The following is a 261,299-nucleotide window of genomic DNA, read 5'->3' as shown; positions in this document are numbered from 1 at the left end:
ATTCCAATTTCAAGGCAAAATGTAACAGGAGGGGAAAGGCCACAAATCAAAACAAAAAATCAAGAAGTCACAAAGCCTGTAAGTAGTTCTGGTATTCCCACAGGAAAATGAAACTTTAGTGGTAGTTTTGCAAAACCAGGTGCTGAATGATTCATGGAGCTTTCCTGCTCTGTGCAAATCCAGACTGCTCAGGAGTTACCTGGGAAGCAAGATGCCCCTAGGAGCCAGGTCTGAGAAAAAAGAACCATTTAAAAAACATACAAGCTACTTATATACATTTCTACAAGATTTCTGGGAACTTCAGAGCAAGCTACAAAACATACAGAGGGGAGATAAAAGAAGAAAACAACTGAGGGAAGAAAACAACTGAGTGAGTCCAGTCTATCCCTCCAATGGCCATCATTTTAAATGGAATGCCAAACAAGTGGCACGAAAATGAAAACACTGTCAGCACAATTTCCCCATAGCAGGCAGCAAGGAAAAATATTTACTGCATCCAGTAACAAAAATAAAATCCCAAACCCAAGCTGAGCACACATGGCCCTGCAAGTTAATTCACACTTTGGAAAGGAGCTCTGCCAGCCTGGACAGTTAGAACACAGAAAACTTAGGGGCAAAAAAAGAACTTTCTCATCAGAGTCAAGCAAAACTCCACCCAGGTTCTGCACTCTACAGAAAACACTTTTCCCAGTTAAAACATTTCTTGTTTTCTACTCTGTCCAAAACATGAAGCGCCTGGAAAGTTTCAGAGAAATGTGAAGGTGTGCCCTTTTTCCCTGCTTAATATCCCTATTTATAGCTCCCAAACGGTAACAAGTGGGAATCAAATCTCTCCACAGCTGCAGGATCCCTTTAAACTGCACTTTTCAATGCAGCACAAATGACAGAGCTGCACTCTCTGTGCGTCAGAGCGAAACTTGACAAGCCTGACAGACTCCACTGGTGTTTCTTTTTTTCCTCTCCCTGTATCGTATCACTGTTGTTACCTTTTATCCTAAGCCCAGAACTGTAGACAGTTATCCTAAGCCCAGAAGTGTGCCCAGTTCTGGGCTCCTGAGGACAAGAAAGTCCAGGAGCCACTGGAGAGGGTCCAGCAGAGGCCACAGAGGTCATTTTGGGACTGGAGCATCTCTGAGATGAGGAGAGACTGCGGGAGCTGGGCCTGCTCAGGCCGGACAAGGGAAGGCTGAGAGGGGACCCCATCAACCCGTGCCAAGCTCCCCCAGGGCTGCCAGAGCCAGGACAAGGAGCACTGGCCAGGAACCGAACCACAGCAAGTTCCACCCACCCGGCCCGGCCCCCTCGGGCCCGCCGCGCTCCCGCATCGCCCGCCGGTGCCGCCCGGCGCGGCCAGGCCTGCGGCCGGCTACCGCGGCCACACGGAGCCGACCCGCGGCCCATCCCGGCGCGAACGCGGAGCCGAGCGCGGAGCGCGGACACAGACCTGCCATGGCGGGGGGAGCCGCGGGAGCGGGGCCGGGAGCGGGGCCGGGAGCGGGACGGAGCCGCCCGGAGCCGCGGGAGGGTTCGCGGTTTCAAAATGGCGCCCATTGCCGGGCGGCCCGGCCGTGACGTCACCGCCGGCTCCCCTCAGGGAGGGCGGGCCGGGCAGCGAGCGGGGCGGTGATCCCGATACCGGCACCGGCACCGGCACCGGCACCGCACGCGGGGCGACCAGGGCGGCGGGAGCGGGTGGATGAGCATGAGCATGAGGAAGAAGTGGTGGTAGTGGTGCTGTGGAGGCGCTCCCCAGGCGGCAGCGGGGGCTCCACGAGCGCCGCTCCAAACGCGGCTTTACGTGAAGGGACGGGGCGGGGAGATAACGCCGTGCCTCCCGATTTACTTCTGCTCGGTCTCTGAAGAGTTACTTGTGATGAGGGAAAAAACCCAAAAAACTAAAGCAACAAAAAGCCCAAACGTGCCTCTGACTCGTTTCCGCCTTCAGCGAGTGCCAGAGCCGGGCTGAGGGGAGGGAGGGAAGCGGGGGCTCGGGGTCAGCGCTGCTCTGGGACAGGTTTATCACAGAATCCCAGAGTCACTGGGGCTGGAAAAGCCCTCCGGGACCACGAGTCCCAGCTGTGCCCGGTGCCCACCTTGTCCCCAGCCCAGAGCTCTGAGTGCCACCTCCAGCGATTCCCGGGACACCTCCAGGGATGGGCACTCCAGCCCTCCCTGGGCAGCGCCTGCTAAGGCCCCACCGCCCTCCCAGTGACAGCATTTCCTAAGCCAGGCTCAGCCCTGGTGTACTCAGCTCGGTGTCTCAGTGACACCATTCCCTAGGCCCGGCTCAGCTCGGTGTCTCAGTGGCAGCATTCCCTAAGCTCAGCTCGGTGTCTCAGTGACACAATTCCCTAAGCCGAGCTCGGTGTCTCAGCGGCAGCATTCCCTAGGCCCGGCTCCGCTCGGTGTCTCAGTGACGCCATTCCCTAGGCCCGGCTCCGCTCGGTGTCTCAGTGACGCCATTCCCTAGGCCCGGCTCCGCTCGGTGTCTCAGTGACGCCATTCCCTAGGCCCGGCTCCGCTCGGTGTCTCAGTGACGCCATTCCCTAGGCCCGGCTCCGCTCGGTGTCTCAGTGACGCCATTCCCTAGGCCCGGCTCCGCTCGGTGTCTCAGTGACGCCATTCCCTAGGCCCGGCTCCGCTCGGTGTCTCAGTGACGCCATTCCCTAGGCCCGGCTCCGCTCGGTGTCTCAGTGACGCCATTCCCTAGGCCCGGCTCCGCTCGGTGTCTCAGTGACGCCATTCCCTAGGCCCGGCTCCGCTCGGTGTCTCAGTGACGCCATTCCCTAGGCCCGGCTCCGCTCGGTGTCTCAGTGACGCCATTCCCTAGGCCCGGCTCCGCTCGGTGTCTCAGTGACGCCATTCCCTAGGCCCGGCTCCGCTCGGTGTCTCAGTGACGCCATTCCCTAGGCCCGGCTCCGCTCGGTGTCTCAGTGACGCCATTCCCTAGGCCCGGCTCCGCTCGGTGTCTCAGTGACGCCATTCCCTAGGCCCGGCTCCGCTCGGTGTCTCAGTGACGCCATTCCCTAGGCCCGGCTCCGCTCGGTGTCTCAGTGACGCCATTCCCTAGGCCCGGCTCCGCTCGGTGTCTCAGTGACGCCATTCCCTAGGCCCGGCTCCGCTCGGTGTCTCAGTGACGCCATTCCCTAGGCCCGGCTCCGCTCGGTGTCTCAGTGACGCCATTCCCTAGGCCCGGCTCCGCTCGGTGTCTCAGTGACGCCATTCCCTAGGCCCGGCTCCGCTCGGTGTCTCAGTGACGCCATTCCCTAGGCCCGGCTCCGCTCGGTGTCTCAGTGACACCATTCCCTAAGCCCTAAGCTCAGCTCGGTGTCCCACCCCAGGCCGTTCCCTGGCCGCGGGCAGGGCAGAGGCCCGGCCTGGCCTGGGAGCTGCGGCGGGCGGATCCAGGATCCAGGCTGAGCCGGGCCCTGGGGCTGTGTCTGGCCGGGTTTGGGGCCCGGGGCAGGGCTGGGCGCAGGGAACGCGGCCGGGGATCCCTCAGGAGCTGCTCTGGAGCCCCGGCTGCGGGGCTGCCTCTTCCCGGCTTTCCTGCCTCACAAACTGAGTATTCCCGGTGCCCCGTTGAGTTCGGGCCTCTCACACTGACTGCTTCTTTTCCAAGCACGGATTCTGGGAGTTGTGAAGATGCAATTTCTGCTCCTAAGTCCGAGAGAGCAGAAAGAAATGAAAATGAATTCTGCATTTGCTCCCAAACCTCTCTGTTCATGTATTCCTGGTCTCTAAGTCCCTTGGAAAGTGGTACAACTTAAGAACTTTAAAGCCCAGCTGCTTCTAGGGAAGGGCTAAGTGCTTGGAAGGAAAGGTGACAGGTCTGCACTGTTGTGTCTCAGTCTGAAGTGGTTTCCTAAATCCTGTTGGTTGTAGGAAACTCAAGGAAAGTGGTTGATGAACAGACATGGTTAATTGTGATCTTGAACCCAGATGAGTGAAGAACATCCTCTTACAGAGGAAGAGTCTTGTTAGGGACAAGTAAATCTCTCTGCTGGGAGTCTTTATCTTCCTAAATGGAATTTTACCTGGAAGTTCTTTGGGATTTTCCTGTGGAAGGACTAAAGTCTAGCACTTGCCTGAGTTCAGGATGATTCCTCTCAGAGACATTTCTGCTATGGGCTTGCAGCCTGATCTTGGTAATGTAGATACAGAAATGTGTTTGACTCGAGTTTTCCATATTTAATTTCTTGCTGTGACATCTGTACCCATTTATAAATTCATTACTTGATTTGTGTTTATTCCTTATGCAGTGTGTTGTGTATCAAGTGTTTAAATAAAATAATTTTTTACTTAGTCTCTTGGCTGTCTCCTCTGTAGCTGTAGGAAAGTCATCCTGAAGGGCAAAGAATGCCTTTAAACGCTGCCCTTTGGCAGTGGGAAGTCCTTCCCCCGTGCCCTGGCACTCCAGGCCCTTCTCAATCATCTCCTGCCAGTCTCTTGTTGGCTCCTTCAGGCGCTGTGAGGCCACTCTGGGGTCACCCCAACCTTCTCCTCTGCAGGTGAGCCCCCCCAGCTCTCCCAGCAGAGCTGCTCCATCCTCTGATCATTTGGTGCCTCCTGTGCCTGGCTCCAGCAGCTCCAGGTCCCTCCTGTGCTGGGCTCTGCAGGTGGGGCTCACCTGGGCACGGGGCAGAGGGGCAGAATCCCCCCTTTCCTGCTGCCCACGTGGGGGACAGGGGTGGTTCTGGGGTGGGAGTGCTGGGACAGCTTTCCCTGCTCAGCTCAGCTGAGCTCGGGGTGTGTGTGAGACCTGGGCAGAGGAGTTGCACAAGCTGGGGACAGGGCTGGGTCTGGTGCCTTTGCAGAATTCCCAGAACTAAGGCACAGGGTGTCAGCAGCGGCTGTTCCCAGTCACTGGGTCACTGCTGTGTACTCAGGGCTTGCACTCGCAAGAAGGTGACGTTCTGCCCTGGCCACTCGGAGCAAGAAAAGCTCCTGAGAGCAAAGTTTCCAAATGTGCTCTGGAAATAGATCCTGCGGGGCCAGCTGCTCCGTGCCCCCCATGTGTGCTGTGGGAGGTGCTGCCAGCGCTGCAGCCCTGTCCCTCAGCCCGTTTGCCATCCTCTGGGTAGGACTAACAGAGCCCTGAGCTCTGCCAGGGAGCTCTCACTGCTGCTGCTCTGAAAACAGAGGCTGCTGGAAGGGTAATTCCAAAAACACGGGGCAAGCCATGGAAAGAGTGTTTATCCTAAAGGGAAGTACGGCTGGTGAGCACACAGAGTCAGATTTCATTAACAGATAGAAACCACACGCATATCACGTGCTAATTGACAGCAAAACACCTGATTATTCTTAGGTGAGAAGCGCAAGAGATTTTTTTTCCCATGGAATTTTTGTCAGTGTTCCAAACTTTGGAGCAAACCTGTGGTTTGGCAGCTGGTGGTTTGCCTTATGAGCCCCGTGTTTAGTAATTTTACCTGTGTCTTTTTTACACTGTATTTGCCCCTGTGGTATATGAAGACACCCTGGACTTCAGTCCTTGTTACCCTCTGGTGGCTGCTGCCCAGGTCCCTGCTCCCAGAGCTGAGCACAGACCCCACTGTCCCTGAGATACTGGCGTTGTGTGGGGTGTGCAGGGCATTCAGACTCTGTCTGCTCCAAAGAAAGATAGCAGATAGGTCTGTGCATCCCCTCAGGACAGTCCCTTTGCCACATCCAGGCAAATGTCCTAAACCTCGTGGTTCAGCTTTTCCCTCCCTGCTCTCCCAGGCGCCAGCGCTCTGGCAGTGCCATCGCCTTCCTCGCTGTCACCAGCCTGCCCCGTGCAGAGCTCCTGTGGCCGCAGTGTCCCTCTGCCCTGGCACCAGCTGAGCCCTGCAGAGGGGAGCTCTTCCAGGAAGGAGCAGCACAGCGTTTTCCTGGCGCTGTGTGTGTGTCCTGGCTGCCTCGGGTGAGGGGATGGAAGGGACAAGGCCGTGTGCTGTGCTCTCTATTTCTGGCTGCCCTGTGAGTCACTGTTTGTGTCCTGCTCACCCTCAGGTAGCGTTTCCAGGTGTTCCACGGGGCTGTCAGAGAGGTTGGAGTGTGAGGAGAAGGGAGGGATCACAGAGCCCTTCTCAGCTGCTGACAGCCCTGAAGAGCCCTGGCAACGTCAGCTTTAGACATCTGAAAGCAGTGATGGGTTTTTTCCCCCAAAATAGAAACAAAAGAATCTCTTTGATAGCTGAATCACCTCCTGACTGAAGAAAGTGCTGTTCTATTGTGTTCTTTGTGCTGTGATCCAGTAATTGCTCTCTGGCTTTATAAGGAAAGATCTAGAGCTAACCCAACGCTTCAGGCAGCTTCTCCGCACTCTGGGAGCTCTTCTGCAGGAATCACTTTTGGAGTCGTGTCAGAAGTGTTGCTGCCTGAAGAGGATCTTGGGAATGGGTGCTCCGTGCCCTGGGCTGAGGAGCCACAGTGGCTGTGGTGTGAATTTGGAAAAGGCTTTCCCTGTTGCTGGGGCCCAAGCCAGGGATCACATCTCATTGGTGCCTGACTCCTGTTCCGTAGAGCAGGAGCTGGGAGCAGCTGAGGGTGACTTTGGGAATCACCTCCTGGTTATTCACCTGAGAGCTGGGAATTCCATCCTGTTTCCAGTCAGATTTATGGCAGCCAGCCTTTCAGGTTATCACTGCCTTTGACACAAGTGGTTGGCTGCTCTGCCCAGTCCCTGCCAGTGTGCTTCAGGGCTGGGTCACGGCGTTGCAGAGGTCCTGGGCACTGCTGGAAGCAACCAGGTGTGCCACTGTGTAGTCTTTCAGGTTAAATTGGGAGCCAAATGTTTGCCACCTTGTTACTCTAATGAAAACCAAATAAATCTCTGCCTTGCCACGTGCTGCACTGTCTGATGTTGGTCTCTCCCGATGTCTCCCAGCTTCCCCCACCACAGAGTGTCCCTTCCCTAGGCAGGCTTTGCTCTGGGGACATTGGTGTTTCTTCTCTGTGCCGTGCTGTCCATCCGGAGAGGGCTCTGTGCTGCTTTCACACCTTGGCAGCAACGAACTGTGAACGTCCTCCCAAAATCTTCATTTCCAAGTTACCTTTGAAGGGAGCTTGTATTATAAATAAATGGAATTGCTCATCCCTCTGCTTCTCTCAGATTAAAGTGAAATTATCTTCATCTCAGGAGTCAGAGAAGGTACCTGTCAGGCACAGCAGTGGGTGAGTCATATCTGTGACAGCAAGATTTCTCTCAGTGACACTTCCTTAAATGTCAAAATCTCATTCCTATTCCGCTGGAGCCGCTCCGCTCTCCAACTTCAATTAAAACTTCGGAATAATTCCAAACATTTATGGGTTTGTCCAGCCTCGCCCAGATTTTAATTGCTACCTGCGCGTTTTCCTCGGAGAAGTTACGAACGTGTCCCAGCGGAGCTGTGCGTCACTGCCTGGCAAGGTGTGGCTGCAGGTCCTGTGCTCCTGGGCTCTCAGTCCTTCCCCACGGGGGAACTGCCAGCATGGACAGGACACTGCCAGCACTCATTCCTCAGGCGTTTCTTCCTGCATGAAACTAGTGTGGATGCTCAAGGCAGGGTGAAAAGAAAAACGCTTCCCTTTGAAAAGAAAATGTTTGAATTCCACTGAGTGAGCACTCCTGTTGGGGAAACACCCATTTATTTCATAGAATCAGGGAATATCTTGAGCTGGAAGGGACCCAAAGATCATCGAGTCCAGCCCCTGTCCCTGCCCAGACCCCCAACATCCCCACCCTGGCATCCCTGGCAGCGCTGGCCAAAGGCTCTTGGAGCTCTGGCAGCCTCGGGGTCGTGCCCATTCCCTGGGCAGCCTGGGCAGTGCCAGCAGCCTCTGGGGATGAGCCTGAGCCCAGCTCCAGCCGTTCCCTGGGTCCTGTCCCTGTCCCAGGGAGCAAAGATTGGAGCTGCCCCTCGGGAGGAGCTGCAGACCCCAGTGAGTGTCCCCTCACTTTGGGTCGGCTGCAAGGAGAAGCCCCCAAATCACTTATGTGGGATGACATACATGTAGGAAATGGCATTTTTCCTTGATGCAGCTTCTCTAGTGTGAGATACTGAGGGCTTGGATGAAGACTCCTTTTCCCCTCCTACCTTGCTGATGGCAGGCTGTGATTTCAAGAGGGTCAAAGCATGAAAGGGCCATATGGGCCAAACTCGGGAGTTGAAAATGAACAGGATTAGCAAGCCCTTCTACGTTCCTTGTTGGCTGCTGCAGGAAATGCACATCCCAGCAGCAGTGCCTTAGAAAACCCTTGGGGTGCTCTGCTTGCCAGGCTTTGGCATGGGAAAATGCTCAGCAAAACTCTTTAAAAATGAGGGGGCTTTTAAGGGAGGTGGGACTGAACAGGTGCTCCCTACACTCTGCCCAACAGGGTGATGGTAAGTTTGGTTGGCTTCCAGACCCATTATCCTCTTAAACTGCTGGGTTTTTTTCAGTTGTTCAGTTATTTCCTTTATTCATTTTATTCAGAATAACAGAGGAGTAGCTTAGCTGTAGTGAAATACTGGAGAAAATTCAATGCTGAAGCAAGTAGCACTGACATATGGTGGAGCTAAATTGGGTTGGAAGTCTCAGGAAGAATCCTTGAGGAGTTGGTGGATGTTGGTAACAGAATATGTTACTATGGGCTCCATGGAGTGAAATTGTTCAAACTCCTCTGTCTCCAGCCTGTGTGCCCTGTGCACCTCGTAGTGGCAATGGTGTGTGAAGGGGAGGGAGTTCCAAACCAGGGACAGCGGGTTTGGGTACTTTTATTGCCCCAGCAGAGTTGTGGAGACAGGGCCCTTCTCTCTGTGACTCCCAGAGCTGTGGCACTGAAGGTGCTTTGTGCTCCAGCCCTGCGGACAGAGGGACAGCCCCGTGTCCCCAGGGAGCTGCTGTTCCCTGAGTGCCAGCTGTGCCCCTCAGGCTGAGGCCGTGGGGGCTCCCCCGATGCCAGGGCACGGCTGTGCACGCTCCCACAGCCCCCACCAGCCCTCTTATCCCAAATACTGACAGTGCCAGTCAGGCTGCAGTGTGCTAAGAGCACCACCCACGTGCTGCAGGTCTTCCAGAATGTGAGACATGGTTCTATAAAAAAGAGAACAGGAATGGTGTTGCTTAGGATAGTGACAGCTGGAGCTGTAAAACATGGGAGCAAATAGACTCAGGAGCCTTTAGCTGTCCAGGCCTCTGGGTGCTCTGCTCCCGGGGTGCTGTGGCTCCCCAGTGTCCCTGGGGTGTGGAGGTGTGGTGTTGTGCTCAGGGACACACACAGGGATGGGGGCAGGAGCAGTGGTTACAGCCCGGGACGCCACAGCCCGTCACACTCCTGAGCTGCACAGAGGAGCCCCAAAACATTCCTGTGCCAGAACGTGCAGTGCCACAGACACTCAGCAGAGCTGGAGCGTGTCCCTGTGGTGCTGTCCTGCCCCTGGTCAGCTGAGGAAGCGTCCCTTGGCCCCTGTCCTGGAGCTGTGTGCTCGGGGAACGGCACGAGCTGTGAAACACAGGCTGGCACCGGGCCCGGGGCAGGGCAAACAGCACAGCACAGCACAGCTCAGCTGCTGCCAGCTGCTGCTCTCAGTGATTTGAGCTGCCCTGTTTGCTCACCACAGCCTTAGGAAGTGTTTGCAGCCACTTGGGAAGAGAATATCCTACTCATAAAGAATGCAAATATTATTAGCAGTGCGGCTTGTCTCAACTGTTGAACTCTTTAAAGGCATAACTCTGAAGTGAAGCCTTTTCCATTGATTCATTTCCATCTCAATGTCATGGAAGTTACCGACCAGGCCACACCTATAAAAACACCCATGAGGCTGGTTGTTGAGTTGTATTACAAGCCCTGGCTGGTTACCTGGGCAGGTACTGCCAGGGAGCTTGGCTGTGGCTGGGTCTCTGGGCTCCAGTTCCTCTCTCTTTGCTGCTTTGCTTTGCTGTCACCCAGTTACACTCCAGATGGGGGTACAATTTAACTGTGCCTTCAACTCATTCCAGTGTTGTAGCACACATCATTTTGAGCTTTCCTGATTTTTCTCCAGTGTTTCCAAGGTCGAACCTTTCCTCTTTATCCTCACACTGATATTTTTGTCAGCATTCTCTCGTGTCTGTCCTATTGGGGCTTCCCCTTGGTGGTGAGCAGGGCAAGAAAACACCCCAGGTTCAGGTTCTGAGGGGGATGTGGGGCTGGTTTGGTGTTGTGACACCATCAGTGTGAGGGGATGAGCTGTGCCCATGTCAAAGCCCCTGTCCTGCTGCTGGCTGTGGCTCAGGTGAGCTCCCTGACAAAGGTGTGCAGGTGCCTGCACAGGCTCCCTGCACTCAGCACACCAAAAGCAGGCACTGCACTACTCATTTTACAGATTTCTGTGTTCAAACCTTTTGTCTGAGGCATGTTATACATACAACTTCTTGAATCATCCCAGGCAAACCCCAAATCCCTCTGGAGGGCTCCAGTGCAGCCACAGGGAGCTCTGGGTTCCCCAGATGTGAGTGATGAACAGGCAAATCTTGTCAGGCAGAAGGTCCTAGAAGGAGAACACCTTCCCCTGGAGAGCTGGAAGCCCTGCCCTGCGCCGTGCTGCTGAGTGCTGTCTGCCAGCCAGCTTATTTGGAGCTGTTCTCTGCTTTCACTCCATTCTGCACAAACCTCTCCATTACTTGCATGCACAAGTACCCCGTCCCCATCCCAAATTCAGTGCTGGGTTTCAGGCACTCTGATATAAACTGAAAGAGAAGATGTTTTCCCCTCTAATCAAAGCAAAGCTGTTCTCTCCAGGGATCCCAAAGACGTGGGAAGCAGTGCGGGAGAGTTGAGCTTACTAATGAGCCCTACACCAAAGGCTCTTTTATGGCAGAAGGTTTTTAAATAGGAAGTTGAGCTGCTTAAAGTCAAAGAAAGGAAACTTCTTTTGAAGAAGGAAGCATTTCAGACTAGGTGCTGATCTGGGGAAGAAGGTGTGCACACCTTGCAGAAGCAGCTGCACCAGTGAGAGGGTTTTCTCCAGAAACTCAGAAGTGCCCTTCTGCCTGTGAAATCAGAGGGGAATTACAGTTTCTGCTGAGAGGAGAGCTGCTGGAAAAGCTGCTGTCTCCCACCCTGGCTGCTGAGAGCTCCTCGTGTCTGAGGAACTGGGTGAGTTTGATGTCTCTGTGCAGCCTCCTCCTGCTGGCACTGCCTGAGCAGCTCCATGGAGGGGGTGCTGCTCCCGCCCGAGCTCCTCCCTGAGGGCCAGCACAAGTGAGCTGGGATCTGGAGATGTGGAGCTGGGGAACAGAGTATCTGCCAGTCCTTCAGCAGGGCAAGAGTCCTGGGTAAAGCAGTGGGTGAGCCAGGGAGCAGTGCCAGGTACTGCAGGGTGGCCAGGACTGGAATGGCACCTGGGATGGTGGGGTGAGCTCTGAGAGGGCTGGGATGTGCTGCTGTGAGACCCCCAGATGTGCTGCTGCTGGGGGTCTGGGGTGTCTGCAGCTGCTGCTCAGCAGGCTGACCTTGTCCCTGCGCCTGTCCCACCCTGCTGCTGGCTCCCCCGGCTCTCGGGTTCTGCTCATGGAGATAGTAATGCTTGTCCTTGCCTGGAGACTTTGGTGGTGAGACTCAAACTGCTGTGTAAACTGCCAGGAACACGGGTGGGTGCTGCATCCCGACGCTCCTGTGCAGTCAGACAGAAAATGAAGCTGGGAAAGAGGCTGTGACCCACCAGATCCCTCCTCGTCTGGGCCCTTGTTTGGGCACTTTTTATTCTCAGGTGTTACCTCCCACTGCACAGGGGCAGGAGCCTTGGCAGTGGCAATGATGTGTCACACGGGTGGCTGCACGGGCAGAGGCCAGCGGTGAGGCTCAGCAAGGCCGAGTGCCAGGTCCTGCCCGTGGTGACACCCTGAACACCCCGGGCCGGGGCAGAGGGGCTGGGCAGCTGGGAAGGGCCCTGGGGCTGGACACCGGCCCAGGTGCCCAGGGGACAAGTGATCAATGGGCCCTGGGCTGTGCCAGCCCCAGTGTGGGCACAGCCCAGGGCAGGGACTGTCCCCCAGGGCAGGGACTGTCCCCCAGGGCAGGGACTGACAAGTGAGCAATGGGCCCTGGGCTGTGCCAGCTGCACTGTGGGCACAGCCCAGGGCAGGGACTGTCCCCCAGGGCAGGGATTGTCCCCTAGGGAAAGGATTGTCACCCAGGGCAGGGACTGTCCCCCAGGGCAGGGACTGTCCCCCAAGGCAGGGATTGTCCCCTAGGGAAGGGATTGTCACCCAGGGCAGGGATTGTCCCCTAGGGAAAGGATTGTCACCCAGGGCAGGGACTGTCCCCCAGGGCAGGGTTTGTCCCCCCACAACAGGGATTGTCACCCAGGGCAGGGATTGTCACCTATGCTGGCCCTTCTGAAGGATCTCCTGAGATCCTGGGGCAGCTCTGGAGAGCTCTGGAGGGGCTGGGGCAGGGAAGGGAACGGAGCTGGGAAGGGGCTGGAGCCCCAGGAGAGGCTGAGGGAGCTGGGAGGCTGGGAATGGTTGGGCTCCATGGGCTGAGAGGGGTTTTCCAGCCTGAACAAATCTGTGATTTTATGGCTCTCAGGTTCAATGTTTGCATGGATAAGGAGATCTGGCTGCTCCTGGGTTTGGGAAGCTGGCACGAGGTGTTGTCTTCAGCTGTGACCAGGGAGTTTTCAGTACTGATGGAAGTTGTGAGGATTGGATTTTGATTTCTTTTGAGCTGGTTAGCACTCTGCAGTTAGAGACTTACAGAAATGTTCTGTTACCCATACAACAAACTTAACACTAGTACTTTAAAAACTTTTGGCATTTTTAATTTCCCTTTTCTGCTGTATTTTAATTTACAAGTTGCAGACTGTGCCCATTTGGCTGGGGTCTCTCAGGTTCCCTTAGCACTGCTGGACATTTGTTACAGCAAAGCCTCCTGCACCCAAGCTGCTCCCCATCTTCAGAACTAAACATTACAACAATTCCAAACACCAAACCTATTGCTGCTTTTCTTGACTTTCCGTCCCAACGAGGAGCCACAGAAATGGCGATTTTTTCCATTTCAACGCGTCCCCACTTGGTGGCACCATTGGTCCTTATTACACCGCACTTGCAACTGCAGTTTTACAAAAAACCACCCAAACTTTCGGGGTCTTTCTGACACAGCTTCTACACGTGAATGAAAAGAGAGACAAGTAGGATTTTTTTTGTTTAATGACTACAAAATTATGGAGATTTATCTTAATGGATTGGTTTCTCTGGGTCGTGGTTTTTCATCTTTCTTTAAAGTGAAAAATGTGTAAAACACAAGGAAATGGTTCTGAACCCATTTCCAACATTCACGCACTCTGAGTCTGTGGGTAGAATACTGATAAAGGAGGAGTGTTTTGTATGGAAATGCTCTGTCACAAGGTAAAATTTGAGGATTCATGTTTATACCCTGTAAGAGTGAATGCATAATTGCCATCTGCTAATTCAGAAAGTCCAGGGATGGATTAATAACCACAGGAGCAGAGGGCACGGCAGAGAAGATGGGCAGCAGGGTTGGTTTAGAACAGGAATTCCCTGGGATAGCTTCCATTCATGTTCTGTTTGTCCTTCCTGACACTTCCCTGTGCTCTTGTTCCCTGTGGCTGGGCAAGGGCTGCTCCCCAGGGCTGAGGGCACAGAGCAGCTCCAGCTGCAGCTCCAGGCACCAGCTCCAGGCTGGAGGAGCCTGCACATCCCCAAATTCCTGCACATTCTTTTAGTGCTCAACTATTGCCTACTTCACTTTTTTCTTTTTTTGTTTTTGGTAAGAGCTGGAGGTAATTTCTCCTGTTTGCTGCCTTGCTAACCCCTGTCTGTCTGGAAATCCTGGGAATGTTTTCCATGGGCAGCAGTGCTCCCTGCTGTCCTGGGCTCTGCTGCAGCAGGGACATCCCTCAGCTGAGCCTCCCTCTGCTCCTGCCTTCAGCCCCAGGGCTTTTGGGTTCTCTGCTGAGCTCTCCTCCCAGCTGCTGCTCGTGGTTACACAATTCCAGACCGGATTGGGCTGGAAGGGACCTCAAAGCCACCCAGTGCCACCCCTGCCATGGCAGGGACACCTTCCCCTGTCCCAGGTGCTCCAGCCCCAGTGTCCAGCCTGGCCTTGGGCACTGCCAGGGATCCAGGGGCAGCCACAGCTTCTCAGCGTGTGGAAAAAAGAAAACGTTCAGAATGAAAAAGATTTTTCCCACAGCTTTTGATTTTTTTTCCGATTTTTTCAACCCTATGGTGCTTAAAAATGTAAATAACAGACGTGGAAGCCCTGGATCTGAGGGCATGGCAGTGTGATGGCCTTCACTGAAGTGGCTATTGCTGCTTTTCTGCCCCAGCTCCTGCCCAGCCCCAGCTCTCACTGCAGGCTCTGTCTGAGCTCTGGTTTGAGCTCAGCATTGAGAGCTGGGAAGGCATTTTCTCTCCAGGAGGTGTTAAAGTGAAGGTGCAGCACAGTGCACTGGAGCAGCTTCCTGAGGAGCTGCAGGTCACAGCACAGGAATTAAAGCAATAACAAAAGTGCTGAGAGTTGTGACATTGGGGACGTTTTCTCTCTCTGACATCTCTGTCTCAAATCCTCTTGGGCTTTATCTCATGGCTCAGAACATGGGAAAAAACACTTCTGGCTGATGCTGCAGAGGAGAGCCAAGTCCCAGCCCAGGTCCAGCAGGGACCTGGCATCAGGTTGCTCTGACCCCTCGTCCCAGACTGGCTTGGGTGGGAAGGGAGCCCAAAGCCCACCTTGTGCCAGGGCCTGCCCACCCTCCCAGGTAACTTATTTTAAAATTATATCCTTCTGTTTTATTGTCGAGATAAAACCCCCAAACCAACCCACCCCCAGCCCTCAAATGTTGTCTCTGGGAAGTATCAGAAGATCCTCAACCCAGCAGTGATATTGCTTGTTTTTAAATGAGACAAGGGTTTTTTATTGCACAGGCAATTGTAAAATAATGTCGGTGGAAGAATTGCAGGGGAATGTTGAGGAATATTTTAGGTTGTGAGGGGACTAAGACCTCAAAGCTTATTTTATGGCACAGTGGAGGGGTCTACCTTTGCCTAGACAGCAGCTGATAATATTGCTGTGAGGAATATTTGGAGCACATGGGAGGTTTCCTGGCGTGGCATGGTCCCCACCCCTTCCCTGGAGCTGGCTGCAGGCTGAGGCACACAGAGCAATCCTGCAAATGTGCCATAAATACAATTCTTGATAACCTCCTGCTTTTCCATAAATACAATTCTTGATATCCTCCTGCTTTTCCATAAATACAATTCTTGATAACCTCCTGCTTCCCCTTCGCACCTTCTAACTGAACTCTGATCAATGCTGCCTGAGCCCCGGGCTGGAGATTGATATCCTCCTGCTTTTCCATAAATACAATTCTTGATAACCTCCTGCTTCCCCTTCACACCTTCTAACTGAACTCTGTGATTAATGCTGCCTGAGCCCCGGGCTGGAGGAACACACAGGGGCTTCACGTGGGCTGGTTTGCTTCACCTGGGGACATCTGCTGCCCCTGGGGACATCTGCTTCACCTGGGGACATTCACATCACCTGGGGACATTGGCTTCACCTGGGGACATTCACATCACCTGGGGACATTGGCTTCACCTGGGGACATTCACTTCACCTGGGGACATTGGCTTCACCTGGGAACATCTGCTTCACCTGGGGACATTCACATCACCTGGGGACATTCACTTCACCTGGGGACATTCACTTCCCCTGGGGACATTGGCTTCCCCTGGGGACATCGGCTGCCCTTGGCTGGCCCTCGTGGGGCTGAGCAGAGGCAGCTCTGGGGCTGCCATTGAGGCCAGCACCATTTCTTTCCCTGCTCAAGCAGCTGGGTGTGAGCTTGTGGCTCTGCAGGGCAGGCACTGGCAGAGCTCTGTGCTTCAGCGTTTCACCTGTGATGGGTTGGGAGCTCTCACTGGGGGTGGGCAGCCCTGGCACAGGGTGCCCAGAGCAGCTGGGGCTGCCCCTGGATCCCTGGCAGTGCCCAAGGCCAGGCTGGACACTGGGGCTGGAGCAGCTGGGACAGGGGAAGGTGTCCCTGCCATGGCAGGGGGGGAATGGGGGGGATTTGGGGTCCCTCTCAACCCAAACCATTCCACGATTCTTTCCCACTCCCCATTCCTGCTGGGGGGCTGAGTTGGGGTGCACAGCCCCAGAAGGGCAGTGGAGGATCTTTGGGGGGTTAGGATCAGCAGCAGAGGGGAATCACTGATTCCTTCTCTTGGAACCTGTTCCTGGGGAACAGCTTCCTGCCGTGATCCCGAGCAGGTGGCTGCACGTGCCCGTGTTAATTGTGCTTAAACTGCATCAGGTTAACATTTTCCTTCTGGGCTGGCCGGAGTAAATTGGGCACTCACTCCCCTAATTAACTATTGAATGGGAAGAGTCTGATCTGCAGAGATACAGAGCACTTGTTGCTCCTGCCGAGCTGAGTGATGAGTTCAGCACTGGGTGATTCCTGCCAGAGACAGCCCAGGAGCTGCCCATGCACAGGACACGGCCACACGGATCAGTGACTGGGAATGCCTCATCCCAGTGACTGGGAATGCTCCATTTCAGAGCCTGGGAATGCCCCATCCCAGTGCATCTGTCTCTCCAGCTCCAGGTGTCCTGGAGCTCCCTGGCTTACCTGGGAGAGCTGTTCTGGGAGAATCCACAGGTGAACAAATGATGGATCTGGCTGCAGAGAGATCTGGAAGCAGCTCTGTGCTCCCATCTGGGACAGGGAGCAGCTGGGAGCTCCCAGGTGTGCTTTACTTCAGGAGAGTTCTGCAAGGAGAGGGGACTTGGGCTCCATGAGTCCTGGGGGTTCATTCCTAACACAGCTCCGGCGTGGGGAAACGTGGAAGTCATGGAAACGCAGCTGAGAGTGTGCAGGGCAAAAGCGGCGAATGAATCCAGGGAAGGGATTTCCTTGGGGCACTCGATGGTGCCGGCTCCGGGCGGTGCCAGCGCCGCGGGCAACAGAGGGCAGTGCTCCCGCAGCGACGGAGCGTGCATCCCGCATCCCGGATCCGCTTCCAGATCCCGCATCCCGGATCCGCTTCCAGATACCGCATCCCGGATCCGCTTCCAGATACCGCATCCCGCATCCCGCATCCCGGATCCGCTTCCAGATCCCGCATCCCGGATCCCCATCCCGCATCCTGCATCCCAGATCCGGCATCCCGCATCCCGGATCCCCCTTCCAGGGCATCCCAGATCCCGCATCCCGGATCCAGTATCCCACACCCGGTATCCCACATCCCATATCCCACATCCTGCACCCGGTATCCCACATCCCATATCCTGCATCTCGCAGCCGGTATCCCCCATCCAGGATCCCCCATCCAGGATCCCCGATCCCCCATCCAGGATCCCCCATCCAGGATCCCCCATCCAGGATCCCCCATCCAGGATCCCCCATCCCCCACCCAGGATCCCCCATCCAGGATCCCCATCCCGGACCCCCCTCCCCGTGTCCCGCCGGCCCCGCTGTCACGCCGGAGCTTGCCGGGGTTTAGCAAAGGCACACAGACTGTGTTCTGTTAACTGCTCCATGCTCGGGCCACGAGAAATGCTCAGCTCTGGGCCGAGCATTTCTGGGATGGGTTTAATGTTTGCTCCTCACGCTGCAAAAAGCAATCACAGGGAGAAGCCAATCGAGGAAAAAACATTTCCTTAAATTAATTTTTTTAATTAGTACCTTACCAAAAAATGCATATTAGAAAGTAAGAATTTACAACTGCACAAATGGGTTTTAGCTGCTTAGAATGAAACGACTGAGGAGTGACGAGTCTCTCCCAGGCAGCTGTGATGAAATATTAATTGGATAAAAGCTTTAATATAGATTTTTAAAGCAGCTTTTTTCCTTTCGATGTAACATATTATAGCTGGAAACTGCTCTCATTGCTGCTGTAAGAGCAGATGAGAACCTGACTCTCTGCCACTGTGGACATTTCCTACTGGTTCCTCTGTCATTTTTTTATAGGAGGAATTAAGAAAGAATTAGGAGTGGAACAGGAGAGGAAATACAAAAGACAGATTGGAGGAGAGAGATCAAACAGTGAGAGGTTGGGTGTGACAGAGGTGTCAGCCAAGGCAATGAACTGGGGAGGATTTTGTCCCCTCTGTTCTAGACAGAAGAATGCATCAATTCACTCCTGAGTTTTTCAGCACAGAAACACACTCTGGCCTCTGGCTCTGCTGGATCCCTGCTCAGAGAGCCCTGTCTTTCCACGTGGGCTCTGCTGGATCCCTGCTGGATCCCTGCTGGATCCCTGCTCAGACAGCCCTGGCTTTGCACGTGGGCCCTGCTGGATCCCTGCTCAGGTAGCCCTGGCTTTCCACATGGGCTCTGCTGGATCCCCGCTGGATCCCTGCTCAGGGAGCCCTGGCTTTCCACATCGGCTCTGCTGGATCCCCGCTGGATCCCTGCTCAGGGAGCCCTGGCTTTCCACATCGGCTCTGCTGGATCCCCGCTGGATCCCTGCTCAGGGAGCCCTGGCTTTCCACATCGGCTCTGCTGGATCCCCGCTGGATCCCTGCTCAGGGAGCCCTGGCTTTCCACATCGGCTCTGCTGGATCCCCGCTGGATCCCTGCTCAGGGAGCCCTGGCTTTCCACATCGGCTCTGCTGGATCCCCGCTGGATCCCTGCTCAGGGAGCCCTGGCTTTCCACATCGGCTCTGCTGGATCCCCGCTGGATCCCTGCTCAGGGAGCCCTGGCTTTCCACATCGGCTCTGCTGGATCCCCGCTGGATCCCTGCTCAGGGAGCCCTGGCTTTCCACATCGGCTCTGCTGGATCCCCGCTGGATCCCTGCTCAGGGAGCCCTGGCTTTCCACATCGGCTCTGCTGGATCCCCGCTGGATCCCTGCTCAGGGAGCCCTGGCTTTCCACATCGGCTCTGCTGGATCCCCGCTGGATCCCTGCTCAGGGAGCCCTGGCTTTCCACATCGGCTCTGCTGGATCCCCGCTGGATCCCTGCTCAGGGAGCCCTGGCTTTCCACATCGGCTCTGCTGGATCCCCGCTGGATCCCTGCTCAGGGAGCCCTGGCTTTCCACATCGGCTCTGCTGGATCCCCGCTGGATCCCTGCTCAGGGAGCCCTGGCTTTCCACATCGGCTCTGCTGGATCCCCGCTGGATCCCTGCTCAGGGAGCCCTGGCTTTCCACATCGGCTCTGCTGGATCCCCGCTGGATCCCTGCTCAGGGAGCCCTGGCTTTCCACATGGACTCTGCTGGATCCCTGCCGGATCCCTGCTCAGAGTCCTGGCTTTCCACATGGATCCCTGCTGGATCCCTGCTGGCTCCCTGCTCAGAGAGCCCTGGCTTTCCACATGGACTCTGCTGGATCCCTGCTGGATCCCTGCTGGATCCCTGCTCAGAGCCCTGGCTTTCCACATGGACTCTGCTGGATCCCTGCTGGATCCCTGCTCAGGGAGCCTTGGCTTTCCACTGGGCTGGCCCAGAGCTGGGTCACACAATCATCCCAGCCTGGTTTGCCTTGGAAGTGACCTTAAGCCCAGCCAGTGCCACCCCTGCCATGGCAGGGACACCTTCCCCTGTCCCAGGTGCTCCCAGCCCTGTCCAGCCTGGCCTCAGTTGATTTTGTGCTCAATTCCCCACGGCAGCTGCTCTGACTGTGCTTTTTCTGTGGCTGCTGGGGGCAGAGGTCTGGGTGGCCTCAGTGGGGGCTGTTCCCTGCTGCTGGCATTGCAGTGGCAGGGAACCCACGAGCTGGGGACTGCTCCTCATCCTTGATCCCTGCCTGTTTCACTGCCCTCTCATTTCCAGTCTGGGGGTATTTTCCACACACAGCTCAAAGCATATGAGCAATCAAGATGTAGCAAAACATGAAACCCAATATTTTACTGCAACTCCAATTTATAACTTTTCATCTTCCAACTCTGCAACACTGTCAGAGAGTCAATCAAGTTTCCCTAGAAAGATTTCTCCTTCAGAAATTGGTGTTTATTGCATGCCAAGGCACTGCTTGATTGATTTGAGAGATTAGTGGTTTTTCTCCTCTCAGAGTTGTCTCCACACGGAGCATCCCCTGCTGAAATCAACATTTGAGCGTGCTGCCCACAGGGCTGGTGCTGGAAGAGCTGCTCCGGGGGAATTTAAGCAGAGCTGTGGAAAAATCCTTGAGAAAAGAAACTGTTGGCTTATTAGAACAATCTTTTGCTCTGTGGCAGTTTCATGAGTGAGAGGAGAGGCTTTGGACATAACCTGAGTTTTTTTGGGGAGGGGAGAGCTTGTGCATAGCTGGGACAAGCACAGACTGCTGCTGTGGGTTCAGCTCCTGAGAGTGTAAGAGGTGGTGATTTCCTTCTTGTATTTGTCCCTAATGAAGCTGTTCCAAGGTGGCCTCGGTATTTCTGGTAATCATCTCTTGAAACCTGCACTGCCCTTTGGCCAGGTCGGGAATATCAGTTCTGGTCTGTGCAGGGCAGGGGAGAGCCCAGGTGAGGAATCCCCTGGAGCCTCCCAGGTGATGCCAGCTGGGCTTTCCCAGGGAGCCCGGGGGCAGGTGCCCTGGGCAGTGCTGTTCACACAGACGTGTCCCTGGCGTGTCCCTGGCGTGTCCCTGGCGTGTGCAGCCTGTGCCCTGCACAGCAGCCCCTGGCCCACCCTCCCAAGCTGCCTTTCCCTGCTGGCCAGCAGCCCATTTGGACACAGAGCGATGGAAGCTGCCACTTGTCCCCCTGGCATTTCCTTGGCACGCAGCTGGCTGCCCGGTCCTGCGCAGTTTCGCTGCATTTTGAAGCCAGTGCAAATTGCTGCTGCCTTTTCACAGCCATATGTTCTGTCCAAGGCTTCATCCTCCTCCCCCTGTTTAAATACGCTTTCCATGAGTGTTTTTTGCCTTCTGCAAAAGAACTTTAATATTTCTGTTTACTCTTTTGGAGACAAAATCAATATTTGTTAGATGCAATTATGAAGAATGATGGATGCGCTGTCAGTGGCATGAGAGTCGGAAAAATGATATTATGGCACAGCCTGTGCTTAACAGAAGCAGAGAGGAGACACAAACAGGCTGGCCTGCAAACCCCAGCCCAGAGCTGCAATAAACAGCAAGCTTGTCAAGGGCTGCTTTAAATTGGAGTTGATTGCCTGCTTTGGGCAGGGACTGAACATTTGCCTAAACAGGAATTGAGTTTGCTCGGGCTGGCTGTGCCCCTTTGGGTTTGTTGTGGTGACAATCCCGGGGATGTCACACGAGGGTGTCACACGGGGGTGTCACACATGGGTGTCACGTGTGGCTCTGCATGTCCCCACCACCTCCAGCCTGCCTGGGGAGCAGCTCCTGCTGCCAGGACAGCCAGTTCCTTCACATTCTTCCCTTTTCCTTCCGTTTTAGTCTTGGCTTAATGCCAGGTGAGGGGGGGTTATGGCACTGTCCCCCTGTGACAGGCCATGCTCCCCACGCTGCTCTTCTCCCAGGTGACAGGGACAGGACAGAGGAAATGACCTCAGGTTGGGTCAGGGGAGGTTCAGGTGGGAGTTTAGGAAAAATATCCTGATGGAAAGGACAGGCTGCCCAGGGCAGGGCCAGAGTCCCCATCCCTGGGGGGATTTCCCAGCCCTGTGCATGTGGCACTTGGGGACATGTGGCAGTGCTGGCCTGGGCAGTGCTGGGAATGTTGGACTTGAAGGGCTCCTCAAAAATTCTGTGCTTCCATGATTCACAGGTTTTTTTCACACTGATAAGGGAAATCTGGCTCAACAGAGCCAAAACCCTGGATGTCTTTAGGCTGGGAGAGCCCCTGAGCCCAGCGCATCCGACCATTCCCAGCTGTGCCAAGGCCACCACTGCCCATGTCCCCAGCTCCCTGGGCTGCCTTTGGGAGCTGTCCTGCCTCTGAGCTGCAGACAGGGCAGGGAAGGGGCCTGACCACACTGGGGAATGTCCCAGCCTCTGCTCTCTGTTGAGGCCAGCACTCCATGTGTGGAGACACGAGGCTTGACTCCATTTCTCAGAAGGCTGATTTATTACCTTATGAGATATATGATATTAAAATGCTACATTAAAACTATACTGAAAGAACAGAGAGAAAAGATTGATCAGAAGGCTACAAAGAACAGGAATAGAATAGAATAACAAAATCTTGTGACTCTCAGAGTCCGACTCAGCTGCACCTGAGATTGGGCATTAATTAGAAACAAGGAACATGCACCAGTCCCAGCTGCACCTGTTGCATTCCACAGCAGCACACAGTCATTGTTTGCATTTCTCTCCTGAGGCCCTCAGCTCCTCAGGAGGGGATAAATCCTTGCAGAGGATTTTTCATAAAATGTTATGGTGGCAGCTCTCCAGTGCAGGTTAGGAGCTGGGCCAGTGCTGCTGGCTGAGCTGAGGGGAAGGACAGGGACACAGCTCAGCCGGGGGCTGCAGCTAATCCCAGCCCAGAGATTCAGATTTATGAGCCTCCCAGCTTCACCTAATAGGTAATTTTTCTCCTCATTCCTTTCCTGCCTTGGAGATTTTCCCAAGAAGCTCAGAATGTGGTTTTCCCAAGGAGGTTCCCAGGATGGGTGAGGGGATGGGGATGCTGACCCCAGCTGTGCCTTCATGGACCCAAACCCTTCACAGAGCCAGTTTGCTTTGGGCTTGAGTTTTTTCCCTTCTCTGTGTTCAAGGTTAAACTTTCACTACAGAGAATTAGCTGGTAAGAGACAAAGAGCACTGCTCAGGAGGGGTAGGGAAGATAAATTTCACAAAAGATTTTCAGCTGCAGTACCTGAAGATAGATCAATATTTTCTATTTGCCTTAGCACTAAGCTTATTTTCCTTCATCACTGAAGAGATACTCACTTGTGCCTTCTACCAGAACATTAAACTGTTCTCTGCTGATAAATGGTTAAGAAAGACAAACAATAGCACTTTCCAGGAGCTGCTTTATCTTGCAGGACGACATCAGTCCTTTTGATAAACAGAAAACTCACACTTCTGTCTTAACTTGGAGAGGCCCTGCTGGAGCCCAGCCTGGCTGGCTCCCTGCTGGCTGGAGCCCCCCGTTGTCCCCCATTCCCTGGAGCCTGCCAGCGTGGTGGCCCTGTCCCCCCAGGACACAGAGCTGGCTCTGCCGTGGCCAGGGCGCCGTGGGGACAGAGAGCTGCAGGTGTTTGCTGTCCCTGCTGTCCCTGCTGGGCTGTGCTGAGAGCTGTGACACAGCCACCAGAGCTGGAACGAAGCCTTCTGTGTGCTGACAGCGTTGGGAGCCTGAGGCCAAGAGAGCGCGGAATTCCTGACATTATTAATGAGTAATTAGTGCAGAAACTGCCCGGGCATGGGGAGGGGGGAATGGCTTCCCCTGCCAGAGGGCAGGGATGGACGGGATGCTGGGGGAAGCTCCCAGGGAGGTGGAGCAGGGCATGGCTCCTGCTGCTCCCAGGCTGATGGAGAAGAGGGGGGGGTCACATTTTGGACCCTGAGCATCACGAAGGGAACACACCACGAAATGCTGGCTGCCAAGCTGTTCTCTGCAGGGCGGTGAAAGTTTAAGCGATAGCAGAACGGCAGTGAAGGGGCTGCCATGAGTTCTGAAGGGTACAGATGTTCTGATTTTCACTAAATGTCTGGATTCTCATAAATAAATCCATGCAAAGAGCCCCAGAGTTTAAGCCCCGTGTGCCAGCAGTGCATGGCAGAGAGGGGAATGGAGCAAACCCCAGGAAGCAGCGGGTTCAGAAGGGGCTGGAGGCACACATCCTCTTTGCTTTGTGAAGGATGTTTGTTTGCTCATTCCTGCTGCCCAGGGTGTGTTTGCTGTTAAAAGCAAAGCCCTGCCTGCTGCAGGACCTGCCGAGGGCTCGGGGCAGGCCTGGGATCCTCAGGGGCTCTCTGGAGCTGCGGTGTGGGATGGATATGGGATCACCCCTGGCCAGTTTACACAGCACCCCTGGCCAGTTTACACAGCTCCCCTTGCAGGGCTGATCAACACCGGCATTGGTGCTGTCTGATTGCTCCAGGATTGATTTGGATGTGACCGTGCTTCCAGCTCCCATACCACAAACATTGCAATTCCTCACTCACTTCTCCAGGATTGATTTGGATGTGACCGTGCTTCCAGCTCCCATACCACAAACATTGCAATTCCTCACTTGTGTGAGTGTTTCAAACCCAAATCACATTTGTGTTTTCGAGCAGCTTTACAGCCCTGGCAGATGGAGGGCTGCAGGACCATAGGTCGGGCTTTGCAAAATAAAACTGTATTTTTCCTGGAGGATGGCTCCTACCTGTCACCATGATATTTTCTGAAAAATCCTCTTTGCCCAGGATTCTTCTCCTGGGAAGATGAGAAGCCTCAGAGGAAAAGAAAAGCAAGATTATCTGATCACTTCTCCCAGCTTGATCCAGCTTCGCTGAAGGCTGCTGGCCCCAGGGCTGGTGGGGCAGGGCCCTTCCAGGCTGCTTTGGTTGGGTTTGGCTTTGTTGGGTTTGATTAGAGGAAAGCATCTCTGCTGAGCACACTCAGAGACACTGAACGCTCACCGGGTGTCTGGATGGGAGGTAAGAACAGTGTCCAGGCCCGTCTGAGCCTTGAATGTGGGATGGTTTTGTTTGTTTTTAAAAGGTGATTCCCCCTCCCGTGCCCCTCCCCATCCTGCCCCCTGCATTTATTTCTCTTTCCGAGGCAATTCCTCAAACACTCCGTGCACGGAGCCTCCGACCCTGCTTAGTGTAATCAGATAAACATTGATTGCACTTAACCTCACAGAGCTTCAGGATGGAGAGTTCAGTGGTTAATTAACAATTGTTAATGGTTTTAGCTGTGAGAGGATGCGTTGATTCCTCCCCAGCCCTTATCCTGTGCTGTGTGCCCACGGTCCCCAGCTGCCCCCCACCCTGTCCAGCCCTGCCTGGGACACTGCCTGTGATCCAAATAAAAACTCAAAAAAGAAACGTGTAAGTGCAGAGCCCGTGTCACTCCGGTGATTTGCTTCAGAGGAGGTGCTCCGCGTAGGAAAGTTATTTTTAAACACTATTAATTCCTGTTGTTGTTGCAAAGGTTCTCTTGTACATCCAATTAAAAACCATGCTTGGTGTAATTTGTAACTTGAGGACGATCGATTCCAGCGACAAGCCTTTCGGGTTCAGTGTTTTGGCATCAGGTGTGTGGCTCTGAAAGGGAGCACCAGATAAGGCAGAAAATCAGGCAGCTCGAGGGGGGATGGACAGACAGCCACCCAGAGGGACGGACAGACACCCAGAGGGAGGGACAGACAGCCACCCAGAGGGACGGACAGACACCCAGAGGGAGGGACAGACACCCCTGCAGAAGGACGGACAGACAGCCACCCAGAGGGACGGACAGACACCCACCCAGAGGGATGGACAGACACCCAGAGGGACGGACAGCCAGCCCTGCAGGACAGGCTCCTGTCCAGCCCGCGGAGCCCCGGGAAGGAAGGAGGATGTGCTGCAGCAGTGCTCAGCTGTAACCTTCCCACATTTCACCCTTCCCAGAGCTCTGGACCTGCTCCCACCCAGGGCCTGCTTCCCACCATCCCCCTTCAACGTCACACAAATATTTTTGTCACCTCTTCCATCAACTTAACAAAAAAAAAAACCACCGCAAGGCTCTTGGTTTATCCCTCCTTGCCCGATCCCTTCTGCAGGCTGAGCAAAGCCGAGTCTCCTGTGCAGGCCGGGCTGTTCTTCACGCTGTCCCCGTGCAGAGCCTCTCCTGCAGTGGCACGTCCATCCTTCTCCTTCCTGCCCCTCTCTGCCGAGGATGCAGGGGCTCCGTGGCAGTGGGGAGAAGGCAAGGAGGTGATTGTGAGAGGAGCACGGCAGATTTTTCTCCCCGGTGTGAGCACTCGCTCTTGTTCCCCTGCTATTTGTATAAATTACCCATCCCTGCCCATCCACTTTGCACCTCCAGTGTTGCCTTTGCATCCTGAGGATAAAAATAGCTGAGCAACGCTGGTGGATAAAAGATCTGAAAAAGGAATGTCAGTGGGAGTGTGGCTGCCCTATTTTTTGGGTTAATTAAAGTGAGGATGTTTCCTCCATCTCGAGCCCTCGGTGGTTTTGTTTCTTCTCTCGCAGAACACTGAACTTGTGGTTCAACTCATGAGTTTGTCCTGGAATGGGACCCTGAGCCAGGAAAACCTCAGCACCCCCTCTTCCAGAGCCCTGGCAGCTGGGGCTGGCCGAGCTGGGGTCCCTGACCCACCGGGGTCACCCCAGGACCTGCCCAGGCTCTGGAGCCCCCTGGCCTGCCCCAGTGCCAGCCCTGCTCCAGCAGCCAGCAGCCAGCTCCCAGCAGGGCTTTGGGAGCAGCCAGAGCTCCCCGTGCGGGGTGCAGGATTCCCTGTAGGGTGCAGGATTCCCTGTTTGGGGTGCAGGATTCCCTCTGTGGGGTGCAGGATTCCCTCTGTGGGGCGCAGGATTCCCTCTGTGGGGTGCAGGATTCCCTCTGTGGGGCGCAGGATTCCCTCTGTGGGGTGCAGGATTCCCTCTGTGGGGCGCAGGATTCCCTCTGTGGGGTGCAGGATTCCCTCTGTGGGGCGCAGGATTCCCTCTGTGGGGTGCAGGATTCCCTCTGTGGGGCGCAGGATTCCCTCTGTGGGGTGCAGGATTCCCTCTGTGGGGCGCAGGATTCCCTCTGTGGGGTGCAGGATTCCCTCTGTGGGGCGCAGGATTCCCTCTGTGGGGTGCAGGATTCCCTCTGTGGGGCGCAGGATTCCCTCTGTGGGGTGCAGGATTCCCTCTGTGGGGCGCAGGATTCCCTCTGTGGGGTGCAGGATTCCCTCTGTGGGGCGCAGGATTCCCTCTGTGGGGTGCAGGATTCCCTCTGTGGGGCGCAGGATTCCCTCTGTGGGGTGCAGGATTCCCTCTGTGGGGCGCAGGATTCCCTCTGTGGGGTGCAGGATTCCCTCTGTGGGGCGCAGGATTCCCTCTGTGGGGTGCAGGATTCCCTCTGTGGGGCGCAGGATTCCCTCTGTGGGGTGCAGGATTCCCTCTGTGGGGCGCAGGATTCCCTCTGTGGGGTGCAGGATTCCCTCTGTGGGGCGCAGGATTCCCTCTGTGGGGTGCAGGATTCCCTCTGTGGGGCGCAGGATTCCCTCTGTGGGGTGCAGGATTCCCTCTGTGGGGCGCAGGATTCCCTCTGTGGGGTGCAGGATTCCCTCTGTGGGGCGCAGGATTCCCTCTGTGGGGTGCAGGATTCCCTCTGTGGGGCGCAGGATTCCCTCTGTGGGGTGCAGGATTCCCTCTGTGGGGCGCAGGATTCCCTCTGTGGGGTGCAGGATTCCCTCTGTGGGGCGCAGGATTCCCTCTGTGGGGTGCAGGATTCCCTCTGTGGGGCGCAGGATTCCCTCTGTGGGGTGCAGGATTCCCTCTGTGGGGCGCAGGATTCCCTCTGTGGGGTGCAGGATTCCCTCTGTGGGGCGCAGGATTCCCTCTGTGGGGTGCAGGATTCCCTCTGTGGGGCGCAGGATTCCCTCTGTGGGGTGCAGGATTCCCTCTGTGGGGCGCAGGATTCCCTCTGTGGGGTGCAGGATTCCCTCTGTGGGGCGCAGGATTCCCTCTGTGGGGTGCAGGATTCCCTCTGTGGGGCGCAGGATTCCCTCTGTGGGGTGCAGGATTCCCTCTGTGGGGCGCAGGATTCCCTCTGTGGGGTGCAGGATTCCCTCTGTGGGGCGCAGGATTCCCTCTGTGGGGTGCAGGATTCCCTCTGTGGGGCGCAGGATTCCCTCTGTGGGGTGCAGGATTCCCTCTGTGGGGCGCAGGATTCCCTCTGTGGGGTGCAGGATTCCCTCTGTGGGGCGCAGGATTCCCTCTGTGGGGTGCAGGATTCCCTCTGTGGGGCGCAGGATTCCCTCTGTGGGGTGCAGGATTCCCTCTGTGGGGCGCAGGATTCCCTCTGTGGGGTGCAGGATTCCCTCTGTGGGGCGCAGGATTCCCTCTGTGGGGTGCAGGATTCCCTCTGTGGGGCGCAGGATTCCCTGTAGGATGCAGGATTCCCTTTTTGGGGTTCAGGATTCCCTGTAGGGTACAGGATTCCCTGTTTGGGGTGCAGGATTCCCTCTGTGGGGTGCAGGATTCCCTGTAGGGTGCAGGATTCCCTGTTTGGGGTGCAGGATTCCCTGTAGTGTGCAGGATTCCCTGTAGGGTACAGGATTCCCTGTAGGGTACAAGATTCCCTGTTTGGGGTGCAGGATTCCCTGTAGGGTGCTGTATTCCCTCTGTGGGGTGCAGGATTCCCTGTAGTGTGCAGGATTCCCTGCAGAATTCCCCATACCCTGCAGAGCAGGGGGGCTCCCCACGCAGCCCCCTCCTGGTGTGGGGTGCAGGATGCTCTGTCCAGCCTCCAGAACTGCTCCACACACCCTGGCAATGAAACCTGGCTCTGCTCCCAGCCCGGGGCACCTGGGGACCCTCAGCCCCGGGCTCCTGAGCTGACCCAGCCCGGCGGAGCACTGGAAATCTCCCACAGATTTGTTACACATTTATTGCAGATTTATTGCAGATTTGCTGTCAGGGAGCTCACCCGAGTTTCCCTCCCGAGCAGTTGGTGCTGCAGATGGTCCTTCAGCTCTGTTTGCATCTCAGAGGGATCCCAGGAGGCTGGGAGCAGCTCCCAGCCCCTCCTGTGCCGGGGCTCTGCCCAGTGCTGGGTCACCCCGGTGGGATGGGTTTGACAGTGATGCGCACACTGCAAGGGCCTGGCAAGAAAATAAACAAACAAAAAACACAAACAAAACACAAAACAAAGAAAAAACCTCACAAACAAACTCAAAAAATAACAACAAACAAAAACAAACAAAAAAACCCCCAACCCAAAACAAAAACAACAACCAAAAAAACCCCACCCAAACAAAAAAAACCCAGAAAAACAAAGAAACAAAACCCCTAACCAACTAACCAATGAGCCAAAAAGCCCCAGTGGAGAATTCCTTTCTGTCCAGTGCCACGGGAACAGCACCAGCAGCCATGGGGGCTCAGGCACGGCCGGGTGAAGCTGAAGGGCAGCTCCAGAGGAGACCCAGCTCCGGGCTGGGGACGTTTACTTGGGGGCATTTCCTTGGGGACATTTCCTCAGGGTCATTTCCTCGGGGACATGTCCTCAGGGACATTTCCTCAGGGACATTTCCTTGGGGACATTTCTTTGTGGTCATTTCCCCAGGGACATTTCTTTGCGGACATTTCTTTGGGGGCATTTCTTTGGGGACATTTCCTCAGGGACATTTCCCTGGGGACATTTCCCCAGGGACATTTCCTCAGGGACATTTCCTCGGGGACATTTCCTCAGGGACATTTCCTCGGGGACATTTCTCCAGGGACATTTCCTCAGGGTCATTTCCCCAGGGACATTTCTCCAGGGACATTTCCTCAGGGACATTTCCCCAGGGACATTTCCCCAGGGACATTTCCTCGGGGACATTTCCTCGGGGACATTTCTTTGGGCACATTTCCTCAGGGACATTTCCTCAGGGACATTTCCCCAGGGACATTTCCCCAGGGACATTTCCTCGGGGACATTTCCTCGGGGACATTTCCTTGGGGACATTTCCTCATGGACATTTCCCCAGGGACATTTCTTTGGGGACACTCCCTCGCTCCCTCGCCTCCAGGGGCTCTGAAGTGGGTGCAGGGCTGGGAGCAGTGTGCTCCCCACGCCCTGGGCTGCAGGGCCCAGCTGCTCTGGCTCGGTGCCTCAAACCCCTCCACAGGAAAACAATGACAAATGCCAAAGTGCCTTTGGAAACTTAAAGAAAGGCTGAGTTTCAGCTGATTTTAAAAACCAGCCTTTGGAACTTTTCCTTCCTGCTCTTTGTAGGAGTGCTTTTGCCATTTTATTTAGAGAAATTCTGCTGATTAGATGTTTTACTACACAGAATAGTAATTATGCAAATAAATGCATGGCACCTGTGTTTAGCTTAATATCAAATTCTATTGCATACATTCCATTTTTCGTTTCTTATTCTCAAACGAAAAAACTACAAATACTGTAGAAGGAAGATAACACTGAGCCCCCTTCCAGCAACATGTGCTCAATCAGAATGTAAAATCTGCCTTTATTCTCCCATTTGTTAGATGGCAAAACCTCCCCTTTGCTGCTGTCCCAGGGGAGCAGGCTTTTGTTCAAGTAAGGTTTTATTCCTTGGGACTCCAGATCAATTTATTATAAGAGTTCTTAAAATAATGAGGAAAGACTCCTACATCCTCAGAAAAAGACAATATAGCAGTGAAAAAATAGCCACAGAAAATTGGTCAGAAGGGCAATTTCCAGCTAAGGGGCACATACATTAATCTCTGCTCTGAAAGTCAAGGGTTCTTGCTGCTGCTGATTGCTCAGCACTGCCTTGCTGGCAATTTATTCCCAGGCTTTTAAAAAGCCAAAGAGAAACCAAAGAGTTCATAAATGTCAGGGATTTCAGGCCACGGAGCAGCTGAGACCAGTTCCTGCTGTTCCTGGATGTCCCCACGTGCACTTGGACACCCAAGAGGACGTGGCTTTAAAAGGGACCAAAGGCATTTATGGCAGGGAAGGAAACCAAGGCCTGGGGCTGTGCAGAGGCTCTGCCTCCCCCTCCTCAGCCCTGTGGGAGCTGCTTGTGAGCAGTGTTTGTGGTTGGTACCTCGGAGCCCTCGTTCACATCTGGGGATTGTCCCCTTTGGGCAGCCCATAGGCAGGGAAGGGAAATGGTGTTTTGAGAAGAGGACTTTAAATGTTCCTGGGTTCTCTTTTGAGAGCTTGGCCGATGGAGTCCAGCCCTGGGCCAGCACAGCAGGGACCTGGAGCTGCTGGAGCCAGGCACAGGAGGCACCAAATGATCAGAGGATGGAGCAGCTCTGCTGGGAGAGCTGGGGGGGCTCACCTGCAGAGGAGAAGGTTGGGGTGACCCCAGAGTGGCCTCACAGCGCCTGAAGGGGCCACGGGAGAGCTGGAGAGGGACTGGGGACAGGGATGGAGGGACAGACACAGGGAATGGGTCCCACTGCCAGAGGGCAGGGATGGGTGGGAGATTGGGAATTGGGAATTGTTCCCTGGCAGGGTGGGCAGACCCTGGCACAGGGTGCCCAGAGCAGCTGGGGCTGCCCCTGGATCCCTGGCAGTGCCCAAGCTCCAGCTGGGAGCACCTGGGACAGGGGAAGGTGTCCCTGCCATGGCAGGGGTGGCACTGGGTGGCATTTGAGGTCCCTCCCAACCCAAACCAGTCCAGGATTCTGTGATTCCATGGTTGGATAAGGGTTGGATTTGCTCAGAGAGGTTTCCAGCAGGAAAAAAGCAGGAGCTCAACGCAGGAACAGAACTCCCCCTCATCCTTTTCCATTACTGGAATGATCTCCCACCCCCCAGTCTGTGCTGAGCCCCAGTCCCTGGGCACTCCCAGTGCACGAGGTGATCTCACTGAGCAGCACCAAGGCTGCTTATTCAGATGAAAAGCTCATTCCTCTCATAAGCAAGGAACATTTGGACAAAGCCTCATTCCTAGAAATCATTTCCTGTGGGAGAGTGCTTGGTTAAACCTGAGGACTCAGCAGCCCAGCGTGGTTATGGCTGATCTGGGCTCCTGTTGGTTTTCAAAGCTGAGAGGCATTTTGTGTCTAATCCTCGCAGTATTTACTCTGCATCTCATAAGAGCATTTACCCAGGGGAGGGCTTAACCCTGCAGGCTCTGTGGAGTGCTAGGAGAGTAATTCTCCTCTCACACTTCCTCAATAAGGCAGGCAGCCGTGCAGAAGAGCAGGATACTGCAGGCAGCCCCAGGAAAGTGCCTGCATGTGCTAATGGGGGCAAGGGAGTGCAGGGTGCCGGGGAGAGCCCCCAGGAGGGGCAGGAGAGGCTGGAATTCTCCAAAATCCACTGCCCAGGATTGGAGCTGTGAGGGGGGAAATGTTTCCTGCCAGGTGTGAGAGCACCTGCCCATTTCCTGAGCAGCTCCAGGGTGGGCACTCAGCACCTCCCCTGCAGGCCTGACCACCCTGTGGGGAGGAAACTCTCCCACCATCCCACCTGAGCCTCCTGGTGCCGCTGGGAGTGGGGAGGAAACTCTCCCACCATCCCACCTGAGCCTCCTGGTGCCGCTGGGAGCACTGAGTGTGCTTGGGGATTTCCAGTGACCTGTGAGGCAGACATCCTTACTCGGGTCAGGATTACTGAATGCTCATTCTGAGTAATACTGATTACTCAGGACAGGCTGTGAGCCACTGCCCCTGTCAGAGGAGGGAGCTGGGCAGGGCAGGTGAAGGCTCAGGGCTGCAGGGTGAGCTTCCCATCGAGCCAGGAGTGCTGACTGCTCTGCCTGTCCCTGCCCTACAGCCACACACTTGGGTTTTCCTGTTCCTGCCTCTGCAGAACAGTCCCTGCCTTGCTGTCCAGGAGGGGCTTTGTCCTCCCTGGAGGGATGGAGTGGAATGATCCAGCCTGGGCAGGGCTCATCAGTGACCAAATGCACCTGGTGGGAAGGATGAGGCTCAGCAGAGAGGGGAGCAGTGAAAAACTCCTGTGAAACCCAGCGAAGGGGAAGAACCAATGAAACCCCAGGAAAAAAGGGCTGTGGCACTGTTCTTAGCACGGTGTCCCTTCAGGTGTGATCCTTCCATGCCTTGGAAAATGAGAGCAGTAAAATAAAACCTCTGTCCCAGCTGTGGTCGGCGTGCTCACCCTCCTGGGCTCAGCTCAGTGCTTTCTCTGAGCTGCTGTTGCTCTTGGAAGTGTTCCCAGGAGGCAAATCAGGGTTTTATTCCTCCCTGGGAACAGCTGCTGCAGAGGCCAACAGCCCTTCTCCCCTTGCTCTTTGGGCTGCACATGAAAATAACAATAATTTTTTATCTCATGCATGATGAACTATTAAAAAAGTATGGAGTATAATAAAAAGCTGCAGTCACAGCTGGTCTCAGGTGGCCCCTCTGCCCACAGGTGAATTTGCAGCCTGGGCCTGAATCCTCATTCTCCTTGAGCAGCCTCGTGAGAGGCATCAGCAGGGGCTGAGAGTGCCAGGGGGATGGAAGGGCCATTTCCCACTCCTCTGCAATTATTGTACATGACAAAATGAAGCAGGGGAACCGTGCAATGGCAAATAGAGAGAGAGTCGGGTGAGTAACGAGGTGGCTGTGTCCTCTGGGTAATTACTGCTGCTTTCTGTGGAGTAAATGGTGTCACACAGGATTCCCCAGCCTCTGCTCCTCCCTCCGGGGCTGCTGCAAGGGGTTCAGCTCCCAGCCCGGGGGCTTCTTCACAGAGCAGGGAGGAAAGGAGTCAGCTGAGGAGCTGACAGGTCCTAAACCACAATTCCTTCTCTCCACACGAAGCTGCTGTGGAGTAACTGAGAGGGTTTCCCTCGTTCAAGGTGTTTGTACCTGTGGAGGGGGAGCACAGCAGCTCGCCTGCCTGCAGGGTGCCAGCTGCCATCTCTGCAGAGACCTCCAGCTCCTGGGGGCTCAGAGCATTGTGGAGGCAGGCACAGGCACGGGGCAGGTCAGAAGGCTCAGAGCCCCCCCAGCTGCTCACACGCGACGTGCTCGTTTCCCCAGCCACGGGGAAGGAGCAGGTTTTGATTCTTTCTGGACTTTATCACTGCTGGTGAGCTCATCCCTGCCTCATCCTCTGACCCTGCTGGGCTCCCACCGTGATGCCACAAGGGCCGTGGGACATCACTGTGAATTAATGGCATTTCTGTTCACCTTTTGTGGTGCTCCTGTGCCCGAGGGGGAGGCCCTGCGCAGCCCACCCAGAGGTGTTTCCCATCCCTGCCTCCTCCCCTCTCACCCCCCAGCTTCAAATCAATCCCCAAACTTCATGTATTACAAGTGAAGTTCTAGTGCTGACAGACATCAAAGCCTGTCACAACACCTCAGGATATCCAGCCTGTCTGATGGAATGATCCAGTGTTATTAAAAGACTCACTTCATTTTATTAAAAGAGGAATGAATTATATCAGATCCCTTTGTCAAAGTGGTTAGGCTGTACTGAAGTATTTGGATCTTAATTTGATATTTCATTCTCTCCTTCAGACAGGAATATTACTAGTGGGACATTTTATGAGTAAAGAGAAATTTGTAATAAACCACGGTGCCTACTTAAAACCTCATTATCCCCATGCTGTTCTTGCCCTGAAAAGCTGCACATGAGCTTTGGTGCCTGTGGGGAGAGGGGAAGGGGCTGGTCCTTCTGCTCTGACACCTTGGCATCCCAGCTGGTGCCTCTGGATGTGGGGTGAGGAAGGAGCAGTGGCAGGGGGTGCAGCCAGGTGGGGCTGGGGTCTCTGCCAGGTAACAGGGAAATAGTGACAGGACAAGAGAAACAGCCTCAAAGCGTGCCAGGGGAGGTTTAGGGGGAGCATTGGGAAAATTCCCCATGGAAAGGGCTGGGGTGCCCATCCCTGGGGGGTTTCACAGCCCTGTGGAGGTGGCACCTGGGGACAGGGGGCAGTGGTGGCTGTGGCAGGGCTGGGGTGGTTGGGCCTGATGGGCTCAGAGCCTTTTCCAGCCTGAACAGTTCTGTGAAATGCAGTTTGAAAACCACACAGGCCTGAGCAACAGAGGGGTCTGGGGCTGCCCCATGCCACAGCTGGAGAATTTGGGGTCCGAGCCCCTGGGAGGGTCAGGACTGGGTGGGATCAGAGGGGTGGGCACCCAGGGCAGGGTGTGCAGCCCAGCCTGGCTCAGCTCCATCCCTGCACAGCCTGTGGGGCCCTGGCACAGCTCACACCCCGGGCACCTTCTGTTCATTTACACTTTGCTGCTTTTTGGCCGTTTCCCCCAGATTTTAAATCAGCTTTGCCATCCCTGCTGCCAGCGCAGGGAATGATTCATGGCTGTCACGGGCACAGGCCCCTGGCACAGCCACCCCTCCACAGCCCCCTGCTCTTCCTCTCGCTCTTCCTCACACACCCCAGCACCTGCCCCTGCCCAAAGCCCCCCAGGACGTTTTGGGGCGGGCTGTGCAGCTTTAGGGCTGTCACGGGGGGATTTTGGGGCTGTCCCTCTGTCCCTCTGGCCGGGAGCTCTTTCCTGCAGCAGCTCAGCTCTTGCAGCTCCCCTGACAATCTGTGAAATGAACCCAGGCAAACAGAACAGAACTGAGCCTTGTGATGCTTCCTGGTGCTGTCACAGTGAGGAGCAGGGAACTTTCTGGCACCTTTTCCAAGCAGGCTATTCCTGAAACGTGGAACGCTCGCACAGAGGGTGAGAACAGGCAGGAAACCCGTCTGTGGCACAGAAAATATCAGCAATTCACCGCAGGGGCCAGAGGAGAGGCACCACCCTGCTGCCAGGTTCAGGTGAGGCAGTTTTCTGCCCTGGATTTAGAGAGGGTTTGCTTGGAGCCAGCAGTAATCACTGACATTCTCTCTGGATTCAGCACACTTTCCTGCACAGGGCTCTGAGCAGGTAAGGAGTTAGAAATTTCTCAGTGGTCCCTTTGCTCCTGCTGCTGTGCTGCCAATCACCGTGCCCTAATCTGGTTATTCCCCACCATGAGACCTCTTCAAGGCCTGTGCAATCCTCAGGCTAAGTGGGGCTGCAGCGGGGCTGTACCTGCAGTGCTGCTGGAGGGGTTCAGCTGCAGGGGGGTGGGCTCTGCTCAGCTCTGCCTGCAGGCTGGAAGCAGGGAGGGGTGCTGGGGCCAGGGCCGCAGCTCGGGCTGCCTGAGGGGTGGTGCACTGGGATGAGCTGCCAGGAAGCAGCTGCAGTGGGTTTGGATCAAGTCTGAGAGCTGGTGGAGCCTTTGGGAGCTCAGTGATGCTCTGGGCAAGGGAGCTGGGAGCAGCTGGGTGAGAGGGGCAGGGGTGGGCGTGTGTGGGGGTGTGTGGGGGTGGGTGGTCTGATGTGGGTGTGGTGTGGGTGTGGATGATGTGGTGTGAGGAGGGATATGGATATGGATGTGGATGTGGATGATGTGGCTGTGATGTGAGTGTAGATGTGGATATGGATGATGTGGCTGTGGATGTGGATATGGATGATGTGGCTGGGGATGTGGATATGGATGATGTGGCTGGGGATGTGGATATGGATGATGGGGCTGTGGATGTGGATGTGGATGGGGATATGGATATGGATGTGGATGATGTGGCTGTGATGTGAGTGTAGATGGGGATATGGATGATGTGGCTGGGGATGTGGATATGGATGATGGGGCTGTGGATGTGGATGTGGATGGGGATATGGATATGGATGTGGATGATGTGGCTGTGATGTGAGTGTAGATGGGGATATGGATGATGTGGCTGGGGATGTGGATATGGATGATGGGGCTGTGGATGTGGATGTGGATGGGGATATGGATATGGATGTGGATGATGTGGATATGGGTGTGGATGTGGATATGGATGCGATGTGAGTGTAGGTGTAGATGATGTGGATAAGGTGGCTGTGGGTGATATGGGTGTGGATGTGGACATGGATGATGTGGGTGTAGATGATGTGGATATGGATGTGGATATGGATGTGGATGTGGGTGATGTGGATAATGTGGATGTGGATGTGGATATGGATGTGGATATGGATATGGATGTGGATATGGATATGGATGTGGATATGGATATGGATGTGGATATGGATATGGATGTGGATATGGATGATGTGGATAATGTGGGTGTAGATGATGTGGCTGTGGTGTGGATGTGGATGATGTGGATAATGTGGATGTGGGTGATGTGGATAATGTGGGTGTAGATGATGTGGCTGTGGTGTGGATGTGGGTGATGTGGATAATGTGGACGTGGGTGACGTGGCTGTGGACACAGACACAAAGCCATGCTTTGGAGAATTCTGTGGGAGCCCTTTCCTGGGGCTGTTCCCAGAGCCTCGCTGGCTGCTGAGGCTGTTGGAGTTGGTTTTGCTCTGAGGAGCAGTCTGGGCTCCTGTTCCCCCCCGTTCCCCCTGCTCCTGACTGAGCAGTCCCAGACTGCCAGGGCCTGACATGGTGATGGATGGGGGATGTGGAAGCCTCTGCAGGGAGTGCATTTTTAACAAGGTGAACTTTGTTGCTCTAAAACTCTCTTCCCATTCCGTGTTCAGCAGCTTTCATGCGTCACAGTCACACACGAGTGTCTGAGAGCACCCCAGGGCTTTAACCCATTTAAAGAGAAGCTCTGTGGCAAGCCCAGCTCTGGGAGTGGGGGGTTTGTTCTCTGTCAGGTATAAATCTGAAAGAAGTGGGGATTGCACTTCTTTCCCAGACAAAAATGTGTTTTGAAAACTTGGCTTTTGGAGGTATAAAAATACCTTTTATACAGCCGAGTAATTTTTTTTTTTTGTAATTTCTTTGTATTTAGAACAGACTCTGTGCTTTCTGTGTAATCTTACTTTGTGCTGATTTATCTGATTTATGTTGAATCTGTATTTTGATGGAATTATTTTGTTAGGAAAAATTATACAAAATAACTGCTCTGGTGCAGAGCAGCTGCTGTGCTTCCTGCTGGGAAGGGCGAGCTCGCCCCTGCTGCCACTTGCCCACTCCTTGGCCCTGGGAGCTAATTCCCAGTTTATCCTCTCAGAGTTTGTGCTTTCCTTCCTCTTTCACAGCTTTGGTGCTGCTTCCTGTGCTGAGTTACACTCTGTGCCTCTTGTAAAATGTGCTGCAGATCTGCTGTGCCAGAATTAGACTGCTAAAATGTGGAGTTTGGGATGTCACTGAGTGTGGCAAACACTGGAGATCCCTGTATCCAGCTAAATCTCCCCCCTTTCCCTCTGTGCCCTTTGCTCCTCGTCCCATCAGTTCCTGTGAAGGTCCCTGTGATCCCCTGGAAGGTTCTGGGAGGGCTCCCCACACCTTCTCCTCTCCAGGTGAGCACCCCCAGCTCTCCCAGCCTGTTTCTTGGGGGATTTGCTCCTTTTTGCCTTCCTGGCCTGCCCTGCTGTCTCTGGGGCTGGGTGCTGTCCAGCTCTGAATCCCCCAGCTCTCTCAGAGCACTTAGGGCCAGTTTGCCCCACACAGGGACTGCAAAGCAACTTTATTTCAAGAATTAAAACCAGAACAATCCGATAAAATAGTTGGCTTTTTTTGCCTTCTGCTTAGAGACAAAACTTTTATTGCAGCAAATGGAACAAAAATCAATATACATGGAAATGACTCGCATTTGGGGACCCTGGGTATTGTTGATTTAATACTATTTATTTAACAGCTTGGCAAATGTGTGGTTTGTCTGTCTCGATAGATTTTGAAGAAAATGATAATGTTTTATAGTAAACAGTATAAAAATTCAAGCAAAGGCATCTTAATCAACTCCTATAAAAATTAAATGAGAGATTGAACATGTCACAAGCTCAAGTCTGTTTTATCATGCTGCTCATATTAATGCTGCAGCTCCTTTTGTGTTGGCCCCATTAATATTCATGAGGGCTTTAGTGCAGAAGTGTGCCTTTCTTCAGGGGTTCCCTCCTGCCTTGTCTCCAGCCAAAAGGCAAACCCTCCTCAGCCCCTTAGAAACAGCAGATTATCTTCAGAAAGCCTGTTGAACACGAGCAGAAGTGACATCTCGTGGCATCCTGAATGTCAGCGTTATCCTGGATCTCAGCACACAGCTTCAGCTGGATCAGATAACAAAAATCCTGACATTTCCTTCAGCTTGGGCAAACCGGAGAAGCAGTGCTGTAGGTAAGGGCAGGCAAGGCTGGCCCCTGCCCTGGGCTGTTTTGGGGCTGTGTTCAGTGTCAGAGGGGCTTGGCTGGAGAGGAGAGCGATGCCAGGGGTGGCTGCAGTGGCACGTCCCTCCCTGGCAGGGCAGGGCTTGGCAGGTGCCTTGGACAGGAGCAGGGAGTCAAGGGAAGGAAGGAGTCTCTGCCAGCTGCGAGCAGGGAGCCCCTGTGGTGAAGTCCCTGCGTGCTGCAAAGGGTCCTGCTGGCCTTTGCTGCTCTGAAAATCCATTTTTAAAGGGTTGCCAGGAAGGAGGGTTGAATTCCTCTTTTTGACTGAGGAGGCAGGTTGGTAGCTCGTATCATCCCATGATGGGGATGACTTCTCACTGAACATCAAACAAGCCCGAATAATATCTTCTTTGATGCATTTATTTTATAAAAGCCAAAAAGGTGTACCGGGAGATCAAGAATCTGTCTTTGGAGAAATCCCTATCAAGGAGTTTGGAGATGAAGGTCTCTCTTGCTCCATGGCAGTGGTAATGCAGTGAATGACAAATCATGAAGGAATAAATTTGCATTCATATTTATTGAAGGCAATCTTGAAATATCCCCAAGCAAGAGAGACTTGTGTTTTGAAAGAGAAATTAAGGTGACATTGGTAATCAGAACAGTGGCTGTGGGATGGGAAGTGTCACAGCTGGGGGCAAACCCAGGAACTTCAGAGCAGTTTCTGTCCAAAGCAGTGCCAGGAGTTATAGTTTTAACTGGAGGAGGGTTGATTTGGGTTGGGATTTGGGTTGGATTTTGGGAAAAAATCCATCCCTGTGAGGGTGGGCAGCCCTGGCACAGGGTGCCCAGAGCAGCTGTGGCTGCCCCTGGATCCCTGGCAGTGCCCAAGGCCAGGCTGGACACTGGGGCTGGGAGCACCTGGGACAGGGGAAGGTGTCCCTGCCATGGCAGGGGGGGAATGGGTGGGATTTGGGGTCCCCTCCAGCCCATCCCAGTCAGTGGTTCCATGAACCCAGCGAGGCTGCTGGGACAGGGACAGGGACAGGGACAGGGACAGGCTGGACACCCCCTCGGCGGGGACGGGCGTCTGACCTCGCTGCTGCCCTGTGAGGGGTGGGGGGCTTGTCTCAGCTGGGCAGACCCCTCCTCAGGGCTCAGCTGCTGGGGTACTCGTGCAGCACACTCAGAACGTTCATTCCCAGCCAGGGTGCAGCTCAGCCCAGCCTGGGAGCGTTTGTGGGAGCAGAGCCGGGCCCGGGCCGCACGGGGGGCTGAGGCAGGCCGGGCACTGCTGGGGAGCAGAGGCAGGGCCTGGGCCCCCGGCCTGCAGCTCCCCCCGTGTGCTTCTCCTTGTGGGGGGCTCAGGTGTCCACAGCCTGCCACAGGCTGCTGGAACCCTGCTCCCAGGAAAAGCTGAACTGTGTCCCCCAGCAGCCCTGGCCCGAGGGGCCTCAGGCCTGGGAGTGGGGGGAGCCCTGCCGGGCTTTTATCAGCAATTACCCTGAGCCACTCGGAGCCAGCAGTGGGCACAGGGACATCTGTCCCTTCTGTGCCCTGTCAGGACGGGCTGTGACTCTCAGCTCGGGTTCAACCTCCCCGAGCTGGCCCTGGGCTCATCTCCTGCTGCCCGTGCCCCTCTATGGCCCAGCCCCAGTTCTGCCGTGCAGGGAGGGACCGGGGCAGCAGGGATCCTGGAGGAGCCTGGAGTGAGTGGGAAGTCCTCAGGTGGTGGCAGTATAAGACATTGAATGGAACGGCTTCTCCTGCTGTGCTCCCTGCTTCTTCCCTGGCCATTCCCTGCCTCTCTCCTGGCAATTCCTTGGCCATTCCCTGGCCATTCCCTGCCCCTTCCCTGGCCATTCCCTGGCCATTCCTTGCCTCTTTCCTGGCCATTCCCTGGCCATTCCTTACCTCTTTCCTGCCCCTTCCCTGGCCCTTCCCTGGCCCTTCCCTGGCCATTCCCTGCCTCTCTCCTGGCCATTCCCTGGCAATTCCCTGGCCATTCCCTGGCCATTCCCTAGCCATTTCCTGGCCATTCCCTGGCAATTCCCTGGCCATTTTCTGGCCATTCCCTAGCCATTCCCTGCCTCTCTCCTGGCCATTCCCTGGCCCTTCCCTAGCCATTCCTTGCCTCTTTCCTGGCCATTCCCTGGCAATTCCCTGGCCATTCCCTGGCCATTCCCTAGCCATTCCCTGCCTCTTTTCTGGCCATTCCCTGGCCATTCCCTGCCTCTTCCTTGGCCCTTCCCTGGCCATTCCCGGCCTCCCCAGGCCAAGCAGGGCATTCTTGCGACTCCTCCTTCCCCAAACCTCAGCTGTGCTGTGCTGTCTCTGCCAGGTGACGTGGCTGTGACTCTGGGTTAAGCTCTTGCACTCTGGAAAACCACAACACTGAGAATTTCTGCCTCTCTGTGGCTGGCAGTGGATCAGGACCTAAGCCAGGCTCAGCTGCAGGTACCTGAGTCGCCAGGTGAGCACTTCCTGGAGTCCTCAGGTGGGATTTTCATGGCAGAGGACACAGATTTCCATCCCTCTTGCAAAGCCTGGGATCCGTGGGAGTGGGGTGAGAACAGGTGCTGAGTCCCAAGCTGTGGGCAAGGTCATTTACAGGATTTAATGTGCTTAACCTGCAGGATCGGTGCCCTCTGCTCCTGAATGCAATCAGGATCCTTGTTCCAGCTCCCTTTCTGTGCTACTTCCATCAAGCATGCTGACTTTCCTTAAGCTCCCCCTTATATTTCCATTTTTAATTTGCGAATTACGAAGCATTTTGCTCTTTGTTGTTGTCCATCAGACACAGCAACAGCTGGTTTCTTAGTGCAGCTTTCTGAATCAGCCTTAAATTCCTCATCTATATCCCACAATACACGGGAAGCCTAGTTCCTATATATTGTGCAATACATTGTATTCCCTCATCTGTACATGTTTAGCTGCTGAATTAATCCAGCATTGCAGGAGTCCAGCCTTACTGGCCTGGTACCAGCTGTACCCTGGGGACACAGACTGTTTGGAAGGAGTCATTTCCCCTGGGTCCTGTTGACCCACAATATGGATTTGGGAGTTCCAAAGGTGCTGCCTGATGGTGTTTTCCTCGTCTCTGCTCGGGGCACCTGGACCACTGAGGTTGGAAGAGACCTTTGATGGCCATGGTCAGCTGCAGCCCCATCCCCAGTGCCACCTCCATGCGTGTTGGGGCACTCCAGAGATGGGAACTGCACTGGGAGGTCAGAAACGCTTTCGGGGTGGGAAGATAACAGCCCTGCCTGTTTCCCCCAGAATTGTGGCAGCCCTTGCACGGCAGAGCAGACAGGGGAGCAGAGCAGGGCGGGTGAGGAGCCAGGTGGGCAGAGGCAGCGCCTGTGGGGGCTTGGCAGGAGCTGTGAGCTCCCCGTGCCCTTCAGGGCTCGTTCCCAGCACAGCCCCAGGGCCTGCCTGCTCCAGGAGTGCTTCTGCCTTTCACTTTGGTCTCAGCCACCCAAAGGTCAATAAACTGCTCATTTATTTGAGCGCTAACGCTTCACTGGGCCGACAAATCTCCATCTCTGCAGCAGCACAGGCGGGCTTGGAGTGTGATCCCAGGTGCTCCTGCAGCCTGGATTTGTAGCCCTGCCAGTACAACTGCTACAAGTTAATAACCTCTTAAGGGGAGTTTGACCTTTTCCCCCTTAATTTCCTCATTTTCCCAAATTGGTTTGATTCCAGCGCTCCCGTGGCTCCTGTTTCAGCCAAACTCTGCAGCCTTCAGGTGTCAGTGGAGTGGAGCCAGAGCCACTTCTTCAAAAATTCATCTTTTTTTGGTTCTGGTGGGAGCAAAACTCAGACCAGCTGCAACTCAACTGTTGTAGCTGGTCAGCCCAGCAGGACGGAGAAAACGATGGTTACTCATTTTACCAACAAATGCAGGAATCTGACTTATTTTAGAATCCTCAAGGTGATGCTCCTGGCTTTGCTTCATGTCATTAGGGATTCACTTGGGGGAAAAACCCACAAAAACACAGGTGTGGCGTGAAAACAACAGGAGAGACCCTGGAAAACCCCTGCAGCCCGAGGGTGTGGGGACGGCTCCTGAGCCCAGAGAGCATCCAGGGGCCGTGGCTTGGCTGCAGAGCCCAGGCAGGCCTGGGTTAAAGCTGAGCTTATCTCCGAGTGCCTGCGGTTGTCAGGATCCGGGCTGGCAGCACCACGCTGGCAGCTGAGGCACCCTTGGCTCTGAGCAGTTGTTGAAGCACCCGGAGCTGCTGTTTCAAAACAAGCCCCTCACACACAGATGGCCAGCGCTGCCTCATTTAAAGCACATCTCATTTTCCCACCGGCTTTTGGGAGTTTAAATGCCAGTGAACATATTGAGAATTGCAGAGGCATTAAAAATAAAAGATGTCTTTAAACTTGCAGCAAAAAATAACTCGCAGAGAAATATTACCAAAGACCGTTGGTTCATCAGAGGAGATTAGAAGGGGAATTTCAGTTTGCACAGTGAAAAACGAGAGGGAGAAGTGGCCAGGAGTGCTGTGATGGCTGTGGAGGGAGCTGTTATCTGTGCCAGGCATGGGAGATTAAATGGAGCCCAGCCTGGGATGCTCATGTGGCTTTTCAAAAATGGATTTCTGCCCAGCTGGTGCCTTGATTTGGAGGGTCATGTGGAAACCTGATGCTCCTACCTTCATGCTGGCTAACAGGATTAATTTAAGGAAAAGGGAGAATATTTAAGGTGCTTCATTTGGGGGTTAAAAGTGCCCAAACACCAAAGCACCAAGAGGTAACAGGATTGGGTTACACAAAAAATGTCTCTTTAAAGGTTTAACTTGGAACACTCTGAGCAAACTCTGAGGGATCAGAGAGTGTGTGGAAAACAAATCTAATTTGAAACAGCAAAGACAAGCCAATAAAGCTGATCCTATCAAACAGTTTCAAAAGTGGGATAAAACTCAGAGCTGCTTTTAACCAATGCAGTTCTGACAACAGGAAAAAAGCATTTTGACTCAGTGTACAACCAGCAGTGGATCAGAGGCTGAATTGGTGACATTTCAGGAGATCATTTCAGGATCTCTGAGGAATTCCAGGGATAATTTCTGAAGGGAGGGCAGAGCTCTGTGTGGAGCCCAGCCTGCCTGGCCCTGAGGAGCTGCCGTGCCCCTGGTGTGGTGCCACAGCTCCAGCCTGGCTTGGGTGGGAAAGGACCCCAAATCCCCCCCAGTGCCACCCCTGCCATGGCAGGGACACCTTCCCCTGTCCCAGGTGCTCCAGCCCCAGTGTCCAGCCTGGCCTTGGGCACTGCCAGGGATCCAGGGGCAGCCTCAGCTGCTCTGGGAATTCCATCCCAGCCCCTCCCCACCCTGCCAGGGAGCAATTCCCAATTCCCACTATCCCATCCATCTCTGCCCTTTGGCAGTTTAAAGTCTCAATTCCTCAATTCCTTCCTGGCTGTTTCTGCCCCTGGATGTTGAAATCTGCATCCTGAGACAACACCCAGCAGTGCTGTGATAGCAATTGCCCTTTTACAGTAACAGCTTGTAAAAACCCTGACTTTGTGCCTTCATGGCTGGCATTAAATTGCTGAATGGAAGGGACATTTCTGTGGTTAAAGGAAAGTGAACCATCCCTGTTTGCCTTTGCAAGGTGACACTTGCAGCCAGCACAACAATTTCCTCCCTCCGCCACGCTGCCATTTCAAAATTTGCCCTTTTCAAAAATCCATCTAAAATCTCATCTTTTCCTAGGTTTACCCAAAGTGCTAATTCTAACCTTGCTCTCTCCATTCTGTATTTGTTTGACTTGTGTGAACTACTATTTTCACAGGTTTTCTTATTGCTGTGTTGTGTGCTTTGTACCTCTGCGCAATCCAACCTTAAACATTGATAAAAGTCCTTAAAAATCCAGAAAGTCAGACCAGGGAATAAGCCATGAACCGATTAATCTGTTACACCACTTAAAAAGCACTGGAGGGGGGTGCGCAAAGCAGCACAGGGACAGTGGGATTGAGAGGCGTGTTCTTCTGAAGAAAATAATTCATTTAACAAACAGAGCTAATTTGGCAGGGCAGGACTCAGCCCCTGCAGTGGCTGGCAGATGTGGGGCAGCAGCTGAGCATGGTGCTGCAGGGTTCTGAGGCCCCAGACAGATGGCCAGGCTCAGCTGAGGGAGCTGGGGGTACCTGTGGCTCAGGGGGGGCTGCACCTGCTGCTTCTGCAGCCTCCGGGAGCGGGGTGTGTGGATGCAGGGGGACAACGGGAGGAGGGCATGGAGCTGCAGGCTGTCAGGAGCGGTGAAAAGCTGCATCACAGAGGAGAAACAAGTGGAAGGAGCAGGGCTGGGAGGAGATGGAGACACACAGGGTGGGAAGAAGGAGAAAGCAGCGCCAGTGGAGGAAATGCTGTTTGTGGATGGGGAGCAGGGCTGGAGGCTGAGCCCCGGCAGCAGCCAGGGCTACCTGGGCTCTGCTGGCCAGGGATGTTCCCTGCCTGCTTGAGGGAGATAAGTCCTTATCTGAGCCCAGGGGGAAAGAGACGGAACTGTGCGCAAAAGTTGGTAATTATATAAAGCTCAGCTCATAATAGGCCATAATAAGGAAGTCTGGCTGATAAATTGAAAGATAAGTGCTCCTGAAAATGAAGTTAAGTTCTTCTCTGAGCAACCTGGGCTAGTGGGAGGTGTCGGAGTGAGATGGGGTTTAAGGTCCCTCCCAACCAAGACCAGTCTGGGCACAGCTGCCCGGGGCAGTGGTGGAGTTCCCATCGCTGGAGGAGGTGGCACTTGGGGACACGGGCAGTGGTGGCCTGGGCAGTTCTGGGAATGTTTGGGCTCAGAGGGATTTTCCAGCCTAGAGGATTCTGTGGGGGACACGGGCAGTGGTGGCCTGGGCAGTTCTGGGAATGTTTGGGCTCAGAGGGATGGATTTTCCAGCCTAGAGGATTCTGTGAGCCCATGACACAGATTTCACATGACTGGGCAGACGATGAAGGACCAAAAAGACCCCTTCATCCCCCTGCTTCTGGCAGCTTTTCTGTCCCGTTTCTATGGTAACAGGAGGACTGGCACAGCCTTGGAGAGCCCTCAGCCCCTGCTGCTCCAGGGCTGGCTCTGGTTTGCTGCTGGAAGGACATGGGGTGGGACCTGTCCTGCCTGGGCAGAGCTCCTCAGCTCCTGTGGTGGCCAGGAGCTTTGGGGCTGAGACACCACCAGGCTCCCAAATCCTCCATGGCTTTGGTGTTGGGGAAACAGGATTAGAAAACACATTACTGGAATTCTGGAAAATTCCAAGAACTACAGAGTCCCAGAGTGGGTTGGGCTGGGAGGGATCCCAAATCCCACCCAGTGCCACCCCTGCCATGGCAGGGACACCTTCCCCTGTCCCAGGTGCTCCCAGCCCCAGTGTCCAGCCTGGCCTTGGGCACTGCCAGGGATCCAGGGGCAGCCACAGCTGCTCTGGGAATTCCATCCCAGCCTCTCCCCACCCTGCCAGGGAACAATTCCCAATTCCCAATCTCCCATCCAGCCCTGCCCTCTGGCAGTTTGAAGTCTCAATTCCCCTTTCTAAAGAAGATCTGGCCTCTTGCAGAGCTTAATTCTGCCAAAGCACTGATGGTGGTTAACCCAAAGGTTTTCTCCTCCAGCTCTCACCTGATGCTGCCTCAGCCCTGCCCCAGCCTGTGCACACAGCTGTGCTTTACCCCTAAATGAGCTCTCCTTCATGCAGATGGGAATTTAAAATACCACTTTATGCTGATACCTGGATTTTTTCAGCCATTGAGGGGTTGGATATGCAGGTGGGATGCCCACGGCCGAGGTTGCATCCAGTGTCATTTTGGTTTGGGGAGAAACTGAGTCACACCCAGAGCTGAAACAATACTTTGAGTTCTGTGAGTGTTTCCGTGGCACCTTTCTCGAAGCTGCTGTTCAAAACAAGAGAACTCACACTGGAAAGGTTTTCAGTAATATTAATTTTCCTTTTGCACACAATACAACTTCCTCTAAAACAAAGGATTTTTTTCCCAAACAGCGTACCTCATGTTTTGTTTCAAAAAACCACTTTGCGGTGTACATGATGTTTGGATTTGCTACAGAAATGAATTTCAGTAAACTTGTGTTTGAGGTATTGATTGGGAGACGGGTAACTGACAAATCCAATACAAATGTGATGTTTTAGAGCTGCAGGTGCCACCTTGAGCTGGCTGGGATGTTCTTTGTGGTGGGCACAGTGTGTGTGATGCATGATCCCCTCCTCATTCCAGGGGCCCAGCTGACCTGTGCTGCCCTTCTCCTGAGAGTGGGACAGAATTCACTCCCTTCAACAGCTTGCAAGTTCATCCCAAGTGTGTTTGGAATTCAGGTGCATGGAGGTAAGGAGGTGAAATTTAGCTGCTGGACAATCTGCTTTTGCTCATGCTTTCCCTGGTGAGAAGGTGCTGACCCAGGCTGGTGCTCTCCTGGCTGGGATGTGCTCAGACTGTCCCTTTATCCCACAGTGTGTCTGTCCTTGGTCCCGAGGCTGGGAAGGCACAGCTGGTGTCCCCAGGGTGAGCCGGGTCACAGCCCAGCCTGAGAGCCAGCAGGGCTGGGCTGGACCCAGAGCTGAGCCTGGGAGCTCAGCAGGCACGGGAGCTCATGCAGGGATCCTGCAGCACTCCTCACCTGTTCAGTGTCTGAGAGCTGCAGTGACAGAGCCCGTCTGTGCACAGAGCCATCTGTACACAGAGCCTTCTGTAAATAAACCTATCTGTAAACAGAGCCATCTGTAAATAAACCCATCTGTAAACAGAGCCAGGGCTGGACCGGGTGATCTCCAGAGGCCCCTTTCCCCTGACACTGCTGTGGCTCTGATCTGCCTCCCTGCCCCTCCTGCCCGTGTCCTGCAGGGTGACTCTGGTGTGCTTTGGGAGCCCTGGAAATCACAGAGCTGCAGAAGCACTGGGGCTGGAAAAACCCTCTGGGAACATCCAGTGCAACCATTCCCAGCCCTGCCCAGGCCACCACTGCCCACGTCCCCAGGTGCCACATCCGCAGGGCTGTGAAATCCCTCCGGAGATGGGGACTCCAGCCCTGCCCTGGGCAGCTGTGCCAGGGCTGGGCAGCCCTTTTGGACAGAAAATTTTCCCTAATATCCACCCTGAGCCTGCCCTGCCTGCCCCTGGCTGTCCCCTCCTGGCAGGAGCCGTGCAGAGCCACAAGGTCCCCCTGAGCCTCCTGTGCTCCACCTCTGTGCTGAGGCTCACGGCCCAGGACTTCAACAGCCGTAATTAAAATAAAAGGTATGGTAGCATAACCTCTCTTGTGGGTAATTAAACAGTTACAACAACCATTTTACACTTGTGTTATCACAGGAATGTTTTTAAGCCGTAAGTGCCAGGTGATCTGGAAGGCGTTCCAGTGAAGACATTCCAGTTCAGAGCTGCTTTGGTAGCAACACACAGAAATAAAAGAATAAAACCTTCTGCTTAGAATGTCTTTTTTCTTTTATTAATCTTGGATCTGTTCTTTAGGTCATTTATTATCCTTACTAGCTTTGATTACAGAGATTACTTGGAGCATTGGCTCGGTATTTGTGCTGGTGGGTGGCACTTCGAGGGGATGAATTAGACACAGGATTATTCCTTTCTCTGCTGAGTTTAGGGAGCTGTGTTGGGCTTTTTTTTTTTTTAAGTTGCGTGTTTTGTTTTTTTTGTACTGGATTCCTGTGCCTTGTTTGCTCTGTGGTGCCTGTTGCTGTAATTGCAGCCCGTGGCTGTGTCAGGGCACAGCTGCTGGGTGAAGCCTTCAAAGGGTCCCTCCCCAGCTGATCGACTGGCGAGTGCAAACATCGATTTCCATGTCAGTGCTCCCAGCCCGTGCCAGCCAGCCTCACTGCTGGGGACTGATTTAAGCTGTCATTACTCACAACAGAAGGGGTGGGACTGGGAAATGCAGATGGGTTTTGTATGCGATTTCTGGAGCCGAATTGGCAGGTGCTTTCATGAAGATACTCTCAGGAAATGACTCAAATACTAAGATAAACAGTACTTAGGGAATGCCTAATTAATAACTACAATCATAATATTTTGGTCTAAATATTAAAGGAAGCCTCATGAAAGGAATGCAGAGGCTGTTTTTAGGCTGGCTTGGCTGGGGGAAAGCTGAGTTTGTCAGGGTAAGGAGTTTCTGTGAGGGCTTTGGTTGTACTCAGGAGGTGTTTGAACACAAAGCAGTGTTTGTGTGACACAGCACTGACGGTTTTCAGCCCAAACGGGAAACCTGGGCAGTGCCAGGAGGGCAAAGGTCCTGCAGCACCTTGGGGTGCTGGGATGTGGCTTCCCACTGATTGCTGATCATGCTTTCCAAAGCCATGGCTCAGCCAGGCTTCATTTTCTTCACATTGCCTGTCCAGCTGCCACTGCCAGTGGTAAAAGTGAAGGGAGAGTGGTCCACACATCCTCTGCTGACAGTGGTGGGCCCTGGCTCTGCTGCTGCCTGACCCAGCCACTCTGGCTCTGCTGGAATTGGGGGCTGGATCTCTCCCTGCAGCTCCCATTTCCAGCTTTAATCTCCTGCTGTCAGGAAAACACTGGTTGCTGTGTGTTTGTTTGGTGCCCGGAAAACCAGGGTTCCCATCCTCACAATCATTTCCAAAATACTCCTCGTGCTTCTGTGGAACAAATGCTGTTATTGCTGCTCACAACATCCCTCCACAGGCCTGGCTGGAGACAAGAACTTCCCTCCAAGCAATAACACAGTTTGGTTTTAGCTTTCTCAGAGGCAGCATGCTCTGTGGAGTATCTGCTCCAAACAGCTGCAGGCTGAAGCAGTGCTGGCTCCCCTCTCCCAGAGCCGTGCTGGAGAGCATTTCACTCTTGATAAGGCTGGAGGAACAAGTCCTGAATGTTGAGCTGGCTTTTAAACTTACCTGGCATCGCCAAAATAATGGCTGATGCCACTTCAGGGACTCTTCCTGAGTGGGCTTTGCCCTCTGAGCATGCCAGCCCCTGAGTTCCCAAAGGGTGGGGTGGAGGGTGCCCCAGGGAGGAGACAGGAAACAGGGGGCACCCAGGGAACAGGGGGCACACAGAGCACAGGGGGCACAGAGGACACAGGGGCACCCAGGGCACAGAGGGCACACAGGGAACAGGGGCACCCAGGGCACAAGGGGCACCCAGGGCACAGGGGGCACTCAGGGCACACAGAGCACAGGGGGCACCCAGGGCACAGTGGGCACCCTGGGCAGTGTGTGAACATCAGGGATAAAAGGCTGGGTAAAGAACAGGAAAGGCAGATCTTTGTAGCCTTCTGAAATGATGTTACTCTGTATGGCTGAATGCTTGAAGCCTTCTGAAAGCGTTTGGTGACACGCTGTGTGTCGTGGCTGTCTCAGCTGTGACATGTGCTGTGACATGCCTGTGCTGCTTGGCTTGAGCCTCAGGCTGGCCTGGGCTGTGCAGGCACAGCTGGAGCCCTCGGCTCTGGGCTGGGAGGAGGCTCTGCCCCAGAGATTCAGAGACCATTTGGGTCGGGGAGAGCAGTTTATAAACCTCCCGTGGTTAAGAAATGCCCTACTTAGAACACAATTTTTAATTTGGAATGTTTATTGTTGTTTTATAAAATCCAGGAGTTCTCAGTATTTCACACAATCCTGGCATGGTTTGGGTTGGTGGGACCCCAAAGCCCACCCATTCCCCCCTGCCATGGCAGGGACACCTTCCCCTGTCCCAGCTGCTCCAGCCCCAGTGTCCAGCCTGGCCTTGGGCACTGCCAGGGATCCAGGGGCAGCCCCAGCTGCTCTGGGCACCCTGTGCCAGGCCTGCCCACCCTGCCAGGAACAATTCCCAATTCCCAAAATCCCATCCAGATCTCCCCTCCTTCAGCTCACATTTCATTTCTAGCCCCCTTTACTGGGAAATTGCAGCTGTTCATACCCAGTCCCTCCCTGCTGAAGTGTTTTCCTTCAGGACACACCTGGAAGTTCCCCCAGGCCCCCACAGCAGGAGGGATGCAGCTCAAAGGATGTATTTAATTGCAAGGTCGGTTCATTAATGGCTCAGGACCTCTCAGACCTCTGGGTAACTGGGATGCAAAACGTTTTCCAGGGACATTGTCAGAAATTGTCATGGGCTTCAGATGGAGGAGATAATTCTATTAGGATAATATATTTATTTCCTTGTTAATCACAGGCAATTTGCCATGGGTTTAATAACTATGACTTGTCATTTCAGACCCAGGGAAGTAATGTAGAGGAACAGATAAGAACTTTATCTACTAATTCAATATATCCCATGCCTATTATCTCCTTTGTGGCAAGACTTGTGTAATGTGAAGTGTTACAGTGGGAACAGAAGATTCTATGAAGCCATTAGAATTAATTTCCATAAACAGCTTTGTACTGAGCTTTTTGGAGAAAAAAATCCTGGAGGAACAGGAACAAAATATTTTCTGATCCTGATTTCAGCCAACATTTCTGAGTGGTCCCATAACAATAAATATAATAATAATAATAATAATAATAATAATAATAATAATAATAATAAATATCCTGCTTCCACTTGTGGCTTCAGTGAAGAGCTTTGTGTGCATTGACAGGGGACACACAACTGTCCCTCATGCTGCTGATGTCACAGACAATTTCACACAAACACTCAGGGAGAGACAAAGAAATAGAGAGGAGAAAGAGGAGTTATCTCAAAGCAGTAACAGTGAAGCGTGGATGCAATGAGACTTCTTCATTTAGCACCAGAGCTACCTAGAAACCTGAGCCTGGGTTTCGATGCCTTTGGTATCTCCAGCAGCTTGGAGACACCAGAAGTTCAAACATTTACAGCTTCCTGCGGATGTTATTTCCATTTTAGCAGATTCTAGGTATGCTCAATGATTTGGGGTTAATTCAGATGCTTTCTGTGTGAAGGGTGTTCTCCATCCAAGGCTACCAAGTATTTCATAAATGCTCACATGAAACTTTGACCTTTTCTGCACAAGCCCAATAGGGAAGGAATGCACAGAGCCAATTTCCAGCAGTGTTAAAACAGAAATTTCTTCCTGAGCTGTCTGCAGTGTCCATGTGGGACAGGTCTCTGCTGCCAAAAATCCTCAACGAGGAGGAGGAGGAGGAGGAGGAGGAGGAGGAGACCTTGGCCGGAGCAGGGATCCAGGGGCAGCCCCAGCTGCTCTGGGCCAGGGCTGCCCACCCTGCCAGGAACAATTCCTCATTCCCAAAATCCCATCCATCCCTGCCCCTGGCAGTGGGAGCCATTCCCTGGGTCCTGTCCCTCTGATGCCTTGAGAGGGCTGTCCCAGAGCAGAGGCAGGGCAGAGTTCCAGAATAAAGCAGGGATTGATTCCAAGGATCTCCTCCATGGATCCACCTCGGGCAGCACAAGAGCCCAGCCAGGGCTGCACCCAGGATGAACCCAAATGGTCCCAAAATGCACGAGCGCTCCCGGGGTCTCTCCCTGGGATCAGCTCTGCTCCATGTGCACATTGCAGTTCAGTGTCCAATTCCAGCTCAGCCCCTGCACTCCCATCCTGCTTGTTTTTCTCTCTGCAGCCCACGGGGTTTGTGCTCCTGGGCTGAGATTTGGATCATTTGTCCTTGGTGCCCAGCTGGAGCAGGAATTGTTTTGTCTCACCATCCCCTGGTGTGAACCCAGACCCACACACTGAAGAAGCTCAGAATCTGAAATAGAAAAGCCAAACCTGAGGCATCACCTCCATCCCTTGTCCCCAGTCACAGTGAGCTCACCCCAGACCTTTTCCTCTCCAGGTGAACAATCCCAGCTGTCCCAGCCTTTCTCCAGCACAGCTGCTCCATCCCTGCTGGTCCTGGAGCCCCCTCTGGGCTCTCTCCAGAAGGTCTCTGTGGTCCAGGATGGAGGAGGAGGAAGGGTTTGCTCCCTGTGACACCAGTGGATCAGGATCAGTCCCTTCTGCAGCAGGCACGGGTTTGGAGCTGGTGGGAAGCAATGCCTTTCAGAAATGGATTAAACATGGAAAACAAAGGGGCAAAGTTAATTGAAAAGGAATGTGACAAATGAGCTTTTTAATGAGTTCGAGAGGCTTTCTCACTTGCTATGTGAACAGAAAATAGAAGGAAAAAAGCATAATTTGCATTTTTCCAATCAGGAGTGATAAAGCAGAATGCAGCAAATACCTGAGGACAAACAGTGTCAGTTTTGGATTAGCGGGTGATGATACAATTGTTATTAAAAGTGTGCTCTGTGGGGCTGCTCAGCAGATTTTTAGCACAATATTCCTGCAGGTACTTTTATGCATATTGAACAGCAAAGAAAACACGGATTTTTTTTTTTTTGCCTTTTTTTTATCTTGTTCATAAAACCTCATTTTGCCCAGTGGTGTTCAGTGGCTGTTCCTGTGAGCAGCAAATATAATTATTTTGACTGCTATCACTGAAAAGCCACTAACAGGCTCGATTTGCATATGACACGGCACCCACTAGAAGTAATTCTGCATGTACTTATCAGACAATTAGGTGATTCCTGTGCCAAGCCGGGCCAATGTGAGGAGAATAAACTTTTAAGTAATATTAAGACTGTGAGTACCGTGCTGGTTATTCCCTCAGCGGCCTCTCAGCTCCAGTTTGTGTGCGAGTCTGAGGCTGCAATTATTCCTGAAGAATTACTTGTGTACTTTGTTCCAGTTTACAGGTTGGCTCGTTTTCCTTCCAGAACCCGCTCGGAATTTGCCCAAACGTACTTCTCAAATTAGAGCCAGGAAAATGCACGGCACGTAAACCTCGTTTGCATATTTCTGTGAATAATGCAGCCAGCCACTTGATTATGCATACATGCAGATAGCAGATCTAAATATAGCACCTGCTCTGGAGGGCTGCGTGGGGAGGTGCCGGCACCCAGCTCCTCCTCAGCTCAGGATGTGCCCTGCAAACCCTCAGATCTTCCCTTCTCCAAGCAGGCCCTTTGAAGGAACACACCTGCAATTGGGAGGTGCTTGCTCCTCCAGGTGGCAGATCACAGGGAGATCCCATTAATTCATCCCACTGATGGCACTCAATGGGATGAATTAATGGGATTGGAGGCACTGGCAATTATAAATTTTACTTGCCCTTTTTGTTGTGTGGACTCTTTGGAGTGTCTGGGCATGGGAGCAGACTGGGGGATGAGCACTTCCCTGGCACCACAGCCTTGCTCCATCCCATTACCCCATCCCATCCCATTATCCCATTATGCCATCCCATTCCCTTATCCTATCCCCTTATCCCATCCCATTATCCCATCCCCTTATCCCATCCCCTTATCCCATCCCCTTATCCCATCCCATTATCCCATCCCATTATCCCATCCCCTTATCCCAGCCCATTATCCCATCCCCTTATCCCATCCCATCCTGTTATCCTATCCCGTTATCCCATCCCCTTATCCCATCCCACCCCACCTCCCAGTCCCTGCCCAAGCCTTTTCCCTGCTCTGTGCCCAGAGGCACAGGAGGAGAAGGGACAATATTTTTTTCACTATTCCACATATCCAAGGTCTCTGTCAGTGCCTGTCCCAGACAGTTTGTCATTAATTCTGCCTTTGAAAAATTCATCAATTGGACAAGTGGAAGCCTAAACTTTGCTTAACGTTAACTGTCCTTGTGTCTCCTGTGCTTTGAAACCTTGGACCCACCCTTTTGGAATGAAAAGCAGCACTTTGACTCTCCTCAGTTTTCATTCTGTAACTTGAAGTCCCCATTCATCTCCCATTTCTGCCCTGGAATGACATGGGGGAAGCGCTGGGATGTCAAGAGTAATTGCTTTTTTGTTAATGTGTGCCTGGCCCTGTTGTTGAATAACTCAAAATTAAAATTCAGCCTTGCTTAGAGTGCCAGGCTCCCAGCTATCACAAAACCCTTCATTAAAGCTGCTCGCTGCCAACTGAACCAGGTTTTGGCAGGGAATTGGAATTCCACACAGGTTTGGCTTGGCTTTTCCCTCCCCAAGTGTTAAAATACAGATGCACTTGTACATTAGTGTGGAAGACCCATGAGAAAGATTGCTGTGAGAGGCAGGTCCTGCTGGTGATAGGGTGAGTGGGTGGCCATTAGATTAATGCAATAAAATGTTGGCCAAATGTGTAATTCAGGATGAATGACTCATTTAGGGTCCCCATCCAGAGTTAAACCTTGGGCTTGGGTTCGACTCGACCTTTCAAATCCAGTTCCAGCCCAACACACATTGTGCTCCTGGCACGGAGACGTGGCAGCAAAATACACCTTAAATATCAAGATTTCAAGTTTTCAAACATCACTGTCATGCTGCCAATTTAGAGGCAAATTGGGAGCAGTTTCTTTTGAGAACACAAACCCACGTTAGTCGTCCTGGCATCTCTGTGGGGGCGTTGCTGCTTTGCAGGCTGCTGGTGTGACTCAGCCTCTTGTTTTGGGATTCAGGCAGGTTTTGGTGACCCTGCTGCAGGCTCACAACTCTCCAGCAGGGGATGATTAGCAGCAAACAACGAACAAGCCTACCAAAATTCAGGGTTCTGAAAGATTGCCTTCCAGTAAATCTAGAAGTCTCTCAGGTAGATTTCTCCCAGTGCAGACTCTTTGCTAGGCAATATTGCTGAAATAAAGTGTCTGAGAGAGAAAACTCCGTGTTTGCTCTCTCTGGGCCACGCTTGGATGTTCTTTCTCAATTTTAATTCCATCTGCTGCGTTTTCAGACCTCTGCTCCCTGCGATCCCATCCTGAGCTGCCACAGAGCAAGACCTGATCCCTGCGATGTGCTCTGGTCAGTGCTTCCCAAAAAACCCCCAAATGTTGTTCTTCGTTTGGTCTCCTTTTAGAACAGACTCAGTGAGAAATACTACTGGCAGTAAGGGTGAGTAAAATTTATAATTCCCAGTGCCTCAGACCCTGCAGAGCCCTCCTCACTCCTGTCCATCACAGCTGGGGCTTGGCTTTGCTTTCCCCCTTCAAAGCCCACAGCTGAGCCCTCCTGCCAAGCAGCCTTGGTGGGAGCTTGGAGCCTGGAAAGTGCAAGGCCAGGCGGAGGGAATGCTGAGCCCTGCAGGGCCCGGGGGCTCCTGGACACAGGGAATGCTCTGCTGCTGTCCCTCCTTCCTTGGATCCAGCCCTGCTCCTCTCCTGGCCCTCAGGAGCAGCTCCTCAGGAATCTGAGGGAAATTGGAGAGAAGAGAGACAAACCAGTGCCTTTGCTGGCTCAGCTCCTGGCCTGGGTAAATCCGTTATTTATAATTTATCAATCTCTGCGCTGCTCTGGCCCTGCCTGGGCTGTGCCTCCTGTGTTTTACTGGTTTCCCCTTGCCCTGGTGGTGCTGGGCTCTCTCACAGGGTCAGGTGCAGATGTTCAGCCCCACAAACACCTGGAAATGCAGCCCAGCCCTCTGGAGGGCACAGAACATGTAACATTATTTATTGAGAGTAAAACATTGGTGTACTGCTTCAAACAAATCTGTTACTCTACAAATCGAGCAAAGAACCCTGAAAATTAGCTGCTTTATTATAAAATTAGGTATTTAACCATTTATTAATTACAAATAATTAAGGAAACAAATTGCTCCTTAATCAGCTCAACTGCAAATACTTTTCACAGTAATTTTTTTTGCCACCAGAGCCTGAAGCATGCACATTTTTCACTTTTTCCCTCTCCCACGCTGTGTGAGTTTTCATTTCCTGGGTGCTGCCTGGGAAGGAGTCAGGCTCTGTGAGCTCTGGGAGAGCTGCAGACAGAGCCCTCTGGGAACATCCAGTGCCACCACTGCCCATGTCCCCAAGTGCCACATCCACAGGGCTGGGAAATCCCCCCAGGGATGGGCACTCCAACCCTCCCTGGGCACCGCCAGTTCCTGATCCCCCTTTCCATGGGGAAATTCCTGCTGTGCCCACCCTGAGCTGCCCTGAGCATCCTGGGGCCGTTCCCTCTGCTCCTGACCCTGTCCCTGCTCCTGTCCCTGTCCCTGTTCCCAGCCTGAGGCCATTCCCTCTGTCCCTGTCCCTGTTCCTGTCCCTGTCCGTGTTCCCACCTGACCCCCGGCTGTCCCCTCCTGGGAGGAGCTGTGCAGAGCCCCAGGGTCCTGCCCAGGAGAAGGTTCTGGGTGTTCTCACAGGTGAGGCTGAGGTGCCCAGACCTGCAGAGCTGCCCAGGAGCTTCCATCCCAGGCTGCTCCCAGGGGCTGCTCTGTTCACCGCAGGGATGGAAGGAGCAGGGCCCAGGAGAGATCTGAGGAAGGGCTGGGGCTGGGGCAGCCTCAGCTAGAGCTGCTGGTTCTGGAATCTCCTGGAAGTGTTTGGAACCGGCTGTCCCTGCTCCTGAGCCACTCTCACCCACAGGAGAACAGAGCCAATTTCTGGGGCAGTAAAAACGGGGAGGAAAATTGGCATTTCTGGTAGGGCTGCTCTCATTTCCTCCCAGAGGAAGGATGAGGGCAGAGATGAAGGCACAGCAGAGGGTCTGGCCGTGCTGCCCAGGGGATGTGTCCTGCTGCTGCCTCACTGGAGCACGGGGCTGCAGAGCTCTCCACGAACCAGGCTCTGCTCCAGCAGCTGCAGCTGTGCAGGGCAGGCAGGGCTGGCCTGAGCTCGGGGTGCCCTGGGTAGGACAAACAACTTAATAGGGCTGCAGGAGAGCTGCAGAGGGGCTGGGACAAGGGATGCTGTGCAGCCTCAGCCAGCTCCTGCACTCCCTCCTGGCTTTGGCTTTGCCCTCTTCTTCCCTAAAACGTTTTGCCCTCGTGGTTTCCCTTCCCCCAGGGCTCCATGTTCCGAGGGGCTTTGGCACCCCAGGGATTGGGAATCTCACAGAGCATCCCCACCCTGTCTCTGTGATGGCTCAGTGTCTGCTCAAACTCTCATCAACACAAATTCTGCATGATGAGCTTGTAATAATCTGCATGCCATTAGCACATTTTAATTGTCAGGGCTTTGTGAACAAAAGGCTTCTGAGCACAGACATATTTCAGGGTTGGATTTACAGTGAACAGCCTTAAATATTGTATCTCAATTTAAAGAATATTTTAGTTTAAATGACAGATGAGCCCCTAATGATTCACCTAAACAGGAGGAGAGTGCAGGCCCCTAAGACTGTGGAATGTTAATTAAATGGATGTTTTTATACCACAACGTATTTGGTTATATAAATCAAAGATTTATTGGATGTCTATAATGGACAGAAATAAAACTTGATTTAAAATTCACAGATTTACATGTGAAAAAGATGGAGGAAGCTCATAATTGAAACTATATTTTTTTCTCTGCTGCTTTCTAGAACAGGGACAATACAAGAACTGCATTCAGCTCCCAATCCCTGAAATTGTACATTGATCTGGTACATGAAGACAGAAAAAAGTAAATGGCCAAGAGACTCAGGGTTTCTCATCTGATGGTCATTCATTCCCTTTGGGTGGGTCCTTCTGCACTCCTGGAAATGGAGATCAGCACCAGGGACCCCACAAACCCTGGGAGCATCCTGGTGGGTGCAGGAACAGCTCCCAGCCCTGCCTGAGACCAGGAGAAACTTGGATTGTTCCTGGGTCACTCTGCAAATATCAAACCAGTGAAATTAGATCATGGCTTAGGCTGGCCTGAGAGGAAATGGGCTGAGTTCTCTTGCAGAAACAAACAAATGTCGTACCTTCTTTTTTCCTCTTTTGCAGCATTTCGAGGAAAGACACAAATCAATGACAGGGAAATTCTGAGCTTAAGAACTATTAGAAAAACCCCAACAAACCCCCTGCAGCCTTCCCATGCTTATTTCTCAGTAATTCATTTCTTAATCAATTGTTGACCCTTAACCAAGATGTTTTTACAACTGGGTTTAAACATTTCCTCTGCCTGAGGTGTGTGACTGCGTTTCTACATCATCTCTCTGCATCCCCCAGCAATGGGGGGTCTGGGGGGGACTGGGGGCACTGCCACCCTCCCTGGCAGGGGCTGGGCTGGAATTCCCAGAGCCCAGCTCCTGGCTGGGTGTTCAATCCCTGTTTGGGGTGAGGATCACCCCTGGCACTGCCCCAGGGCTGTCCCCAGAGATGGTGGGCACAGGCAGGCTCAGCAAACACCAAAAGATCCACAGCAGCCCCCCGAGACCCCCGAGCCTCCCATCCCGCAGCACTGCCCTCCTGGGATTCCTCAGCCCCACAGCTCTCCTCCCTCACAAATGCTGCAATCCATGTGTTAGGGCTGTCTCGTGGGAAAAGCCCCAGAAGTTTTTATGCGGGGCTGATGTGTTTCCCCAGAGCACACCAGAGCAAGAATTCCTGGTTTTGTGCAGGGACAGTCCCTGAGCAGCCCAGCCCGGGGGCAGGAGCTGCAGGAGGGACCCTTTGGGAAGGAACTGGTGACTGGGGCCCTGCTTTCCCCAGCAATTTTCATCCTCAGCTGGTGTTTTTCCATGGGAGAAGACCTGGAGGAGCGTGGCTTTGATCCCCAGCCTCCCTGTGCCTGTTCATGGGCTGGGGGGGCTCAGGGGTCCCGGCCACGGCGGGCAGGGGAGAGAGCTCTCCCTCTGCAGGAAGGCTGGGGGGGAATGTTCTCCCCATGTTCCTCTGGAAGGACAGATGTGGAGGCACAGCAAGTTGGAGTAGAAGTTTTCCTGGCTGCAGTGAGGAACAGAAGTTCCCCAATAAAGGAAGGAAATCAGTAAGCCTGGCCATCCATGGCTGTGCTGAGCTGCCCTGGCGTGTTTTGAGGCCAGGCTGAGGTTTATACACACCAGCCTGGGGTGCTTGGGTGGGAGATGTCCCTTGGGATGAAATGATTGCCATCATTAGCAGTGCTGGCTGTGCAGGGTGTGCTGGGGTGGCAGGTGAAGCCAGCACGTTGTCACCCACAGTGCCATCCCTCCTTGGCACTCCTGGGCTGAGTTTGCTCTGGGCATGGCAAGCAGGGGAGTGTAACTGGAATTTTTAGGGTTTATCAGAGTCGAAGAAGAAGACAGTGGTTTAGGGGTGACTGGAGAGCCCTGCAGCTGAGCAGCACACTGCACCCTGCCCCTGCAATTCATGAGGGTCAGCCCAGAGGGGCACAAGCAGCTCTGCTCCAGGACTCCAGCATTTGCGGAATTCCCACACCTGGTGAGCCCGGGTGAGAAGATCCGTGAGCAAAATGCAGCAGGGATCTCCTCCATCCACCCAGGAGGCAGAAAATCTGCATTTGGAGTGTGGGCTGGAGCACGTCCAGGGAGGGGCTGAAGGAAAAATTCCTCCTTGGAAAGGACTGCCAGCCCTGGCACAGCTCCCAGGGCTGGAGTGCCCATCCCTGGGGGGATTTCACAGCCCTGGGGACAGGGGCAGGGCTGGGATGGTTGGACTGGATGCTCCCAGAGAATCAGCGTGAGAAATTTAATGTCAGTGGAAAAACTGGAGTACAGAGCACCCCAGGATACTCACTAATGAAAGTGCAGTGGTTCTGCTAGTTTCTAATGAAATTGTAGTGGTTCTGCTAATTTCTAATGAAAGTGTAGTGGTTCTGCTAATTTCTGCAGTGTGTGTTTTTAAATACCTGCTACATCTGCAATAATTGCTGGCACTTGGCTGCCTGTGAGGGAAAATATTAAAATATAAAGCTTTGACTATTCCTCAGCAGAGTGAAGGGAAATAATGAAAAATCTGTATGAACAGCTTTGCCTTTGGGTTGTAAATGAAAATGTCTTTATTGAAATACAGCAAACCTTTTGGCAGGTTAAACGAGAATATTTACGGGATGTCCATTTGCATGCACGTGGACATATAAACAACAAAGTTCATTTCTTTGATGCAATGTCCCCAATTCTGGCAGCTCAGCTGCAGGGCTGTGGCACAGGACACAGCTCCCTGTGCCTGAGCACGGGCTGGGGTCAGGAGGGCAATCAGGCCAGTCAGGAATGCCTCCTGCCCTAGGTGCCACAAACTCTGGGCACCCAGGTAGGGAAAACATCAAACAAATTAAAATTATTAATTATTATATTAAATCTCAGAATGCAACTTCACCATGGCTCTGTGTTCATGCCAAACAGCACTGAGAAACTCCTTCCTCTCACAGCTGTGCGGGGTGGAATTGGTGAGTTGGGCTTTTTGCATCCTGGAGCAGAGCTGCTGCAGAATTGTCTCTAATAACGGCTCATCCGCCCGCAGAGCTTCCTTTAGAGTTCTCTGAAGTGAAGGCAAGAAGGAAAATCTGCTCTGAGGGAAATGGAGGCTTGATGCAAATTTATTTTACATTCCAGCACCATTCCCACTAATGATTGTGACACTATTTTTCTTTCAGGGAGATAAATCCTAACTGATACATAAATATCTTCATTTTTTCAAGTCTTTTGTGGGGTAATTTTTATTCACAATCACCAGACTTGCTGTTGTTGTTATGCCACGAGCTTTACTCCTGTCACAGCTTTTTAATTCTCCTCTGGCTTTGCCAGTCACCAAATTCATTGGTGTGGGCAGGACTGAGGGTGGTGAGGAGCTAATAGAGAATGGAGGGGACAAGGGGGATGGATTCCACTGCCAGAGGCAGGGATGGATGGGATACTGGGAATTGGGAATTGTTCCCTGGCAGGGTGGGCAGCCCTGGCACAGCTGTGGCTGCCCCTGGATCCCTGGCAGTGCCCAAGGCCAGGCTGGACACTGGGGCTGGAGCACCTGGGACAGGGGAAGGTGTCCCTGCCATGGCAGGGGTGGCACTGATGGCATTTGGGATCCCTCCAGCCCAAACCATGCCGTGATTCCATAAACCCTGTGTGCCACGGGGCACAGCCAGGCTGAGTCCATGAGCAGCCCAGCTGGGGCAGTTTGTGCTCAGAACTGAAATTCCCAGTGAGGGCACTGGTTCCCCGGCAGTGAGAGCCCCAGCTGCTCTCCAGAGCTGTGCCTGATTTATCTGAGACAATGAAATGCTCTGCTGCTCCTGTCAGAACGGGAAGCAGAAGATTTTGCAGACTAAGTGAGGCAGAGTGCTGTGCTTGATCTGCTCAGGAGAGGGAAAAGCAGATTAATAGTGCAATGTTTGCTGCCTCTTTGTGCTGATGGAAAGACATGAGTGCTGTTTCAACTCCCCCGCCTTTATAAATATATATCTTGTGCTGTGGAGCTGTGAGGGCACCTGCAGCCTGGCTGGGAGGATTCCCCAGGTGGATTGTTGGTGCTGGGATGTGTGGGGGGCTCGGGGCACTGCAGGGCCTCTGAGGGGGCACAGGAGCACAAATTCTGGAGTATCTACGTGTCACCTTTGCTGCTGATCTAAGATTTGACTGAATAATTAAAGCTGAAAAGGGCTTTGGGTTCATCCAGCGCAGGGATCCCCTCAGCACCAGCACTGTCCCTGTCCCAGGGACACATCCACACCTTTCCTGAGCTGTCAGGGATGGGGACCCCACCTCACTTTGTTCTAATGCTTTACAACCCTTTCCATGACTCTCCTGACACACGGTGGGTGGAGTTTGCAGCTTTGTTGCCAGCCAGAATAAACTGAAATACCTAAAGCATTACCTCTGCCTAACAGACAAATGGCACAACTAAACCGAGGATACAGACAGATGCAAAGAGCAAAACAATTCCAACTATTTTTACTCTGGTGTTTCAACTGAGTGAAGCATTTTCAGACTAAGTGGCAGAGGTGGGGTTTGCCCCCTGGGTCCCTGCCCACCCTGGCATGGGGGTGGCTTTGGGCAGAAGTGCAGCCCTGGCCCAGCCCCTGTGTGCTGCTCCCAGAGCAGGACTGCCAGCCTGAGCAGGCACTCCAGGACACCAACAGCTCTGCTTTAATGCATTTCAACGCTGTAAAAAAGGTGCTGTGGAGATCGTGGAAGGTTTTATGGCAGGGTTTTAGTGCCTGTCATTAAGGCAATAGAAAGTTATACCCCTTCTTCCATAGGTTAGGAATATTTTGCCATTACCTACAACTGCATTTTCATTGCATTGATGGCATTTTCAACAAACGTGGCATCACAAGAGGAGTTTTGCTTCCCTGGCAAAGATGAAATGCTGCGTGTGAATATCAGTTTAAGTGCTGTCAGTGTCAGCTCGGGTTACAGAAACAGCTGAAGCAGTTGTGGAATCAGAATCCCAGAGTGGTTTGGGCTGGAGGGGACATTGGGGACTATCCCAGCCCAGCCCTGCCATGGCAGGGACAGCCCCCACTGTCCCAGGTGCTGCCAGCCCCATCAGCCTGGCCTGGGACATTCCAGGGATCCAGGGGCTGCCCCAGCTTCTGCTGAGGATTTTCAAGCCCTTCCTGCTCAGGGATGTTCCAATGCCAGTGAGGTGGAATTGGGGTGTGAAGGGAGGGTGAAATCAGCACCTCTCACTTCTGGGTGGTCCAACAGAAGCTCTTCCATCACCCCTGGGCACAGGGACCAGGGTGTGCCCCGCAGGGCCTGGGGTGCCAGGGCTGCTCTGGGGTCTGTGCCCACAGCAGGGATCCCCTGGGAAAGGCTGGGACGGGAGCTGTGCTGTCCTGCCTCCCCCCGCAGACCCCCAGGTGCAGGATCCATGGCTCCTGCCTGCCCTGAGCAGGCTGCTTCCAGGAGTGAGGGACTCAGCCAGGTGGAAATCAGGCACACACCAAGCAGGTAACGCTGCTTTTATGAGCTAGCAGGAAAATGATAGTTTAAAATGCTTGTTTATCCACGGCATAGATAGAGCTACGTGTTTTCTTCCATAAATTCAGCTTGTTCACCCTTCTTTATTCTCAGAAGGGTAAATACAAGGAAGCAGGGGAAGGTTGGGAGGGGAAAGCATTTAGGGGTGCTGCTGAGCCAGGTGTGGGAGCCCCGTGGGTGATGCAGCATCCTTTAAAGGTCCATCAGCCCCCAGGAGGCTGCCCACGTTCCCTGGGCTGGCTGGGGGTGCTGAATGAGCCTGCACCCCCAGGGCCTGCGGGGTGTCCCTGTCACACAGTGGGGTCTGGGGTGTTCCTGTCCCACACAATGGGATTTGGGGTGTCCCTGTCACACACAGTGGATCTGGGCTGTCCCTGTCACACAGTGGGATCCGGGCTGTCCCTGTCACACAGTGGGATCCGGGCTGTCCCTGTCACACAGTGGGATCCGGGCTGTCCCTGTCACACAGTGGGATCCGGGCTGTCCCTGTCACACAGTGGGATCCGGGCTGTCCCTGTCACACAGTGGGATCCGGGCTGTCCCTGTCACACAGTGGGATCCGGGCTGTCCCTGTCACATAGTGGGACCCAGGGTGTCCCTGTCAGCAGTGGGATCTGGGCTGTCCCTGTCACACAGTGGGGTCTGGGCTGTCCCTGTCACACAGTAGGATCTGGGCTGTCTCTGTCACACAGTGGGGTCTGGGCTGTCCCTGTCACACAGTAGGATCTGGGTTGTCCCTGTCACACACAGTGGGATCCGGGGTGTCCCTGTCACACAGTAGGATCTGGGCTGTCCCTGTCACACAGTAGGATCCGGGCTGTCTCTGTCACACAGTGGGGTCTGGGCTGTCCCTGTCACACAGTAGGATCTGGGTTGTCCCTGTCACACACAGTGGGATCCGGGGTGTCCCTGTCACACACAGTGGGACCCGGGCTGTCCCCACCACAGCAGCTTTGGGATAAACAATTCCCAGCACTTTGGTTTCTCTCAGAGGAGAGCCAGTAGCTGCTCAGCACAGGTGGAAATGGCATCTCCTGCCTGGCTCAGAGCCCGTGTCCTGGCGCTCTGCAGGTCTGTCCTTCTCCCTGAGCAGGAGCAGGAGCAGGAGCAGGAGCAGGAGCAGGAGCAGGAGCAGGAGCAGGGTGTGTGTTTGGTGTGGGAGCTGCCTCTTCCCAGCCCCAGCCAAGGCACTCTGCAGCACATCAGTGGCACCGGTTTGCTGCACAAATCTGCTGCCTCTCAGCCTCTGGAAGGATGGATCTTCCATTTCTTGGTGCATTGGAGGTGTGGTGAACGTTGGAAGCCCCAGACCCAGCCATGCCCCGTGGGATGGGGAGGGTCATGGGAGCAGAATGCCTGCAGCTGGGGAATGCAGCTTTGTGTCCCAGCCACAGATCCCAATGAAAAAAATTGGCCCTGAATTCCTTAAAAGCTTTTACATCTTCTCAGTTTGAGGGACTGAATAAAAATTAGCTCTCCACCAAGATTTTTCTGATTTTCAGTACAAACCCTCTTTCGCTGCTATTTAGGGGCTTAGATATGATCAAGTTATTTTCTCTCTTTGTGACTGTTGTGCTATAGATGCAAAAACTGTTGGTGGAAAAAAATTGCCTGATTGGCTGCCTAATGCTTTACCAAACAACCAAACATTGGGGCTTTTTATTTCTCACAAATTATTCTGAGGGAGAAATGCTGCTTTGCAGCCCGTGTGTGTAAAAGGGAAAAAGCCATCTGTGACCACCAAAATGAGCACAAATAAAGAGCTGGGGAGAAAGAATCCTGAGAGATCTCTGTGGGCAGAAGAGGGGGTGGGAATACAGAGAATGCCAGTGACTGACAAAGGACCCCACTTGTGAGGGAATCTGCAGCCTTTGGCTTCAGCTCTGGGTTTTGTAGAGCATTGGAAGCATAAGAAGTGTTCACAGAGCAATGGATTGTTGTGAAATACTGTCTTGATGTTTTCCCTGTGCCCTGCTCTCCCTGTGGGGACATTCCTGGTGCTGGGGAGGCTCTGCCCAGCCCCTCTGGGGCTGGAAAAGGCTGGGAAAGTTTGGGAAAGCAAACCTGCTCCGTGCACAGAACTGCTCCCAGGCAGCAGAGTGGCTTCTCCTGTCCCTGCTCCATCCCTGCTCCATCCCTGCCACCCGGAGCCTCCCAGCTGCTCCCCAGCCAGCACAGCCTGGGGGGTTCTCCTCCAGCACCTCCCTGGGATGTCCTGCCCTGCTCTGGCCCAGGCTGCCCTCTCTGCAGGACACAGGGGTGAGGGTTTTCCTCTTTTCCAGACATGGAAACGCTGCCCGTTTCCTCAGCAGAGGACACACGGGTGTTTTGTTGTTTTGTTGTTTCAGGGATATTCTGCTGCTCTGGCCAGTGGCTGTGCCTGGATTTTTTTAACCACGTGTGCAGTTGTAGTAACGTGGTGTTGTTCTTCCTAAAAGGTCAAGCAGCTTCTTGCTAAAGTAACACAGAATCAATCTTGAATTGAAACGGAGGGTTTGCTCTGGGGGGCTGGCTCCTGCTTGGGAAGCACTGTAAGGTCACCAGAAATTCCCTGCAAAAGGCTCCTGCAGGAATCACTGCTCCCCAGAGGCGAGGCTTCGTCTCAGAGAGTGCTGAAGTCAGGGGAAATAATGCAATTAATGCGTGAGTTTTGTATCAGGCTGTGTTCAGCCAGAAAAATCAACTTGTTTTCAAGATCCATAACTGTCCTGCACATCATCCATCCAGGTGAGAAGCAGAGGCACTTCTGGGCTGTCACAGGGACTTTAATGAGGAGGGGACAGGGACAGAGGGGGCTCGAACATCTGCCCAGGCCACCCCAGGTTCCACCTGGCTGTGACCAAACACTGACAGCAGCCGTGGGCACCCTTGGGAGCCCTGGGGGTGCTGCACAGCCCTGCCAGTGCTGCCTTGAGCTGCTGCCCTGGTGTTCCCCGGCTCTGCCTGCCCCGGGGTGACTCTGAGCCCCACACACAGTGCCAGCAGCTCTCCTCGCAGCTCAGCACACAGAACAATCCTTTTCCAGCCCCACAACCGAGGACACCGCTGCAGCTCCGGCCCCAAAAGTGCCACCGGCAGGGGAGGGAGGAGAGCAGCCTGGGAGGGTGGCACTGCATCACCTGGAGCTGGAATTGGCCAGGGAAGCCACCTGGAAATGGACCAAACTCATCCGAGTGGGAGAACTCCTGAGCTGGGCCCGTCTGGGGTGGAGCCACGGCCGGGCCTGCACTGCCCGAGGTGTGTCCTGTGAGGGCCTGGGATAAATCAATCCCTGCTTTGGTGTGGGACTCTGCCAGCCCTGCCCCAGGGAGCTCTCGGGCCGCAGCAGGACGAGGTGCAGCAGTGCCCTGTGGTATTCTCATTCCCTCTGAGCAGAGAAGAAGGAAAACATAATTCTTATCTCCCTTGCTGTGCTGAGGTGGAATGCAGATGGAGATTGTTTACCCAGAGTGAGGATGTTTTGTTCCCTTTGCCTACCAGGGCCAAGTGTGTGTGTGAGTCCGGACTGTCACGAGACAGCCACAAGAGAATCAGAGATGAGTGCAGCTCTGTGCAGCTGTGAGCAGGGGTGAGTGCAAGGCAGATTCACTTTATGAATTGGCAATGTATATACTATAGAATAATAAAGTGATCATTTAGCCTTCTGATGATGGATCAGATGCATCATTCTCTCCCCTTCCTCGGTGCAGTAACAGTGCCCAGCCCTGGGGTGCTCCTGTGTCTGTGTCTGCCCCAGCTCTGGGTGCTCCTGTGTCTGTGTCTGCCCAACCCGGGGTGCTCCTGTCTCTGCCCACCCCGGGGTGCTCCTGTGTCTGTGTCTGCCCACCCTGGGGTGCTCCTGTGTCTGTGTCTGCCCACCCTGGGGTGCTCCTGTGTCTGCCCACCCTGGGGTGCTCCTGTGTCTGTGTCTGCCCACCCCGGGGTGCCCACAGCTCCCTGTGAGGATGGGGGCCCACACGTGGGCAGGGACAGGGTTCCATGCTCCGCCTTTGCACCCCTCATCCCTCACAGCCGCAGAAACTTCCAGATTGCTGCTGACACCTGCTCTCCATCTGCTGTTCCCTCTGTTCCCGGGAAGGTTTGAGCGCTCGGGAGCTGAGTGTGGCAGAGTTAATTAAAGCCTCTGCTCTGACAATGCCTCTCCATCCCCCGGGTCTCAGATTGAGCAATTCTCCCCACACCCAAAGCCCTTGCACGCATTGTCTTTGTTCTCGTGTTCAGAGATGAGAGAGGCCCCACGGCCCGGCTGAGGAGGTGGAATTGTGTTTGCCTTACTCCCCTTTCCCAGCAGCGCTGCCTCGTGCTCCTGAGACTCCTGCCTGCTCTCCAGGCCTGATCCCAACCTCCCTGGGAACATCACTGCTCACAGCACAGCTGAAGGGCCTGCTGGGGTGGGATGGGAATGGGGAACAGTCACCCAGCATTCTTTTTTTTTTTTTTTTTTCCCCTGCAATTTTGCTTTTCATTTATCCTTGGATAGAATGAGATTTCCAGAACCAGGGAGCTGCAGGGCTCTGTATGGGCCTGTTGCAGTTAAATATTGCTGCTGAGGCTGGGGGGAAGAAGAAAGGGAATCCACCTCCCACCAAGTTGTGCCCCTCTCTGCTTTCCGAAGCAGTTGCTTTTCTGTCTGCCCCACTTTGGGGGCAATACAAATATTCCCATTTCCAGCCTGAGGAGGGCAGGCTCCTTTAGCAAATTGTCATGAGAAAAGTGGGGGCAACTGAACTTTTATCTTCAGTTGAGGGAATGATGCGCTGGATCCCCTCTTTAAAAATGGTGATTGAAAAGGCCTTTGCTGTGCAAGCACAAACCTTGACTGGGAGGAGTTCTGGATGTTTAGAACGCATGGAATTTACTGATTTTGAGAAGTAATTGTAGACTTGGGGCCAAAAATATCTTATTAGTGCATGGCCCAGTGTTAGTCTGAGGGGCCAAAGGCGAAAGGGAACAGGGAAGGGAAGGGAAGGGAAGGGAAGGGAAGGGAAGGGAAGGTTTCTAATCAGCCTCTGAACTAAAGCAGGGTTCACAAAGGAATGCAGCTCCCCAGACTGGTCGAGGTGCACAGAAGTTGTGCTGAGCTCAGCCCAGCAGCTCCCAGAGCTGGCACATCCCTGTCCCAGCTGAACCCCTGTGGTTTGGGATGCTCAGGGCAGTGGGGCACGGGCTGGGGGCAGCAGCAGCTCCGTGCTAGGCTGGCAACCCTCAGCTCTGCACGGGAGACGCAGAAAACAGCACCAAACAGCTCAGCCTGTGCCTCCACTGGTGCAGGGGAGCTGTGGGCAGGCACGGCTGGGAAGATGAACCTGGCTCCTGGGGCTTTAGTGCTGCACATTTGGGGCAGAAAAGGGAAAAGGGAGCTCCACAGGCTGCAGGCAGGTCCCAGCAGTGCTCCCGGGCTCAGCCTGCCTCAGAGCAGAGTATTTCATACTGCAGCCATTAAATGTGAGAGCCCTTTCACCTGTGTTTTACCTTTTGGGTCAATGGGATCGCAAAAGGAAAAATATACCCGGGCCAGAAGACAATGTGGATAGAGCCTGCTGTCTGTGATTTATTGTTTTAATTAAAAGCTTTTTAAGCTTTAATTAAAAAGGTACATCAGCACTCAGTATTCAAGAAAAATGCCTTTGTGTTTAGGTCAATTGAATAACGTAACATATAATGAGATACATATTTCTAGTCTGGAGTTTCACATGGAAAAAAGCAATATACATAATTAAAAAGTGAATTCGAACGGATAGAGGGGAGCTGTTGGCAGGTGAAATAAAAGGTTTGCTCCAGATGAACGAGGATGGGTTTGGTTTGCTCCCCGTGACACCCCTCAGAGGCCCGAGGTACAAACACAGTCGGGCTCGGGGCTCTGCATGCAGGGTGGGATCCTGACCCCCGTGGGGCTGGGAGGGACAGGCACAGAAACTGGAGCTTCCCTGCCCTGGCAGCGAGGGGGTCTGAGGTGCTGGGCACTGCAGGGCTGCCAGTGCCACCTCTGCCACCTCTGCGGGGGCACTGTGGCTGCTGTCATCCCCAGGGAGGGTATCCCTGAGATCCCAGCCCCAAAGGGAGGGTATCCCTGAGATCCCAGAGGGTTCCCTGAGATCCCAGCCCCAGGGAGGGTATCCCTGAGATCCCAGCTCCAGGAGAGGGTTCCCTGAGATCCCAGCCCCAGGGAGGGTATCCCTGAGATCCCAGCTCCAGGAGAGGGTTCCCTGAGATCCCAGCCCCAGGGAGGGTATCCCTGAGATCCCAGCCCCAGGGAGGGTATCCCTGAGATCCCCTGAGATCCCAGCCCCAGGGGATGTTTCCCTGAGATCTCCTGGGGCATCCCATCCCCACGGAGGATCTCCTCTCACTCCAAAGCCCCAGCAGGGCAATTCCAGTGCTGGGATCCACAGAATCGTCCCCAGTGTCCTTCTCCTGCCTCGGGACCCCTGTTCCCTCAGAGCCACAGGAAATTCCAGTGTCTGTGGATTTGCAGGGGAAAGCCTTTCAGTACAGGTGTAGGCACAGCAAACAGAAACCATTTCTCATCCTGAGCAAAACTTTAAAAGTTCTGTGAAGTAATTTATCAGTTTCCCAAGAACAAAATATCTTGATGCCTTTAGAAAAGTCTGAAAACATGTAGAAAAAAAGTTACATTTTCTTCCAAATGGTAAGATTTGATCTTTTTCCTTTACTTTTTGAAGTTACAAATACTGCAGGTAGAGTTTTCTGTGGTTTCCAAGGTTCCTGGGGCCACAGAGACTGAAGTTTATAGGTACAAGTCAGAAGTTGGAGAAAACGGAGGGAAAATTATTTCTAATCTATCTTCATTTGTAATTTTCTTCTATTAAAACATTTTTTCTGGAGGGCATCATTACATGTCAGCGTTGCAAACAGAAGTGCTAAATGGCATTTATGAGGATTTGTTTCAACAGATTTTGACTCCAAAATCTCATTTTGGTTTTATTGGAACCAACACTCAAATGCACCTGTATTGCAGGTAAATGGAGAGATTTCATCCCAAACCAGGCTTTCTCCAAAAACCTCCTCATGATGTAGCTATGAGATTTTATTAAAAATCCTTTTCTGGGATTTTTTCCCTCCTGAGGAGCTGGGAGCCTCAGGAAAGAAATGTAAACAATGACTGTGTGCTGCTGTGGAATGCAAGAGGTGCATCTTGCATTGCTCCATGTGGATTGTTTTCCATTGATGGCCAACCACAGCCACAGGATTTTGTTGTACATTCTGTTCTATTCTTTTCTTTGTAGCCTTCTGATCTCTCTGTTCTTTTAGTGTAGTTTTCATGTAGTATTTTAATATAATATATACCATAATAAATCAGCCTTCTGGGATGGAGTCAAGCCTCGTGTCTCCACACACCGAGTTCATCACAGCACTCATGCCAAGGTCTCTGCCAGGGGAAGGCTTTCCACCGTGCACCCTGGTGATGTTATTTAACTCTCCCTTTCCTCTTTGTGCTCCCAGGGGCACAGTCCAGGGCCAGGAGCAGCCTCATTCCCAGGTGCATGTTCAATTTAGGAGGCCGAATCCTTGGGGAGTTTTCCCTGTGCTTTTGTTCAAGGGGAAATCCAAACGGGCAGCCAAACCCTGCTGGGGAAACACCCCGGGAGTGGGGCTGGGCTGGGAGAGGCAGCTGCCCAAAATCAGAACCGAGGAGCACTGCAAGCAGGGAGGCTGAAGGAGGATTTGTGCTGAGGGGTTTTAGAGGAGGACAGGGTCCAGTGAGAGCCAGGTGCAGTAAATCAGAATTAAGGCACTACTTAAAGGTAGGAGGATGAAGGGAATGTTTTCCGTGTGGGGTTTGGCTCCTTCCCTGCTGTGCTGGGCAGGGGGGAGCCCCTGGCTGGCCCGAGGAGCAGCTCAGCATCACTCCAACAGGTACAGTTCATTAACGAGGCTGAGCATTGGAAAGAAAATTGCTGCAGGAGTGGAGAACTCCCCTCTCAAAGCGGAGTTGGTTTCTTTTTTTTTTTTTTTTTTTTTTTTTTTTTTTTTTTTTTAAAAAAGTTTGGGGTTTTTTTTTTTTTTTGGGGGTTTTTTTTTTTTTTTTTTTTTTTTTTTTTTTTTTTTTTGTTGGTGTTCTTGGTGATTTTTTTGGGTTTTTTTTCTTGGTTTTAATTTTTGGGGCTGTTTTGGGGGGTGTTTTTTGGTGATTTTTTTTTTTTGGTTGTTGTTTTGGCTTTTTTAATTTTTTAAAATCTGGTGGATTTTTTTTGTTTTGGGTTTTTTTGGTTTTTTTTTTTTTTTGTTTGTTTGTTTTTGGTTTTTTTCCCCCGTCCCAAGCCCTTGGCAATGTTTCTGGACCACCCCCGGCTCAGGTGTGTGGGGTGGATCCCCCTGTTCTCTGCGTGGCTCCGAGCTGGGGCTGTGCTTTGGGGAGCTGGGGGCCCTGTAAGGTTTGGGAGGAAGGAATGTGCTGGGGAAAACCGGGCTGGAAGAGTTAAAAAACCTCGGGGAAGCGCCAGGGCAGGGATGCTGTGTCCGGGGCAGGGTCTGTGCCCTGGCCAGGCGTGCCCTGGGGCAGGTGCCAGCCCCGGGAGCTGTGTTTATTCCCCCCTTGGGAGCTGTTTCCCCCGGGCAGTGCCCGTGCCAGCTGTGCCCGTGTGTGCCCGGGCAGTGCCAGCTGTGCCCGTGTGCCCGGGCAGTGCCCGTGCCAGCTGTGCCCGTTTCCCCGGGCAGTGCCCGTGCCAGCTGTGCCCCGGTGTGCCCGGGCAGTGCCCGTGCCAGCTGTGCCCCTGTGTGCCCGGGCAGTGCCCGTGCCAGCTGTGCCCGTGTGCCCCGGGGGTGCCCGTGCCAGCTGTGCCCCTGTGTGCCCGGGCAGTGCCCGTGCGAGCAGTGCCCCTGTGTGCCCGGGCAGTGCCCCTGTGTGCCCGGGCGGTGCCCGTGCCAGCTGTGCCCCTGTGTGCCCGGGCAGTGCCCGTGCCAGCTGTGCCCCTGTGTGCCCGGGCGGTGCCCGTGCCAGCTGTGCCCGTGTGCCCTGGCAGAGCTCACGCTGTCCCTCCTGGCCCCGCAGCCCTCTCCTCAGAGTGTGTTTGTTTTTTGTCAGGCCCCTCTTACCCCGAGGGGTTGAATTTCCTCCTGGATTGTCTGGCTAAGCTAAAACGAGCCAGCGGTTGAATTAACATCTCTTTATTTTGTTAATTGCCACTTGACCAGCTACTCCAAATTTACACTGGGAAGCGGCACAATGAAAGAATCCACGACTGAGAATGTTCTGTGGTTCTAGTTCTAATTTAAAATCAAAGCAGTTTCTGTTATTTGCATTAATGAGCTTTCAGGAGGCAGGCAGGGCTCTGGAAGGGCTGTGCTGGGGGAGGTGTTGGGGTTCCCCTTCCCCCTCCAGTTGGTTTTTATAGCTTATTTTAGCCCTAGGGTGCATTTGTCGGTCTGGGTTGCACATTCTGCCTGTGAGCGTGTTGGTATTGACTGTTCCCATCGGCAGCTCTGCCAATTTTGCTGTTTGTGGGGTGAATTCTGTGCTCTCACTCCCCCAGAGTGCTGGAGCCAGCCTGGGTGCTCCTGCTGGGTGAATTCCCCCCGTTCCTTCCCCACCTTCCCCTTCCTGCCCTTGCCACCAGCTCGCTCCCCAGGTGAGCTTTGGGCCCGAGCTCTCCTTGCTCACATTTCTGTAAATTTAAAATGACTGCCCGGGCTCAGCAATCCGTTCCTGTTCAAGGGGAAGTCAACTCAATTTTCCTCTCCTCGCAGAGTGCCTGGGTCTCCCAGGCACGCAGAAAAGCCCATGTAACAGCCTTGTAGAGATGGAGCTTGATTTTTCTGAGGTCTTATTTAGCATTGCAAAAACACTCGGTGTGCATGCTGCAGAAGGCCCCAGCAGGTGCTTCTGCTCTGCCCTGCTGTCTGTGCTGAGTTATTATTAGAAATTAACATTTGCAGGGTTTTGTTCAGATCTGTGCTGCTGAGGGTCGGGCAGCCCTGGCCAGGATCACAGTGATGCCCTCCAAGCGGGGTTTGTGCTTTTTGTTAGTGAGCTGCATCCCTGTTTCTTGTCATTCTTGGTGAGCTCAATCTGTTCCTTGTGCCTTTTTTCCCCGTGGCCTGACCAGGCTGTTTGTATTCAGCTGATCGCTGAATAACATTTGGCCAGTGCTGGAAGTGTTTCCAGTCTATCTGCTCATCAGTTCTCATCTGTGTCAGGCACAAATTGCAAGACTTCCAGAGACAGGAACCTTTTTTTTTGCTGTGGTGGAAGTAGAGAAGAAGTGGCACCTCTTTATTTTCTGCTCTCCCCCTCTGTAGCCAAGGCAAGGATGGGGTCTCTGGGTTGTGCTCCTTTGACATCCCATTTTTCTTCCAATTAATGCAACTGAAAGCACGAACTGGCAAGGATGGAGCAGCAAAGGAAAAGAAAAGGCTGGAAAGTTCCAGCCAGGTGTCATGTCCAGCACTGCCTGAGCTGTGCCCTGGTCAGGACAGGGAGAGGAGAGGAGCAAAGGAATCCCCTATGCCTTGGGGGCTCGGGCTGTGCTGCTCAGCAGCACAAAACGGGCTGAAAACTTCCCCTGAACACTCACAGAAACAAAGGCAAAATGAAAAAAGGGTTTGTGCCAGCCCTGGCTGGGGTTTGTCATTAGTGCAGAGCCAGCAGAGAGGGGAACCTGTCCCAGTGGAACAGGGAAATTTCGTGCCTGTGGCTCCTGGAGGGTGCTGGCTCTGCAGCTGGGGTGCTGCCCACAAGGAAAAGTCAGCAATCTTGATGAAAGGCCGTGATTTAACTCAGGCCTGCTCCTGAGGGAGTAAATCTATGGTTACATTAAATTGTACAGAAGGACAAGCCGGGTGCTGGCCAGGCTCTGCCTCTGCAGAGGTTCCAGGGCTGTTTTCCCTCTGCCCCCCTCAGCCCTGACAAAGCCCTGCTCCACCTGCCTCACACCGGCTGAAAATGAAATCCTGATTTAAATCCCAGCCCACGTTCTCCTCCTGGGTCTCACACCTGGCTTAGCCCCAGACAGGGCTGTGGGAAGTGTTTGAGCTGGGCTCAGCAGAGCAGGCTGTACCCAAACCCAGAGCTGAGCCAGGCTCAGCAGAGCAGGTTCTACCCAAACCCAGAGCTGAGCCACGCTCATCAGAGCAGGTTCTACCCAAACCCAGGGCTGAGCCAGGCTCAATCAAGGGCTGTTTGAGCCAGGCTCAGCAGAGCAGGCTGCACCCAAACCCAGAGCTGAGCCAGGCTCAGCAGAGCAGGCTGCACCCAAACCCAGAGCTGAGCCAGGCTCAGCAGAGCAGGTTCTACCCAAACCCAGAGCTGAGCCAGGCTCAGCAGAGCAGGCTGTACCCAAACCCAGAGCTGAGCCACGCTCAGCAGAGCAGGTTCTACCCAAACCCAGAGCTGAGCCAGGCTCAGCAGAGCAGGCTGCACCCAAACCCAGAGCTGAGCCAGGCTCAGTCCAGGGCTGTTTGAGCCACGCTCAGCAGAGCAGGGTCTACCCAAACCCAGAGCTGAGCCAGGCTCAGCAGAGCAGGTTCTACCCAAACCCAGAGCTGAGCCAGGCTCAGCAGGGCAGGCTGCACCCAAACCCAGAGCTGAGCCAGGCTCAGCAGAGCAGGTTCTACCCAAACCCAGAGCTGAGCCAGGCTCATCAGAGCAGGTTCTACCCAAACCCAGAGCTGAGCCAGGCTCAGCCCAGGACTGCAGTGTGACGTTCCTCAGGGTTTGTGTGCCTGTGTTTTGGCAGCAGAGGTGCAGGTGGCACAAAAAGCAGCAGCTAGCACTCAGGCAGCCCCAGCTGGCTCAGCAGTGGTGCTGGGTCTCTCCAGGGGAACGCTGCTCTCTGTGTCCAGGGATGTTCTCAGACCCCCGCAGGTTTTGGAGCCCAGTCCCCTGGGCTCTGCCCTGGAGGCTCTGGGGCAGACCCTGCTCTCCTGGGATGCTGTTCCCAAAGCCAAGGCTGGGGTTTCCTTGGCACTGCTGAGGCCAGCCGGGGATAAAACCTGACACAACTGAGTTGTCCCCCACTTGAGTTGTCTCTCAGACTGGCATCATTTTGGTGGCTGCTCCTGGTCTGATTTATTGTTCTTATTGCAAGCTTGGGATTTGTAAAGGCTTGGCCAGCTGTGGAGCAGGAGAGCTGGCAGAGCTTGTGTGAGCAGCCATCCCTCCCAGGCAGGACCTTCCCTCAGCCCTGGGAGCTGCTGGGCAGGGCAGGTGAGGCTCAGGTGAGTGCTGCCCACGCCCTGCTCTCACTGCAGGCAGTGCCAGTGCTGCTCCCCTCTGAGACACTGCCACACTTCTGTCCCTGTCCCATCCTGGGCCTTCAGGAAAATTCAATTCCTTGGCCAAGCACTGTTTTCCAGGGCAGGATAGCCAGGCTGCTGAAGGTGGGAGCTGTCTCTGGGGCAGAGGAGATTTTGCCCTCTCCCTGCAGCTGGATTAATTTGTATTCCAGCTTCAGAAGGCTGCAGGGTCAATGTGAGCAGATTTCAGAGCAGAATTACAAGTGGGGCTCCAGGCAGGTTGCAGAAGGTGGGATGAGGGATTTTGGCAGCCAGGACAGCTCTGGGTTTGGGTACAGAGTAGGGGCAGTGCAGCTGGAGATGTTCCTGGCCTCACTTTTCCTGCCTCTCTTTACCTCCATTCTTCCCAACAAAGTTCGTGGCCATGGGCTGAGGGATAATTTGGGACGTGCACTCCTTTGGGACGTGCAATCCTTTGGGATGTTACAAGAATGCTAACAGCAGCTGTTTGGTGTTTCAGTGGCTGTGTCTCAAATCCCTGCCCCTGCCAGTGTCACACAGCTTCCCCTTGCTCTGTTTTTATCCCATCTCTGATCCATCAGGCGTCCTGCCTCTCCCAGCTCACCCTCCCTGCCATCCCTCAGGCTGTGTGCCCTTCCTCCACCTCTCCCTGTTGTTCTCTTTGCTCTGCTGCCCTGTCTCCCACGTGCCCAGGATTCATTCCAGAGCCATCTTTGCTCACATTTCCCAGCCTGCAGAAAACCTGGCACGTTTATGGATCAGCACAAGCCAGGCTCCAGCTGCTCCTCCACAGCACATCCCCTGCCCAGGGAGCAGCTCCTCCAGCCCTGTCTGAGTGCTGGCTCTGTGCTGGGGTGTATTTCTGCAATTTATTTATTGTGAGCTTTGTGGAGGCAGGAGCCTGTTCCTGGTGCTTCCCATCCTGCACTGACATCACAGCTGCATTTTACTACAACCTGCCACCTCTTGTCTCTGCTCCTGGGCCACCAGCAGTTTGCATTATTTTTTTTAATCCTAACCCCAATGTGGATTCACTGGAAGTGCATTTTGCAGTTTGAAGGCCTAAATGCCATTGCAACCTTCCTGCTCTTCTCTGTTAATCCTTGTGTTCCCTCCACTTCTGGGTGAGCCTTCTCGGGCAAAACTTGGTTTGTTTTCTGTGTATGCCCAGGTGTCTCCAGCCCTCCTGAGGGTGTTCAGGTGGGTGCCCCAGTGAGCAGGTCCTGGGGCACAGGGAAAGGCCCCTCTTTGATGTTCCATCTCTTGGCTGTGTGCAGCACAGGATTTTCTGCCACCAAATTCTCTCCTGCTTCCCCCTGTGCTCACAGCTCCTAAACTGGCCAAACTCCTGTCTGCCCAGCTCCTGTGGGAGCTGTCTGCTCCTCTTTTACCCTTTTCTTTTACCCTGGAGCAGGTACCCACCTCTCTGTGTCCTTTCAGCCACACCCTGGAGCAGTGGGAGTTAAATCAGCTCCATCCAGCAGTTCCTGGAAAGCACTTCTGGGTTAACACCAAACCCTTACTCTTTACTGTAGGAGGGTTTAAACGTGGTTGTTTTGCAGGAACAGAATTTAGAGGAGCAGCACAGAAACTGCTCTGAGCTATGACTAAGAGCCAGTGATCACCAGGGTGATCTTCTGCTTTGCAAAATAACTGTGCTGCTGGCCAGTAAAACCATTTGCAGAGGAATCCCAGAACTCCAGCCTGGTTTGGGTTGGAAGGGACCCCAAATGCCACCCAGTGCCACTTCTGCCATGGCAGTGACACCTTCCCCTGTCCCAGGGTGTCCCAGTGTCCAGCCTGGCCTTGGGCACTGCCAGGGATCCAGGGGCAGCCCCAGCTGCTCTGGGCACCCTGTGCCAGGCCTGCCCACCCTGCCAGGGAACAATTCCTCATTGCCAAGATCCCATCCATCCCTCTGGCAGAGGGAGCCACTCCCTGTGTCCCTCCATCCCAACCCTGGAGTCACCCTGAGCCCCTGTGTTTGCTCAGGGCTGTTTCTCTGTCCCTTTCCTGGGCACGAGGAGCAGCTCCTGGCATGTGGGCTTTGCCTGCCTTGCCCAGCGAGGGGGAGGCAGCTGAGGGCTGCCAGCTGTGGGCTCAGCAAAGTGCCAGGCTCCTCTGGGAGCTCTGCTCTCACTCCTAGCCCTCTCAGGCTGCAGACACCTGGCCCTGTGAGGTTTTATTCTGGTTGCTTTTACTCTGTGAGAAGGTGGTTGCAGTGCCTGGGGATGGTGGGGCAGCTGGAGCAGTCCCAAAGGTATCACACCCATTAAAGAGTGCAGCAAACACTGCTGAATTGTGCATTTCCCTTTGCCCCCTCACTGCTCTGCTTCAGCTCTATGGTGCCTGCTCCTGGAGAGCAGCAGCTTTTCCAAAGGGAATGCCAGCTGCCATGCAGGGGTTTTATCTGCTGGTGTGTGTCTGTGTAGGTACAATACCTGTGTGTACACACACAGCTGCTGTGCCAGCTCAGCCTCACGCTCTGGGTCCACACTGGGAGCTGCCCAAACCTGCTGAGAGAGGTCCAGGGTGGCAGATCAGGGATGTTGGGATTCTTTGGGCACCCATGTGATAGTGGGGAACAAAGCAAAGGTGTGAAAGCATGTGCAAAAACCCCACCCCAAAGCAGCCAGGCAAATAAAACCTCAAAAAGCCACTTGGAAAAGAGGTTTCCAGGAAGCAGAGTGCGAGGTGGTGGGGCTTGTCCCAGCTTTGGCAGCTCCCAGGACACTGATGTGTGCGTGGGGAAAGCCCAGTGTGCTGTGCCAGCAGGGAGGTGAGGAATGAGGAGGGGAGCAGGGGCTTGCCTCGGGTTGTGCTGCAGTGCAGGAGGCAGGGAAGGGCTGTCAGAGGAGCAGGGGAACTGTGAAACTTGGCATTCTTCTGAAGGGACAGCAGGGCACTGAGGTGAGCCAAAGGGGCTTTTGGAGCACCTGCCAGGAGCCCCTCTCTGCCTTGGCCACGTTTCTCCCACTCCTCAGCCCAGTGAGTGCCTTTCTCAGAGATGTCCTGTTGTGTCTGTCCCTGCCCCAGCAGGGCTGGGCATCCTGCAGGGGCTGGGGGCTCAGAGTTTGTGTTTGTGTTCCTGCAGGGGCTGGGGGCTCAGAGCCTGTGTTTGTGTTCCTGCAGGGGCAGGGGGCTCAGAGCTTGTGTTCCTGCAAGGGCTGGGGGCTCAGAGCCTGTGTTTATGTTCCCGCAAGGGCTGGGGGCTCAGAGTTTGTGTTCCTGCAGGGGCTGGGGGCTCAGAGCCTGTGCTTGCTCTGCCCTGCTGCAGGTCTGGGGGGTCTGTGGGATGAGGGTGCTGTGCTCCCATCAGCTGGGAGTATCAGCAGGGGCTGGGGGCTCAGAGCCTGTGTTTGTGTTCCTGCAAGGGCTGGGGGCTCAGAGTTTGTGTTCCTGCAGGGGCTGGGGGCTCAGAGCCTGTGCTTGCTCTGGCCTGCTGCAGGTCTGGGGGGTCTGTGGGATGAGGGTGCTGTGCTCCCATCAGCTGGGAGTGTCCATGTGCTTGTGAGGGACAAACCCTCCCAGTTCTCCCTGCTCCTCTGCTCTGGTTGTACTTTCAGTAGAAATGTGTGGCTCCATGTTCACACAGCCTGTGGGAGAGAGTCCCCAGGGAATTGTGAGTGCTGCCAAAGCCCTGGGAGGATGGAGGTGCCTTTTCCTGGCTGGAATGGCAGCCCAGGAGGGCTCCAGTGCCAGCTGAGAGCGGTGGCACAGTGCACACTGCTGGGATGTGCAAAGCTGGGCTGGCTCCAAGTGCTCCTGGGTTTGGGGTGAGCAGCAGCACCCCGTGGGCTGGGGCAGCTCCTCTCCAGGGCTGGGCTGCCCTGCAGGGGCGTTTGGGGCCAGGCAGCCTGTGGCAGCCAGGCTGGGCTGTAGTGCACACATTTTATGTATTTATATATTTATATTCCGAAACCTCTGCCTGGAGCCAGCCCCATTAAACTGCAGAGAGGTCTCTGCTGCTTTGGCTTTCTTCTCCCAGCTCCTGAGCTGCACTTTGAGCGCTCTGACCCAGCAACGAGCCCCTTACCCACCAGGCTTGAGCATGAACTATTCTCAAAACATATTTCATCAAACCTGCGAGATGTGACCCAGAAAACATGACCCTGACAGAGGATGTGCTGCTTCTTCTCCTTCAGTTCTTTCCCTTCATTGCAAAACACTTGGGTGGCAAATTGCTGGGATGAAACGTGGAAGGGCAGGGTTTAAATCTCCTCTGCCTCAGGAGTTTCAGCTGAACACATCTCCCTCCCTTGGGGCCTGCCTGATTTTTTGGTGCTGGCCAAGGGACCCTCTCCCTAGCTGTGGGAACGCTGCCAGAGCCCCTGGGCTTAGGGGGAGCAGAGGAGAGATGTGACTGCAGTGGGGAGCAGGGGTTTGGGTCCATACAAAATACATCAGCAGTCCTGAAAGCAGGGTGCTGGCTGCTGCACTGCTTTTGGGGTGTTCACAGGTACCTCTGAACGGGTGAGAATTCCATTTCTGGCCCCTGCACACACTCGGGGCCCCAGGCGGCTCCTCTGCCCTTCCCTGGCACTCCCGGGACCCTCTGGGATGGAACCCTGGCTGTGAGGAGCCCAGGAGAGCCCCCGTTCCCTGTGGGATCCAGCACAGGGATGCTAAAGGTTCCTTTGGCTCCTCTGTGCCCCTGCCCTGAGCCCAAACCTGTCCCCAGCAGGGCAGGACACTCCTGCAGAGCTCTGGGCTGCCCTGGGGCTGCAGCTGGGCTCTCCTGGATGTTTTACTGCCCTGGGAATTCAGCCACTTCCCTGCTAAAAGACATAAAATAAGTCTTTGCTGAAGTGGAGGAAATGTTTAGCAGATTGTAGAGCCCCCCTGGGTTCAGACGTTGTGAGGCTGTTGGTAGTTTCAGGTTCATTTCTTACTGTCCTTGCACTGGAGAGCTCAGAGCCCTCTTAGTGGCTTTTAAGCATGAGCAGATGGAATAATAAGAGTGGCTATGGCAATGAAACTTCTAATTTGTGACATAAAAAGGTGGCAAATCTTATTCTGGGCATCTGATAATGATTAATTTATACTGCTTTATTTTCTGCCTCAGCCAGTGGTGAGGGTTGTGTGAGGAGCAGAACATGCTGTGAAGCACAAAATCAAGTGTCAGGGGACAAGGGAATGGAGCCTGAATTATTCTGTACAATCACCTGGTGAGGTCATGCTGTGTTAAAAAAAAATACATGTTTCATTCCCTATCAATTATTCAGGGTTTTAGTAGCCAAAGCTCACGTGTGGGTCAGTCCCAGTCCCAGAGAGCCTGAGTCCCAGGACTGCCTCGTGCTGAGCCAGTGCCAGGCTGGCTGCTGGCATTCCCTCCCTGGCATTCCCTCCCTGGCATTCCCTCCCTGGCATTCCCTCCCTGGCATTCCCTCCCTGGCATTCCCTCCCTGGCATTCCCTGGCACCCCTCTGTGTTCTCTGGGGCTGATGTGGGATTGCTGCAGGGCAAAGCCACAGATGTGCAAGTGCCAGTCTGCAGCTGCCAGGGGACAGGGACAGGAGCAGAGGGAATGGCCCCAGGATGCCCAGGGCAGCTCAGGGTGGGCACAGCAGGAATTTCCCCATGGAAAGGGGGATCAGGAACTGGCACTGCCCAGGCAGGGTTGGAGTGCCCATCCCTGCAGGTGGCACTCAGAGCTGGGGACAAGGTGGGGATGGGCACAGCTTGGGCTGGGAGGGCTTTGCCAGCCCCAGGGACTCTGGGATAACATTTCTGTGGATGATCCCACCGGGCTCAGTCCTGGGATCAGGCTGTCCACAGAGCCTGAGAGGCCCTGAAAGGAGGCAGGCTCAGGGTCACTGTGGAGCTGGGTGCCTCTGTCCCAGCCCCATTCCATAACCTGCCAGCCCTCTGAAACTCCCAGCAAGTTTTTCCCTCTGTCAGAGGCTTCCCGTGCCAGAGCAGCAGCAGCTCAGGTCCTGGCTCACACAGCTTCTCCTGCTGAGGGCAGGGAGCAGAGCAGCACTCCCAGCCCTGTCTGTTAGGCAATGCTTTTCCTGACAGATGCTTTGAGTTTTGACAAATACTGAGGGAGAAACAAGTGTGGGCTCCCTTCCCACTTCCCCCAAAGGTGTCAGGTCTGCGGGATTCCTTCTGGGACTTGGTGGCAGCAGCACCCAGCTGGGGATTGCTGTGGGGAGCCAGGCCTGCAGCAGGGAACTGGAACTTCACTTGCCAGGGAATTCCAAGGGCCACAGGAGCTCCAAAGGCATTTGCTCTCTGCTCCCCATTATTGCATTTCCAGGGGGCTCCCTGCAGGCGGGTGCTCTCTGCTCCCCATTTCTGCATTTCCAGGGGGCTCCCTGCAGGTGGGTGGTCTCTGCTCCCCATTTCTGCATTTCCAGGGGGCTCCCTGCAGGTGGGTGGTCTCTGCTCCCCATTTCTGCATTTCCAGGGAGCTCCCTGCAGGCAGGTGCTCTCTGCTCCCCATTTCTGCATTTCCAGGGAGCTCCCTGCAGACATTTGCTCTCTGCTCCCCATTTCTGCATTTCCAGGGGGCTCCCTGCAGGCAGGTGCTCTCTGCTCCCCATTTCTGCATTTCCAGGGGGCTCCCTGCAGGTGGGTGCTCTCTGCTCCCCATTCCTGCATTTCCAGGGAGCTCCCTGCAGGCAGGTGCTCTCTGCTCCCTGTTTCTTGCTGGTTTCTGAGCAGGACCCTCAGCAGAGCTGTGTTCTGGTGGAGAAGCACTGGAACACTGAGGCAGCTCAAGTGCTCTATGAATTCTGGAGAGCTCTGCTTGCTCTCAAGTGTGGGTTTGTGCTGTTGGATGGGAATGGCCCTTCCTGGCCTCTGGGGGCTGTGTTCTGGGAGTTGTTGGTGCACTTACATCCCTGGCTGCAGCAGGCACCTCTTGCCTCGCTCCCTTGGGTTCTGTGTCCTCTCCCTTGCTGGTTTTCCAGGGAGAAAATCCCCCCATCCACGGGAGGGGCTCTGTGTCGCCCCAGGGCAGGGAAATCTGTAATTGCAGGAGCCCAGAGGTGGCTCGTCCATCTTCCAGCAGAGAAAAAGCCCCTCTGAAATGCTGTTTGGGCAGGACTGTGAGGGCTGCTGGTGCCTTTAACTCTGCCCTTGGTGCAACCCCACAGAAAGATGGAGGCCATGTGGAGGTCACTGACAAATAATGCTCCTGCTGTACTGGGGAAATAGACCTTTGACTAATGTGGCATTTCTTTGTGCATTTAAGTCACAAAAAGCTGCCCTTCCTGAAAGGCTGCTCGGGAGAAGTCAAAACACTCTTCCTCTTTCCTGTAAATAAATGCTGTGGATTTGACAGCCGTCACGGGCCTGACTTTAAATTTATTCTTTGTATACATAGTTTATCAAAAGGGGTTAGAAACATCATTTTAAAACAATGCTTTGCTGCTCTCTGAAAACACAATGTGTAAATAATATTTCCTCAAGCATTTCATTTATACTTTGGCTTTTGGATGCAGCCTTTGGAAACCGATCTCTGCTGCAACACGAATTCATCTGACTGACCTAAATTACCTTGGTGTGCAGAGCCTTTCCTGGTCTGAGGGTGTGGGGGGTGCAGGAGGAGCCCTGCTGTGGGGGGAGCGTGGCTGTGCCCCCTTCTGCCAGGGCAGGGCTGGTGCCCATCCCTGGGGATCCCACAGCCCTGTGCAGGTGGCACTTGGGGACACAGGGCTGGCTGGGCCCAGTGTCTGAGAGGCTTTTCCAGGCAGCTCTGGGATCCTCCAGGGCTCTGCCCCTTGGCTTGCTCAGGTTATAATTGTTGTTGGCCGTGTGCCGGAGGTCTGTGCTCAATATTGCCCTGGCTCTTCAAACCCTGGTAGGTTCCCTGTCCTGTGTGCCACAGGACTCTGGAAAATCTCCTGAGCTGAGCACCCCCTGCACTGCTCGAGCCTCTCCCAGTGCCCTGTGTCCATCCAGCTCCCCAAGTGATGTCCCAGCCCCTGTGTGCCCCCCTGTCCCAGCAGAGCTCAGTGGGGCTCAGGTGCCCCTGTGCTGTGGCAGCAGGGCTGGGCTGGGCTGCACCTGGGGCTCCCTGAGCCCAGGACAGGGCTGGCATCAGCTCTGTGCCCTCCCTGGGCACCCTGTGGGCTGTTCTGGCACTCTGGCTGTTCTTAGGGCCAGGAGCTGTGTTTGGGGCTCCTGTGGGCTGTTCTGGCACTCCGGCAGTTCTTAGGGCCAGGAGCTGTGTTTGGGGCTCCTGTGGGCTGTTCTGGCACTCCGGCAGTTCTTAGGGCCAGGAGCTGTGTTTGGGGCTCCTGTGGGCTGTTCTGGCACTCCGGCAGTTCTTAGGGCCAGGAGCTGTGTTTGGGGCTCCTGTGGGCTGTTCTGGCACTCCGGCAGTTCTTAGGGCCAGGAGCTGTGTTTGGGGCTCCTGTGGGCTGTTCTGGCACTCCGGCAGTTCTTAGGGCCAGGAGCTGTGTTTGGGGTATCCTGTGGGCAGTTCTGGCACTCTGGCTGTTCTTAGGGCCAGGAGCTGTGTTTGGGGCTCCTGTGGGGTATTCTGGCACTCTGGCTGTTCTTAGGACCAGGAAATGTGTTTGGGGCTGGGGGCAGAGGCTGGGCAGTGCACACACCTCCTCCTGCCCTCCCACCTGGACTCAGCTGCTGTGTGACTTCAGTGTTGTTCTCCCTGACTGCAGAACAAACAGGGACTGGGGCTTCAGCTCCTTCTCAAGGCCAATTTTTCAGCCACTCAAGCTCAGCCTCCATCCCATGGAACCATGATTACTCCTGGTTTGACACACCCCATCTATTTGCTTAATGAGAAAATAATTTCATCCCATTTAAAACCACCTTCTCCTTTGCTCTCTTTCCTTTCTGAGGGGATTTAACAGGTTTCCATGTGGCCTGCAGGGTCCTTGGTGTTGTGGTGGAGTCAGAAGTGGTGTTGAAGATGATGCATTTCTTTGATAGTGAGAGATGAAAACATGTAAATTATAAGTTGATAAAAACATCAAAAGCTGGCACCACTTGGAATAAGTAAATGCTGGCAAGATGGCATTTTAAGCCCTGAAATGGGGTGATTCCCAGCAGTGGAAGTGCATTCTCTTGGTACCCCTTGGAAAAGAAACTCTGGAAGTGAGGGGGAATGTCCCAGGTGTACTGAAAGAGCCAGCATTTTTTATCAATAGTGATCTGAGTTCTGCTCTGGGTTGCTCTCCTGGGGTTGGTTTTCCTTTCTGTAAAAGCAGCAGTAGCAGCTCCAGGGGCTTTGGCTGGTGGGAATGAGTTGTCCTTGTCTGTACCCGGGCTGGTTTTATTCAAACTGCTCCCCAGGCCCTCACCCAGGTTTGGGAGCTCTCCTGGGTGTCCCTGCCCGAGTCACACTGGGTGGGGTGGCAGTTCTGTGTCACCTGGGGGTGTCCCTGCCACCCTGAGTGCACCCTTCTCTGCTCTGGCCTTGCTGCCATGGCTCTGTAATTCCCTGGTTTATGATCCAGAGTTCTGGGACCTGCTGTCTGTTGTTTGTAGCACAATGCCAAGGTTTGGAGGTCAGAAAGTGGCTGCAGTGCTGGGCCATGGATGGCCCGTGGGCTGAGAGGGCTTTTCCAGCCTGTGGGTCCCTGCTCGGTGATGCTCTCCACACAGGAGCAGCTCTTGGAGTCCTTTTGGGTCCTTTTCCCATGGACCCCGAGGTGAGGCTGCCCTGGGCAGCAGAGTGGACAGGCTGAGCCTCTCTGGGCATCCAGGACCCTCTGGAAGGAGCAGGAGCTCCAGCATCTCCCCATCCTCCCTGCTGGTCCAGCTGTGCAGTGGAGCACTGGGATGCTGTGTGACCCCAGCTGGGGTTTGGGGAGCACTCCCACCAGCAGGGCTGGGTGCTGCTCTTGGGTCTGAATTGCAAACAAGCCACTTCCCCACAGGTGCTCTTGGCTTCCTCTCCAGCACTGGCAACTCCCTGCTCACCCTTCCTCTCTGCTCTTGGTGCATTGCACAGAAATGCGGAATTGGCTCTTGGGCAGCTCCTTGAGGGAGGCAAGCCTTGAACATGTGCTACCTTGTTATCCACTTTGGGGATCATCTGAAACTCCTACGTTCCTCCTGAATCCAAAATTCTCCCAGAAATTCAGTGTAATCCCAAGTGCTGGTTATCTGAATCCTTCAGACATCCCTCAAGTCACACAACTAATCAGGATCATTGGGATGCAGCCTTTAAGCATCCTAATTTTATTCAGTCAGGGAAAATGTCACTAAAGAATAAACCCCATTGCATGGCAAATCATCTGGATCCTTTTAGCAGGGTTTAACATTCTCATTTTGCTCTTTTTTAGCATTTTCCTTTAGGATCAGTGGAAAGGATTTGACTTGAGCACTCACGGACACCTCTCTTTGGCAAGGAGTGACAAAGTCAAATCTGCTGCCTTCAAAACCCGCTCCACAATTAAATTTTCCAAAAGCCCTATTGATTCTGAGCAGGGTTTTGTTTTTCGGGAGCCGGTGGCAATGGGTATTAGCAGGCAGCCATGGCTCAAAGCTGAGCTCTGCTGACTGACAGTTCATTTCACAGTTTGCTGCAGCTCCGTGTGCATCTGCCGAGGGGCAGGGCTGCAGGGAGAGCGCCAGCTCCCCCCAGCCCCAGCATCCACAGGGACTGGCACCATCCTCGAGGGAGCTGGGAGCCCCCAGACCCCCCAGCAGGCCCCTCCTTGCCCAGGGCTGTTCCCCCTGGAAGGGACACCTGGGGCAGGTGTGCAGCCTGCTGCTGGGGGAGGAGCAGCAGGCCCGAGCTCAGCTCTCCTGTCCTGTGGATTTTGTGTTTCCCATGGGGCTGGACATCTGCTGACCTCGGTCCTTCAGGCTGGAGCCCTTCTGGAGCCAGGCTGGGACACCTGGGGGGGCTCACGTGGAGAGGAGCAGCTCCAGGGAGAGCTCAGAGCCCTGCCAGGGCCTGGAGGGGCTCCAGGAGAGCTGGAGAGGGACTGGGGACAGGGATGGAGGGACAGACACAGGGAATGGCTCCCACTGCCAGAGGGCAGGGCTGGATGGGAGATTGGCAATTGGGAATTGTTCCCTGGCAGGGTGGGCAGGCCCTGGCACAGGGTGCCCAGAGCAGCTGTGGCTGCCCCTGGATCCCTGGCAGTGCCCAAGGCCAGGCTGGACACTGGGGCTGGAGCAGCCTGGGACAGGGGAAGGGGTCCCTGCCATGGCAGGGGGGGCACTGGGGGGGATCACAGAGCCATGGAAGGGATCCTGGGGACCCCCCTGTGGCTCGGGGCTGTTTCCATCCCCCAGCCCTCCCAGCCCGTGGCTCTCTGCCTGCCAGGCCCTGTGGTGACAGAGCTCTCTATTTAACACTTTCTGCTGAAGCAATCTCAGCTCTCATTAACAAAATCTCCCTCTCCCTTCCTGCCTCACCTGTGACAGAACCGAGTGTGAGCAGCTGATTTGGACATGGCTGCAGATGTGCAGTTTGAGAGGGGTGTTACTGCCTCAGACCAAGTGAGGTGTGGACGCAGTTTTGCTTCTCTTTTGCTGTCTCCTCCTTTCCTTCCCTCCCTGGTTGTTTTTGCTGGGGGTCCCCACTGCTCTGTGGGGTTTGGGCTCACCGTGGGGCTGCTGGCAGGCTGCTCGGTGCCAGGTTCTCTCCCCTGGGCACCCGAGGCTCCGTGACTCACCTGGGCACGTGCAGCCCTCAGCTGGCAGGCTCTGCACGCCTGCACCAGCCAAGTGTTCTCTCCAGCACATTATTTAATCCAATTTCTCTTCTCTGTGCTTGAGAGGCAGTGATGGGAAGCAAAGAGCTGCAGATTGGAATAACTTAGAGGCATCAGAGTACAGGAGTGCGTGGGGAAGGGGGAGGACTCACCCAGCTGTATTTTGCTGTCGTTTCTCTAATGATAACACTTAAATGGGCCCATTATCCATTCTGAAATGCAATTGTGGCAATGTACAATTTCCTGCTCTGCACTGAGCGAGTGACTTGACCTATTTAAATCTCAGAAGGAGAGAAAGAAAATGATGGAGTGTCGTTCTCTGCACCTGGAACTTGCAGACTTGCAGAAATTGCTCCTGGCTGGGGCTGTTCCAGCCAGTCCCCAGGGCTGTCACAGGGACCTGAGCTCCCCATGTTCCTGCCATGGGCAGCTCTGGGAGCCAAACACCTTCCCAGAGTCTTTGGGTTCTGGGTTCCTCCATCTGCTGCCAGCTGGTGTGGGGGAAATCCTGGAGACTTCCAGAGCTGTGTTTGAGAGTAGATTGGAGCTGCACAGGAAAGGAGGGATGGATGGGATGTTGGCATACTGATTTAGAGTAGATTTTGGGCAGGAATTGTTCCCTGGCAGGGTGGGCAGGCCTGGCACAGGGTGCCCAGAGCAGCCCTGGCAGTGCCCCAGGCCAGGCTGGACACTGGGGCTGGAGCACCTGGGACAGGGGAAGGTGTCCCTGCCATGGCAGGGGTGGAATGGATGACCTCTAAGGTGCCTTCCACCCAACCCATTTGGGATTCTGCAGTTGTGGGACATTTACAGGAGGATGTTCAAAGCGGTGCCTCTGTCCCAGGAGGGGCAAAGCTGCTGCCCCAGCAAAGGAAGGGTCCTGCTGGGTTGAGTGGGGTGGTTTTGGAGGGACCCACTCTCCTTCTGGGAGTGCTCACAGAATCACAGCCTGGGCTGGGCTGGGAAAGCCCTTCTAGACCCAATCCCCCTTCCACAGGCAGTGACAGCCATGCCTAATCTGCATTTCCTCTTGATTTGGTAATGATTGAAACTTTATGGGAAAGAAAATGGGAGTTTGTGATGTTGTCTGGGGAAAAAAAAAAAAAAGGAGGAAAAAGTGATTATTAATGAAGATGGTATTCCATTATTAATTTTTGAGCTCCTGAGCAGAATAGTCACATATTGCATGACTCTCTTTGGCTCCAGGTGTAACAGCAGCAGGGGAAGGTGGCAAAGCTTTGATTTGTGTGTTCTGTGGCCTGCGTTCAACTTCTGCCAGTGTTCTAAGGGAAGCTCATACAGTGTCTGAGCACTCACCAGGAAACTTGTGTGGGGAGTTGGGAAGATGTAAGTGAACATTTGTGTGGTGCAGATAATCACATACGGGTGGGGACTCTGCTGCAGGATGACATGGGGGAGAATTTTGAAATCACATGTGTGTTAACAGATGGTTCAACCTGACACCAAATGTGGATTTCTTAGTGCAGAAACCAGCAAGAACAATTTATAAATAATGGCTGTGTGAAATAAAGAGGAAAACGACCCCATCCTTTAATCCTGGGTTATAAATTACCCAATTGGAAAGAACTGGCCTGTTTTGGAGTGCTGTGACCCCAGGAGCTGCACAGATGGTGTCAGGCTGGTCCCAAGGGTGTCTGTGCCACTGCTGGGCAGGACAGCAGCCAGAGGGCACCTCGGTGCCTGAAAGGGCTTTTTTGGGGCTCAGAAAGGTGCAGAGCTTTGTGAGATGCCCGAGCTGGGCTTTGCCTGGGGGGCCCTTGGAGGGGGGAGCAGACACAGCCTTATCCCTGGGCTGGGCTGGAGCACTGTCACCGCTGGCCACCGCTGCCACCAGCCAGGCTCAGCCCGGGGAGGGAAGGCTCCCCTTTGGAATCCCAGGGTGTTTGCCCTGCAAGGGACCTCAGAGGCCGTGGCAGGGACCTTCCACAGCCCAGGTCCTGCTCCTGATGCCACAGGGAGCTTCCCCCAGCCCCAGCTCCCGTCCCAGTTCAGGAGCTGGGGCTGCTGGGGACCCTCCCAGGCCGTGCTCGGGTGTCACTGTCACAGCTCTGCCGTGCCCCAGGTCCCAGGCTGGAACAGGGATCACTGCTCTGCTCTGCACCTCGGCGGCATTCCAATCCCACAACTGGAATTTTTAAGTGGTTTTTTTTCCCCTACCCTGGAAGTACAAAGATTAGTGCAGAACGTTCACGGAGCGTTGTGGCTTTGCCTGCTCTGGAAATGCAGAACAAACCTGCTTTAAACCCAGCAAACACCAGCTGAAGGCTCGCATGGCTACACAGCCTAATTATAAACATTCTGCACATTCCAAAAGCACAGCGGAGTAAATAAATGCATCACCCAGCTGAAGAATGCATCCCTCAGTGTCAGACAGCGAGCTCTTTGGAAAGTAATTAAAAGCAAAGTATCCATTGGAGTTCTGCAATTTAGCAAAAGTTTAGATTTTACTTCAGAAATTGGGATGGAGTGGAGGGGAGCCCCCCCATGCAAACAATAGCCATGAATATTCATGTCTCTGGAGCTGGAAAATGAGCTGTTTCTGTGAGAAGAGAAACAAAGTGGGGTTTTTTTTGTGGTTATCTTTGAAGGGGAAGGGCTGTGTGCACTATAGAAATAACTTGTGTTGTTCTGCTGTCGCAGTTTATTGCTGGGGCACGGGATGGGCCTGGGGCTGGGCTGCCCCTCCCTGGAGCTTGGGGAGCTCTTGGATCCATTCATTCTTTCCTGGAAGAGCAGCGTGGCAGCTCCTGCTCTGTGAGCAGCTCCCATCCCTTTTCCCTCTGAATGATCCTTGCTGCCGAAGGTATTCCTGAAATAGCCCATGGTGTCCCTGAGAGACTGATAGGAGACTATAAAATGCATTTATTTATGGTCTCTCCTGCTCTCCTGCCAGTGCAATGTGCTGCATCACCGGGGCACCCAGCCTGGCTCTGCCCGTCCCTGACTGCGGCTCTCGCTTCTGCTGCCGTGGGTTATGGAGAGCTGCTGGGCCAGGAGAGTGACATGTGGCACTCCTGCCACCCCTGAGGTGTAACTGCACGGACTGTGGTGTCTCAGGTTTAGTTTTTATGTTTTCCACATTCTGAGCTGCTTCGGTGTGTGGGTCTGGGTTCACATCAGGGGATGGTGAGCTCTGCACAGAGCAGGGAGACAAAACAATTCCTGCTCCAGCTGGGCACCAAGGACAAATGATCCAAATCTCAGCCCAGGAGCACAAACCCCGTGGGCTGCAGAGAGAAAAACAAGCAGGATGGGAGTGCAGGGGCTGAGCTGGAATTGGACACTGAACTGCAATGTGCACATGGAGCAGAGCTGATCCCAGGGAGAGACCCCGGGAGCGCTCGTGCATTTTGGGACCATTTGGGTTCATCCTGGGTGCAGCCCTGGCTGGGCTCTTGTGCTGCCCGAGGTGGATCCATGGAGGAGATCCTTGGAATCAATCCCTGCTTTATTCTGGAACTCTGCCCAGCCTCTGCTCTGGGTCAGTCTTCCCAAGGCCTCCCAGCCTGCCCTGGCTCTGCCCTGACCCGTGTGCTCTCTCTGTGTTGCTGCAGCCACAGAGAGCAGAGCAGAGCATCCCCAGCCTGGCTGTGCCACAGCTGCTCCTGGAGCCCCAGCCAGGCTGCCCGTCCCTGCTCTGCCCAGGAGAGGGTTTGGCTCTGCCAGAGAGGGTATTTGGGATGGGAATGGCTCTTACTCAGGATCCACCAGAGCCCTTTTTGGTGAAGGAATGGCAGTGGGTGATTGCTGGGTAAGACGTTGCCCGGGCTGGGTTCTGGCTCTTTGGGAAGGCTGAGGTCACTCCTGGCCATGCCCAGGTGTGGGGCTCCTCCTGGCTTTGGAGGCACCACAAACCATGGGGGACTGCTGGGGGAAACCAAAGGAGGCCAAACCTGCCCCGGCCCTTGGCCAGCTCCCCTGGACCCCCAGGATGGGATGGGATGGGGCTGAAGAGCCACGGGCTGTGTGCTCTGCTGCCCTGAGGGAATTCCATCCCAAAATGATGCCCTGGGGCAGCAGACCATGCTGATCAGTGACACGGGAGGTCAGTGCTGGCTCCCAGGTTCTCCCTGCCAGTTTTCTGTTCAGCCCTGCTTGGTGCTTCCCAGCGGCAGGGTTGGCATGGCAGCAAAACCACCCCAAATCTGCCTTAAACAGCACAGAAATACCAAATACTGCGTACAGGCATGAGCACTTAATTAAAATTACAGCCCAAAGCCACCCACCTCCAGACTCTGAGCTCTCTACATGCTTCCATTTGTACCCAACTCCAGAATGGAATGTATTATTTAGTTCAAATGAAGGCTCCTGTCAAAACAGCTCCTTACCTGCTCTGGGGGAGGCTGCACGAGTTCCTCGTCCCTGACCTCTCCTGTTTCTCTTTGTAGCTAATGTTCTTCTAACAAGTAGATTTTAATTGTTGCCGTTCAAGGTTTGGAAGACATTTGTAGAGATAAAATTTGAAGGGCTGGGAAATTAGAAGACTTCTCAGAAGAGAAGTGTCTCAAAGATGAGACACAAGCGCCAGACTGGGTTATTTATTGTCACACAGTTTTCTGCCATTGCCCAGCCCATTCCAGGTTAAGGCTTTCAGGCATGTCAAAGTGAATTGCCTTGGAATAAGTGACAGGAGCAGGGCCAGGAGCAGGCCTGGGTGGTCCTGGGGGGTCCTGCCAGCTCAGGACATGCTGTGATCCATCATGAAGTGCTTGGGAAGCAGAACCCCATGGCAGGTGCTGCTCCTGAGTGTGGCTCTTCCCATGGCACCCTTCCCATGGCACGCTCTGCTCCTGGCAGTGGGGCTGGGCTGCTCTGGGGTCTCAGCCCTGGGCTCTGCCTCGGCTGCAGGATTGTCCTGAGACCCTCCAGCCCTGAGAGCAGGACGCATTTCCCACGTTAAATGTACAAATAATGCACAGGTTCCCTGACCTGGCTGTGAAACTGTAGAAGAAATTGCAGTAATTACCTCAAAGTGCCCCCTCCAACCATGCTGTGCCATGGATTTTCTTGAAGTAAATCTGTATTTCACTTTACAAATACCTATGAATGTTTTAATTCTCCTCTCCACAAAAGAGACGTGTGGGCTGACAGAAATTATTCACCATTTGGGACTTCTGTGATCAGGCAAACTATTTAATTTTCCAAGAGTAGATTCGAGGTCTCACTTTGAGGAGCTGAAGTTTTAAATATTACATTATTTCTTTATTTTAAAAGTGCATGCAGGGACAGTACCACGCTGCTGGTGAAAGCCTTCAGGACTTTGTGTGGGGGAAGTCTGCACTTGGCTCCGGGTTATCTTGGAGAAATTAAAACTTCTGAGCTTTCTGCAAGGATCCAGATACAGAGATAATATATAAATATATGTGTAAGCATTGAAATAGAGCTGTGTCCATCTGAGCTTCCATGTCTGACTGAACCAGGGTGGGCTCTGCAGGAAAACTCTTCCCAACTGCCCTGGGTCTCCTTTCTCTGTCTTGCAATTCCATCAATCTAATGGAATATACCTGAGCCTTAATTTTTTTACGACCTTGGGTTTAAAAAACCTTTATGTGTTTTAGAAGGAATTTTTTTCCCCGTGGAAGGGTGCTTGGGCCTTGGCACTGCCCAGGGAGGGTTGGAGACATCCCTGGAGGTGTCACCTGGAGCTGGCACTCAGGGCTTGGGAAAAAGCAGGGATGGGGCACAGCTGGGACTCCATGGGCTGGGAGGGCTTTTCCAGCCTTAAAGGTTCTGGGATTCTGTGTTGTAGTTCAATTTCTTTTTTCCCCCAGCCCACGGGAATTCATAACTCTTAGACCTGCTGGCTGAATGCTGTTGAAATTATGCTTTTATTTTCGAGGAGTTTTGCATTCTGCATCTCATTTTATTGTGAGCATACATCAGCTATTACTGAGCGTGACTCCAGAACTAATTTTTCTTCTATTTTCCCAGTTTTCTCTTGCCTCCACACCGATTGTGTTTTACAGCACACCTCTCTCGCTGCCCTTTCATTATAATTTCAGGGGATTGTCACATATTTCACACTAACTTTTTTTGCAGTGTTGCTGGAGAAAGGTTAAGTAGGTTCTTGATTACTCCTGTAGTTCTGGGGTTTATGGCCCTGTTGAATTAAGTGCACATGATTTGTGGCATGGCTAGAGCACCAAATGTATACATTGAATTGTTTCTTTACATCTCATTGGAGCTGGCAATATTCTGGAGGGTAAATATATATGCAAATTGCCTATATTGAGAAAACTTCCTATATTTTCTGTTTACAGAAGATGGATTTATTCCTTTGGAAATACATCAACAAAAAGACCCAAACCTTTCTAGTTTTTAGAAACCTTTCCAGAATGCCAGGGGAGAGGGGCAACTTTACAGCCATGGCAGAAGGTGGTTTTATGTGTGGATCATTTTTTGTGTTGTCCTGAGCCCAAACACTCATGCTGTGATCCCCGTTCTCCGTTCATATATTTATATTTATTAATTATTTATGACATTCATTGTTACTGTGTGACTTTGTTCCTTTCTTGCCTAATGTGCCTCGGCATGCCAGAGCTGTATTTTTATAAAAACCCCAAAATTCTAATCAGAAGATACTTCGTGTGCTGTGAAAACTCCGTTCCCAAGACAGAGGGAGTGGGGGGATGCTTTTTCTGGGCTCACAGGAGTTACAAAGCAGACTGGGTTGGCTTCTTAAGAATGCAAATGATTGCGTGTGAGCAAGATCCGCTGGTACAAAAATAAAATATTCCACATCCTGCTTGGGAAATAATAATCCATATCCAAGCAACACGTAGTAGGTGGCTGAATAAGACCTTGGCCTCAACTTGCTGCAAAACACGAGGAGCTGTATTCGTTTGGCAGTGATTAAAAACCCAAGTGGCAGTGGCAGGCAGCAGAGTCCCTTGCTGGGGGTGGCTGTGCCCAGCCTGCTCTGGAAGCTCCAAACTCCAGGCACGTTTCCCTGAGAGGTGCCCAGAGCTGCTGTTTGAGGGGCTGAGCCTCACCTGAAGCAGTCCTTCTCTCACCTGCTCTGGGTGTATTTGATGGTGCTCAAATTCCTGATGTATAATAGGGGGGGTTTTAGTTTAAGGCAAACTTTGACGCTTCTTTAACTTTGGTAAGTGAAGGAATTGTTCCCTGGCAGGGTGGGCAGGCCTGGCACAGGGTGCCCAGAGCAGCTGGGGCTGCCCCTGGATCCCTGGCAGTGCCCAAGGCCAGGCTGGACAGGGCTGGGAGCACCTGGGACAGGGGAAGGTGTCCTTGCCATGGCAGGGGTGGCACTGGCTGGGATTTGGGGTCCCTTCCACCCAAACCAGTCTGGATTCCATAATTCTGATTCCATAATTCTGATTCCATTGCTCTGTGGTTCCATGAATCTGATCCTAAGCCAGCAGAGCCAGACTTTATTCCCATGAGGTTTGAGTCCTACAGAGCTCAATGCTAATATTTTTTACCAGCTGGAGAAAAGTGATGACAGCAGAGTTGGTGAACCCTGGCAGTCCCAGCCTGCATGCCAAGGCTCCTTGGGGTTTGTTGTTTCCATTTTATCCCGCTCAGCTCCTGTAAATCCCACGCCTCTGGGGTGGAGAGCTCTTGGGGAGCTGTCCCTCCTGTCCCTGAGCTGACCAGGGGAGCTCTGCTGAGCCAGCCTGAGCCCTGGGCTGTCCCAGGAGCTGTCCTAGGGGATGGATGGATGGATGGATGGATGGATGATGGATGGAGGTGGAACAGCTCAGGATTCCCAGCGACCTACCAGGGCTGAGGAGCCAGGGAAGGGCATTAGTCCCTGTCCAGATCAGGAAGGAAGGTGCCACTTCTGTGCACTGTTTTATAAATAAAGCCCTCACAGGAGCGCAGTGAGCCCCTCCTTGTGTGCTGTTCCTCACACATGGAGCACGGGGGGTTTATTACCATATTTTTGATGACTTGCCATTGTTCTCTGTTTACTTTTGCCCAAAAATATGTCTTTGCTCTGCTGTAGCAATTTCCAGGTTCCCTAATTTGTTTTGTTTGAAGTGTATTTCTCACAGTCACACACTCCAGCATAACTCTGGCGTGGAGCTTGTTATTTAGCAACTCATTTAAATGAAAATAGACATAATTTAAATAGACGGAAATGTCCTTTAATACTATTTTTAAAGACTAATGGAGGAGCTCTGCGGGCTGGCGCGATGCGCTCCGGAATACAAAATAAACAGAGTTGTTCAGATGCATTTAGATGATCCTTCCAGCCCTTCATGGGGTTGTTTCAACTGCACAGTGGTAAGATTTATCAAAGGGATTGGGAATCGCTTTGATACAAAAGAGATATTTATTTCTCTGCAAGCTGGCGTTTCCAGGAGGTGATGGAAGGCTTTTTCCTGTTGTTGAAATATTGCTTCAGAAAATGCCAGTGGTGAGAATCCTTTCTGTGTCTGCAGCCTCTGCTCTTTCCTGTACAGTGCCCAAACAATGATTGATTGTTTTAATTGGGGAGGTTGCTCTTTGATTGGGTTGGATTTCTCTTTGGGGTAGGTTAGAGGGTGGACACGGCCTCAAGCTGGGCCAGGAGAGGTCTGGATTGGGTATTTGGAATTATTTCTCCAGGGAAGGGCTGCCCAGCCCTGGCACAGCTGCCCAGGGCAGGGCTGGAATTCCCATTCCTGCGGGGATTTCACAGCCCTGTGGATGTGGCACCTGGGGACAGGGGCAGTGGTGGCCTTGGCCCTGCTGGGAATGGCAGGGTTTGGTGGTGTGAGAGGGCTTTTCCAGCCTCCCAATCCCCTGATTCCCAGCCAAGGCACTGCCTGTGCTGGGGGATGTTCCCCCAGGTGACAGCACCTGGCAGCACTGGGGCAGCCTTAGGCTGGGTTTAGGGGTTGGGATTAGTGTCTCCAAATGCAAACAGAGCTACTGTAACCAGGGCTTTATACATGTATTTCTATATAATTAAATATTTATATATATATATATATAATGTTATATTTATATGGATTTGTATTGCTTACTTTTTTTAATGTAAGAAGCACTTTTTTTTCTTTCTGGATTCAAAGACTCTAACACAGCAGCTGAATTTCATGAGTGAGCAGCAGAGTGCTGATGGGTGCTTTATCCTCTCTTCCCTTCCTCTTTCTGCTCTCAGGAGCAAAATGTGGTAAATTGGGGCAAGGAATAAAAAGGTTAAGCAAGGTTTGGGTAAAGTAGAAAAAAGGCCTCATGAAGTCCAAGCCTTTCATTTCCTCTTTTTTGGTGAAATCAGTGTGGCTGGGAGGGAGTTCACGACCTCTGTGCCTAAAGCGATTTTTGAAAATCATTTTTGAGCAATTTTAAGTGAACGTTGTGAATTCAAAGAGGAGGTTTCAGTGCTGTGCCACGGCAGGGACACCTCCCACTGTCCCAGGTGCTCCCAGCCCTGTCCAGCCTGGCCCTGGGCACTGCCAGGGGTGCAGGGGCAGCCACAGCTCGTGCTCACCTTTGCCTCTCCATGGGAAGGAAATCTGTCCCACTCTGCAGACATGTAGTTTTTAAACCATGGCAGCTGTATAAATTAATTTTTATGACCTGCAGTATTTAATCTTATTAAATAATGACTTTAGGAGCTTGTTCCCTGGTGTAAGAGGATTAGGCTGCTCCACACTTTGTTTGTACGGCAGCGTGGAATCAGCTTAACACAAGTTTTATTGAATTTTTTTCCAGCCTGTCTTAGGAGAAGTGGTTAAGCAGAATTCATTGCCAATTAATCTGCTGAGTTAGGGTGACACTGAGTGCTGCAGGTCTTTCTTGGTCCCCCGGGTGCTCAGGGCTCCCCTGGTCCCTGCTGTCCCCTTGTCACAGCCAGCATCTGCAGAGGGGCAGAAAGGCAAGAGAATCCCAGAAGGGTCTGGGTGGGAAGGGACCCCAAATCCCACCCATTCCCCCCCTGCCATGGCAGGGACACCTTCCCCTGTCCCAGCTGCTCCAGCCCCAGTGTCCAGCCTGGCCTTGGGCACTGCCAGGGATCCAGGGGCAGCCCCAGCTGCTCTGGGCACCCTGTGCCAGGCCTGCCCACCCTGCCAGGGAACAATTCCCAATTCCCAATCTCCCATCCAGCCCTGCCCTCTGGCACTGGGAGCCATTCCCTGTGTCCTGTCCCTCCATCCCTGTCCCCAGTCCCTCTCCAGCTCTCCTGGAGCCCCTCCAGGCCCTGGCAGGGCTCTGAGCTCTCCCTGGAGCTGCTCCTCTCCAGGTGAGCCCCCCCAGGTGTCCCAGCCTGGCTCCAGAGGGGCTCCAGCCCTGCAGGAGCTCTGGGGTTCTCTTCAGCAGATCCAGGTCCTTCTTGAGTTTGGGGATGCAGGGCTGGATGCAGAACCTGCAAAGAGATGTCCAGGTGGGCACAGCCTTGTTAAAGCCTGAGCAGGTGGGGGCCTGGATCCCCCCAGCCCAGGAGTGTCTGGAGCCCCGGATCCCCCCTGGATCACCAGATCCAGGTGTGTCTGGATTCCTGGATCCCCTCTGGATACCCCCAAGTGTTGTTGAAGCCCTGGATCCCCCAGCCCAGATATGGCTGGATTCCTGGATCCCCTCTGGATCCCTGGCTCCCAGGTATGGCTCTGAGCCCTGGATTCCACCTGGATCCCTCCAGGTGTGGTTGAAGCCCTGGATCCCCCAGCCCAGGTATGGCTGGATTCCTGGATCCCCCCTGGATCCCTGGCTCTCCAGGTGTGGCTCTGAGCCCTGGATCCCCCAGCCCAGGTGTGGCTGGATTCCTGGATCCCCCCTGGATCCCCCCAGGTGTGGTTGAAGCCCTGGATGCCCCAGCCCAGGTGTGGCTGGGAGCCCTGGATCCCCCCTGGATCCCCCGGTCCCTGGGCTCTGTCCTGGGGCTCCTTGCTGCCGCAGGAGTGGGAGCCAAGCTCCGCTCGCTCCTGGATTCCCTTCCCTCCGCTCAGCTGCTCCCCCTGTGAGCACAAGCTGCGTTAAAGAGGCGGTAGGGAAAAAAGAGGTTTCAAAAAACCCACAGGAAAATGGCATCAATTAAGAGGCATTGAGAGCTTCAATTTCTTTATGCTCGTTGTTAATGTAATTTTTTGCAATTCTTTCTGTCTAAAAAGATTGAAAATTCTACCGGGGTAGTATTGGCATAATATAATGAAATCAAACTCTTTCAACAAACTGTTGCTATAGAAAACTTGAAAGCAGGAAATTAATGTGCTTTGAAGTGTTGTAATTGTGGTTAATAGAGGGGTACGGGGAGGATTAAAAAAATATATTTTACTTACTTACTTTTTCCTCACCTGAATTCAGTTTTGAGGCTAAAAGCACAACATTTAAAATTCTCTTAATGTCTCCAAATTCAACTCCTCCTCTTTGTATTTCTGGATCACATTCAAGCTTGCTTAATTAGGAATAGAAATAGGGCTGGTAAATGGAAGAGGCAGCAGCGTGAAAAAATGAACTTTTTGCAGGTTGCAGCAGTGCTGTTTGTTCTCCCTGAAGCTCAGATTTTAGGGAGCCTGAGATATTTTAGAGGTTATTAGCATAGAGATATCTGTTCATCAAAGGTATATTTCAGTTGAATATTTAGAAATATTGGACTGTGTAAATAAATAAAAATCAAAATGAAGTTCCCTGGGTGGGACATCTCAGTTTGCCCAGGGTGTGCTCAGAGCTTGGGCTCTCCGTTGTTTATGGAGGTGAGAAAATCATGGAGCTGCCCCAGGAGAACCCAAACTGGGAGAGCCAGGCTGGGGGTGCTCACCTGGAGAGGAGCAGCTCCAGGGAGAGCTCAGAGCCCTGCCAGGGCCTGGAGGGGCTCCAGGAGAGCTGGAGAGGGGCTGGGGACAGGGATGGAGGGACAGGACAAGGGGGAAAGAGTACAAACTGAAAGAGGGGAAATTTAGGCTGGATATTCCAAATGTGGGATATTCCCAGCTCAAAGTGTGGGATATTCCTGGCTCAAAGTGTGGAATTATTCCCAGCTCAAAGCATGGAATGATTCCCAGCTCAAAATGTGCAATGTTCCCAGCTTAAAAGGCAGAATTATTCCCAGCTCAAAGTGTGGAATTATTCCCAGCTCAAAGCATGGAATGATTCCCAGCTCAAAATGTGCAATGTTCCCAGCTTAAAAGGCAGAATTATTCCCAGCTCAAAGTGTGGAATTATTCCCAGCTCAAAGCATGGAATGATTCCCAGCTCAAAATGTGCAATGTTCCCAGCTTAAAAGGCAGAATTATTCCCAGCTCAAAGTGTGGAATTATTCCCAGCTCAAAGCATGGAATGATTCCCAGCTCAAAATGTGCAATGTTCCCAGCTTAAAAGGCAGAATTATTCCCAGCTCAAAGTGTGGAATTATTCCCAGCTCAAAGCATGGAATGATTCCCAGCTCAAAATGTGCAATGTTCCCAGCTTAAAAGGCAGAATTATTCCCAGCTCAAAGTGTGGAATTATTCCCAGCTCAAAACGTGCAATGTTCCCAGCCCAAAGTGTGCAGTGTCCCAGCCCAAAGTGTGCAGTGTCCCAGCCCAAAGTGTGCAGTGTTCCAGCCCAAAGTGTGCAATATCCCAGCCCAAAGTGTGCAATATCCCAGCCCAAAGTGTGCAGTGTTGCAGCCCAAAGTGTGCAGTGTTGCAGCCCAAAGTGTGCAGTGTCCCAGCCCAAAGTGTGCAGTGTTGCAGCCCAAAGTGTGCAGTGTTGCAGCCCAAAGTGTGCAGTGTCCAGGCCCAAAGTGTGCAGTGTCCCAGCGCAAAGTGTGCAATATCCCAGCCCAAAGTGTGCAGTGTCCCAGCCCAAAGTGTGCAATATCCCAGCCCAAAGTGTGCAGTGTCCCAGCCCAAAGTGTGCAGTGTCCCAGCGCAAATTGTGCAGTGCTCCCAGCTGCAGCCCGCCGTGCTACCAGCCCGGTGCCCGTGCGGTGCCCAGGGAGCCCAGAGCAGCCCTCTGGCAGGAGCAGCTCCGTGGGGCTGAGCTGAGCCTGGTGAGCCCAGGGACTGCGATATCCACGGCTGCTCCTGCTCACACAGAGCCTGAGTGCATTAAATGGGAGATGGGAGATGGCAGGGAGCGGCCAGCTGCCCATTTTTTTAATGTTTCTCCCGTTCTGTTTTGTAGATTTGTCAATTTATTGGCCGTTCCATCCAGCCCCTGCTGGAGCGCTTGTGCTGAATCGATGTAAAGATAATTTTAGTTTGCTTGCATGTAAAATTTATTCAAATATTGATAGTTCTCCTCACAATATGGCCCACATAGATTTGTCAGGACAAGGCAGCCTATTTCTGAAAGCGATGGTTAAAATTAACTTCAGGATTTCAGAGCTGGACATGCATTACTTGGAATAATTTTAGCACTTCAGGTTTAGAATCAGTAGCCGTGTTTGTAACTTCAATAACCATAGGGAGAATTCAGTAATAAGCACCAAAGTGCCTTGGCTGGTGTTTAACAGCTCTGTCTGTGTACTCCTAAGGTGGGGTGAAGGGAGGATGGAAGAGGCAGCAGCGTGAAAAAATGAACTTTTTGCAGGTTGCAGCAGTGCTGTTTGTTCTCCCTGAAGCTCAGATTTTAGGGAGCCTAGGATATTTTAAAGATTATTGGCATGGAGAGATTTGTTCATCAAAGGTAAGTTTCAATTGAATATTTAGAAATATTGGACTGTGTAAATAAATAAAAATCACAAGGAGATCCTTCATCAGAAGGAGGCAAAATCCTCAGTGGTATTTGCTGTCCCTGTTGTTTCCCCTCCTGTTTTCTCAGATATGTTTATTTTTTCCTCCATCCCTCCTTTTCCGTGGCCTATACTTGTTGTGGGGGAGGTTTTTCCCCAGGCTTGCTGTGCCAGAGTGGGACAGCAGCACCCACAGAGGGCTGAGCCCACATTCCCCTCTCACTTTTCCTTTCAAAGCCAGAGCCTGGGCTGTCCCAGTAATTTGGATTTTCCCCATGGTGGTTTCCTGGTGGTGCCCAGCCTGCTGTGGAGCCTGTGCTGGCACAGCTCACCTGCTGGCCCTGCCAGGCCTGCTCTGCAGAGAAAAGCTGAGGTTTGTTGTTTATCTGAGCCTGAGCTGCTTCCTGGGACTTTCTGAAAGCATTCATTCCTTTTCCAGCCTTTCCCTCTGAATTCCTCTTTCAGGTGTTACTCTGTCAGTGCGACAGAAGTGGATGATCCCATGGGATTGGGTTTGGGACAATGGCTTTCCCAGCACTTCAAACACAGCCCTCAGTCCTGCAGGCACAACCAGGATTATGTTTCAGGTGCTTCCTAGACTGACTAGACAGAACCAGATTTATTTTTTTTAATTTCCATTTCCTTTTATATCTGGAACAAATTCAAATGCATGAGAGGGAAAGAGGCACCAATCAGTATTAGATGTCAGATTAGAAGCTTGAAATAGGCCTGGAGGGGAGGCAGGAGCACTTACACAACTCCTTTTTCGAGGAAATCTCCTGGGAAGAAGAGAGATCCTCACACAGCATCACTTTGAGAGCAGAATTACCTTTTTTAGATGGCTGATGAAAGCAGATGTGATGGCTAAAAAACCCTCTCCCCCTCTCTCCAATCTCAATTAATAGCTGAGCACAGTTCATGTGGAATTTCCCACCTTGCAAAGACAGCTCTTTAACCTTTGGGCAAATGGAATTTTTTTTGACCAATATTTAAAATATGTTCTTACATGCTTTTCCCCCCAAGTCTTGGTTTGTTAAAGTGAAAATAACAAAAAGAAATGCTTTAACTTCTCAGCCCTTCAGGTGCCCCATCCTGCACTGAGGGCACAGAACTCCTCAGCTTTCTCGGGGCTGTTCATTTATTTGGCAAAGATCAAAAGGTCAGGCACTTCCAGCTCGGTGAAGCTTCCAGTGAATTCCATCATGCATAAGAATTTGCTATTTCCAAGCTACCCAAGCTCTCCTGTGAGCATATCTTGCTCGCCTGAGCAGAAAACAGGCTGTGTTAGCAGCTTTTGTGAGCGATGTTCTCCGCCAGCACAGGGCCCTCCACACATCCTCGCTGCAGTGCTGCCCTCGGGGGCCACCCACGGCCTTTCATTCCCATTTATTCTGCAGGAATGCCAGGGAAAGGAGCTCCTGCCCAGGGGTGAGCTGGGCACAGCAAGGGCCTGTGCACACAAACAGGGTCTGAGCATCTGCTTCAGTGCCCCAAACCTTCAGGAAAGGCTGGGCGGGCAGAGTCAGAGAATCATGGAAATGTCAAGCTGGGAAAAGTCCTCTAAGATCATCAAATTCAACTTTCAGTCCAACCCCACCATGCCCACCAGCCTGTATGATCACGTCCCAGGTCTGATTGTGGAAATGTCAAGCTGGGAAAAGTCCTCTAAGATCATCAAATTCAACCTTCAGTCCAACCCCACCATGCTCACCAGCCTGTATCATCACGTCCCAGGTCTGGACACCTCCAGGGACGGGGACTGGCAGCGCCTCCAAGGCCTGGCCACCCTGCAGAGGGGAAATCTCCCTCACGTCCAGCCTCAACCTCCCCTGGGGCACCTGGGGCCGTTTCCCCCTTTGTTCCCTTCTCTCCTTTGTTGTTCCCCTTCCCTCTGCTGCTGCCTTCAGCTCCCGCCCTGGTGTTCCCCGGCTCTGCCTGCCCCAGGGTGACTCTGAGCCCCACACACAGTGCCAGCAGCTCTCCTCGCAGCTCAGCACACAGAACAATCCTTTTCCAGCCCCACAACCGAGGACACCGCTGCAGCTCCGGCCCCAAAAGTGCCACCGGCAGGGGAGGGAGGAGAGCAGCCTGGGAGGGTGGCACTGCATCACCTGGAGCTGGAATTGGCCAGGGAAGCCACCTGGAAATGGACCAAACTCATCCGAGTGGGAGAACTCCTGAGCTGGGCCCGTCTGGGGTGGAGCCACGGCCGGGCCTGCACTGCCCGAGGTGTGTCCTGTGAGGGCCTGGGATAAATCAATCCCTGCTTTGGTGTGGGACTCTGCCAGCCCTGCCCCAGGGAGCTCTCGGGGGTCTCAGGATGGCTCTGGCCACCTCTGCTGAGGGAAGGGAGCTCCCCAGCTCTCCTGGTGAGCAGCAGCAGGGTTCTGGTGTTTGGTTACCCAGAGCAGGAGCTGTGCACAGCTGTGTTTAGCCAAGGCCCGTGGATTGAGGATTTTCTGGACTGTGGAAATCTGATCATTTCCAATTATTGCAAAACTGCAAATCCAGGGGGGTTGACACCCAGCCAGCACTGATGGACAATTTGTGGGGGAATGTAGTGGAAGTGAAGGTGCTGTCCTTGTGGATCAGTCCTGAAGCAGGAGAGTCCCACGCATCTCCTCCCATGGATGGCTTTCCTAAAGCTCCACGCTGGACACGAGGGCTTGGAGCAGCCTGGACAGCAGAGATGTCCCTGCCATGGGTGAGCTTTAAGGTCCCTTCCCACCCAGGCTACTCTGTTATTTTGTGATTCTGTGTCATATTGCAAAACCCTCCTGGTTTTTGTAAATTCCGTCCTGAATCTAGAAAATAATTCTAAATGAGTTGATTAAAAAAATTAATTCTGATCAATTTTAAAAGGAAAAGTGAGACTTACCGTGAAAACGTTTTGAACCATAGCAACAGTATAAAAATTATTTTTGAGGGGGATCTTTTACAACTTAATTCTTTCCCTATTTTCTATTTTTAACCTTTAATCAAAGCTTCTGGCTTGTTGGGAAATATAATAAATCTTTATATCTCCAAAGCTTTTAAAGTGTTCACCGTGCCTGCTGTTCTCTTTCTGACAGGAGATTATCCTTTTGAGGTAGAAATTTTCTATTATTTGTGTCTGAAGCGGTTGAAAGCTGAAGTGGGGCCTCAGGTCCCATGAACAGCAGCCCTAATGAAGGTGTGGGATGTGTGGAGGCTTTTCAAGGGCAGTTCTACAATTTCACAATTGCTTTTCTTTTTTTGTTCCAGGCCTGCTGTCCTCACACAGCCCTGCCACGGGGACTTGTCCACACCTGGGGCTGCCTTCTCCAGACTTTTCAGCCAGCTCTGAGCCTGCCCTGGGTGTCCCTGGGCACAGGGACAGCTCCTGAGCAGGTTCCCAGGGCTGAGCCAGCTCTGCCCTCATCTCCATCACCACACCTGAGCACTGGGGGCTTCACCAAGCCACAGCATCACCGGGGGTAGAAGACATCCCACATCACCATCCCAAACTCCACCCAAATGCCCCCATGCCCAATAAACCCCACCACAGAGCTCCCCCTCTGCTGGCTGTAGAATTCTTCCAGGGATGGGGGTGCCTTGGGCACTGTGCCAGGCCTTGACCCTTGTTCAGGGAAGGAATTTCCCCAATACCCACCCTGAGCCTCTCCTGGCACAGCTTGAGGCCATTTCCTGCTCTCATCTGGTAGAGCTGGGAGAAGAGGCCAACAATGTCATTAACTCCTCCCTAGTTTATTATTGATATAAATGTTTAAAGCCATCCTGAGTCATTAATTTTGAGGCATTGAGTCCCAGGATTTCCTGCCTGACTTTTGCTGCTTGTTATTTCCTATCTGCTCAAAAGCTGCTCCAGGACTTGGGTTCCTTCTTTTTTTCCCTTTTCCCACTTTGAAATGAATCCCTTGTGTGTTTCAGTCTGTTGGATGCCCACAGGAGCACCAGGAAGGAGCACAAGCCCAGTTCTCCACTGCAGGAGGGCTCATCCAGCACCACTGCCCTTGGCTGGAAGTGGCAAGGTGGAGCTGCTGGAGCCAAGCCCTGGGATGGGAACTGGAATTTGGGAATGGATGTGCTGCTCTGGGGAGCTTCATCCAGGTAACCCCTTGTGTTGTTGCTTTATTTCCTGAGAAATATTCCTTTTGGGATGGCTGCTTTTTTTCTGGAGAGCCAGATGTGAATAATGCATTTATTGGGGCATTTCAAAGCATTTTTTAGGGTATTTCAGTGCATTTTCGGATATTTTCAATGCATTTATAGGGTGTTTTAAGGCCAGGGCTGGGCACTCCCTTGCTATCTCCAAATAATGGGAATCAGATCCAGCTATGAAAACTTAGGGAAGATGCTGCAGCTAAAACAGGAGACTGTAATCCTTGGGTGGCCAGAACCATGGGGGAGTGGGAGGACAGGAGGCCCTAGAGCTGCCCTCTTGAGCCACAGTTATTAAATCACTTCTGTTGCCTGGAAATTCCCATGGATGCTTCATGCTCCCTGATTTTGTTAATGCTGCCTTTAAATTTAGCTTTAAATTCTTGTAACTGTCAGGCTTTGCTTACAGATTTTGAGCACATGTGAATTAATTTCAGACAATTGCCTTGCAAGTAGGAAAACACGGTATTTGTGCGAGGCTTCTACAATATTTTGTTCTGAACTTAGATGTCCTACTGTTTTATACAAACCATCATCACTTGGAGTGAGTAATTATCCTAAAAATAACTCCTACCTGAGAGGAAAGTGACTCACCTTTGATGTGAGTCAGCCCATGGACTCCAGAGCCCCCAGGATTTCTTCCTGGCAGAGCTGGGGATGTGTCCCGTTCCTGGGGAGAGGAGAAACACAATCCCAGCCTGCTGTGGGCTGGGAGGGACCTTGAGGGCTTCAAAGCAGCTCTGGCAGTGCCAAGGCCAGGTTGGATGGGGCTTGGAGCACCCTGGGGCAGTGCAAGGGCCCTGCCCATGGCACTGGGTGATCTCCAAGGTCCTTTCCAGCCCAGACCAGGCTGGGATGCTGGATTTTATCAGGTGCAGATGTCCTTGGACAGCTCTGACACTCCCTCTCCTTCCGTGGTGCTGGAGTGCCCATCCCTGGAGGTGGCACTCGGTGCTCTGGGCTGGGGACGAGGTGGGGATAGGCACAGCTGGGGCTGGACTGTCTCAGAGATCCTCTCCAGCCTTTTTGATCCAGGAATTCTGAGATTCCTGCTCCTCCCAGCCTTGCTCTCCTGCCATCACCAGCTTTCAGTGCTGACTGCCCATCACATTCCTTCCCTCTGCCTTTAGTCCGTGCAGTCCCTTTGTAATTCCCCGAAGTGCAGCAGTGTTTCCAGTGAAGCTGTTCCCCGTGGGCAGCACCCTGAACTCTGCTCCCCAGGATGCCCCTGGTGTTGGGGCAGCTGGGGGGGCTCTGTGGCCTCTGCTCAGAGCTGTGCCCACCCAGCTCTGCTGAGCCCGAGGGAGCCTCAGCACCCCAGACCAGGCACGGGGGTGTTCCATCAGGAGTGGCTTTGTGCCCACCCAGCTCTGCTGAGCCCGAGGGAGCCTCAGCACCCCAGACCAGGCACTGGGGTGTTCCATCAGGAGTGGCTTTGTGGCAGTGCTCAAGCTCCTGCTTCCCTCAGCCCTGAGCTGCTTTTCATGCAGGGCCCACGAGGCTCACGAAGGTGTCCACGTGCTCTGACCCTCTTGAGCTGAAAATTCCATGGGAACAGAATTTCCTCACGATTTTCTGCTGCTCCCTGCTCTCAGTCCTGATGGCACATTGCCCTGGAAGAGCCTCTCCTGCTGGCTCAGGGACCTGCCTGACCTCTGTCGCTGCTCTGGAGTGCCTCTGACAGTGTCTGCACACCCAGGGTGGGTAACGGGCACCTGGGGAAAAGGGATTTGGGACTGACCCCTGCACAACCTGTCTGGAGCTCTCCAGGCTGTGCCCTCCCTGCTGCCCTGGTGTTCCCATGGCTGCTGTGTCCGTGCTCAGGAGGGACTGTCCAGCCTCAGGACAGTCTGGCTGGCTCTGCTCCCTCTCCTGCTGCCGTCCCCAGGAGCTCCCAGCTCAGGAGTGGGCACCACATGGATTTTCCAGGTCTGACCTGAGGCAGGCAGTGCCCAGCTGGGGTCAGCACAGACCCCCTTGGCTGCAGTTCTGGCTGTGATTGCTGATAGGAGATATTGCTGAGGACCCAAACACACCACGGACCCAGCATCTCCTCATAAACAGAACAGGTTTATTGAAAAGATTTGGCATTCACCTCCTGGACAAAAAACCCCAGTTTTTTTCCCAGCTGTCTCCTGAGGTGTGACCCACACTGGCCCCCGTGATGGGGCTGCACGGGTTGCTCAAGGCTGTTTTGTGTTGAGCAGTTCCAGATGGGTTTAATGACACCTGAAGGGCTGCTCCTGCCTGGCTGAGCGCTCCAAACCCACCGGGAATCAGAGAAGCCTGATGTGTGACAAGTGGTGTTTAAAGGAATTGTGAGCCTGGGATTTGTTTGCCAGGGATCAGTTTAATTAGGAATGGCATTGTGCTGATTGGAAGCTGTGCTCTGAAGGACTCGCTCACTTTGGTTTGGATGTTGGAAATGCACAGAATTCCTCAAGGAGCTGTGTTTGGAACGAGCCAACCATGCTGGTGTAACAAGCACTGCCTTGGCACTGCTGGGGAACACCTGGATCTATAGCCTGGGAGGGCTCTTCCCACTGAAACCCTTCCAAGGCTCTGGCAAGATGAAGCTGAACTCTCATCCTGGCTTTCAGGGCAGGATTTCAGCGAGCTCACCCCCAGATGTTTAAGGCAGAGGTAGCAGGAGCTGACAGCTCATTAACAATGAACGGCAGGGGCTAAGCTGACATTGCCCAATGGGCCATTAAACAAAACTGCTGCCAGCAGCTTTAAACTCTCCTGCCTTAAGTGACTTATCCAAACTAGGAGCTTGGATCTCGGGAATAAAGCAAGTCCTGGAAGAAAGCACTGGAAGAGTTGCAGATTTTTCCTGAAATAGAGATTTCCCCAGGGAACTGCTCCTCAGCACAGCCACAGCAACCCTTCACAAAGCACAGTTCTGTGACAGGCCCCTAAAGTTCATTTTTTATCCAAACAACAGCGTTTTTTCAGGGTGGTGGTGGCTGCCCCTGGATCCCTGGCAGTGCCCAAGGCAAGGCTGGACACTGGGGTTGGAACAGCCTGGGACAGGGGAAGGTGTCCCTGCCATGGCAGGGGTGGGAATGGGTGATCTTTGGGGTGGGAATGGGTGAACTTTGGGGTGGGAATGGGTGATCTTTGAGGTCCCTTTCCACCCAAACCATCTGGGACTCTGTGGTCCTAGGAAAAGGTGCTCCCTGGAGAACAGGAATTCTCCCCTGGCACCGAGTTCAGGGCTCAAGAGCTGCACCCCCAGGAGGGTGAGGAGCAGCTTCCCACTTCTCCCTCAGCTCCTGCTCACCTGCAGGAGGAGTAAGGGACAGCCTGGTGTCTGTCCAAACCCCTCTGCAGGGCATGGCAGGTGTCAGCAGGCAGGAGGGAAACCCTCATTGGAATGAGACAGTTGGTGACAGAAATAATGGGATTGGAATTAAAAACTCCAGGTTTGAAATCCATTGTGGGACAGGAAGTTTCGGAGAAGCAGCAGGGCCAAAGCTGTGTTTGTGTCCTGGTCCCTGGGGATGCAGAGAGGGGCTGGGGTGTTTGTGCTCACATTTACACAGGACTGGGTGTGCTGGGGCAATTCCACCCTGTTCCCTGTGCCACAGGGAGGGCAGAGCCTCAGGAAAGGCATAAAGAGCCCCATCCCTCAGTGGGGCTGAGATTTGGAACATGGAACTCTGACCCCAGTCTCAAATTCAGCATTACAGCCCAACACTAAAACAACACTTCAACAAAAAAGGCAAACCTCCAATTTTTTTTCAGTCTGAAGTCTGCAGAGCACACTTAGGACAAGCATGGGGGATTTGGAGGGGCTGGAATTTGCTTTTGGTTTGTGCTGGTGACAAAGCTGTTGAAGTTTTCAATGTCACTTGGAATACTTTAAACGCAATTAATCAATACCTTAATGACAGCTGCCCCTTTGTGCCTGCCGAGGTAATTGGGTTGAAATTCCCCAGCTGTCTGGTGCAGATGTCCTCCAGAGCTGGGAAGGAAGAGGGAGAGGAGCAGCTGTGGTTCCCCAGAGTGGGAATGGGGCACTGGGAGCTCTGTTCCCAAAAGGAGGGTGTTGTCTCAGGTGTACCTGCCCACTTCTATATAAAGGAGTTTATTTTCCTATATCATGGAGGGACAGGGCACAGAGAATGGCTCCCAGAGGACAGGCTGGATGGGATATTGGGAATGAGGAATTGTTCCCAGGGATGGAATTCCCAGAGCAGCTGTGGCTGCCCTGGATCCCTTGGGGGTTTCAGGGGCTGTGCAGGGCCAGGAGCCCCAGAGCTGCCATGGGAAGAGTGATTTGATGGAGATCTGGCTCTTCCTTTCTTCCTTCTGTGCCTTCTAAAGCCTGAGCTCAGTAATCTGGGTGGCTTTAGTTTGATATTTAATTTGTGCTGATCAATATTGGTAATATCCGTTCTTAGGGAGATTTTCCAGGAGCCAGAGCATTTGTTCCACACTCAGCCTAAGCCAGCGCTGCAATTTTGTGTGGGGATTAGCTTGAGGCTCGAGCCACACAATATTTTCCAAAGCCCAGCTCTCCGGAGCCTTCATTGCCTTTAGCCCGATATTGATCATTATTTTTATTATTATTCTTATTCACAGCCTCAGCAGTGACCCGAGCTGGAAATGGCAGCTCCTGGAGCCCAGCTCCTGCTCCGGTCAGCCCTGGGCAGCTGGGATGGGCTGGGATCAGGGCTGGGAGAGGCAGGATCAGGGCTGAGAGAGCCGGGATCAGGGCTGAGAGAGCCGGGATCGGGACTGGGAGAGCCGGGATCGGGACTGGGAGAGCCGGGATCAGGGCTGGGAGAGCCGGGATCAGGGCTGGGAGAGCCGGGATCAGGGCTCGGCACAGCCGGGATGGGGACTGGGAAAGGCGGGATCAGGACCTTGGAGAGCTGCTCGGGGAGAGCGGGCTCCCCGCTCCATCCCGGTGCAATGTCAGTGTCCCGGGCAGGTTTCCCTGCTCCATCCCGGTGGAATTTCAATGTCCCCGGGCAGGTTTTCCTTGTTCCATCCTCACACACCTGGAGTTGGGCAGGGTCACTGCTCCCCATCCCAACAATGATGGTTCAGGCTGTGGAAACCACCCCGAAATTTAATTTCTCTGCCAAATAAGTAATTGTGGTGCACTGAACGGTTACATTTGGAGCTGAAATCAGGAAAACAAATTCCTCTAAGCAGAGGACACTTTTCGGCAGAGAAGTGTCCTCTACTTAGAGGAATTTGTTTTTTTAAGTAGGAAATTTGCTTCTCCTTGCCCTAAATTATATCAATGCCAAGGGATAAATTCAAGTAATGGCACTTTGTAAATCCCCAGACCTGTGGCAGTCAATAAGGTGAAGGTGGTTCTGGTTTTAGGTTATTTCCAGCCCAGGTGATCTGACAAAAAGCTGCTCTGCAAGTTATCCAACACCTTTTCTGGGAGGTCTTGCAGAAATTTTGTACTTGGCTTAGTACTGACATTTAAAACTGGTCTAGAGCAATTGTTTCTGGGTTTCCTCTATAGCATGAAACCCTTCCTGTAACAGTTCCAAAAAGAGTTTTCTATTATTTAATCCTGTGATATCTGAGGTGCAATAACAGGGTTCCATTGGGAGGTTTGGGGCACTAATTTTAGGTGAACACCTTTTACTGCCAGTTCACAATCACAGCGAGGAAAACTCATCACAAAGTCCTTAAAATGCACCAAGTTTGTGGGAATAAAGCTGGTTCTGGTGTGTCCCATTTCAGTGGAGTCTGTAAGGGGAATAATACTGGCAAAGCTTGGTCAGAGACTGGGAAATGGTAGAACAAAAATGTGCAGGGGGAGTTTGCAGCTGCCTGTAAAACCTCTGGACTCCAGGAAAACACTTCTAGTGAGAGGAGAGGGCTGGAATGATGCTGGAATAATGCTCCCATGGGAACTGTGGGAATTGCACATTGGGGCTGAGGCTGGACCAGCTGGCTCAGACAAATGAGGCAGAAAAGCTTTAGCTGGGGGTCTGTCCAGCCCCCTTACACCCAAGTGCTGAAAGTTCATCACATTCCTCCCAAACAGCAATTAGGATAATTACACGGCAGCCACGCATCCCTGCTGCTGGCTGCACCCCATCCACGCTCCTCCCATTCCGATTCAAATGAAGGTAATTTGAATTTGGCTTTCTAATGCAGGTAAATAAAAGCGGCGCTGTGTCAGGTGGCAGCCCCTGCTGCTTCTAATGGCCTTGGCAATTACTGAGATGGATGGGCTGGGGGTGCTGGATGCTGAGGCCTGAGCTGGCTCTTTGCTCCTGCACAGCTCCTGCCCTGCAGCCCCAGGGCACGGGGAAATCAGCCCAGAGCTCCCTCCTGCCCTGAAGGACAGGCTGTCACTGTCACCCCGCCTGCTCCGGGTCCCACGCGGGGTTTTCCCTGGAGCCCGTGGTGGTCCCACCACCACCCTGACCTGGCACAGGGTGCCCAGAGCAGCTGTGGCTGCCCCTGGATCCCTGGCAGTGCCCAAGGCCAGGCTGGACACTGGGGCTGGGAGCACCTGGGACAGGGGAAGGTGTCCCTGCCGTGGCAGGGGTGGCTCTGGGGGGGATTTGGGGTCCCTCCCACCCAAACCATTCCATGATTCCCTGACTCTCTTTGTCCCCAGGCTCGCCCAGGCAGTTCATTGCAGCTCCATCCTGAACACCTGGCCAGGTTTGGCAGGGCAAGGCCTCGGATCCAGGCTGCTGCCCTTTCCCAGAGCAAGGGCACAGCTCAGCTGCCAATAGCAGGACCAACACCTTCAGTCCTTTCCTATCCCGTGTTAAACCAACCCAGAGCACGTGGGGTAAGCCCCATCCCTCATCCCCCTGCTCTGCTCTTCCCTTAGTGCAGCTCCAGCCCAGTTTGGGTTTGGCCCAGGGCATTTTGGCTCAGCAAATCTTGGGTGGGACTGGTTAAACCCTGCCCAACTCTGAGAACTCAGTTGGAGAGAGAATTCCCACTTAGAGAGAGCTGGGTAAAAGTAAAATATTGTAGAGTGTGAGGATCTCACCTGTGTAGTTTGTAGGGCTGGGGAATCCATTTAAAAGATGAATTATTTAACACTGACACCCCCGTGCCCTATGAGCAGGAGTGGGTAATGTACAGCACAGGCTCTGCCTTCCCCTGCAGCCAGGATTGCTGGGGTTTATTTATTGCCAATATCATCAGCAACGTCCTGAGCCTGCGCTCACAAACCACCGGAATGTTTCTGGATGAAATAGAAGATGGATAAAAAGGATCTTTATGCTGTCAGTTTGATGAATAATTACAGGATGGCAGCGACTGAAGAGCTGTGCTTGGTGCAGTTTCACCGTCAGACTTAGGGCTGACAGAGAAATGGGGTTTTTTACTAGATTAACAAAGGCTGTGTTTACAATCCAAAAATTGACTGGATGGCCCCAGTCCTTTATAGGGGTATTAGCGCATTTTTAATTCAAATATATGGCATTGATCTGGGTTGTGCTGAATGTAACGGAGCTTCCAGCACGATGGGCCTCTCCAAAAGCCTCTCCTGCAAGTACTGGCCTGGCTCCACGCCTCCCGAGTCTGTTTTTCTGCAATTAATGACAATCTATGAATTCCCTCGGTGCTGGGGCTGTCATTGGAAATCAGTGCCTGTGCTGAAGCTGTGCCACGCCAGGGGAGGTCCCTTTGGGGCCACAGCTCCAGCCTTGTGCTGTGTCCCTGTGTGTTCCTGGAGCTCCTCTGGGTGATTGAAACACTGATCTCCTGATTTGCACCCCCCGAGATCCCAGCTGTAAAAATAATCCTGGAAAGGAGCTTGGAACCCCTCAGTTCTGTAGGGAAGGGAGTAAAACCCCACTGATTTATCCCTGGAGCCTGGGAGAGCACACAAGGGGATGGGATGAGGGGGGACAGCCTTGAGCTGAAGGAGGGTTCAGAGGCTGTGTCAGGAAAATCCCTCCGTGGCACAGAGCAGCCCTGGCTGCCCCTGCCATGCCCAAGGCCAGGCTGGGCAGGGCTTGCAGCAGCCTGGGCCAGTGGAAGCCCCGGTTTGTGTTCCTGGGTGCTCTGGCCCCTCAGCTCTTTGCTGAGCTCAGGACTTTGCTCTCAGGGAACAAAATCTGCCATCCTCAGGTAAGGAATGTGGGCAGAATGCCCCCGGCACAGCCTCCAGGATGGGTGGGCTCCGTGTGATGTGCTAAGTGCCTTCTGCTTTCTGAACAACATTAATTTGGAATTCAGCCCAGAAAGTGCATCTGCCCCAGCAATTTACACCTCATTGGCTAAGCCTAAGGAGGGAGGATATGAAGGTGATTAATTAAGGAAAAATAAATTAGTCTCACTTTGTGTGGACTGTGGCTGATCTGCCTTTGTACAGAAAAGCTGTTGGGGCTGGTTTGGCCTTGGATTCTGAACCAACAAGTGAGTGTGTGTGGTGGACTGCCAGGGAGCAGCTCAGGGGAGCTGAGCAGCCTTGGGTCCAGGGAGGGAAAAGTGCAATAGAGCTCAGAAGAGCTCTTCCCCCCTGCTGCCATTTGTCTTCCCATAAGGTTTTGTTCTCGCTTCATTCTGTGCTAAGGTTGATGCTAAATTTGGTATTTTTGAGATGTAAGAGTTTAAAGGAAAGTTAATCGCCCCTGAGAGTGGATAAAACTTTCCTGAAAGTATATTTATTTTTGGGGTTGGAAAAAAAATCTTCCAATGGTGTTTAGGCTCTGGATGGGATCCTCTCTTGATGCTGGTGTAAATCAGGAGCAGATCAAGTCTGGTGTTCCCTTGGGAGCTCCTGAGGGGGATGTTCCTCCAGGGCTGTGCATGAGCCCCCTCAAGCCATGCCAGACAGGGTCCCTGTGCTCCCGAGGGCCCTGCTGCCCCCTGAGCTCCCGTGCCAGGGGCTCTGTGTGGGCTCTGCTCGGTTTGTTTGTCTCAGCAGCTCCCTGGGTGCTCCTGATCCCTGTGCCTGCCTGCCCTGATGCTCCAGCCCTGGCTCTTCAGAGGTGAGGCTGTTTTATTCTTCAGAAAGCACTCACAGTCTTCTCTTCTTCTTTTAGGTTTTAATCTAAAAGGATTCTGTTGGTGGTTGGTTATTCTGAGCCCCTCATTACAGGGAAAAGCTCCTTTGGAGAATGCATCCAAGCTGTTCTTTGTGGGACACCAAAGGTTTGAGTTCATTTTGATATGTCCAAGTTAGGAAAAAAAGTTATGAAGATTAAAAGACTTCTGACCATCTCCTTTGGACTTTGCTCTCCCTTCAGCAGCAGCATCTTTATTGGCTCCAGGAGCAGGAAAATATCCTCTGAGATAATGAGACTGGCAACTTAAATCTAAATAAGCTTTTGCTTGGAGCAGGGCAGTGCAAATGTTGGCAGTTTCAGTTTGACCCTCAAAGACTCACAAGAGAAGACCTCAAGGTCACCCTTGGGTGAGAGTGAGCAAGGGATGGGGGAGAAGAGGAAACTTGAAGCTGATCAAGCCTTTTGAAGTTAGTTTTGTTCTAGCTAGACTGAAACTTGTTTAAAACTCAGTCAATTAAAGTAATAGGCAGCACACGCATGCAGGGGAGAGCCATAAATGAGCAACACAAAAAAGAGAAGTGTTTCCTCTGCACAGGCACTTAGATGAACCAGATCAATAACACACCTGTGTCAGGGGAAAAACAGCCACCAGCCCCTCAGAACTCCTGGGTTTGAACAAATCAACAAATCCCTGGGACGTGGGCACACACAGAGCTGCTGCTGGGAGCTGTCCCTGCACGGGGCAGCGTGAGCAACCCCGGCTGCTGCCACAGCAGTGAGGGGGGCTGGGGAACGGGCACGGGGACATGGCCTTGAGGGCACATGGAGTGGAGGGGCTCAGGAACTGTGTGCCAGCCCGTGGTGACACGGAGTGCAGGAGGGCAGGAACCGTGTGCCAGCCCATGGTGACACAGAAGAAGGGGGCTCAGGAACCACGTGCCAGCCCATGGTGACACAGAGCTCAGGAACTGTGTGCCAGCCCATGGTGACACAGAAGAAGGGGGCTCAGGAACCATGTGCCAGCCCATGGATTTCACATCCAGCCTCAACTTGGCTGTGAGAGTCAAAAACTCCATCTCTCACCACATCCAGCACTGCCACGGAGGGAACAGCAGCTCCAAAAATCCATCTCCAGCTGTCCTTCACCCTGGAAACCTGGGAATGGCAAGTGCTGGCTTCCTTCAGGTGGAGGGGTCATTGCTCTGACATTCCTGGGCCAGGGGGTGCTGAGGAGGGCATTTGGGGGCACTGGGATGGTGCCAGCAGCCCCAGTTTGGGGGCACTGGGATGGTGCCTGCAGCCCCAGTTTGGGGGCACTGGGGTGGTACCAGCAGCCCCAGCAGCAGCTCCATGATTTCCTGAGGACAGCCCATTTCCAGGCAGAGCTTGGCCAGGTGCCTGCCATTCCTTCCACACTTCCCAGACGGGCTGATGGGGATGTGGAGCTCGGAGCTGACCCCTCTGGGGCTGCAGCAGCCCTGCTGCCAGGCTCTGGGGCTGCACCAGCCCGTGCTCACAGCTCCCAGGGTTTTCCTGCTGCAGGGAATGGTCAGGAGGCAGCAGGGGAGGACCACGGGCTGCAGAAGGGATGGGAAAGCACTCAGGGAAGCAGAGCTGGTTTTTCCTCCTCTGCTCTCCCCAGGATACCAAGAGCTGCTGTTTGCAGAACAAACAAGGGCTTGTTCAGGTGTGAATTCCCTGTCCTGGGGCTGTGCAGCTGCACTCCCAGTCAGGCTGCAGAGGAGCAACTCCAGGCAGAGCTCAGAGCCCTGCCAGGCCTGAAGGGGCTCCAGGAGAGCTTGAGAGGGACTGGGGACAAGGGATGGAGGGACAGGAAGGTGTCCCTGCCCATGGCAGGCAGTAGGTGACCTTAAAGGATCCTTACAGGATCTCTTCCAGCCCAAGCCATCCTCTGGCTCTGTTCCTTCTGCTCTGCAGCCCAGCCTGAAGAGATGCAGAATTTTTTCCATCTGACTTCTGCTAAATGAAATTTGATGGCAAGACTGCATCAATAAGCTCGCAGGCTTTGTGCCGAAGATGCTTGGCAGAGCTGAATGATTCCTTGGGGGGATTGCTCTGCACTTTGCAGCCTCCTCCATGAATCTCTCCTGGGGCTTAAAAGGGAGGAACAACACAGGGGAGGGTGGGATTCACCTATCAGCGACTTTATCAGTTACTTCCAAAGCCATACACAGAAAATGCTTTATGGGTGGCTCTGTTATCTGCTACTCCATCTTCTCATTACAAGAAATTTCTTAGCAGGATGTTTTAATATCACTTTTTCTTTGCTTATCAGAAAGTCTAACGCCGAGCAAACAGGCCCCAGCTGCTTGGTGGGCTTTATCTGAGCCCAGAAATGCAGTGTAATAACAGATCTTTAATAATGCAGCACGGGGCTGTGCCTGGCTGATTTATGAACTCCATCGCTCCAGCAAGTCCCAGCTAACAGGGATTTACTGCTCCCCTGCACCCAGCAATGATGGGGAGAGGATGGGGAGCTAAAAGTCACCATTTGTTTCAGCAGGGCTTGGGATAAATTTGTCCTGCCCTGTCAGGGACCTGAGCCTTGCCTGTGGGCCAGGCAGAGCCTGGAGACAAGAAATGAGCCACGGGGCTGGGATGGGGAGATGCAGGACAGGCACAGCTCTGGGCTGTCTGCTCAGAGCTCAGTGCCCAGGAACCTCTCGTGTCCACCCTAAACCTTCTCCCTTTTCCATCCTAATGCCTGAGAACTTGGTTTAGCAGAGGGACACGGGTGCCAGCACCCCTGGCTGAGGCAGGAGAGGCCATTTGGGTCCTCTGTGCCTCGCTGGCCTGGGCAGTTCCACCCTTTGCACCCTTGCAGAGCCTGACTGCAGCCCGGAGTGCTGCCCGAGGCTGCCAGCCCAGCACTGAGCCTGCTGGGCAGAGCCTGGCCAGGGCAGGCTCTGGGGGTGCAGAGCTCCCAGAGAACACCAGGAGGGGCTGGGAAGAGGCTTTGGAGCAGCTCTGGGCTGGGGCTGGAGGGATCTGAGGGGGGATCCCTGTGGGCCCATCTCACTCCAGCCTTGCTCTCTGTAGTTCCAGCCCCTCAGCACCGTTTTACAGCCCCTGAGTGCCCTGAAAGTGTGCAGCCAGCTGGGCTTTGATGTGGGGTAACCCATCATCGCTGTGGCACTGCTCCTCACAGCTCCAGATGGCTCTGGGGGAGCTCCTGCCCGTGGAGTGGCAGAAAATCGGCAATATTGTCTTAGAATGTGCCACATCCAGTGCTTTCAAGGGAAGGGTCAGTGGGGTGAAGGAGTTAAATGTGATGCCAGGCTGGGACATCCCAAGATCTTGGGCCTTTTCCATCTGAAGGGGAAGGAAAGCTGCAATTGGAGATTCAGGACAAACAGGGATTTGGGGGTTTTCCTGTAAGGAGCTTTTAAAACACCTTGGATTATGTTAAAGCATTTGTACAAAGTGATGAGTGGGGAGGTTTGTCAACATCTTCAGTCTCAGCTGCCTTCAGAAACCCAAATGTCACAGCCAAGAAAAACACAGTGAGAATTGTCTGAAAACTTTGAACTTTTCAGGGGAAAGAAAGCAATGACGACATTATCTACAAATTCCCTTGGAAGAGCTGCTCCCAGGGCTCTCGGGAAGGAGGCGTGCTCCCTGCGCTGGAACACAAAGGAGTTAACTGCTGAGGGGGTGAGCAGAGCTTTTAAACAGACTGGGACGAGAATTCTCCATCCACCTCTTTTCATTCTTCAAACGAACGAACGGCAAGGAGCTGCGTCGATGTTTGCAGCCCATTATTCTCTCGTTGTCAGGGCAGCTGCTGGCTCGGGTACAGAGCAGGGAGAGGGCCAGGCTCGCTCTAAAGGGCATCCTTTCACTTCTCCTGCTCCTGCTGCCACTTTGAAGGGAGATAAGGAAAATGAGGTTCTATTTTTCCCCGTGAATACCTGTTTATCCTCGTTGTCATGTCTCTGCTCTGAACTCTGGAATGCGGTGGGAGGATTTCTCTCGCTCCTCCCGGGGCTGTTGCACAACTAAATCACAGCAGAAGGCAGAGGGTTCTGGCACAGCCTCCTCCTCCTGGGTGTCTCTGCGGGGAAAAATAGAATCCTGCCATCGGGGAGCTTGGAAAAGACCTCGAGGATCATCACAAACAGGCAGAGCCCTGGGGAGGGGGGTCAGGCTGAGCCTTGAATCCCTGGACTCAGGGAGTGGGTTGGGTGGGAAGGGACCCCAAATCCCACCCATTCCACCCCTGCCATGGCAGGGACACCTTCCCCTGTCCCAGGTGCTCCAGCCCCAGTGTCCAGCCTGGCCTTGGGCACTGCCAGGGATCCAGGGGCAGCCCCAGCTGCTCTGGGCACCCTGTGCCAGGCCTGCCCACCCTGCCAGGGAACAATTCCCCATTCCCAATATCCCATCTCAGTCTAATCTCTGGGTCACTCCTCTTGCAGACACCTTGCTGGTGGCTCTGCCAGCATTTCCTCAGGCACGTGGCTGCTCCTCTCCCTTCCCCAGCCCCAGACATCCCCCTGCTCCTTGAAAGGCAGTTTTATGCCCTTGCTTCCTGCAGGAGGGCTCGTTCCCCCTGCTAGGTTGGCTTTTCCCTCAAATACATGGCTGAGAGCTTTAATCTGCTGCGAGCAGGTGCCACTGCAGGTGAGCTCTGCTAAGAGCATATGTGTAATTATGCTGCTGAAGTCAGAAAAAGCTGTTATTTTAAAAAACTTCCTTTAATAGCCTGGGTAAGCGTTGGCAGCCAAACATTCTCAGCTGCAGATGTATTCAGCTTATTATTCCAAAACAAATTTTAGAGTTGCAAAAATATTGAATCGGAGGAGCTTAAGTACAAAGGAAAAATTAGAGAGGTTTCATTCAGGGAGCTGTGGTGGGCTCCCAGCATCCCTCAATTCCCAGGAGCTGAAGTGAGCAGAGAAGCCTCAGCCCTGGAGGGAAATCTGGGATGAGAAGCTCTTGGTAAGTGGCTTTAAGAGATCAAAGAATGAAGGGGTGTGTGCCTGAAATCAAAGAAGCCAGGGTTCCCATGTCCCCAGGTGCCACAGCACAGGTCTCTTGAATCCCTGCAGGGTGGGGACTCCCTGGGCAGGCTGTGCCAGTGCAGGAATCCTCTAGTCTCCAATGGAAACCGCTGTGGCACAGCTCCAGGCTGTTTGCTGCTGTCCCCTGGGAGCAGAGCCAGCCCCACCTGGCTGCACCCTCCTGCCAGGGAGCTGCTGTGCCCGGGCCCCAGGCTGCAGGGGTCAGGGGCTGCTGGGGCTGGGGGGACAGCACAGCCCTCCTCCCGAAACAGCCGGAATTGCCTGTGGTTTTCTGGGAAATAACAATTCACACCTGACTCTCTCAGTGAAACGTGTGGCTGTGCTTCCCAGGCAGCCTTTGGAAGGGGCAGGAGGGAGCCTTTGGAAGGAGCCTTTGGAAGGGCAGGAGGGAGCCTTTGGAAGGACCCTTGGAAGGGGCACAGCCTTTGGAAGGGCAGGAGGGAGCCTTTGGAAGGACCCTTGGAAGGGGCACAGCCTTTGGAAGGGCAGGAAGGAGCAGGAAGACTTTGGGATGAGCAGCAGCCTTTGGAAGGGCAGGAGGGAGCCTTTGGAAGGAGCCTTTGGAAGGGGCACAGCCTTTGGAAGGGCAGGAGGCAGCCTTTGGAAGGAGCCTTTGGAAGGGGCACAGCCTTTGGAAGGGCAGGAAGGAGCAGGAAGACTTTGGGATGAGCAGCAGCCTTGGAAGGGCAGGAGGGAGCCTTTGGAAGGAGCCTTTGGAAGGGGCACAGCCTTTGGAAGGGCAGGAAGGAGCAGGAAGACTTTGGGATGAGCAGCAGCCTTGGAAGGGCAGGAGGGAGCCTTTGGAAGGGGCAGCAGCCCACGGTGGGAGTGCTCCGGCAGGATCCCGTTCTGGCTGCAGAGAAGGCTCTGCTGAGCACCACTGCAAACTCAGAGACTTCAGGGGAATTTCATTTATGGATAAATAATCCTCATGCCCAGGCTCCCGAGCATTCATCTCGAAGCAAGGGCTTTGCTTCCACACTCCTGCTCCTGTGAAATGAATGCCAGGTATGGCGCACTGGAGAATGCAGCTACAGGCTGCGAGTGTCTGGGACTGCTGTCTCCAGCTACAGCTGCACGCCCAGACCTTTCCCCAGGCACATTTCTGGGAGCCTGAGCTGTCTGTGAGTTCAAGCCGTAACAACCAGGTGCGAATCCGAGGCGATGTTCCAACTGTCTCCTCTCGCACGGAGTCGGAGCCCTCTAATGATGCAGCGCTAAATCCAGCCCCAAGGCTTCCAGCCGGCTGAGCTGCTCGGGAAGCCTTGAATCATCGCGCCAGACGCCTTCTGCTGAACACAAAAGGTGATCTGGGTGTCAGCCCCGGGGCAGGCGGATCAAACATCTCCCGGGGTTTTGGGAAAGGACTGGCAGCAGGGCTGGCAGGGCAGGGAGGGTCCCAGGGCATCCCGGGCACGGGCGGCAGTGCCAGCGCTGAGCAGAGCCCAGAGAGGGCTGGAGTGTCCTGCCGGGGATATTCCAGAGGCACAGGGACACCCTGCTGTGCCCTGCTGGAGCAGGTGTGCCCCCGGGGTCCCTTCCAGCCCGAGCCAGGCTGGGACCCTGGCAAAGCAGCGCTGCCAGCCTGCTCGCTGGGAGTTCCCTTCCAGTGCCACCGCAGGGCCTCTGAGTGAGCAAATGTCTCCGTTCCCCTGCTCCTGCCCTCAGGGCTGCTCCTGGGCTGCAGCTCCTGCCGGGAAATGCCCTCATTTCCACTCCAAACCCCTCGAATGCCAACGCTTCTGGAGATAAGGGAGTGAGAGTGGGCTCTAAACCCGTACTGACCTTTTCTGAAACCTCTGAGTGCCCGTTTCATTGACTCCCAGCCCAAATCAGCAGGGCTGGGACAATCCCACCCCTGGCATCCTGTCCCCAGCCTTGGGCAGGTTCCACCTCCCGCAGACCCGGGGCTCACGGCTCCCACACCCTCCCATCCGCGACTGGGGATTCTCTGGGCATTAACCTGCCTCAACATGTCTTTTAACTAGAAATGTGCTCATTTACCTTTGCGGTGTGATGTGACATTTGCTTGATCCTGGTACAACAGGGAAGACTTCCAGAGCTGGATCGAGCCGGGGTAAATTATTCATACGCAGCGTCTGGGAATCTTTACATTGCTTTCCTGAGTCGGGAACACCGGAGAGCTCAGCTAACACCCCTGAGATAACGTGTCACCGGCAGGGAGCTGAGCTCGGCTGTGTCACCTCTGCGCACTCTGCGAGCGCTGCTGGCCCGGGGGCGCTGGGCTCGCCCAGGGAGATCCCAATATTGCGGGGCAGGGACATTGAGGGGACATTGCAGGGCAGGGACATTGAGGGGACACATTGCAGGGCAGGGACATTGAGGGGACACATTGCAGGGCAGGGACATTGAGGGGCAGGGACATTGCAGGACAGGGACATTGTGGGGCAGGGACATTGCAGGACAGGGACATTGCAGGGCAGGGACATTGCGGGACAGGGACATTGCGGGCTCTCATTCCAGAGCCAGCCTGGGAAAGGATTCCTGGAAGTGCATCCTCACCCTCAGAGGGGTGAACCAGGTCCCTGAGAGGGAAAGCAGCGGGAGCTCGGGAAGGGCAGGCGGAGCTCAGGGAGCATCAGGAGGATGTCCCGGGTGGGGATGAGGGGCAGGAGAAGCTCAGGGAGCTCCAGGACGATGCTCCAGGGGGGGATGAGGGACAGCCCCAGGGAGGGAGGGTCTGTCCCTCTGACCGGGTGTCGCTCACGCAGCCAGCTCGGGACAATGCCCAGGGCGGTGCTCTGGCTGTCGCTGTCGCTGTCGCTGTCCCGATCGGGGGACTCCAGGCAGCGGCACATGGGTGTTAAAGGGGGATCTCTGGCCTTGGTGTCTCTTTCTGCGCGTTTCCCTCTCCCGTTCTGCAGGCAGGGGGATCAGCGCGGACACTGCCGGGCCCGGGGCTGCCCGGGATGCGGGACGGACCCACCGGGAGCTCTGTGACCCCGCTGCTCCCCGGGATGCAGGACGGACCCACCGGGAGCTCTGTGACCCCGCTGCTCCCCGGGATGCAGGACGGACCCGCCGGGAGCTCTGTGACCCCGCTGCTCCCCGGGATGCAGGACGGACCCACCGGGAGCTCTCAGACCCCGCTGCTCCCCGGGATGCAGGACGGACCCACGGGAGCTCTGTGACCCCGCTGCTCCCCTCGGGGCTGACGGGGCTGTGCGGGATGGTTTCCAGAGGCACGCTGTGCCCGGGGGTCAGGGACACAGCCCCGCTGCTCTGGGCACACCCGGGTGGCTCCAGCCCGGCACGGGGTCTTGGTGGGGCACAATTCCTGGTGGGATCGCAGAGTCCCAGACTGGGTTGGGATGGGAGGTCTCAGGTTTCCTGCTGTCGGGATCACCCCAGAGTCTCTTTTCCCCAGCCCGACGGCCAAAGAAAGACTTCTTCGGGATTCCTCGGCTCGTGTTCACAAGGTTGTTTATTAATATTATCTAAAATATTTTCTCTCAGACCCACAGAGGTCTGCTCAGCAGCTCTGTCAAGAGCGCACTGCCCGCCCCTGGGCTGCTGTCTACATTTTATACTTGAGTTACATATACTTTATTTATCATTATTTTCCAATACCTATCATCTCTGTTAGACTGTCTACTTCTACTCTAGACCAATCCAAACGTGCCACCATCACCAAGAAGATGGAGGCTAGGAAGAAGAAGGAAGAAAAACAGGACAATGCCCATTTCCCTCCATCTTGCCTCAGACCCCCTATGTAAAATCCCCAAAACTCCACTTTTTCACTTGGTGATTAATTCCCACCCTGCCAGGGAACAATTCCCAATTCCCAAATCATGTTCCTGCAGTGCCTCAGGGGGAAAGGGCTCCGTGTCACCCCCCAGTGTCCCCTCAGCTGGCAGCAGAGGCCCGGAGCAGCTGGAGCCTTTCAGCCACAGCAATAATTCTTTTAAAGTCCAGCCTCTCCCTCCAAGCCAGGAGAGCCTGAACCAGACGGAAGCTGACGAGGTAAACACAGAAATAAAAAGCTCAGAAATGGCTTTAATGTTTACTTTGAAGCAAAGTTATTTTAATGAATTCCAATTAACGTAAAAAAAAAAAAATCACTTTTCCTGGATGGTCCCTATGGTTAACAAGGGATGCAGATGTTTTTTGCACTAATTGTTCTAATCTAAGTGTTTCCCTACTTTGCATTCTGAGTGCACCAGCTCTCATTGCCCCATGGTATTTAAATAGGAGAAAGTGATTCCATGATGCCTTATTTCCCCAAAAAGCAGAAAAAAAATCCTGCTATACTTTGCATTTCAATGCTATCTGGCAAATTTGATGACCTTCTAATTAAAAAAAAAAAAAAAAGCTGATATTTCAAAGGTCTTTTGTAACACAGTAACCAAGATATTCCAATTTAGAATTTTGTTTACTGTCAAAATATTTACCTCACCAAACTCTTGTCCTGTACCCCAAAAACTCCTCACTGGAATCTCCTGTTCAGTGAGGTCATCAAAGAGATTTGGTGCAAAGGAAAAGTGAACTGCAGGGTCTTCAGCTGTTGCAAAGCCATTGTAGAAGATGAAGTTGTAGAATTGGGTTGGAAGGGTCTCACAGCCCATCCATGGCAGGGACCTCCCTCCATCCCAGCTGCTGCCAGCCTGGCCTTGGGCACTGCCAGGGACCCTGGGAATTCCATCCCAGCCCTGCCCACCCTCCCAGGGAACGATTCCTTCCCAAATCCCACCCGCTGCTCCTGGTCAGTCTGAATCCCTGCCAGGGATCCAGGAGCAGCCCCAGCTGCTCTGGGCACCTGTGCCAGGCCTGCCTGCCCTGCCAGGAACAATTCCTGCCCAAATCCCACCTAAACCTCTCTCAGTCTGACGCAGCACTGCAGGTTGCTCTAGAGGCAGGGAGTGCACATGGGGTGAACGTGTGTTCCTGCTTTCCCACTCAAAACTCCCAGTCTGTGCACGAGCTGCGGCCATAACCCAGGAAAGAGCCAAACCCAGCCTAGGCCTCGGCTTCTCCTGGGCCAAATTCCTTCAGGAGCTCCAAAGGCCGGGATGGGCAGGGCTTGGAGCAACCTGGGCTGGTGGCAGGGCTGGGTGGGGTTTGGGGTGCCCTGCCAGGCAGGAAGGCTGGGATTCCATGGGTTCTGGGATTCCATGGGCTCTTCCCTGAGATTCCATGGGTTCTTCCCCGTGATTCCATGGATTCCCTTGTATTCCATAGGTTCTTCCCTGGGATTCCATGGGTTCCCTGGGATTCCATAGGTTCTTCCCTGTGGTTCCATGGATTCCCTTGTATTCCATAGCTTCTTCCCTGGGATTCCATGGGTTCTGGGATTCCATGGGCTCTTCCCTGAGATTCCATGGGTTCTTCCCCGTGATTCCATGGATTCCCTTGTATTCCATAGGTTCTTCCCTGGGATTCCATGGGTTCCATGGGCTCTGGGATTCCATGGGTTCCCTGTGATTCCAGGAGTTCCTGGGATTCCATGGGTTCCCTGTGATTCCAGGAGTTCCTGTGATTCCATGGGTTCTTCCCTGGGATCCCACGGGTTCTTCCCTGTGATTCCATTAATTCCCTGGGATTCCATGGGTTCCCTGTGATTCCAGGAGTTCCTCCCTGTGATTCCACGGGTTCCCTGCGATCCCACGGGCTCCTCCCTGTGATTCCAGGAGTTCCTGAGATTCCATGGATTCCCTGCGATCCCACGGGCTCCTCCCTGTGATTCCAGGAGTTCCAGGCAGGCTGCCAAGCCGGGAGCTGCAGCCACCCGGCGAAGTCTCTGAGCTTTGGCTCATTAGCAGCGAGCAGCTCGCTCCCAATTAAGGGCAGGGATAACGAGCCCGCCGTGGGGGCCGGGGCTGCTGGCACTGGGGGCGTCAGGCAGGGCTGGGCAGCGAGGGCAAAGGCAGGGAAACGTCCTCCCCCTGCTCTGACCCCCGTGCAGCTGGGAATTAATGCAGCACAGAAAACACGGGCCACTGCTGGCGTGGTTTCAAACACTGGAACCTCTGAGATAGAGATTTTTATACATTTTTTTAATGTATATTTATATATATGATGCTATTCGTGCATCAGACAACCTGACTCTGCTGCTGCTGCTGCATTAAAATTTTGCCCTGGAGAATATTTGGAAAAAAAAAAACCAAACAAAACACCCAAACCCTCCTGAAATGAAACTCACTTCATTTGTTTTCCACTTCTGAAAATATAGAAGAGTTTACAAATCCTTAACCACTTTCCTGCCTTTTAAGAATTCAGAAGGAAACAGCAGATCTGCAGTGAGGGTGTTCATTGTATTCCAAACCCAGCAAACATAAAAGCCAAGCAAAGCATTTGCTGGAGGAAATGTGTTTTTATACAAATTACGATGTCTATACAAATTACAACTGCTATCCAAATTCCAGTTTTAATTCAAATTGCAAATATTTTGCAGAGATTAACAGTGATGGTGCTGCTGAATGAAGGGAGGGCAGGAAATGAGAGCAGCAGCCCAGGGTGAAGGAGAAAATGGGTGTGCAGGGGGGTGGGATGGAGATGGAGCCTGGGTCAGGAGCCTGGGGGGCTGCACAGGCTGGGGGGCTCCAGGGTTCATTCTAAAGGTTTAAATGTCTCACCAGCTAAAGGTTTAAATGTCTCAGCCCTGCTGAAGGATTCTGGCCAGCTCAGGCCCCCCTGAGAGCACTCCCCACTCCTGGGACCCTCCGAGCTGCCCTGAATTCGGGCTCACAGAGATGTGTGGGCTGCTGGGATCACAAGAAGCAGCAAACAGCTGAGAAACCTTTAAATTACAGCTGTAAAGGGACCAAATGCAGCACACAGAGCCACAGCCTGGTGTCACACTGCGCCCTGGAGCCACCACGGTGACCAGTGTCACCTGTGTCACCAGTGTCACCGTGTCCCCCTGCCTTGCCCTGTCCCTCACCCTGCTGCATGCTGACAGCTGTCACAGCGTGTAGGGAGAAGCAGTGACAAATTCTGCTGTCACTGCAGACCCGCTGTGCCAGGCACGGGCTGTGGGCAGCCTCTCCTCCCCTCAGCCAGGCCCTGCTCCACGAGCTGGGTGAGTTTGTAAGGTGGGAAAAGAGGAAAATGGGAAAGGGGGAAACAAAGGACTCGCAGCTGGTTGGGGCTGAGGGGAGAGAAATGCAACTCTCACTGTGGCTTTGAACCAAAGAGTTCAGAGGGAAAGAAATGGAATGGCAAAGGAGGCTGTGGAACGGGAGAGAGCACAGTGCCAGCTGTGCTGCAGAGCTGAGCACCAGCGTGGGTGAGCACAGAGAAATGTGGGTGAGCACACAGAAATGGGGGTGAGCACACAGAAATGTGGGTGAGCTCCTGCACACAGAAATGGGGACAGGCTTATCCTGAGGGGTTCCTCTGAAGCCCCCCGAGCTGCTCTCACAGCTCTTCTGCTCCTTCCACTTCATTTTCCCCCTTCCCCCACCACCACAGGATTATGGCAGGTGGGGTACAGAACCAGGTAAATTCATTAAATTACTGAACTCAGATTATTGAGTTCCAGAGACTGAACTTTGACAGAGCAAAGAGCTCGGTGCCAGCCCTGCTGCTCCTGCAGGGGCCAGCCCTGCAGCCATGGGCTGCCCCAGGCTGGGGCTGCCCCCGGGTCCCTGCCAGGGTCCCCTGGAGCCCCTGGGACAGGGGAAGGTGTCCCTGCCATGCAGGGGTGGCACTGGGGGGGCTCTGAGCTCCCTTCCCATCCACCCCAGGCTGGGACTGCTGGGCAGCAGAGGGTGAGGCCCAGGTGGGCACTGGCCTCCCTGCCCACACCTGGGGGCAATCCCAGCCCCGGGAGGGAGCAGGCACAGCCAGAGGGGATGACAGGGGTGGGAAGGGCTGTTTTCAGGGGGAGCATCCTCGGTGCTGTGCTGGTGAGTGGCTCTGAGGGGGCTCCACGGTGCCTCCAGGGGCTGCTTGTCCTGGGTGGCTCTGGTTCCCATTTCCCTGCCCTGTGGGGGTCGGTGCATCCTGCCCCAGCCTGTCCATCCTGTCCATCCTGCCCCATCCATCCCATCCTGTCCCATCCTGCCCCATCCTGTCCATCCCATCCATCCTGCCCCATCCATCCCATCCCATCCATCCTGCCCCATCCATCCCATCCTGTCCCATCCTGCCCCATCCTGTCCATCCTGTCCATCTTGCCCCAGCCTGTCCCATCCTGCCCCTTCCTATCCATCCTGCCCCATCCATCCTATCCTGTCCACCCATCCCATCCTGTCCATCCCATCCATCCATCCCATCCTGTCCAGCCTGTCCATCTTGCCCCAGCCTGCACCAGCCTGTCCATCCTGCCCCATCCATCCCTACCCGTCCATCCCATCCATCCTACCTCATTCTGCCCCATCCTACCCCATCCCATCCCATCCTGTCCATCCTGCCCCATCCATCCCTACCCGTCCATCCCATCCATCCTACCTCATTCTGCCCCATCCTACCCCATCCCATCCCATCCTGTCCATCCTGCCCCATCCCATCCCATCCCATCCCATCCCATCCCATCCCATCCCATCCGTCCTGCCCCATCCCATCCATCCTGTCCCATCCCATCCATCCTGCCCCATCCCATCCCATCCTGCCCATCCATCCCATCCATCCCGTCCCATCCCATCCATCCTGCCCCATCCCACAGCCTCCTGCTGCCCCTCCCTGCTCGGAGCTGCCCTGGCTGGGCTGGGGGTGGCTCAGTGCCACCTGTCTGAGGTGCCAGGGCCGTGCCAGCCCCTCCTGGCACTGCTGAAGGACCCTCTGCCCCCAGAGCTGGCCGTGCTCTGCTGTCCCTGGCACCCTGTGGAGCTGCCCTGGGCCCAGTCCTGGCTGAGAAGTGTCCCTGTGCTCTGGGAGGGCCCTGGCGTGTCCCCATCCCTGCTGGGATGAAGGAAACCTCTCCTCTGGGGTCTTGGCCACTCACTGCGTGCTGCTTGCTTTTCCTTTTGGGCACAATGCTCTCGTGAGCTCATTAGCATCAGCTCCAGCCACTTATTTTATGCAAATGCTGGATCAGTTTATGAACTGCTCCTTGTTTTCTGTTTCAGGTGGGATAGTTATAAATACCCACACCAAAAATAGGCTTATTACAAAAGCTCTGGGCTCATTAGGAGATTCAAAGGTGAGCTGATTTTTCCTGTATTAACATATATTAACTTGTCTGGTTTCCAGGCTCCCCAGGGAATAATGTTATGGCTGGGCTTAGACTGGGGTCACAAGTGATGGTGGTGGTGGTGGAAAAAGCCCAATTTTTTCTATGTTGTTAATATGGTAAGAAATTAGAGGGTAATTTGAGCATGCAATGGGTTTTTAGTTTTGTTTTCTGTAGCTCTGTGCCTTCTCCTGACTCTCCAAACCCCTCTGGTTTTGGGAGAGGGGGTGCAGTGAGGAGGGCCCTCTCTCAACTGGGGTGTTTAAGCTTAAAGGAAGGAAAGGTGAGATTCCTTTGCCCTGATGAACTCTGCTGCTGATTGCAATCAGCCCTGGCCACAGCTCCCGAGGCGAGGGCTCTGTGCTCCTGCACAACAGCCCGGGTGGGAGCACACATCTCTGCCAGCTGTCCCATGAATATTAATCTGCTCATCAGAAACTGCCTCATAAATAATGCCAGCTTCACAAAACGGGGGAGTTTAAGATGCTGCAAAGTTAAATGAACCATTAATGATGTGTCTCTTATAAGTTCCACCAGTGACTGGATGTTGTTTCAGAGTTTTCCATCATGTACTTTTATTCATTTGTGAACCTGCAACAAAGAGCCCTTAGCTTTTGTTCCTCATCTATCTTTTTATTGTTTCTATTGAGAGGTGAGGTGGATTTATTGGGATTGGCCCATTTCTAAGAATGGAAAGGCTGCAATGCTGCCAGGCAGTGAGGAGCACAAAGCAGGGGATGGCAAAGCAGCTCCAAAAAATGGGGGCTAAGGACGGCAGAGTTGAGAGTTGTGAATCTGAAATTCCCTGCCTTAGCCAGGACAAACTTGCAGCCATCCTCAGCTCCCCACATGATAAACCAAGGATGCCATTCCCTATTTTGTTTGAGAAATCCTTTTTTGATGGGAATTCTTGGGCATGCCTGCCCTTTCTGCACGAGTGTGGGAGAGCTCACGCAGGGGAGGAAGCTCTGTTGGCGTGATTCTGTTAATGCCAAAAAATTGGCCAAGTTTAATCAAATTCAGCTTAGATAAGTAAAAAATGAAGTAAAAGCCAGAATGGTTTGTGTTAGAAGGGACCTTCAGGACCATCTCATCCCACCCCTGTCGTGGCAAGGACTCCTCCCAGTGTCCCAGGCTGCTCCAAACCCCAATGTCCAGCCTGCCCTGGGCACTGCCAGGGATCCAGCCCTGCCCTGGGCAGCTGTGCCAGGCCTGTCCATGAGGAATCTTTTCCTATTCTCACCATGTTTCCATTGTTCTCTTATTTTGAAATAGAACACATTGTTGTAGGTGAGCGTCGGGTGGGCGAGAGGAAGATTTGCCTTTGAAATCACGGAAATAGTCAAACCACATGAGCTTAATTATCAATCACCAAAACTGCAGAGAAAAATTTGTGGAACTGCCTCCTCCAAAATAAAAGGTCTAATAAACTGTGGAAAAAGCAATTTTAAGGGAAATGTTTATCGCAGTGAGATGATTTATTCCCTGGGAACCACTCTCAGCTTGACTTTTCTGAATCTCTCAGTACAAAACAATAAATTGCTACTTCAAGCCATGAAAAATTTGGAAGTAGACAAAGTCACAGTGACAGCGGCCAACTTTAATCTGCCATTTAGAGCTAATTAAAAGCTCCCCTCTTTGTGGGTGTAGGTTTGGAAGCTGTTGGCGTGCCTGATGGCAGGAATGCCTCCAGGACTGCTGGGATTCTCCTCTCCATGGCGTGGGGAAGGAAAGGCTCCAGGTTTTGTTTGCAGGGTCTGGTCCTGGCTGGAGAGAGGCTTTCCTTCAGGGAGCAGGAGCAGGAAGGTGCTGTGCCAGCACACTGCCTGGGGCTGCAGCGGGCTCAGAGCCTGTCACCTGCAGTGACACTGCCCAGGGCTCCTCGGAGCAGGCTGCAAACCTCGCCCTGACAGAGGCACTGCACGGAGCCCAGAAATCCATTTCCTCTGGGAAACGAGGTGAGACACGAAGCTCTGGGCTCCCAAAGCGGAGCGCTTAAGGAATTCAGTTATTTATAAAAATATGCAAGCTGTACCGAGGGAGATAAGCCTTGCTTATGAATAACATTACCCTAAAGTGCTCAGCTGAGCTCTCATCCCCTCGCTGCCACTGCTCTGCAGATTGGGGAGGAGATAATGGCCATTTGTAAGCCCAGGGAAAGGGCTGCTGTAAGTTACCCCCACATCCCAGCTCGGCTTTTCTTTCTCCACCTCGTGTGACTTTGGACCTGGCCTCTTCCCATCACTCTTGGTGAGGTGCCCAGCTCTTGGTGCCACCTCCCAGGAGGTGCCACACCCCGGGGTGCCACCTGTCCAGTGGGCTTTTGGGAGTGACTCCTGGGGAATTTGGGCATGAGCAGCAGGTTCAGGGCCAGTCCCTCTTCCCAGAGGATTAGAACTTCATCCCCATTATTCCTCCCTGGCAGGGTGGGCAGCCCTGGCACAGGGTGCCCAGAGCAGCTGTGGCTGCCCCTGGATCCCTGGCAGTGCCCAAGGCCAGGCTGGACACTGGGGCTGGAGCAGCTGGGACAGGGGAAGGTGTCCCTGCCATGGCAGGGGTGGCACTGATGGCATTTGGGGTCCCTTCCCTCCCAAACCATTCCAGGACTGAGCTTGGATGGTGCTGGCATCAGGAAGAACAGGTCACAACTGCACAAACTCTGCCCAAACCCACGCCTGGAGCCCAGCCCTGGCTGTCTGCCCTGGCCTGGGCTGTCTGTCCGTCCTCCCTGCAGCAGCCAGGGAATGTGGGGGAGCAGCAAGGATGGAGCTGGTTCGTGGAGGTGATTTTTCAACTTTGTTCTTCTGCAGAAAATTAATTAGGCCATTATCAGGGCTCAGCAGCAGCAGGTTGCCATGTGGCTCTCGGGTGTGTGGGTGTAGTCCTGGAGGTTTGCTGAATCTTTTAATTACCAGCCATGAGTGTAGCAGAGCCTGGAGGAGCTTTGTGCCCGGGGAGGGGAACATTAACACTGCCTGCATGGGGGAATGTCTCGGTGCCCGCAGCCAAACCTGCTCCAGACGGGCTCGGGGAGAAATAAACCCAGAAAGAACAATTCCAGGGCTTTGAATCATCGTGGCACAAGCACTGGGGATGTGTACATTCTGCTTTTAATTTTAACAATCCTAGCAAATCTGCCTTCCACACAGGGGGTTCACGGGGCCTTCAGCATTGCCAATATTTCTTCTCCACTAAAAGCAAACTTTTATGTGTTCCCTCCTGGAAAAAAAAAAAAAAAAAAAACCCAAACCCTTCCTGTTTTCACTTGGCTCATTTGATTTCTTCTAGAGATTTTAAAAGTTTATGGCTTAAAAACAGACAGCCCTCAGCCACACACAAGCTGGGTGTCATTCCTCAACTGTCCCTGGCAAAGGAAAACCCCTTTAATTCCTGTTTCCATGGGAGATGGGAGGGTGCTGCACCCATCACCCAGGGCAGACTGGCAGACTCCTCAGCAGCTGGGAGTGAGGTGCTGCTGAGGTCTGGGACAGGGAGAGATGAAGGGTCTGCTCCATATATTTATATATTTTATTTTTTATATATATATATATATATATATACATATATATAATTATTTATTTATATATATATTTAGTTAGTTATATATATTTCTATATATTTCTATATAGAAATATATTTCTATATAGAAATATATATAAATATATGTATATATATTTATATATTTATATATTTATTTATTGTATTTATTCATATATATTTATATGTATTATATCTATTTATATACAATATATGACTTTAATACCATTTAATACATACATTTATATATTTATATATTTCATTATCTTTATATATTTCTATATAAAATAAGCTCCCCCCCAAACCCAAGCAGACTTCATGGGTGGCTTCCCGGGGCACAGATCCATTGGATGGGCAAACACAGCATCTCCTGGACCTTGGGGCACCAAATTTCCTTTAAAAATCCTGCCTGTAAAGGCTTGGGGCTGCTCTTTCTCTGACAGCCCACAAGTCTGCCCAGGGAGATGTTTCTGCTGCCCCAGCCCCACGCTGCCCAAAGGCTGATTGTGCCAGCACAGGGCAGGGGAGGTGGGCACTGCCAGCCCGAGGGGCTCAGCCCCTTCCCAGGGGGTGAAAAGGGGGATAACGGGAACCCCAGAGCACAAAACCACGTGGATTCAGGATTTTGGACCTTTCCTTCTCGGGAGGAAATCCCAGCACATAATTCTGCCCTGAGGTGGAGAAACACCGAAGCATTGAGCGTTTGGGCTGTAGCTTTGAACAACAACCACATTTTGGGGGGATTGTGGGCTCCCTGGGGGTGCCCAAGGCCAGGCTGGACACTGGGGCTGGAGCAGCTGGGACAGGCAAGGTGTCCCTGCCATGGCAGGAGTGGCACTGGGGGGGATTTGGGGCCCCTCCAGCCCAGGCTGGGGCTCCGTGGCTGTCCCCTGTGGTGCTCCCTGTGGAGCCTCTGGCAAATCCGGAATGCCACAAAGGCTGGTGGAGCTGGTTGAGCAGCACTTGCTGCCCTGAAAACCCCACCGAGTCCTTTTGTTTCATGGCAATCTCTTGATCATCCCCGTGCAATTGTGGAGAGCTATTGCTGCATATAATTTTCATTCTGAGGACAGGCATTAGTTAACAAAAGAAATGAAAAAAACCCATCTAATAGCCTGTAATAACTCATAATGTCAAGCCCTAAATTATGTTTTTGTGGCATTGAGATTGGCATTGAGATTACACAAAGGTTTTCCTCCACCAGAGGCTCTGGGAGACCTTGAACATTCCATTGTGTCGATGAAGACAAATCCTCCCCGTGCTCCCTGCGTTGATGTCTGAGCGTGTTTCCTCTGGAATATGATGATAAATTAAAAGGGCTGGTGCTGGGCAGAGGTGTGCCAGTGCTCAGGGCCAGGTTCTGGGCTCACGCAGAGCCCACCCAGCTGGGAATGCACTCTGTCAGAGGTTTGCTGCTGCTGCTCCCCTGCCACTTCAGCTGCCCTGGGGCTGCTCCAGCCCTGCCCCTCTGGGTCCCTTCAAACTCAGCTCCTCGGGGACTCTGAGGCTTCCCTCTCCTGGCCATGGCTTCAGCTGACATGGGAAATTCCTCTGGAGCTTCCTGCTCCTGCCCAGCCTGGCTTTCCTCATGATCTGTGAGATGGTTTCAAACGCCTTAAACTGAGTTTCCTCATTCTCTTCGTTTCATTATTTTCTCTCCATCGCCTCTTCTCAAATGTTTTATCCATCAGTCTGTCTCTGCCCTCTTTTATTTACCCTTCTTTGTTTCTTACCTCTCTTGCTGACAGGACAGGGGACAGGGGAATTGTTTTAATGAAAGAGGGTGGGACAGGATTGGATTTTAGGAGGAAATCTTTCCCTGTGAGGGTGTCCAGAGCAGCCCTGGATCCCTGGCAGTGCCCAAGGCCAGGCTGGACACTGGGGCTGGAGCAGCTGGGACAGGGGAAGGTGTCCCTGCCATGGCAGGGGTGGCACTGGGGGGGATTTGGGGTCCCTTCCCAACCCAAACCAGGCTGGGATCTTCCATCAGTCCCTCTCTCTGCCTTTTCCTATCATTGCTCTCTTTGCATCTCCTTCTGGCACCCTTTTCTCCTTTCTGCACACACAGTTTGGGCAGGGCGGAGGGAAGCCCTTGCAGTGAGGTTTCACCCACTCCCTGTTCTCAACCAGCACAAAGCCAATTTCTGCTGCAGCCTCGTTCCTGCTGTGCCTTCCTCAGCCCCGTGCCACGAGGTGTGAGCTCAGAGCTGGGCCGTGGTGGCACCGTGGTGGCACCGTGGTGGCACTGTGGTGACATTCCTCCAGGTCAGGGAAGGGTGGCCCTGCTGCTGCCCCTCTGCACTGGTCAAGTGCTGACCAGATGCTGATGGAATAATTTCCCCTAATGCCATCTCCTGCTTCTGTAGTGCCATCAAAAGGAAGGAGAGAGGGAAGAGAAAGTGATTCAGAACGGGTTTGACTCAAGAGAATGCTGCTCCTGCCTCAAACACAGCTTGACCATCTATGGAAGAATTATGATCTATTTCGTTTAATATTTCAGCCTTCTCCACTTCCAGCAAGTGCAGCAGTAATGAGTCACTGACCCTGGAAAAATATCACTGATTTGATTAATTAGCACTTAAAAAGGACTCCTCAGAAAGGCAACTTTCAAAGGTTGGAAATAATGCTGGTATTTTATTTGTCCTTTCATTAGCTGGAGCACTAAGAAATTCTGACAGGAGCTTTATGTGATTACTTTCCAGTTGGTTCAGTGCAACCCCTGAAATATTCCTACACAGAGATCAGAAGGAAAATTCAAAGAGAAGAAGGTTGAATTTCTCTTTAAACTCAACTTTTTAAAACGAGGAAAGGGGATGATTCAGGGTGAGGAATGAATGCTTTTCTGCTCTGCTGCCCCACCAGAGCTGGGGGTTTGGAGTTATGGACTGCTTTGGGTGGGGTGGGACATTAGAGATCATCCAGTGCCTGTGGGGAGGTTCCCAGTGGCTTTGGGGCTGTTCCCAGTGCCCTTAGGGAGGTTCCCAGTGCCCATGGGACTGTTCCCAGTGCCCTTAGGGAGGTTCCCAGTGCCTTTGGGGCTGTTCCCAGTGCCCTTAGGGAGGTTCCCAGTGCCCATGGGGATATTCCCAGTGTCCTGGGGCTGTTCCCAGTGCCCTTAGGGAGGTTCCCAGTGCCCATGGGACTGTTCCCAGTGCCCTTAGGGAGGTTCCCAGTGCCCTTAGGGAGGTTCCCAGTGCCTTGGGACTGTTCCCAGTGCCCCTGAGGCTGTTCCCGGTGTGCTTAGGGCTGTTCTCAGTGTCTGTGGGGCTGTTCCCAGTGCTCCTGGGGCTGTTCCCAGTGTCCTGGGGCTGCTCCCAGTGCCCTTAGGGAGGTTCCCAGTGTCCTTAGGGAGGTTCCCAGTGGCTTGGGACTGCTCCCAGTGCCCCTGAGGCTGTTCCCGGTGTGCTTAGGGCTGTTCTCAGGGTCTGTGGGGCTGTTCCCAGTGCTCCTGGGGCTGTTCCCAGTGTCCTGGGGCTGTTCCCAGTGCCCTGGGGCTAGCAAGGCTCTGCCTGGACAGCGAGGATGAGCTTTGGGCTCTTCCTTCAGAGCAGAGCAGGAATTTAAAGGGAGCAGTGTAATTTGGGAAGGGCTGCCTTGGCTGCGGGCCCCTCACCGACAGCTGGAGGGAAACTGGGCCCAGTTTGCTCTGGGAACTGGGGGCTGGGGCTGGAGAGGGGCTCCAGATGAACGCCCTGGCTGGGACAGGAGCTGAAGGGCTGCAGTGCTGGCAGGGATGGTGGCAGAGCTGGCAGGGATGGTGGCAGGGATGGTGGCAGAGCTGGCAGGGATGGTGGCAGTGCTGGCAGGGATGGTGGCAGGGATGGTGGCAGTGCTGGCAAGGATGGTGGCAGAGCTGGGGATTGGGTCACCCTTAGGACTTGGCTCAGGTGAGACCATCCCTGTGGGGTGGATGGAGCAGGGGGGCCCAGCCTGGAGCCAGGCCTGGGGAGGGCTCTCATGGCCAATTCCAAGCACTGGCACCAGCAATCAATGATTCAAGAAGCCCACAGTCTTGGATTAATCAACACCTCTGGATTTCACAAAATCCATGGCTGCAGCCGATGAATTCCGATTCCAGGCTGTGCCTGCTCGGAAGGCAAGGGGGAGAGCAGCCCTCCCTTTGATTCCACCCAGGACTGGCTGTGCTCTGCAGTCATGCAGGATTTCATCTGAAAGCAGGTTGCAGCGCTCTCCCAGCTGATGTCACGTTGTTGCCTGCTAATGAATTAATTGGGGTGGGCTCCCTGCGATTAGCAGGTGCTCCCGTGGCACGGGCAGCGTGGGGCAGGGGGCTGCAGAGCCCACCTGGGCTGGCTGTGAGCAGGAGCAGCCCTGGCATTTGCTGTGCTGAACTTTACCCGAGCCTCTGGGGCCTCCTTTGATCCGTGCTGTTTGTGTTTGATTGGATTAAAACTGCTTTAATAACTGCGCAGAGCCCTGTTTGGATTAGGGGAGAAATTAAGGCTACGAGGAAGGAAATAACGAGGCTGATCCCACGGCTGGTGCCTCTGCCTGCAGCCCCCTCCCAGAGACATGGGCTGGGCTGGGGGGATCGTGGGGGCTGCTCTGAGCTGAACAGCCCCTGGGTCCTGGGCAGGCTGGGCAGGCTCCCCCAGGGGTCACAGACCAGCAGGGAAATGAGTCTGGGAGTTTGGGGGGGATCTCTGAATCCTGCAGAGTGTAGCGCTTGTCTTTGGGGCAGGGCAGGGCAGGGGCAGCTGGGCCCCCCCCAGGGTGGCTCAGTGTCTGGGACAGCAGTGCCTGGGGCACCTGGGGCAGTGGGACACCCGGGACACATCTTCCACACCTTCCCAGCAGATCCCAGCTCTGGGTGCTGTCGGGAGTGGAGTCCAGCTGCAGAGGAGCAGCTCCAGGGAGAGCTCAGAGCCCTGCCAGGGCTGAAGGGGCTCCAGGAGAGCTGGAGAGGGGCTGGGGACAAGGGATGGAGGGACAGGACACAGGGAATGGCTTTAAACTGAAAGTGGGTAGATTTAGATGGGATTTTGGGCAGGAATTGTTCCCTAGCAGGGTGGGCAGGCCTGGCACAGGGTGCCCAGAGCAGCTGTGGCTGCCCCTGGATCCCTGGCAGTGCCCAAGGCCAGGCTGGACACTGGGGCTGGAGCAGCTGGGACAGGGGAAGGTGTCCCTGCCATGGCAGGGGGGGAATGGGTGGGATTTGGGACCCCTCCCAACCCATCCCATGGTTCTGTAAGTCCGGAGGATCAGAGTGGGCTGCGGGAAGCCAAGGGCTGCTCTGGGATGCTCCATCTCAGACCCACCAGGATCGGCTGCTCCAGGGACACACAGCCCCCACCAGGAGCAGCAGTGCCGCCCTGGGGGCTCAAGGAACTGCTGGGAAATCCCCATTCCATGGAAAGGAAAAATCCCCACGTCCCCCGTGCTGGCCCAGCACGGCACATCTGCTGCTGCAGCCGGCAGTGGGAAGTTGTTTTTTAAAGCTTTTACTGGTATTCAACAAACAATAATAATGTAATCAGAGCGATCAAATCCTCAAGTGCTGTCAAATTATTTCTGGGAGACGAAAGCATGAAATGTTCTGTGCTCCTGGCAGTCTGTGCTACAGAACCTGAGCAAACTGGAGAGCTTGGGAATGCATTAATGGCACTGGTTTTAAGAGGAACTGCCTGAAATGCCCCATTTCCCTGTCACAGGAGCACCGGGGTGTTCTCCTGTCCTTTTGATGTGCTGGGATTTTCTCTGCCGTGTCTGCCCAGCATTGCCAGCCCTGGCACAAAGCCCTGCACGTCCCCAGCAGAGCAGCAGCTCCTCCAGGTCCTGCCTGGGGCAGGCTGAGCCTCACCCACAGCCTGGGCAGGTACAGAACTGCCCCTCAGGGTGGCACCTGAGAGACCTGAGTGACAGAACTGCCCCTCAGCGTGGCACCTGACAGACCTCAGTGACAGAACTGCCCCTCAGGGTGGCACCTCAGTGACAGGAGCTGCTCCTCAGGGTGGCACCTCAGGGATTTGGGGAACCAAACCCCTCTGTGGTTAACTGTTGGGGTATTTTTTACATTGAGTTTTCTCTAAAAAAAACCCATGAAAAACCTTAAGGAAAGCAAGAAAAAGCCCAAGCCAAAGCCCAGAAGAGCCCACGAAAGGCTGAGGGACCCCAGGGACCTTCCCCCACGTTCTCGAGGGTCACAACAAGAGACCCAGACCCAGAAGAATTCCCGTGGCAGATGGAATTGTCACCTGCCAGCAGGGCCCTCTGCAATTGATTCCCTTTTCCCTTGTCGATTGAGCTTTGCCTGCATTGAAACACTTCTTTTTCCTTTCAATTTTCATCTGCTCAAAAATATCCTAAAAAGAAACAGAGCTGGTTTATTTCCTCTCCACTAGAACAGCACTACCAGCAGTCGCTCAGGGTATTTTTAAATGGAACAAGAGGAATTTTCTGACAGAAGGGAGGATTTCAGTCACAATTAGTGCTCCTCAGAGCCCGAGCCCAGAGCAGGCAGATCCCCGTGCCCAGCTGTTCCCTTTGCAGAGGGAAGGAACCAGGCTGGCACACCAGGCACGGGGATGGTTTGGGCTTTGGTTTTTTTGTTGTAAAGCTTCTGTCTTCAATTTGCAGCGCTCAGGTCTAGGGAATCCAGTGTTTGAGGTCAATCACGAGTCCCTGATGAGCAGTAATTGTGGCTCTTTCAGTGGCTTTAAGGGTATTTCCTGAAAAAAAAAAGAAAAAAAAAACACAAAAAAAAAAAAACCAAAAAAACCCAAAACAAACAAACAAAAAAAAGCAGTATTTTTTTTAAAAAAAATCACAGAATCAGAGAATGGTTTGGGTTGGAATGGGCCTTAAACATCATCACATTCCAGCCCCTCAAATCCCCCCCAGTGCCACCCCTGCCATGGCAGGGACACCTTCCCCTGTCCCAGGTGCTCCAGCCCCAGTGTCCAGCCTGGCCTTGGGCATTGCCAGGGATCCAGGGGCAGCCCCAGCTGCTCTGGGCACCCTGTGCCAGGGCTGCCCACCCTGCCAGGGAACAATTCCCAATTCCCAATCTCCCATCCAGCCCTGCCCTCTGGCACTGGGAGCCATTCCCTGTGTCCTGTCCCTCCATGCCTTGTCCCCAGCCCCTCTCCAGCTCTCCTGGAGCCCCTCCAGGCCCTGGCAGGGCTCTGAGCTCTCCCTGGAGCTGCTCTCCATGCTCCAAGTCCCTTCTCCTGCTGCCTGAGCTCAGCCCCTGTGGACATTTTCTGTGCTGTGCCCTCCTGCCCCAGCTCAGCCCAGCTCCACGCCTCTGGAGCAGGGACAGGGATGTGTTTGTCTGCAGGGGAGCTTCGTGTCCTTCCCCATTGCCCAGGGCATGGCTGCCAGGTGTGCAGCCTGGGCTGAGCCAGGGGAGTGCCCGTGTCCCTGTGCCGTCCCTGTGTCATCCATGTGGTGTCCCTGTGCTGTCCCTGTGCTGTCCCTGTGTCCCTCTTGTTTCCCTGTTGTGTCCCTGTGGTGTCCCTGTCCTGCAGCTCCCCCTGCATCTCCCCAGCCCCAGGAAAGCTCTGGATCACGGCAGTCCAAAGGCAGCTCCCAGCCTGGGCTGCAGGAGGAGGGGGACAGGCTGGGGACAGGACAGGAATCTTCTTGCAGAGGGGTCAGGCAGGGAGACAGGACAGGAATCCTCCTGCAGAGGGGTCAGGCAGGGGGACAGGACAGGAATCCTCCTGCAGAGGGGTCAGGCAGGGGGACAGGACAGGAATCCTCCTGCAGAGGGGTCAGGCAGGGGGACAGGACAGGAATCCTCCTGCAGAGGGGTCAGGCAGGGGGACAGGCTGGGGACAGGAGGGGAAATCCTCCTGCAGAGGGGACAGGATGGGGACAGGACAGGAATCCTCCTGCAGAGGGTCAGGCAGCTCCATCCTGGGGGTCTCCCCTGGGGTCAGAGCAGAGCCTGTCTCAGCTGAGGGGCTGTGCAGCCACTCCAGGCCGTCAGTGCCAGGGAGATGGGACGGGAAGGGCTCCAGCTGCAATAATTGCCTCTTGGTGGCTCGTTTTGCATCCTGACGCTGCCATTGCCAGGCTCGGCTCCTGCAGTGCCTCTGGAGGAAGTGTGCTGGTGATTTGGGGCCCTGTCTCCAGCCCTGAACCCGCAGTAATGGTGATGTTACTTAAGAGCAATAATCTGGGAAGGGAAATAATTAGGAAACAAAAGTGTATTAAAGTTACTGCAAGGAGGATAAAGCCCATAAAACTGTAATTGCTCGGCTGATAAAGTGAAGTTTAAAACTTGCAATCAGCTTTGACAAAATTGCGTTAATATGGGGAGGTAAAACCACCTAATTAAGGAGCCAAAGCCATGTGTTTTACCTTGGGATAATGAATGAAATGCAGGGGTGGGGACGATTTCCCCCTGTGAGACACCAGTGCCCAGAATCCTCCCCCTGCACCCGTGGATGGAACTCCTGGGGCTGGATCCTGGGAAGGGAATGGAGAGCCCTGGAGGGGCTGGAGTGGGGTCAGGGCAGGGAACAGAGCTGGGAAGGATCCCCCCATGGAAAGGGGGATCAGGAACTGGCACTGCCCAGGCAGGGTTGGAGTGCCCATCCCTGCAGGTGGCACCTGGAGGTGGCACTCAGAGCTCTGGGCTGGGGACAAGGTGGGAATTGGTGACTTGGCGATCCTGGAGGGCTTTTCCAGCCTCAGCGATTCCAGAATTGTGATAACATGACCATCCCTCAAGGACCTGCAGTCCCTGTCCATGCAGGAGCAGCAGGAGGTCTGGAGCTTCTCGCACAAACGTTCCGCTGAAATTCATCAAAGAGTTAATTTCCAGACGAGTTCTTTGGAGTGAACTCATTGATCTGGCTCCACTGAGAAGCTGCAACGCTCAGAGTTTCTTCCTTAGCTCCCTGAGGTTCCTGGAATGCTTATGAGATGAGTGGTGGTGCAGAGGACCAGCTCTCCAGGCTTGCAGGGACGGCTGAGGAATGTAAATGAGAGGAGCACCCCTGGAAACAGCCGGGGCCGAGGCAGCTGCAGAGCAGCTCCTCAAAGCCTTGGTGCCACTCCTGTGCCTTGGAGGGCCAGAAGTGCAAGTGTGAGAGCGCTGTGTGTCTGCAGAGTCTCCTTGGAGACCCACAGAGCCCTCCAGACAGCCTGCTGCCTCTGGCAAGTGGGAGGGAAGCAGCAAATCTGTCTCTGCTGTGGTCAGCAGTGCCTGCCGGGACAGACAGCCTGCTGCCTCTGGCAAGTGGGAGGGAAGCAGCAAATCTGTCTCTTTCTGCTGTGGTCAGCAGTGCCTGCCAGGAGAGTCTCCCAGGGACAGGAGAAGTGTTGGCCCTGGGAAGTGGGAGCAGAAGATCCACGGAATGAGGGACCCCCAGCCTGGTTTGGGTGGGAAAGGACCCCAAATCCCCTCCCTGCCATGGCAGGGACACCTTCCCCTGTCCCAGGTGCTCCCAGCCCCAGTGTCCAGCCTGGCCTTGGGCACTGCCAGGGATCCAGGGGCAGCCCCAGCTGCTCTGCCCACCCTGTGCCAGGGTTGCTGGCATCAGCAATGCCAGTGCTTGAGGGCGGCCCCCACCTCCCTGGCACCCCCCCCGGGGCATCACCAGGTGCATTTTGTGATGTTGGAGTTCCATGGAGGCTGGGTTGAGCCATCCTCCCCCTTTTCCTGCACGTAGAGGGCAGCTGAGTTGCTGCTGATTGCTCAGCCCCCAGTCGAGCATGGAAACTTTTTTTGGAGGATTTTAAATGGATGCCTGGATCCAAGAGAGCTGTGTGTGCTCTCAGGAGGGCTCTGGCACAAAGGGGGGCAGAGGCAGATATCTTTATCCTCCTTTTCTTTCATCTTTCTGCTGCTGTGGAGTGGCAGTGGGGCTGGCTCCCCAGAAGGGTTAAATCCCCGCACTGGAGGTGTATTCCAAGGAGCTGGTACAAAGCAAACCCTCCCACACTGACTGCTCTTTATTCTCCAATTCACAAAGAGAATGTTTCCAGCCTTTCCTCTCATGCACACACAAAAGATGCCTTTTTTTTTTTTTTTGGTATTTATCTTGGTTTGAATGTTTTCTGTTTCTTCTCACAGCTGCCCACAGTGATCCTTATGTGTGCAAACCCTGCCGAGCCTTACCCTGCACCTGGGCAGCTGCTAAAGGAGAAAAGTGCCTTCAGCTTCTGCATCCAACGGGATTAGAAGAAACTGAGGATGTGAGTGGATGGATTCAGATGTCACCCAAAGAGGCTGTGGCTGCCCCTGGAGTGCCCAAGGCCAGGCTGGACACTGGGGCTGGGAGCACCTGGGACAGGGGAAGGTGTCCCTGGTGGGATTTGGGGTCCCTCCACCCCAAACCAATCTGGGATTCTGAATTTGCCTGTGCCCTCTTGCCCTGCTTTCACCTGACCAGGAACTGAAGGGCAGTGAGCCCTCGTTTCTTTTTCCTTCCTGAATTACCAGAATTTGAAGTTTTGGTATCAATAACTCCGACTTATGGATAAAACCAGCTTGTGAATATTGTATAAATACCAGAAAACAAATTGACTGAGTCCAGTAGAAAGGAAACTGATATTCTACAGAGGGAATTTTCCAGGAGGAATGCTGCTGCATCCTTTTTCACCCAGTCTGCAGACGTGACCTCCTGCCCAAGAGCTGGGAGAGCCTCCCGAGGAGCCCAAGGCAATTCCCACCATCCCAGAGAGTGAGAAAGGCTCCTGGGAGGCTGAGGTCCTGCACCACACCGGTATTCCCGCCGTGATCTTTATTGCACTGGAGCTACGCTTCATTTACCTCCTCTTTTTCTGATATCTCTTAATGGGGCTGTAACAAGGCTCATGGAAATCAATGGAATTCAGCAAAAATCACATCAAAGACCGGGTATTTCACATGCCAGGAGCCGAAACAAGGGGTCATTTTCTGTCAGTCTTTGATCTGACGTGTTTGCCTGGGGCTCTGCTCAGTGCAGGCTGGAGCTGTGCTCGGAGGAGCGGTGGGAGCTGCTGCAGCACCCTCAGCAGCCACGGAGCCTCACTGCAACCCGAAATCCCCTGGGAGCCCCGAAATGCTATGGGAAGCCTGAAATTCCTTGGGGTCCCCGAAATCCCGCTGGAGCCCCAAAATCCCACTGGAGCTCCGAAATCTCCTGTGAGCACCGAAATGCCATGGGAACCCTGAAATGCAACGGGAGTCCCGAAATCCCATGGGAACCCCCAAAATCCCACTGGAGCTCCGAAATCTCCTGTGAGCACCGAAATGCCACGGGAGTCCCGAAATCCCATGGGAAACTGCTGTGGTTTGGGATTCGGGGGTTAATCCCCAACCCACAAGAGGGAATTGATCCAAGGCTCCAAGGACCAGCCGCACAGGAGAGCAGAAGCGGGGGCCGTGCCGGGTGGAAGCCGTGGGCACGGGGAATTCCCGGCGCCGGGCTCCTTCCCCGGGATGCCACGCACAGCCGGGGCAGCGTGGCTGCGTGTGCTCCTGGGATCCCCCTCCTCAGCTGCTGGGAGCCAGGGATCGGGATTAACCCGGGCCGGGCCGGGCTGGGAGCTGCCCGCAGGGATGCCCCCGGTGCCCGCAGGAACAGAGCTCCTGGCACGGCTGGGATGGGACCGGGGCTGCTCCGGGGGCAGCTGGGTGTGCTCAGCCTTCCCCTGTCCCGCAGCATCGGGGAAGGGGAGCCCGGCCCCTGCTGCTGCCCAGGGAGCACGCAAACAGGCAGGGATTTGTCCACTGGAATCGGCAGGGATTTGTCCACTGGAATCTGCAGGGATTCGTTCACTGGATTCAGCAGGGATTTGTTCACTGGAATCAGCAGGGATGTGTCCACTGGAATCAGCAGGGATTTGTTCACTGGAATCTGTAGGGATTTATTCACTGGAATCTGTTCACTGGAATCGGCAGGGATTTGTTCACTGGAACCTGCAGGGGTTTATCCACTGGAATCGGCAGGGGTTTGTTCACTGGAATCAGCAGGGGTTTATCCACTGGATTCAGCAGGGATTTGTTCACTGGAATCGGCAGGGGTTTGTTCACTGCAATCGCCAGGGATTTATTTACTGGAAGCAGCAGGGATTTGTTCACTGGAATCGGCAGGGATTCATTCACTGGAATCTGCAGGGGTTTATTCACTGGATTCAGCAGGGATTTGTGCACTGGAATCAGCAGGGATTTATTCACTGGGAATCTGCAGGGGTTTATTCACTGGGAATCAGCAGGGGTTTATTCACTGGAACCTGCAGGGGTTTATCCACCGGAATCAGCAGGGATTTGTTCCCTGCAATCGGCAGGGATTTATTTACTGGAAGCAGCAGGGATTTGTTCCCTGCAATCGGCAGGGATTTATTTACTGGAAGCAGCAGGGATTTGTTCCCTGCAATCGGCAGGGATTTATTTACTGGAAGCAGCAGGGATTTGTTCCCTGCAATCGGCAGGGATTTATTTACTGGAAGCAGCAGGGATTTGTTCCCTGCAATCGGCAGGGATTTATTTACTGGAAGCAGCAGGGATTTGTTCCCTGCAATCGGCAGGGATTTATTTACTGGAAGCAGCAGGGATTTGTTCCCTGCAATCGGCAGGGATTTATTTACTGGAAGCAGCAGGGATTTGTTCCCTGCAATCGGCAGGGATTTATTTACTGGAAGCAGCAGGGATTTGTTCCCTGCAATCGGCAGGGATTTATTTACTGGAAGCAGCAGGGATTTGTTCCCTGCAATCGGCAGGGATTTATTTACTGGAAGCAGCAGGGATTTGTTCCCTGCAATCGGCAGGGGTTTGTTCACTGCAATCGGCAGGGATTTATTTACTGGAATCAGCAGGGATTTGTTCACTGCAATCAGCAGGGGTTTATCCACTGGAACCTGCAGGGGTTTATCCACTGGAACCTGCAGGGGTTTATCCACTGGAACCTGCAGGGGTTTATCCACCGGAATCGGCAGGTTTTTGTGCACGGGAAGCGGCTGAGCGCGGGGCTGTGCCGGGGTTCTGGCGGCGCTGGCACCCCCGGGGGCTCAGCCAGGTGCCGGGGGCGCAGCCGCGCTCAGGGCGCTCCCGGGAGCCTCAGGGAGCGCTGCGGGCCCCGGGCTGTCTGCGGCAGCTTTCCAAACTAAAGGGATCCCCGGGGATGCTGCTGATCCACAGCGCCCCTTCCCTGAGTCGTTCGTGCAGCAACACCAGAGAGTCTGGTCATTACCCGATATTGTCTCAGCAGACAGCCCCGGCATGAGGAAAAGTGGTGAAGAATGTCCTCAGGGAGAGAAATCCATAATGTAGATATTAACAAAAGGCATGTCTCTTTGGAGTGCCCAGACTCATTTTTCAGACTTAAAAATGAAGGTGATGGGTCTAAACCTTTTATTTCAGTGCTAAATTGGCTTTTTGGCTGCCTAAAGTGCTCTTTGCAGTATCCAAGGGCCAAGGTGTGCACCAGAGGTGAGTGACATTGATCTTTCCTTCCCCCCACTGCATCCAAACCCAGCTCCTCGAGCACTGCATTTCATAGGAAGCACCCCTTTTTCTGTTTGTTGTTTTTTTTTTGCTGTTGATTTTGTCATTGTGCTTCCATTCCTCTGCTCAGCCCCAATTACCAGGATGTGGTTTTGAGTTTTACAAACAGCCACACACTAAAACATTTAGCAGTGATCCTGCGTTCATCTGATTTCTGTCATTTTGTGCATTATTCCAATCTCCACCTCCCAGTGTCTCTCAGGGTATTTAGAAGCAATGTATTTCCCTGATCTCGTGTTTAGCCACAGATCATCAGCATTTGATTCCAAAACTTCTAGGGTATTACCTTTATTAAGGTTATGTGCTGCCATGGGAATCAAACTCCTCTGCAACGATTTCAAACCGTGAAGCTGAACCATTTGTGTGTTGTGTGAATTCAGGCTTGGCCCATTTTGCCGTTATTCATTCCTTTAATTTTTTGCTGGAGCTGCTGGAAGCTGTGATGCCATCAGCAGAGGCTTGCTCAGCTCCTTCATTTCACAGCAGGGAGGAGACAGGCAGGAGAAATAAACCCAGGGGCTGTGAGGGACAAACCCAGGGGCTGTGAGGGACAAACCCAGGGGCTGTGAGGGGCAAACCCACAGGTTGTGAGGGACAAACCCACAGGTTTATAAGGGACAAACCCACAGGCTGTAAGGGAACACTGATGGCTCCGGGGAGCTCAGCCTGGAATCACCTGGGCTGGGCTGGACAGGGAGTTGCTCTCGGGCAGCAGGCTCCTCTCCACTTGTCTGCCAGGAAATTCATAGGATCCCAGACTGGTGTGGGTTGGAAGGGACCCCCAAAGCGCACCCATTCTCACCCCTGCCATGGCAGGGACACCTTCCACTGTCCCAGGCTGCTCCACTGGCCTTGGGCACTGCCAGGGATCCAGGGGCAGTCTCAGCTGCTCTGGGCACCCGTCCCCCAGCTCCCAGGGAAGAATTTCCTCCCAATATCCCACCTAACCCTGTCCTCTGGCAGTTTCGATCCATGCCATGCTATTTTCCCTGCCCACGGAAGGGTCTCGGCTGAGGGGCAGCCGTGGGATATCTGGGATACCTGAACTCGCTGATGCCGTGGCACTCGCACGGCCTGGGGAAGGGGGAGATCGGGGTCCCGGGAAGATTTGGGGGCTGAGGCTTCTGGGGATGGCCAGGAGCTTGAGGACCTCCGGGGCTCAGGGGTGTTGGGGGGTCTGGGAGATTTTAATGCTGAGGGGGGCTCCGGGAACTTGGGGGTGTCGGAGGTGCCGGCGCAGCGCAGCCTCCCCTGCCATCCCCCGCGGGCAGGGGCTGTCCCCGCACCTGCGGCCGCCGGGGATGACCCCAAAACCCCACTTGCTCCTGACCGAGCGGCGCTCCCAGCGGGAGCTGCACGGCGGCCGGCGCCCCCTCCTTCCTTCCTTCCCTCTGTCTGTCCGTCCGTCCGTCCCTCCCGCGGGGCTGGCGCGGCCCCGCCGAGCCCCCGCTGCTGCCGCTGCTGCCCGCGGCCGCCGAGCCGCTCCTGCACGGCCAGGTAAGGGCGGAGCCGCCGTGCAGGAGGACACAACTTTCCCGGAGCCGCTGCCCGGCGCCGGCGCCGGCACCCCCGAGACCCCCGCCCGCGAGGTGGGGGGAGGCGGCGGGACAGACCCCGCGGGGCGGCGGGGGCTCCCCGGGCTCTGCATCCTCCTTTTCCGAGCTGTGCATCCTCCGCTTCCCAAGCTCCGCATCCCTCCTTCCGCGGGCGCTGCATCCCTCTTTCCCCGGGTTCTACAGCTCCCTTCCCTGGGCTCTGCATCTCCCCCTTCCCTGGGCGCTGCATCCCCTCTTCCTGGGTTTTTCATCCCCCTCCCTCGGGGCGCTGCATCTCCCCCTTCTCAAGCTCTGCATTCCCCTTTCCCTGGGTTCTACATCCCCTTCTCCAGCTCTGCACGCCCCTTCCCCAGCTCTGCGTTCCCCTTTCCCTGGGTTCTACATCCCCTTCCCCAGCTCTGCGTTCCCCTTTCCCTGGGTTCTACATCCCCTTCCCCAGCTCTGCATTCCCCTTTCCCTGGGTTCTACATCCCCTTCCCCAGCTCTGCATTCCCCTTTCCCTGGGTTCTACATCCCCTTCCCCAGCTCTGCACCCCGTTCCCGACGCTCTGCGCCCCGCGTGTGTCGGAGCGCGGCACTTCCAGCGGCTCTGGGAACGTGCGGCGGGGATTTCTCCGGGAGGAGAGGGGCTGCCAGGGGGCTGCGGGTCCCTCCGGCGGGGCTGGGCTCCCCGGCGGCTGCAGGATGCGCTTTCCGCAGATGCAGCCGGACCGGGAGCGATGCTCCCGGCGCGCTCCGGCAGCCGGGGCAGCATCGCCGCCGAGCGTTCTGTGAATATTTATAAAGACGAAAGTTTTGAGCCGTGTCACTGGAACCGGCGTGTCGCGCCAGTGCTTTCCCTGATGAATATTTCAATTATTAATTGCTGCCGTGAGGCTGCTCGCATAGCGGAGCCCTCAGCCGGGCGTTCGCCCCTCTCAGCGGAGGGATCGGAGCCGTGCGCGCAGTTTTGCCTCGGCTTTATGTTTTTTTTTGGAAGACAGAAGTAAAAATAAACGCGAGCCGCGAGCGCTGTGGCGTCCGCTCGATTCCGTGTGATGATTTCCAGCCTTTTCGAGCTCGAGCGTCTCTTGTGGTTCGGGAGAAAACAGTCGGTGCTGCTCTAATGAAACGGGAACATCAATTATTCCCCAGCCGGAGACCGCTCGACGAACCTGCAGAGGTGGTTTTGCTGTGGGAACCCATCTGCCAGGCGAATTTAAGTTGAGAAAAGAAAAAAAAAAAAATGCATTTCTGCCGTTCCCTTTGGCTCTCCCGACGCACGTTCAGGCTCTCGCTGGCGCTGCACGGCTCAGTGCGAGCAGAGGAGCCCTCGCTGCAGCCGCTGCCCCCGTGCCCTGCTCCTGGCTGTGCTCTGCGCTTCCCGAACCCTCCGTGCTCCCACCCTGCCGTGCCCAGCCAAACGCAAACCCGTGTCGGGCTGAAGGGACATTGCTGGCATCTTCCGTGCTCATCTGGAAATCATGGAAAACATCGGTTTCCCACGGTAAAATCCTTTTGTTAACTCCTCCTCTCGTGTCTGTTTGGTTTTTTATTTTTTGTCCCATTCCGAAGTGGATATTTGGAGCTCACTCCCCGGTCGTAGGATTCTCCCCTTCCTCCAGCGTGGAATTCGTGCCGGTGCTCCCGCCCGTGTACAGCGCCGCGGTGCCGCCGCACGCCGGGAAGGGCTGGGTTGATAAAAGGCTGCCCAGCTGCAAAGTAAGTGCGAGCCTGGCGTGCCGAGGCGTTTTTAGGGCTTTTTTGGGGGAGTACATCAAGTACACGAGCTGAAGAGTGCTTGTGGGCTCAGGGTGTGAGAGGTCGGTGTTTGTCAGGAGGACCCTGCGAGGGGAAATGCTGGAATGCTGGAAGGGGCAGGTGATGGAGCAGCAGTTACAGCTTCACTGTTCCCGGGTTTTAATAGGACTAAAATGTGGCTAGTATTTATTCCTTTGAGTAGAATGTCCTCATTTTCATCCCGGATGTGATTATGGGGGTTTTCCATCTTCCCTTTCTCCCTGGTTGTCCCAAAGGGGTGCCACAGCCCAGTGCTGGCAGAGCAGTGTCACCATGGGCACTGCCACATCCCTGGTGCCAGGGTGGCCCTCGGGGTCGTGTGTCCCCATCCTACCTCTCTTCACCGCATCTGCTCCTCTGCCAACTGAGTGCTGAACACCTGGCTTTGTGCTGCTGTCCCTCAGCTGGTTTTGTGCTCTGTCCCCCTGTTCCTCGGCTGGTTTTGTGCTCTGTGCCCCTGTCCCTCAGCTGGTTTTGTGCTCTGTGCCCCTGTCCCTCAGCTGGTTTTGTGCTCTGTGCCCCTGTCCCTCAGCTGGTTTTGTGCCATTCTCCCCCCTGTCCCTCAGCTGGTTTTGTGCTCTGTGCCCCTGTCCCTCGGTTGGTTTTGTGCTCTGTGCCCCTGTCCCTCGGTTGGTTTTGTGCTCTGTGCCCCTGTCCCTCGGTTGGTTTTGTGCTCTGTGCCCCTGTCCCTCGGTTGGTTTTGTGCTCTGTGCCCCTGTCCCTCGGTTGGTTTTGTGCTCTGTGCCCCTGTCCCTCGGTTGGTTTTGTGCTCTGTGCCCCTGTCCCTCGGTTGGTTTTGTGCTCTGTGCCCCTGTCCCTCGGTTGGTTTTGTGCTCTGTGCCCCTGTCCCTCGGTTGGTTTTGTGCTCTGTGCCCCTGTCCCTCGGTTGGTTTTGTGCTCTGTGCCCCTGTCCCTCGGTTGGTTTTGTGCTCTGTGCCCCTGTCCCTCGGTTGGTTTTGTGCTCTGTGCCCCTGTCCCTCGGTTGGTTTTGTGCTCTGTGCCCCTGTCCCTCGGTTGGTTTTGTGCTCTGTGCCCCTGTCCCTCGGTTGGTTTTGTGCTCTGTGCCCCTGTCCCTCGGTTGGTTTTGTGCTCTGTGCCCCTGTCCCTCGGTTGGTTTTGTGCTCTGTGCCCCTGTCCCTCGGTTGGTTTTGTGCTCTGTGCCCCTGTCCCTCGGTTGGTTTTGTGCTCTGTGCCCCTGTCCCTCGGTTGGTTTTGTGCTCTGTGCCCCTGTCCCTCGGTTGGTTTTGTGCTCTGTGCCCCTGTCCCTCGGTTGGTTTTGTGCTCTGTGCCCCTGTCCCTCGGTTGGTTTTGTGCTCTGTGCCCCTGTCCCTCGGTTGGTTTTGTGCTCTGTGCCCCTGTCCCTCGGTTGGTTTTGTGCTCTGTGCCCCTGTCCCTCGGTTGGTTTTGTGCTCTGTGCCCCTGTCCCTCGGTTGGTTTTGTGCTCTGTGCCCCTGTCCCTCGGTTGGTTTTGTGCTCTGTGCCCCTGTCCCTCGGTTGGTTTTGTGCTCTGTGCCCCTGTCCCTCGGTTGGTTTTGTGCTCTGTGCCCCTGTCCCTCGGTTGGTTTTGTGCTCTGTGCCCCTGTCCCTCGGTTGGTTTTGTGCTCTGTGCCCCTGTCCCTCGGTTGGTTTTGTGCTCTGTGCCCCTGTCCCTCGGTTGGTTTTGTGCTCTGTGCCCCTGTCCCTCGGTTGGTTTTGTGCTCTGTGCCCCTGTCCCTCGGTTGGTTTTGTGCTCTGTGCCCCTGTCCCTCGGTTGGTTTTGTGCTCTGTGCCCCTGTCCCTCAGCTGGTTTTGCGCTCTGTGCCCCTGTCCCTCGGCTGGCTTTGTGCTCTGTGCCCCTGTCCCTTGGCTGGTTTTTTGCTCTGTGCCCCGTCCCTCGCCCCCTGTCCCCCAGGCTGGGGAGGTGGCCGCAGTCCCTGGTGCTGGTGGGGTCACTCGGGGTGCCTGTGTCAGGACCAGCAGTGGCTGTGTCAGGACAACGCTGCCTCCAGGAATTCCCGGCCTCCCGTGCGGCTGCAGCAGCTGATCTGTCATGTCAAAGCCAGTTAATTTTTAAGTGGTCACTTCACTTCAGCCTCACACTGAGGGACCCTGCTTTGGGCAGTTTGTCCCCAGCTGAGGCTCTGCCTGTTGAAACAGCGAGTTAGAGATGCTTTGTTGTCATTTGTATTTCTGAGTTTGGGATCTCAGACGGTAACGTTTTTGTCTCTTTCTGTTGGACAGATCTACTTGAACAATGCCTTTGCCCTGGACTCGGCCTGGATCCAGCCGGAGGAGTCCAGGCTGTTCCAGGGGGCTGAGAAGCCTCTGCTGCTGAGCAATCAAGTAGCCATGGCTGTAGCCAGGCCAGCTGCTGCCTCCAGACCACTGCCCACGCTCGTCCTGGCCCCTCAGCTGATCCCAGGTCAGGAAATAAGCACATCAATAATTAAGTATTGCCTGTTTCTCCGTGGTTTTCCCTTAATGCATCCCCCAGAGAGGCAAAGCTGCTCTCTAAAGCAGAGATTCACTTCCATTCAGCTGCAAGCCCTTGCTTGAGCAGAGCCTTGATGGCCGAGTGCAGCTCACCCTCTGAATGACTGAGAGGAAGAAAGGGCCGTGTGTAATTACAGCAGATTGTGCCAGGCTGCTCTGGAGCTGCCTGGTGACCTCTGCCAAGAAGGGAGCAACCACTCCCCACCTACTGAGTTGATTTTTCAAACAGAAATCGCTGTCAGCCTCAGTGATTCCATGGCTCTGTGGCACAGTCTGTGCAGGGTTCTGCTGGCTGCTCGTTTGCAGGGTTTGGTGGGGTCTGTGTAGACAGCCAGCAGGAGAGGAGCAGTGGATCCATCATCCCACCGAGGCTCAGCCATTTGTGAAATAAATTCCATTAATCTGCATAACTGAACACAACAACTAAAAGTTACGAATATTAACTGTGCAAATATTCTGTGGTGCTTTAGGTAACTGAGATTTACACCTGGTAAAGAGCATTTATGCTTGGACAAGAGCAGACCATGCCTCCCCGCAGGGCTGCATCTCTGTTTTGTGGCTGCAGGAGTAAATTAGAATAGCAGTTCTACACAGAAGGCTGAGGAGAAAGTGCCACTGGTGTTTCAGCCCCTAAATACAGTCCTAAACTGGGAGCTGGAATTACTGGCTTGGTGCCAGTTCCTGCCCTGCTCAGAGCAAAGGTGCTGTCCCTGGGGTTGAGCGCAGAGCTCCCCTTTCCACGGGCTCTCCCCAAAAGCAGTTTGTATTTCAGAGCTGTGCCGTGCCCAGGATGTGGTGTTTGCCATCAGGGCTGAGGTTCGGAGTGTGCTGGAAGGGATCCTGGCTCCTGGGCTCGTTACCAACCTCATTAATTAGCAGGGAGTGCCCTGGCACGTGTTGGCCCCTTCACCTGGGTCAGTATTCTGGTGTTTGAGCAGAGCTGTGGCTCAGCCTCCTCTCCTCCTGCCAGCACTGCCCAGGGCTCAGCTGTGGGGAAAGCCTGGTATGAATTCATCTCTGTTTATTAGAGGATTTTTTGGTATTTATTCCACAAAAGAGCAGCTGCATGCCTGGGCTGCCTGGGGAATCAGAGGATGGGTGTGCTGCTGAGGGAGGGGGTCTGGGAGCCACAGCCCCTCCTGTTCTGCACCTTTTAAAGACTTCAGTGTTTTGAAATAGTTCAGTATTTTAAACGTGCACAAGTGTATTTTATCACATGCAGAAGGGCAGATATAAGGAAAGAGCACTCTGGGATCACAGAATCCTGGAACGGTTTGGGTTGGAGGGACCCCAAATCCCAGCCAGTGCCACCCCTGCCATGGCAGGGACACCTTCCCCTGTCCCAGGTGCTCCAGCCCCAGTGTCCAGCCTGGCCTTGGGCACTGCCAGGGATCCAGGGGCAGCCCCAGCTGCTCTGGGCACCCTGTGCCAGGGCAGTCAGGAATTCCTTCCCATCCTTGTTGAGCTGTTGCTGCGGTCGGTGCCACATCCTGTCCCAGGCTGGGTGGGGCTCCAGAGCTGGTGAGGGACCCGTGGCCCTTCCTGCAGGGTGGCACCATCCCTGTCCTGCAGGCAGAGCAGGAGCTGCTTCCCCAGCTGCTATGGCAGCACTGGAAGTGTTTCCTGTGCAATATCTGCCCTTAATGTGAGGAGTAATAAAGATCCTGGAGCAGGTTCAGTGGGATGAGGGGACCTAATCAGGTTTCTGTGTGGGATTCACTCCGGAGCAGCTCTGCCTTCCCCAGTTATCAGCAATGATAGAATTGTTTTCTCACTGGAGCTGCAGCCTTGCTCAGCTCCAGGAGCGAGCACGCATCCTGGCAAGGGTAATGTGCATAATTTAACAGCTGCAGCCCCAGCTACTCCAAGGTGCTATTAGCTGTGAGAAGCAGCAGTTATTGTTCTCTCCCCAAGTGCAAACCATGAATTATGTGCTCTTGTTGTGTGTTTCTGAGGAGAAGGATGCCCTTTGCCCCTGGCAATGACGCCTGGCTCCTGTGTGCTCTGGGGAGGAAGGCAGCATTTCATGTTTCTGCAAAGACAGCACTGGTATTTCTGGGAGGGAAGGACTCATGTTTCTGTCTCCTGCGCTGTGTGGGTGAGGTCAGGGCTGGCCAGGTGCCCTGTGCCACTGTGCCAGCTGGGTTCCTGCACATCCCTGTGAGCTGGGTGGCTGCTGGATGGGGTGAGGCAGTGCTGGCAGCACCCCGTGGTGGGTTCTGGCACTCCTTAGGTGGAAGCTGGAGCCCCGGGGGTACAGGACATTGATTGGGGTCACTGGGAGGTGTGCTGGGGTAGTCTGGCACTCCTGGTGTCAGGACCGTGCCACCAGTGCTCCCTGGCCTGGGGGTGTTCTCATGACTGTATCTGGGGAGGTTTTCATGGAATTGTGGAATGCTTGGGGCTGGAATGCACCTTAAAGCTCATCTGGTTCCACGTGTCTCCTGTGGGGAGATGAGGATGTTGTGTGGGGCACCCCAAGGGAATTACCTTTTGATCCTTCTGGTTCACGTCTTTCTTTTCTCCTGATGGCAGTACCCATTACAGAACCAAGACAGTGCCAGCATGCAGATACACACCCAAACACAGGCCCAGCTTGCTAGGTAATCCCATTTCCAGATTCTGAATGAAATAGGGCTGCTCTCTGTTAAATCTGGGCTCTGTTTTCTCATGAAATACACCACCCAGGACCTCTGACCTCCTGTATTGCCTGAGCACAGCTCTGTGTTTGAAGCACATCTCCATTTACAAGCACTCAGGTTTTGGCTTCGCAAATGGGATTATCTTGTATTGAAGCACGTGTGCTGGGGCTCCCTGTTTTGGGACGGAGAACAGCACAGCAGGACCCCATTCGTGTCCCTGAAAAGCCATCAAACCTCTCTTTGTTTGTGGAGCATTCAAGCACTGCCAGCCAAGTGCTTTATTAGGTCTGGGAATGCTTGGCTTTAACCACAGCCTTCACAAAGTTTTTGTTTTGCTCGTTAAGTTTATGGGGTTTTTTTGGTTATCTTTACCCGTTATCTCCCCAAATGAAGAGACTTGGCTTTAACCACAGCCTTCACAAAGTTTTTGTTTTGCTAGTTAAGTTTATGGGGATGCGTTTCCCGTTATCTCCCCAAATCAAGAGAAACTTTGAGTGAAGTTTGCTTTCCCACTTAAATGACAGCAATAACCCCCCGAGCAATGTGTTTATGGGCAAGGCTGCTGTTCTGACCTTTCCATAGCATCATCCCCGCTGAGCCCACAGCTCCAGTGTGAACGAATCCAGCTCTCGGTGCCGGCAGGGCAGGAGCAGCCGGGGGTTTCCATTCACTGCACACCAGCAGCAAACTGAGCGGGTGTTCCTGGCACTCACTGGGCTTCCAGTGGCAGTGCAGCCGCTGATTTCCCCCTTGGAGAGCAGGGATGTCAGGAAAGCAGGGATATCAGGAAAGCAGGGACATCCCTGGCTTTGTTTGTTTCCCTTTGCAGGGCTACTGCTGTGTTTGTTTGTGTTTGCAGGGGGATATCCCTGTGTGTGCTCCCTTTGCAGTGGGATATCAGGGTTTTCAGTGTTTTTTAGGAACTCTAAACACAGGCACAGGGTCAGGTTGAGAAGGAGGTGAAAGTTTTGCACAAACCCGAATTTTTCCACTGGAATGTCCACCCCCCCTCCTGTCTCACACACGTTTTCACATCACCTCCCTGCTGCAGAATCCTTCCACCTCACGCGTGTCCCTGTGCCTGGGCCCTTTTGGGGGGAATTTTTCCACTGGAATGTCCACCCCCCCTCCTGTCTCACACACGTTTTCACATCACCTCCCTGCTGCAGAATCCTTCCACCTCACACGTGTCCCTGGGCCCTTTTGGGGATCCTTTTGGGGTCTCTGGTGTCTGTGGGGAGGTGCCCCCCACTCAGCTCTGCACAGGGTCAGCCCAGGTCAGTGCCAGGAGGAGGTGCCACGTCCCCTCGGGCTGTTGCCCAGCAGGTTGTACAGCACAGGAGCTTTCAGCAAACTGAGCAGCACCTGTCTGACACACCTGGGAACACCTGTCTGCACTCAGAGGGGGCTTGAGGTGACAGTGGCACCGTCGGGCTCCATCTGCAGCTGAGGTCAAAGGAAGGGACAGCGAATTCTGCCTCAAGTCCTGGAGCTTAAAAATGCAGAGAATCCTACTTAAAAATAGTGAAAATACTGCCTAAAGACTCAGAGCTTAAAGATGAAGAGAATCTGACTTTAAAATGCAGAAAATTCTGCTTAAAGCCATCAGAGCTGAAAGATGAAGAGAATCCGACTTAAAAATACAGAAAATTCTGCTTAAAGCCATCAGCTGGGCTGGGGGCTGTGAGGGGCTGGGCTGAATGCAGCACAGCACTGGGGGCTCCTGTTACAGCAGGGCTGGTGCTGAGGATGGTTTTGGGAACAGGAGCACTGCCAGTGCCCAGGGAGGGCTGGAGTGCCCATCCCTGGAGGTGTCCCGGGAATCCCTGGAGGTGGCACTCAGAGCTCTGGGCTGGGGACAAGGTGGGGATGGGCACAGCTGGGACTCATGATCCCGGAGGGCTTTTCCAGCCCCAGTGACTCTGGGATTCAGAGGAGCAGTTGGCACCTCAGTGCCAGGGTGTACCATGACCTGGCAAAAGCAGACCTGGGGAAAACACCATTGCTGGAAGAAATCCTGCCTTTTCCCCTCACTGCAATGTCAGTGATGGTGTTTGACTCCTCTTTTCCTGGCCTGTGACTGGAAATTCCCCCTGTGAGTGCGGGGTGATCGATGGTAACTCTAAAACCCTTTCAAGGCCTTTTTGAAAAGAACTCCCTGCAAGGTCTGGTTTGTTTGTGAGGAGAATTCCTCGGGTGGGTGCCCCAGCTGTGGGGCAGTCCTGGCCCAGCTGGCAGTGCCCTTGGCAGAGCTGGGCTGTGTTTGAGTGCCCGACTGGGGGATGCTGTTGGGCTGAGGCACAGCAGGACCCCCTGAGCCCTGCTGTGCTCTGCCCAGCACTGAGCCCCAGGGCCAGCCCTTCCACCATGGAGTGATTCACCAGGAGAGACAGAGAGAGCTTCATCAAAGGAGGGGAAACCACCCAAACTCCTCTTCCAGCTGAGCAATGAAACTTTGATGAGGGGATGGATGCAGGTTTAATGAGGCAGCCCGGCTCAGCACAGGCTGTGCCTGCCCGGCTCACATCACTCTGCTGTTCTCCTGCCCTCTTTGGGGAAATCACATCCTCCTCTCCACAAGAAAAGAATCAAATGAGGAGTAAACAACCTTCCTGCTCGTGTGCCCTGCAGGAAGGCACAGCAAAGTCGTGTTTGCAGGCAGCATTAGCTTTCACAGGAGCTGCAGGAGAGGTTTTGTGGGTTTCTCCCAGCAGCAGGCAGCTGGAATTGGGAATGAGCACGGGCTCTTGGAGGGCAGGTGTTTGACCCCACTGAAGGATTGTTCCACTTCCCAGATGAATGAACAATGAGCTTGTGTTTAACACGTGGATTGGTTGGACACTGATGGGTTTCTATTTTTTGTTTCTTAATATCCACTGTTGGTCTGGCAGAAAAATCAGTTTCATTTATCTATTGCTAAATTATCAAAACTTAAATATTTGTGGGGTTTGTTTGGCCTGTGTGCCTGTTACTGAGTGCATCTGCAGGTTCCTTGGCATGGAGGAATAATGACTGTGGAAATAATGAATGTTTTTCGTGACACTGAAAACACTAAATTTCTGTTTTGTAAATGCAGGGCTTATTCTATTGGGAAGTAATTGTTTGTAAACGGTTGGGACAAAGCTGGGACACCTGGGGGTGCTCACCTGGAGAGGAGCAGCTCCAGGGAGAGCTCAGAGCCCTGCCAGGGCCTGGAGGGGCTCCAGGAGAGCTGGAGAGGGACTGGGGACAAGGATGGAGGGACAGGACACAGGGAATGGCTCCCACTGCCAGAGGGCAGGGCTGGATGGGAGGTTGGGAATTGGGAATTGTTCCTGGCAGGGTGGGCAGCCCTGGCACAGGGTGCCCAGAGCAGCTGTGGCTGCCCCTGGATCCCAGGCAGTGCCCAAGGCCAGGCTGGACACTGGGGCTGGAGCACCTGGGACAGGGGGAGGTGTCCCTGCCATGGCAGGGGTGGAATGAGTGATTTTCCAGGTCCCTCCCAGCCCATTCCCTGATCCTGTGAGCTCACCCAGGTCCTTGCTGGGATTCTCCTGCCTGGAGTTGTTTAGGGGCTGCATCCCCCACTCCACAGCCTCGCTCCCTGCAGCCATTCCCTGTTCTGGGACACACACAAAGGGAGCCTCAGGGCGAGGGAAAGCCTGCCCTGGGGTCAGCTGGGGATTTTTGGAGCCCCAGTTCTCTCCCAGAGCCTGCAGGGTTTGCACGCGGGCTGAGCTTTGCTGGATGCCACGAGAAGCTGATGATTGCTTAATTTCTGAGTCTGAGCTCGGGTGGAGGGAGGAACAGCTGCTGTTTGTCAGATTGCCTCTGCTCCTCAGGAGTTTTACCACTCCTGCTCTTGTTTATTTAACATAATTAGCCGAGATTGAGCTCTGAAGGTCCTCGCTGGCACTGTCAGGCTGGGGAGAGGATGGTGCAGGGGCTGAAGGGTGTTCAGGGGTTTATTTGGGACATTCCTGGGTTCCATCGGCAGGGGCTGCCCAGGGAGGGCTGGAGTGCCCATCCATGGAGGTGTCCCAGGAATTCCTGGAGGTGGTACCCAGAGCTCTGGGCTGGGGACAAGATGGGGCTCTTGTCAGGATTTAGACTTGATGACCTTCAGGCCTTTTCCACTGTCAGTGACTCTGTGGTTCTCTGATTGCTGAGCTCCGGGGCCCAGAGCTGAACACAATAAACAGATTTATTCACGTCCTGCCTGCTCAGGCCCTGCTGTCTCTGAGGGGGCACGCAGGGCCGGGTGGGACGTGCTGCGTCTTGTTCCATCCCGTGTCCAAACTCAGAGTGCTGCTGAGCACAGCACTGTCCCCAGCCCCTCTGCTCTCCCCGCAGCTCTCACTCGTGTCTCTCTCTCCCACAGGTGGTTGCCAGAACAGCCTTAAAGCCGCGGGTGGCACTCAGGGCCTGGCGCTGGTGGCCCTGGAGCCCGAGGCCCCCCAGGCCCCGCCGGGGCCCGGCCTGCAGCCCTGCCACCTCCTCACCTTGTCCCCCATCAAGGTCCCGCTCCTGGCCTCGCCCTTCCCAGGTAAGGGCCATGCTGGGCCCCAGGACAGTTCTGGGCACACGGGGGGGTGTGGGGGTTTGGGGAATGCTGGGCATGGGTGGCACTGCAGGGGTTAAATTGGGGGCTCTAGAGCAGCTTGGAGGCATTCTCTGGATTGTCAGGAGAGGGTCACAGCTCTGGTCTGTGTGCCAGGAGTGGGTCACAGCTCTGGTCTGTGTGCCAGGAGAGGGTCAGAGCTCTGGTCTGTGTGCCAGGAGTGGGTCAGAGCTCTGGTCTGTGTGCCAGGAGTGGGTCACAGCTCTGGTCTGTAAGGAGTGGGTCACAGCTCTGGTCTGTGTGCCAGGAGTGGGTCACAGCTCTGGTCTGTGTGCCAGGAGGGGGTCACAGCTCTGGTCTGTGTGCCAGGAGTGGGTCACAGCTCTGGTCTGTGTGTCAGGAGTGGGTCACAGCTCTGGTCTCTGTGCCAGGAGTGGGTCAGAGCTCTGGACTGTCAGGAGAGGGTCAGAGCTCTGGTCCGTGTGCCAGGAGTGGGTCAGAGCTCTGGGCTGTGTGCCAGGAGTGGGTCAGAGCTCTGGGATGTTTGTCATGGATGTGTCCCTGGGACACTTAGGACCAGCTGAGCTGGTTCTCCCCCACCTGAGGGGTTCTGTGGGCACACCTCAGAGCCCCCAGCACACCCTCAGGTTTGGTGGTGTGTTCACAGCCGAGCTGAAACGTTCACCTCCTCAGCTGGAACGGGCCCCCACGAGGTGTGTGCGCCACGTGGGACAGCGCTGGGTGAAGTCCCAGCAGATTCTCTGGGTGTTTTTAGTTATCATCGTGCTGGGAGAGCTCAGCCTGGGTCCTTTCCCAGAGCTGAGGTGTGGCTGGTACCTGGAAAAGTGTCTCTTTTCTGTGTGCTGAGTGGAACCTTTCTGAAGGTGGCAGTGAGGGGGCATCCCTGCCTGGCTGGGCAGGTCTGGTGACAGGAGCCTTTAGGGAAGGTTTGTAACTGCACCTGGGCTGCCTGGGGCTGTTTCTAGAACAATTATCTGCCAATATAGTGAAAAGTGGACATGAGGCTGCACCCCTCACCCACTGTTTGGGTAGTGCTGGGATCAGCTGTGATGGGTGTGAACTACATCCATTCGATGGGAGATGGGAAGGAATTCCTCCCTGGGTTTGTCCTGATCCACGTGCCACCTAAAAAGTGACTGTGGGGTTAAGGACCTGTGACCTTTGGGTAAATGAGCTGTGACCTTTGGGTTAATGACCTGTGACCTTTGGGGTAATGACCTGTGACCCTGGTGTTAATGACCTGTGACCCTAGTGTTAAGGACTTGTGACCTTTGGGTAAACGACCTGTGACCTTTGGGTTAATGACCTGTGACCCTGGTGTTAATGACCTGTGATCTCGGGGTTAATGAGCTGTGACCCCGGGGTTAATGACCTGTGACCTTTGGGTTAATGAGCTGTGACCCTGGTGTTAATGACCTGACCCCGGGGTAAACGACCTGTGACCTTTGGGTAAACGACCTGTGACCTTTGGGTTAATGAGCTGTGACCCTGGTGTTAATGACCTGTGACCCCGGGGTTAATGACCTTCCCACATTCCCCTTGCCACTTGTGACCTTTGGGTAAATGACCTGTGACCTTTGGGTTAATGACCTGTGACCTTTGGGTTAATGAGCTGTGACCTTTGGGTTAATGAGCTGTGACCCTGGGGTTAAGGACCTGTGACCCAGGGGTAAATGACCTGTGACCTTTGGGTTAATGAGCTGTGACCTTTGGGTAAATGACCTGTGACCCCGGGGTTAATGACCTGTGACCTTTGGGTAAACGACCTGTGACCTTTGGGTTAATGAGCTGTGACCCTGGGGTTAATGAGCTGTGACCCTGGTGTTAATGACCTGACCCCGGGGTAAACGACCTGTGACCTTTGGGTAAACGACCTGTGACCTTTGGGTTAATGACCTGTGACCCTGGTGTTAATGACCTGTGACCCTGGTGTTAATGACCTGTGATCTCTGGGTTAATGACCTTCCCACATGCCCCTTGCCTAAAGCTGAAGAAAGGCCACTGGCACGCAGTAGCAATGAACTTAAAAAGCCCCAAATTACATTATTTCCAGCTTCAGTCTCCATGTTTATTGGTGCCTGGAAGGCTGAGCACTGTGTGTGTGCTTAGCCCAGTTAGTTGATTATCCCCTGTTAATTGATTCTGTTAGAAAGCAGTGTCCTGTTCCTGCCTTGTGTGGTCCTGTGTCTCCAATCACAGGGATTTGCTCAATTTGATCAATAGTCTTAGGAGTGAATATTTAATTTTTAGACCTTTGATTGTGGTTTGTTTTGCAGCCTTACAGTTAACTGCTGGCAGCCTAATTAATAGCTTTGGGAATTAATAGCAGGGTGTTAACACAAGGTGGGAAGTGTGGGAAGGGCACAGGGCAGGTGGGGATCCAGGCTCTGCTGCTTTTCCATCCTCACAGAGGAAATTCCTTGGAATTCCCTCAAAGCAAATCACCTGGAATTACGGGGAACTGTGAGTGTGCACAGTGCAGCGTGTTCATTTTCAAAAATTCACTTTTAATACAATTTATTTTACATTTTGGGAAGGAAAATCAGAAGCACAGCTATGAGAGAGCAGAGGATATTTGGGGAATTTAAAGGCATGTGCAGCCTCTTCCTGCAGGAGGCTGTGAAGGATCCCAGCTGGATCCCTGGGAATGGGGCTGAGCACACAGGGCTGCGAGGTGCTGGCTGCTGCAGGTTGCTGTGCCTCGGCTCTGCAGTCAGTGGTGCTCTTGGGGATTGTTCTGTCACTGTGCTGAGCCTAGAAAAACTTGAAATGATGAAATAAACGTGTGGGAGAGAAGCAGCATAAAAATCCTGGGTTTAACAGCAACATAAAATACTGTTTTATGTGGAATAAAATATTGAAGCTTGAGGAACCTGTGCATGGAGTGATGTGTGGCTGGAGAGGCTCCAGCTCAGGCTCTGGGCAGTGAGAGGGGCCTTGGCCCCACATTGCTGTGCTCTCTGCTCCCACGCCAGTGAGGCAACAGAGAAGGTTCCAGCAATGCAATTGCAGCCCCATTTTGGGTTGGGATTGCTTTTATTTCCTTTCTTCATTTTGCATCTACTGGTGCTGCTGCTCGTGCATCTCCCAGGCAAATGTTCCCTTAAATATTTCAAGGCAGCCTGGCTGTGAGTGTGGATTTTGTGCCAGGTTTAACATAAAGACTAAACAGGAGCTTGTGGAGATGCAGCTCCTCACTGTGCTGCATCTTCCTGGGCTCTGCTGGGGGAGGAAACTGCATTTCCCAGCACTGCCACGCCAAGGCTCTGAAATCTGGCTCAAAGAAATCCTAAATGCATTAAATTTGCAAGCACCAGCACTTACCTGCAGTAATTAAGGGATGGGGTGTCTGGTGATCTCTAATACCCCTCTGCAGCTCCTGCATGAAGAAGTGGGTGTTTATTTTCCTCACATGCAGGTTTTTAATGGCAGCAGTGAAGAAGGTAAGAGATGAGCCTGTGCTTATGGACTCTGTAAATTAGCAGTGAGCACAAATATTAAAAAAGGCACCATCTGCCATAGAATCCATTTGCCACCTGTTCCCTGGCTCTCAGCATTATTTAAGGGTTTAAATGTGGTGGTTTAGGCTGCCACGGAGCAGCTGGGAAGTGACTGAGCCTTTTCCTCTCAGCACCTTAATGCTGTGTGCCAAGGCCAGCTCTCGGTGCCAGCTCTGTGTCTGAGCTCTGTCCGCGGCTGTCAGTCCCTCCTCAGCAGGGCTGCTGACTGAGCCAGGCTCAGAGCACGCCTAGAGCTGGCTCCTGGGCTGGGCAGGGACCTGCTGCTGCTCCCAGCAGAGGCACAGACTGTCCCACGGGGCCTGGGAAGGGTGCAGGGCTGGGGAAGGCAGTGGGCTTGGTCCCACTCAACCCTTGAGCTCAGCCCGAGGTCCCCAGGAAATCACAGAAGCCCAGGGTGGATTGGTTTGGAGGGACCTCAGAGCCCACCCAGTGCCACCCCTGCTGTGGCAGGGACACTGCCTCTGTCCCAGGTGCTCCAGCCCCAATGTCCAACCTGGCCTTGATGTTCCAGATGTTTCCTGGCCAACCTCTTCCCTCGCAGCTCCTTACTGGGAGGGCTGGGCTGAGCCACGTGTCCAAGCTCTGTGCACACTCTTTCCTTCCTTGTGTTAATGAGATAATTAACAGCTGCAGTCCAGTGAGTCAGTGCTGGGAAGCAGCTCTGGCTCTGCAGGTGGCTCTGCTGGGCCCTCTCCCACCCTTGGGGATCCACTCCGTGGGAATTCTCCTCGTGCAGTTCTCAGCTCACACCAGCCCAGCCCTCCCCTGCACAGGAATTCCACGGCATTAGCTGAGCACAAATGAACGATTTTGGGAGAAAGGCCAAAGTTCCAGGCAGGAATGTGGTGTTCCCCTCCTGGGGAAGCCTCCTGGCCTTGCTGGGTGTGCCCCGTGCGTGGCCCTGGCACGGACTGGCCTGGCAGTGCTGGGTGGCTCTAACGAGCTTGCTGTAAATGATGTGCTGCTCTAATGCTGGCTAACGAAGCAGGTAAATGAATGTTTATAGTTATTAAAGTGATCACTTCCTGCCTGGGCTAGTATTCAGCACAAAGTCACGTTTTGGTTCCCTGTCTGTGCTGGCGCACAGAGGGGAGGTGAGCTGGGACAGGGGCTCAAATCATGCCCAGAGCCCACTGAAGTGGTACCAATTCCCTCCTCCCTGCACAGTGAGTCCCTGCTGGCAGCTGGAGCTGCCCAGTCAGGCCCTGTAAGGAGCAGGCTGATGGCTCCGTGTGAAAATTCAGCTTGCTTGGGTTACCAAGGCAAAGTGCAGGAGGAGGGCAGGCAGGGTGAGGTCAGGCACAGCTCTGTGGTATTGCACATTTTTGCACCATCCAAAGCCAATCAGGGGAGTTTTTTTTGGTGCAAATCCATGAGGGGGCCTGACTGGGGTTATGGATCACAGTGCACCTTGTGCCAACAGGGATTGCCAAGGCTTTGGGATGTCTGGGGAGCAGGGGCAGGACCTGAGGGTCAGGCTGGACACCAGGAAAAGGCCACAGCTCAGTCCTGCTCAGGCCAGGCTCATGGTTAAGCAGCTGCTGCCATGGTGTGCTCCAGGAGAGGTTCTCAGTGCTTGGGATGTAATAGCAAGGTATTGACAAAAGGGAAAATATCAATACTCCAGTGGCAGTTACAAAAGACAAACAACCCAAATCCTCTCAGTCGTGCCCAGCTCTTGGTAAATGTCATGAAAGTCAGAGTTAATTTAGTGTGTCTGTAACTGCTTGTTGAAGCACTGAGCTGGGTTTAGCTGTGGGAAGTGCAGTGCTGGGCAGTGTTTCCAGCAGGTTTCACTCCAGGAGCAGCAGTTCCTCTGCCAGGTGGCTTTCCCCAGCCAGGTGAGGCTGGGGCTGCAGCACTGCTGGGGCTCAGGGTCACACTGGGTTTGTCCTTTCCCCTGGGTCCCTCTGAGGAGCTTGGGCTGCACGGGGCAGGCCGGGCTCTTCTTTCTGTTAGAGACTCATTAATTGAGATTTGTGTAGCTTAAAAAGCCCTCACTAAACTGGGTATATTTCTTGTAAATGGAACAGAAGTCTTAGAAGGAAACCCAAAGTGAGTGAAAGGAATGACAATGGGATCATTCCACGAGGAGCCCTTCCTTGTCCCTCTCCAGAAGAAGAGGAATGGATGAAATTCCTGTGAGAATCCCGTGAGTTTTAAATCACAGCTGAGGGAACACCTTGTTTTGGTGGCTGCTGCTGCATCCTGAAATTCATTTATGCAATGAAAGCATTAGGAGCTCTGCAGGTGTGGCCAAGGCTTGGTGGAATGGTGCTGGGATGCAAAATAATCCCCAGGGGATGCTCAGGCCCAGCTTTTGTGCTGCTGCCCAGCAGGAATACTGGGGCACTTGGAGAGGGGAACAAGGCAGCAAATCCTGCTGAGCCCCAGTAAAAGATGGGAGTGGTGTTGCTTTGTGTGCTTTTGTCTTGTTTATTAGTGAGAGGGAAAAAGCATTTTTTTAGACATTGTTTTTTATGTGTTCAATTTTATTGTTCAGCTATTTGGGGACTGGTTTTGATGCTGTAAAATGAAGCCACAGAGTGGATTTTAACTAATATATTCCCAATGTTTGGCCTGAATCAGGGCTGGATGTGGGGTAAACTCAGTGCAAAACTAAACCTGATGGAGGAGGAAATTCCACAATCCCAGTGGATTAATTTCCATTTTTAGGATTTGCATCTGCAGGGTCTTTTACCTCCTGGTGCAATTCTCAGTGTGGTGTGTTAGGCAGGGGGATAATCTCAGCATTCCCTGGAACAGGAGGGGATCCTGGAATGCTCCAGACATTCTGTCCAGTGGGATTGAGAGCTGAACAAACCCTGTGCCACAAAACGTCCTGTGAATCATTCAAATTGCTGCTGCACTTCATCTTGGAAACTAAAATTAATATAGAAATACCTGACTGGGAGTTTCTTATGAGGGAATAGAAATTCCAGGGCACCATGGCATGACGTGTGAGGCTGAGAGCTCAGGGTTTGTATTATTATTGTTATTATTGTTATTCCTGTTCAGCCCTCTGGATGGTGATATTATTATTATTGTTATTATTGTTATTATTGCTATTATTGCTATTATTGTTATTCCTGTTCAGCCCCCTGGATGGTGGGAACCAAGTCCACAGGGATTTTCCTGGTGTTTGTGCCCAGTTTTGCTTTGGAGCTCTGGATGTTTCCTGGGTGACTCCCCTGTTCCTCAGTCAGGCCCCACTAAAGTGTAAAGAAATGTAAAGAGGTAAAATGAATCTTCCTTCTTGGCCAGAATATAAATAAGGGAACTTAATTACATTTCCCAATTTTAAGTGTGCCACAGGAGCTTCCTCAGGGTACTAAATGGAATTTCATGGATTTTATTGCACTTGCAGCTCTGTTGGCACAGGCAGGATGGTGGGGATGGTGGAAGGGAAAAGGAGCAGGACTTGGGGACAGTGGGAGCTGTCCCTGCCCTGGCAGTGGTGGCATGGATGGGCTTTAAGGTCCTTCCAACACAAACCAGGCTGGGATTCTGTCATCCCCAGAAAATCCCTCCTGCCAGCCCCTGTTCCACACTGGGCTCCCTCTGTGGTGTCAAGAACCTGGGACCTTAAACTTGACTCAGAAACCACCAAAAAATGGAGCACTAGAGTCACATTCCTGGTTTCTGCCTGGCTGGGCTCAAAATTCCAAACTTAATTTCTGACTCAGATCCTCAAACCCTCCCAGAAATGAGTGCTTGAAGATTTCACTCTGAAGCACAAAGGATTGGTTCATGCAAAAATAATTACAGTGCTATGACAGGAGCAAGTGGAGGCTCTGGGGGTCTGATGCTGCATAATTCAGTGTATTCTCTCACAATTACATCCTGTCCAGAGGGCAGAAGGAAATTTGCTACTGGAGTTTGTGTGAGGCTGGAAAAGAATCGTCAAAGTTTGGGAAATGGGGCTGGACAGAGCAGTGAGAAGGGCTGTGGGGTGATCATCACCATCCTCATCACCCCCAGCACCCCTTTCCTCCTGCTGTGGGCACAGGCTCCCTGGGCTGCAGGGTGGTCCCACCTCCCTTCCCTGGGCTTGCAGAAGCTCTGTCCCAGCCCAGGAGAGCCCCAGTCCCTCCAGCCACACTCAGCACAAATCCCTGCTGTGCCTTTGGGCCCCTCCAGCCTTATTTTCCAATTTTGTGTGATGGCTCCATGAATAATTCAAGAGGAGTCTTTGATCTGGGCTGGCTGCCCTGCGCTGCTGGGAGAGCAGGGAGGTCACCTGGGGCAGGAGCTGCTGCTCTCAGGAACTGCCCAAAAATCCAATACAGCTTTTTTCCCCACTTTGGAGGCTCTTGGCTCTTGAATTCCCTCAGGGTTTGTGTTCTTGTCTCCCAGTTCTCTCAGTCTTTGGGTCCCTATCTCTGAATTCCCTCAGGGTTTGGGTTCTTGTCTCTCAGTTCTCTCAGTCTTTGGGTCCCTATCTCTGAATTCCCTCAGTCTTTGGGTTCTTGTCTCTCAGTTCTCTCAGTCTTTGGGTTCTTGTCTCTGAGTTCCCTCAGTCTTTGAGTCCCTGTCTCTGAATTCCCTCAGAGTTTGTGCTCTTTGAATTGCTTCAGGGTTTGGGTTCTTGTCTCTGAATTCCCTCAGTCTTTGGGTCCCTGTCTCTGAATTCCCTCAGGGTTTGCTGTCCAGAGCAGCATTCCTGGGGCTGCTGGGCTTTGAGAGGTGCAGAGGCTCGGGAGGGACAGAGCTCACTGACCTGTGGCTTGGGGGGAGCCACTGCTGTGGTGAACATCTCCTCTGCAGGTTCCAGGGAATTAATTAACTGTTCAATCTATTATGTGGTGATGATCTCATCCTGTGTGTGGAGGCAACCCAGGGAGGGAGGCAGGGACCTTGGTCTGATCCCTGTGCCAGCCTGCAGACCCAGGAGATGTCCAGGCTCTCCCCACTCCTGGTGGCACCTCGGGGACGTGATGGGCTCTGCCCTGCTGAGGAGGATTCTCCCTGCTGGACACTTTCCATCATTTTCCCTCTTCCTTTCTGTCTTTTCTCATGCCTTTGTGCTCTCCAGACCCGTTCAGCTGGGGAAGGTTTCAGTGGATTTTTTTTCAGTACTGGTTTATGGTGTGTAAAATGTCACTGTCACTTGGGGTCTCTCAGGTGGAGAGAAGAGATTTGTCTCATTTTTGGACACAGTTCTGCCAAGACTTCTTTTTAATGAGTAAAGGCAGCTCGGTTCCTCAATCTCAGTGCAGAATTTTGAAAAGCAGGGGAATGTTCACTAGAGAGGCGTTGGTGCAAGAGGAGCAGCAGATCTGAGACAGGTAAAGGGTGATAATTGGTTTGTCCTGGGAAGTGATGGATCCCTTTGCAGGAGTGCCATTCCCACCTTGCCAGAGCAGCTCATCAACTCAGAGCACCTTGTCATAATTCCAGATAATGCCAGAAGTGTCCCTAAAGGAATGGTTTGTGCTCCCAGTATAAATTCTGGTGCCTTTTGCTGTCCAGTCCCTCTTGGCACAAAACAAGCTCAGGAGAAGCCATCCCTGGGGCTCTGCTTTGCCTGGGCAGAGCAGGAGGGGTCTCACAGCTCAGCTCCATATCAGGGCAGTCAGAAATAAGTGAGAAAAGGTGAGTTTCACCCTGGGGTCACAGCACATCCTGAGCTGGACTTGGCCCAGGCAGCCAGCAATGCCTGAGAGCCCTGTCCAAGCACTCCCTGACTGCTCCTCCTCCAGAACAGAAGGGAGGGAAAGCCTCCAGCAGGAGTTGTATTTCCAGCCTGAAGCTGAGGATCTGAGCCCAGCAGGGTCTGGAGCAGGGCTCAGCTCAGCAGTCACCCAGGGACACGAGCTGAGCCTGTGAGGATTTGCATCATTTGCTTTTCTAAGCAGGGCTTGAATGGGGTTTAATAATCCTGCTCTTTTTGTTATTAAATGTGTCGGGTTCAATTCTGTCATGGTGAGTCCTGCTCTTACAGCTCCTGTGATGAGAAATCTCATTAAAAGTTGGGGAATGCTTTCTGTTCACTTCTGCTGCTCACAGACTTCTTGTTTCAGTTTGAACTTCTTTTTTTTTCCAGTTAAAGCCAATGTTGGGATTTGGCACAAAGTGGGGAATTCCTGCCTGGGATTACAAGGGCAGCACCAGAGGAGGTCAGGGCTGGACAAGGGCTTTGCTGGGATGGGCACAGGGCCTTGAGCAATCATTTCCCCCAAAAGAGAGGAAATGGGGATGATAAACCCTGTCTGAAATGATTCCTCTGAGGAATTTTTAAACTGGGACTTCCCAGGTGTCCCAAGTGCTGCAGCAGGGCTTTGAGGGGTGGTCAGAGCTGGGGCTTCCCAGGATTGTCCCTTCACAGGGACACTTCACAGGGCTTGGGGGATATTTCATGCCCCTGAACCCAGCAGGTTTGGGGTGTGGGGCTCTGCTGGTGCTGTCACACTCATGGAATCACAGAATAATTTGGTTTTGAGGGGCCCTTCAAAGGTCATCCTGTCCCATCCGTGGCAATGTCCCCCTCCCTCAGGGAGGAGCGTTGCCCTGGCTGGTTTTCACAGGGGATATTTCAAACACCAGTAGTAAAGGACAGGCCTGTAAGAAATGGCTGAATGTGACACTCCAGCTTTTGGGGGGGGTTGATGGATTTTGATTTCACTTTGCTTTTGAAGCCGCTGTGCCTTCCCTCGTTTTGCTGCTCATTTGGTGGAAATTGCAAAAAACCAGGTTGTTAAAGGAGGAGAAATTGGAGAGGGAAATGTTCCCCAGCACAGCTCACTGCAGAAGGTGCTCATTGCCACTTAGGCCTGACTCTGCAGATTTTCAGGAATTCTTGCTGACTTTCTTCCCTTCCCGCTCCAATAAGCAATTTACTCCAGCATTCACCAGTTCCTGAAGTGGTTATGGCAATGCATATTGAAATGAAAGCTCCAAATGATCCTGCAGAAACAAAAGTGCAGCTCCTGCTCTGCTGGGGAGGGCTGGGGTCGGGCTGGGGCCAGCAGGGGTTGGGATCTGCTGGAGATCCGGACATGGAATGGGTTGGGATGGGTTAAATCCCACCCAGTGCCATGGCAGGGACAGCTCCTGCTGCCCCAGCCCTGCCCAGCCTGGCCTTGGGCACTGCCAGGGTGGGAAGCATCCCATGGAACACACTGGTGATGTCTCTCCATATTTGTGTTCTGCTGCACACTGATTTATCTGTGCATAAATCTCTCTCCAGCTGCACTTCTGTGCCTCATGTGTTTATTTTTCATTTTACCAGAGACAGAGGACCCTTCACTGATTTTCTGAGCTCCTTCCAGGGCAGTTTATTCATCTGATGGAATCCAATGGGGTGACTTGGATTCTATACCATCAATTTTAAGCTAAAATAACCCAAAGGGTTTCTGTGCCAAAATCCTGCTTCTCCCAATCCCTGTGATGGCCTCGAGTGCCCTGTGCCAGTGCCAGGCTGTGCCATGCCTGCTCTGCCCTGCCAAACATCCCTGCTGCTGTCACTCCTCACCTTCCAGCTCTTTGTCATTCTCCTGTGCTCCCCTCCAGGTCATGAGTGGATTCTTTTTGTCACTGCCAGTGCAGCAGAAAAGGAGCTCTTCAGCAGAAATTTCAGTACCCTTTTTTCAATTTGAAGATGGGAAAACCCAAACAAACATAAAGCACAGGTGGATGAAGGCGAGCAAAGCAGTTTGGGTCGTTCTGCCAAAACCAGGGATGCTGATTTCGAGGGTTGCTTCTGACTGGGTAGGAGAGCAGAAGAGTCTGATTTATAAAATTCTCCTCCTTTTCCCTCACTGCTGATGGAAGTGGCCCCTGGGCTGTGCGGGGACTGCCCAAGCCAGGTTGGACACTGGGGCTGGCAGCACCTGGGACAGTGGGAGGTGTCCCTGGGTGGGATTTGGGGTCCCTGCAGCCCACAGCAGCCTGGCACCCCGGGGCTGTGTGCGTGCTCTGTGTGCCTGCTGTGTCCCTCTCTCCCAGCCCAGCCCTGTGTGCCCCTGGCTGCTGGGTTTGCAGTTTCTGTTCCCAGCTGGGACTGAGGGGCAGAGCTGTGCCATCCATCCCCTGTGGCCCCTGGGCTGGCTCCAGCACAAAGGGCAAGCAGGGATGGCCATTCCCAGCCCCATTTGGGTGGCTGTGGGCTCCCAAAGCACTGCAGGGGCTGGGGGCTCTCTCCATCACCCAGGGAGCTCCAGCTCACCCTGGGGCTGAGCTTGGGGCAGGGCAGCTGTGCTGAGCCAGCTGTGCCAGCTGTGCTGGGGTGTTCTCCCCAGCAGCCCTGTGCCTGTGCAGGCAGCCAAGGGCAGCTGCTGCTCAGGAAACACCACACGTTCCCAGGGCTGAGGCACAGGGAAGGGCATAATCACATTCAGAAAGTGCTGAATGCTTTTAATGAACGTGTCTGGGCCTTACAAAGGAGCAGAGGAAGGAAGGGAAATTTCTCAGAGGTGGCTCCTGGGCAGCCTCGTGTTTCCCCAGCAGGAGCTGCCTTGAGCAGCAGCGTGGTGTGTCCTTGAGGGGAAGGGGGAGCAGAGCTGAGGGGCTGCATGGAGCTGGAGGATGCTGCCTGCTTGGGAAAAAATCGATTTTTTTTAATTGCTGCTCAATTCCTCCTTTTTTTCAAGCAAAGAGTATTCTCTTGTCCTTTGCAGATAGGCAGGACTGCCCCAAATTATCTCATCAGGATGGACTGTGCTTCTAAATGAAGCAAGTCCCTGGGCCCTGATCTCCAGCACCTTCTGGGGTCAGGAGGTGAGAGCAGCTCTAATAAAAATGACTGGGTGCATTTCTGGGCCTGCCTGTCAGACAGTGGCTGCAATTACTGATTTCCCTGCTCCTTCCCATTAGCCTGCCTGGTGGTGCCTCAGGATGTCACAAACTCCTCCTGCCTGTGCCTGGGGACAGTGGGGTACAGCAGGGTGAGCGCTGGGGGCTCCTCAAGGGCAGGCAGGGCAGCTTAGAGCAGAAATTAGGGGAGGTTTTCATGGAAGGGCTGTAAAGCACTGGAACAGGGAATGGTGGAGTCCCCAGGGATTTCAGAGTGGATGTGGCACCTGGGGATGTGGCTTAATGGTGACCATGGTGGTGCTGCTGGCTGGACTTGATAGTCTTGAAGGTGCTTTCCAACTGTAGTGACTGTGGCATTTCCTGATCCCAGCTGGGCTGCTGTCCCCACCGTGGGGCTGGGAGTGGGCCAACTCCTCCCCTGTGATGTCCCAGAAGTGCCAGAATTGGATGAGATATGGATTTATCCTGATCCCCCTCCCCAGCCCTCCCTGCAGCCCGTTCTGCTCTGCCTGGAACGTCCCTCAGCACGCCAGGCTGGGCGTTGTGGGCCTGCCTCACCTCGGCCAGGGCTCTGTGCTGATGCCTCAGCCTCATCTCAGTGCTCAGGGCTCTTCTCCTCTCCAGCAGCAGCTCTGAACTCTGCCCTGCTTCTTCCTCTCGCTCAAGCCCAGCTCCCAAGCAGCAGGAGGGAGGGTGGGAGGGAAATGCTGGCACTGCTGGTGTGAGGAGCTGTGCTCTCCCTGCAGCACCGGGCAGGGAATGCTGGCTCCTGCTGCAGGCACTCTGCACATCCCACGGGCTGGGGAAGGAACCTCAGACAGCCCCTGCCAGGAGCTCAGTGCCACTGGTGCCCAGGGAGGGGCTGGGGAGGATCTCAGCTGTGTCAGTGCCACTGGTGCCCAGGGAGGGGCTGGGGAGGATCTCAGCTGTGTCATTGCCAGTGATGCCCAGGGAGGGGCTGGGGAGGATCTCAGCTGTGTCAGTGCCACTGGTGCCCAGGGAGGATCTCAGCCATGTCACTGCCAGGAGCTCAGTGCCACTGGTGCCCAGGAAGGGGCTGGGGAGGATCTCAGCTGTGTCAGTGCCAGTGATGCCCAGGGAGGATCTCAGCTGTGTCACTGCCAGGAGCTCAGTGCCAGCCGTGGCCAGGGATGGGCTGGCAAACAGGGCAGGCACCAGAGAGATCGGGGGATAAATCTGTGTTGGGCATGGACCAGCCTGCCTCCTTTCCACCCCCTCGTGTCTCACCTGCTCCTGTCCCTGCTCACCTTGTCCCTGTCACCTCCTCCTGTCCCTGCACACCTTGTCTGTGTAACCTCCTGTCCCTGTCACCTGCTCCTGTCCCTGCTCACCTTGTCCCTGTCACCTCCTCCTGTCCCTGCTCACCTTGTCCCTCTCACCTCCTTCCCCTCTGCCCTGGCCCCCTGTCCTGCTGCAGCCCATGGAAGAAGGGTGGCTGTGTGTGAAGGTGCTGAAAAGGCTGAAAGGATCCCAGGAAGGGCAGATGTTCTCCAGAGGCACCTCTGGCTCATCAGCCTGCCCTGGCTCTGCAAGCACCCAAAACTTCACAGGAGCCCTTTCCTCCTCCCTCCCCCTCCTCAGAATTGTTTTAGAGTAAAATTGGCCTAAATGTAATCATAAAGCATGGAGTGTGGGCTCACACTCAGGTGTAATTCCAGCCCAGGTTATGTTCAGTTCAGAGCAGAGGCTGAGATTGCGTCGTGACATTCAACTCCATCAGGCTGTATTTGTATTCCAAAGCCATCCATTGCAAAGACTGCTCTTCATGAGCACAAAGAGCTCCAAAGCATAAATATTTATTCCTTAAAGGTTAAGATTGCCTTAAATCATTCCAGCTTATTTGGGGAGCAGCAGTTATAATTAAAATAAGCAGTTGAACTCCATCTGCATGTATGAAATGCATATATATGTGTATATAAATATATATTTATATCTACTTGACTCTGGTGCGGATGGAAGCCGTGGGATAATTGCTTCCATCACATCAAAAGATGCACTGATATTGTTCCTGGATTGGGTAATAAATCAACAGAAAGAAGCAGCTGAAATGATATAATGGCATGTCACGTTCGAGAGGCGGCAGAAGCCGAGGTGGGGAGCGAGCAGAGCTTGTCTCCAGTGCTGCTGGAATTGCAGGGGATAATTATGCAAATTATGGAAATCATTCCAGTTTTGGGTGTAGAGAATTCATAGAACCCAAGGAGGGGCTTGGAGCAGCCTGGGACAGGGGAAGGTGTCCCTGCCATGGCAGGAGTGGCACTGGGTGGGCTTTGAGGTCCTTCCAGCCCACACCAGGCTGGGATTCCATGTTCTGTGTTGGAATATTGTGCTGTGGCACCTGGAATTTTTGGAACACAGATCCGTGAGAGCGTTCAGAGTGTGCGAGTGGGCTTTTGTAACAGACTGAAGGTTTCAGAAGTGATCCATCTTATTCCAGAATGTGCACAAGCTGGGATGGGAGCTGTCTGATGGCCCATGAGTGGCTGGTGAAAGGAGCTACAGGAAATCCTGCAGCTTGGACTGTGCTGGGAACTGTGACATTCCCAGTCTGCCTTGAAGCAGGGATGGGATGTACAGCTATGAATATACAACCAATGGCACCGGCAGTGGTGGCTGGGAAATGGGAGCTGGGCACTGCTGCTGGGACACGTGGCTCTGCCCTGCCAGGGGATGGGCTTGGGGGGCTCTTGTGTGGCTCAGCTCCTGAAAAACTTCCCACTTCATTGGGAATGAGTGCTCCAGGCTGGACCTCAGCTATGGCAGCAGGCAGGAATTCTTCTGCAGGACTGGGGAGCCTGGTTTAACTGGCCAGCTTCCAGCAGCAGCCCTGGATTACTGGTTCCTCATGAATGATGCACGTGAGCAAACCAGAGTTTCTGCTTTGGGCCTCGGCCCAGCAGACTGAGGCCCTGGATAAAGTTACACTTTTAAAGTATTGGCAAAATAATTTCCCATGGATAGAGTGGGACACCGAGAAGTTGTGATGAGTAGCAGTGGAAACCAGAGGAGTGTTACTTAAAATGAGAACACTGATCCTGCTGTGACCTGCTGGGAGGGCATTGATCTATCCTGGCAAATTCTTACTTTGAGGGCCACACGTTCATTAATTTTAAATTTCTGGCACTGTTTATTGGCTGAAGATCCGTGGGCATCGTGGCCAGGAATCGAGCTGAACACAAACCTTGTTTTAACCCTGCAGTGGGGGCAGGAGATGTGCTCAGCAGATGGGTTCCCTGAGTCACTGAGGCTGGAAAAGCTCCCTGAGATGGCCAGGAGCAGCTGCCAGAGCAGCACCCAGCGGGTGCTCAGCGCTGCCCACGGCCTCCAGTGCCAGGGCTGGGCACAAAGGCTGAGGGTTTTAAAGGGAATTGTTATTTACCGGGGAAAATTCCCCTCTGCCCTTGTGTCTGCCCGCAGGTTCTGCCTCCAGGCTGGACAGTGCCGTGGGGCCCCTGGTGCCAGCACAGGTCACCCGTGTCACCGCCCTGGCCGCGCCCGTCACCCTCATGGCCACCAACCTGCTGGAGCAGGCACGAGCAGGTGGGTGCTGTCCCCGTGGCTGGAAGGGCAGGGATGCCACGCTCTGTGTCCTTGCAGCCAGGCTGAGCCCTGTCCTCAGGGGTGGGACCCCCAGATGTGCTGGGGCTCTGCTGTGCTGCTGCTTCCTGACCTGGGCCACTCTGCCCAGGACGGGCTGCCACTGTCACCTTGGAGGCACCACGGGGCTCTGAGGGCACCTTCCCAGACATGTTCTGGGGGAAAAAAGGTGTTTATCAGGAATCCCTAGGGATCAGTTCAGATATAACCCCTGACCCCCCACGCCAGGGGAGCTGTGGCTGCCCCAGCCCTGCCAGGGTCCAGGGCCAGGCTGGGCAGGACTTGGAGCAGCCTGGGACAGTGCAAAGGTGGGACTGGATGGGCTTTAAGGTCCCTCCCAACCCAAAGCGGGCTGTGGTTCATGATTTCCAGGGCAGTGGCAAAGAGCAGCTCTTGGGCAGCGTGGCTGTGTCCCTGGGAAATCCAGCCATGGAATGAGTTTGTCCCTGAACTCCACCCCAGCACAGAATTTGTCTGGGTTCCTCTCCTGTTCCCCCTCCAAATCCCCTGAACAATGACAGGGAGGGTGGGCACTGTTTGCTGCAGGGGGAGAAAAGCTCAGCTCAAAGAGATTTGTTCTGAGAGGGGAAAGAAGCACTTGGAGGGCACAGCAGGAATGCTCAGAGCAGCAAAGAAAGAATTAAAGGGGAAAGCAGCATGGGCAGGAGGGAGCTGTGTGCCTGGATTGGGGCAGGACCTGCCTGGTGGGAGCAGAGCTGGGATCCCAGTGCCTGGAGCAGGGCAGGACCTGGCTGGTGGGAGCAGAGCTGGGATCCCAGTGCCTGGATTGGGGCAGGACCTGCCTGGTGGGAGCAGAGCTGGGATCCCACGCTTGGATTGAGTAAAAGCCAGCAGAGGAGGAGCTGGGGATCAGTCAGGGAAGGGTTTGGCTGATCTCAAACACCAGAGCCATGAGGTTGTGGGGACAGACAGAGCTGGCCTGTGGAGATGCTGGGGGAGGATAAACCCCACAGTGTGGGATGTGTGTACTTAATAAATCCAGTCCTTGGGAGCACTTAAGAGTCAAACTGTTAAACTTTTTTGAGATTAATGCAGGTTTGGCCTCTGCATATTTTTACGAAACAAATTTTGACTGTGCCTTGTCCACAGCTCCTCATGGCATGAATCCATCTTCCCTCTTCCCCTTCCTCTCTAATTCTGCTTTTAACGAGATGTGAGACGTTTGTGATCACACCCAACATCCTCTGTGCTATACCCAAGGCAGTTTTGCAGTTTCACCTTTGCTTGCCATGCTGTGAATTATTCATGTCCCTGTGCTGGTGAGAAGCCTCTTTAATCAGGAGCCTTTATCTCCATCTCCCCTCATCCTCCAGCACGAGCAGAACTCACCAGTTCTAGCTGTGCTGCTGACTTTGGGGTGAAAAAGGAGATGGAAATGTCTCATGCTGGCTGCACTGGCAGGCTGCAGCTCAGTTTGAGCACTGAGGATGGGGGAGAGGTTAATGAACGAGCAAAGAGTGAAGGTGTGCCCTGTGAGCACCTGGTGCTGGTCCCTCCCAGCGTGGGCACAGGAGGGTAGGTCTCCAGGGATGGGCGACACTGACTGGGGTTCCCTTGGGAAGCAGGAGATCCTGGGGCTCCTCCCTGGCACGGCCAGCCCCACTCCAGGGGGATCCCCGAGCCTGGGGAGGGAGGAACAACCTCGGATTGTTTTCCTCTTTCCCTTGCACTGCGGGCAAACACTCAGTGTTCAACTGCAGGTGTCAAACTGAACGGCTCCTGCTGTGCACAGCCTTCAGGGCTTCCCTTTGTTGTTCCATTTTACTGGTTGGTTGCTGTTTCTTTTTTTCTTTTTTTAAATTTTTTTTATTCCCATCCTCTTTTCTCGTTGCCGATGCCCAGAGTGCTGTGGCAGCGTGTTCCACACGGGAATGCCCGGGGAGCTGCCTGCTGCAGAGCTCACCATGGCTGCAGCACCCAGGGGGCTCCCTGGGCCTTGCTGTGCTGGGAGGGAGCTTTCCAGGGGGGGAAAGGAGAGGGAGATTCCCAGGAGAGAAAGGTGAGGGAGATTCCCAGGAGAGAAAGGTGAGGGAGATTCACAGGAGGGAAAGGTGAGGGAGATTCCCAGGAGAGAAAGGTGAGGGAGATTCCCAGGAGAGAAAGGTGAGGGAGATTCCCAGGAGAGAAAGGTGAGGGAGATTCTCAGGAGGGAAAGGAGAGGGTGATATTCCAGGAGGGGAAGGTGAGGGAGATTCACAGGAGGGAAAGGAGAGGGTGATGTTCCAGGAGGGGAAGGTGAGGGAGATTCCCAGGAGGGAAAGGTGAGGGAGATTCCCAGGGGGGAAAGGAGAGGGAGAATTCCAGGAGAGAAAGGAGAGGGAGATTCCCAGGAAGGAAAAGGAGAGGGAAATGTCCCAGGAGGGTGCAGAGGCTGCCTGGGTGCTGCAGCAGTGTCCCCTCAGGAGCAGAGGGGCTCTGTGCCCACAGCAGCACCTCCCTGCTCTGAGCCTCATCCTCACTGAGCAGTGACCAAGGCAATTGCTCTGGGTTGGACTTGCCTTTGCACAGCCCAGAGCTCTGTGCTTTGGGTCTGCTCCTGTTTCAGTTTCCATCTGCAGCTGACATCTGTGAATTCCTGCCTGGCAGGGTGGGCAGGCCCTGGCACAGGGTGCCCAGAGCAGCTGTGGCTGCCCCTGGATCCCTGGCAGTGCCCAAGGCCAGGCTGGACACTGGGGCTGGGAGCAGCTGGGACAGGGGAAGGTGTCCCTGCCATGGCAGGGGTGGCGCTGGAGGGGATTTAAGGTCCCTTCCCACCCAACCCATGCCATGATCTGTATCAGAGCTTCCAAAGGCAGGGAATGTTTCCTGTCCCTGGAGCCCACGTGCCTGTGGGATGAGATTCACCCTGTATTTCACATGGATGAAATGCATGGCTGCTTTCAAATCAATGGTGAGTGTAGAAGCACCACTGTCACCCTGGCCACTGCTTGTGCCCTCTCAGGGCTCCCTGGGGCACTGCTGGTCCCCTGGCAGTGGCTCTGTGCCACCCTCTGTGCCAGGCCTTGCTCAGGGCTGTCCTTCCCCTCCCAGCAGGAGGGGGCACTGACACCGGTGTCACCTCCTGTGTCCAGAGCACCAAAGTGCCTGGGAAGGCTTTGATTCCCAATTACCAGATATCCAGGGAGGGAAGATGAATTTTGAGCCCTTTCTGATGTGTATCAGCAGCTCCCTGCTCCTGGCTCCTTTAATGTGGAAATTAACGGCTCTGGTTTGTAAATCTTCTTTTTTGCTCCCATAAAGCCATCTTCTGAGCAAAATGCCATGGATTTCATGTTGTATTATTCTGAGATATTCCGAGGGAAGCAGACTGAAATGGGGGTCTGTTCTGTACCCAGAGGAATTTTGAAATAATTGGAGTAGCATTTCGAGGTGAATCTGCCCCATGGAATCCCATCCCATTGATCCCATCCCCTTATCCCATTGATCCCATCCCATTGATCCCATCCCATTGATCCCATCCCTTATCCCATCCCACCCCTGCCATGGCAGGGACACCTTCCCCTGTCCTGGGTGCTCCCAGCCCCAGTGTCCAGCCTGGCCTGGGACACCCAGGGGCAGCCAGGGACACGTGGGAGGGGGCAGGGGACACCCCCAGGAATGGGGGGTGTACAGAGGGGTGTCACACACCTTGTCCCCCCTGCTGCAGGAGGGATGGGCCAGCAAGCCCACCTCAGCTCAGACCCCCAATATGTGTTTGAAGAGGACAAGCAGACAAAAACCCCAAATTAAGACAATCCCGTATTTCTTACCGTCTTCCTGTGCACCCTCCTTTGTTGGGATGTTGGCTCTGTCCCACCCCTGCTGCCTGCCTGCCTTTCCCTGCTGTCCCCTCTGCCATCACAGGCAGCAGACAGCTCAGGGTTTGGGATTTCAGGATGGAGACAGCCCTCTGCAGAGGAGGGAAATGTTATTTCCTGCGTGCAGTGGCAATCGATGCAGCACTCCCTGGGCACTCCCACAGGGGGTACCAAGCAGGGCAGGACCCGTGGGCTGGGAACAGGGGATGCCCGGGGGGAGGAGAGAATCGGGAATGCTTCAGCTTGGAAAACCCCCCCGAGCTCCTGGAGGCCAGCCATGAACCAGCCCTGCCCAGCCAGGGGTGAAGTGTCCCTGGGGATGTGTCCTGGGGATGTGTCCCACTGAAATGGGGGCTCTGGAGAGGAGATGCACGCTGGGCACAGGGGTGTGACTGAAGGGGACGAGTGGCAGTCTGGGGCTCAGAGCCACGGGCAGCAGTCTGGGGCTCTTCAGCAGCTTTGGCTGGTTGTGAGTTTATTTATGCAGGTTAAAAGAGCTCCTCTCCCTCACAGAGCGTGGCAAGGACCCCAGCAGAGCCGCCTGCCCCCCGACGCTGATCCTGCACACGGAGAGGAAGAGTGTCCCCACGGGCAGTGACAGTGACAAGGTGTGACCTGGAGCCCCTTCCAGAGCCCCTGGGAGCCCTGAGCTGCACAGATCTGGGTCAGGGCTGGGCTGGACACTCAGGATCCTTCCCTGCTGTGGAATTTAAAGAGCCATGGATTTCATTTACCCTGGAGATGTGCAGAGCTCTGGCATTGTCAGGGGATCAGGGGACACTTAGGGCTGGTTTGGTCCCCATGGAGTTCCAGAGCATTTTGGGTGGGAAAGGACCCCAAATCCCAGCCAGTGCCACCCCTGCCATGGCAGGGACACCTTCCCCTGTCCCAGGCGCTCCCAGCCCCAGTGTCCAGCCTGGCCTTGGGCACTGCCAGGGATCCAGGGGCAGCCACAGCTGCTCTGGGCACCCTGTGCCACGGCCTGCCACCCTGCCAGGGAACATTTCCCAATTCCCAATCTCCCATCCATCCCTGCCCTCTGGCAGTGGGAGCCATTCCCTGTGTCCTGTCCCTCCATGCCTTGTCCCCAGTCCCTCTCCAGCTCTCCTGGAGCCCCTTCAGGCCCTGGCAGGGCTCTGAGCTCTCCCTGGAGCTGCTCCTCTCCAGGTGTCCCAGAGAGGATCCAGCCCTGGGATCATTTGGTGCCTCCTCTGGACTCCCTCCAGCAGCTCCAGACATGTTTCTGTTGTGTGCTGGGGACAGAGGAGCAGCTGGGGGACAGTCACTCCCTCGTGCCATGGTGATGTCCCTGAGCAGTCCCAGAGGAGCTGCTGGAAGGAGCAGGGCTGGCACAGACCCCCCTGGCCCCGGGGAGCACCCCCTACTCCCGGGATGGGTCCTGTCCTGGTGGTGCCACCCTCGGGGTGTCCCTCACCCACTGTGCCCTGGGAGCTGCTGGCATGGACAGAGCTGCCTGGCTGCTTTTTCCCACGTGCTGCTCTAAGTGGGGAGGCGTTTTTGTAATCCCCATTTCTCTGGGCTGCTCCAGAGGCAGCTGGCTGGCCACAACGCCTCTCCTGCAATTCTGGCCACGGGGTGACCCCCTGCAGGCTGAGGGGGATTTGTACCCCGGGAGCAGCTCTGGGCACTGCTCTGTTTGCTAACTCATCCCTCTGTGTCCCCAGGATCACTCCTTCAAGCTGCTGAGCCAGGCTGACAGCGCTTCCAGCGGTAACAAGCCCGTGGCATCGGCCCCGGTGCCAGGATCGCCGTGGTGAGCAGCTGCCAGGGCCCTTCCCGTGTGCCAGCCCTCCCCAGGAGCCTCCCTGGGCTGGCACAGCACTGCCAGGGGCTTCAGCAGCGTGGCTGGCAGCTCCTGGCAGAGCTTTTCCATGCCCCGTGGCCTGAGGAGGGTGAGGGAGGGAGCAGCAGCCAAACCTGCAGGGCAGCTCGGGCTGGGGCACAGGGGAGCAGCAGCGCAGTTTTTAATAAATGCTGCTGCTTTCCAGGGCCAGCTCCTGCCTGTCCCAGCTCCTTGGTGGCACTGGGTGACCCTGCCTGCCCTGCATGGTGCAGGGGGTGTCTGACACAGGCTGTGCCTCGTGGGGCTCGTGCCCCGAGCACTGACAGCAGCAGCTGGGTCAAGCTCTCATGGCATTTTTAAACACAAACCCTTCTGCACTTTGTGGCCTGAGTGGTTGATAGGGGGATTTTTATGCCCTTTACCCCTAGAATAATTAGTGTATACCTGGTTTAGTTTATTTAGTTTATACCTGGGGGCTGACACCATGGGATCTTTGCTCCCAGCCCCACCCATCCTGGCCTTGGGCACACCCAGGGATCCATCTGACCCTGCCAGCCCAGCTGTCTCTTTGCCTGAATTCCTGATTTCCCCTTCCTTCTGGGAGACCTGGGGTGTTTCTGGAGCCTTGCTTTGGACTGTTCTTGCCCATCCCAATTTCCCCTTCCTTCTGGGAGACCTGGGGTGTTTCTGGAGCCTTGCTTTGGATTGTTCCTGCCCATCCCCGTGGTGCTCTCCAGGAGGGGCTCAGGGTTTCTGGGAGAACAGAGCTTCCCATAGCCCAGAACTCTTCCAAATCATTCCAGTTCTGAGAAAGAACCTCTTATGTGAGAGAGCCAGAGGTTTGTGATCCAAACCACTGTGCAGGGAAAGAAACATGAAGTATTCATGCAGTATTTGTAGTATGTGGGATATATATTATATAAGATTACACAGATAATGAGTTAGAAAGGTGATTAAAGATATTTGTCACATGCATGTCACTGAATCCAGGATGCCAAACCTCCCGTGGGTTTGTACAGCCAGTTTTGTGGGATCTTACCTGTCCTGCACAGGGTGTGCTGGGTAATTTTATACCTCCTGCAGTGAGGGAGCACTCTTCCTATTTCCAGTCCTTTACCCGGACCAGACCCTTTTAAACCCAGCTTTACTCCCTGCTTTTAATAACAATTAAGCATCAGAGCTCGTAATTGTAAGGTTTGTTCCTTCCAGGTGTTTTTGCTTCAGAGCCAGGCACATTTTCCTCCCAGCAGTGTGTGTGCCTTAGCCAGGGGGGTTTAGCTCTCATTGGGATTCAGGAGGTGCCTGGCATGGAAATTGTCTTTGTTTATTTACATATAAATTCAGGATGTACATCTCCAGGATTTTGGGTGTCTCTGGGGTGTCCCAGGGTGTGCCCAGGTTGTCTTTGGGGTGTCCCTGGGTGTCCCAGGGTGTGCCCAGGGTGTCTTTGGGGTGTCCCTGGGCGTTCCAGGGTGTCTCTGGGGTGTCCCGGGGTGTCTCTGGGATGTCCCAGGGTGTGCCCAGGATGTCTCTGGGGTGTCCCAGGGTGTGCCCAGGGTGTCTCTGGGGTGTCCCAGGGTGTGCCCAGGGTGTCTCTGGGGTGTCCCTGGGTGTCCCAGGGTGTGCCCAGGATGTCTTTGGGGTGTCCCAGGGTGTCCCAGGGCTGCGGTGCCCCGCTGTGGGCACGTTGCTGGTCCCTGGCCGGGCTCTGAGGCTGGTGTGTCGCTTGGAGCAGGTGTGTGGTCTGGACTGGAGATGACCGGGTGTTCTTCTTCAACCCCACCATGCAGCTGTCGGTGTGGGAGCGGCCGCTGGACCTGCGGCACCGCGGGGACATCAAGCGGCTGCTCGAGGACCCCCCGCACAAACGCAAGCTGGAGGCTGCAGCAAGTAACCAAACCTGGCCTTGTTCCCTCTCCCCGAACTGTGGGAGCCCCCGGAGCCAGGGCTGGGTGTGCTCCTGGAGGTGTGAGACCCGGAGATAGAGAGGTGGCCCGGGGGCATTCCCGAGGGAGGGAAAATCCATGTTCCTCACAAATTCCTTGTTTTCCCTGGAATGCTGGGCTGGGGGACTGGGCCTCCTCCTTGTCCGAAAATCTCTGTTTCACTGGCAGAGAAGCAGCAGAGGCCTGGTGCAGGAGCTGGATCTCTGCTGGTGCAGCCCCTGTCAGGGGGCAGTGTGTGTTTCGCTGCCCGAGGTCAGGGCGGGCATTGCCATCACTGCCTGCTCCCAAAGCACCGAGGATCACCCAGCCCAGCTGGGCAGGGGGAAATCCCAGCAGGGAGGGTTGGGGGAAAGGCTCCCCTGCTCCTGGGAGCTGCTGTGTCCCGTGCCAGAGCTCCTGAGGCTCCACACTGCCCGTTCTGGAGGGGTGTCCCTTGCTGGGGACATCAGCCATGGCAGTCCTTGGAACTGCTCCTGGCCTTGGCTGGCTGCTGGGATTCTTCAGTATTCTGGTTTTTGGTAGTGAAAGAACAGTCACCTCCTCCAGCTGCTGCTCATTCCTTAGTGGGGAGGGAGAAAAGTCAAGGGGGAAAGAAGCAGGACTGTTGTGGTTGTTTCCAGGTGCTGTGTTTTGAAACTGAATGGGGCTGGTGGCACTGCCAGGCTGCTGCAGGGCCTGCCCTGTGCCCCCTGGGCAGCAGGGATGGGCAATGGCTTTGGTCCAGGGGGACAGCTGCCAGTCAACCCCTGCAAACCCCAAATAACTGTTAGAAACCCCAGAGAACCCCTGCAAACCCACATAACCACTGAAGACCCCTAACTAACCACTGCAAATACCAATGAACCTCTGCAAACACCAAAGAACCACTGAGAACCCCCAGAGAACCCCTGCAAACCCCAAATAACCCCTGCAAACCCCAGAGAACCCCTGCAAATCCCACAGAACCCCCAGCCCCGTGCCTGCAGGGAGATAAAAGTGAGCCATTTTCAGCTTCTCTGTCAGCAGAAGAGCAGCTCCAAGGAGGGTTCTCTGTGTCCTCCAGCTGACACAGCCTGTAATTCCATTTTTCTCTCTGAATTTCCACAGCAGGTGCTTGTGTATACATTTCTGTATAATTTTTGTGTGTGGCTTGAAGAGCTTTAGCTGTGGATGAAATTCCTCCAGAGCCTGTCTGCTGAAATTCATTCTTCAGGAGAAAAACAGAGCTTTAAATTGCAGGATCTGCTGCAAGCTCAGTGAATTCCAGCCAAGGGATGGCCAGACACAAAGCTGAGGGTCATTGTTATGGTCTCTATCATTGTTCCTGCTCTGTAATTAATTAACAGAAGAGTCTTAACTCAGTCCTGATAGGTGCCACTTCAGAAATCTATTTTTTGCTGTGCTCCATCCTTTCCATTTATTATCTCTACCACAAAGATTTGATTCATGCTCCTGGTTTTTTATGGCCATGACTTCCATTGTTGTTAAATAGTCTTAATCCTCCCTGCTATAATTGGGCCCTGTGGTTGCTCAGGGTTGGAGCAGATCATAATTAGTATAGATTAGCTCTGAGGTGAGGGGGATTATTTGTTACCTCTTTTCTTAGCTTGTAACCTCCAGTAAATAAATAACACAAACGAGCTGAGTGTTCCCAGCAATGCTTCCCACATTTATTTAACTGAGTGGCTGCTGCTGAGATTTAAATAGAATTTTCAAATCAAACATCTTAAAAAAAAAAAAGATCTCAAGCAAAGTTTTCCATGGGACGCTCTGGGTTGTCTCTGCTGAAGGATCAAGTGCTTTTTAAATTTGGGCATAAATGAGAAATTGCTCATTTCTTAGTGACTGCTCCTCCACCAAGTGTTTGTTCCAGGAGGTTGATGTGGCTACTCCCTAATGGGGTCCCCTCAGGCCATCCCATGGATTGGGGAGCAGGGGCAGCTCCTGCAGGGCCCAGGGCATTGATCTGCTGAGATCTGTTCCTCAGCTGCTCAAGGGCATTGATCTGCTGAGATCTGTTCCTCAGCTATTCCAGAGCATTGATCTGAGATCTGTTCCTCAGCTATTCCAGAGCATTGATCTGCTGTGATCAGTTCCTCACTGCTCCAGAGCATTGATCTGCTGAGATCTGTTCCTCAGCTATTCCAGAGCATTGATCTGCTGAGATCTGTTCCTCAGCTATTCCAGAGCATTGATCTGCTGTGATCAGTTCCTCAGCTGCTCCAGAGCATTGATCTGCTGAGATCTGTTCCTGAGCTATCCCAGAGCATTGATCTGCTGAGATCTGTTCCTCACTGCTCCAGGGCATTGATCTGCTGAGATCTGTTCCTCAGCTATTCCAGAGCATTGATCTGAGATCTGTTCCTCAGCTATTCCAGAGCATTGATCTGCTGTGATCAGTTCCTCAGCTGCTCCAAAGCATTGATCTGCTGAGATCTCTTCCTCAGCTGCTCAGGGTCTGCCTGGCTGCTTGGGCTGAGGAGGACTTTCCAGCTAATTAATAGAAAATGGGCATTATGGAGTCACCAAATCATGGAATGGTTGGGCTGGGAGGGACCTCAAATCCCACCCAGTGCCACCCCAGCCATGGCAGGGACACCTTCCCCTGTCCCAGGTGCTCCCAGTGCCCAGCCTGGCCCTGGACACAGTTCGTAGGACTCCTACTGAAACCAGTACTGATGTCATTTACTGAATTCCCCCAGGAATTTTGGGCCCTTTGGCACTTAGCCAAGAGTCTGAAGCCCATCCCTGGATCCAGCACATAAATATTTGCCAGCCCACGTGCTGGGGACCCTCCAGGGCAGGCACAGCAGGGCTGGGACTTCTGTGCCCTTTGGGGTTTTGGTGAGAGCTGCAGCTGGTAGAGGTGAACAAAAAAGGTTTTGGAATTCAGATTTGTTTCCCTTGTCTGTGCCTGAAAATCCAAGCTCTGAGTCCCTCAAGGACCCGTGTCCAGGCCTGACCAGGGGGTGACCTGGCCTCGGAGCTGCTCTGCAGCCTCAGGAGCCTGGGGGTTCTTGGATCTCCCCAGCCCTGCCAGGTGCTGCTGGAATTCCTGGGAAAGCAGCCTGAGACTGGCTGATCCCAGGAGGAGAAATGGGCCAGGAGAATTACCTCCAGGGAATCCTTCAGGCTGCCAGCAGGGAAATGACTTTGCAGGAATGTCTTCAGTTGCATTTTGAAGGGAAGGGAGGAGGGAGGATCAGGTGAAACAATAATAAGATTGAAAGCAATCATGTCATGAATGAAAAATGAGGAATTTTGCTGGCTGGAAATGGTCACTTTATTGCTGTTGCTTCCATCTGGATGAAGGCAATTCTGAGGATTTTATAAAATACTTGTTATTTCTAAAACCCTCTGTGGGAGGTGACAGCCAGGAAATACCTGAGCAGCAGAGACAGGGAAGAGAAGTCAATCTGAGGAATTTGTATCCCCATTTATCTCGTTCAGATCTGATAATGACTTCTTTCTTTTCAGCAGACAAGTGTGTTAGCTCTTGTCCAGGGGATGAAAATGACGATCTGAGCATCAAAACCAAGAGAAATAAGTAAGTTCTACAGTTCCCATGTCTCTGTCTAACGGTGGGAAGGGCTGGTACCAGAAGAGCAAGTTAAAGCACTTTTGTTCTGTGTGGGTGAACAATGGGAGCATTCTCCAGGTGTCCAGTCCTCACAGAGCCAGGACTCTCTGCAGCCTCTGTTTCCCCTGGACACCACCTGGTTTTGTCTGGGGAACTCTTCCTTTATCGAATGGTTACAGACAAGGCTGTGGGTTATTCCAGAGGCACTGGATAAAGCTTTCCCTCCCTCAAGTGCAGCAGGTTTTCCCTGCTCTCAGGCTCAGAAGCAGCCCCAGGTGCTGCTGTTGCTGACCTTCATTCCCACATGTGCCTCACCCTCTCCTGAAGGCACAGCTGGAAAGGCAGCTCTGAGCTGTGCAGAGTGCCCAGCTCCGTGCCAGGTCCTTCTGAGAGGGCAGGCACAGCCTTTGTGCTGGGGAGGCTTTGAGAAGTCAGAAGACCCAGAGCAGAGGCAGGGCAGAGTTACAGAGCAAAGCAGGGATTGATTCCAAGGATCTCCTCCATGGATCCACCTGGGGCAGCACAAGAGCCCAGCCAGGGCTGCACCCAGGATGAACCCAAATGGTCCCAAAATGCACGAGCGCTCCCGGGGTCTCTCCCTGGGATCAGCTCTGCTCCATGTGCACATTGCAGTTCAGTGTCCAATTCCAGCTCAGCCCCTGCACTCCCATCCTGCTTGTTTTTCTCTCTGCAGCCCACGGGGTTTGTGCTCCTGGGCTGAGATTTGGATCATTTGTCCTTGGTGCCCAGCTGGAGCAGGAATTGTTTTGTCTCCCTGCTCTGTGCACAGAGCTCACCATCCCCTGGTGTGAACCCAGACCCACACACTAAAGCAGCTCAGAATCTGAAATAGAAAAACTAAACCTGAGGCTTCAGTGGATTATTACAGCTGTGCTGAACTGGATCCTTTATTGTGATTTTTATAATGAAAAAATGCCCCCTTTAAGGTCCCCTTCCTTGGCAAGGGCTGTATGAAGCTCTCACTTTGCTGGACATTGAGTTTGGGTGTCACATCCCTCTGGTGGCCCCGAGTGACTCCCCCGCCTCCAGGAGCTGCTGCAGCCCCTCCAGCCCCAGGTGTGGTGCCCAGCTGTGAGCGTGGGAGCTCCTGGGGTGTCCCAGGGAGGATTCAGGGACCCAGGGATGAATCCCCGTGCAGGTGAGCGTGGCTGACCCCCGTCTGTGTTGCCCTGTCCAGAACAGAGGAGTGCCAGGCTGCGGGCCCGGCTGGCGCTGAGGAGGAGCAGGCAGGGGAGGAAGGCTCGGCCCCGCGGGTCTCACCGCCCCTGGAGGAGAGGATCACCCACTTCAGGGACATGCTGCTGGAGAGGGGGGTAAGGAGCAGCCCTTCCTGGGACCCTGCAGGCCCCTGGAGCCGTGCCCTGGCCCAGCAGCCATGGCAGAATCAGCACTGGGGTCCTGTACCTGAGCCCTGGGGCTGGTGACACTGTCAGTGTCCCCACTGCCACCCCTGGGAACTGGGACCCTTTCCAGACACATCCCAAGGGATGTGCAGAGGCAGCAGCTCTCCCAGCAGGGCAGGGGCTCAGAGGGACGTGGGGCTGTGGGCACTGCCCTGTCCTCAGCTCTGGGGTGTCCATGCCCACAAACTGCAGGGATTCCAGCACTGGGCAGCCAGTTTCACTGACTGGCCATCCAAAATCGTGGAATCATAAATGGTTTGGGTTGGAAAGGACCTCAAACCCCACCCATTCCCGCCCTGCCATGGCAGGGACACCTTCCCCTGTCCCAGGTGCTCCAGCCCCAGTGTCCAGCCTGGCCTTGGGCACTGCCAGGGATCCAGGGGCAGCCACAGCTGCTCTGGGCACCTGTGCCAGGGCGGCCCACCCTGCCAGGGAACCATTCCTAATTCCCAAAATCCCATCTGACCCCACCCCCTAGCAGCATAACGCCATTAATGCTTATCCAGGTCCTTGGGGAAGGATGTTCTGGAGATGGTTCCAGCTGTGCTGAGCTGAGGACAGGGAATGCTCTGGGTTTGGGCTCAGGGGCACAGGGAGGTGTGAAATGAGCAGTGGGTGCAGGTTCTCTGCCTCCCCCACACTGCCACGTGTACCCCATAAAGGGAATGTCACTCCTGGAGGAAATACAGCCCAAGGTGGCTCTTGTCAGGCACTAAAGCCTATAAAATTTATCCTAGCAATCAGCAGGCTTTAAAGGGGGATAATTAGAGCTTCAGCAGCTCAGCAATGAATTATCCCCACACCAGAGCTGCTTTATTAATACAGCTTGTTATTTATGCTGCAGAAATGCAGGAGGGCCATGAAGGAGCCCTGGGTGAAGACTTTGCTGGCAGATTGGAACTCGGGGGGCAATAAGTCAGTGTTTGGAAGGATTAGGGGTGTTCTAGAACAGGATTCTCAGGTGTTTCTATGTGAGATTTTCTCCTAAAATAAAGAAAATTGGGAAATTCACTGTTTGGATTCACTGATGTTTAAAAATGGGGAGAGAAGAGGTTACTTTGCTTTTACCCTGAATGTCTTCCCACTGTCCAGCTCAGCAGCAGCTGCCTGGCATGGCTGAAGCACAGGGAGACCATTAATGCCATTTAAATCTGATTATTTAATGACCATCCCCTGCCCTGTCCTCCTGAAGGAGGTGCTGGATGGAATCACAAAGAGCTTGAAGCAGATGGAGTTTGCCAGTGGAGCTCTGCAGCTTCCCACAGAAATTATGTCAAGAGAAGAATATTTATTGTAGCATTTTAAAAATAGAGGGGGTTTGGGGGAGCTCCAAGACACAGGCACTCTTTATTCTGAAGTCTGGGGTGAGTTTTCCTCTGTCAGAATGTAATCTGAATATTCTTCTGGAAGTTTCAAAGTTTCCACAAAATTCTAAGAGGAAGAGGAAAATTTAAGGTTCTTCCTGGCTCCCTCTCCCACCCAGCATCAAAATATCCACATTCTAAGCCAGCATTTCCAGGAAGGCCTTCTCCCTGCTGGCTGCTCTCAAGGCTTCTGAAAGGATTCCAGGGAGTGTTTTTCCTCAAGGTTCTCCCTTCTTAATCCTGGGGAGAGAGGGGGATTTGTGTGTGCAGTGTACCTGGAATGAAATCAGAAACACCAGGTTATTTTAGGTGATCTTTGCCAAATGTGCAGTGTAATAATTGCTAAGCACAAAATCATCAGCTGGAATGATTATGTGATGAACTAATCTGAGCTTAATTAGCCTTAGCTCAGAGGGGGATTTGTGCAGGGAACAAAGCTGATGTCCAGGAGAGCGTGGAAGACACCAGGAAAAGAGGAGACACCAGGACAAGGGGGCACAGGGAGGGCAGCTCGGGCTGTGGGAAGGGAGTGCTGGGGGGACCTGGCCTCGGATCCCAAAGGCAGCTCAAGATCTGGGTATCCCAAAGGCCTCGGATCCCAAAGGCAGCCTGAGCTTTGGGTATCCCAATGGCCTCACATCCCCAAGGCAGCCTGAGCTTTGGGTTTTCCAATCTCAAGCTGCTCTGAGAGGAAAATGAGTCCACTTAAAGCCACTTTGCTTCATCAGAGCTTTCCTGCTGGAGTGTTAATTACTGTTTAATTATACTTCACATCCTTTTTTTTTTTTTTTTTAGTGAATTCACTCTTTTGTAATTAGTTGGACTGATTAGAATATTTTATTTCCTTTAGATTTTTCTGTCGCCAGTGCATTAGCAGGGATGCTGTAGAAGCTTTGAACTGGTGGAATTGTCCCTGGCCAGGCAGGGGATGGATCTGGGTGGTCTCTGAGGTCCCTTCCAAGCCCAAAATGCTCCGTGATTCCATGACTGCACGAGGCTGGAAGCAGCCCTGCAGGATGAGACATTCCCATCCCAATGGGGAGTGTGGTGCTTTAGGGTGTTCACTGCCAGCCTTCCCTGCGTGCCTCAGCTGGTCACAGCTCCAGCTCTGGAGTTGGAGTTGTCCCTTCCGTGGGCATTGGTGCCTCTGCTGCTCCAACAGCAGCACAAAATGGCATTTCCTGCCTGCTGCAGGCTCCTCCAGCACGGCTGGGGAGGGAGCATCTCCCAGAGCCCCGCTGAGCAGCAAGTCCATCCTGGCCCTGAGGGGCCCCTAGAGCTCTGCCCGAGATTCAAACCCACCTTCAGCCACGCCAGGAATGCTGCCCAGGGCTCCTCAGGCCGGGAGCAGCCAGCCCTGCCCCGTGCTCAGCCAGCCCTGCTGTCTGTGCCCCAGGTGTCGGCGTTCTCCACGTGGGAGAAGGAGCTGCACAAGATCGTGTTTGACCCACGCTACCTCCTGCTCAACCCCGAGGAGAGGAGGCAGGTGAGTGAGCTGTGAGCTGTGAGCTGTGCCCCAGCCCGGCCTGCCTGCAGCCAACACCCCCAGACTAACCAGCTCCTGCAGCACTTATCCTGGGAAGGTGAAAGAATTCCGTAAAATCAGAATTTCCCTCTGCACACTCACAGGTTTGGCTCTGCCCATCGGGGGGATGCTCACCGGGCACAGGGCGGGGTTTGGGGGGTCTGGGAGTTGGAAAGAATTCCGTAAAATCAGAATTTCCCTCTGCACACTCACAGGTTTGGCTCTGCCCATCGGGGGGATGCTCACCGGGCACAGGGCGGGGTTTGGGGGGTCTGGGAGTTGGAAAGAATTCCGTAAAATCAGAATTTCCCTCTGCACACGCACAGGTTTGGCTCTACCCATCGGGGGAATGCTCACCGGGCACAGGGTGGGGTTAGGGGGTCTGGGAGCTGGACTCTGTGGGGTTTTGGGGTCTGGGAGCTGGACTCTGTGGGGTTTGGGGGGTCTGGGAGTTGGACTCTATGGGGTTTTGGGGGCCTGGGAGTTGGACTCTGTGGGGTTTGGGGGTCTGGGAGCTGGACTCTGAGTCCCTTCCCACTCAGGATGTTCTGTGGTTCCCAGGGCTCTCTCCTTGGACAAGCAGGTGTTCCAAGGTTTGATCTCAGGGACACTTGGGGTGCAGGAACAGCTCCTGAGCCTGGGAATCCTGGGAATAGGGACCTGGGAACAGGGAACCTGGAAATAGGGACCTGGCTGTAGGAGGGAAATGGCCCCAAGGGAACAGTTCTGTCCTGGATTATTGGGATAGTGCAGAGACACTGCTGGATTTCCATTGTTCAGGACCTTTCCCAGGGGTCTGGCAGGGTTTGGTGCTGACCCCACTGGACAGAGCACTGGGGGCTCTCTGCAAGGGTTGTTTTTTCTGGGGAGCTCCGAAGGGATGTGGGGTTCTGCTGCCTTGGTAATTTGGGCATTAATGATCACTAGGGATCCCAAAGTCTGCAGATGAGGCTACAGAATTCAGGAGAGATGCAGGGATTTGCAGAGAAGGTGAACACTGCTGTTCTGTGGTTATTTCTCTGCCCTAAAAGTCTTTGTCATCCTGCAGAAGGAATAATTTTGAATATGGAATCATCCATTTTTTAAATAAACAGGATGAAAAATGAACTTATTCCATATTGTCCTGTGGTTCTCCAGAGAGCTTCCTCTAGGTATTTACCACAGAACTGGCCACATACATCTTCATTTGCTCCCTTTCCAATATCTCCTTTCCTAAGGAAAAAAAGTGAAACAAAACCAGTGAGGAAAAACAGGAATGAAAATGTATGAGGAGCTGCCAGGATGGAAAGTGCCTGCTAAAGAGCCTGAGCAGGGAGTTTGGGATTTATTTCAGGGAATGGGCAAGAACAACTCCTGGACATGATGAGTCAATCAAGAGACATTCCTTGGAGCCATGGAATCATTTTATCAGCCATGGAGCAGCCTGGGCAGGGTGGCAGGGGTGGCACTGCCTGGGCTTTAAGGTCCTTCCTACCCAAACCAGTCTGGGCTTCTGGGATCCATATCAACACTGCTACCCTTTGATTAAAGGGTAGCCCAACTGCAGCCAGGAGAGAGGGCCAGTCCTTGGAGGTGATGGAATAAAAACTCCTGGACACGTGGGGAGGCCCTGGGCTTGCCCAAATTCCCCAAGGGCTTTGTCCATAACTCCTTGTCCTGGGTCTCTTCCCTGGCCAGATTTTCGAGCAGTTTGTCAAAACCCGGGTCAGGGAGGAGTACAAGGAGAAGAAGAACAAACTGCTGTTGGCCAAGGAAGAATTCAAGAAGCTTCTGGAAGAATCCAAGCTATCTCCAAGGTGGGTGTTGCCTTAGGAAGGGTTGGGAAGCTTGGCTTTGTCATTTAGGCCGAGCTTTCCAGCCCAGAATTCTTCCTAGCAAGAGAAAGATGCCTGTTCCAATGCTGGGGTGGCATTTCTTCCCTGATATTTTCCAGTATTTTGTTGTATTCCTGGGAGAGGAAATATTCCATCTGCCTCTCCCCCTCTCCCTCTGTCTGTCCCTTCCTCTCTCCCTCTCCCCCTCAGAATGTGCAACACTTTGCACAGCACATTTATTTTATATTCCTGTGTATGCAGTGATTACAGAACACCCATTACTTATGGAAAATCAGTACCACAATGCTCAGTCTCATCCATGTTACGCATGCAGGTGTAATTACTCAGAAATTGCATTTAGTCTTGGGGTTTGGTGGAAGAGAAATATAATTTCTCAAAGTTCCTGTTAATGCCACGCCATTAAATTCATGGAATGTGTCCCTGCCCATGGCAGGGGGTTGGAACAAGATGATCTGTGAGGTCTTTCCCAACCCAAACCCTTCTGTGACTCTACAATTCTGTGATTAAATTAAAATACAGTGTGCAAGGCACAATTTCTGTTTTACTTTGTTTTTCTGGCGATGGATCCAGACTCACACAGTGGCAGTGCTTAGGGCAGTGCTTTCTCATTTGTAAATTACATGAAAATAAAGGGGTTTATGTTATAAATATTGTTAAATTGCTGGAACAAAGAAATGACTGTTTTCTCTGATAAAACATGCAGATAATTATTCAGCACGACCTGCGTGGGCACACGGATCCAAACAGCACGTGGGGCCTGTAGCAATTGTAATTACAAGGAGCATTTTACAACAAAATTAGGGATATTCTGGGCTGATGTCCCACCCAAACTCTGCTTCCAGCACTGATATTCCCAGTGCCCAGGGGAAAAGCTGCGCTGGCCCAGAGGCCGGGAGCATTTCACCCCTGAAGGGTTTTTGGGGGGCTGACTGTGACAACAAAGCACTGAGGAAGCTCCTTTCCCTGCCTTGATTTAGGCACACAATGAGAGGAATAAATCCCAAATATTTCCAATAAAAAGCAAAGAGTCACCTTGGGGAAAGGAGCTGGGCGTGCAGCCTGAAAGGCAATGAAGGTAGCAAACCCTGCTAGGAGAGAGCTCGCCTTGGAAATCCAAAACACGCAGGAGCTGAAATAAAACCCCCTTGTCGGTGGTTTCATTTCAGCTCTGTGAGCCTTGCTTTGGCTTTAATGGCTCAGCAGCCTCTTGCCAGCCACCAGCCCAAGTGAAATCCCATTTCAGTCCCTGCCCGCTGCCCCAGTGCCCAGACCCTGGCGTGGCTCACCCCCTCCATCCCGGACCCTCCATCGCGCTCTCCCCTCCCCTGGTCCCTGGTGTGGCTGCAGGGCAGCACCCTGGGGTGGCAGGCACAGCCCGGCTTCCCCAGGTCCCCTTTTCCACAGGACAACCTTCAAGGAGTTCGCCGAGAAGCACGGCCGCGACCAGCGCTTCCGCCTCGTCCAGAAGAAGAAGGACCAGGAGCATTTCTTCAACCAGTTCATCCTCATCCTCAAAAAGAGGGACAAGGAAAACAGGATAAGGCTACGGAAAATGAGATAAGAGCGAGCGGAGCTGGCGATAAAGACACGTGCCCGGGCTGGGCTGCGGGAAGGGATTCCAAGGAAGAGGAAACCTCGGGGTCCCGGAGCAGCAGCGGGAGGCCCCAGGGAAAGCTGCCCCTGAACGGAGTTTGGGCAGCGCCCGCCGCTTTGGGGAAGGCTGCTCTGCAGGAATGGGAAGGATGGTTCGTTCTCAAAGAATTAATGTTTCATATTGAAGCTCTCTTTTGTACAACATCCAGAGTTTGATGCGTTTCTAATTGCCGTGATATGTCGATCCCTTAATTGTTTTAATTATGCAAATTACTTGTAATATACACAAGTTATGACTCCGATGCAGATTTATAATTAAGCAGAAGCAGATGCCATCCAGAGCGATCTCAAGGCATTTCCATCATTTAGGGGAATTATCTCAAGCAATCTTTTGGCAACTCTGCATTTCCACCAAGTGCGTGGGGTCTGGTGGTCTGCAGGACCCGCTCCCGCTGCTCATCCGTCTCTGTCCAGTCCTCTGAGTAGTAGTAATCAGCTATTAATTGTTAATCTTGGTGAAGAGTGTGGAAATCCTGGCACATGTTCCGTAGGAGAACTCTCCGACCCAGAACTTGCCGTGGGCAGGGTTCCCCTCAGCCTTCCAACCCCAGTTCTGTGGTGAAGCCATCCCAGTCGGATTTGGGTTCTGTTCCTGTGTGTGAAGAGTCTGCATGAGATTTTTCTCATCATATTTGTATAAATAAATATTTAACTTTTGTAATTAAGAAGCATTTCAAGCCTGATTTCAAGGGTGAAATTTTTTGAAGAGGTTTTTTTTGCCAGAACTCAAGTGGAAAATGCTGTCAGGGATGGGGTGGGGGTTGTTGGGGTGTCTGTGCAGGGCCAGGGGTTGGACTGGATCCTTGTGGGTCCCTTCCAGCTCAGGACACTCTGGGATTCCAGGAAATAATGGGGAAAATGACACAGGGCTGGTGATTTTTCCTGGAGAGATGGAAAACCAGAGGGGGCTCCTGCCAATCAAGATTTGTGTGCAAATTCAGTGAGATCCATCGGAAATCTGAGGATATTGGGAACAAAAGAGTCACTCTGGCTGCACAGGTAGGGTGTGGCTGGAGGAACATCAGGACATCTCTGTGCTGCTCCAAAGATGCTCTGATTGTGATTTTTTTTTTCCTCAGGAGACCTACATTTTAAGTTATTGCTCCTTAAATCCACAGATTTCTGTTTGCTTGGAGCGAGGAGGATATTTTCTCTAACTCACAGTAATTTTTATTTAGGTGTGTGCTGGATATTTTTATAATCAAGGCCATAAAGGAACTTTCTGCTGCCTTGGAAAAACGAACCTGGAGTACTTCAGAGTGCCAGGACAAGGGGGAATGGCTTCCCAGTGCCAGAGGGCAGGGTTAGTGGGACACTGGGAAGGGATTCCTGCCTGTGGGGTGGGCAGGGACAAGGAAAAGGGCTGACCCAAGCCCTGCCACCTGCCACAGGTGCTGCTTTCCTTGTCCCCTGCTGCATTCCGGCTGCTCCGTGGGGTCACACCCCTGAGGGGTCTCCTGGGTGTGCTCCTGCTCAGGTGAGTGCCCTGGGCCTTTTGGATGGCTGCCTTGTCTTCAGTTTTCAAGGTGGAAAAACATGGCAAGGAGTGGAATGGATTTAATTGTTTTTAGTGGTTTTTAATGGTTTTTTAGTGGTTTTTAATGGTTTTCAGTTCAACCAAGAGCACTGGCAGACAGCCCTGGCATCTCCCCAGGCAGCCAGGCCAGGGCATGGAGAGCAGCTTCATTTGGGGTTGGTTGGATCCCTGGGGAGGAGAGTGAGCCCAGGCTGTCTCCAGAAGGAGCTCAGGGTTTGCCTCCCCGAGGACAAGGCACTGAACATTGGAAATTGCCATTAAAAGCTAAATCAAGGTGGAGCGGGCTGCCAAGGGGCTGAGCTTGCTCATTTTGGCTTCATGTGCCAATAAAATGCTAATAATGGTTTTGCTTGGATAATGTGAGGAGCAGTTTGTGTGCTCACATCCTTGGCTGGCTCGTAGTGCTCTGAACCCAAGATAAATAGGAGGAAAAATCAAAGGTGATAATGTTATGTGGCTTTTCTTCATTTAGGTAAAATGCAAAATCCTGAGGGAACAAACTGTGCACAATGTGGGCAATGTGAACATGTGCAAAGGATGATTTTGGGAGGTGAGTTTGGGATGGTTTTTTCTCTGCTTTTCAGCCTCCCAACCAGGTTACAGATGTTTTAGTGGTTGAGCAAGAGTTAAAGCCATTTTGGTTCTCTTTTTGAAGTACTTTGTGACTTTGTGTTTTTTTTTTAAAACTTCGTTCTTCATATTTTGATTTCTTTGCTTGGGTTTACTTTGGTAAATATTGCTTTCATGCCACTCTCCTGGGAGCAGGTTTCCCTGTTGCTGTGATCATTGCTGGGAGAGCTAATCCCGAGCAGAAATGAAGAGAAGTCAGAGAAATGAGAACAAATGATGGCAGAGTTCCCAGGAGACTCCGAATTTACTCCTCTGGATTCACAGCGAGATGCTCTGGGCTTGCTGCTGGGAGCAATTCCAGCTGATTTGTGCCCGGGTGCCAGTGGAGTGGCCACACTTTGTGTTTCCCAGCACTGCTGCCTCGCTGAATTCTCCTTTCTCAGAGCCCTCCTGGATCCAGGCACTTCTCCACGGGCTCCTTCCACCTGAGGTGGTTGTGTTTAAAGCTTCCACACTGGGAAGGGAAATGGGAGAAACCAGGAATGCAGAAATGATGCTTTTCCTTGGAAGGGAGATGGAGTTTTCCCTTTCCAAGGAAAAACATAATTTCTGCATCTCCAGCATTCCCAGTTTCTCCCAGTTTCCCTTCCCAGAGAGAGACCTGGAGCTGCCTTGGAGCTTTTAGGAGTTGTAAGGAGTTCCTCTCAGACAGGGAACTGGGTTCAGCCCTGACTGGATGCTTCACATTTGTCAAAATTGCTCTAAATTGAACTTTTGTCCCTCCTCTCCTTGAGGGAGGGAGGAGCCTACAGCTGCTTTTTGATCCATTGTGTTTCCTTATCCAGGTGCTCGGCAGGGCTTGGCTTTGGGAGAGAAGCAAGGATTCATTTTTGTTGGTTTTTTTTTACAGTCAGAGAGCTGATCCTGTGCTCTCATCTTCACTGCAGACCACAACCCCATCCCCTTCCCTTCTCCTTCTTTAATATAAGTGAATAATTTGCCAATATTTAACTCTGAGGATAATTTTCAAGGTAAATCATTGAACGGTCTGGCTTGGAAGAGACCTTAAAGATCATCTCCTTCTCCCCAGTGCCTTCTGTAGCTGATCATTTTGGAGTTAGCTGCTGATAAAATGAAGGGTTTGATTTAAAAAAAGGCAGAGAAATCTTTGCCAATTCACTGAGCATTCTCTGAACACTCCTCTTCTTGCTCAGCTTGTTATTTATTTAGAGAGAAAAAACCTGTCTTTGTAAAATCTCCTGCTTGCTTGAGCTGCACTTTCCAGGCAGCTTTTCAAGGACATGGGGTCTCCAGCTCTGCTGGGGCATGTCTGAGCTGGAAGGACTCACTGGAAGCTTTCCAAATGAACCTGTCCACGTTTGCCTGTTGGAATCAGCGTGGCCATCACTGGGTTTGAACCAGGCACCAGGTGGGGATGAACCACCAAAATTCCCAGAGCAGCTGTGGCTGCCCCTGGATCCCTGGCAGTGCCCAAGGCCAGGCTGGACACTGGGGCTGGAGCAGCTGGGACAGGGGAAGGTGTCCCTGCCATGGCAGGGGTGGCACTGATGGCATTTGGGGTCCCTCCAACCCAAACCAGTCAATCCTTAGACCAGGCTTTACCCCATGAAAGAAAATATCTTTTTTTTTTTTTTTTTTTTTGTATATTTCTCTTGTTTCTCCTTTGAAGAGAAAAGCCTTTCCCCAGAATCACAGCAAAGCTGTGCTTCTGCTTGGAACAGGCACTGCCTGCAAAACAAGAATTCATTTAACTTTAAAGAGCATTTTTAATAAAGACCTTCTCCATCTGAGTGGGCTGTGAGTGTAGGCATGGTAAGCCGAGAGTTTCAAGGACTGTGTTTTGTGTGTATTAAAAATAATTTTCCCCTCAGATGTGATATTTTTCCTTCTAAAAGAATAAAATATTGATTTAATAATTCAGACACAGTCAGCTGGAGGTTGATGTGTCTGGATCTTCTGCACAGATCTCCTTACAAATTGCAGCCGTGTGTTTTTATGGCTTTATTGTGAAACAAACGCTGCTCCTATATTCTCCCAAACATCTCAATGTAGCTGAGATGTTACCAAGGCAGGGAAAATCCTCTTCCTGCAGAGCTGATGGTGATGCCCAGAGAGGAATCAGGGAGCGGAGAGGGCAGAGCCCAACCCTGCCCAGGGCTGGGGGAAACAGCTCTGGGGGGTTCTGGGGAGTGCCCATCCCTGGGGGTGACAGCCCTGTGGAGGTGGCACTTGGGGACACTTGGGCAGTGATGCCCAGAGCTCCCTGGGGCAGGGCTGGCAGAGTTCCACACCAAAGCAGGGATTGATTTATCCCAGGCCCTCACAGGACACACCTCGGGCAGTGATGCCCAGAGCTCCCTGGGGCAGGGCTGGCAGAGTCCCACACCAAAGCAGGGATTGATTTATCCCAGGCCCTCACAGGACACACCTCGGGCAGTGCAGGCATAAAGGGGGTTTCTGGAAATAAGGGGAATTTCTGGAAGTAAAGGGGATTTCTGGATATTAAGGGGATTGCTGGGCATAAAGGGGGTTTTTGGACATAAAGGAGGTTTCTGGACATAAAGAGGATTTCTGGACATAAAAGGGATTTCTGAAAGTAAAAGGGGTTTCTGGGAGTAAAGGGGGTTTCTGGGAATAAAGGAGATTACTGGACATAAAGAGGGTTTCTGGACATAAAGGGGCACTGCAGTCCCTGGGTGGCTGTGGGCTCAGTCAGTGATGAGTGGCTGTGGTTGAAGAGGCAGGAGAGGTCTCAGCAGAACTGATGCTCTCTCTTCTCTGGCACTGACAGGAGTCCAGGTGAGGCACTGATGGACTTTGGCTTCTCACTAATTAAAAATGAGTAAATCTTTCAAATCACTGCTGCTGTTTTCTGTTGCTGAGGTCTCAGCAGTGAACAGAGAGAGTTTGCTCCATGTCAGCTTCTGAAATTGCTACACCAAAAACTCCATTGCCCTGGGATGCTCTGGGGAAAGCAGAACAGTGAACTGCTTAAAAATTAAAGTCTTTGCTTTGGGCAGTTTCTGAAAAAAAAAAATAAATTCCATTTTGACTTTTAATTTTAAAAAGCTAAAGGAAACTGCAAATTCCAATGCAGAAATGAAGAGCTGGAGTGTCCTGCTCACTGCTTCCATGAGCTGCACGGTCAGGTTTCTCTGTAAATTATTCTGTTTATTGGGAGTGCTGGCTGCAGAGCTGGGCTCCAACATCAGAAGGACGTGGAGCTGCTTGGAGGGAGGAAGGCAGCACTTTCCTCCCAGCTTTGCTGTGTCTTTAAGCATTCCACACCTGTCCTCTGCCTGGAGAAGAGTTCTGCCCAAGGGGAGATCCTGGGCACAGGCAAACCAAACAGGCTGTGAGGTTGTTTGCTCCATCCATGCCCTGGGAATGTCAGGGGAGGCGATGCAGAGCCAGGACAGAGCTCAGGGAGGGAATTCTGTTCCCACCCCAGCTCCAAACCCAATCCCAGCCCCTCCTGCTGCTGCCAGAGCCTCTCAGCCCTCCCTGGGGCTCTGGCAGGGATTCTCTGCACATGACCCCATCCCCAGACCCCTGCCCAGGGGTCCTGGTGAGTCCTGCCATGGCAGGAGGAAGGATTCCTTCCCCTCTGGGGTGTCAGCTCTGCTGGGCTGTGCCAGGAGCCCAGGAAGGATCTGTGCCTGATAACTCCTCGTGCTGATAAAGCCCTTGTGCTCCCACCCGGAGCTGGCTGGGGCTGGGCAGCAGAAGGGGTTTCTCTAATGTGTTTATTTTGAAGCAGCAGACAGGGTGAGGAGTGTTCCTCCACTCCAGAGCTCTCAGGAGCACCAGGCTTTACGTTTCTCATCTCACCTCTTTCCTCCCAGTGGCTCCTCATTAAGCTGCCCATTTTCAGAAGGAAGTGTCACTGTAAAAGTTTCTTTTTAGCAGGAAAAAAATGTTCTTCCCTGATGGACTGTGTGGCTAAGCCCTGTCCAGGAATGAGAGCAGATGATGCTTTATGGAAGTAATTTCTTTAACCTTGTGGCTGCTTGAAGGCTGCAGTGTGAGCAGTGAGGATCACAGGGAGCTGGTTTAGCACTGCTGGCATTGCTGATCTGCTGGGCTTAGGCCCTGCTTGATGGAGACCCCAGAGCCTTTTCCTGGAGATCACATCTCCCCATTGATCTTCCAACGTGCCCCAGTCAGAAAGGAGCACAGGGCTGGGCTTTCCCTTTTGGAGCAGTTTGGGAATTGTATTCTGCCCTCTCCACGCAGGGCAGCGGGGCCTGGCCTCCTCCTCTGCTGCTCCCAGAGCTCCAGCAGCTCTCCTGGGCCTTTCATCAGGAAAACCTCTGGTTCAGTGCCCAGCAGCACAGAGGGCTCTGTGCCAGCCTGGCTGGGCCAGGAGCTCTGCATTCCCAGGGCTGGGAGCCAGCAGAGAGGGGCTCAGGGGGCTTCTGGGCAGCCTGAGCCTGCTCCAAACCCATCCAGCCTGGCCTTGGGCACTGCTTCTCTGGGCACCCTGTGCCAGAGCTTACAAATGAAATACAGAATTTGTTATATTATATTTTATCATTTTCAATTATTTGTATTTTATTATTACATATAATTTTCTATTATTTATCTATTCTGTTCTAGTCTAGTCTATTCTATTCCTGTAAATAAGGAAATGAGAAATAGGTTGGAGCCCCTCCCCATTCCTGAGCTAAGTAAAGTGTCTGTCTGAAGGGTCAGTAGGAGTCTGGCAATAAACCAGGTTGTCTTGGAGCAGTAAAGGTCTGTCAGCAAGGTCTCTGCTCCCTCAGCTCAGCAGATTGTTTAATTGATCCCACAATTGATTGGTCTCAGCTCATAAGAATTGTGCCTTCCTGTCCTCCTGGGCAGCCTTTGTGCTGGGGAGGCTTTGAGAAGTCAAAAGACCCAGAGCAGAGGCTGGACAGAGCTAAAGAATAAAGCAGGGATTGATTCCAAGGATCTCCTCCATGGATCCACCTTGGGCAGCACAAGAGCCCAGCCAGGGCTGCACCCAGGATGAACCCAAATGGTCCCAAAATGCACGAGCGCTCACGGGGTCTCTCCCTGGGATCAGCTCTGCTCCATGGGCACATTGCAGTTCAGTGTCCAATTCCAGCTCAGCCCCTGCACTCCCATCCTGCTTGTTTTTCTCTCTGCAGCCCACGGGGTTTGTGCTCCTGGGCTGAGATTTGGATCATTTGTCCTTGGTGCCCAGCTGGAGCAGGAATTGTTTTGTCTCCCTGCTCTGTGCACAGAGCTCACCATCCCCTGATGTGAACCCAGACCCACACACTAAAGCAGCTCAGAATGTGAAAATAGAAAAGCTAAACCTGAGGCATCAGCTCTTTCCATGGAGAAATCCCTGCTGAGTTCAGGAAGGGGGAACATCCCTCAGGACACCTGGCAGCATCCTGCCACACTCCTTTATCCATTCCTTGGAAAATGATTCCCTCTCAGCCAGAAGAACATGAAATCCAAATCAGTGCCCATGGCCCAGACTGCCAGTGCAGAGATTAGAATGAGCTAACCATCATTAAATTACATTCTGCTGTTTATTCCATTTTGCTTATGATGTCATTTTTCTCCCCATTACAGCCATGGAATAAATGATTCCATAGTGCAGCCCCACTCGGGAAGGATGGAATATTTATGTTAATCAGCTCCATGCCTGCCTGCCATTCCCAGCCCTGCTCCTTTGTCTCCTGGTGCCACTCCTGATTACCCACTTGGGGGACAGATTGCTGCAATCACGGGGCAGGAGCAGCTCCCTGCACGGGGGCCTTGGATCAATCTCCTGATCACAGCCAAAATCAATTTCCTGAATAAATTCCTGCAACTTTTCACATTGGGGCATTAATTAACTAATTAATGCTGCTGATTGCAAGGAGAGGCAGGTAGAGCTCTGAATCAACACGGAGAAGCAGCATGGAAAGAGTGAATAAAGACCAGACCTGGGGCTACTGGAGGCACAGATGAGGGGTGCAGGGGCTTTGATGGCTCCTGACTCAGCACCCCTGAAAACGAACCCCTGCTCAGCCTCAGAGCTGCCCCGGACCCTGCTGGGAGCTGCAGCTCTCCTCTGCTCTGCTCACCTGCCCAGTTTGTCCTTGCTTCCCTCCTGGGCTGCACCCACCTTGAGCAGGTTGTCCTCAGGGAGCCTCAGCTCAGAGAGAGGAAAACCTTTTTTTGTTTGTTTGTTTGTTTGTTTGGTTCTTTTGTTTTTTAAATCAGGGTGCTCAGGCCTTGGCAGGGGCTGCCCAGGAAGGTTTGGAGTGCCCATCCCTGGAGGAGCCCAAGGAATGAGCTGCAGTTTCCTGCCCCCTTGGTGGAGGTGGGGGAAGGATGTGGCAGATGCTGCTGACACCTCTCAGGTACAAAGCAGAACAAGCAGAAACTTTTGGTTATCCTTCCCACCCTGTGATGCTCCTGGGACTCCCCTAAACACGGAGCTCCTAAACCTGCTGGGTTTACAGCAGCCCAGCCAAGCTCTTCCTGGCAAACTTGCAGTGGCCTGACTTGTACATTAGTGTGGTGATCTCCTCTGATCACCACTCAGCTGTGGTGAAGAAAAGCCTCTTAGCTGGGGTTATTCCTTCCAGACCCAACGAGTTAATCGTGGAATTGGAGTGTGGCACTGAAGCCTGTGGGGCTTTGCTTAACCCAGAGTACAGCATTTAATAGCATTTATTTGTTCCACCTTGTGCAGCCCCGTGGTGCTCTGCTCCAGAGCATCCCTGGGAGCAGGCCAGGCACGTTCCCAGGAAGGCAGAGGCTGCAGGCAGGAGGCTCCATCCCCTGTGGGCTCCCAGGAAGATCTGGCAGCTCTTTTTCCAGGGATATCTCCCTGCAGGATGCTGCTTTACTCCATAGAAGGCTGTGTCATCAGTGAAACAAAGTAAGTCAGAAGGAAAATTAGTTCTGGGTTAGAAATTGGTGTTTTATACCCAGCAAGAGATACCGAGTACCAGGTTTGATGCCTCTTGCTCTTCTCTTTGTAATTCCATCAATCTCTACAGGATCCCTTCTGATTTATTTCCTCTTGACTAGAGCTAGCCAATTTTCTGATTTTTCATCTCCTTTTTCATCTCCTGACTGATCATGGCAACTTTCTGCCTGCCCAGCTCTTCTGAGGCAGTGGGAAACTCTCAGTGCTTTCTCCAAGTGAGGCCACTCTGAATTTAAAAATACATTCTTAGGTTGGGACAAAGATCCTGCACCAGATCAGATGCAGCCCTTGGTATTTGCAACCAGCAATGCCACACAGGGAGCCAACGAGCCTGGAGATGATCCCAGATCATCCCTACAAGAAACCTCCCAGAATTTATGCCAATGTGTCCTTGGCAGGCTGGGTTCCTGCAGCTCCATCCTCGCAGCTGACCTGGCTGCTCTGTCCCCTCTGAATGGCCTGAGTCTGCTTTTCCTGACCTCTGCCTCTCAGGGAATTCAGCACTTCCCTCACCGTGTCACTCAGACAGCAAAAGGCACAAATTGAACCACAGGAAATCCTGGCTGTTCCTGCCTTGCCCTTGAGCTGTGAGGGGTGGGTGAAAAGCCTGGAGTGTCTGCTGAAACCCTGGGGATCTCCTGAGATCTCTGGGCTCAGAGCAGAGGGGCCAGCCCTGCTCCTGTTTGCCTGGAATCCCCACCTGCAGCACAGTGAGCAGCAGTGCCAGCAGGGAGCCAGGCAGTGCCCAGGTGTGCTGGGCAAGCACCCAGGGCACAGGGGGCACAGAGGGCACCCAGAGCACAGGGGGCACAGAGGGCACCCAGAGCACAGGGGGCACAGAGGGCACCCAGAGCACAGGGGGCACAGAGGGCACCCAGGGCTCAGGGGGCACCCAGGGCACAGGGGACACAGAGGGCACAGGGGGCACCCAGGGCACAGGGGGCACAGGGGGCACACAGGGAACAGGGGGCACCCAGGGAACAGAGGGCACCCAGGGCACAGGGGGCACAGAGGGCACCCAGGGCTCAGGGGGCACCCAGGGCACAGGGGCACCCAGGGAACAGGGGACACCCAGGGAACAGAGGCACCCAGGGAACAGGGGGCACACAGGGAACAAGGGGCACACAGGGACGCTGCGTGTTGTGGCCACCTCAGCTGTGACATGTGCTGTGACACCTCAGGATGCTGAGAGGCCTGGAGCATCTCTGTGCCCAGGAAAGGCTCAGGGAGCTGGGGCTGCTCAGCCTGGAGAGGGACCTCAGCCCTGGGTGTCCCTGGGTGCAGAGAGGGGCAGAGCAAGGCCCAGCAATGGCCCCAGAGCCATGGACAGGGACTGATCCCAGCAATTCCCCTGCACAGGAGGCAGAACTTCTGCCCTGAGCAAGGACTGAGCTGGAGCAGAGCCCAGAGAGGGCTGGAGTGTCCTGCCGGGGATATTCCAGAGGCACAGGGACACCCTGCTGTGCCCTGTGCCCTGGGCTGGCCCTGCTGGGGCAGGTGTGCCCCTGGGGTCCCTTCCAGCCCGAGCCAGGCTGGGACCCTGGCACCATCAGGAGCAGCCTCGTGGTTTTGTCTCCAAAGAGAAGCCCCCAGCATCCCCCCCTGGGCTGCTGCCAGCCTGAGCCCTGCCCTCACTGGTGGCAGGTCCCACCCCACAGCCCCCAGCCCACTCTTGGGCAGTTTTGGTGCCCAAGGAGGAGCTGCCCCAGCCTGATTCTCACACAGCCCTGTGTAATTTACAGTACAAGGGGAGCAGAAAGCTCAGGCACTGAGCTCTGTGCTCTGCCAGGTTCCCAAACTCATAAACACCAGGATTCAATCATGTCTTAATTCAGGAAAACTAATTTCCCAAGCCATTAAATGGTGTTTAGCAAATTAGCTCAAATTTATTTCTCCAAACCTGGAATTAAAGTTGCAGTACATCTCGATCGTGGTCTGCTTTCCCTTCTCTTTATAACCAGATTTCAGCTGTGCTGCCTCCCTCCATCCCAGTGCTGGAATTCAGCAGTTCTCCTCTCCATGGACTCACCAGACTTCTCATTTAGCAGCCTGGAGTGTCCTGGGAGTGACTCCCAGCTCTGTGTGGAGCAGAATTCCACGTTTCAGAGCTGCTGCCTGAGTCAGTGCTCAGGTTTCTGAGCAGTTCTGTGATCTCTGCCTTTCCCTGCGATGTGTGTTCAAACAGGAGCTGTGTGTGCTGCAGTGGGAGGAGTGCCATGGATGCTCAGAGCTGACCCTAACCCTGCCCCTGGGCACACCCTGGCCAGGATCTCAGCTGCTTCTGGAGAAACACGTGAGCCTGGCCAAAAGAACAAGAGAAACCACTTGAACTTTAACATTTCCAAGATTAATCCGTGTTGCTCATAAATTTTCCAGGTTCCTCCATGCAGCAGGCAGAAGGGATAAAGGCTGCTTCTTCCTTTTCCATCCCTCCTGCTTCCAGGCCCCTTTTGTGCCTGCCCAGGCTGAGTTTGTCAGAACAGCTCCAGCAGATGGGATTCCCTCTGCTGACCTCGGGCAGGGCAGGACAGGCAGCTGCTGCTGGGATGGGGATGGAGGGGTAAGGAGCTGCCCCTCGTCCTGCAGTGGAGGAGCTGAGAGCTGCATTGCTGCTGTTCTCCTGCAGCCCTGAAGGACAGGGGTCTGTCACCACAGCCAGGCTGCTGGCTGGCATCTCCTTCTGCAGTGCTCGCTGTGTTTCTGTGGGACAAGGGCACTGCAAAGCTGCTCCTGCAGCTCCTGCTTTGGGGGTTTCTGTTCTGAGGGCAAATATTCTGTTTTCTGTGGGGAAGGCGTGAAGTTCCCATCACTCGTCCTCGTCCCACTGCCATAATTTGAGGAGAGGTTGGGAGGTTTCTGTGCAGAGCCCTTGCCCAGCCAGGCTGACCTTGCCCTGCTGCTTTGCAAGTGCTTCGTGAGGGGCTCCCAGCCCACCCCAGATATGAACTGCTTCTTCCCCCTCCAGGCTCCTGGAGCTGTGTGATGGGAGTTTGGAGAAACCTGGCTGAAATTCCTGTGTGTGCTGTGCCTGGGCACAAACACCTGTCTGAGGTTAGGAGATGTGCCTGGGGCTGTGTGCTCTGTCCCCATCTGTCAGAGCTGGGGCAGTTTAATCTGTCCATGGGGCAGTTTTCTTTATCTCTCCCACAGCCAATCCTCCCTCCAGGAGATCTCTGCTGTTCATGGGCCATTAATTATTAATTATCTTCTGTTCATGGCCACTGAGTGTCCCTGCAGGGCTGATCAAATTCCATCATCCCATGGGGAGATGCTCTGCCCAGGGGAGGAGCCAAGCATTCCTACCTGGATACAATCTGAGCCTGGAACAACACAGCAGCCTTTGCCCACTGCATTCCCTTGGGAGCAGCTTTCTCCTGCCCTGCATTCCCTTGGGAGCAGCTTTCTCCTGCCCTGCATTCCCAGAGGAGCAGCTTTCTCCTGCCCTGCATTCCCAGAGGAGCAGCTTTCTCCTGCCTTGCATTCCCAGAGGAAGAGCAGGCCCATCTCCAGCAGCCCTGGAGCTCCAGAGGAAAACTGCAGCCTTGTTCAGGATCCCTGCTTCAGCAGAACCACAGCTGGCACTGCAGGAGGGCTGAGCCACCATGGAATGGGACTGTGCCACCACCCTGACCCTGTTCTGACTCTGTCAGTGGCTTTTTTTTGCACTATTGCGTTTATATTTTAATTTTCCTATTACAGAACTCCTATTCTTACTCCCATACCTTTGCCTTCAGAGCCCCTTAATTTCAAAATTATAATAATTCCAAGGGAGGGGGTTTCCATTTTCCATTTCAGGGAGGCTCCTTCCTTCCTTAGTCTGTTCAAACCAGGACAACACCTTTGCAGGAATGCTCCCTCAGACACAGGCACACAGCTCGTGTCCCATCCCCTTGTGGGAGCTGGGCAGGTTCACACCAGGAAATCAGGGACACAGAAGGGTTTGTTGACCAAAGCTGGTCCTTGTCACCAGCCCAGGGCTCTGAGGTCCCTCCCAGCCCTTGAGTGGTTCCATGATCCCGTTCTGCTTACACTGATTTCCATTAGGCTGTCACTGGGCTGTATAAATGACTCCAAATAAAAGCTCAATACAAATTCTCAATGCCCTCAAAGCTCAGGAAATAAATCCATCACATTGAGCAGATGGAAATACGGGCAGCTCAGTGAAGGGCTGTGTAGCAACACGAGATGTATTGGCTTATTCCAATTTTCTCCTTGTTATCAGAGGCTATTTTGACTGGAAAACTCCTGACCCTTTGAGTAGAAACTCCTCTCCCAGCAGTCAGAAATGTAAGAGGATTCTCTTATCAGCACCTCCTGGGATGGGGATGGCAGTGCCCCTCTCCCAGTGGCACTGGCAGATAGGCTCTTATCCTTTCTGCAGCCAGAGGGGAAGTGCAGGAAGGATTCTCCCTGAGGAGAACTCCTCTCCAGAGCCCTCCTCTCCTGGGCTCTGCTCTCAAGCAGTGCCTGCCACACGGAGAATCTTCAGCACCACGCCCTGTACCGTTTTCTGGTACACTCTGCAGGAAAATCCAGCTGGGGTTTGTCTCTGTTTCCCAGTCAGACAACATCCAGGATGAGAAAGCTGGCAGATCCCATTTCTTCTCCGTCGTGAAGGACAGCAGGTGAAACTGGCTCAGCAGTGCGAGGTGAGCTTTCCCCTCTGCCACTGATGCTATCTCTGAGCACAGGGGATGGTTTGGGCTGTGGGGTTTGGGCTGTGGCAGCAGGGAAAGGTGCCTGCAGGGCTCTGGGCTCCCACAGGCACTCTGTGCCTGCCCTGAAGTGCTCTCATGGGAGGGTTTGTCCTCCAGAAACTGCAAGAATTCTGCTGTAATCAGGGAGCACATGGGGTGCAAATCCCCACACGGAGAACACTTGATATCTGCTTTTTGCTCACGTGGTTGTTTTATCTGGTGATCTCTCCAGGCTCCAAACCTGCACTTATTTCATGTCTTTTCAGCCCTAAACATTCACAGCCAAACTGCTCCAGAAACGGAGCAAAGGAGCTTTGCTTCTGGACAGGCTCAAACTGAGCAGGATGCACCCAGTTCTCCCCCAGGGCACTGCAAACACTGATCCTGGTCCCAGAATCACAGAATCCTGGGATCCCTGGGGCTGGAAAAGCCCTCCCAGCCCATGGAGTGCCAGCTGTGCCCATCCCACCTTGTCCCCAGCCCAGAGCTCTGAGTGACACCTGCAGGGATGGGCACTCCAACCCTCCCTGGGCAGTGCCAAGGCCTGAGCAGCCTTTCCATGGGGAAATTCCTGCTGAGTCAAAGCCTTCCTGGAGTTTTTCCTTATTATTGGCTGTGGCTTCCAGTCTTCCTAAAATTCCCCCAGCTTTCTGGTTATAAGCACACCGTGCTGGACGTGGTGCTGCTGCCCCATCTCAGCCCCTTTTGAAGCTACCATGGCTTTTCCCCACTTCCTCCCATCCTCCCAAAATGTCCTAGACTTGTTCTCTTGCTGGCATGGAATCACCACTCCATTATTCCAGAGCTGCCAGTGCAGGTATCTCCCAACCAGGGATGATAACAGCAAAAGTAAATATTAAATCGTTCTGAATTAGCTGAGTCCAACGTTCCCAGCAACATCAAAGTAGGCTCACTAAAAAAAGAAGATTGTTTCACTTTAGTCCATGGAGATGAGAGGGAATGGGAATGAAATGGAAAATTATCAATGACCAGGATTTCCTTCAGAGCCTGAGAGTGAAATATTCCATGATCACGTTCCCATCAGAGGGAAGTCACGGGTTTAACCTGGCCAGAACCAGGCCCAGGTGGAGCTGTGCTTTGATCCAGGGTTTCTTTTGAAGATCCACTGCTTGATTTGAGAATATCAGATGGAATAAATAACAAGAGCAGGAGCTGAAAGAGAAATGTTAGAGGAGGCAGAGGCTGGAATTGAGAGGAGTGGGACTGGTTTGGAACAGCAGCATGGAGAGGGACAATGGCACGGATGACAGGAGCCACCAACCTTCTCTATCTGTCACCAGGAGGCTGCTGTGGATTAACCTGCTCCTGGTGCCACTAATTACACACTAATTACCCATTAACTGCGAGCATTAACCTGCTCCTGATGCCACTAATTACAGCCCTCGCATGAAGGTGAGCATTAACCTGCTCCTGCCCACCACCAATTGCACCCTGAGGAGCAGCACCTCAGCAGGGTGGCCTCGTGTCCTGAAGGAGGAGGATGGAGCTTGGAGAAGGCAGCTGGAGGGGAATCTGGGAGTATTTTCTTTAGAACAAGCCCCTGAAATTCCCTGTGTGGGTTCTGCTGGAAAAGGGGACCTGCAGGAGCACAAGGACAGCCAGGAAGCTGGATTTTTGTGGCTCATACAACTCCCCTCTCTAAGCAGATGGAAAGGCCTAACTGGTTTCCCTGGAGGAGAGCAGAGCTCAAGCTGCTTACAGAGCAAACAATAATTTGCTTTTCCCCTTTTATTCAGGACAACTCGACCCAAACGTTGCAGGAGCACTTTCAGTCCCTTTCAGTTATTCTCCTCACAAAAAGCCCAGTGCTGCTGCTTTGTCAGGCTCACAAAGCACAGCCCCTGCTGAACTGGGCCTTCATCACGGAGCAGATCCGAGGGCAGGGAGGCTGGCCGGGGGATCTGCTGCTTTCCCGGCTGGAGAACCCCCAGGGCTCTGCTGGACACCAGCTGGGAACCAGCCCTGCCCTGCCCTCTGAGCCCAGGGTGGATGGAGCAGGAGGGGACGGCAGGATCCCAGGCTGGACAAGGGCTTAAAGCCTCCCCATGGCACCGCTGCCTCGGGCAGGGCCGTCATCCTCAGAGCAGGGGCCGGGTTTGACCTCTGCCTGTCCTCTCCCTCTCCCTCTCTCTCTCCCTCTCCCCTCCCACCTTCCCTGGAGCTCCTGGCACCATGGGTGTGGTGAGATGGCACCTGCAGGGGGTGACACTGCAGTGACACCGTGGTAACACTGCTGTGACACTGCAATGGCACCTCAGTGATGCTGTAGAGACCCCACAGTGCCACCATAGTGACACCACGGTGACACTGCAGAGACCCCACAGTGACACCACAATGGCTCCACAGTGCCACCATAATGACACCACAGTGCCACCATAGTGACACCACAGTGACACTGCAGAGACACCACAGTGCCACCATAGTGCCACCACAGAGACACCACAGTGACACTGCAGAGACACCACAGTGCCACCATAGTGACACCACAGTGACACTGCAGAGACCCCACAATGCCACCATAGTGACACCACAGTGACACCGCAGAGACACCACAGTGACACCACAATGGCTGCACAGTGTCACCATAATGACACCACAGTGACACCCCAATGGCTCCACAGTGACCCCCCAATGGCTCCACAGTGACTCCACAGTGCCACCCCAGACAGTGCCACCATAGTGACACCACAGTGGCACTGCAGAGACCCCACAGTGACACTGCAGAGACCCCACAGTGCCACCATAATGACACCACAGTGACACCACAGTGACACCACAATGGCTGCACAGTGTCACCATAATGACACTGCAGTGACACCCCAATGGCTCCACAGTGCCATCTCATCGCTCCCCACTGCTGAGCCCCCAGGGGAGCAGGGATGGGCCAGCTGGATGAGGACTGGACCAAAGGAGGCTCACGGGGACCTCCCCTGGTGGCAGCAGCCCCCACGGTGGCAGCCCAGGTGTGCAGGACTCCCAGTGACACTCAGCAACAACGGGATTTGCCTACACACAACGTTGTTTTGTTGCAGTGTTCATTTTCCCCCTTTCCATTCCCTCAGCACTGCTCTGGTGGGGGCTGGTTCTGACTGCTCCTGGTTCTTCTTCTGGTTCTTCTCCTGGTTCTGACTGCTCCTGGCTCTGCTCCTGGTTCTGACTGCTCCTGGCTCTGCTCCTGGTTCTGCTCCCACCTCCTGGTTCTGCTCCTGGATCTGCTCCCGGTTCTGCTCCCGGTTCTGCTCCCAGCTCCCGACTGGAAGCTGGTTGACCCCTGGATAATCCCAGGGGCCCAGGGGGTGATGTGGGGGGTGAATTCCCATTGACACCCCCTGTACGAGGTGTGCCAGGAGGAGCCATCCCCGGGGAGCAGGGAAAGAGGGGACACAAAGCCAGCGGAGAGCCCTGGAGCGCGGCTTGCATCTGCAGATAAATTCTCCTTCTGAGTGTTCAGCAGATCCCAGAGCGGCTGGAGTTCCAGTGCCTTTCACACAGTTGAATTTATTTCTCTTTCAAGATCCTGACAGCTGCAGGAGGCTGCTGCAGCCCCACATCAAAGGCAGCCCAGGAGCTGGGGATGAGCTGGGGAAGGCCCAGCAGAGCAGGAACAAAGCCACCAGGTAACAGGGAGACGGAGGGGAGGTGTGGAAATAGAAATCCCTTCATTAACACTTCATTCCAGGGCCGGGCTGCGACGCTTCATCCATTTTTTGTGATGCCAGCTGACTCCTGCAGCTCCCAAAATCCACATCAGATAAACCCAGGTCTTTCTCTCAGCTGTTGCTGTCCTCGGGGCTCCTCAGAACTCTGGATTTTCACCATTTCTGAGTGCAGGATTTTAAAGGAATATTGACACACACCATGTTCTTCTTCATCTACCGCGATGCTCTTTGAGGTGCCTTCACTTCTTGCAGGGTGATAAAATCTGTTCCAAGCCAAGGGAGGGATTCCTCTCCTCATCCCTGCATTGTTTCCCCTGCTGAGTGAAGGAAACCTCTTGGGTTTGTCTCCAGCCCTGAAACAGCAGGGCTGCACGTGGGGTTTTTCCTTCTGAGGGTTAAAACCATGAAGTTCATCCCTCTGGAATTCCAGGCCCGGTGAAAATCTGCCTGCTGGGATCTGTGGAACCTCTGAGGAATCCAGAGGTTGTTGCCAGGAGCCTTCCCCTGGCTGCCTGTTTCCTGCACAAAGTTCAGATAAACAGGATTTAAATGGGATTTTAGAAAGGAAAATTGCATCCAGTGTTATTGCATGATAATAACCGATGTGGAATACCTTTTATTGCATTAACATGCAATTTATGGTCAATGTCAGTAGCAAGGGGCAGTCTTTGCTGGAGCTGCTCTTCCTGAGGCATCCAGAGGGCAGGGATGGGGGGATTTTGGGAAGGAATTGTTCCCTGGGAGGGTGGGCAGGTCCTGGATCCCTGGAGCTGTCCAAGCCAGGCTGCGTGAGGCTTGGAGCGCCCTGGGATAGTGGAAGGTGTCCCAAATTCAAAGGCACTTTGCCTGTAAGAGCTGAGAGATTAGAAAAGGAGAATTTCATTGAATGAATGTAGGGATAAAGCAATACATATTTTTATTTCTATCTGTTTTAGTATATAGAACTGTATTTAGTTATATTGAAATTGATATAATGCATTTTTTATTCCACTCCAAGTCCCTTACAGGAGCTCATCCCACCTTTGTCTCTGGGCACATCCTTACAGCAAGAAAATGATTCATCTGACACACAGGAGACCAGAAGAAAATAGGTAAATCATTTTGCAGAAGAACATCTCACGTTTTCTGTATCTATTTTTTATATATTTCATATAAAATAACAGGTCTAAACACCCCAGTTTGCTGTAGAGCTTATTAAATATCACTGATTCTTTTTTCTGTCACTTCCTAAAGCTTTAACCTCAGTCTTAGTTAAGTCCTGCCCTGAAATGTCAATTAGCCTTATCAAATATGACATAATTGTCTCACAGCCTGAATTTCCCCCTAACTTCCAGGGAATTGTGGCCCCATTATCCCATTTCAGAGCCTCAGAAGTGGGCTGTCAGCTGAAGGATGAATCCAGGCAGTCAGAGCTGTTCTGTAATGTCATCAGAACTGTCAGGGATGTCAAGGAGCTCCTGCCAGGCACTTCTTGCTTTGCTGGGAATGGGGATATTCCCCTCAGCCCTCTCTCTGCTGCCCGGTTGTGCTGATCACAGAAACCTGGGATTTATGGCTGCCTCCTGCAGAGGCTCTGCTGAAGTGCCTTTATTCCATTTGCTCACTCAAACTGGAACCACAGGTCACTTCCAGAAGTGTCTCAGCCTGGGTGAGGAGGAGAACTTCCCAAAGCTCCGTGGAAGTGCCTGATGAGATAATCTTTGGGAAGAGCCCTGGAGCTGGCACGTGGAATCCCCAAACGTCCTCATTAGGGCTCAGCCCTTTTTATTCAGCCTAATCTGGGGACTTTGCTTGTCATTTGTCTCGGGCCTGATTTCCAGAATGTCTTTATTAATCTGTTGAAACATTAACTGGTCAGACTGAGGAGACCCACTGGGCCAGCTGGACCTGCAGACAAGGAGAGGATTCTGATCTCAGGGCGTCCCAGAATCCCTCTGCTTGGAAAAGCCCTCCAAGGCTTTGGTTCCAAATGTCCCCAAGTGCCACATCCAGTGACACCTCCAGGGATGGGCACTCCACACCTCCCTGGGCAGCCCCTGCCACGGCCTGAGCACCCTTCCCATGGGGAAATTAATTCATGTTCTTCAAATCAAAATAACCATTTCAAGAGCACTTCGGAACCAAACCCCAGGGATATGTGAGCAGTGGATTTCTGACTTGCTTGAGTGGCATCTAAATCTCACTTTTGGGGTCTGTCCTGCTCTGGATGAGCTTTAGGAATCTCGTTGCCAAGGATCCCTGTGGATACTGGGTTTATTGCAGGTTCACACCAAGGTCCCATTTGGGTTCCTGCCCTGAGGCAGCCTCGATGCCAATTCTAGCTCATGAGCATGTCTTCATGCAGGCAGAGATATCATAAAAGGCCTTCTAAAATATGGGTTAGGCCCTGCTACTGTGGCTAAGCTAACAGCCAGCTTGCAACTTCCCATGTGAAAAATCACAGGAATGAGAACAGGGAGCACAACAAACTGTTCTGCTGAGAGAACCTGTAAAAAGCAAGAGATCTGTGCCATGGGAACCAGTGGACAAAACATGGGAACTATCCAGGAACAGAAAGATTTGATAAACGTGCAAAGTACCATTTACTGACCAACAGCAAGTTACGGACCAATTAGAGTTATACACAAAGTCTTGGAAACTTTGGTATAAAAATGGGCTGTAACACTGAAAATTGGCTTTTCTGCATGAGGAAGCTGAGTCCTGCCTGCTCATTGCTGCAACAAACATGCATGAGGCAGCTGCCTGTGCCAGCTGTGCCAGCCGTGCCCAGCATCCATCCATGGAGCTGGCCTGAGCTCCTGCTGTGCCAAACCTGCTGCTCTGGGGTGGATTTGGGGGTCCAGAGGGTTTTCAGTTGAGACTGAAGCTCTGCCCCAGGAATCTGCTGCATTTAACAGGAATTCCCAAGAAGGAGGAGGCTTGGAAGGAAAAGGAAGCTGTGGGGTTTGGGTGCAGAGGTTGGGATGGGCTCAGTCCCAGGGGAACAGTTCCTGAGGCACAGGGAATGGGGCTGTCCTCTGGAGGGGCTCCAGGGATTCACAGGAGGAGAGCTCAGGGCTGTTGTTGGAACCTGCTGGATTCAAAGGTGGCTTGGGATGAGCTGCTGGGTAAAATCTGGGAGAGGGAGAGATGTGTCAGCAGCCTGGAGGGGAAAATGGACTGTTGGGCTTCAAGCTAGTTTTTCCCAATAGGCTTTAAGGTACCACAGCTAAGGGGGGACTCCTGGGAATTCCTGCCCTGCTCTCAGCAGTGGGTTTGGGCAGGAATCAGAGTTATTCCAGCCCAAGCCAATAACAGCTCCTGAGATCTTTTTAAAGCACAAAATCTCCCTCAGCAGCCACAAAAACACGAGCCAGAAACAGGGAAAGCCAAGGTGGTTGGTGCTTCCCAATTCCCACAGACCAAACCATCCATCCTCTCTAACAGGCAGGAGAAACAGCCTTGGACCTGTAAAACACTTGGATTTATTGACTGACAGGCTCCTAAGCAGCCCAAAGTTTAATTTGGGAGCTGTCAGGGAGCAGGGCTGAGTCCCTCAGCATCCATCAGACACAAACTGGCAGCTTGGCACGAGGGACAGGTTTCTCCTGAACTTTCCTTTTTGGCTGCAGGGTCCCAAACTCGGTGTCCCAAACGCCCCCTGGGTGTCCCAGACCCCTCCCCATCCCCTGTGGGATGGGATCCCAGGTCAGGGCTCTTTCCCATCCCTTCTCCCACATCTTTTGGGCTTGTTAGGGAGGCCTGGGAGGAGTTTTTGGCTTTCTTTTCCCAGGCAAGGACATTTGCTAGATACCAAAACACTCCAGCTGCAGCAAAACCCAGGAGCCTTAATGAGCAAAGGCCTCCAAGATCATGGGGTCCAAGGCAGCCCTGGGATTTGGGAATGGTGGGAAAAGCCTGTCCAAGGCAGCCCTGGGATTTGGGAATGGTGGGAAAAGCCTGTCCAAGGCAGCCCTGGGATTTGGGAATGGTGGGAAAAGCCTGTCCAAGGCAGCCCTGGGATTTGGGAATGGTGGGAAAAGCCTGTCCAAGGCAGCCCTGGGATTTGGGAATGGTGGGAAAAGCCTGTCCAAGGCAGCCCTGGGATTTGGGAATGGTGGGAAAAGCCTGTCCAAGGCAGCCCTGGGATTTGGGAATGGTGGGAAAAGCCTGTCCAAGGCAGCCCTGGGATTTGGGAATGGTGGGAAAAAATGGCAGCAGGGACCTGTCCAAGCTCTTGGCCTTGCCCAAGCTCTGGAGCAGCTGACCTTAGGAAAGGAGGAGATTCCCCCTCAGAAAGCTGCAGGGACTGTTGGCGTAGAGCAGCTTTTACCTGCACTGAGCAATCCCATAAATCCTCTCCTGAAAATAATAAGACCCAGTAGAATAGCAGTGCAAGGCTTACAGCTCTGCCCAGGAGCTGTTTTCCATGTGAAAACACACAAAGCCCATCAAAGCCTCCATTCCAGCTTTTATGGGAAGGTTCAGTGTCGTTTAACAAAGGATAACAACAGCAAATCCATGGGGGGGGGGAGTGAGGCAAGTTTGCTGTGTAATATAAATTACCTCGTTGTTGAGGTAATTACCTAAATTACCTGTGCAATATAAATTACCTGGCATGAATGATGCCTTTTAGCCTAATGAATCCCCTTGGTTTACAGAAAATGTGGGATCTTTATTGAGTTGTGTCCCATCAGTCACTGTCAGGCTGGGGTGGAGCTGGCAGCTGCTCCCTGCACAGGAAACTCTCCTGTCCCACTTTGGGGTTGTTCTGGCACTCAGGGGACGTTCCCCTCTTGCTGTGGGTTTGTGTGGGCTGGGTGAGGGAATCAAACAAGGGTTTACATCCTGCCCCCACCCTTCCATCAGCAATTAATCCATTAATTAAATGAATGTAGGGATAAGGCAATACTTATCTGTATTTCTATCTATTTTTGTACATAGAATTGCATTTATTTATATTGAAATTGATATGATGTATTTTTTATTCTATTCCAACAGCTCATCCCACCTTTGTCTCTGGGCACATCCTTACAGCAAGAAAATGATTCATCTGACACACAGGAGACAGGAGAAAACAGGTAAATAATTTCGTCAAATAACATCTCACATTTTCCGTATCTATTTTTTATCTATTTCATATAAAATAGCACAGGTCTAAACACCCCAGTTTGCTGTGGAGCTTATTGAATGTCACAGATGCTTTTTTCCAAACCACATTTTAAATGGCTGGCAGCAGCAGGGTCCCCTCAGCTCAGCCCCTCTGCCAGGACCTGGGTTGAGCTGCAGGTGGTGCCTTCGTTAACCTCATTTCTTTAAAAAGGCCTGGAAAGAGGCAAAGGGAGCAGGAGGGAGCAAAGCTGGAAGGTGAGTGGGGGGTCCCTGCTCCTGCAGGGATTTCTCTGGGATCTGGGGGGGTTTGGACCCAGGGAGTGTGGCAGGTCAGTCCATGTGATCCCTGCAAGGTCCCCAAGTCCAAGCTGTGCCTGCTCCCCAGCTGGTCACCAGCCCAGAGCAGTGTCCACTTTTCCCTGGACACAACAGATGCTCCATGTCCACGTTTTCCATGGAAGCTGCTGCCAGAGGGAAGGAGCTCCCAGTCCATCCTTTCCTGTGATTGCCTCTGCTGGCTGTGCTCAGCATGGAACAAACACTGCAAACGTGTTAATATTTAAAGGTGCTGTAAAATTATGTTTGCTTTGCAGGCAGAGCATATTAGCAAAGGAAAAAAAAAAGGAACTCCTGCTTCTTAAGCAGTTTCATCTTTATTGGCTTTGGTTTTCTAAGTGAGCTGACAGCACAAGGAGTGACAGTGACAATTTGGGAACTGGTGGGGATCCAGTAGTGCCTGGGTTTTGAACTATTTGGATAAACCAGCTGCTTTTTGTTGTTGTTGTTGTTTTTCAGGAGCTGTGCCAGTTCACATTTTCAGCAGTGGGCTGAGGTCTGTGTCAGGGTGACACACGGTGCTGGCAGGCAGGTACAGAGCCCTTGGGCATTCTCAACATTACTCTCCTAAGGTGACAAAAACATTGCTTGATTTGGCACAAAAAGCCTATCAGAGTGCCACGGGGTGAAGTGCTATTCCTGCTATTCCTGCAGGCAGGCTTTAAAAGCCCGAGGTACTTCCCCATTGTCCACTTGCTTCCCCTGTAAAACACCATTTATTTATTCTCATTTCCATTTATTCCAAGTGCAGCTTCCCCCAGCTCGTGGGTGGAGATGTCAAACTGCATCCTCGATGGGCACAGATAAATCACTTTTACTGCCCCTTCCCTGCTGCTGGCTGCTGTTGGAATTCCAAACACATTCCATGAAATTCTGTGCTGCTCTGCCAGCACAGAGCAGGGGGAGTTCCAGCTCCTGCCTCCCTTCACAACAATTCATCCTCAGCCAGCTCGGGCTGGAACAGGAGCCCTGTAATTATCAATAATGCCCTTTCAGATAAGCCCAAAGCCACTTGGTTTTTCTGTCTCATTGTAAGGCACTTTTTGGGGGGGAGCAGATAAAGCAGTGCACAAAGGGAAGGGATTCCTCAGATGGGATAAGTGAGATAACTTCCTGGGCCTGATGTTTTTCTATTATTTGTGACTCCTTGGGTGATTTCTTGGAGTGTTAAAGGGAATAAAAGCTGGCATCAGTCATCAGAGTGGAAGTGAAGTGGGGCAAGGCTTCTCTGTACTTCTGCACACCCAAACATCCAGGACAGTGTGTGGACTTCAAGATTTATATTTCCAGAGAGTATCCTGCTGGAAAAGTGTGTCACAAAGACAAATCAGAGTTTCTACAGCCTCTGTTTATTCCTAGAGCAAGCTGTCAGTTTGCAGGCAGACAAACCTGCATTCCTGGAGCTGCTCCTCTAAAACTTCCCACCCCTGCAGCCTCCAGGGGACACAGGGAGGGAAAACAACCCAGGCAGGGAATAATTGGGGATTTTTACCTCCTCCCTGCTGGAAAAGAGTCTGGAGAGCCAGCCCTGAGATTGTGCCCAGGGGCTGCCAAGGCTGGGCTCCAGGACCTGGCAGGGATCACCCCCAACCCCTTCCCCACCCACCCCCAGGATCATGGAATGCTCTGGGTGGGAAAGGACCTTAAATCCCACCCAGTGCCCCTTGTGCCATGGCAGGGACACCTTCCCCTTCCCAGTGGCCAGCCTGAATGTGTTTTGCAGCGACTTCTTGCCAGTGTTGGTGTTTTTGCTTTGCTCCTACAAACGCGATGTCTTCTGTCTTCTGCAGAGATCTGGGTTTTCTTCAGTGTCAGTGTACTCTGGTACACATCCAAACTGGCAGCACTGCAGAATGCCATCTCCAGCCACTGCGAGGTCACTCCCAAAAAGTGGAACGTCAGCTGGAGCAGCAGAGGTGTCCCTGGCTGGGGAGCTGGGACAGCAGAGGTGTCCCTGGCTGGGACAGGAGCAGCAGAGGTGTCCCTGGCTGGGGAGCTGGGACGGGGACAGCAGAGGTCCCTGGCTGGGACAGGAGCAGCAGAGGTGTCCCTGGGCTGGGACAGGAGCAGCAGAGGTGTCCCTGGCTGGGGCAGCAGAGGTGTCCCTGGCTGGGGAGCTGCCACAGCTGCCCCTGCTGCTGCTCCTGGTTCCAGCAGCCCCTCGGGGCCCGGAGTTCAGTTTCCTGCAGGCTATCGAGTGCTTTAAGGATGCTGCCCATGGCAAACAGGCTCGTTTTTCGTCCTTCCCCGAGCGCTGCTGCCGGGCATTAGTGGGGCTGAGCCCTTTGTGTCTCTCATTTAAAATCCAGCTGGGCTTTCACCGGGGCAAGGAAAAGGCTGACACCCAGTTGTGCCCATTGACCTCGGCCTCCCCCCATCAACTCCCAGTGGCTTTTCTGTCCCAGCTTCCTGTGCCTCCTGCAGGGCAGAGACACCTGGAAATAGAGGTGGTGGAATTCCAGCCTGGGATCCCTGCGTGGGCTTGAGGGAGGATGGGAGCTGGGAAAGGCAGGGCAGGGGACCAGAGAGCTCAGGGGGATGGATCTGTCCCTCCCTGCTCTGCCTTACTCTGCTGCTCATGAATTATATTTAATTTTATTTGTCTGTTGTACGGAATAGATTTTATTATCGTGTATAATAACAGAATATATTTGGTTATGTTTAATGAGAATATTTGGCTGCAAGCTGGAGCTCTCCTGAACACGCTGTCACTGCTCTGCCCTTCCCAAGGGAATCCTAAGGATGATAAAACTTGGGAAAATATAACCTAAAACATTATAAAGATGACAAATGTTCCCGTTGATTATGATGAAACTTTAAGGGAATTTTTTATCAGAAAATCCTGGTGGTGTAATTTTAATTTTTCATAAACTCTACCCTGGGTGCAGCTTCCTAAACCAGCGTGTTCAAACCCCGCTGAGGTCTCTTTGTGTTCTGCAAGCTGTTGTGGGCAACAAATAATATTAAAATTAATATTACACTTCTTTTGTTTCCCCTCTCCTGAGGGAGAGAACACATTTCTTGTTTCCTCCTGTATCAAAAGCTGTAATGTGAAATATTTCAGTGTGTGTGTGATGAATGGATTTCAGCTCCCAGCCCAGGATCTGCCTTGGCACCATCTGTGCACGCGTTTCTTTGCAGGTTGAGGTTTCTGCTGCAGCAGGATGCCAGGGAATTGGAGGAGTGTCCCTCCCTGGAGGGGCTCAGACTCCTGGGGTGGGGGGCCAGGGCTCAGTGCTGGCAGCGTGGGCTGGGTCAGGGTGGGCTTGCTGCACTTTTCCAACCTCAGTGACCCTGGGATTCCACTGAGCAGGGACAGGAGCAGAGGGAACGGCCTCAGGATGCCCAGGGCAGCTCAGGGTGGGCACAGCAGGAATTTCCCCATGGAAAGGGGGATCAGGAACTGGCACTGCCCAGGGAGGGTTGGAGTGCCCATCCCTGCAGGTGGCACCTGGAGGTGGCACTCAGAGCTGGGCACAGGGTGGGCTCTGGGAGGGCTTTCCCAACCTCAAAGATTCCATCAGAAAACACAAACCATGTCCTGGGAAAGAAATCCAACCAGGACTGGATTTCCAGGGCTGGAAAGAAATCCAGCCAGGACTGCTGCCAGGATGGGCAGGAATTCAGGGTCGGTGGCCTCGCCCAGGTGAGGCCCATCCCCAGCCCAGCCCTGCTGGGTGTCTGCTGCAATGTGTCTCCGGCTTTAATTGCTGGCAGTAATTAACCGCGGAGGCAGCTGTCGTTAATTATCCCTGGTAATGAGGCAGCCTGTCCTGCAGGCTCCTGTCAGCACCATCTGCACATCTGGAGCTGCCTGCTCACCTCTGCACCCCCTGCAGCAGCTGCCTGGTGCCAGCCCCCCCCTGTCCCGACCCTGCAGGAATCCCCCAGGACTGCCTGGGAGGGTGGAACGCTTGGGAATCATTTCTGGAGCTGCACAGGAGCTTTAGGGAGCACAGGCAGAGCTCTGCCAGGGAGGGCTCAGGGCTGCAAAGGGACTGTAGGAATGGCCCAGCCCTCAGTGCTGAGGATGGGCTACTTCCCCTAAAAAGTTTTGGCGTGTTTCCTTAGCCTTTGAAACGTTTTGAACAATTTATTCTCCCATCACAGCTGATCCTTCCTTTTTGCAAGTTTATCCCGTGGAATTCTGGTTGGCATTTGTTGTGAAACACCGAATAACAAAGTTGTATTTCCTTTAAACTGCCTTCGTAGGCCCAGAGATCATTTGTTCAGAGGAATGTGAGAGAGGGAGATCCATTCTCATCCCTTCACAGAACCATTGTGGGAGTTAATGCTCTGTGTCAGCCTGGTACCCCAATCCCCAAACCAGCAATATCTGAAAATGATGAGTGTGTGTGTTTTAACAGGTGCAACCAAACCTGCAGAAAAGAGAGGAAAAATCCATCAAACCCATCAACCCTTCTGCTTTGCGAAGATGCTAAACAGAAGTCACTTTATCAAATCAAAACAAATGGCATTTTCATAACAGAGAGTAATAGGGAATTATTTTATTTGCTGCAGGAAATGCTTGCCCGTCTCCTGCAGGAGGCTGGGAGCGATGTGCACTTGTAGAACACCAAGCAGCCAGAGATACAATCACATTATGGGGCTTGTTGGAGCATTTGTTCCAATAAAAGCAGCGTGGGCTCCATCGATCACAGCTCCCAGCGCTGACACGGGCTCCTCTGTCACCTTTAGGCACAGCAAATAACGCTGCTGAAGAACTGCTGCTCTCTCCAGAGCTGGGCTTTGCTCTTCATTAGATCAGCTTTGGAGCACAAATCCCCCTCTGATGGCTCCGTGCTGCCCGGGGGGCTCGGGGCCATTTACTGCCTTCAGTTCCGCGCTGGGAATGAATCCTGAGCCTTGGGAAGTGCTTGGAGCACTGCTGGGGGAAACCTGGGGTCCAGCAACGCCTCAGTCACCTTCCGGGGGCTCTGCTGGGACAGCTGGGCCCTGGAACTCCTTCCATGATTTGGGAATTCTGCCCCTGCCCAGGTGAGCCCCACCTGCAGAGCCCAGCACAGGAGGGACCTGGAGCTGCTGGAGCCAGGCACAGGAGGCACCAAATGATCAGAGGATGGAGCAGCTCTGCTGGGAGAGCTGGGGGGGCTCACCTGCAGAGGAGAAGGTTGGGGTGACCCCAGAGTGGCCTCACAGCGCCTGAAGGCGCCACGGGAGAGCTGCAGAGGGGCTGGGGACAGGGCTGGAGGAACAGGACACAGGGAATGGCTCCCGCTGCCAGAGGGCAGCCATGGATGGGAGATTGGGAATTGGGAATTGTTCCCTGGCAGGGTGGGCAGCCCTGGCACAGGGTGCCCAGAGCAGCTGGGGCTGCCCCTGGATCCCTGGCAGTGCCCAAGGCCAGGCTGGACACTGGGGCTGGAGCACCTGGGACAGGGGAAGGTGTCCCTGCCTGTGTCTGTGACGATGAACTGGCATCATTGCTTTGGTTCACCATTTTTGGGGCTGGAATAGGGAAAAAACCTGAAACCCTCTCTCTGCTACGGGTAAGTCCCCTGTTAAGATTACTGCTGAGATTCCTGTGGGAATGCTGTCTTAGAGCACTGTGGGGTTTGTGTTATTTGTACCGACAGGGGGGCTGTGAAATCGAATTTCACAGAACGTGCTGAGCTGGAGGGGACCCACAGGGAGCACCCAGTGCAGCCCCTGGCCCTGCCCAGCCCTCCCAGCAATGCCTTTGAGGTGCTGCAAACCCTGTCTGAAGGAACTCCAGCTGCTTTTGCTGCGTGCCAGGCTGGGAAGGGGAGGCTCAGCCCGTGCCAGGAGCAGCAGAGCTGCCAGCCTGCCCTGCCCTGAGCCCCTGGGCTCCAGCACACAGGGATCAGGCAGCAGGGGACATGCAGGACAGCCACGAGCCCAGCCAGGGTGACCCAGGTGTGGAAGGCACTGCAGGGACCTGGCCTTGCCCTCTGTGCCCCCAGCAAGGGTGGGCTGAGAAACCCCCAAACCCTCCTGGAGGCAGGGCTGTGATCTCCCACCCCGTGCTCCAGCACCAACCTGGCTTTGCACGGGGCTCTCTGAGCATTTCCACAGCGGGGATTTGCACTCTGACGTTTGTCAGTGCAGGTGCTGCCACACACGTGACAGAGATCCCCGCATTAAAGCTCCCCTGTTCAATTTTTAATTGTGCTTTATGGGTAAAAGCAGCCTCTACATCAGTGCAGTCTAATAGCATTGATTTCAGCACGGAGTTATCAATTATTATTCAGAATTCTCTGTTATCTCGCCGCAGTTCTGCAGGCTGAGCTGATAATTCAATGTTTCATGTGATAGCCTTTAACTACCATCACTGTCAGGAGCCAGCTCCTGGGTGAAATCCCAGTTTTTCCCTGGTGTGCTCCCTGGGTAAATAAGGCATTTGTTGCTTTGACAGGGAGGCGATGCACTGAGAGCTCTCTCACTTGTGATGCTGTTTGCAGAATCAGCTGATCCAGAAATAACAACTTGGAGCAGTTCTGGGCTGCAGGAGGAATGGCTGCTGTGATCCATTGCAGGGAAATGGGAGCAGCAGGAAAACTCCACCATGGCTTGGAAACTTACACCTGAGGAGTGGTGAAGTGCTGGAGCTGCAGAGATGATTCTGTGGAACTGGAAATACCCTGGATCCCTGGATCCCAAGGCCAGGCTGGACACTGGGGCTGGGAGCACCTGGGACAGGGGAAGGTGTCCCTGCCATGGCAGGGGTGGCACTGGCTGGGATCTGGGGTCCCTCCAACCCAAACCAGTCTGGAATTCTGGGATCAGTGCAGCTCCCTCCTGGTTCTGCTGCACAGGAGGAGGTGCTTTGTGACAGCCAGGTGACAGTGACACACAGCCAGGTGACAGTGACATATGTGACAGCCAGGTGACAGTGACACACAGCCAGGTGACAGTGACACAGCCAGGTGACAGTGACACAGCCAGGTGACAGTGACATGTGTGACAGCCAGGTGACAGTGTCACACAGCCAGGTGACAGTGACACAGCTCCTGCTGTGACAACAGCCCGGGGTGACCTGTGCCCTGTGCCAGGTGACCTCCTCGAGTCCTTCAGTGCAGGAGGGGCTGGCAGCAGTTGCCAGCACTCCCTGAATCCCAGAGCAGCCCCCGTGCCCCCAGCAGCTCATCCACGTGCTTCCCACAGCTCCTGCACCTCTGGGGATGAGTGAAGCCAAAATTCCTTCCTGGAGGGCCCATGGGGCTGTGCTGGGGCTGCTCAGGGCAGGCTCAGCTCACAGAACCCCAGAGTGGAGAGGATCCCAAATCCCACCCATTCCCCCCCTGCCATGGCAGGGACACCTTCCCCTGTCCCAGCTGCTCCCAGCCCCAGTGTCCAGCCTGGCCTGGGACACTGCCATGGAAAAATGCAACGATCTTTCTGCATGAGGAAATTAAGGAAGGCCAGTTCCCAGGTGAACCATGTGCTGGGAGGGCAGTTAATATTCCCTCTTTCCAGCATGAATTGCTCCTTTCATTTCCCCCCTCCTTTCAGTCTGTTGTAACCATAACTTTATTTAAAAGCTGCTTTTCTTTCCAGTGTGACTGCAATAATTTCTTAAAGAACATATTTTAATGGCTTGCCTATATGCTCAGGATTTCTGTTTGCTCCCATAATTGCTCCTTAATTATTTTCCAATTGCTGAAACAACAGTTTTCACAGTTTATTAAAAAGCCTTTTTGAAAGCGTTCCCCCAAGGCATTGTCAGGTTTTATGACTGTCACTAACAGCCAGAGCCGGTGAATAATCAGCACCCGGGGCTGGTGGCACCAGGCAGGGAGCACCAGGAGCTTCCCTGGCAGCTCCTGCATCCTGCAGAGAGGGGCACAGGCAGCTCCAGTGCCCACCACTGCACCCCACTGGGACAGGGGGGTCCCTGCCCATGGTGCTGCCTTTTGGGGCTGCCTAAAAACAGCCAGACAGAATTAAGGGAGGAAAAGCAGTTGTATTTATTTCAGGGCCTTCAGGTGCATCTCAGGCAGATGAACCCCCCCCAGGGGCTACACCCAAAATGGAGCACAGCTCACTGGTTTTCATGTTTTTATGAGTGTGGTCTGTTTGCATATTGGGGGTTAATTTGCCAATTACAGCTTCAGCTGATGAAGTCCTTTACCTCAAGTTGGGTCCCCCCAGAAGTCACTTTTGTTTCCATTTCTGGCCCTGGGGCAGTGAGGTGTCCTTGGCTGCCAGGCCTGCAGAGGAATTGCTGTGTCTGCCCAGAGTGGGACAGCAGCAGCTCACACTGAACACGGAGTTTAGAGCTGTGCACTGATGAACTGCAGGGTTACAAATACATGAAAATACAAAAGCTGAAATGTCCTAAGGCATCAAAGCAGGGGTGGAATGGGGTGGGCTCCATCCAGCCTGGCCTTGGGCACTGCCAGGGATCCAGGGCAGCCCCAGCTGCTCTGGGCACCCTGTGCCAGGGCTGCCCACCCTTCCAGGAACAATTCCTGATTCCCAATATCCCATTTATTATCCCAATATCCTGCCCCCTGGCAGCAGGAGCCATTCCCTTGTGCTCAGACAGAACTTTCGTGTCCTCTTACGACTTTGCAAAGTTCTGATACAGAGAATCCTAATGAGGGTCTCTAATTAGATTAATTTCCTCCCTGCTCCAGCCCCATGCAGCTTTAAACAAATTACCTGAGAACAGCGAAACCAAACTCCCTCTCCCCAGATCCCAGGGATTCAGCAGCACCTCCACTGCTTGCTCTTCATCTTTCACTCTTGGGAAGAGTAATGTGACTTTTTATTAGCTGGAGATGCAGAGATGCTTTGCAGCCTCTCATCCCAGCCACTCGCAGGGAAATGGCCAAATGCAGCCCTTAAGAGGGGGTTTTAGGAAGAGAGGTGCAGGCTGTGTGTCTGGGATTGCTGCTGTTAAAGGGTCTCAGCCTGGGAATTCTCACCAGCCTCAGCTTCCCCCAGGCTGGGGAGCTCCAGCTCTGCCACTCACCCCACGTCCTTTTATTGCCTCTGAACAATCTGATGCTCAGTGATAGAAACCAGGAGTGGCCTGGATTCCTCTGTCCAGGCAAAGTTTGGGAACCTGGGTGCCCCCTGACCGCCTTCAGAAATTCAGAATATTCACCTTTAAAATTACCTCACTTTCTGAAATCCATCATTTAAAGAACCTCCCTTGTCCAAAGAGGGATTTTTGAGGCTGTACTGCTGCCTGGGGGACACTGACCTCTGTTTGAGCATTTTCATCTGCATTAATGCCATTTTCCTGAGTGGGGGGGCAGCCACAGCCCAGGCTGGGTGAGGCTCTCAGGGGCTGGGGATGTTTTGTGGGATCCATTCCTGCCCCTCAGCTGGGTCAGTGGGCACTGTGCAAGGAGGATTTGGGGGATGTTTTGTGGGATGTTTTGTGGGATCCATTCCTGCCCCTCACCCGGAGCAGAGGGCACAGTGCAAGGAGGATTTGGGAGATGTTTTGTGGGATGTTTTGTGGGATCCATCCCTGCCTCTCAGCCAGGGCAGAGGGCACTCTGCAAGGAGGATTTGGGGGATGTTTTGTGGGATGTTTTGTGGGATCCATCCCTGCCCCTCACCCGGAGCAGAGGGCACAGTGCAAGGAGGATTTGGGGGATGTTTTGTGGGATGTTTTGTGGGATCCATTCCTGCCCCTCACCTGGGGCAGAGGGGGATCCATTCGGAGGATTTGGGGGATGTTTTGTGGGATGTTTTGTGGGATCCATCCCTGCCCCTCAGCTGGGGCAGAGGGCACTGTGCAAGGAGGATTTGTGGGAGCCCAGAGCCATCCCTGCTGTGGGCAGCTGGAAGGGCCCCAGCTTTGGCTGTTTTGGAGGGGTTTTGCCAGCTCCAGGAGATCCAGGGCCAGTCCTGCCCCAGCTGGGAGCAGGAGCTTCCCCAGGGTTTGCCAGAACCATCTGAGAGCCCCTCTCTCTCAGCTCTGTGCCCACCTGAGGTTGGTAACACAGCACGGAACGGACCCAAACCAAGGGCAGGGCTGAGACCCAGGGCTGTGCACGTGTCTTTATCCCAGGCAGGCAGCAGGGAGGGGGCTCAGGCCTTGAGGTTAATCTGTGTTTCCTCCCAGAGGTGATGCTCAGGAAGGATTTGCTCAGTTCTGACAAAGGAGTCGCTTACTGGACACGTCAGGGCTTGGTGAGCTCTCAGCTCCCTTCCAAACCCAAGTGTTCTGTGATTCTAAAAACTCTTCAATTCTAGAAAAACCTCCAGGCATGGGGACTCCCCCCTTCCCTGAGCAGCTGTGCCAGGGCTGGACAGCCCTTCCATGAAGTAACTTTTTAAATCTCCAGTCTAACCCTCCCTTGGTGCCACTTGGGGCAGTTCCCTCTCATGCTGTCCTTGTTCCCTGGGAGCAGAGCCTGATCCCCCAGTCCTGTCAGGTAGGAAAAGGCTGCCTTCACCCCCCAGCCCTGCCTTAAAAAAAAAAAATAGTCAATTTATTACAATTAAACACGAAGGGAAGGGGGCAGGGAAGCAGAGGCCTCAGCCTGGAGGGCTCCTGCACCTCATCTGCCTTAAAAAAAAAAAAATAGTCAATTTATTACAATTAAACATGAAGGGAAGTGCAGAGAAGGGGGCAGGGAAGCAGCCTGGAGGGCTCCTGCACCTCAACAGGAGAATCCTGAGTGAGTCCAGGGATAAATCTGCTCAAGTTAAGAGAGGGGAGAACCCGTCTCTGAAGAGGAAAAGTAAATTTTGGCAGCTTGGGTGTTACTCCAACACCCAACAAGTCCTGTCCTACCTCAGGGAAGGCAAAGGCAGAGAGAAACCTGTTCTGGTTGGCAGCAGGTACCCAAAATATTCCACTTTCCAGCCCTGGTGCTGGACAGGCCATGGCTGAGCTGCCGCCTTGGGAAATGCTGGATTTAGGGAGAGCAGAATGCTGCAGAAGGGTCTGAGGGAACTGGAGTCTCGTCTCTGCCCTAATGCACCACAGATAAAGCTTTTCCCCACTCCTGGCCATCTCTGCCATGGAGTTCTGCTCAGGGGAGCTCGTTTGTGACCGTGCTGACTCAGCACCGGGTGATCCCTGGGGCATTCCATCCCAGCCTGTGCGTGGGCTCCCCTGCTGAATAAATGACAAATGCTGATTTCTGCTCTCTGGAAGGGGAGATTGAGGCAGCAGAAGAGACAGGGATCCAAAAACGAGCTGCAAAAGTGAGGCAGAGCCTGTGGATTTCCCGCTGAGCCCAGAGCAGGATTCCAGCCCTGAATCTGAGACCAAGCCCTTCATTTACCCACAGTCCAATGTAGTGCCAATACATCATACCCAGCATCTGTATTCTGCAACCCCCTGCTGAACAACCCTTGAAAATGTTCTTTTCTCTCGTTGCTGGGTGTACCTGCACACGGCTCTTGCCAAATCTCAGTAATGGCCCCAATTCCACAGGCCATCAGCTGTCCCTGAGCTGCTCTGACTCCCTGCACATCTGCCCCACGAGCTTCTCACCCATTCCCACCCCATTTCCAGGCAGCCTCTTGTAAAGGAGCAGGGAAACAACCACCTTGGAGCCACTGAACAAATATTTACAGAGCTCCTCATGAACGGTGCAGTGCTGAGCCTGGGGAATAATGAGAATTTCCATGGCGATGCTCAGAGCTCTGGGAGGTGTTTGCTCCAGCTGAGCTCTGTGGGAAGGGCAGGAACAGCTCCAGCATCTCCCTGCAGCCCTGGGCAGCCTGTCCTGGGCCTGAGAGCCCTCAGGGGAGGGAATTTCCCCAAATATTCAATCTAAACCTTGAAACACACCATGGGGAACTTCAATAATATCACCTGATACCACAGTCTGCAGAAGTTTCTTGTAATTCCCACCTGCTCTGAATTATGTTTAGAGTGGTTTGTGACATTGCCTCTATTTAATATATAGAAATATAAATGCTGTATTTTATTCTGCTTTTGAAAAATAACTTCTGTTGAGTCACATTCAGTTCTGCAGCCCTTGGAGAGGAGCTTTGACTGCCTGAAGCCATCAATTATTCTGTATTAAAAGGCAAATATTTGCATTAGGCAGGTGGTGATCACCTGAGATGATCAGAGGATGGAGCAGCTCTGCTGGGAGAGCTGGGGGTGCAGAGGAGAAGGTTGGGGTGACCCCAGAGTGGCCTCACAGTGCCTGAAGGAGCCCCAGGAGAGCTGGAGAGGGACTGGGGACAGGGATGGAGGGACAGGACACAGGGAATGGCACTGGATGGGCTTGAAGGTCCCTTCCGACCAAAGTGGTTATTTTTCAAAGGTAAAAAACGAGTTTATTCCTTTCCTATCCCTGGTTTGTTCCCTTCCAGCTTGGATCAGCCGGGACACAGGGATGTGCTCCTGAGAGACCAGCCCTGCCCAGTTCCAGCCCTTGGGGCTGCAGCTGTGACTCCTGCAAATCTCACCTGTGTCTCCAGGTGGAAATAAGGCTTCCAGCCTGCCGCTGGTAACCTCAGCACGGTTACAGTTGGCAGAAACCCGAGTTTTTCTGGTTTGCCCCCAGGTGGAGGAGTCCCTTTCACAGCCGGGCGGGGAAGGCTGCGTCTCCCTGCTTTGCTTTTCCCGCAGTGCCAAGATGATGATGATGATGATGATGATGCTTAATGGGCACATTCGGGGGAGTGCTCAAATCACAGCCCGCGGTTGGCCGGGCTGTTCTGACCGAAAGAAAAGTTGTCATGGAAACAGGGCAGTGGGAGCTCTAATTCGGCGGAAGGAGCCGAAGGATGGGAGCAGAGGGCTCTGCCAGGTCGGGGAGACACGGCCCCGCTGCCTGCTCTGCCTCAGAACGGCAGGGCGGCATCCCTGCTGGAAACCGAGGCGATTCCTTGGGAGCAGGGAGAGGCAGGGCCTCCATCATCCACCCAAACTCCTCCATCATCCACCCAAACTCCATCATCCACCCAAACTCCTGCATCACCATTCACAATTCCTGCATCATCCACTCCTGACTCCGCATCATCCACTCCCAGTGCCTGCATCATCCACCCAAACTCCATCATCCACCCAAACTCCTGCATCACCATTCACAATTCCTGCATCATCCACTCACAATTCCTGCATCGTCCACCCAAACTCCATCATCCACCCAAACTCCTGCATCATCCACTCACAATCCCTGCATCATCCACTCCCAATTCCAGCATTATCCCCCCAAATTCCAGCATTATCCACTCAAATTCCATCATTAACCGCCCAAATCCCAGCATTACCACCCCCACTCCCTGCACTAGTGGCTAGCCTTGCTCCCGAGGTTGCTCAGCCCGGGCTGTGTGACTGGCATGAGGAGCAGAGCCATGACATTCTCCTGACAAGTCCCATCACCATTAATTGGCTTCATTTCTCCTTCAGTGTCTGGGTCGTTAATGAGATTTGTGATCTAATTTCTCATCTCTTTGTCATATCAGCTGGGAATAATCTTCCTAACAAACATTTATGGACATAATATTCACACATCCATCTGATGTGTCCTTTGCAACCCAGTCTTCTCCAGAAAGAATTTCTATTTTGACAGATGAGTTTAATAAAAAAAAACTTGGAGCTGAGCATTCCAGAAGTCGAGAATTCAATAAAAACTTCCCCCAAAGCAGAGTTTTCCTTCTGAAGTGAGAGAGGAAGAGGGAACATCTTCATATTCAGCTCCCATCAGCCCATTTCAGTGCACGGATGGGAAAGGGTCTTACAAATCTTATTCCCACTTTACCACTACAAAACTACACAGGAGCAAAGGGATTTGGCAATTCTTGCTCTCAGTTCTCTTCCTAAATTTGCTTCCGGTTCCATGAAAAATTTAAGAAATTAAGCTGAAGGCCAGGTTGGAGCAGCCTGGGACAGGAGAAGGTGTCCCTGCCCATGCAGGGTGGCTCTGGGTGGGCTTTGAGGTCCTTCCAACCCAAACCATTCCAGGATTCTACAATTAATTCCAGCCCCATGCTCCACCCCTGGGCACAGACTTCACCAAGCACTGAAGATTTTCTTGTAGGGAAAACCCACAGAGGGAATATGAGGGGGTTTTGATTTGAGGTTTCCCCCTTCTCTGGGTCACAGCAAATCCCAGCTGCAGGTGCACACACTGCTCCAAGGTCAGTGTGGTTTGGTTCCAGGGAGTTCCTCACAGAAACCCCTCCTGGGAGCACAGGAATATCCTGTGAGGCCTTTACTTTCTTCTCGTTGGTCCTTTTTTTTAAGGCAAAACAAACTGTACAATTCACGGGCAACGTTTTTCCCTCTCTGCCACTCCCAGTTTTCAGACCTCAGCAGCATCCCTTGATCCAGAGCTCTGGGGGAATTAAAATTTTCTGCAAACCTTCTGGAACTCTCCAGGCTTTCCCTTCAGCTGCAGCTGGGGTTCAGGGCTGTCCTATGCCCTATCCATCCCACGCTGCTCTCCCCCAGCTCCCTCTGCTTCCCCAGCCCATCCCAGAGCTCCCAGCAATCCTGGCTGAGCCTCAGGAGCCTTCCTCCAGTCCGTGGGGTGTGAGGAGGGCACCAGGAGCAGGAGAGCCGTGCTGGCTCAGGGGTGACAGTTCCTGGTGTGACGTGTGCCAGGGTTCTGTTTGCAGAGCATCCCGTGCTGAGAGGGAGCCGTGCCTGGGGTCCCTGCACCCGGTGTTCCCTAGGGATGTGTCATTGGGGGACACAGGGAACGGCTCCGGGTCCTGCCCTGGCCAGCCAGGCTGTGCCTGAGGCCGTGGGCATGGCGTGTCATCCATGGGTACTGTGTGTCACCCATGGGCCCAGCGTGTCACCCACGGGCACAGAGGGTCACCCACGGGCACAGAGTGTCCCCCACCGGCACAGAGTGTCCCCCACGGGTACTGTGTGTCACCCACGCGCACAGAGTGTCCCCCATGGGTACTGTGTGTCACCCATGGGCCCAGCGTGTCACCCACGGGCACAGAGGGTCACCCACGGGCACAGAGTGTCCCCCACCGGCACAGAGTGTCCCCCACGGGTACTGTGTGTCACCCACGCGCACAGAGTGTCCCCCATGGGTACTGTGTGTCACCCATGGGCCCAGCGTGTCACCCACGGGCACAGAGGGTCACCCACGGGCACAGAGTGTCCCCCACCGGCACAGAGTGTCCCCCACGGGTACTGTGTGTCACCCACGCGCACAGAGTGTCCCCCATGGGTACTGTGTGTCACCCATGGGCCCAGCGTGTCACCCACGGGCACAGAGGGTCACCCACGGGCACAGAGTGTCCCCCACCGGCACAGAGTGTCCCCCACGGGTACTGTGTGTCACCCACGCGCACAGAGTGTCCCCCATGGGTACTGTGTGTCACCCATGGGCCCAGCGTGTCACCCACGGGCACAGAGGGTCACCCACGGGCACAGAGTGTCCCCCACCGGCACAGAGTGTCCCCCACGGGTACTGTGTGTCACCCACGCGCACAGAGTGTCCCCCATGGGTACTGTGTGTCACCCATGGGCCCAGCGTGTCACCCACGGGCACAGAGGGTCACCCACGGGCACAGAGTGTCCCCCACCGGCACAGAGTGTCCCCCACGGGTACTGTGTGTCACCCACGCGCACAGAGTGTCCCCCATGGGTACTGTGTGTCACCCATGGGCCCAGCGTGTCACCCACGGGCACAGAGTGTCACCGATGGGCACAGCGTGTCACCCATGAGCACAGAGTGTCACCCACCAGCACTGAGTGTCACCCATGGGCACAGAGTGTCACCCATGGGTACTGTGTGTCACCTATGGGCACAGCGTGTCACCCATGGGCACAGAGTGTCACCCACAGGCACAGAGTGTCACCCACTGGCACAGAGTGTCACCCACATCAGCCAGAGCTGCTCTCTCCCAGAGCCATTACCGTTCTCAAAAAGCCTCTCTGCCTCCTAAATTGCCTCTAACGAGCTGGAGATCCGTTTCCATGGGAGAGGTAATTCCCCAAATGCACGGGGTTTAAAATAATTTCTTATTTTAGGCTGCCAAGCTACTGTTAACCTTATAATCGTTTTCTCTAGGAAATCATTCCAGGATTTACATACTCCTCTGTCTCTGCTGCTGCACCCTCTGTATAAATCACACATAATTACTTGGAGAAGGAGATCTGACCTGTCTGTTCACTCTTTCTTCTCAATTAGCCCTGCAATTACAGCAAATGGAGTGGAGCAGCACGTCCCTGAGCCGCCGTGCCGGGGGCTGCAGCGTTCCCCAGAGCCCCTGGAGCCCCCAGCCCCTGGCTGGGACTGGGCACCAGCTCTGGGGCTGTGCTGGGAAGTGCTGGGGCTGTGAGCCCACAGCAATGCACCAGGGGCTTCGATAGAGTTAATTCTGCCTTTTAACCCCCAAATTCCTCTCTGGAGGTGACCAAGCAGAGCTGCCCTGGTGATGGCAGGCTGGGGATGAGCCAGGACTGCATTGCCACAGGGATCAGGAATGGGGGTTCCCAGTGCCAGCAGAACCCACACTGCTTGGGTGGGAAGTGTTTAAAGCCCATGCAGGGACCCCTTCCCCTGTCCCAGGTGCTGCCAGCCCCAGCCCAGCCTTGGGCACTGCCAGGGACTCACAGCTGCTGTGGGAATTCCATCCCCACCCTCCCAGGGAGCAATTCCTGCCCAATATCCCATCCATCCCTGTCCTCCTTCAGCTGAAGGCCATAAATGAAGGTTTCTCCCCTGAACTTCCCAAACCGTGTGTGTTTGATTTCTGTGTGTCACCTCCCTGCTCTGAGTTCCCTTTTCCAGCACACCCAGTTATCAGGCTGCTGATTAATTGCTGACAAGAAAATGAGAACTTTATGTCTGTTATCAAGGAAATGATGGGCATGGTTTGAGAGCTGCAGTCGTATTTTCCAGAACATATTTCCAGTATATATTTCAAAGATCTACAGAATGTACGTGGGAATTGTTCCTCCTTCAATCCCATTTCTAATATTAGTAAAACTGTCAAGTCTCATTAGCTGCAGGTTAATTCAGCCTTTCACAGGTGATTAAAATACAGACACTGTGGAGCAGATGTCACCTTTTCCTTGGGTTCTAATAAAAGGGGAGTAAAAGCAGCAGCACTGAAATGCATATTTCAGAGATCTGGGACACTTTCAGACCCCTCAGCAGCGGGGAAGCACCAAACAAGGAGAGTTCCAGTGCAAAGGTGAATTCAGGGACAGTCACCCTGCAGGGCAGGACGCAGGGACCCACTGAATTACAGAATCATTTGGGTTGGAAAAGACTTTAGGATGGTGGATCCAACCCTTCCCAGCACTGCCCCTGTCCCCAAGTGTCACATCCCAGGGATGGGGACTCCAGCCCTGCCTGGGCAGCCGTGCCAGGGCTGGGCAGCCCTTTCCAGGAAGGAATTTTTCTTAATATCCACCAGAACTTCCCTGGCACAGCCTGAGGCTGGTTCCTCCTGTCCTGTCCTGTCCCTTGTCACCTTGGACAGGACACCGACCCCACCTGGCCACCACCTCTGGAGACTCACCAAATCAGGCTGCACAGCACAGGTATACATTCTGTCTTTTCCAGAGGTACCCAAGCATTTTGAGGTGAAGCTGGAAATGCTGAGGAGCAGGACCAGAACCCTCAGAAAATTCTGGATCTTCTGTCTGGAGCAGAGGGCTGGGAGGACTTTTGTGCCTGCAGCTCACCCCTGCAGGGGTGGCTGTCACTGCCCTGGGGGGAAATTGCCATCTCCAGGGCCTGGGGGTGCAGAGCTGGTGTGGGGGCATTTCAGACCCGGAGTTTGGGGCATCTCAGACCTGATATTGAGGGATTTATGACCTGGTATTGAGGGATTTATGCCCTGGTGTTGGGGAATTTCAGAGCTGGTGTTGGGGGGATTTCAGACCCGGAGTTTGGGGCATCTCAGACCTGGCATTGAGGGATTTCAGACCTGGTGTTGGGGAATTTCAGACCTGGTATTGGGGGGGATTTCAGACCTGGTATTGGCGCATTTCAGAGCTGGTATTGGGAGGAATTTCAGACCTGGTATTGGGGGGGATTTCAGACCTGGTATTGGCGCATTTCAGAGCTGGTATTGGGAGGAATTTCAGACCTGGTATTGGGGGGGATTTCAGACCTGGTATTGGAGCATTTCAGAGCTGGTATTGGGAGGAATTTCAGACCTGGTATTGGGGCATTTCAGACCTGGTGTTGGGGGATTTCAAAGATGGTTTAGGGGATTTCAGACCTGGAGTTTGGGGCATTTCAGAGCTGGTGTTGAGGAATTTCAGACCTGGCATTGAGGGATTTCAGACCTGGTATTGGGGCATTTCAGACCTGGGGTTGGGGGATTTCAACGATGGTTTAGGGGATTTGAGACCTGGCGTTTGGGGCATTTCAGACCTGGGGTTGGGGGATTTCAACGATGGTTTAGGGGATTTGAGACCTGGCGTTTGGGGCATTTCAGACCTGGCATTGAGGGATTTCAGACCTGGCATTTAGGGATTTCAGACCTGGTGTTCAGGGATTTCAGACCTGCTGTTGGGAGGATTTCAGACCTGGCCTTGAGGGATTTCAGACCTGCTGTTGGGGATTTCCTGGGAGGCATCACCCCAGGAGCTCCCTCCAGCCAGGCTCTGTGCTTTCCCATGAGCTGCCCTTTATTTTTTTGTCCTGTAGCATTCCACAAATTCCCAGCCAAGGTGGGAGCAGGGCCAGGCTGTGTTTGCTGAGCTTTTCCAAGCAGCCATCCAGCAGCAGAACCTGGCAGTATTTTGGAGTGAGGTTTGTTGTGAGATCCGTGTAAAACCCTTCACGCTCCCCACGCTGCACTCGGATTTACAGCCAAGTGCAGCCAGGGGTGACTCTGCCCTGAGGAAAACCTTCCCCTGCAAACAACCTAGGCTTTCCATGGGAGAAATTTATAATCTTCTCACAGATTACTGAATTGCATTGACAATGATAAATTAGAGAGTATCTTAAAGCCCTTAAGGAATTTATTCTCCCAATTCCAATGTGAAATAAAGAACAATCAAGCACTTAAGTACCTTTAAACCCCATATTCATTCCCTAAGATAGGATGTGGCCTAAACAAAGTAGACTACTCATGTCCCTGCAGCATTGGCTGTGGATTGCAACTAATTTAAATTGAATTTCAACTTGTATCTTATAATTAAAATTTAAATATTTGCAGTATGTTTTTCAAGGCACTGAGCTCCAGAGCACCTATTGATGATTGGCAATGTTATAACCATTTCCAGTGGGGATGTTACCAAGAAAATGCCCATGTCTCGTTGCACTGGCTACAAAAAAAAGGTTTATTTATGAGTCAAAACCCAGCATTTATTTTTTGTCTCTTGCATGCCTTGCTGGAAGTGTAAATATCAGCCTTGCTTTGCTCTGGTAATAAAGACAAATTAGGTACATGCAAAGAGCAGCCACGGCAATGAGAGAACAGCAGAGACAGAAAATTACAGCAAGAGGGCCGGCGTTTGCCTGGCTCAGGTGGGTCTGTTACACCACGCTGACAGAAGGTTCTGGCCAAAGAGCTCAGAGCCTTGTTCTGCTGGGAGCTCAGGGAAGGAGCTGCAGCTGGGATTTCCCTCCTCAGGGGCTGCTGCTGTCCTGGTCTGGGGAGCAGAGGGGGAGCTGGAGACCTGGAGAGGAGCAGCTCCAGGGAAAAGCTCCAGGGAAAAGCTCCAGGGAGAGCTCAGAGCCCTGCCAGGGCCTGGAGGGGCTCCAGAAGAGCTGGAGAGGGGCTGGGGACAAGGGATGGAGGGACAGGACCCAGGGAATGGCTCCCACTGCCAGAGGGCAGGGATGGATGGGATATTGGGAATGAGGAATTGTTCCCTGGCAGGGTGGGCAGGCCCTGGCACAGGGTGCCCAGAGCAGCTGGGGCTGCCCCTGGATCCCTGGCAGTGCCCAAGGCCAGGCTGGACACTGGGGCTGGAGCAGCTGGGACAGGGGAAGGTGTCACTGCCGTGGCAGGGATGATCTTTAAGGTCCTTTCAACCCAGATCGTTCTGTGATTCTCTTGAAACTCTGCTGCCTCTTGCTTCCATAATCTGCCCGGGTCTGCTTGTGATGTTTTCAGTGCTCGCCACTGGTGTTGTGTTTCAGGCAGTGCTGGGGATGCAGCAGAGCTCTGCAGAGGAGGCTCTGCTGGGCTGGGAAGGGCTGCAGCCTGCCCTGCTGTGGGGAGAGCAGGACACCAGCACTGCCACCCTGGGCCCAGGGCTGCTGACCCTGCCTGAATGTGTGCTCAGAGGTGCTGAGGAGACCAAAACTGCAGGAAGAGAATAAAATGTGAGTGACCTGGGGGCAGAGCCCTGGGCTGGAGAGGCCGAGGTCAGGCTGGGTGCCAAGCACAGGCTGCTGCAGAGGAGGGGGCTCAGAGAAGGGAAACACTGATGGTCCAGAGACATCTGCTCAGTGTGGGGGTGCCCAGGGTCTGGGGAGGATTCTGGGGGGTAAAGGGGGCTCCAGTCCTGCAGCTGGGAAATCCTAAAGCTCTTCAGAGAGGAGGAACTGAGCATGGCACAGGCTGAGGGTGCAGCAGAGCTTGCAGGGCTCTGGAGCAGGGTGAAGGCTGAGAGAGGGTTCACAAACAGCAGCAGGAGCTCTTGCAGGAGGTGCAACCTGAGCAGAAATAAATCCCACTGGGCTCTCACATCCACACCCTTTTCCTTTCTGCTCCTTCTCAGTGACCAGGGGCGGCTCAGGCGTTGGGGCAGATGTGCCAGATGTGAGACAGTGAGGCAGCCTCTGGAGCTGCAGGGCCCTAACGAGGCCGCTGTCATTAGCAGGAGGCCAGGCTGCTGCAGGGACACCCCCCAGGGCAGGTGCAGGAGCACCTTGGTGCCCACACAGCAGCACATCAAACCCTGGGGCTGGGGACAGGGCAGGGGTCCCCCCAGGGCATGGGCCGTGTCCCCTGCACCACCCTGACCCCCCTGAGCACAGCAGGCAGCACCCAGCTGCCTCAGGCAGGAAAAGCCAATTCTTTATTCACACAACTCGTTCTGATGCAGCTTTCTCTGACTTTGTGTCCAACTCCAGCTGGCCAGTAGTTTTCTTGCCCCTCAGTTCATTGGTTAGAAGGTGTCAGGACTTTTTCCGTGTACATTTTTTCCTTGTGGATTCTCATGGGACAGATCTTCTGTTATTACAGGCGCAACCAACTTTTCTCTCCAAGAACAGGCTGTTCTGCAAAGGGATTCTCATTCTCAGGATTCCCTCACTTGGGAACTTAGCTGGCAGCTGCACTTAGAAGAGGTAACAGGCTTGGACTCTGATTTTATAAAGCTTTTCTTTTATAAGAATCTTGCCTGTGTGCAAGACTGGAGTAGCCCTGCTGGCAGAGCAGCCTGGGGATGGCTTTGGCAGCCCATCCGTGGCTGGATCCGACATCCTCTGGGATTTGGGATGCAGTTCCTCCCCTCGCTGGCTCCCCTGCCTCCCCCACACCACACTCAGGCTTTAGGAGAGCCAGGATTAAAGCTGGCAGATGTCAAATTGCCGTGGCAGTGAGAGGAGCATTTCTCAGCTCATAAATTGGTTTATGACTTTTCATGTAGCAGTCGGAGTAAAATAAATTTATGGACTCAAGAACAGCTTTTTAATGGAAGAGCAATGGAGCTGAGGCAGAAGTTCTTGGCACAGAGGGTTTGAGGATAATCAGGACCTGCTGGACAAGGCTCTAACACTGGCCAGGCAGCGAGCAGGACTTGGGGCTAAACATCCAATCTGTGACTTTTTAATAGATTTTGATTGGTTTTATTGATTTTCATCGTGTTACTTGAGTAATTATCTAAACATACGTGCCTGTAAGGAACATGCCACGAGAATTCAAGAGGGAAAACCTTCCAGGTAAGTATTAGAAAGACAAGGACTGGATTATTTTGGGTCTGCAAGAACTGCTCCACATTTAATGGAGCCTTTGCCATGGCAGGGGCAGTCCCTGGGAACTGGAAACTGGACTGGACTGAAACTGGAACCAGCATGGGGACTTGAAACTGGAACCAGCATGGGGACTAGAAACTGAGCCCACCATGGGACAGAAACTAGGACCAGCATGGGAATTAAAATGGGACCAGCATGGGACTGATACTGAAACCAACATGGGAATTAAACTGGGCCCAGCATGGGGCAGAAACTGGGCCCAGCACAGGGACTCCCTGCTTTTCAGAGCCTTCTCAGAGGAAGCTCTGGCTGCTCCAAAAGGCTTTTCCTTCCCTGTCTTTGCCCACCAGAGCTGGATCCCTGTATTTGAACCCAGGCCTGGGCCCATGTCTGTGAGCAGCAGGTCCAACACACTGCCAAGAGGCAATGCACCCATGTTAATTGTGTTAATTGTGTTAATTGGTCACCCAGAGCAGCTGTGGCTGTCCCTGGCAGTGTCCCAGGCCAGGCTGGATCAGCCTGGGATGGCGGACGGTGTCCCTGCCATGGAACTGGATGGGTTGAGGGCCCTTCCAGCCCAGACCATTCCACGATTCCATGAGAGTGAGGATCATAACCCCAGGCCTGGCTGGGACAGGGCTCTGCCTGGCTTTCCAGGAGCTGGGAATCAGAGCTGCAGGGAACAGCTCCCCAGCACAGTGCCCTGCAAAGGCAGCTCCAGCTCTGCAGCCTGCTGTGCCACTGCAGGTGTGCTCTGGGTGCTCCTTACTGCAGGCTGGCCAATAATGGCATTTCTGCAATTCCTAACCCCAAAGACATATGCTTTGGTGATGAAGGATCTGTCCATACAAATGTGACTCCTGATAATTAAATATGCCCTTCCATCAAGCTGGGAAAGACACGGAGTGAAGATTTAGGGGCAGCAGAGGGAATCTAAAATTAGATCTGCGCCATAAGCTGCATTACTTAGGGAAAGCAAAATTTATTTGCTCCAGTTGTGGAGTCACTAATATTCCCTGAGAGAGACTTTCTCCTGCAATACATTGAGAAGATGGATCATGTTTTAAGCCTTCCAGGGTGTTTGGTGCAAGGTGCTTTGTTAGGGAATGGCAGACGTCTCAAAATAGGGAAATCACCCCATCCTGGAGTTATTCATGTTGAATACAGAAACACTGAGGCTGGAAAAGCCAAGCACCACCACAGCTTTTCTCTCTGGAATCTCTGTCCTTGCCTACAACAGGAATTTCCCCTTCCACTGAGTCTGGGTGAGCCCCAGAGAGCTCCCGTGGGTGTGAGTGCCTGGGGGTAGAACAGCTGGAACCAGGGATGCATGGCTCAGCAGCTGGAACCAGGGATGCGTGGCTCAGCAGCTGGAACCAGGGATGCGTGGCTCAGCAGCTGGAACCAGGGATGCGTGGCTCAGCAGCTGGAACCAGGGATGCGTGGCTCAGCAGCTGGAACCAGGGATGCGTGGCTCAGCAGCTGGAACCAGGGATGCGTGGCTCAGCAGCTGGAACCAGGGATGCGTGGCTCAGCAGCTGGAACCAGGGATGCGTGGCTCAGCAGCTGGAACCAGGGATGCGTGGCTCAGCAGCTGGAACCAGGGATGCGTGGCTCAGCAGCTGGAACCAGGGATGCGTGGCTCAGCAGCTGGAACCAGGGATGCGTGGCTCAGCAGCTGGAACCAGGGATGCGTGGCTCAGCAGCTGGAACCAGGGATGCGTGGCTCAGCAGCTGGAACCAGGGATGCGTGGCTCAGCAGCTGGAACCAGGGATGCGTGGCTCAGCAGCTGGAACCAGGGATGCGTGGCTCAGCAGCTGGAACCAGGGATGCGTGGCTCAGCAGCTGGAACCAGGGATGCGTGGCTCAGCAGCTGGAACCAGGGATGCGTGGCTCAGCAGCTGGAACCAGGGATGCGTGGCTCAGCAGCTGGAACCAGGGATGCGTGGCTCAGCAGCTGGAACCAGGGATGCGTGGCTCAGCAGCTGGAACCAGGGATGCGTGGCTCAGCAGCTGGAACCAGGGATGCGTGGCTCAGCAGCTGGAACCAGGGATGCGTGGCTCAGCAGCTGGAACCAGGGATGCGTGGCTCAGCAGCTGGAACCAGGGATGCGTGGCTCAGCAGCTGGAACCAGGGATGCATGGCTCAGCAGCTGGAACCAGGGCTGTGTGGCTCGGCCGAGGGCGCAGACCCTCGCCGGGATCAGAGCTGGCACCAGGGCTGGCCCTGCAGCCTCGGGGGGAGGTGGTGCCCTCCAGACCCCGCAGCCCCCGTCAGGGCAGTGACTCTGCCCTGGCTGAGCAGCCCCAGCAGGGTTTGATTCCCTGCCTGCCCAGAACCAGGAGATTAATGCACAAGCACCAGGGGTTTATGTCCAAAAAGGAGGCAGAGGAGGCCTTTGACTTTATTCCAGTAAAGGGAGAGGCCGTGGGGCATTCCCCTGGGATCTCTCCAATTTTTGGAGGATGCAGCCTGTTTTTTATCCCAATTTCCCTGACACATTGCCCTTCTCTCTTTCCCCATTTCTGAGGTATTGGAGGGGTTCAGACTTCCCAAAACACCTGATACCAGAGATTCCCCTCTAATGTATGACCCTCCCTTTTAATTGTTAATTCCTATGGAATTTAGGGGTTTTTCTTCCCCATTGTTCCTCTCATCTTTCAATGTCTAATTTCATTTCTAGCAAACCTACAGTTTATTTGTAAAGGCAAATATCTTTTTCCATTCATCAATCGGTGGAATCCTTCCCACTGGTTTTTTTCTCTCCCAGTGCTGGTTTTATCTCCCTCAGCTGGTTTGGAAAGACAAATCCCTGATTCCTCTCAAGGAAAATGCCCCCAGAGCTCTCAGGAAAACGGGCCCTGACTCCATGGCACTTTCTGGAATGAAAGTCCTGATCCACAGCTAATTAATTAAAGGAGATTAGCGTTTGCTCTGCCAGCCACAGGGATGGCCAGGGGTGCCTGTGTTCCTCCTGGCAGACCCAGCACAGGGATCTCTCCCTCCCCATGGATTTCCCCCAGGATCTCCCATTCCACCAGGCAATTCCAAGCAAAGGGTGGAGCTGCTCAGAGAATAAGGCTGTGAGAACAAGAGAAATCTCCAGGAATTATTGGGGTTTTTCCCCTAAAATGACTCGGATCAATGCAGCTTTTCCAGCTGCTTGGGAGTTCGTAGGAACAAGCAGCAAATCCCTGCTCTTCAGCTGGGGTTTCATGCAGGTTTCCTCTCCCATCCAGGACATTTTCTTCCTCACTCACTCCACCCTCGTGTTCTAACACATGTAATAGATTAAAAATTAATGTATTAATTCCGATTTTCTCCCAAGCTTCCCCTGAATCAGGAAAAATTTAGCTCCTGGGACAAACGGAGAGATCTCAGGAGCCAACACACAAAATTACTTGTAAGAAATAATAACTTGGGGGATTCCTTTAAGAATGGTTTAGTTCTATCAGTGGATGCCATGGGTTGACTAACTTAAATAGTTTGCCTTGCCTTTTTTTTTTTTTTTAATTTAAATGTGCCTTCAAGACTTTTAAATGCACACAATCATTTAATTTAATCCCTGGAAGGTATTTCCCCCTTGGAGGATTTTGTTTCCCTGTTCAAAGCAGGAGCTGAAATCTTTGATGGCAGAGTCTGAACAAACAGAAACGTTGCACCTCATCCTGAAAAAAGCCGTGCTGACTAATCAAACAATTAATTGCCTCAGACAGAATGGAATAAACAATTCCAACTCTCTATATTTCAACCAGCAGCAATTTTTGCCAGCATTTCCCCAAGGAGGATTAAATAAAGTTAAAACCCTTCCCTGAATTACCCCCTTGGGATTTGGTGGTTTGAGCTAAGCCTTGGAACAGACAGAGGGAATCCTGCAGGGATTCAAGCTCAGTTTAACCAGAAATCCAGACCTAGAGAGGCTTTGGCCACAGCTGCAAGCCAGGCTTTGCTTTACACAATAAATTTGGTGTTCTCTGCTCTGCTGGGGCTTTGCTAGAGAGAAGGGAAGGGGGAAAATACAGAAAGTGAGGAAATAAAAACAAGCAGGGAAAGGCACAAGGGAAACTGTTCGTATTTCCCAAATTTCACACTCAGCTCAGTAACTTATATTAAAAAAAAATCAATATGTACACGGAGAATAATTATTTTATCCACCTCCTCCCTGCTGTTATCCCTGCACAAGGCAGAAATTACCTATTCCTGGGAAAATACGTTTTAATTCTGTCTCTTTTATTTGAATCCTCCTCCAATTCCTGCGAGCTCTGCTGTGTGCAAACATTAAATAACAATAATGGGGAGCACATTTGGAGAGCCCATGTAAAGCTGCTCGTGCAGAAACCCTACATTTTCCATGCTGCCAATGGATGGGAGGACACAGAGCTGCCAAATTTCACACCAGGCCCACTGGCACAGAGAATAAAGCCCAGCTCATTGAGAAAATCCCTCAGCTGTTTCAAGACAATTTGTGAACAAAAGGAGCTAATTTAGGAATTTCCATGAAATGATGCACCCGGCTGCTGCACCACTTCAGTCTGGAGATTGCTCAATGCAATGTTTTCATACACAAAGATCAGCCAATTTTCATGGGAAATTCCATTTTCCCACGTATTTTCTCATTTTCCCCACTCTGTGCTGTGGATTTCAAAGTGGCAATACCCCAGCACAGGGAATTCAGTGGTTATTGCTGTTAAATTCCCTCTCACCAATGGAATCAGGGTTCTCCTGTGGTTGCTTTTCCTAAAAAAAAAAACATTTACAGAACCCTTAATGTCGGAAGAGACCTTCCAGATCAACAACTCCAACCTTTGACTGAATTTTTCTGTGTCCATTGAGCCTTATCCCAAAGTGCTAGAATTAATGGATCAGGAACAAAATTATACCAGATTTCATTCCAAAGTCTGCAAAACTACAGGTGTGTGACCTGGGGGATGTCAATATCCACATTTCCGCAGCAATTCCTTTTCAAACATTTCATTTTAAACATCTTTCAGAAGCAAAGGCTGTTCCATAAAGAAGCTTCTTAGGGGGCTTTCCTTACCTCTGCAATAAATCAGTTCAAAATCGATCCAGGAAATGCTCTAATCCAATATAAAAATGGTGTCCTAATGACCTGAGGGGATTCTTAGTGTGGGATTCTCTCTCTTCACCTGCTCAGGTGCTGCACCCAAAGCCCCCGAGTGTCATTTAACAGCACCCAGAGCTCTGTGGATGTGGGACCCAGGGCGTGCTCAGAGCCCCAGCAGAGCCTTTTTGGGGTGCCTGTTACTGACTCCCCGACTTTGAGCCTCAGGCTGGAGCTCCCCTGCTGGGGGAGACCCTCCTGGAGCAGCCTTGTGTCAGGAAAAAGAGATGCACTGGATTTTTTCAGTCAGGTTCTTGTTTATTGTTATCTCATCTGGAGTTTTGCACACTGCCCACACCGAAAAGTGGCCAACAGTCTCTTGTTGCAAGGTGTTTTACAGCTAAACTCTCCAATTAGGAACTGACACCTGGATTATTTCCCCTTTAACCCAATTGCTGATCCCCAAAAGCCCACAACGTGGATTTCCCCACCAAACCCAGGAAGAAGAAGGAAGAAGCAGCACGGAGAAGAAACCCAGGACAACTCCCTGTGCCCTCCACCTCGCTTCCATCCACAACGTACTAAAAATCCCAAACCCTCAATTTCTCACCCAAATTATACACTTACACTACTCTCTATTTTGCACTTTTGTGGGTTCTGGTCTATCTTGAAGTCCAGGAAAGTTTCTCCATGAATGAGGGTCAGGGTCAGAGCTCCCCGGGGGTCAGGGCACCCCAGAGCAGACAGAAATATTCCCGGTGCTCTGGCTTTCCACAGAAGCACAGGGAATGCTGCAGCAGGAGCCAAGATGAGATGGCTGCTGGGAATCTTCAATCCCATCCCATTCCCACGGCAGGGACACCTCCCACTGCCTGCCCCGGGCACTGCCAGGGCACAGAAATCCACAGCTGCAGAATTCCCAGCAGGGCAGGGACACTCTGCACACCGAGGGATGCTGCTGCAGCAGGAAAAAACAAAACAAAACAAAACAAAAAAAACCCAAAAAACAAAACAAACAAACAAAAAACCAACAACAAACAAACAAACAAACAAAAATAAGAAAAGCCAAACCAAGCTGGGGATGGAAGGGAACTGAGAGGAACACTGGATTTGTCTTTACAGACAAGCCGTGGGTCTGCTGGGAGATAAAACCAGCAGTGAGAGATTAAAACAAACAAACAAACAAAAAACAAACCATGGGAAGGATTCCACTGATTGATGAATGGACAATTATACTTGCCTTTACAAATAAACTGTAGGTTTGCTAGAAATGAAATTGGATATTGAAAGATGAATGAAACAATGGAGGAGAACCCTAAATTCCATAGGAATTAACAATTAAAAGGGAGGGTCATACATTAGAGGGGAATCTCTGGTATCAGGTGTTTTGGGAAGTCTGAACCTCTCAAGTACCTCGGAAATGGGGAAGAGAGAAGGGCAATGTGACAGGGAAATTGGGATAAAAAGGAGGCTGCATCCTCCAAAAATTGGAGAGATCCCAGGGGAATGCCCCACGGCCTCTCCCTTTACTGGAATAAAGCCAAAGGCCTCCTCTGCCTCCTTTTTGGACATAAACATCTGATATTTGTGGATTCATTTTCCTGACAGAAGCATCAGGGCAGGAATTTGCTGGGCAGCCACAAACGTGGGATGGGCTGGAAGTGCTCCCACGGCAGGGAGGGAGGGATGGATGAAGAGATCCAGCAGCAGGGGGACGGGAGGGAGTTTTGGGAGGACAATCAGCCCCCTCCTGCTTTGGGTTTGCTTCCAAAGCTGCCCGGTCTGAAGCAGACAATGGAGCTCCCCAGCTCCATCTCCAATGGCATCATGAATATGCATCTGCAGAGATTAAAGCAGCCCTGGAATGCGATTGTCCAAATTGCACTCAATTATCAAAGCAATTATCAGCCAGACAAAACAAGGCATTGTTATTCCAGGCGATCCTCTTGGAAATGAATGGGGGGAACAAAATGGAAGGGGAAAACCATCCTAACCTTCACAAGGGAGCTCCCAACCCATCTCCTCCTCTCCTTCCATTTCATCTCCTCCGTGCAAGGTGAGCTCTGCTGTCCCCCAGCCCTCTGGGCTTTGTTTCTCTCACAAACATCTCTCTTTTCCCTGCATTTCTGCACTGGAGACGTTCATGGGCTGCTGGGATCCATTTTTGACCTGTAAAACCTCGTGTGCATTAGAACCAGGACACCTGGCCCTGGAATGGGGTCCCCAAGGACACCTGGCCCTGGAATGGGGTCCCCAAGGACACCTGGCCCTGGAATGGGGTCCCCAAGGACACCTGGCCATGGAATGGGGTCCCCAAGGACACCTGGCCCTGGAATGGGGTCCCCAAGGACACCTGGCCAGCCATGGTGCCACCTCCAACGTGCTCTGGTGAAGCAGAGGTGTCACCAACAAGGGAAGATGTCACCACCATCTGTGCTGAGACAGATTTCCTCCCAGGAGATGCAGGTTTCAACCTATTCCTGCATCCCAAACTGAGCCTCAATGGGATCCCAGCCCCTGTTCCTGCATCCCAAACTGAGCCTCAGTGTGATCACAGCCCCTGTTTCTGCATCCCAAACAGCCTGAATGGGATCACAGCCCCTGTTCCTGCATTCCAAACAGCCTCAATGGGATCACAACCCCTATTCCTGGATCCCAAACAGCCTGAATGGGATCACAGCCCCTATTCCTGCATCCCAAACTGAGCCTCAATGGGCTCACAGCCCCTGTTCCTGCATTCCAAACAGCCTCAATGGGATCACAACCCCTATTCCTGGATCCCAAACAGCCTGAATGGGATCACAGCCCCTATTCCTGCATCCCAAACTGAGCCTCAATGGGCTCACAGCCCCTGTTCCTGCATTCCAAACAGCCTCAATGGGATCACAACCCCTATTCCTGGATCCCAAACAGCCTGAATGGGATCACAGCCCCTATTCCTGCATCCCAAACTGAGCCTCAATGGGCTCACAGCCCCTGTTCCTGCATTCCAAACAGCCTCAATGGGATCACAACCCCTATTCCTGGATCCCAAACAGCCTGAATGGGATCACAGCCCCTATTCCTGCATCCCAAACTGAGCCTCAATGGGCTCACAGCCCCTGTTCCTGCATTCCAAACAGCCTCAATGGGATCACAACCCCTATTCCTGGATCCCAAACAGCCTGAATGGGATCACAGCCCCTATTCCTGCATCCCAAACTGAGCCTCAATGGGCTCACAGCCCCTGTTCCTGCATTCCAAACAGCCTCAATGGGATCACAACCCCTATTCCTGGATCCCAAACAGCCTGAATGGGATCACAGCCCCTATTCCTGCATCCCAAACTGAGCCTCAATGGGCTCACAGCCCCTGTTCCTGCATTCCAAACAGCCTCAATGGGATCACAACCCCTATTCCTGGATCCCAAACAGCCTGAATGGGATCACAGCCCCTATTCCTGCATCCCAAACTGAGCCTCAATGGGCTCACAGCCCCTGTTCCTGCATTCCAAACAGCCTCAATGGGATCACAACCCCTATTCCTGGATCCCAAACAGCCTGAATGGGATCACAGCCCCTATTCCTGCATTCCAAACTCAGCCTCAGTGGGATCACAACCCCTATTCCTGCATCCCAAACAGCCTGAATGGGATCCCAGAACCCCGGAGGTTGGAAAAACCTTTAGGATCACCCAGCCCAGCAGTGAACCCCCCTCCCACAGTCACCAGGACACCCCAGGTGCCACGTGCACAGGTTTCCTGAAGGATGGAGTGGGGTTGTAGGAACATTCCATGCGGCATGGACTCCCCAGATCCCATTGCACACTGCCTGCTTCCATGTTTGACCATGTTTTCCATGTGTGTGTCCTGCTGAGCAGCCTGAGCACACCTGAGGCTGTTTGCCCTCAGTTCTCTGAGCAGAGCCCGACCCCATCCAGCTCCATCTGCTGAGCTCCCTTCCCTGCAGGACTGGGAGGAAGGGGAGAAGCAGAGCAGGGACTGGGATGGAATCCAGCCCTTGAAGCTGTTGTCCCAGATTCCCCCCTCCAGCAGGAATTCTGATGTTGTGTCAGGGCCACCAGAGCACTGACACTGAGCGTTTTTGGGGTTCTGTGGATCCCAGTCTCCACTAACAGGGTAAAGTGAGAGGAATCGTGGATTTGTCTTTCCAAACCAGCTGTGGGAGATAAAACCAGCACTGGGAGAGAAAAGAAACAGTGGGAAGGATTCCACTGATTGATGAATAAGATATTTGCCTTTACAAATAAACCTGAGGTTTGCTATAAATGAAATTATACATTGAAAGATGAGAGAAACAATGGGGAGGAAAAACCCCTAAATTCCACAGGAATTAACAATTAAAAGGGAGGGTCATACATTAGAGGGGAATCTCTGGTATCAGGTGTTTTGGGAAGTCTGAACCCCTCCAATACCTCAGAAATGGGGAAAGAGAGAAGGGCAATGTGTCAGGGAAATTGGGATAAAAAACAGGCTGCATCCTCCAAAAATTGGAGAGATCCCAGGGGAATGCCCCATGGCCTCTCCCTTTACTGGAATAAAGCCAAAGGCCTCCTCTGCCTCCTTTTTGGACATAAACCCCTGGTGCTTGTGCATTAATTTCCCTAACAAAAGGAGCATTTTGGGCAGAGAGGGGCACAGCAGGGCTGGCACTGCTGCCCTGCCACCCACTGCACGCTGCCACAGCCCTGGGCAGGCTCAGGGGACCCCTTCACCTGGAGCTCTGTGCCCGTCCTGTTCCAGAAGGGAGCCGTGCATCAGGACAGCTGTGGGGAAGGTGACAGCCCCGGGGGTTTGTGCCAGCCCTGGGACAGTGCAGCTGAACAAGAACAACAGCCCCATCCTCCTCAGCTCCTGCTGAAATTCCCACTAACTCCTCTTCCCGTCAGAGCAGTTGTAACTGGATTTATTCCCACGATTTGCCTGAAGCAAAAGACCAGGCTGCCATCAGCTGCAGCAACTTTTTAATGTATTTATTTAGTTATTTGATATGGAAGAAACAATAACCAAAAAAAAAAAAAAAATTAAAAAAAAGGAGATAAAACCCTTCCAACATTAGCCATGGCAAGCTTATCAGGCAGTTCATTAACAAATTCATTTCACTGATTAAAGCCAATAATGGGCCTTCAACAGAAACGCAGAGATAGCAGGAGAAAGGAATTGGTGCCAGCAGTCCCTGGAAAATGAGGATGCAGGGCTGGATCCACGGCAGGGCTGGATCTTCCCCTGCTGGGGCAGTGCTGGGCCAGGGCAGGGGCTAAAGGACAGCTCAGAATTTGGAAACAGCTGCAATTGCCCAGAGCAGATCCCTGCAGGACCCCTGGAAGTGCCCAAGGCGGGCTGGGAGCAGCCTGGGATCCCTCCCAGCTCGGTTTATTCCAAGATTCTCTCCAAGCACAGTTTGTGTTTAACAGGGAGTAGAACCTGAGGCACTTGAGATGCTGTGGGATCCATCAGCTGTAGCTGGGGTGTGCCAGGAGGGAAAAGCCTGCCTGGGAAGGACCTGGAAGCTCCCCCATTCCCTTCCCATCCATCCCATCCCATCCCATCCCATCCCATCCCCATTCCCATCCCCATTCCCATTCCTGGGGGCTTCCCAAGAGGACAAAACCCCTTGTGCTGGCACCTGAGGGTGCAGAGGGGGCAAGGCAGGACACGGAGCTGGCCGGGGTGTGTGGGACCCCCGGGTGCTGCCCAGGGACTGGGAACACCCTGTGCAGGACAGGGGATGGGGCTCCCCTCCCGGAGACAGCTCGGGGCAGCTGAGCCCAGACACCAAAGAAAGCAGTTTCCCTTCTTTGTTTCTCATTAAGGGATAATTCCTGCCCCCCTTGCAGATGAGTTTGGTGAGAGGCTAGAACACCTTATTGAATTAAAGCCAGAAAAAATTGTATTTTTAATTTAGAAGTTTTGATTTCTGCTCTCTCTAAATACAAAAAGCCTATTTCTCAGCCCATCCAATGTTTCCTCGGGTAATCCCAGCGTACAGAACAAGCCCAGAGCAGTTCCCAGGGCTTTGATGAGGAGCTGCTTTTCCATCAACAGATATTTCAGCTCACTGAGCGGAATATTGCAGTCTGTGGGGCTCTGATGGAAGGAGCAACCATAAAGCCATATCAGAAATAGATTAAGGTTCTGCAAGTAAATGACAAAGCTGTGGAAAATTAACAGTGCTGCTGTGGATTGTCACATTTCCAACCTTCCTCCCCGCTCGTTTTCATTCATCAGGACACAAACACACTTTGGGAAGCGCTGCAGTGTCTCATTTGGATCTGAGAATGGTCATCCAAACACCTCTAAGGGTTATAGCCTGGCTGTCAGAGCCGAGCAATAGGAAATTGCTTTATTGTGCTTTATTGTTTGTTTTCTGAGCCTGGATTCTGTGATCTATAAATAATACACGTTGCTGTTATTATCTGTGCCTGTAATTTCCATCAATCCCCAACTCCCTGCTCTGGAGAGCTGCAGAAATCCAGATAGAGTGATGGGAACCGTGCCCTGGTCTGGGGAAGGTGGGAAGGAACAGACAGAGGAGGCACTGAGGACATCATCTCCTGTGCTGGCTGATGAGAAGGCTGAAAACGACCCAGAGGTGTCACCTGGGCTGGGACAGGAGCCCAGGACAGGAGCCCAGGCTGTGTCCCAGCCCCAGTGACCTCCCCAGGCCAGGCTCAGCCAAACCTGCTCCAGATCCCATCCTGCATCCCCAGCCCAGCCAAACCTGCTCCAGATCCCATCCTGCATCCCCAGCCCAGGCTCAGAGTTAAACCTGCTCCAGATCCCATCCTGCATCCCCAGCCCAGGCTCAGAGTTAAACCTGCTCCAGATCCCATCCTGCATCCCCCAGCCCAGGCTCAGAGTTAAACCTGCTCCAGGATCCCGTCCCAAAGCCCCAGCCCAACCCCAGAGCCAAACCTGCTCCAGATTCCAGCCCCAGTGACCTCCCCAGGCCAGGCTCAGCCAAACCTGCTCCAGATCCCATCCTGCATCCCCAGCCCAGCCTGAGCCAAACCTGCTCCAGATCCCATCCTGCATCCCCAGCCCAGACTCAGAGCTAAACCTGCTCCAGATCCCAGCACAACCCCAGAGCTGAACCTACTCCAACTGATTGGTTTGACCATAACTTCCCAAAACCGTACTTCCGGGTCAAACCATGACACCAGCCCAGCCAGGAGCTGGCCAGTGTCACAGCCTGGTTTGTCACCTGTGCAAGAGCCACAGAAAGGACATTTCCTCCTCTCCCTGCAGGAAACCAGCCCCAGGGTTAGCAAAGGCACAGAGCTGAGTTAATTCCCTGGAGAAACCTCTCCAGGAGCCCTCCACAGCTCTCTAATGGGGACAGATGGCAGCAGGCTCTGGGAGCCACTGCAGTGTCTGAGCCCCACCACTTCATTCTTTCCGCTCCTTCTTCTTCTTTTTTTGTCTATTTTTTTTTTCCCAGACCACAAATCAATGGGTTATTTATTTGTTATTTCATATTTATCAAGGAAAGAAAGAAGTATTTCCCCCCTAAAGCAAATCAGGGCTAGAATAACAGCCTGGGAAAGGTCAGCTCCCTCTGCTTTGTTAATTGAATCTGTCCCAGCACCACAATTCCAGCACTCCAAGGGCAGGAAAGGGCAGGGACATCAAAATAATGGCAGCAAATGTCTTTGGAGAACTGGAATTGATACCTGGTAAGGACATGCCAAGTGCAGCCTCTGCTTCCAATCTCCTCCCAAGGAACCATCAGCCCTGGGAAATTTTATCATTTTCTCAAGGTAAATGGTTCCAGGAGTTTTAATCCTCCAGGGTTGGCCCCAGGGGTGTAAATTGTCCTTAATGCTCCAATTATTTACAGCACAGAGGTGCTCCGGGAGCTTCAGAGGTTTGATTAAAATGGGTTTGTGCTGTTTGACCACGGGTAAAATATCCCAAATTCCTGGGTGTCCTGCTCTGCCCCAGGATCCCTGAAGGGGAAAGGGGAGAGAATCTTTCTGCTGCTGTTTGGGGCAGTCTGTGAAGAGGCAGCAGAGCTTTGGCCCAGCCCAGCTCCCTGCTGCTCCCACGCTCCCTGGGCAGTATTCCTGAGCTTCCCCACTCCTCACCAGCAATTAAATTCATTTTCTCTGGCAGGAAACCCAGTCTGTGGCAGTCATATTTTCTGGGAAAATCCCTTTGCCCAGGATTTCTCTCCTGGGAAGCTGAGAAGCCTCGGAGAGAAAGGAAAACAATATTATGTCATTTGATTCTCCTGTGTTTTGCTGCTCTGGAATGTGTTTGGAGCTTGTTTCATTGGGTTCATGTGAATTGTTTTTGACTCTTTGGCCAATCAGTGCCAGGCTGTGTTGGACTGTGGAGAGAGTCACGAGTTTTCATTAATATCTTTAACCTTCTGTCTGTATCCTATCTGTATTCTCTACTATAGTTTAGTATTCTTTAATATAATGTAGTATCTAAAATAATAAATGAGCCTTCTAAGAACACGGAGTCAGATTCATCATTCCTTCCTTCGTCTGGGAACCCCACAAATACAAGAGCAGTCCTGGAAGGGCCCAGGTGAGACTCAGCAGCACTGCCAGGGTGCCCACAGGCCTCGAGGAAAGATCTCTGCAAAAGAGAATCCTCCTTTAATTTGGAAATCAATGGAACAATTCTGTGACTCAGAAATTAACCGAAAAGTTGTTTAATTTGGAAATCAATGGACCAATTCTGTGACTCAGAAATTAACTGAAAAGTTGTTTAGTTTGGAAATCAACTGAAGAATTCTGTAACTCAGAAATTAACTGTTATTTAGCTTGGAAATCAGCTGAAGAATTCTGTAACTCAGAAATTAACTGAAATGTTATTTAGTTTGGAAATCAACTGAAGAATTCTGTAACTCAGAAATTAACTGAAATATTATTTAGTTAGAAATCAACTGAAGAATTCTGTAACTCGGAAATGAACTGAAATGTTATTTAGTTTGGAAATCAACTGAAGAATTCTGTAACTCAGAAATGAACTGTCCTCCAGGCAGGAGAGCTGTGCCTCCTGCTAAACCTGCAATTCTGACAAACACAACCCAAAGTCAGTGTGAATCATTTGGGGATGTTGCTGACAGAAGAATTCGATGAAGTGAGGGTTATCAAGGAAGTCTTCATCTTAATTTAATTGGGCATTTTATTACCCTGAGGGGTTCAGAATTGCAGCCACCTCATAAATAATTGGAGCTGGTTAAATAAAATCCACTGACACAAACCCTTTGCTCCCCCTGATCACCTGGTGAAGGACAGCTCCCAGAGTAGAACAACTGTGCAGCAAACATTAATCCTGAAAAAAGGAAACCTAAATATTTTCCTTTGGTTTTACTCGGGAAAGGCCATGAATGGCTGGTTTAGATGTTTGTTTTAGAGAAATGAGCAGAGTTTTTGAGATAAGAAACTGGACAAATACATCCTGGTCAGAAGGTTCAGAGCACCCAATCCACCACCCAATCCTGGCTCCTCCAAGGTCCCCAGCCTTGCCCACCTCATCACCCAAGCCCCAACAGTTTGTTTCCAATTTAATTTCCATTTAAATGCAATTCAATGGTTTTAAAATATGAAATTTTAATTTTTTTTAACTAGAACATGGTCTGTTGTAGACCTCACTTAATTTCAAATACTCATTGGACTGCCCGTGCCCTGCTTTAAGATGGTTGTTTCCATTAAATAAGAGTTAATTTCATTTTTTCAATCCTGCTACTCAGTTGGAATTGCAGCTAGAAAAGAATAACACCTTTCCTTACCTGTGTTCTGCATCTCCATGTAAAATGGCAAAGACACATCCAGAATATTCTTATTGAAGATTCACGAAAAGCTGGGCCTGGCTCTGGAATATACAATGACGAAAAATGTATTAAATGAGGAAAAACCCTTCTCTGGAGTTTTGATGAGGCAAAACCAACTTTCCAATAGGTTTCCTTTCCCTGGTCATTCTCCACCAGCTTAATGCAGAAGTGTCTGGGACCTTTTCCTGCTTTTTCCATAACATTTCCCTCGGGGAGCAGCCCTGATGTTCTGTTTCCCCTGGTTTCCCTTTTAGACACCCCCAGAGGGATTGGAGGGGAATGCTCCCAGCTGGCAGGAGCTGAAGTTTTGTGAGAATCTGCCCCAAACTCTGCTGTAAAAGTGGATTTTGTGCCGGGCTGGGGCTCGTGGTGGGCAGAGCTGCGGGTGAGCTCCTGCTCCTTCCCAGACCAGCCAAGCAAAACCCAAGCTCTGGGTGCTTTATTGCATTATTGCTGCATTATTCTGACGGCTTTATTGGGCCACATTCATAAAAGCTGGTGCTGGGAGCGAGGGGGGAATGCAGGAAGGAGAAATGAAAATCAAAAAACATGGAGTGGGAGAGCGTGGGGAGCTGCTCCTGGTGCTTGGACATTGTGAAAAACACGGCCACTCTCCTGTGCCAATGTAAAAAGCTCAATGAAGGACAGTAGAGACAAGGAGCACAGAGCAAAGGTTGTTACCAGGTGTTGCATTTGTGGGCTGCCCCGATGAAGGAAGGAAGGAATGATGAATTTGACTTTATGTTCTCAGAAGGCTAATTTATTATTTCATGATACTCTATTACATAAAGGAACACTAAACTACACTATACTAAAGAATGCAGAAAGGATACAGACAGAAGGCTAAAAAGATGCTAATGAAAACTCCTGACTCTCTCTGGAGTCCTGACACAGCCTGGCACTGATTGGCTATTAAGTTAAAACAATTCATAGCAGAAACCACCTGTTGGTAAACAATCTCTAAACACATTTCAAATGAGCAAAACACAGGAGAAGCAAATCACATAATTATTGTTTTCCTTTTCCTCTGAGGTTTCTCAGCTTCCCAGGAAGAAAATCCTGGACAAAGGGATCTTTCAGAAAATGTGAATGTAACAACCAAGCGCATCTTGGCACTCAGGCAGGAGCACCCCGATGCCCTGGATGGCTCAAAGCCCTGGCAGGGGCGTCGGAGACCCTGGCATGCAGCCAAAGACCCCTGTGTCTTTGAGTTCGACCCATGGAACAAATTACCAACGTTATATGAAGAATTACAAGGAACTACAACTCACCAAAGTTTAAGCAGCATAACAGTAGTTGTCACAGGATGAAAGGTGGAATTTTGAAGAATTTGACTATGAGGGTGTAGGGGACAAGATGGAGGGATTTGGGCGTTGTCCTGTCCTTCTTCCTTCTTCTTCCTAGCCTCCATCTTCTTGGTGATGTTAGCATATTTGGATTGGTGTAAAGTAGAAAGTCACTGTCTAACATAGGTGATAGGTATTGGAACACAGCTGTAAATATGGAATACAGAGGTTATTGTATAAAAGACAACACCAGTCCCGTGGATGGGCAGTGTGCCTCTGACCTGCTGAACAGGCCAGACAGAAAATGTTTTAGATAAGAAATAATAAACAACCTTGAGAACTGCAGACCAAGACTTCTGATTTCTTCTTTGACAGCTGGGTTGGGGAAAAAAGACTTTTAACACATCTTGGGGTCATCTTGAGCAGAGGGATGCACACTCATCCTGCGTTCATGGGCTGTTATCCATCCCAGCAGCATCTGAACACAAGCACACTGCTATCAGCCATTGCACTGAGCTTCATCAGCACCAGCAATAAAAACTGCATCTTTACAGCAAAGCACCACACATATAAAATCCGTTCTAATATTGGCAAAGAGCCAAGATTATAACATGTATCTATAACAGACATGCTCCCCCGTGTCCCTGGGAGCGGCACAGAGCCAGTTTTGGTCAGGGCAGTGAGGCCAGGGATGAAATTCCCACTGCAGAGCCCCCCAGAGGGATGGAGCTGCCCCATGAGGATCACACTGAGCACAGCGTGGGTTCTGCAGCACACAAACACGAGGGGAGCCTCCTTACTGCAATTATCTGCAGGTGAGAGCTCATCTCCCCCAGGCTGGCCCTGGGCTGGGAAATGAGGCACTCACTCTGCCTGCTTCGATGGGCACAGTTTCCTCCTCCATTACCGAGTTTATTTTTGGAGCAGATGAGCCCAGACTGTGCCGAGTGTGTGCAGCCAGCATGGAGATAAAACACTGTGGTGTTTGCAAGGTGAGCAAGCCAGGCTCCTCCGGACAGAAGAGCTGAAGTTAATTCCAGCCTGGTTTGGGCTGGAGGGACCCCAAATCCCACCCAGAGCCTCCCCTGCCATGGCAGGCACACCTTCCCCTGTCCCAGGTGCTCCCAGCCTGGCCTTGGGCACTGCCAGGGATCCAGAGGCAGCCACAGTTTCCTTCCTGAAAGTTTCCTTCTAAAAGGACTGGAGAGAAACGCCGTGGTTTTTACCTATGTGTGTGTTGGGATTGCTTAAAATTGCTCCTCGTTTTGAGAACATTAAATAGTTCTTCTTGTAAGGGCAAGCCTGAATTCAAAGGTGGCTCAAGCCCCCGGCAGGAGGAGTTTGGGGCACAAAGAAAGGCACAATTCCCTCTGGAAATGACAGTGTTCCTTCTGGGGGACTGGTTCTCTCTGAGTTGCCGAGATTCTGCTGCGTGTTTCTCCTTTGATAACCAAGTGACACAAGAACAAACAAACCCACCCTGCTCCAGCAGAATTACCATTATTTCCTCCCTTTTAGATAAAAATCTTTCCCTAACGCTGCTTTAATGGAGCCTGGAGGTCCCACCTCCACTGCCAGCCCAGTTCCTCTGCTGTGGGACAGAACAATGATCACAGAGAGCCCTGTCAGGGCTAATGAGCAGCGCTAATGACACCCTGATCAATCGCTAATGCTTCTCCCATTGTCGCCCTGACAGCTCCCCAGCAGTTGTTTTCAATGTCAGCCTTTCACGGGGCTGCTGAAATATCCTTCCCTGCCTCGGGAAGATTCATTGCACCTCCTTCTCCACATCCATCACACAGCACTGCTCCCGGCAGAAGGAACTCTGCTTGTTTGGAGGACAATTAATAATTAGGGAGGGCCTGGAAAGGCCAGAGGAAGGGAGTTTAAGAGCTGAGAGCTGCAGTTCATGAACATTTCCTGGTGCAGCCCAGGTGGATGCAGATACTTGAGCCAAAACCCGGAGTGTGATGCTTCCACAGGATCCCAGAGTCACTGGGGCTGGAAAAGCCCTCCAGGATCGAGTCCCAGCTGTGTCCATCCCCACCGTGTCCCCAGCTCTGAGTGCCAGCTCCAGGGATTCCCTGGGCACTCCAGCCCTCCCTGGCAGCCCCTCCAGAGCCTGACAGCCTTGTCCACTCAGGAGCTCCCACAGCTGGACAAGGGCCCAGAACAGCTGGAGGCTGCCTGGCCACGACTTTTCCCACTGAAAACTTCCCATTGTCAACCAAACTGGGCAAAGGGCTCTCCAGGGCAGCTTGGCCAGGAGCTGGTGACACTCAGACGATGGACCCAGCCTGTCCCTGTCCCTGCAGAGCTCCCTGCCCTGGGCAGAGCCACATCCCAGCCTGAAATCACCCACAGAGCCAGCAAGGGCTGGATCCCTGTCCAGATCATCAATGGCACTGAACAGAGCTGCAGGAACTGAACAGAACTGATGGAACTGAACAGAGCTGCAGGAACTGAACAGAACTGATGGAACTGAACAGAGCTGCAGGAAATGAACTGAGCTGCAGGAATTGAACTGAGCTGCAGGAACTGAACAGAGCTGCAGGAAATGAACAGAACTGATGGAATTAGCACTGAAAGCAAAGGACTTGGAGAAAACCCAAAACATATTCCCTGTCTCCAGGCGCTCTGTGAAGACTTGCGAGGCCCGGAGTTCTTCAGATGCAACTGATTAAGAAGCCAAATTTTTCACTTTGTCCAGGAAAGAACAGAGCACACAGCAGACACTGATCCTCTCGTTAGAGCTGTAGTGCTAATTAAACTAATTACACACATGAGGCTGGCAAATTGCTGGAGCCTCACAGTCAAAAGAGCCTCACATAATTCAAAAGGGCAATGATTTCTTAAGCATAAAATTGTTGGGAAAAGATATGTAAATGAAATGGAACAATCCATTAGTAAAAAATTATTGCCTTCCTTGCCTTAATACCAGGCGTGTTTTAATGTCAAGCTGATCATTTCTCAATTGTGTGCAAAGTGCTGCACTAGAAACATTCAAATTCATAAATATCTCCTTTCCAACCCATTATCCTTCCCTTAAATTTGGGATCCTGATAACGACTTCCTGTTTGATAAGAGCAACTCAGCATTTGGTGAGTGGGAGATTTCTGTGGGAGATGGGCCTGGGCAGCAGAAGGACAATGAAAACGTGATTTCACCAAAAAGAGAAATCTTTTTGGAACCGGGGAATCGGAGAATTCCAGATGGGTTGGGCTGGGAGGGACCTCAAAGCCCATCCAGTGCCATGGCAGGGACACCTCCCACTGTCCCAGGTGCCCCAGCCTGCCTTGGGCACTGCCAGGGATCCAGGGGCAGCCACAGCTGCTCTGGGAATTCCATCCCAGCCCCTGCCCACCCTCCCAGGGAGCAATTCCCAATTCCCAATCTCCCATCCAGCCCTGCCCTCTGGCACTGGGAGCCATTCCCTGTGTCCTGTCCCTCCATCCCTGTCTCCAGCCCCTCTCCATTGTTCTCCCAGGCACTTGAAGGGCAGAATTAATTCCCCCCAAGGCTCCTTCCTCCAGGCTGAGCAATCCCAAACACTTCAGGAATTACTGCAGTTGCATCTGCAATCAGTTGGGGAAAGTGAAATGCCCCCTTGCTGTGCTCCCATCCCCACCTCCCTGGGTGCCCCAGGGCAACAAAGCCATTTGTGCTGAGCTGCAGCACAAAATCTCCTGGTGGCTGGAAGTTTTCCCCAGTTCCCATTCTCTCCCCGGGCTGGTGATGGATTGCACAGCGTGCCCAGGAATTATTCTCCTCCAGAGCAGCTCCATCAACTGCAAAATCCCATTCACCTGTTTCCCCAGCTCTATTAACTCAAGCAAACCCTTCTTCCCCTGCAATTGATGCCAGCATTTTATATTCCTTAATGGAATGTGTGAGTTCCATGTAGAACACAGAGCCACATCTGCTTTTGCAAATAGTGGAGTTTTACACAGAATATTTTATATCCAGAGCTGTAGATCACTCCCATTTCTACTGCACTGAGGAAATTTCCATTTTTCCCCTGTTTACAAGCTGTTTTCTGTTCAGAACAACATCTGTAAAGGAACCTGAGTGAAAAATAAACACAGAGAGTTTGGAAAAGCTGGAGAGACATTCTCTAAACATTCCCATTTTTTGGGTGTAGGTTTCACTTAGGAAGAAAGTCTTTACTCAGAAGGTAAAGACTTCCAGACCCTGAGCAGCTGGGGCTGCTCCTGGATCCCTGGCAGTGCCCAAGGCCAGGCTGGACACTGGGGCTGGAGCAGCTGGGACAGGGGAAGGTGTCCCTGCCATGGCAGGGGTGGCACTGGGTGGGATTTGGGGTCCCTCCCACCCAAACCATTCCATGTGCCACCCTCTGGGTTCCTACAGGGATGCTGCAACACCTCCTGCAGTCCAGATGTTGCCAGATGTGCTCTGCTGGCCTTGACTCCCCCGTGCTGCAGGAATATGGAAAGGAATTCCCCCATTCCCATGGAAGCAAGCAGCTCCTGACCTGAGCATTCCCACGGGAATTCTCCCCGGGGGGAGCACAGCCAGCTTCTGTGAGCTGGGAGGAGAAGTGCTGGGGGGGCTGGTGGAACCCTCACTGGAGTGGAGGAGCCCCCTGGGCTCACTGCAGTGATCCCTCCGAGGTCCTGGCGTTCTCCCCCTTCTCCAGGGACACAGGAGCTGCAGCACAGCGTGCACGGCACTCAGGGTCTGCAGGGACAAAGGAGCAGAACTTCTCCTGGGAGGGATTTTTCTTCTCCAGTCAGAGGCAGCAGAGGCAGGGCAGGCAGCTGGAGATGGAATTTCATCCTGCCTGAGTGTGACTGTGGTTAAAGGGGTTTGGAGTTATAACTGGAGCAGAAATTGCCCCTCTCTCTCTCCATTTCTCCTTGACACCCAAAAGCACATCAATATTTCTGTTCAGACAGCCCAGACCCCACTGCTGGGATGCCACCATCACTCTTCCCCCCCCTTTAATTATTTTCTCCTGTATATAACAATTTGTTTTCCCCCACTGATAAATATCATCAATTTAAGCAATGTTACTCTAATATAAGCCATGAATATATTTAGCATATAGAAAGCGTGCTCTCCCTTTGTCACTGGAACAGAAACACAGCTTGATTTATAACATTGTTCTGCCCCACAATCAATTCATTTTTCCTGTGAAAAAGCTGCAGGTGTGGAACAGGGAGGAGAGAGAAGCTGCCAGCCTGCTCCAGCCCCAGTGTCCAGCCTGGCCTTGGGCACTGCCAGGGATCCAGGGGCAGCCCCAGCTGCTCTGGGAACCTGTGCCAGGGGCTGCCCACCCTGCCAGGAACAATTCCCAATTCCCAAACTCCTATCCAGCCCTGCCTTCTGGCAGTGGGAGCCATTCCCTGTGTCCTCTCCCTCCATCCTTGTGCCCAGTCCCTCTCCAGCTCTCCTGGAGCCCCTCCAGGCCCTGGCAGGGCTCTGAGCTCTCCCTGGAGCTCCTCCTCTCCAGGTGAGCACCCCCAGGTGTCCCAGCCTGGCTCCAGCCCTTGGAGCAGCTCCTCTGCTGTCCAACCCCACAGTTTCAGCCCTGCCCAGTGGAAATTTGGGGCATGGGGGATCCAAGCTCTGCCTCCAGCCCAGGCTGAGCTCAGTCTGCTGAGCACCAGGCTCAGCTCTAACCACAGAAATGCAATTTTCTGTCACCTCTTCTCAGGAAACAACCTGCAGAGGTGCTGGTGTGTCCTTTCCCAGCTCTCCCTTCCTCCCAGTGGCCAGGCTGGGGTGCCAGGGAGGTCTGGGAGGATAAAGCAGGGTCTGCTCCCCATCCATCAGCAGCCACAGCCCATCCATCAGGGCAGGGAGGCTGCTCCTGCTGCCGGGCTGGCCCAGCTCCAGGCTGTGCTGGGATATTGCTTTGGGATGGATGAGCCCTGAGCCTGTCTTCAGCTGTCTTGCAGGGGAGTTATTGTGCCATAATCCTCTGTAATTACAGCTCAGGGGATCTTTTCCACTCAGTGCCCAGGATGGAAACGGAGGGACAGCAAGGAAGGGTGAAGGGACAAACAGGGATTTGACCTTCAAGGGCTTGCCTTACAATTCAAAGAGTTCCTCCCAGCCCAGCCTTTCTGGAGGGCCCTGATCTGCAGGTGATACTGAGCAGCAAATTCCTGCTCTGCTGCAGAGCCAGAGTGAAAAGTGGAGCAGCTTTGGGAAATTCATGGGCACGGGCAGGCAGGGAAGGTAGGGAAGAACAACACTTCCAACAGAGGGGACAAGCAGGACTTCCCTTCTCCTGGACCTTTCCTTGCAGTCCTTTCCCACGTGTCCCTAAAACATTTGGATTCACCCCAGCACTGTGCTTATAACCCTGCAAAAGAATTCCCTGGGGTGGAGGAAACTTCCCAGCACGAGGGGGTTCTGTGGCCAGGAGGTGCTGGGAGCACAGATGGGGATGGCCAGAAGGGAATCCCAGAGTCCCAGAAGGGACACAGCAATTCCAGCCCACTTAGGGGGTGATTTGGCCAATGGGTGATTTGTCCAATGCTGTTTGATTTTTTTAAACACAGGTAGTCTTACCTAGAGGGAAAATAAAATAAAATAAAACCCCCCCAGAAATTGTGCAAGCCAAGGATTTCATACCTTCTTTTAAATGCTGAAGGATCAGGAGGGGAAATGCTGTTTATTTGCTGCCACCTGGGTGAGCCAAGCCCTGAGGAGCCAGCAGCTCCATAAAGCAGATTTTCAGCCGTGCTTCTCTTGGCTGTGTTGTTCAACAAATCCATCTGGGATGGATTCCCTCCTGGCTGGGCCTGTCAAGGCAAAAAGCAGAATAGAGCAAGAATAAAATCAGCCTGGTGCCCACATCCATCCCTGCCCAGGGCGTGCAGGAGCTGCAGCTGGCTGAGCTGCAGCAGCCCCAGGGAGCCTCTCCGTGGAGATTCTGCTCTGACTCCTCCATCAAGGAAAGCCCAGCAGCATGTGCAGGAGGGAGGGCTCATCCTTTTCCCTGCAAACAGCCTCTGCCTGGGCACTCCCTGGGATTTCTGTCCCATTGGTGTCCCTGGAGCTGATCCACGTGCTGATATTTTCCTGCACAGCATCTGACACTTTGGAATGGTGGAAATTCTGCATGGAGCAGTGGGGCTCCAGCATGGGCATCAATAAAAATCATGGGCATAAATAAAAATCATAGGCATAAATAAAAAGCAGGTGCAGCCCTTGGCCATGGAAGCTGTGCCAGGAACTCAGAGCAGGAGACAACCCAGATGGAATTAAAGCTTTCAGCTTTGGCTGGACCAGGAAAGCTGGGGGAAAACATCCCATAAACACTCAAATGAACAGGTCTAAGAAGGAGGGGGGAAAGGGTGCCTGGAAAAGGGCTCAGGGTGCCTGGAACCAGCCCAGGGTGCCCAGAAAGGGCTCAGGGTGCATTCCCAGAGCAGATGCTGTGCCCTCAAACATCACTGGGATGTACAGCAAGAGCCTGGGGGAGGGAGGAGGGCTCAGGGATGCAGGACCAGCAATTAAACTGCTCTTTGTCTCACCCTAATTAGCTCCAGCCCCCTCTGCAGGGTTGGTGCCACGGGAAATCCTGGCATTCCCACCCAGGGAGGAGCAGTATTTGGGTAAGAGTCACCTGGCACAGGCGGCTCTAGGAGGAGGGAATGACTCCATGGAGCCCTCCACGGGAGCTCCTGGGGGGTTCCTCAGCTCCTCAGGAAGTGTTTGCTCTCCAGGGCAAAGCTGCCTCTGCGTTAATTAACACTAATTAACAGGTGATCCGCAGGAAGCTGTGGGTGAAATGCCCTCCACTGAGTCCTGGGGGAAATTAGGGACGATTCTCTAGGTTATTCCCCCTTTTCCTCCTGTCTGTGTTCCACTGCTGCTCCTGGAGCTTTGCAGAGCCAGGACATCCTGGGGGTGAATATCCCAGTGAAGCCCCAGCCTGAGCTCCCCAGTTCCCACCCGGCTCAAATCCCC

The 261,299-nt window shown here is 53.3% G+C and overlaps 1 protein-coding gene across 1 annotated transcript; it reads left to right on the top strand.

Moving 5' to 3' along the window:
* The first annotated feature begins 36,278 nt into the window (after nucleotides 1–36,278).
* Nucleotides 36,279–192,495, top strand: TCERG1L (transcription elongation regulator 1 like). Its single transcript, XM_041415572.1, has 14 exons — nucleotides 36,279–36,544; nucleotides 146,103–146,253; nucleotides 147,867–148,013; nucleotides 150,312–150,492; nucleotides 157,566–157,730; nucleotides 173,480–173,602; nucleotides 177,991–178,085; nucleotides 179,163–179,251; nucleotides 181,017–181,171; nucleotides 184,684–184,753; nucleotides 185,985–186,120; nucleotides 188,971–189,060; nucleotides 190,777–190,895; nucleotides 192,339–192,495. Exons 1-14 carry the CDS (start codon nucleotides 36,279–36,281, stop codon nucleotides 192,493–192,495), a joined length of 1,944 nt encoding a protein of 647 aa, XP_041271506.1.
* Nucleotides 192,496–261,299: the final 68,804 nt, after the last annotated feature.

The sequence above is a fragment of the Onychostruthus taczanowskii genome, unplaced genomic scaffold (assembly GCF_017590055.1).
Source record: "Onychostruthus taczanowskii isolate IOZ18803 unplaced genomic scaffold, ASM1759005v1 scaffold5, whole genome shotgun sequence".
NCBI lineage: Eukaryota > Metazoa > Chordata > Aves > Passeriformes > Passeridae > Onychostruthus > Onychostruthus taczanowskii.
The sequence above is the reverse complement of the archived record's forward strand: the minus strand, read 5'-3'. Positions and strand labels throughout refer to the sequence as shown.

What these genes read in the sequence shown, in the direction of transcription:
- TCERG1L (XM_041415572.1), top strand. Translation starts at nt 36,279, where the DNA reads ATGGGTGTGGATGTGGACATGGATGATGTGGGTGTAGATGATGTGGAT. An exon ending in ATGATGTGGATAATGTGGAT is followed by an intron (nt 36,545 to 146,102) that starts GTGGGTGATGTG and finishes CGGCGCTCCCAG; the next exon opens with CGGGAGCTGCACGGCGGCCG. An exon ending in AGCCGCTCCTGCACGGCCAG is followed by an intron (nt 146,254 to 147,866) that starts GTAAGGGCGGAG and finishes CCCATTCCGAAG; the next exon opens with TGGATATTTGGAGCTCACTC.